The sequence below is a fragment of the Cervus elaphus genome, chromosome 11 (assembly GCF_910594005.1).
Source record: "Cervus elaphus chromosome 11, mCerEla1.1, whole genome shotgun sequence".
Classification (NCBI taxonomy): domain Eukaryota; kingdom Metazoa; phylum Chordata; class Mammalia; order Artiodactyla; family Cervidae; genus Cervus; species Cervus elaphus.
In genome coordinates, this window is record NC_057825.1 from 98,498,384 (window position 1) to 98,753,494 (window position 255,111).

The window sequence follows — 255,111 nt, forward strand, 5'->3', positions numbered from 1 at the left end:
TGGGAATGTGTGTAGCTGGGGACATTTAGCCTTCAGAATCAAAAAGATTTCATATATAGTATAATTTGATTTTATATACCCTAAGTTCTGCTCCTTTTATTGTATTTTCCATCCTCATGAATATTTTTCTGTTAGAACTACACTGCTTTGTTGGGTCTGCCTGTATTGAAAAAGTCCTGGGGTAGTTGTTTTTTCCCCCAATCAAATTGATCTATTAATTGCATTAATTAATTAATTGCATTCTCTTAGAGAACACCAATGCTGAATTCCCTGGTGAACGTGCTCTAAGCAAGAACTCCCTTCATCCAGTCTTGCTCCAAAAGACTTGCTCTATGAATAGCTTTAACTAAGAAAAAACTGTGTTGGCTATTACTACTCAACACCATGGCTTCTCCTGTTAGCAGAACATTTCAGGTGAACCATTTTGAGGCAGTGGATTTCACTGTAAGATCAAAGGTATTTGGTTCCATTTTGTTCAAATACAGGTTCATACCCTCTGTGTGTTTCAGGACTGGCTCTTGTTCTCTCTGGCCCCTGAGAAGTTAAGAGAATATAGAATTTTCAGACTCAGGGAATTCACTCGGGGGGTGATATTGAAGCTGCCACCCTTCCCTCTGCCCTGCGTGGAGGTGGTGACCTTCTTCCCTAACAAGAGGAGTTGAGACAGAGACCAAAATTTAAGATGATGTGGGCAGTCTAGAATGGCAGCTGAGATGGTAAAAGCTGAAAGTAATTGCCAGCCTCGGTTTTCCTAACAGTGAACACAGTAGTTCCTGAGTCTCTCCTCTGTCCCAGGCACTGCTCTGAGTGCTTCTCAGATTATTGTTTATAATCCTTCCCACAATCCTTCAGAGATAAGACCCTATCTCCACTTTGCAGATAAGGAAACAAGAGGCACTTTATTGCGATTAAGGTCACCTATCCAAGTTCTCATAGCAAAGCTCCTGGAAGTGACCCCAGGCCCTGTGCTTTTAACTACTACCCTTGAGTGGATCCCCATTTTTAAAAAGTAGTAGTGTGGAGGTGAGTGTGTCCTCAGAGACGTAACACAAAAGGAGCACTAGACTTGCCTGGAGGGCTCTTGCCTGGCTATAGACTGAATTTTTGTGTCTTCCCAAAATTCATAGGTTAAATCTGAATGCCCAGTGCAACGGTGTTAGGAGGTGGGGCTTTGGGGAGATGATTAGATCATGAGGATGGAGCCCTTATGAGTGGGATTAGTGCCCTCATAAAAGAGACCCCAGAGAGCACCCTTGCCCCTTCTGCCATGTCAGGATACAGTGAGAAGATGGCCATGTGCATCCAAGAAGAGGGCTTTCACCAGGTACTGAGTTTGCAGGCACCCGGATCTTGGACTTCCTGGCCTCCAGAACTATGAGAAACCAATTTCTGTTGTTTTTAAGCCATTCATTCTGTTATAGCAGCCCAAACAGACTAAGGCATGTGTCCTGGGGATAAGGTACCTCATGATGCTTCCCCTGGTGACCACCTTCACTCCCATCCTTCAATTCCATAAAAGGACTGGAGAAAGTGTGAGGATTCCTTTGTACTTTGTAATCCTGATCACCGACACAGACAACAGGGTGTTTCCATTCATTCCTTCACTTCATTCAGTGCCCCACCTGTGTGTGGATGCTCTACCAGGGGACGAGGGGCACCCTGATGAGCAAATGGGCAACCTGCATTCTATTTATGGGAGGTGCACTGAGTCAATAACCATGAAAATGAGGGAAACACGTAACAAGAGAATTGCGTGCAATGGTGGGCCTGAAACAGAGGGACTTGGTTGTGGCCGAAAGTCTGCTGGAGATTGGGTGGTTAGGAAAGGGTTTGCTCAAGAGATATGTGTGTGCTCAGTCGCTTCAGTCATGTGACCCCATGGACTGTAGCCTGCCAGGCTCCTCTGTCCATGGGATTCTCCAGTTAAGAATACGGGAGTGGGTTGCCATGACCTCCTCCAGGAGATCTTCCTGACCCAGGGATCGAACCCAAGTCTCTTGTGTCTCCCGTATTCTTTACCACTAGTGCCACCTGGGAAGCCCTTGCTCAAGAGATGACTTAATTATAGAAATGAACCAGCCATGCAGAGATCTGGGGGAAAACACTCCAGGAGGAAGGAACCACTCTACCAAGTCCCAGGCCCTTGAACTTGGCCTGTTCTAGAACAGTGTATCTGGCATGCTCGGGATGAGGGGAAGAAGGTGTGGACATCAAGAAGCAGGCCATGTGAGGAGACAGGTTCTCAGTGCTTTGGAAGTCAGTAAAGGTGAATGATGGAGGGGAGGGGATTTATATTTGAAGAAGATGGCTGTAGCTGATGGATGGGAATGGATTATGTGGAGACACAGTGGAAGCATGAGGCTGGAAGGCTGTTGCCATGGTCCACGTGGGATCATGGTGGTCTAGACTCATGGTGGAGGTGGAGAAAAGTGGGAGATTCAAAATGCTTTTAAAAGGGTAACGTTCATGTGCTGGTGGATATGATTTTGAAAAGCAAAGTGTGGAAATGGCACCTACTTTTTTAATTTTGAGTGTTTGATCCTTTGATTTCAATTCTGTGCTACTTATGCATTTATTTTTGCCTATGCTGAGTCTTGGTTCCTACACACAGGCTTTCTCTAGTTTCAGTGAGCAAGGGCTACTCTTTCCTGTAATGCACAGGCTTCTTGTTGCAATGCTTCTCTTGTTCCAGAACACAGGCTCTAGGCACACGGGCTTCAGTAGCTGCAGCACATGGTCTTAGCTGCTCCAAAACATGTGGAATCTTAGCTCCCCAACCAGGGATGGAACCATATCCCCTGCCTTGGCAGGCAGATTCTTAACCACTGGACCACCAGGGAGGTGGTGGTCCTACCTACATTTTTGTTTCAAGATCCTGATGACTCGTATCATTACAGAAATGGCGGGGAGGGGGTGATATACCACCAAAAGGGAGTTCAGTTGTGGACATCTTAATGTTGCGATTCCCATTACACCTGCAAGGGGAAATATAAAATAGAGTTACAAACTGAGACGTCATCAGGATTAGATGGGCTAGGAATGCAAGGTCTGAAAGTAGGAGAGAAGAGTCCCTGGATTGGCCTGAGGATTGGCCAACACTTGTAGATCCTCAGAAAGATGAGCGAGCAGTGGAGGCAGGGAGGGTCTGTGAAGGAGGAGGAGGCAAGTGAAGGAGGTATTGGCAGGAGGGAGGCATACATTGTGTAGGGGAGTATCCTCCAAGAGACGGGGATGAGGGTGATCCCTGACCCCGGGAACATGGAGGTATAGGTGACCTTTTCCATTTCAGTAGAACACTGAGAGCAGAGGCACAGGCAGAGTGGGTCAAAGCCAACCAGCCTGTTGACACGAGAGCTACACTCAACTGTCGAGAACTATTGTGAATGTGTGTGTGCGTGCTCAGTTGCTTTAGTCATGTCCAACTCTTTGTGACCCCATGGACCACAGCCCACCAGGCTCCTCTGTCCATGGGATTTTCCAGGCAAGAATACTGGAGTGAGTTGCCATTTTCTTCCTCCAGGGGATGTTCCCAACCCAGAGATTGAACTCACATCTCCTGCATTGCAAGCAGATTCTTTATGGCTGAGTCATCAAGGAAGTGTGAATGGGAGCCAGGAAATGGCCATGACTAGAGGTGGGAGATGCAGAGTACATCATGAGAAACGCTGGGCTGGAGGAAGCACAGGCTGGAATCAAGATTACTGGGAGAAATATCAATAACCTCAGATATGCAGATGACACCACCCTTATGGCAGAAAGTGAAGAGGAACTAAAGAGCCTCTTGATGAAGTGAAAGAGGAGAGTGAAAAAGTTGGCTTAAAGCTCAACATTCAGAAAACTAACATCATGGCACCTGGTCCCATCACTTCATGGGAAATAGATGGGGAAACGGTGAAAACAGTGTCAGACTTTATTTTTTGGGGCTCCAAAATCACTGCAGATGGTGATTGCAGCCATGAAATTAAAAGATGCTTACTCCTTGGAAGGTAAGTTATGACCAACATAGATAGCATATTAAAAAGCAGAGACATTACTTTGTCAACAAAGGTCCATCTAGTCAAGGCTATGGTTTTTCGAGTGGTCACGTATGGATGTGAGAGTTGGACTGTGAAGAAAGTTGAGCACCAAAAAATTGATGCTTTTGAACTGTGGTGTTGGAGAAGACTCTTGCAAGTCCCTTGGACTGCAAGGAGATCCAACCAGTCCATCCTAAAGGAGATCAGTCCTGGGTGTTCTTTGGAAAGACTGATGCTGAAGCTGAAACTGGAATACTTTGGCCACCTCATGCGAAGAGTTGACTCATTGGAAAGGACCCTGATGCTGGGAGGGATTGGGGGCAGGAGGAGAAGGGGACGACAGAGGATGAGATGGTTGGATGGCATCACCGACTAGATGGACATGAGTTTGAGTAAACTCCGGAAGTTGGTGATGGACAGGGAGGCCTGGCGTGCTGCAATTCATGGGGTCACAAAGAGTCGGACACAACTGAGCGACTGAACTGAACTGAACTGAGAGGTGGGAGATGTGTGTGGCCAGCAGGGGGCTTGTGGTTAGTTGGTTACAAGGGACATACAGGACTGTGTTCATGTGTGGAAGGAAGTGAACTTGCAGGAGAGAAGGAGAATTGCTGATCTTTGTGAAGCACACCTCACCTTCCAGGGCTTCCAACAGGATGTAATGCCTGCATGTGTGGGCTGCTGTTGTTCCTAGAGCCAGGAGTCCCTCAGTTTGATCCAGCTGCGAGGGGAGGCCCCATTGTGATGGCAGTGCCCTAATCACGTCCTCCCCCGCCTGCCCTGGGTCTACTGTTCCAATTGAGTGCATTTTAGGGAGTTGGTTGTTGCTATCTTTTCAGAGAACTTAGCCCCTTGACAGTCTGCAGAAGGAATCCAGGCACACCTGGCATTCTTTGTCTTGGTCAGACCTATTAAATATTTGGGGCCAGGATGGGGGTCTCCTGGAGGGGAAGCAGCCTCTCTAGCTTCCTCATCCCATAGTCCGCCCCCACCAGTGGGACAGATTGCTCTTGATTTTTTTTAATTTAAGTTTACATTTTTTTTATTTGGCTGCACCAGATATTTAGTTGTGGCATGGGGGATCTAGTTCCCTGACCAAGGATCAAACCCGGGACCCTGCATTGGAAGCACAGAATCTTATCCAGTGGACCACCAGGGAAGTCCCAGATTGCTCCTGATTATCTCAAGTGCAAAGGTCCATATAGTCAAAACCATATTTTTGCCAATAGTCATATATGGATGTGAGAGTTGGACCATAAAGAAGGCTGAGTGCTGAAGAATTGATGCTTTTGAACTGTGGTTCTGGAGAAAACTCTTGAAAGTCCCTTGGACAGCAAGGAGATCAAACCAGTCAATTGTAAGAGAGATCAACCCTGAATATTCATTGGAAGGACTGATGCTGAAGCTGAAGCTCTAATATTTCGGCCACCTGATGAGAAAAACCAATTCATAGGAAAAAAACCTTGATGCTGGGAAAGATTGAGGGCAGGAGGAGAAGGGGCAACAGAGGATGAGATGGCTGGATGGCATTACTGGCTCACTGGACATGAGTTTGAGCAAACTCCAGGAGATGGTGAAGGACAGGGAAGCCTGGCGTGCTGCAGTCCCTGGGGTCACAAAGAGTCAGACACGACTTAGCGACTGAACAACAACAATCAGACCTGCCTTGGTCCCTCCAATCACTCACCCTCCAAGCAGCTTAACAGAATTTCTCCAAAACAAATGGAGTCATCTTACTGAGGGGAATTTCAATGAATAAAATTTTCTCTACTTTAAGCCTATCCGGTTGTTTGAAGAAAGAAGATAGAATTGACTTACTATGACTCCAGGGAATGAACCAAGACCAGAAATGAAAGTTCAAGAGAAGGACAAATGAAGAAAATGTTTTAACACTCACAGTTGTCTAGCATTGGACAGGATGCCCGATCAAGGGTGAGCTCCCTGACACCCAAAGTAAGCAAGCAGAGGGAAGATGGCTGTCCCTCCAGGATGACGTACCTGTGTCCGCCCTGGAAAGGACTTTGGACTGGGTGGCCTCCCCAGCCTGGAGCAGCTCTGGATCTACAACACGTAGTGATCCAAGGTGGGGCCTTTCACATTAGTTTTCTAATAGATTACATTACATTGCTCTTAATACTAATTACTGTGGGCTTTCCAGGTGGCCTAGTGGTGAAGAATCCACCTGCCAATGCAGGAGACTCAGGTTCAATCCCTGGGTTGGGAAGATCCCCTGGAGAAGGAAATGGAAACCCACTCCAGTATTCTTGTCTGGGAAATCCCGTGCACAGAGGAGCCTGGTGGGCTACAGTCCACAGGGCCACAAAAAGTCAGGTATGACTGAGTAACTGAGCATAATACTAATTATTACCGAGAAATAATCATCTAGAAAATAACCCCAATGGACTTTTATGCAGAATGTAGTTTTCCAGAGCATTTTGGAAGTTTTTTACTACCCGGAGAAGGAAGCCAGGTGGAACCAGCCAATCAGAAGATGGTCCTCTGCAGTCCTCTCTAGAGATGCATGTGATGGTGGGAGAGATGCAGACCTGCCCCTCCCCCCACCCCAGCCCTGAATCTTCTGGTCGGTTTTGTTTAACTCTCATGTGGAGACAGATACTAATTTATTCCTTGGTAGATGAAAATAATCTCTAGTAAAGAGGCTTTTCAGGACCAAGTAGCAGAAATAATGCAAGTGTGTTTGGGGGAACAGCACAGGTGTTCAGGCGGTGGTTGACATTTGCTTTATCCACGTGGTCCAGGTTTCTTCCTGACTCCTCCATAGGGAAATTATCCTCATTAACATGGAGATAAAAGAGAGATGTGTTTGTAATGCCCAGAAGTTTCTCAAAAACAATAACAGTAGGGCTGGCTGTGGGGTGTCCTCTAAAATCTTGCTTACTGACTTCTCCTAAGAGCACCCAGACATATCTGCAGAGAGACCAGAGACCTCTAGACCTGCATGCCCCTGAGCTCAAACAAACCTCCCTGCCAAGAACCTTGCTCAACAGTTGCTATTACATTTTGGGGGGGAAAAAAACAGAAAGTCACCATTTAGCTCACCATCCAGTAAAAACAACAACAACAACAACAAATTGTCCCTGAAAGTTTCCCCACAGGGACAAGAATTCTGCTATCAAACTTAGGAAAATAACAAAATTGCTACTGAGATGAAGGAAACTAGAGGCAAGTCATCAGGGAGTCCTTTAGGCAAAATAAACCCAGTCTTTGAGAAGCTGAAGCCTTTAAAAGGAGCTGTCCCATCTTTCTTTCCAAAGGAGGAAGGGGAGGGAATATGAGCAGATTGCTTTCACTGTCGCCCACTCCCCCCACTTCATCTACCAGCTCATCCGTAAGGACCAGTCCCTCCCACCTGGCGGGCCTCCCAGGCTCTCCTGAGGGCCCAGCAGGAGGCAGGGTCTGGATGCTCACGACCCTGCCGAGTGCAGGGCAGCCCCCAGGGGCCCCCGCCTCAGATCGCCATGCCACTGGTGCTGCTGAAATGCTTTGAGCACCTGGAAAGTTCCCAAAGGCTGGGGGTTAAGGCACTAAATTCAAAGGTGCCAACTTGGGAGCCGGCTTTTCTGGCAGAGGCTGGAGCCAGACGTGTCCTGGGTCACCCAGGGATCCTGGAAGTCTTGGCAACTCCTGCTCTGGTAGACTGCCGTTCTGTGCATCCACTGGCCACCTTTGCACAGCCGGTAGCTGGTTTTCAGGGCTCTCTTCTGTATATGGTCTCTTCCCAGGGTCTGCTGGGTTATAGACTTAATTGTGTCCCCACATTCAACTGTTGAAGTCTTAACGCCCGTACCTCGGAATGTGACTATTTGGAGATAGACCTTTAAAGAGGTGATTAAGATAAATGATTTCACTACGCAAGTGAAAGTTTTAGTTGCTCAGTCATGTCTGACTCTTTGCGACCCCATGGACTGTAGCCCACCAGGCTCCTCTGTCCATGGGATTTCCCAGGCAAGAATACTGGAGTGGGTTGCCACTTCCCAACCTGGGGATAGAACCCATGTCTCATGCATTTGGCAGGTGGTTCTTTACTGATGAGCTACCTGGGAAGCCCAATGCAAGTTAACTAGACTTACTGTGGTGGTCATTATGCAATATATACAAATATTATGTTATATACCTTAAACTAATATGTCAATTATATCTTAAATTTTAAAAAATTTAAATCTCTGCCCTAAAATTTATAATATACATTTGAAATAATCTGAGTCTTTCTTCAAATAATATACTATTTCAGAAGTATTATAAGGATTTTATAAAAGTATATTTTCAATTCTTCCCTCTTATCTCTGTGCCATTGTTATCATAAATCTAACTTTTACATATACTATAAAAACATATTTCATTGTTATTGTATTTGCTTTGAATAGTTACCTTTTTTTTTTGCAATACGATCAAATGCTTTTTAAAAACCATATTATAAGAAAAAAGAAATATATGTCAGCAATACTAGGGTCTGGTTTTGTTTTTCCTTTTTCCATTATTCCCATTTTCTTTATGAATGGGTTTTTTTGTGGGGGGTGGGGGGCTGTGCTGCTACTTCCCCGACCAGGGACTGAAGCTGGGCTGTAGTTCTCTCTCTGACTAGACAGTCACAGTGTCTCCCAGTGTCCAGCCCCAACAGCCCACACCTTGAAAGAACTGCCGGAGGAGACCCCACTCTCCGGCTACCTCTGGCAATCATAGCGCGAGAAAGGCCCCTTCAGCATGGCGCCCGTGCTCTTCAGGTCCACGTTCTCCTCCGCGGCGATGCTGCCCCAGTGGGAGACCTCGATGACGCGGGTCATGCTGGTGATGGGCAGGAATGGGCCGTTGTTCTCAGAAGCACTTTGTTTTGTTTTGTTTTTTTCATTTATTTTTATTAGTTGGAGGCTAATTACTTTACAATATTGTAGTGGTTTTTGTCATACATTGACATGAATCAGCCATGGAGTTACATGTATTCCCCATCCCGATCCCCCCTCCCACCTCCCTCTCTACCCGATCCCTCTGGGTCTTCCCAGTGCACCAGGCCCGAGCACTTGTCTCACGCATCCAACCTGGGCTGGTGATCTGTTTCACCATAGATAATATACATGTCTCCATGCTGTTCTCTCGAAACATCCCACCCTCGCCTTCTCCCACAGAGTCCAAAATTCTGTTCTGTACATCTGTGTCTCTTTTTCTGTTTTGCATATAGGGTTATTGTTACCATCTTTCTAAATTCCATATATATGTGTTAGTATGCTGTAATGTTCTTTATCTTTCTGGCTTACTTCACTCTGTATAATGGGCTCCAGTTTCATCCATCTCATTAGAACTGGTTCAAATGAATTCTTTTTAATGGCTGAGTAATATTCCATGGTGTATATGTACCACAGCTTCCTTATCCATTCGTCTGCTGATGGGCATCTAGGTTGCTTTCATGTCCTGGCTATTATAAACAGTGCTGCGATGATGAACATTGGGGTGCACGTGTCTCTTTCAGATCTGGTTTCCTCGGTGTGTATGCCCAGAAGTGGGATTGCTGGGTCATATGGCAGTTCTATTTCCAGTTTTTAAAGAAATCTCCACACTGTCAGAACGCACTTTGAACGTGTCCTGACTGTAGGCGGGGACGTCGCGGAAGGGTCCGTAATCCAGGAGGTCGTCAGGAAGTGTGGGGTTCCCCAATTTGGTGTAGCTCTCTACATTCTGGGAGGCGAGCTTCATAGGCGTGGTCTGTGTCTTGGTTGGGTAGGGAGAGAAGTAATGGCTCCCCTCAAACACCACGAACTGTTTCTCCGACTGGGGGATCTGGGTGGGTGCGGCTGAAGCACGTGGGTATAAACGGCTTCCACGATGACAGACCTTGGCCCCAGGATCAAGAGCCACTGGGAGCTTGACTGTGGAGAATCTCCCGCTTTTACCCTTAATTTTGGTTTCTCTTACTTCCAGATTGTTCTCTTCCTCATCCTCTCCCTTCACCTGCACGCAGAGGTGCTCGAGCCGGGCCTCCAGCTCGGGCTCCAGCGAGAGCAGGAAGGAGGCGGCGCGGGGCGAGGAGCCGCCGCCCGCGCGCGCCAGGACCACCTCGGCCGTCACCTCGGCCAGGTGGCTGCTCAGGTCCCCCGTGCGCTTCACATCCTTGTTGACCAGCGGAGGCGCGTCGGAGGAGGCGCAGCCCGGCGCCGGGGCGCAGGCCGCGAGCAACAGCTGCAGCCGCGGCAGCGGGCGGGCTGTGGGCGCCTCCATGGCCCGGACCGAGCTGAGCCGCAGGGCGCGCGCCCCGCGTCCGCCACGGCGCCGAATAGTTATCTTTTGGAGCAAATAAAAATAAAGGATTTTACTTAACCTTCATTTATTTATGATACTCTTTTGACCTTTATCATATTCTTTCTGCCTAAAGAACTTCCTTTAGCAATTATGGAAGGGTAGGTTTGCTGGCAATGAATTCCTCAAATTTTCTGTCTGAGAAAGTTTTGAATTTTCATATCATTCATTTTTTAAGGCTATTTTAACTAGGTATAGAGTTTTGTATTGTGAGATTTTTTTTCTCCCAGAACTTTAAAGATATTAATCCACTGTCTTCTGGCTGCATGGTTTCCGACAGGAAGTCTGTCGTGATTCTTACCCTTGTCCCATGTATTCTTGCTTTTTTGACTGCCTTTAAGATTTTCCCTTTGTCTTTGGTTTGCAGCAGTGTGTATATGATACACCTAGGTATGTTTGGTTTTGGTATTTATCTTGTTCTTCTCTAATATTCTTGGATCTATGCTTTTGTATCTGTTGTTAATTTTGGACAGTTCTCAGCCTTGTTTTCCCCCCAAGTTGTATCTTCTGTTCATTTTCTCTTTTTTCTCCTGTGAGTCCAATTATGCTTATGTTAGAACTAAATGATCTATTCTTTTGCTTGTTTTCACTTTTTTCCCCCTTTGGTTTCAATTTAGGTAATATCTATTGAATTCTTCAAGTTCATTCCTTATTCAGTTCAATAAGTTCTAATGATGAACCCATCAAAAGTGCTCTTCATCTCTGTTACTGCGGGTTTGTGTGTGTGTGTAAAAAAATTAGCATTTCCATTTAATTCTTTCTCATGGTTTCCATTTCTCTACTGAGATTACCTATTTGGTATTGCATGCTATCTACTTTTTCCTTTAGGCCTTTTGAAATATTAATCACAATGAATGTCTGATCTTCAACTTGTGAGTCTGGTGCTCATGATTGCTTCATCTCTTCAGACTATGTTGTCTCTTGCCTTTTTGGGTGCATATAATTTTTTATTAGAAATTGGAAATGTTGAATAAGACAATAGATATTAAGGTAAGTGTGTTTTTGTTGTTTTTTTTTTTTTTTAATATTCAAAGATAGACCTACCTTTCCTTTGCCTAGGACTTTAGTGTGGTGAGTTGTGTTAATATAGTCAGGAAGTGGGCTGATTTTAAGTTTCTATTTGATTTAGCTTCCTTCATTGCACTAGAGGCTTTAAGTCTTCTAGCTATCTATATTTATGGTGTGGTTACTTTGTCAGTGAGTTTTTCTGAATTTTTGTTCCCCATTTGGTTTTGGGTCTTCCTCTACTACCCAGAGAGAACCTATCTCAAGTAGCTCTTCCTACTGTTGTTGTTGTTCAGTAACCAAGTCATGTCCGACTCTGCAACCCCGTGGACCACAGTACAACAGGCTTCCCTGTCCCTCACCTCCCTGCTGTTCAGTTCAGTTCAGTCCCTCAGTCGTGTCTGACTCTTTGTGACCCCATGGACTGCAGCACGCCAGGCCTCCCTGTCCATCACCAACTCCTGGAGTTTACCCAAACTCATGTCCATTGAGTCAGTGATGACATCCAACCATCTAATCCTCTGTCGTCCCCTTCTCCTCCTGCCCTCAATCTTTCCCAGCATCAGGGTCTTTTCCAATGAGTCAGCTCTTCACATCAGGTGGCCAAACTATTGGAGCTTCAGCTTCAACATCAGTCCTTTCAATGAACAACCAGGACTGATCTCCTTTAGGATGGACTGATTGGATCTCCTTGCAGTCCAAGGGACTTTCAAGAGTCTTCTCCAACACCACAGTTCAAAAGCATCAATTCTTCGGCACTCAGCTTTCTTTATAGTCCAACTCTCACATCCATACATGACCACGGGAAAAACCATAGCCTTGACTAGACGGACCTTTGTTGACAAAGTGATGTCTCTGCTTTTTAATGTGCTGTCTAGGTTGGCCATAACTTTCCTTCCAAGGAGTAAACGTCTTTTAATTTCATGGCTACAGTCACCATCTACAGTGATTTTTATTCTGCCATTATTTTTATTGGATGCTTGCTAGCATGTGTGAGGGAAGAGGGTAGATGGCTCATTCTCTGATCTTCTGATTAAGCCTCAGTCTTAGGAAACACTGTCAACCTGGGTCTCAGAGGTAAAACCTTCACAAGTATTCCTGTCCCTCCTTCATGGGTAGAGGTTTTGTTTTTCTGTTCTTCCCTAGTTGAAGCATGTTTCCGCTAGTGAACTTAGGGTGCAGGTTTTGTCACACTTCCCTCTGCATGTTAAGGCTTTTCCCTAGAACTAGGGAACTAGGAACTTCCCTAGAGAACTAGGGAAGATGCAGGATGTGAGTCTGCCAAGTGTGTCAGTGGCTAATGGTCCCCTCGCTCAGCTAGTAATACAGGAAAGTTTTCTCAGAAATCTCTCCTAATCCTGTCTGTCGTCACCTGGTAGAATTCCCAGGAGGAAATACTGCAACTCTCTTATATTAGCCTCCTCTCAGCTGTTAGCAATTTGTTAGAAATTTCTAGCTGAACCATCATATTGACCTATACAGTGTTCAGTAGCTTCTGTTCTAGATAAACAAATGCTTGGGTCCTATTTCTCCCAGCAAACATCTGTCTCCAGATTTCAGGTAAATTGTTTGTCTTGCAACCTCAGTTCTCTAGTGGCTCCAAGATAAGTCATTAATTTGTAGTCTACTGTGGTATTTGCTTATTGTGAATGCAGTAACAACTCTATTTCAAGCTGTCTACATCTCTGAGCTGAAACTGGAAGCCTACTTTGGCATTTTAATTAACACAATACCCTGGGAAGAAAACAAACAAATCTGATTTGTGTTTCCTGTTGCTTTCATGAATCAAAAGCCAGAAACTGGCGGGGGAGGAGGGGAGTTCTGTCAGAGTAAAAGCACCTCCAGGGCTTCCCTGCTGGCTGAGTGGTAAAGAATCCTCCTGCCAATGCAGGTTCAGTCCCTGGGTCAGGAAGATCCCCTGGAGAAGGAAAGGGCAACCACTCCAGTATTCTTGCCTGGGAAATCCCACGGACAGAAGAGCCTGGCCAGCAACAGTCCATGGGGTCACAAAGAGTCAGACACGACTTACTCACTAAACAACAACAAAGGCACCCCAACATAGAGGTAATGCCTCCAAGATTGTTACTTTTCCATCTATAGCTTCATTGTGACTTCAGATCATGGTGTAGTGAATTGTTTTATCCCAGTAAACAAGTGTCAGTCTGTAAGTTGTGAATACTGGAGGCTGTTTTCAGCCACTTGTAAACATTCCTATGCTATGTCCTTAGTCTACTGGGCTCTAACAGTATTTATGATTTGGTTGCTGGACAGTAGTGTCTTATTTACAATCCCTATTTTCTGTAATTTCTCTCACTTGTCCTTCCTTTGATTTAAAAAGACTTTTTATAAGATTGTGATGAAGAATGAATCAAAACCTGATTTTCTAAAGACCTTCTGGAAAACTGGGCTTTTTGTTGGGAAAAAAAATAAGCAAACAGCCAACCAGACTCCTGTTTCTATATCTTCTCCTGGCTTCCATGGTAAGTAATCCATTTTCAAGGTCACATGCATTGTGATTAGAGACAATGTAATTTAGGGATAAAAAGAAGATTTTTGCTGTTTCTTTTCCCATTAACAAGACACCATTCCTCTTGATCATCCCCTTGTTTATACTCCTCCCCAATCCTTGCCCAACTACTCTTAAGTTTCAATGCGACTTACAATACCCTTGTTATAATGTTTGCATTCACTTTGTAAATTAATTATATCTTTGGTGATCCATGAGAAGTTGAGTCTAAAAATTGCATTTATAACATTTTAACTATGTATTAATCAATGTCAATCACTATAGAACCAAGTAGTATGATTGGAGAAATAAATATAATCCTCTGGGACTAAATCCATCTCCGCAATGTTCCCAGAATCAAAGCCATGTGAATTTTTTTTTTGGTTATACTCCAACAAATACTCAAAATCCTACTGTTATTTAGTTTGCAGTCTTATCCTGAAAATCCTATCATTAATCTTCAAGAAGTCTTGTTCCCTGCTCCTTTTTCAGATTAACCTATTCTAGTTTCATGGGGAAAATGTCACACAGAGTTCCAAGGTTTATATTTCTTTCTTTTTTAAATTAATTTTTATTGAAGTATAGTTGATGTACAGTATTATATAAACTATACTTCAATAAAAAGTTAATTAAAAAAAAGAAAGAAAGAAATATAAGTCTCAGAACTCTGTGTGACATTTTCCCCATGAAACTGTAACAGGTATACAGTATAATGATTCACAATTTTTAAAGGTTATACTTGATAATATAAAATTTATATTTTAAAGGCAAGACAAGAAAAAAATTGAACATTGAATTCTCTCCCCACAGTGTGCAGAGTGTATCTGCATTATATGTTAACCAGAGCTCCCCAAAGATGGGCGTGCCTGTTCAACCATAAAGACAAGTTTTTGTTTTCTTTCTTCTGAGGCTAGAAATGTAACTTCTTAAAATGGCCTTCTTTCCCAACTCTGTAGGGGTTCATGGTGACTTGCTACTCACTTTATATGTGTTTACCTGGATTATGTATTGTCCGTGACCTTTATGTAAAATATCAGTATGTCATACTGATATACAACTAAGCCTTTGACTTCTAACAGGCAGGAACAGTGCTCAGGACTGTCTGAGAATCTGCTTTCCAGATTGTAATCCTCAGTTTGGCTCAAATTGAATTCTCTTTTTTCTTCTTAACTTGATAGTAATTGAGTTTTCATTGACATACTTTATGTGCATGCGTGCTATATCACTTCTGTTGTGTCTAACTCTTTTATGACCCTATGGACCGTAGCCCACCAGGCTCCTCTGTCCATGGGATTCTCCAGGCAAGAATACTAGAATGGGTTGCCATGCCCTCCTCCCGGGGATCTTTCCAACCCAGGGATCGAACCCACATCTCTTACATCTCCTGCATTGGCAGATGGGTTATTTACCACTAATGCTACCTGGGAAGCCCATATTCTATTTATGGTGGTGGTTTAATCACTCAGTCGTGTCCAACTCTTGCTTCCCCATGGACTGTAGCCCACCAGGCTCCTCTGTCCATGGAATTTCCCAGGCAAGAATATTGGAGTGGGTTGCCATTTCCTTCTCCAGGGGATCTTCCTAACCCAGGAATCGAACTTGAGTCTCTGCATTGCAGGCGGATTCTTTACCTACTGAACGGTTATTATAAAAGATTGGCTAGATTCCCCATGTTGTACAATGTATCCTTGTAGCTTATTTTATATATGGTAGTTTGTAGTTTGTTCTCTGTATCTGTGAGTCTGCTTCTTTTTTGTTATATTCTTTGGTTTCTTGTACTTTTTAGATTCCACATTTAAGTGATATAATACAATATTTGTCTTTTTCTGACTTATTTCACTTAGGACAATACCTCCAAGTCCATCCATGATGCTACAAAGGGGAAATTTTCCTTCTTCTTTCATGACTTGAGTAGTAGTCCATCATATATCTATATCTGTATCTATATCTCTCACATGTTTTGTATGCATTCATCTTTTGATAGTTACTCAGGTTGCTTCCATATCCTGGCTATTATAAATAATGTTGCCATGAATGTTGAGATGCATGTATCGGTGTTTTTATTTTCTTCAGATATATACTCAGGAGTGGAACTGCTGTATCATATTGCAGTTCTATTTTTAGTTATTTTGCACAGTGACTGCACCAATTTACATTCCCACCAACAGCGCACAAGTGTTCCCTTTTCTCCACACCTTCACCAACATTTGTTATTTGTATCCTTTCTGATGAAAGTCGTTCCAACAGGTGTGAGGTGATATTCTAATTTTGATTTTCATTTCCCTGATGACTAGTGATGTTGATCACCTTTTCATGTGTCTTTTGGCCATCTGCATTTACTCTTTGGAAGAGTGTCTGATCAGTTTTTCTGCCCATTTCTTAACTGGGTTCTTTGCTTTTTGATGTTGAGTTGTATGATGTGTTTGTATATGTTGGGTATTAACCTCTTATTGGTCATATCATTAGAATATTTTCTCCCATTCAGTAACTTGTCTTTTTGTTTTGTTGATGGTTTTCTTTGCTGTGCAAAAGGTTTTAAGTTTAATTAGATCTCATTTGTTTACTTCCTATTGTATTTAAACTTCAGGAGACAGATAAAAAAATATTGCTACGATATATATCAAAGAGTGTTCTGCCTGTTTTCCTTTAGGAGTTTTATGGTTTCTGGTCTTACATTTAGGTCTTTAATTCATTTTGAGTTTATATTTGTATGAAAAAATATACATTAGAGAGTGTTCTAATTTCATTCTTTTACATGTAGCTGTCCAATTTTCCCAGCACCACTTATTGATAAGACTGTCTTTTCTCCACTGTATATTCTCTCCTCCTTTGTGAGGTTAATTGACCATAAGTGCTTGGATTTATTGCAGGTTCTCTACTCTATTCCATTGATCTACGTTGAGACTTCCATTTCTTGAATTCTCTCTCCTTCCCCTGGGATCCATCCCCAGGTTCCTCATCTTGGTCCCCTTCTTTGAAGCTGTTGGTTTTCCTCAAGGCTATCTTGGTTGCCCATTGTATTTACGGATGAAAACCAGACTGGTTGATCTAGGAGGATGTGCACTGTGGATACCTCTGTACATGCAGAACCCTTTCCTCCCCAGACTCTCCTTCCAGAACAGGAAGACCGAGTCCCTGGAGATTCAAACTGATAGGTTCAATTTTAGGACGCATGGTCAGGAAGCAGATGCTTGGTCCCTCCCACCTGCACAAAGTCCTACATGAGGAGGACTTTCCTCAGGAGTGGGGTGCCAACATCCACACTGGGGCCTAACCCTAACCCACCCACCCCCACCACGTCATTCTCAGGGCAGCTCTGCTGACTTAGCAGGAATAATATCCGGAGTTGCAACTGTGAGGGGACTGCCCAGAGGGGCTGTCGTTCTTCAGAGACTTTTATAGAACTTACTTCTTGGAAGGAAAGCCAGACAGAGTATTAAAAAGCAGAGACATCACCTTGCTGAAAAAGGTCCGTCTAGTCAAAGCTGTGGTTTTTCCCGTGGTCACGTATGGATGTGAGAGTTGGACCATTAAGAAGGTTGAGCGCCGAAGAATTGATGTTTTCAAATTGTGGTGCCAGAGAAGACTCTTGAGAGAGTCCCTTGGACTGCAAGGAGATCAAACCAGTCAGTCCTAAAGGAAATCAGTCCTGAATATTCATTGGAAGGACTGATGCTGAAGCTGAAGCTCCAGTACTTTGGCCACCTGATGTGAAGAGTCGACTCATTAGAAAAGACCCTGATGCTGGGAAAGAGTGAAGGCAAAAGAAGGGGGTGGCCAAGGATGAGATGGTTGGATGTCATCACGGACTCAATGGACATGAGTTTGAGCAAACTGGGAGATACTGAGGGACAATGAAGCCTGATGTGCTCCAGTCCATGGGGTCACGAAGACTTGGACATGACTTAGTGACTGCACAAACAATAGAACCAGTTTAATTTCAGCCCCTCTTTTCACCAGTGTGGATTGTGTCTGTGAAATTGAAACTTCAGCATCTTTGGGAGCAAAGATGAGCGCTCTGTTTCCAGGCCATTTTCTCTGATGCATCTTTTGAGCTGTGGCCCACTCTGCTGTGGGTAACTTAATAGTGTCAGCACATGTCCTCTCCACCTTCCAGAAGTATATCAAAATTTAATCTGCCACTGGGTACCACTCTCAGCTCTCTCGTGGAATTACTCCATTTTCAACTCCATTTCATAGCATTCTCAGTGGAACTGTGGGAAGGAGGCAACCCAGAAACCCTGAAGCCAGAAAGTACATCTGTCCACAGGATGAAATACACAAGGTCAATTTACCTTTGGCAAAATTTTATACCAAATAATTCCTACAAATAGACAATATGGATAATCTCATAAAACAGAAATAGTTTTCCATTGGTTGAATAGAAGAAATAGTACTTCTTTTTTTATATAATTTTCTTTATTTATTTTTGGCTGTGCTGGGTCTTCATTGCTACATGAGCTTTTCTCTAGTTGCAGCAAGCGGGGACTACTCCTACTTGCAGTGTGCAGGCTTCCTCTTATTGCAGAACATAGGCTCTAGGAATGTGGGCATCAGCAGTTGTGGCTCTCAGACTCCAGAGCATGGGCTCAGGAGTTGTGGTACAAGGGGCTAGGTTGCTCCGCAGCACGTGGGATCTTCCCAGATCAAGGAGAGAAGCCATGTCTTCTGCATTAGCAGGTGGGTTCTTTACCACTGAGCCAACCAGGGAAGCTCCAGAATAGTACTTCTAAAAAAGAGATTTGCTAATTTGGAGAGGTCTCCAAGACAGAATTTTAACCCAGGTTAAAGAGTAAGTGATTCTTCATTTTCTAGGGGTGTTTGAAAGAATGTTATTCATTCGTTAGGTAGAACTGGTTTTTCCTCCCTCCCCTGTCTGTGGATATTATTGATCATTTTATGAGCCCAGAAAGCTGCAACTGAAGTCAACAGTCTCAGTGGCACTGAGTAAGTGTCCCCCTAAAGGTGCTGAATGGGTTAATCCCTGCACCTTCTGAGTTGGAGAAAACTAGGCTCAAGGGGCTGAACAGGATGCACAAAAATATAAGATGTGAGTCACTGGTTCCGGGAACTTTATGTTCTCAATGAAAATCCATCTGAGCAGCCACCTCTAATGAAGCATCTTTAGATGAATTGGATCCCTTCATAAATCCAAAGGGTAAATTAAATAAATGAACTATGTGAGGCCAGTTGATTTGTTGTTCACTTTCCTTCTGGAAAGGCTCGACTACAGATTTATTACTGCATTTCTGAAGTCCCTTGATTTAGTGCTGACGTCTTCTGGAGCTTTTGATATCTGCTGCAATGATTGAGACCTTGGAAGGTATGCAAATGTGTTTTCCACAATATTTATTTATGTCCCCTGCCCCAAAAGCACAAACACATTGCTGAGAATGTTACTTAAAAGAAAGAAACCAAAGTTGTTTTTTTTTCCCCTATAATGTACCACTTGGACTGCAAGAAGATGAAACCACTCAATCCTAAAGGAAAGCCCTCAATATTCATTGCAAGGACTTATCCAATACTTTGGATACCTGATATGAAGAGCTGACTCATTGGAAAAGACCCTGATGCTGGGAAAGATTGCGGGCAGGAGGAGAAGGGGACGACAGAGGATGAGATGGTTGGATGGCATCACCGACTCAATGGACACGAGTTTGAGCAAACTCTGGGAGATGGTGAAGGACAGAGGAGCCTGGCGTGCCGCAGTCCATGGGGTTGCAGAGTCAGACACAACTTAGTAACTGAACAACAGTAACAAGGCACCGCTTTAAGAGCAGCTGCGAGCCCTCCCTGCTTGGCTTGCCCTTTTAGTACTTTTGGGGCTGGTGTCATGAAAGGCAGGGACACCGGGCTGGGACATTGGTTTCAAAACTTCCAAAGGATGTGTGTGTTCACTGGTTTGCATTTCATAATAGTGTAAAGTGGACACAGTCTAACTTATTTCAGCCCCTTTGAGGGAGAAAAGAACACCACGGCCTCCGGGAAGAGTGGATGTTATGTGTCAGTTTGATTGGATCACGCAATGCCTGGTTAAATGTTATTTCTGGGCGTGTCTATGAAGATGTTTCCAGAAGAGGTTCACGTCTGATTTGAATAGCTGACCCCTATTTGGTTTGGGGAAAGTGACAAGTTCTGTTCTGCTCTGCACTTAGCACAGTCCTGGACTGTAAATCTGGAATAAAGGGGCGTTCTTTCCTGTCACCATGGTTGTGACTCTCCCGAGGGGATCCCTGAGTTACTCCAGAAGGCCTCGTGTGTGTGCATGCGTGTGCATGCGTGCTAAGTCTCTCAGTCGTGTCTGACTCTTTGTGACCCCCTGGACTGCAGCCAGTCAGACTCCTCTGTCCATGGAATTCTCCAGGCAAGAACACTGGAGTGGGTTGCCATGCCCTCCTCCAGGGGATCTTCCCAACCCAGGGATCAAACCTATGTCTCTTAAGTCTTCTCATTGGCACACAGGTTCTTTACCACTAGCGCCACCTGGGAAGCCCAGAAGGCCTCGTACCAACATCTAAATCCCAAGGTCACTTCCTCGTCTCCCTGCCCAAGCAGTTCACAGTCACTCCCGTGAAGGGGCGCTTCAGCGCTTTGCTGTATGCAACCAAGCCATAAATGGATGCACGATATAAAAATACTACTAAATTAGAGCCTGTGCTCCAAAGACAATCCCAGGAGAGAGTTGGCAAGCGCGGGGCCATAGCAGCTGTGTTTTACCCAGGGTGGGGCTGGGGACGGTCTCACCGAGGGGTCAGGCTTTTGGGACATGTTTGAAATTGGGCTGGAGAAAAGGAGGCTGCCATCGAGGAAACAAGCAGGTACATTTCCTGGCATCCCTGGGAGCCTGGCATCTCTGAATGCCCTCATGCCTCCTGAGTACACAGTTCTTAGCATCCAGGAGAGACTGGCAAGACTCCAGGACCAGACGTTTCCAACACCAGCAACACTGGGATTTTCATCCTTTGGGGCTGGTTCCCATGCCTTGGGAAGCTGATTTCATAACATCTTCTTTTGACAGATATTTTACTGATCATCCACCAGGAGCCGGGCGCTGGTACACACGGGGTGGGGAGGGGGATACTCAGGGAGGGGTCGGGTCCTGTGGCCTCTGGTGTGGTGACTCAGCGTGACAACTGCTGTGAGGGACAGGGGACCCCTCAGGGCAGACAGGAGGGGCTCACGGGGGCAGAAGAAATGACGCCAGGCCTCTGGTGCCTGCACTGAGACCCAGGCCCCACGTGAGCTGAGGGGAGGAGGGGCACTGTGCAGAGAAAATTCACTAGTTGAGCTTATTCTCAAATCCATGAAAAATTCCTGAAAAGTATTTTTTTTTTTAATGTTTATTTACTTATTTTTGGCTGTACTGGGTCTCTGTAGCCACATGCGGGCTTTCTTAGTTGCAGCAAGCGGGGCTGCGTTCGCCTCAGTGCACGGGCTCCTCACTGCAGAGGCCTTTCTTGCTGCAGGGCACAGGCTCTGGGCACACAGGCTCAGTAGGTGTGGTTCACGGGCTTTGTTGCTCCACGGCATGAGGGATCTTCCCAGACCAGGGGTCCAACCCATGTCCCCTGCATGGGCAGGTGGACTCTTACTAATCCCTAGACCACCAGGGGGCTTCCCAGGTGGCACTAGTGGTAAAGATCCCACCTGCCCATGCAGGAGACGTAAGAGACGCAGGTTCGATTCCTGGGTAGGGAAGATCCCCTGGAGGAGGGACTGGCAACCCACTCTAGTATTCTTGCCTGGAGAATCCCAAAGACAGAGGAGCCTGGCGGGCTACAGTCCATAAGGAGGCAGAGAGTCAGACGCAACAAGAGCCGGACACCACGGAAACCACATTTACAGTTACATTTGGACCACCAGGAAAGCCCACTGAAAAGCTTTTGTTTTAATCTATATGACATGACCACCATCCACATGCTGACAGCTTGGTCCCTGCATCCCAGGCCACTGCTCTGGCCCCATCAACCTCCTCAGCATCTCCGGACTCCCAGTAAACACCTGCAGCTCTAGACCACATCCCTGCACAGATCTGCTCTTCCTGCCATCGTCCCTGAAATACTGTGATATAGTAAGAAATATGTGTATTTGGTCTTTGTACTGTTTCTGGCACAAGAGCTGCTAAAACCCTTGCAAGTTCCCAGTGGGGTGAGAGGAGCAGCTATCATCATTCAGCACAAGCCCCACCTCAAAGTTCGTGCTAATAAAGTGACTCTTGGAGGTTTGGGGCTGGTTGCCAGAGGAATGAACCTTAAGATTCAAGACTGGAGCTTTCAGGACTTCCCTAGTGGTCCAGTGGTTAAGACTCCACAATTCCAATGCAGGGAGCGGGGCGGCTCAAGTTCAATCCCTGGTCGAGTCAGGGAACTAATATGCTGCCTGGGATGCAGCCAAAAAAAGAGAGAGAGAGATTGGAGCTTTCAACCTCATCCCCACACTGCACGGGAGAGGAGGGGGTGGAGGTCACATTCAGTCACTGACAGTGATTTAATCAAACATGGAACGTCCACAAAACCCGAACAACAGGTTTTGGAGGCTGTCAGGTTGGTGAACACACCAAGGGAAGGGCGGGGTTCAAGAGAAGGCAGGAGAGATCTGTGTGCCCCCTCCCATGCCTCCCCTCACCACTCTACATACCCCCGCTCCAGGAATCTCTTCCAGCTGGTTGTGAGTTGCGTCCTTTATAGGAAACTGGCAAACACATGGAAACGGTTTTCCTGAGATCTGCGAGTCTGTTGGCCCTGAGGAGGCCGTCGTGGGAGCCCCTGATTGACGGCTAGTATGTGGAAGCGCAGCAGGCCTGTGACTGGTAACTGGAGTCTAATTGGAGGCAGTCTTGTGGAGTTGAGCCCTGAGCTTGAGGGCTGTGACTCTACCTCCAGAGAGATAGTGATGGGATTGAAGTGAATTCTAGGATACCCAGACTGTGTCCAGAAAGTCAGAGCATAGATTGCGTGCTACATGCTTAGTTGCTCAGCTGTGTCCAAGTCTTTGCAACCCCATGGACTGTAGCCCACCAGGCTCCTCTGTCCACGGGATTCTCCTGGACAGATTCTGGAGCAGGCTCCCATTTCCTTCTACAGGGAATCTTCCCAGCCCAGGAGCCCCTATCTCCTGTACCGGCAGGCAGATTCTGTATCACTGAGCCACCGGGAAGTTGTGTCCACAGGGTGAGAATAACACGGATGACATGCTTCTGTGCATCTCTTCCATCTCTGCGTTAAGAGATAGCAAGTTGGGAGCTTGAAATTGGCCGAGATGGGAGTATTGACACCGCAGAAATCAGGGACCTCTACACATCAGAGCTTTCAATAGCCCCAGAGAGCCAGTTGTTAGACATCTTCCAGCACACCACTGGAGGACTGAGAATAGCACACTGTGGAGAAAGAGGGTGATGCAGTCGTCTTGGCAGACAGAAAGGAGAAAAGACAGCAGGCTCAGGTGGATTTGTGGGCTTCCTCGTGAGACAATGAGGCCTTTTTTTCCTGTCGACTTCCACTTTTCTCTGAAGTCAGCTGCTTGCATGATGAAGCCGAACAGGACAGAAGCCTAGCGCCGTGGATCCAAACCAGCTCGGCTTAGAAACCAAAGTGCCGGGAGGTGCACAGCAGAGCAAGTGGATGCAAGGCCCGCGGGGATGGATAAATAGGAGCAGCTGAGAAGAGCAAGTGGATGCAAGGCCCGCGGGGATGGATAAATAGGAGCAGCTGAGAAGGCAGGGGAGGACACGTACCGCCTGGGTAGGGCGGGAAGGTGCGGAGATGGATTTGCACACGAGCGTTCAGAGCACTGCATTTTGAAAGGATTTGATGCGCAGGCCCTGAGCTGCACACAGTGGCGATGGAGATGGGCTTGTTGTCCTGCAGTCTGGTGAGGAAGACAAGCACCTCGGGAAGAAACATAATTACAGCATTGCGGTGAGCAATTTGGTGAGCTTTTGGGCGCCATGGACTGGTTTCATGGAAGACAATTTTTCCACGGGGTGGTGGCAATTGGGGGTGGTGGTGAGTGGTTTAGGTGGTAATTCGAGGAGTGATGGAAAGGGACTAACAGGCCACAGACCAGGGGGTGGGGACCCTGGCTCTAGAGGAAATAAAAGGAAATGCTGATGCCAGGTCATGTGGGGTTTACTTTCCATGGGGTGATGGTCGTCAACAGAACTGGAAGCCCCTTGTATGGTGCTTTTGTTTTGTTACCAAACTGGATTCTTGGACTCTTTGTGTTAGTTGCTCAGTGGCATCCAACTCTTTCGGGACCCCATCTTCACGACCCAGATAATCACGATGGTGTGATCACTCACCTAGAGCCAGACATCCTGGAATGTGAAGTCAAGTGGGCCTTAGGAAGCATCACTATGAACAAAGCTTGTAGAGGTGATGGAATTCCAGTTGAGCTATTTCAAATCCTGAAAGATGATGCTGTGAAAGTGCTGCACTCAATATGCCAGCAAATTTGGAAAACTCAGCAGTGGCCACAGGACTGGAAAAGGTCAGTTTTCATTCCAATCCCAAAGAATGCTCAAACTATTGCACAATTGCACTCATCTCACCTGCTAGTAAAGTAATGCTTAAAATTCTCCAAGCCAGGCTTCAGCAATATGTGAACCATAAACTTCCAGATGTTCAATCTGGTTTTAGAAAAGGCAGAGGAACCAGAGATCAAATTGCCAACATCTGATGAGTCATCGAAAAAGCAAGAGAGTTCCAGAAAAACATCTATTTCTGCTTTATTGACTATGCCAAAGCCTTTGACTGTGTGGATCACAATAAAGTATGGAAAATTCTGAAAGAGATGGGAATACCAGACCACCTGACCTGCCTCTGGAGAAACCTGTATGCAGGTCAGGAAGCAACAGTTAGAACTGGACATGGAACAACAGACTGATTCCAAACAGGAAAAGGAGTACATCAAGGCTGTATATTGTCACCCTGCTTATTTAGCTTATATGCAGAGTACATCATGAGAAACGCTGGGCTGGAGGAAGCACAAGCTGGAATCAAGATTGCCGGGAGAAATTTCAACAACCTCAGATATGTAGATGACACCACCCATATGGCAGAAAGTGAAGAAGAACTAAAGAGCCTCTCGATGAAGGTGAAAGAGGAGAGTGAAAAAGTTGGCTTAAAGCTCAGCATTCAGAAAACTGAGATCATGGCATCTGGTCCCATCACTTCATGGCAGATAGATGGGGAAACAGTGGAAACAGTGGCTGACTTTATTTTTGGGGGCTCCAAAATCACTGCAGATGGTGATTGCAGGAACCAAATTAAAAGATGCTTACTCCTTGGAAGGAAAGTTATGACCAAACTAGACAGCATATTAAAAAGCAGAGAGATTACTTTGCCAACAAAGGTCCGTCTAGTCAAGGCTATGGTTTTTCCAGTGGTCATGTATGGATGCGAGAGTTGGACTATAAAGAAAGCTGAGTGCCGAAGAATTGATGCTTTGAACTGTGGTGTTGGAGAAGACTCTTGAGAGTCCCTTGGACTGCAAGGAGATCCAACCAGTCCATCCTGAAGGAGATCAGTCTTGGGTGTTCATTGGAAGGACTGATGTTGAGGCTGAAACTCTAATAGTTTGGCCACCTGATGCAAAGAGCTGACTCATTGGAAAAGACCCTGATGCTGGGAAAAATTGAGGGCAGGAGGAGAAGGGGACAACGGAGCATGAGATGGTTGGATGGCATCACCGACTCGATGGACATGGGTTTGGGTGGACTCCGGGAGTTGGTGATGGACAGGGAGGCCTGGCATGGGGCCTCAAAGAGTCAGACACGACTGAGTGACTGAACTCAACTGAGCTGAAGACTGTAAGCTGCCAGGCTCCTCTGTCCATGGGGATTCTCCAGGCAAGAATACTGGAGCAGGTTGCTATTCTCTTCTCCAGGGGATCTTCCCACCCAAGGGATTGAACCCAGGTCTCCCACATTGCCTTAGACTCTTTAATCAATAGAAATTGATAAGTGGGCCCCTAGAGGAATTCAGGCAAGGCTTTTTTGAGGCTCAGGGCTACAGCACAAGTAGCAAAACAAGTAACAGGTGCCCTTGCTTGCTCCCTGAGTGGGGGTGGGCTAGTCCCTTAAATGGGGTGAGGGTGGCTGTGGCTCAGTGGGTCCAGCTGGAGGGGAGGCTGAGATGGTCTGCCCGCCCCCTTGGCGGTGCTGAGTGCAGGGGGGCATGCCAGGATCCTGCTTTAGCTCAGAGTTGGCAGTTAGTTTGTGGCCTTTTATCTTATGGTTCATAACTGACTGTGCTAAGTTATTTTTAGTTCCTTGTAGTTTCTTTGTATTCTGTTGCTCAAGGAAATGAGTGTTTGTCCAGGTGCAAGCATTTCAATTAGGGCTTCTCTGGTGGCTCAGCATTAAAGAATCCACCTGCTAATGCCAGAGATGTGGATTTGATCCCTGGGTTGGGAAGATCCTCTGAAGAAGGAAATGGCAACCCACTCCAGTGTTCTTGTCTGGGAAATCCCACGGACAGAGAAGCCTGGCAGGCTACAGTGCATGGGTTTGCAAAGAGTCAGACATGACTGAGCGACTGATAACTTCATTTCAGAGAAAACAGCAGCAGGGCCAAGAGGCTGCCAGCATCATCAGCACTAGAGCCTCCAAGTAGGAAAGGCCGGGCAGCTGACCCCGTGGACTGCAGCCGCCAGGCTCCTCTGTCCATGGGATTTCCCAGGCAAGAATACTGGAGTGGGTTGCTGTTTCCTTCTCCAGGGGATCTTCCTGACCCAGGAATCAAACCGGGGTCTCCTGCATTGCAGGCAGATTCTTTACCACTGAGTCCCAGGGAAGCCCCAAGCAGTAAAAGTATTTGCATTTTACCTTTTTTTTCTAAATGGATTTTTTTTTTAAATTGTACAACTTTTAAAAGAACATTTGGCTGCGTTGGGTCTTAGTTGCAGAATCTCCTGATGCATGGACTCTCTAGGTGCGGCAAGAAGGCACAGTGGGTCTGTGGAACGTGGGATCTCAGTTATCCAACCAGGGATCAGTCCTGCATCTCCTGCATTGCAGAGTGGATTCTTAACCACTGGACCCCCAGGGAAGTCCCTGGAATTGTTTTAAAAGAGGGGAAGGGCAGGAAGATGGGTGAGGACCACACACGGAAGGCATCTCCTTGATTTTGGTGAGACTAGCCCAGCCGGTGTCAAGTCACAGCTGCCCAGTGGACACCTGCTGAAAGGATAAATCCAGACCTGCAGGTCACACATCACTGCAGGCAACAGAGCTGGCGTTGGACACCAGCCCCTTCCTGTCCCGTTCAGGTTCTTTATGTTGACCTACTACTCTAATAATCTATTCCTTGTGTACCAGATGATCATTTTCTTCTAATTTATTACTATTTTCTTGATTCACATGGTTGCATTAGAGTTTTGCACATGGGAGCCTACAGGGGCATCTTTGTTTATTACTTTATAACCTAAAATGGAGGCAGAAAAGCTCTTAACCCAGTTTTATCTTAATGCTAAAATTTTATTATCTTCTAATTCTTGAGCTCTGAGCACCGTGGAAAAACAATCCTTGAGGAACAAGTGTTATAAATTATTAATAACTGTTAAATTAGCATGGAGTTGAGTTCTCCCCTAAGTGTGTTTCATAACTATGGGTCAGGGAGAGGCCCTGGGTCTCCCTCTCATACAAAGCTGAACACCTCATTAATATAACAAAACACACCTTCACTCTCAAGGCTCAGTCAGTGGGGGAGCTCTGTGCTCCTGGGGACAAGACCAATTATTTACTTCTTTTTTTTTTTAAATTAATTTATTTTTTCCATTTATTTTTATTAGTTGAAGGCTAATTACTTTACAATATTGTAGTGGTTTTTGCCATATGTTGACATGAATCAGCCATGGATTTACATGTGTTCCCATCCCGATCCCCTCTCCCGCCTCCCTCCCCATCCCATCCCTCTGGATCTTCCCAGTGCACCAGGCCTGAGCACTTATCTCATGCATCCAACCTGGGCTGGTGATCTGCTTCACCCTTGATAGTATACTTGTTTCAATGCTGTTCTCCAGAACATCCCACCCTCGCCTTCTCCCACAGAGTCCAAAAGTCTGTTCTGTACATCTGTGTCTCTTTTTCTGTTTTGCATGTAGGGTTATTGTTACCATCTTTTTAAATTCCATATATATGCATTAGTATACTGTATTGGTCTTTATCTTTCTGGCTTACTTCACTCTGTATAGTGGGCTCCAGTTTCATCCATCTCATTAGAACTGATTCAAATGAATTCGTTTTAATGGCTGAGTGATATTCCATGGTGTATATGTACCACAGCTTCCTTATCCATTCGTCTGCTGATGGGCATTTAGGTTGCTTCCATGTCCTGGCTATTATAAACAGTGCTGCGATGAACACTGGGGTGCACATGTCTCTTTCAGATCTGGTTTCCTCAGTGTGTATGCCCAGGAGTGGGATTGCTGGGTCATATGGCAGTTCTATTTCCAGTTTTTTAAGGAATCTCCACACTGCTTTCCATAGCGGCTGTACTAGTTTGCATTCCTACCAACAGTGTAAGAGGGTTCCCTTTTCTCCACACCCTCTCCAACATTTATTGCTTGTAGACTTTTGGATAGCAGCCATTCTGACTGGCATGTAATGGTACCTCATTGTGGTTTTGATTTGCATTTCTCTGATAATAAGTGATGTTGAGCATCTTTTCATGTGTTTGTTAGCCATTTGTATGTCTTCTTTGGAGAAATGTCTGTTTAGATCTTTGGCGCATGTTTTGATTGGGTCGTTTATTTTTCTGGAATTGAGCTGCAGACACCTTCACTCTCAACGCTCATTCAGTGGGGGAGCTCTGTGCTCCCAGGGACAAGACCAATTATTTACTTCTTATAAATCACAATATCACACTTCCTTCTAGGATACTGAGGATTCGATGAGTTAGTACATGATTTGCACACATTGTAAGAGTGTTTGGTGGCCTTGTTGTAATGATTAGCTGTGTGAGTCTTGATTTCCTCATCTGTGACTTAGAGCTATTGTTATAAGTAGCAAATAAGATACTGAATGTCAAGCACTTTTGTTGTTGTTCAGTCACTAAGTCGTGTCCTAGTCTTTATGACCCCATGAACTGCAGTACACCAGGCTACTATGTCCTCCACTACCTCCCGGAGTTTGCTCAGATGTATGTGCATTGAGTCAGTGATACTATCTAACCATCTCATCCTCTGCCTACCCCTTTCTCCTTTTGCTCTCCATCTTTCCCAGCATCAGGGTCTTTCCCAATCTGTTGGCTGTTCACATCAGGTGGCCAAAGTATTGGAGCTTCAGCTTTAACATCAGTCCTTCCAATGAGTACTCAGGACTGATCTCCTTTAGGATGGGTTGCTTTGCTCTCCCTGCAGTCCAAGGGACTCTCAAAAGTCTTCTCCAAAACCACAGTTCAAAAGCATCAATTCTTCTGCACTCAGCCTTCTTTATGGGCCAACTCTCACATTCATACATAACTGCTGGAAAAACCATGGCTTTGACCATATAGATCTTTGTCAGCCAAGTGAGGTCTCTGCTTTTTAATACACTGTCTAGGTTTGCCATAGCTTTCCTTCCAAGGAGCAGGCTTCTTTTCTTTTCATGGCTGCAGTCATTGTCTGCAGTGATTTTGCAGCCCAGGAAAATAAAATCTGTCACTGCTTCCACTTTTTCCCCATCTCTTTGCCATGAAGTGATGGGACTGTGTGCCATGATCTTAGTTTTTTTTTTTTTTTTAATGTTGAGTTTTAAGCCTTGGCTCAGCTACTGTTTATTGCTTTCTGTTTAGGGGAAACTGGTAATTTAGTAACACCTCACCTGTCAGGAACATCTGCTGACACCCATGTCTTTACCCATCTAAACACAACCAGGTGACCAAAATAAGTACCACTGAGGCCATGTTCTGAGGACTCTGGCTTCCTCCGTGATGACATTTTCCTTAGAATCTGTCCGCTCTCTTCTTCCCAGATAGAACATTCCTTCAAACACTGGCTTGTGAGTCAGACACAAAGCAAGCAGCCTTCTGAGCTTTACCTCATTTAAGCCTCAAAACAACTCTTTGAAATAGATATTACCCCAATCTTAAGAAACGGGCTTAGAGAGGCTACCAAATGTGTCCAATATCACAGTGATGGCGTCACAACGCTTCCTTAAACCCAGGTCTTTCTGACTCCTGAGCCTGGCTTTGAACAACTCTGCAGTTTCCAGAACCAGAGCCAATAGGAAGTATCTGATTCCATGGAACTGTCTCAGGCAGGCACAATGACAGGAAGGCAAGGAGACAGGAGATGGTGCCCAACAGAGTCTCAGGGGCAAAGGATGCTTCAGAGAGGAGGGGGTCTTAGCGTGGCTGGCTCCTCCCCCAGCCCCTCACCCATTCCACCCTCCTCCCTCCTCAGCCTCGTTCAGATGCTGTCTCTGTCCTCAGAACATTGCCAACCTGTTTTGTTTTTTTTTAAGTACAGCTTTGTCAAGATGTGCTTCACATACAATTTTGTGTGTTAATGCATGTAGGTGGAATCTAGAAAAAATTGTACAGGTGAATTTAGTTCCAGGGCAGGAATAGAGACACAGATGTAGGGAATGGATGTGTGGATCCCCCCCGGAGGTGGGGGAGGAGAGAGTGGAATGGATTGGGAGGTCAGGGTTGACATGTATGCACTACCACGTGTGAAATAGACAGCTAGCCGGAAGCTGCTGGACGGCACAGGGGGCTCAGCTGGTGCTCTGTTGCGACCTGGAGGGGCCGGGGTGGGGTGGGGAGGGAGGTCCACGAGGGAGGGCATCCATGTGTGTGTGTAGCTATTTCACTTCGTTGTACAGCAGAAACTAACACTGTAAAGCAATTACACTACAATAATAAAATCTAATTAGTTATTCCTTTCATCAGCGTCTTATAGTTTTCAGAGTACAGGTCATTTGTCTCCTTAGGTATATTTATTTTGATGTGATGGTAAATGGGATTGTTTCCTTAACTTCTCTTTCTGATCTTTCATTGTTAGTGTATAGAAATGCAAGAGATTTCTGTGTAGTAACTTTGTATCCTGTAAGTTTACCAGATTCATTGATGGGCTCTAGTAGTTTCCTGGTAGCATCTTTAGGATTTTCCACATATTAGGATTTTTCTGTGTATAGTATCATGTCATCTGGAAACAATGACATTTTTACTTCTTCTTTTCCCACTTGAATTCCTTTTATTTCTTTTTCATCTCCGATTGCTGTGGCTAGGACTTCCAAAATGATGTGTTTTTAAAAAACATATTTATGTATTTGGCTGCGCTGGGTCTTGGTTGCATCATGCAGGATCTTTCATTGCAGCAAGTGGGCTCCAGACTGCACAGGCTCAGTAACTGCTGCTCCGTGGCATGTGGGAATCTTAGCTTCCAACCAGGGGTCAAACCCACATCCCCTGATTGCAAGGTGGATTCTTAACCACTGGACCACCAGGGACGTTCCCAAAACTATGTTGAGTAAAGGTGGAAAGCTTGTCATTAGTCTCCAGCAGACTCTTGGTGTGGCTATACCGCAGACCCAGTGCCTCCTTCTCATAGCTTTTCCTGCCCCGAGCTCCTCTCCTGCTCCTCCAGCCCCCAGGCCCTTGTCTTCCAGCGCCCCCAGCCTGGTTTTCTGTTTTTCCGGGCTGCTCTGTTTCTAGCTGATTACAGCAGGCATAGAGCCAGAAGCCTCATCCGCCAAGGGCGGAAGTCGTCTAGAGCGAACGGGTTCCCCTTAGAGAATTTGAACCGACCCAGCATCTTGCCATTTGTAAGGACCTTCCACATTCTTAGTACAATCCTATATTTGATCCCAGAGCTGACAAGTGCTTCCCATTCTCAGTGAAGTTCTCATCTCTGGAAACTGTCTGGCCCACTCTCAGTTTTCTGAGTCCTGCATCCCAATTACAAAAGTTGGGAAATAATATATCCAGCCTCATAGAAAGCTAGAACTCCTATACATACCTACAACTCATCCATTCACATCTATTGCTTTCAAATTGGAGTTGATCGTTTGGGTCTGAGGCCAGATGGTACAAAAACGATCTTTGGCCCCAGGAGAGTCATTGTCGGTGGTTACATTCTTTCAGAAGGGTGATCTAGTGATGTGTCTGCTGCTGCTGCTTTTCAATTGCTCAGTCATGTCTGGCTCTTTGTGACCCCAAGGACTGTAGTCCTCCAGGCTCCTCTGTCCATGGGATTTTCCCAGCAAAAAGACTGGAGGACCGCCATGGAAGCCCAGTAATGTGTCAGGACCTCTTAAAAACCCTTAGAATTTTTCATTCCACTGCTAGGAATTTATCCTAAAGACATCAACAGATGTGCCCCCAAATTTGTATGCAAGAATATCACACAGACTTACTATATTGAAAATCTTGGAAACAGCCCACTTTTCCAAAAATAGGACTAAATAAAATATGGTGCACCCGATAGTGAAATATTATGTAACTATTAAGTCATTTCTCACACAATATTTTTAAAATAAGAGAAATTCCAAAACATTTAAGAATTTCTTAAAAATAAAAGCATACAAGTGAAAATTGTGCTATAACATTTTTTTTGTAATAATATTCCAGTTTTGTAAAAAGAAATAAAAATGTTTGCATTCAGGCATGCTTATGACCAAACCAAAAGTATTAACAGTATTTATCTCTGGGTGGTGGTAGAATTACTGGTCATTTTAAAAATACATGTTTCTGTATTTTCTAAGTATCCAACAATCAATGTGTTACTTGCCTAATCAGAGAAACAATTATTTCTTTTTATTCAAAGGAATTAAGCCCCAAAAAGGCAAAAGCACTCAAAATCGCAAAAGTCTTTGCCTTTTTTTCTTAACTGTTTCACCGCATCTATTCTCAGTAATGTAGATAAAAGAGGAGCTAACGTTTATCATGCTAAGAATCTAACTTCACCCCTTATCTCTGGAAGGTATATACTTTCCCCACTTTGCAAGTAAGGAAACAAAGTCACGGTGAAAAAGGTGGGAAAACCAAGACATGAGGGAATTTGTTTGGTCCAAAGGCAAGTTCTCACTTCTGTGCTATTTCTTCTTGTGATAATTTTTTTTTTTTTTTTAATTTTTGGCTTGCACTGAATGGCATGTGGGCTTTTAGTCCCCTGACCAGGGATCAAACCCAGGCCCCCCCTAGTGGAGGCATAGTCCTAACCACTGGACCGCCAGGGAAGTCTCTTCTTGTGATAATTTTAAGTTGCATCTTATTCTGTACCTTAGCAACCTGATTTTATCAGAATAAACTTCCCCTTTGGTTAGAGAAGATATTCTGCTTTTCATAAATTCTCATTCTAGTTAGCTTTCTCTAGCTAAGATTTTGCATTGTGTGCTAAGTCGCTTCAGTCATGTCTGACTCTTTACAACCCGATGGACTGTAGCCCACAGGCTCCTCTGTCCATGGTATTCTCCAGGCAAGAACACTGGAGTGGGTTGCCATGCCCTCCTCCAGGGAGTTTTCGCGACCCAGGATCAAACCCGCATCTCTTACATCTCCTGCATGGGCAGGTAGTTTCTCACCGCTAACACCACCTGGGAAGCCAAAGATTTTGGCTAACTAGCATCAATTCTTTGAATACTCATATTAGAAATTCAGCCTGATTGGTCTGAATAAAACAGAAAAGCTGTTCAAACAGCCTGCATGCAGCATTTTTGCACATGCCTTCTTGCTTTGGCACAATCATCATTGTCAACAAATATCGACACACGAATCTTAGAGAAGTTAGAGTCCTGTGATAAGGTTAAAGCAGTTGTCATCTCCCCAGGGTCTCATAGAAAGTGCTTATGGCTGGTGGTGTCAGCACCCTCCTATCCGGGTAAAGGCCAGTTGACAGGTTGTTGGAAGCCCCCTGGGGTACCGAGGGGTGGAGGGACTGACCAGGCTTCAAATACTCTTAGGCGTGACCCACTGTCCACATGTTGTGAAAACTGGCTTTCACAAACCGTGTCACCTACATTTCAGATTCGACTCGGAATTATGTCACATAAGTCATTTTGCCATCTGTCTGCACCTGTGGTTTCCCTGCCTCTGTGACACAATGACCACTCTGTCCTGCTAATCTGTTGTCATAAAACCAGGAGGGACTGAGCATACATGTGTGAGCTGGGCAAAGTCCAACTACTATCCTACAGGTTTTGTGATAAGGGAACAGGAAGCCCGAGACATTAAGTAATCTGCCCAAGGTCAGGCAGCTTTGAGCGCACCCACCTGCCCAGGACCGTACGGTTTCCTGCTGCTGCACGCGTGGCTTTTAAGCACTTTTCCTCTGGCCGGTCCACGCTGAAAGGTGCCCTAAATGGGAGCTCCATCTTGAACTTCAAAGAGTTAATCTGAAAAATAAAGTGAAATATCCCAGTCATAATTTTTCACACTATTTAAAGGGACTTCTCAGGTGGTGCTAGTGGTCAAGAACCTGCCTCCCGATGCAGGAGATGTAAGAAACACGGGTTAAATCTCTGGGTCGGGAAGATTCCCTGGAGGAGGGCATGGCAACCAACTCCAGTATTCTTGCCTGGGAAATCCCATGGACAGAGGAGCCTGGAGGGGTGATAGTCCATGGGGTCACAAAGAGTTGGACATGACTGAAATGACTTTGCACGTGCATATTTAAATGAGCTATTTTGGAGTTTTGAGTGAAATAAAATATATCATCAAAACTCATTTTACTTCTGTTTTTACCTTTTGAAAACGTGGTTACTGGGAAAAAATTTATATTTTATGTTGTAGTATAGTTGATTTACAATGTTGTGTTAGTTTCAGGTGTATAGTGAAATGATTTGGTTATGCATACGTGTATATTCATTCTTTCTGAGATTGTTTTCCTATGTAGCTCATTACAGAGTATTGAGTAGAGTGCCCTGTCCTATACAGTAGGTCCTTGTTGTGGAAAATCTGAAGTTGCAAATGTGATGCACATTCTATTTCTAGGGATTCACATTGGAGGGACCTGTTTCTTCATCTGTAAAATGTTATCAGTCAGTTCAATCACTCAGTCATGTCTGACTCTTTGCGACCCCACGGACTGCAGCACGCCAGGCTTCCCTGTCCGTCACCACTATAAAGTGCTATAAGCAATGAAAACATATGTAAAGTGCCCAAGTCAGAGAATGTTCTTGAAATGTTTGCTTTCCTCCCACCGAACCCCCCCGCCCCCCCGCCGCTCCTTTCTCCCACCAGAACACCCAGGTCTCCTGATTCCCACATGCACACGTGTTCAGAAACTCTAAAAGAACCACTGTTTCTCCACTTCCATCCAGACTCCTCTTTAGCAGAGGCAGTTTTAAAGTCATGTGTTATTAGAAATCTTATAATGTACAGTTTGTAAACGGCAAGTCAGCAATTGGAAGCTCAGCCCAGGATCCTGAGACTGCCTGTCCGAAAGCAGAGGCATCAGAGAATGCATTCATTCATAAGCTCACCACAGACATGAGGTGGAAAAGAAACTGACGTGCAGACAGGAAGTGCACACAAGGTTAATTCATTGCCACTGAGGCTTGCTGAGCATGGTCTGGCTGTGATGTAAATTATTCATGCATTCCTCCACAGCACCCTTATGCTGAAGGCTGATGTCAGGACAGGATCCCAACTTCCTCTTCTGCCCCCCACCCCCCAGGAGCTGAGCAGCAGTGTACAGGGTCGACACACCATCCTAAAATCCACTCTGTCCTCCAAGGGGGCCCACAGTGCAAGGCTGGCCACTGCAACTAGGCTTCCTTGTCCAGCTGCCAGAGACAGATGGATTCATTCAGCAGCCAGCCCGATACCCCTGAGCAAAACAGTCATGATAATGTACGGAATTGATTTATGATGCTCCTCTTGCCATGAGAACGAGTGGAGGCTGGACTGCATAAGTGGCCTTTTGTTGCAGGTACAGAATCATCCTCTAATTGTTCATCTAATGTTTCAGATATACTAGTCAGGAATAACAAATTCATGTACTATAGGGGCCCAGAAGTCACAGTGGTAGAGAGTAAGATGAGAGACTTGCCTGGTGGTCCAGTGGTTAAGAATCTGCCTGCCAATGCAAGGGACATGGGTTCAGTCTCTGGTCAGGGAAGATTCCACATGCCACGGAGCAACGAAGCCCATGTGTCACAACCACTGAGCGCTCGTTCCTAGAGCCCGTGCTCTGCAACAAAGGAAGCCTGTGCATGCAGTGAAGAGCCAGCACAGCCATAAAGACATAAATATCTGTTTTAAAAAAGGAGTCAGATGATAGGGGGTGTTGGGGACTGTCCAAGAGGAGATTGCCTGTCCCATCCTTCCGGACAGCTCCTTGCAGACCCAGCACAGATTGTTGCCTTCTGAGGACGCATGTCTTGGGCTATTGCACCTTCTGATTTTTCACGAGAAGCCGGATTCCCAGATTTTAATGTGCAAATCTCCCAGTTTTTAAATTTAAGCGCTGAATGAATCCTTCCATTGGTCCAGTTCACCTACTGTTAATAATCTCTGATCCTATTTGTTCCCCTGTGTGCAGGGTGGCCTTTCACAGGAAGGGACATCCCTGTTTCTCCCACACTCCCTGGTCCTCTCTTATACCTCATCCTTCTTTGCACAGCGTGTAACATGTATACCAATTATGATCTTCAACCTTAGTTATCAATGTACTGCTTTGGTACTCCAGATTCTGTGTTCCAGATTCTTTTTCTTCTTCATTATTGCTTTCTGTGTCGTCTCCTCGTTTCTCAAAGGCCTCCAGACACCTCGAAAGGAAAGGCAGCATGAACAGGAGTCAGTAATGACTTTCTACCAACTACATGCCCTCATCTGTAAGACAGTATTTTCTCTCTTTCAAGGCCAGGTCGTTGCCAAGATGGCAGGAGTTTAGCAGAGAAGAAGGGAGGAATTCCAGGGTAGAGTCCAGAAGGCCTCTCCTTTGGTGTAAGGCGGCGCTAAACAGTTAACACAGGTCCGACTCACCTCCGAGCATCCTCCGCCCCTCCTGCTCCCAGGTCCCACATGCCGCCATCTGTGGGAACGTTCTCCCACTTCTGGGACTTGTTCTGTGGTGAGGGTCCACTGCTCCCTCATGCTCTCCCCCACTCAGCCCAGGACTGTGTGTTTGATGACAGGTCCCATGGGTCTGAGGAACCCTCAAGTAACCAGAAGCTTCATGTAGAATTCAGTGACGTCTCTGGCTCTTTTGAGTCTAACAGGCCATTTATTTTTTATTTGTCTCTGTAGTATTGAGAAAGTCACAAATTGACTTACTGTCCATAGAGAGCAGATCCAGACCATTTCTCTATTGATGAAGTCGACATTGTGAGAACTACAAGACAGCTGGAAAAGATACTAAAGCACTTGTGGGACTTCCCTGGTGGTCCAGTGGCAAAGACTCCGCGCTCCCAGTACAGGGGGCCTGGGTTCGATCACTGGTCAGGGAACTATGTCCCGTTTGGCCCAACTAAAGATCGTGCATGTCACAGTGAAGACTGAAGATGCTGTGTGCTGCAGCTGAGACCCAGTGCAGTCAAATACATAAATATAGATAAATATTTTTAAAAAGATACTAAAGCACTTTTTAAGGAACTGGAAGAAGACAGCTGTCTTTTCAGGAAATGAATTGAGAAACACTGTGTGAAGCAACGTTAGCTTCCACTCATGTGGAAACCCAGGCATGCAGCAGCTTGTCCACCATGTCTGTACCCTCTGGGGTCACACCAGGAGCACCTGTAACCTTGATGATGGCAGGGATCAGACTGGGTTCTGCCACAGAATGTCTCCTGGTAGCAACGCAGGAAGAACAATTTCCTTGTAAAATCCTCCTAGTTGGTAGAAGAAACATGATACAAAGTGTAGAGTTACACTGCTGTTCACTGAGATCCAGCATGCACAGAATCTGTTGTTTAAGAGTTTTTCATGTACATATAGCTGATTTTGCTTCCCAGGGGGCTCAATGGTAAAGAACCCTCCTGCCAATGCCAGAGATGTGGGTCTGATCCCTGGGTTACGAAGATCCCCTGGAGAAGGAAATGACAACCCACTCCAGTATTCTTCTCTGGGAAATTCCATGGGCAGGAGAGCCTGGCATCCTACAATCCACGGGGTCGCAAAGAGAAAGACACAGCTTAGTAAATAACAGTGTTAGGTCCTACTGTACGGCACAAGGAAGTATATTCAATATCCTGTAATAAACCATAAAGGAAAAGAATATAAAAATGAATTATACATACATATAAAAGAATCACTTTGCTATACAGTGGAAACCAACACAACATTGCAAATACATCAATAAAAATAAACAAATGCCTTAATAATATAAGTTTTTTAAAAAGTTTTATCCACCCAGTCTTGAAGCCTGTGGGATTTTCTGAGATTTCTGCAGCTAATAATGCCAACATAAAGATTTCAAAATTCTCTGTAGGGAACAGAGGAGCAGCTGGATCCCCACTTTTGAGGATACAGGACGTTCAGAGGCTGTGTTTCTTGTCTGCAGGCACACATTTTTGCTTCCATGTTCTGTGTTGGGCAACATACACTGACGTGCCTTTGGTGTTTGGGGAACACTTTTGCTGCCCCACACTTTGTAACTGGGCTTCATCTAGCACTTGTTGAGTTCTGCCTTAGGGTGCCCGGCATGGTCCACATGTTCTGATGCCAGGCATATCTTGACGTCTTAACATTTTGTCTTCTGGGCACTCGTAGCTTCCCATGGCTTGAGTGTCAGTGTATAGCTTATGGTGTGTGACAGTCTCCTGTTTTAGGCATCCCAGACTCTCTGTGGGTAAACCTCCAAGGGCACAGTGGTTGGGGGCTGTGGCTGCCGTTCTTCTAACTCTAGTCCCCAGAGAGGCTGCACTGGAGAAAGGGTCCTACAGAACAACACAGTCCTATACCTTGGTGTGTAATGATAAAATCTAAATTTCCCTAAAGTGAATGTGGCCCAGTCACCAGGGGCTCCCTGTTCTTGTCATTGCTTCCCCTCATGCCCATCCTATCCTCACCGTAACTCAGGAGCAGGTCTTTGGAAAACCTGCCTCCCAGCCACCGACAAATGGACAGCAATGGACACCCGGCCAGAGGAGAGTCATGACCCCTCCCTTTCTGGAATTTTGAAACTGGAAACCAGAAAGAAATGAGTGTCTTTCCCAATGGAGGAAACTGTAACCTAGGACTCTGCAGCTGGCAGCAGGTGTGTCGTTAGCAGGAAGACAGAGTTGCGGTTGCGGAGGTGTGGTGCCAGCAGGGAGGGCACCCTGGGGGTGTTTGTGTCTTGCTGTTTCTGAGGCTCGTCTCCCACAGCTTGTGACCTAGCAGTCTCCCCCCAAATCCCCCTTTTTGCTAAATTTTCTTCTGATTGGGTGCTGCCTGTTGCTGGGTTTAGTCGATCAGTCATGTCCGACTCTGCAACCCCATGGACTGTAGCCCGCCAGGCTCCTCTGTCCACGGGATTCTCCAGGCAAGAATACTGGAGTGGGTTGCCATGCCCTTCTCCAGGGGATCTTCCCAACCCAGGGATCCAACCCAGGTCTCCCACATGGCAGGCAGATTCTTTACCAGCTGAGCCACCAGGAAAGCTGGGTTCTACCACTTGCAGTGAAATTGTCCTAAGATTATAGTGAAGTTGGGTCACATGTTGCCCATAGGAGCAAGGACAACAGAATTGGATTTGATGTTGGGGGTGTGTTCCTAAAGACCTTTTATAATTTATACTGGATGGTATTGCCAGTTTCCAACCAAGGCGGCACTGCAGTGTACCATTACTATAAACAGAGTGTACAATTTATTTGGCCCTACAAATTTTACTCATGTCAAAGCTTGCAGAATTTGTCCTCCTCTTTCCCTCCCTCCCTTCTTTCTTTCTTTCCTTCCTTCGTTTCTTCCTTCCTTCCTTTTTTAGTATTTAGAATTAGGGGGTGAGGAGGGGGATTTTGGGCCCTTACTGAAGACATTCAAAAATTCTTTCACATTTCTGCCTTCAAAAGATTTGTTAGGGGAAGCACACTGACTGAAACCACCCACCCTGGCCAGGCACCGTAGTAACCATTTGCATGAGTTGTTTTATGACAGGAGATCCTGATAAGGAATACGGAACTAATAAGCCACCACCAACTGGAAGAGTTCGAGAAAGGTCCAAAGGAGACACCGCGTGTCCGTCCACTTCCCAGAATCCCTCTCGCTAGCATCCATCTTGGCTGAGCGATGCGTGCGCCACCAGGAAAGACTGAGTTAGAATGATTGGCCAAAGACCACCCGGAAACCAATCCCATCACCATAAAACCTGAGACTGTGAGCCACGTGGCGGAGCAGTTCTCCTGGGTCCCCTTACCCTCCTGCTCTCCACCCAGGTGCCCTTTCCCAGTAAAATCTCTTGCTTTATTAGCACATGTGTCTCCTCGGACAATTCATTTCCGAGTGTTAGACAAGAGCCCAGTTTCAGGCCCTGGAAGGGGCCTGCAACAGATTTAAGACTTAGATTTTGTCTGTTTTGGATGATGTCAAACAGTTTTCCAAAGTAATGGTGTTAATTACCCCAGCAGTGTGGAGATTTCCTGTTACTCCATATTTTCAGCAACATTTGATATTGTCAGTCTTATTCATTTTAGTCATTTTACACCATTATACAGTGAGTAGAGAGTGGCCTCACATTATAGTCTTACTTTCCATCTTCCCAATGACCAATGAGATTGAGCACCTTTTCACAAGTTTATGGCCATTTGGATACTGTATTTCATGAAGTGCCTGTTCAAGTCTTTAGCCCATTTTCTTTCTTTTTTGCCCATTTTCCTATTGGGCTGTTCCTCTTACTTATTGATGGATTGAGGTTCATTGTATATTCTGAATATCAGGGTTAGTGCAAATATCTTCTCCCACACATGGTTTTCCTGTTCAGTATCTTTTGGTGAACAGGAGTTTTTAATTTTCATGAAAGTAAAGTGAAAAGAGAAATCTCTTGATTATTTCTTTTATGGCTAGTGCTTTTTATATTTTGTTTAAGAAATCTTTGCCCCCAAGGTCATGAAGTTATTCTCTTTATTCTCTCTTACTTTGTTCTCTAAAAGTTCTATTGTTTTATTGGCCCTGGTTAGCTTGTGCAACCACCACTTTTTCTATTCTAGGTATTATCTTGTGTGCTCACATCAACAGCGCCCAGTTATCATTCTAACTAGAAACACACGGCAAGCCTGAGGGCAGGCAGTTCCCTAGTGAAACAAGCTTGTATCTGTGGGCTATTGAATTTGTAAAAAAAAAAAAAACAAAATTTAAAACCAGCAAAAACACTGCATTAAACAAAGCAGGGCAATGGTTTTCGCCATTTGCTGCACACTAGAATCGTCTGAAAGCTTTAAAGTTGTTTTTTGTTTGTTTTAAACTGCATGCCTGGACTATACTGCATATCAGTTACATCAGAATCTTTTGAAGTGAGATCCAGGAAGCAATAATTTTTAAATCTCTGGTGAGTCCAAAGGGCAGCCCTTTGGGAACCACTGATTAGGGGCAGTTTATTCGGTTCATTTCTTTTAAATGATATGAAATCTGAAGTTAGGCAATTCAAGGGAGGTGTGGCAGCTTCACTAAGTACTGGGGACCCAGATTCCACCTTGCTCTCAGCTCTCCTATCTCTGTGGATGAGGCCTTTTTCCTCATAGTCATAAAAATAGCAACCAAAGCACCAGCCAGCAGGCTAACATTCCACACAGCAGGAAGGAGGAAAAGCCAAAGGTAAAGCCTTACCTGACAATTTCTGCTTGACTGTCAATGGCAGGAAACTCATCATATTGTTGGTCAGGGAGATTGGGGAATGTGTTAATTTAGTTGGGCACATTGTCATTCCCGATAAAATTTAGGTCCCCTTAGCAAAGAAGAATGGAGGGCATAGAATAGGCAACTATGTGTTTCTGCCCCAAGAGTTCTTGTTAAACAAAACAAGAACTGCTGCCCATTAGAGAGAATTCCTTCATTCCTAGGACCCATTCAGTCTGTAGTGGGAGAAACCTCTATGCCATATAGTCTAATTATAAACCAAAGCATGTTTTCTAGAAAGATTCAGATATATTGTCTCATTTTTACATCTGTCTTATTGAAAAAGAGGCCTTCAACTTAAAGAGATACACTTTTGTTATCAAACCTGACTTGGGTCCATTTGCCCATGTTTAGTAAAGCCAATCTAGTGAAATCAGGTTGTGATGAAGGAAAGGGACACAGTTTATTGTAGAAGCCAAACAAGGAGTCCAGGCAGCTGGTGCTTAAAAGATCTGAACTCCCTGACGCTTTTAGAGAATAGTTTTTAAAGATGGGGGTGGAGTTGACCAATCAACCAGCCGATTGGTTGGTGATGAGATAACCAGCAGTTAACACTACCAACCTTCTGGTCCAACCGGTCTGGGGTGTATGTGCTTGTGGGAGCAGAGGGTTAACTTCCACCCTGTGGCGTTTCAGTATTTGCAAAACAGCTCAAAGGACATGGCTCAGAATATTATCTATAGTCCTTGAGGAGGAAACAAAGGTTCTTGACTTTCTTTAATGGTTAAACTATTACTATTTCATCTTGACTGTTTTCCTTTCTTTCTGCATTTTCTCACTTCTCTGATTACGATTATTCTTCACAACTCCGGGAAGACCTAGGAGTCTAAAGTTTTCTTACAGACAAGAGGCAGACAAAGGACATTGGGGGTGAGGGAGGGGTCCAAGAAGACCCTATACGGCCCTGCTTGGTTACATTTCTTTTTTGAGACATTTTTACTGCATTAGATCCCTGCTGAACAATAAAAATTCAACTGAGTAAATTTAAAGATCAAATTGGCTTTATTAAATAATTCATGAATTGGACAACATCCCACCTGGCAATATAGGAAGGCGTTCAGGTGAGCTGTAGAAACGGAAAGTTTTTAAAGGCATAAATGGGGCAGAAAAAGCAAATTATTAGCAAAGAATGCATTGTTTCAGGCAAGGTTTCCTAAGGAAGATGGAAGGACCCATCAGGTGGATTGCCTCACCGGTGCTGACCAGTTAACTCCGAATGGATTGGTTAAAGTTTATATTCCTGAGTGGTTGACACTGCAGTTAGCTTAGGTGTCAAGTCTTATATTGTTGACTTGGGGTTTAGCACAGTGACTCCATTTCAGGCCTGCTGTTTCCTTTTAACAATTCCCCTCTTTGGTTTCCCAGGTGGCTCAGCGGAAAGACAGCACCTGCCAATGCAGAAGACACGAGTTTGGTCCCTGGGTTGGGAAGATGCCCTGGAGTAGGAAATGGCAACCCGCTCCAGTATTCTTGCCTGGAGAATTCCATGGACAGAGGAAGCTGGTGGGCTACAGTCCATGGGGTCGCAAAAAGAGTAGGACCTGACTTAGTGACTAAACAATGACTATCTTCTCTTTCTTTCAGACACTCAGCTTAGCTGAGAGATGGAATCAAAATTTAAAGCTTCAGCAGCATTCTTATCTGCTGCTTTGTAGTTCTCACAGGTTTTGTTGATCCTCTGTGTGTATTCGTAGATCCGGTCCTTTTTCTTCTGAGTCTCTGTGATATTTACAAGCCATGACTTCAGTTTTACTGTGTTTAAGTTGGTCATTGTCTTCATTCATTTACTGATGTTCCATTCTTAGGGAGGTCATTGCTTGGTGCTTGGCAGCTGCAAACGTGCATTTAAAGATTTTGAGAGACTATGGTGCACCAAAGATTGCTATAGTTATTATAAGCAGAAGAATTTCCAAGGTCTGGAGTGCACTTCAGAGCCGTGGTCCTTAAGACCCAAACTGACAGAAGTCACATAAGTCCAAGAAAGGCTTCAATGAAAGTCACCTTTAAAGCCAAGGGGCTTGCTTGGTGATCTTATGTAAGTGAGTTTCCAGCTCCCCAGAAATGTTAATCCAGGTGGAGAAAGTGGTGTTGGTCATGCCAGGAGGAGCCAGACATGGACAGAGGAGCCTGGCCGACTATTGTCCACAGGATCACAGAGAGTCAGACACTACTGAAGCAACTTAGCACCAGGCATGGGAGCACAGTTAGAGAACCTCAAGGTCATTGCCTGACCGTGCACAGCGTCTGGACGTTCATAGGTTCAAGGAGAGTGATAAGCACCACAGACAAAGATAAATCCTGTCAGGGCACAAACCACTTCCGCTCAGGTGACACTGTGAATGGATTCACCCAGGGATTATTGCATTTTCCCTTTCAAGCCACAGTTCAGTTAGGTTTTCTTCTAGCCTGAAATCAAAAGTTCTAAATTCTGGAGGTTCCGCCCCTGCCTCACTGGCAGTGGTCTGGGAGATACAGGCAGTGTTATTTTTCTAAGCCCATGCCAGTGTAAAGGGAAAAAAGAGAAGAATAAAGTGTTTCATGTTTAGTTAAAGAATGAAGTCTTGATTCAGCATCTTGGGATGAAGCAGTCTACATCGATGCCAGTTATTTCTCTCCCCCATCCATTTGATTCAGAGGTCTCTAGGGTCTGCACAGGACAGAAATCAAAGTGTGTATCCGAAGTTCAAATCCCTGAAGTTTGGCTGCCATCTGGGGATGAGGAGGACCTGGTCTCGCCTCTTCCGAGGAAAGTCAAGGGCCGTCTTTGTTCGTGTGTGTGCGTGCTAATTCGCTTCATTTGTGTTTGACTCTCTGTGACCCCATGGACTGCAACATGGCAGGCTCCTCTGTCCATGGAATTTTCCAGGGGTGGGTTGCTATGCCCTCCTCTAGGGGAACTTCCCGACTCAGGGATCGAGCCCGTGTCTCATATCTCCTGCACGGGCGGGTTCTTCACCGCTCATGCCACCTGGGAAGCCCATCTTTGTTCTTACTGATTCCAAATCAAGAGTGGGAGAAGACTGAAAAAGTTGGTTTGGAGAGTCCTGGCTAGATATTTGAAGAAACTAGAATTTAGGATCCATTCCAATTTACAGGTATATATCAAAACCTCAGAGAAAGTTATCAGGCCTAGAATCTAATGTAGACAAAGGTACGAATATAATTTTTCTGTTTACGATTACCCCCATTTCTTTATCAAAGATAATCACCATAAAACTAATTTGTTTGTGTTAAACTTGGTCTGATTACATAAGTGTGGCAAGAAAAGCGACTGGCCATATAGATTCTCTTTATGATTACTTTGCCAGAACCTTGTACGCAAGATATCAGGTCAGTTTTTCCAAGGGTTCTTATTAGCTCCAAAAAGTCAATCTTAGTTTCTTAAAGGTCATAACTGAGCCTCTGTGTATCTTTCTCAAATATGACAATTCTGTGAAAGCCTTGGTAATATAACCAGTTTTTCCAATTGTGTCCTGTTACAAGGAGAACAGATTTTTAAACTGAATTTATACAAATAACTATGTTGCCATGAAAAGGGTATTTAAGAGCTTCCAAATTCTGAAGGTGTCAGGGAGGGACAAAGGTGACTGTTTCAGCTTTGCTTACAAAGGTATGGGCTTCCCTGGTGGCTGAGATGGTAAAGAATCTGCCTGCAATGCAGCAGACCCATTTTTGATCCCTGGGCCGGAAAGATCCCCTGGAGAAGGGAATGGCAATCCACTCCAGTATTCTTGCCTGGAGAATTCCATGGACAGAGGAGCCTGGCAGGCTACAGTCCATGGGATCACAAAAAGTTGAACATGACTGAGTGATTTTCACTTTACAAAGATACATTTTATCAAATTGTTGTAAATCATACATAGCATGAGAGAAGAACTTTCCTTAAATCCAGAAAAGCAAAACATTAAGGAACCAGCAATATATTAAAACAAAAAGTCGTAAAAGTTATAGTCATATTCCTCAGTTCGTTCAGTTCTGTGTTACCAGTTTTTGTTCTGCTTGAATCCAGTTTGTCTATTAGCTCTGGAAATTCTTACCCAGTTCAGTTTTTTGATCTTCCATTTATGATAAACCTGTAGTTGTCAAAAGTTCTTACCATGAATCCTTATGAAGATGAAGCACTTTTGCAAAAACATCAGAGTAAAGCAATAACTCTTTATAAATGACAAAAGACTTCTTAAAAATGGCCATAGTTAAATATTTGATGAAAGTTCATTGTAGTGGAATTGACAGAGAAAATTTGGTTATTTCTATAGCACAGCATTTTAAGATGATAACTAGAATTATGACAATAGCATTATACCAGGACATACCAGAATTTTAGAAATTTCATATAATTTCTGAAACATTTATAATAATAACGTATATCCCCACAAATATAATCTAAGAAGGTTTAGCATTACTTGTCTGATAAAGCTTTCACATAATTTAACAAATCAAATAAACCTAATGGTTTAGTATCCTTCTTTTTATAAAAGAGAGAGAACAGATCTTCTGAGATGTTCTGGGGTCCTTCTGGAAAATCAAAAGGTTACTTCTAGGTCAAAAAAGATTTCATTTAGAATTTGAATTTGGGCAATTTTCTCAAAATTATAAAAAAAGATTTGGACATTTGACTAAATAGGATCACAGATCATTATGAAATAACACTTAATTAGCAACTTAACCAAAATAGCAACAAAAGATTTCAAAGATATATGTGGGAGAGTACATAGTTGTGAGGAAAACTTAGCTCTTTTAATATCAAGAAGACTCAATTTTTTTAATTAATCAAAGACCTGGTGAAGACACTTGGTAAAACATAAAATCTTTGTTTTCTAAGTAGGCTATCTAGAAGGTGAAGGAAAACCTTTCATAACCTCTTATTAAGCGCTGATCAATAGTCCAAGAAGCATTTGTCCTTTTAGCAAAGGAGAGAAACTTAAGCTTTAGCTTTCTATAAGTACACTACTGACATTAAGGTTTAATTTTTAAACTCTTGTCATAACAATTCAGTTTTTAGCCAACTTGACCACATGAGATTTCCTCTTTTCTCCCCCCTTTCTTTTTTTCTTTTTCTCTTTCCTCTCAACTTTCTGTTTATAGTTTTTCCTTCATTTTCTTCCTTCACATTCTGAAATAACCAACTTTGTTTTAGGACAAAATTATTTTCATTTTCCTTAACAAGACACACCTCCATATTTTATATCTTCTTTTGGCCAAAACATATTCTACTTTCTTTGCATACAGAGCTATTGCCTTTATTATTTCTAATAACTAGAAATAATTAGATTTTTTAACCCTCATAAACCTTAATTTCTAGTGAAAATAAAATAGTAAACAATTTTGAACTGTTTCTTACCTGTAGCATTCTGTGACTTGGCAAATTCAGAAATAATTTTAATAATTTCTACAAATACATCTCTTCATAGTACAATTTTTATAGAACATGCTTACTAATAATCCCAAATGTCTTTACTTTTTCTATAAAAGGAAGCCAAAAATGAATAAACCTGGGTTCAGTAATTAATATTTCATTATTTTATCTTACTTGGAAATAATCCAAGTATTCAGTGAATTTCCATCATTTAATTTAACTCTGAAAACACTAATGGTGTAAGTTACCAAAGAGATTTGGGAAATTATGTAAATAGACATATGAAACAGTTATCACTAAAGAGTTCATCTAAAACCTTTTATCTCATCTATATCTATTTTTCTTAATGAACATACTTAGATTACTCATGAAAATTTCATGAGACATTAAAGCAGTTAGCCATCATTTCAAGTTATATGTATTTTTTTCTGAAAAATTTTATATTCTCCAGGCAAGAATATTGGAGTGGGTTGCCATTTCCTTCTCCAGGGGAACCTTCCCAACCCAGGGATTGAACCCAGGTCACCTGCATCGCAGGCAGATTCTTTACCACTGAGCCAGCAGGGAAGTCCCTATAGCAGTGATAACATGGGCTTATTTGACTTTTAGGAAACCTAGGTAGAATAAAATCATTGTACTCAATGCTGATAACTCCAAAGACATGTCTGTATTAATCAAACCAACAAATAGAAACTTGCTTTTATGTATTGAAAATCATCCTGGATCATGTGAACTTGAAAAATATTTGGATTCGTTTCTATTATATTTTTGAAAGTTTTTATGACTAGTAAATTTATTTAGGTGCTTGCTTGTTTAAGCCAATTGAATAGAGCTCTTTTACAAATTAATTGTAGTAACCATTCAGAAGTAGAAAAATACCGTATTGAAAACATTTGTTGTTACTCAGTCGCTAAGTTGTGGCCAGCTCTTTGCAACCCTATGGACAGCTGCAAGGGTGCCCTGTCCTTCACTCTCCCAGAGTTTGCTCAGATTCATGTCCACTGAGTCTGTGATACTATTTAACCATCTCATCCGCTGCTTCCCCCTTCTCCTTTTGCCTTCAATCTTTCCCAGCATCAGGGTCTTTTCCAATGAGTCCCCTCTTTTACATCAGGTGGTCAGAGTATTGGAGTTTCAGCATCAGCCTTTCCAATAAATAGTCAAGGTTGATGGCCTTTAGAATTGACTGGTTTGATCTCCATGTAGTCGAAGGGACTCTCAAGAGTCTTCTCCAGGACCACAGTTTGAAAGAATCAGTTCTTCGGTGCTCAGCTTTCTTTATGGTCTGCATCTCACATCCGTACATGACTACTGGAAAAACCATAGAAAAACATACATCATAAATGTACAAACAGAGATCTTATAATGCTCATTCAAAAATTTTAGCCATGAATCAAGTATAACAATGAAAAAACTCACTGGTTTATAAATAGCCGTTGGGATTAGCTAAGTTTATCCACTCAGATGGCTAATGTTTCTTTGCTATTCGTGAAGAAGACTTAAGATATATATTTGCTGTGGACAAGTCATCTTATGGAGGATGTGGCAGGGGAACATTTACAGCAGTTGGTATTTTTAAAATGCCTCTTTCCCTTTTTATTTTTCCTTCAGTCTCCAGAGATCATGGACTGTGTTTACATTTCAAAGACACGATAAGATTTACAAGTTCAGGGAACAGAGAAAGAATGCAAGTTTTTTCTCTCAGAGTTTTGGAGTGTATATCTATCTATCATTAGAAATCTAGGATAATTATAGTTAACATTTTTCTTCCTTTTCATAAGTACAGGACAATTTCGTTTCCAATATCCTGATCTTTTATAATGTGTACAGGCATTTTGAGAAGAATAAATGAGGTTCGGTGGATTGTAAAGATAAATGGGCTGTGAATTGCTTCTAGAGTTGCATTTATGGTTTTGTAGAAGCTTTGCTTCTAATGCCTCATGGAATTGGGTTATAACTTAAATGATACCATAAATGATCTACTGGTCTAATTACATTAACCCCAGTTAGTTTCTTTCCCTCTAGGTAGGTTGTTTTATTTTAGTTTAGGGAAAAAGGCCTGAAAACAAAAATTCCTATCAGGGTCTTAGTTCAGTCAGATCAATGGCCTGCCTCCCATCTTATTGTATTTTAAAAAAATCTATCCATTAATCTCAGGAAGTAATCCATTTACAAATACTTTTAAAGATCCTGCCTGAGTTTAAGAAATTTTTAAACTCTGGCCCTTGGTTTGGCCTTTGACCAACGAGTAAAAGATGAAGAAGAGAATGTCCTATGGCTTCAGATGGTATTATTTTAAAGGGAGGGGACACATGTATATGTATGGCCGACTCATGTTAATACTTGTCAAAAAACCACCACAATATTATAAAATAGTTATCCTCCAATTAAAAAATAAATACAATTTTGAAAATAAATAAAGGTAACTGTTTAAGTAGTCTCTTTCTGGTGGAAAGGCAGTTTAGACCACAATTACTATTAATAGAACGAGTGCTAACATTAGGAGGCTAGCAGGGAACAATAGAGGTTACTTCAGTCTTGCAGCCTTTCTTTTTAGGTGTCTCATATACCTTGAATTTATCAACAGCTTTTTTTTTTTCCTGAGAAATTAGGAACTGGGTTTTATTATTTATTTATTCTATTGTAGAGATTTTGGCGGTGCTGGGTCTCGGTTGCAGCACGCAGTCTTCTCTAGTGGTGTGCAGACTCAGCCTCCCCATAGCATTCGGGAAGTCCGTGTCCCCAACCAGGGATTGACCCTATGTTCTCTGCACTGGAGGGGAGACTCTTTGTTTTTTTTAATTTTATTAATTTTACTTATTTTGGGCTGTGCGGGGTCTTCATTGCTGCACACAGGCTTGCTCCAGCTGTGGAGAGCAGGGTCTACTCTCTAGCTGTGATGCGCAGGCTTCTCATTGCAGTGGCTTCTCTTGTGGAGCGAGGGCTCTAGGCGCACAGGCTCAGTAGTTGCAGTACATGAGCTCAGTAGTTGCAGCTCCTGGGCTCTAGAGCACAGACTCAGTAGTTGTGATGCAAGGGATGAGCTCTCTCTAGCATGTGGGATCTTCGGAGACCAGGGATCAAACTCATGTCTCCTGCATTGGCAGGCAGATTCTTTATCCTTGAGCCACCAGGGAAGTCCCGTTCAGCCTTTTACAATGAATCTTTCGATGCAGCTATTTTGGAATCTTGAAGCCTGTTGGAAGATTTTGCATACCAATTAAAAAAGTAGCTCATTCTGTTCATTTAATTCGGAAACTCTTATTTTTAAATGCACTTCTTAAATGATCTCACCTAATTGGAACATTCCTCCTGGTGGCCATTATAATTCTAGGGTGTAATTCCCCTGAGAGCTGGTAAGTAGCTTCTTAGGACCCTTAGCCACAAACGGGGTGCAACCTACATCTCTGTCCAGTCATAATTTTGGGTCCCCAACCTGACAGTTACCAGGCTAAGTTCTCAGGACACAAAATTCTAAGTTGTCTTTAGTAAGTGTGGGGCCATTTTTGAAGCTGTTTGTAGCTTCTGGGACCACAGTTTTTCAACATAAAATAAGTAGGAGTGCCAGAAGTGGGGGCACTTGAGGGTCCCATTAACTAAGTCTTTGGGTTATTCAGAGGGAAACTAATCCCTCAAAGGGTTGTGTGATCAGGGGATGGTGTGGTGTTTTACAGCACGCATCATCACACACACATTTTCTTGAGGTTGGCAGGTGACCCAGTGTCTAACCTGTTCTGTGAACAGCCTATCCTGACACAGGCATCTTTGGGCTTGGTGTCAAAGTGTCCAACGGCTTTTAAGTGTTTGATCCATGCCCACCGATGTTTGTGGCTTTCTGGCCTCTGAGATCCTTCTTAACACTACAAACTAGTGGTGGCTCAGAGGTAAAGAATTTGCCTGCAGCGCAGGAGACACGGAAGATGTGGGTTTGATCCCTGTGTCATGAAGATTCCCTGGAGAAGGAAATGACAATCCACTCCAGGATTCTTGCCTGGGAAATCCCATGGACGGAGGAACCTAGCAGGCTACAGTCCACGGGGTTGCAAAGAGTTGGACACCACTGAGCGAATGAGCGTACATTCTTATTAATGATAGCCTTTATCCACACAAAACAAGACAAATGTGCACTTTAACACACCAGCAGTAACCACAAGATGTTCCTACAGCCTGGCCAAGAGAAGGCCAGGCACATCACCAGTAATTCCCAGCGTGGACTAACCCAGGAGACGCCAGTAAGCAGGCTAGAACTGGGAAAGAGACTGCAAACACATGGGGAATTGCAGACTGAACCAAGGCTAGCAACTAAGGTCCCAGATGGAGCTCCCTTCTACCTCCAGCTGACCTGCTAAGCCCTGGGCTGGGAAACCAATTCAATGGGAGAACCTGATGCAAAGAGAGCAGAACTCAGAATGGAGAGGGAGCTTAACCATGGCCCCGGAAATAGAGAGAGAGAGAGTGAGCCCACAAGGGGTGTGTTTCTCTGTGTTTCTCACTGTCCCCAGAGCCCTTGGAAATCTTCTTTGGTCCCGCTGCTGCCGCCAGATCTGTTAAAGAACAGAATTTCAACTGAGTAATTTAAAGATCAAATTGGATTTGGTATCTTTGGTGTGTGTGTTTGTGTATCTGTATATATATAAATGCTGTACTGGGTCTTGATTGCGGTGTGCAGGCTTTATCTGGTTGCAGAGCACAGGGTCTCGAGTGTGTGGCCTCAGTAAGCTGTGACACATGGGCTTAGTTGCCCCACAGTGTGTGGGGATCTCCCTGCACCAGGGATTGAACCCTTGTTCCCTGCTTTGGAAGGTGGATTCTTAACCACCGGACCACCAGGGAAGTCCTTGGATTTTTAAATAATTTGTGCACCTGGCAGCATCCCACTTGAAAATAGGAAGGAACTCCACCAGACACCGGAAAGGAAGCGTTTTCAAAGGTAGAAAGAGGACAGAAAAAAGAAATCATTATCGAAGAAGGCAATGTTTCCGGCAAGGTCTCCATCCTACGGGGACCAAAGGGCCTGCTGGGAAGATTATCTCAGTAGTACTAACCAGGTAATTCCAGGCGGACTGGTTAAAGGTTACATTCTGAGGGGAGCTGAGACTGCAATTAGTTACAAAGTTTGCTGACATGGGGCTGAGAACAAGTGACTCCATTTGGGCCTGCTCTTTCTTGTTAACAACTCTTATGATTTAAAATCATAATTTTCTGACTAGTACAAGGAAGGAGAAGCAGGAATGCTCATGATACGTGTTTTTTCTTTTTTTTTTTTTTTTAATTTTTGCTTTTTTACTTGGCTGTTTCAGGCCTTAATCGCAGCATGTGGGACCTTTTGCTGCGGTGTGCGGGCTTCCCGGACGTGGGGTAGCTCCTCTCAGTCGCCACCCCTGACCTTGGGCGAGGGGTAGCTCCTCACGGCCCCGCTTCTGCGCGGTCCGTCGCAGCCGGCACGCTTCTGAGGTCAGGGGCGGCGGCCGAGAGGAGCTACCCCACGCCCGAGGTCAGGGGCGGCGGACGGGTGGAGCTACCCCACCTCCGAAGAGCGGCGGCTGTGCGGGCGCAGGAGGGCCGAGAGGAGCTACTCCACGTTCAAGGTCAGGAGGGGCGGCCGTGAGGAGATACCCCTCGTCCAAGGTAAGAGAAACCCAAGTAAGACGGTAGGCACTGAGAGAGGGCATCAGAGAGCAGACAGACTGAAACCACAGTCATAGACAACTAGTCAACCTGATCACATGGACCACAGCCTTGTCTAACCCAATGAAACTAAGCCACGACGTGTGGGGCCACCCAAGACGGTCATGGTGGAGAGGCCTGACAGAATGTGGCCACTGGAGAAGGGAATGGCAAACCACTTCAGTATTCTTGCCTTGAGAACCCCAAGAAAAGTATGAGAAGGCAAAATGATAGGATACTGAAAGAGGAACTCCCCAGGTCGGTAGGTGCTCAATATGCTACTGGAGATCAGTGGAGAAATAACTCCAGAAAGAATGAAGGGATGGAGCCAAAGCAAAAACAATACCCAGTTGTGGATGTGACTGGTGATAGAAGCAAACGTCTGATGCTGTAAAGAGCAATATTGCACAGGAACCTGGAATGTTAGGCCCATGAATCAACGCAAACTTGAAGTGGTCAAATAGGAGATGGCAAGAGTGAATGTCAACATTCTAGGAAGCAGCAAGCTAAAATGGACTGGAATGAATGAGTTTAACTCAGATGACCATTATATCTACTACTGTGGGCAGGAATCACTTAGAAGAAGTGGAGTAGCCATCATGGTCAACAAGAGAGTCCGAAATGCAGTACTTGGATGCAATCTCAAAAATGACAGAATGATCTCTGTTCCTTTCCAAGGCAAACCATTCAATATCACAGTAATCCAAGCCTATGCCCCAACCAGTAACACTAAAGAAGCTGAAGTTGAACAGTTCTATGAAGACCTACAAGACCTTCTGGAACTGACACCCAAAAAAGATGTCCTTTTCATTATAGGGGACTGGAATGCAAAAGTAGGAAGTCAAGAAACACCTGGAGAAACAGGCAAATTTGGCCTTGTAGTACGGAATGAAGCAGGGCAAAGGCTAATAGAATTTTGCCAAGAGAACGCACTGGTCATAGCAAACACCCTCTTCCAACAACACAAGAGAAGATTCTACACATGGATGTCACCAGATGGTCAACACCAAAATCATATTGATTATATTCTTTGCAGCCAACGATAGAGAAGCTCTATACAGTCAGCAAAAACAAGACCGGGAGCTGACTATGGCTCAGATCATGAACTCCTTATTGCCAAATTCAGACTTAAACTGAAGAATGTAGGAAAAACCACTAGACCATGCAGGTATGACCTAAATCAAATCCCTTATGACTATGCAGTGGAAGTGAAAAATAGATTTAAGGGACCAGATCTGATAGACAGAGTGCCTGATGAACTATGAACGGAGGTTCGTGACATTGTACAGGAGACAGGGATCAAGACCATCCCCATGGAAAAGAAATGCAAAAAGGCAAAATGGTTGTCTGAAGAGGCCTTACAAATAGCTGTGAAAAGAAGAGAAGGGAAAAGCAAAGGAGAAAAGGAAAGATATTCCCATTTGAATGCAGAGTTCCAAAGAATAGCCAGGACAGATAAGAAAGCCTTCCTCAGTGATCAATGCAAAGAAATAGAGGAAAACAACAGAATGGGAAAGACTAGAGATCTCTTCAAGAAAATTAGGGATACCAAGGGAACATTTCAGGCAAAGATGGGTGCGATAAAGGACAAAAATGGTATGGACCTAACATAAGCAGAAGATATTAAGAATAGGTGGCAAGAATACACAGAAGAACTATACAAAAAAAGATCTTCACGATGCAGATAATCACGATGGTGTGATCACTCACCTAGAGCCAGACATCCTGGAATGTGAAGTCAAGTGGGCCTTAGAAAGCATCACTAGGAACAAAGCTAGTGGAGGTGATGGAATTCCAGTTGAGCTATTTCAAATCCTGAAAGATGATGCTGTGAAAGTGCTGCACTCAATATGCCAGCAAATATGGAAAACTCAGCAGTGGCCACAGGACTGGAAAAGGTCCATTTTCATTCCAATCCCAAAGAAAGGCAATGCCAAAGAATGCTCCAACTACCACACAATTGCACTCATCTCACCTGCTAGTAAAGTAATGCTCAAAATTCTCCAAGCCAGGCTTTAGCAATACGTGAACCGTAAACTTCCAGATGTTCAAGCTGGTTTTAGAAAAGGCAGAGGAACCAGAGATCAAATTGCCAACATCCGCTGGATCATTGAAAGAGCAAGAGAGTTCCAGAAAAACATCTATTTCTGCTTTATTGACTACGACAAAGCCTTCAACTGTGTGGATCACAATAAAGTATGGAAACTTCTGAAAGAGATGGGAATACCAGACCACCTGACCTGCCTCTGGAGAAACCTGTATGCAGGTCAGGAAGCAACAGTTAGAATTGGACATGGAACAACAGACTGGTTCCAAATAGGAAAAGGAGTACATCAAGCCTGTATATTGCCACCCTACTTATTTAACTTCTATGCAGAGTACATCATGAGAAACGCTGGGCTGGAGGAAGCACAAGCTGGAATCAAGATTGCTGGGAGAAATATCAATAACCTCAGATATGCAGATGACACCACCCTATGGCAGAAAGTGAAGAGGAACTAAAAAGACTCTTGATGAAAGTGAAAGAGGAGAGTGAAAAAGTTGGCTTAAAGCTTAACATTCAGAAAACTAAGATCATGGCATCTGGTCCCATCACCTCATGGGAAATAGATGGGGAGACAGTGGAAACAGTGTCAGACTTTATTTTTTTGGGCTCCAAAATCGCTGCAGATGGTGATTGCAGCCATGAAATTAAAAGATGCTTACTCCTTGGAAGGTAAGTTATGACCAACCTAGATAGCATATTAAAAAGCAGAGACATTACTTTGCCAACGAAGGTCCGTCTACTCAAGGCTATGGTTTTTCCAGTGGTCATGTATGGATGTGAGAGTTGGACTGTGAAGAAAGCTAAGTGCCGAAAAATTGATGCTTTTGAACTGTGGTGTTGGAGAAGACTCTTGAGAGTCCCTTGGACTGCAAGGAGATCCAACCAGTCCATCCTAAAGAAGATCAGTCCTGGGTGTTCATTGGAAGGACTGATGCTGAAGCTGAAACTCCAATACTTTGGCCACCTGATGCGAAGAGCTGACTCATTGGAAAAGACCCTGATGCTGGAAAGGATTGGGGGCAGGAGGAGAAGGGGACGACAGAGGATGAGATGGCTGGATGGCATCACCGACTCGATGGACATGGGTTTGAGTAAGCTCCAGGAGTTGGTGATGGACAGGGAGGCCTGGCGTGCTGCGATTCATGGGGTCGCAGAGAGTCGGACACGACTGAGCGACTGAACTGAACTGAACTGAACCGTGGGCTTCCCTGTAGCTGTGGTGCATGGGCTCGGTATCCCTGAGTCACATGCGATCTTAGTTCCCCAACCAGGGATGGAACCCACATCCTCTGCATTGGAAGGCAGAGTCTTAAACACTGCACTACCAGGGAAGTTCCTGTTCATGGTGCTTTTGAGGGAAAGTAGCGTGAGGTGAGGTAGTGAGGCAGGAAGCTGCAGATCGGGGGCAGGTGGGAGGGCCAGGCTGTGGCGTTTGGGGCTCACCCCTTACAGTAGATGGAGCACTCCACACACCCTCCGCTCCCCAGTCCTCCTCTCCTATAAAGACTAATTTCTTATTTCTGGATGTACCTCGGTTTTCGGTTCTAGTTCTTGGTTTCAGTCCCTCACAAAACCCAGATATTGTCCTCTTTTTACATTTGTTTTCCATTGCAGAGGTTTCTGTAACACTTTGTCAGAGGCTGAGGTCCCCAGGGCTGGTCCTAATGAGGAGACAGGAGAAATGAGACAAAACACCTGGAGAGTTTGTGAAAGGCAGAGAGACAGGAGTGGGCAGCGGACCCCAAGTGCAGGGGAGACATGGGGAGCGGGGAGGGACCATGGCCGAGTCTGAGATTCCAGCCTCAGGCCCTGAGAGCAAGAGGGTACCATGTCGTCCACAAGCCCCGCCGTCAGTGGAGACATAGGAAGAGGAGATGTATTTTGGAGAAAGATGATGACCTTGGTTTGAGAAAGGCCAAGGACAGGAACCAGTTTGTAACACTTACAGAGAGCCCTGGTGTACAGTCAGGGGACAATCAGGTGAAGATGTGGCCACCTGGCCCAAGTCAGGGTCCTGGCTCACTGCGCTCTGCAGGGTGGGCGGAAGCACAGATGGAGGAGGTGCTGGTGGAAAGGGTGAGGGCACGCAGGGAGGCGGGGAGGGAGGGGCCGAGGGCCGAGGACCAGACCTTGGGTCCCTTGACCTGACGGGCGGGACGCGGTATAAAGTCCAAGAGGGAACAAGGAAGGGGCAACAGGCTCCAAGGAGGAAAGGCGCAGAATCGTGAGGTGCTATGCAGAGCAGAAGGGGTTCAGAAAGGGCGGGCAGAGATAAGTGCTGCTGAGAGGGGCTAGAAATCACACTGGAAAGACCTGTCAGACTTGGGAGTCTGTAGTCCTGGGGAAAACTGTCCATTCGGCAAATGTAAAGATAAAAGTGGAAACACACCCCTCCACACTTTGGTATATCCCGCAGAAGATGGTTTTCAGACTCGCGTACATATGTATACCTTTTCTTTCTTTTTAATAGAGCATTATATATATGTGTGTGCATGTGTATATATATATATATATATATATGTATATATATGGACTTACCTGTTGGCTTAGACAGGAAAGGTCCACCTGCAGTGTGAGAGACCTGGGTTCAATCCCTAGGTTGGGAAGATCCCCTGGAGAAGGGCATGGCAACTCACTCCAGTATTTTTGCCTCAAGAATCCCTTGGATGGAGGAGCCTGGTGGGCTACAGTCCACGGGGTTGCAAAGAGTCGGACATGACTGAGCAATATAGTGCATATCGATGCATTTGTAATATATATAGAATATATAAGACATACATTCTAATATGTAACATGCACATTATTAAAATACATACCACAAATTCATGTATAACACATATACTGAATGGAAACCCTAAGTCCAAAGACCACAATCACTGGTTCACATCAAGGCAATGATGACTAAGAGGGTGTCACAGAGGTTGGAAGCCAAGGTCCACAAACCAGATATGGCTAGAAAATGTGTCTTGTTTGGTCCTCCTGCTAGTTTAAAATAGGATCATTAACATGAGAATCAGAATTTCAGCTTCTTGTGAAAAGGTGGGTCCCCAGGAGACAACAATTGGCCAGACTGTGCGGTGACCGCCCCTTCAGACACCCTGGGTGCCCTCCTGTGCGCCCCGCCCCATCACCCCCACCTGCCTTCCTGCATCAGGGGCTGAGGCCAGCTGCCATGCAGGACGGTGACTGAGTGGGACACGTTCTCAGCTCAGTTCTTGTCACTTGTTTGGATGCCTGTCTGGGTCCACAGACCTGTGTCATCTTGGTGTAAGGCAGGGTCCTTGCTAGGATCATTCACTTTAAAAGAACAAACAAAAAATTTATTGAGGAATGATTGACAAATATGATTGTATATATTTAAAATGTATAGGGACTTCTCTAGCAGTCCAGTGGTTAAAACTCAGCTTCCAGAGCAGGGGTCACAGGTTTGATCCCTGGTCAGGGAGCTAACAACCCACATGCTATGCAGCATGACCAAAAAAACTCCCAAATAAACAGTTTAAAAGAAAAATCCAGTTTAAACAAATATAAAAGTACAATGTATAATGTGATTTGACACACATATACATTGTAGAATGATTATCATTGTAGAATCACTGTAGAGTGGTTATACATTGTACAATGATTGTAGATCAAGATAATGAACAAAGGGAGAAACCTTAAACTGAGTGATATGCCATAACAAAGTATACTAATCATCAAGAAAAGTATCTTTGTCCCCCAGTGTCCATAAAATCAAACCCATATAAATAAGGGCCTATTCTATAGAGTCTCAAATTCAAGCTGGAAACAAGTGACATTTTTGTAATGTGGAAAGTAAGGTTTTTTATATTTTCTTTTTTTTCTTTTCTTTTCTTTTTTTTATATATTTTTTATAAGTCATTTAATTTAATCATACAGAAGAATGGCCTCAACATAAAATCTGTCTCCAAGCTGAATGCCAAAGATGATCTTGAGTAGTGATAACTTCTCCCTCTCCTACTTCAGATTTAACCCCACCCAAAAACCTGTACCAGTTTGGGGAGAGGCCGTTATTTTGCAAAATGTGCTTGTTGTTTCTCAGTCTGCGGGTGGGGCCATTTAGGGAACAGCCATGTTTGCACAGTCAGGTTTTTGGTGGAAAGTTGTTTTTGCAAGAGACACTCATGTAGTGTGTTCGTAGGACTGCTGGCCTGTTGGCAGCGAGATGAAATGCCGTTAGAAGGTGAAAGGTAGCATCTGCAGCTCAGATACTCAGAGCCTCGATGTTGAAAAGAAATAGACAAATCCTAAAGAGAGCCAGGACCAACATGACACAGTTCAAGTCACGTGTTTTTGTCTTGTTGGATCCAAGAGGATTCTGCTGAGGTTATTTTCTTGCTTCCCTAGTAGATCTAGAGGAGATCCATGAAACTACTTTTCCTCTGCATGTTTCTCCTCTGATTGTTCAGTTATCTATAGATCAATTAAATACTATTTATATTGAAGTATAATTGATTTACAATGTATTGGTTTTTGAGGTACAGCAAAGAGATTCAGTTTTATATGTGTATATTCTTTTTTTCATGGGCTTCCCTGGTGGCTCAGCAGTGCAGAATCCACCTGCCAAGGCAGGAGACTTGGGTTCAGTTCCTGGGTTGGGAAGATTCCCTGGAGAAGGAAATGGCAGCCAACTCCAATATTCTTGTTTGGAGAATCCCATGTACAGAGGAACCTGGTGGGCTGTGGTCCATGGAGTCACAAAAGAGCTGGACACACTTAGGAACTAAACAACAGCAATTCTTTCTCACTGTAGTTTATTAGAAAATACTGATACGGTTCCCTGTGCTGCACGATAGGTCCTTGTTAAATATTTAATATATAACAGTATGTGTCTGTTAATCTCAACTCCTCATTTATCCCTCCCCCACTCCTTTCCCCTTTGGTAACCATGAGTTTGATTTCTATGTGTTTTATAAATAAGTTCATTTGTATAACATTTTAGATTCCACATATAAGTGATATCATAGCGGTATTTGTCTTTGTCTGGGTTACTTCACTTCCTACGATAATCTCTAGGTCCATCCATGTTGCTGCAAATGGCATTATTTCATTCTTCTTTGTGCTTGAGTAATATTACATTGTATATATGCACCATAGCTTCTTTATCCAATCATCTTTCGATGAACGCTTAGGTTGCTTCCATGCCTAGGCTATTGTACATAGTACTGCTATGAACATAGAGGTGCATGTTTCATTAATTAACTAATTTAAAGTCAGTCTTAAAGCATTCGTGTGCCAGGGCCTCACCAACATCTGGGTGCAGATTGTGGGACCCAGAGGTAGGGAGTGGAAGTGGGACTGGGGGTGGGAGTTTTGGAGAGAATAAGAGAAGGAGTCAGGCCAAATGGCTGAAAGGAACATGTAAACTCAAGGAAAGGCCTGAGGGGTGCTGCAGCCTGTGGACAGGTCAGTACCAGTCACCCTCACTCTGAGCTGGGTTCTGGGGTGCAGATTTGCTGCACTTCCTGCCACTTCTTCCTCTCTCACCAAACCCCTCTCCCCATCTCCCCCAGGTAACCTCCTCTGGGTGCATGGAAAGACTCGGAATATGGAGATCCAGTCTTAGTTGGCCCTTAGCGGTATATGACCTTGACCCAGATGCTCTGCTGCTCTGGATGGTGGTTTCTTTTTATGTACAAGTAAAAAGAATGATCAGAGGTGACTTAGGGCTCCTCCTAGTTCCAAGAGCCCTCAGTTCTGGGCTTATGATATTGGCATATTTTTCAGTTCACCTGCATAGCTGTTTGCCTTGAAACAAGTGGTGCCAAACTTAGCCTGTGCATTTGTTAAGATAAACAAAATGACAAAATGTTTTCTACAATTGTGTTTAGTTTTTGCACAATTCCTAGGACTCCTTTAAGTGGTTTTGCAGTGGTTGGTGGAGGCCAACGTCATAAACAAGGGCACAGGTGCCTGCAGGCTGTCAGGACTGAGTCCTAGCCCCGTTACTTCCTGTTGTTGTTGTTTAGTTGCTAAGTTGTGTCTGACTTTTTCGACCCCATGGACTGTAGCCCTCCAGTCTCCTCTGTCTATGGGATTTCCCAGGCAAGAATACTGGAGCAGGTTGCCATTCCTTTTCCAGGGTATCTTCCCAACCCAGAAATTGAACATGCGTCTCCTGCATTGGCAGGTGGATTCTTTACCACTGAGTCACCAGGGAAACCCACTTACTTCCTAGTTTTGTGAATTTAAGCAACTTAATTAAAATCTCTTGCCTCAGTTTCCTCCTGTGTCAAAGAAGTAAAATCAGTGTCTCAACCTTTTAGGGTCGTCATGAAGATTAAATTAATTAATATGTATGAGTCTCTTCTTGGGATGCCTGACAGAACATGAATGTTCTGGGGGTGCTAGCTATATTTACTATTATTTCAATCTTATTTGCAATTATAGAAAAATAGCAGAGGCCTGGAGAATGGTTTTAAAATGCTGGGCTGGCAAATCCAGAAGGGGATGTTCAGTAGGAGGTAGCCTGTGACAGGGGGCGATCGTGATTTACCATTTAGATCCCCTTCTTGCTCTCCAGATGTTTCTGATCTTAGAAATAAAACCAGAATTACTTCACACCATGCTGCAAAACACAGTCCAGACTGTCTTCACTTCCTTACCACCCACTCATCCTTGGCAAATGGCCATGTTGCCTTTTCTGACGCCACTCCTCTAAAATGTCCCTTGTGAAGGTGGCTGGTGACCCAGCTGGTAAACCCCAATAGCTTCTACTTACCCCTCATCCCTCCTGATCTTGCTGATGTCACCTGATCTTTCTCTTATATTCTAACGTTCATGTTCCCTTCCTGCCATAGAGCATGACCTCTGTGTCTCTTAACAGCTCTCGTCCAGTAGGGTCAAGTCATCTTACTCCTAAATATCTCCTTCCCTGTGCTCTCTGCTTTGGTTTGGAGAGCTGCCATCAGCCCCATCTCTGGCCTCAAAATCTCAACGCAACTTTTGCCTTCCTCCACTCACCTCTCCCTGTGTGTGTGTGCTAAGTTGCTTCAGTTGTGTCCAAATCTTTGCAACCCTGTGGACTGTAGCCTGCCAGGCTCCCCAGTCCATGGGGTTCTCCAGGCAAGGATACTAGGGTGGGTTGCCATGCCCTTCTCCAGGGAATCTTCCCAATCCAGGAATTGAACCCAGGTCTCCTTTATTGTCAGCAGATTCTTTTCCCATCTGAGCCACCAGCGAAACCCCACCTGTCCCTGTAACAGCCCTAAATTGGGGCCAATTAGTTCTCACTTGGAGGAGCCACCCTCCCTCCCCTGCCATCCACTGCCCTGGCTGCCACCAGGAAGATCTCCTGACCCTTAGCTCTGACCAGTCATTCTCAAAATGTCCAGTGACTTCACATTATCTACTGAATTAAGTCCAAACTCTTTATTAAAAAAAATTTTTTAAATGTTTTTAATTGGAGGATCATTGCTTTACAATGTTGTGTTGGTTTCTGCTGTATAACAACTCAAATCAACCATAAGTATATATATAAATATCCTCTTGACCCTCCCTCCCACCCCCATCCCAAACTCCTTATGCGAGTGCCAAATCCTCCCCCTGGGATCCCCCTGCAAAAAAGGGGACCCCAAGCCCCAGTCTTTCTATGCAGCCTCATTTCTTGTTCTAGCCCCTCACCCCAGACAAACGGAAGGGCTGAATTCAGTCTGGGCCAGATGGTGCCCGGTGCCAGAACACAGTAAGCCCTCCGCAAATATTTGTCCAGCAGGAAGGAAATACGATCCATTGTCAGATAGCAACTATGGCAAATGCCAAAATTCACGAGGAAGGAGCTTCCTAAATATTTGTTCTTTTCTGTAGAGGCCAAGATGATGATAACTTTTTTCCCCAGAGCTTGGAAGAGGAAGAAACTGGCACATACTTTCCCCACTAAGTGGAGGCTTTCACTTGAAAGGAGAAATTATTTCAGGTTTCTGGGCAGAAGGTACCTTTACAATTACAATAACATTTGACAGACACTAAAATGTAATGTGCCTTTAGAGGAGGGCAATGAAACGGTGAATTATAAGGACCATTAGATGATGGGAAGGGAGTTTTTTTCTTCCCTCTTTATCAGATTTTTCTAATAAAGACTCAATTCTCATTTGAGGCAAGTTCTTTTGGGCACTTTCCCAATACAATTCCAATTTATTTTTCCATTATCTGGGAGCAGTTCTTAGATTTTTTTTTTCATTAGAAACCCACAGTGCCACATCCTGCTAGAAGTGTCAGGGTTCCATTCTCCAACACTGCTGAGCATCACCCTCCCTGCCTCTCTGTTGTTGCTGAATGGCAACATAAATGTGGCCAGTAAGATAGGATTCAGGGTGGAAAATTAGAAAACTGATAAAAAAAAATACACACACACACACACACATATCCCATAGGGAGTTCTATAAACGCTGAAATGCAAGAGGATTTATCCATGTAATCTCATGTCCTGGGTTTGGGGAGGATTAACAGAATGGGGAAACTGTGATCATCACAATTAGAAATAGGTTATTTTTGTCCTCTCTAAGATGGTTTAAGACATGTATATCCGTAAGTCACACATTGATTGAAACTTTACCTTTCTTGCATCTTGGGCCACCTTGATGAGGTTTGGCATCTTGGTCTCTTTACTCCATCAATCCATGCTCAATTGTCTTAAATTCAAGTTTCAAACTGAAAATAAGTATAACTACCTACTTTTTTCGGGCTTCCCTGATGGCTCAGTGGTAAAGAATCCGCCTGCCACTGCAGGAGAAATGGGTTTGATCCCTGAGTTGGGAACATCCCCTGGAGAAGAGAATGGCAACCGACTCCAATATTCTTGGCTGGAAAATCCCGTGGCCAGTCCATGGGGTCGCAAAGAGTTGGACACGACTAAGTGACTAACAATAGCAACCTACTTTTTTCAGCTAGTAGGTGACAGGAGTATGGCGTAACGGAGAGCAAAAGACACTGTGGATAATCTAAGGAGCCTGTTTATGTCTTTGATTCCAGAGTGTTTTAGCTTTCCGATTTGAATGGGCATATGTCATTTTTTGAGAGCTCAGTTTTCATGAAAACAATGGTCCTGGGGACTTCCCTGGCAGCACAGCGGTTAAGACTCTGCACTTTCACTGAAGGGGCATGGGTTCCATCCCTGATCGGGGAACTAGATCCCTCATCGCCCACAGCACATGGCCACAAAACATTTAAAAAGTGACAACAACAGTGATCAAGTCCTATTTATGAAGACCTGAGCTGCCTTCCCCAAACGCCTGACCCCTCTGCTCTGCCCTTTGTACAAAGTCATGTGATGGAAAGTTCTGAGAAGAGCAGGAACTCAAACCTGTAGCCTCATGGACAAGTTCAAGTCTGTTTGTCCCTGACCTGTCAGCAGCAGGTACCCGCTCCCCACAGCCGCTGGATCCCAAAGGCAGCTCCTGCCCCTGCCTCAGCCTCTGCTCCTCCCCCACCTGCTGCTCTGACCCTTTTCTGGACTCACTTCTGTGTTGCTGTCTAGTCTCTCAGTCATGTCCAATTCTTTGCAGCCCCGTGGATTATAGCCCACCAGTCTTCTCTGTCCATGGAATTCTCCAGGCAGGAATACTGCAATGGGTAGCCATTCCTTTCTCCAGGGCTTCTTTCCAACCCAGAGATCGAAACTGTGTCTCCTGCACCGGCAGGCGGATTCTTTACCACTGAGCCACCCAGGAAGCCCCCACTTCTGTTTACTTTTAATCTTTCGGCTTCTTCCTCTCTGCTCATGGCTTCTGCCTACCTCATCTCCTGTCTCCACTTCTGCCCTGACAGCAAATGAGACTACATGTCTTTGTTTCAAAGATGTTTGAAGAAGAGATTTGATGAGTCCCCTTGGTCTCAGCTCTGTTTAAGTCACACCCACAGAGAGGTCCATGTGTCAGGGCCCTATGTCCTGGGACATCGGCTAGTCTGTAAAACAGCTGGGCCATCTATCTCACTGTTATGAATCAGCACTTTTGATTTTTTGCCTACCTGTGTATCACTTGATTAATAATAGGATCATGAGTACTCAATACTCATTTAGCTGGTTTGGTGTGTGGAAGCCTTGTTGTTGTTTAGTTGCTCAGCTGTGTCCGATTTTTTGTGACCCCATAGACAGTAGCCCGCAAGTCTCCTCTGTCCATGAGATTCTCCAGGCAAGAAGACTGGAGTGGGTAGCCAGTCCCTCCTCCAGGGATCTTCCCCACCCAGGGATCCAACGTGCGTCTCTTGCATCTCCTGCATTGGCAGGCAGATTCTTTACCACAAAGCCACCTGGGAGGCTTTAGATAAGCTGGAGTCTTTAGGAGGAAAACCAACAGGAACAGAAGCTTCTCAATGATAGAAGGATGGGGCAAGTATTCAGCTGGTGAAAGAAGTCAGCATCTAGGGAAAGGAAGATGGCTCAAGGCTGAGAACGAGGCCTGCCCCACCTCCCCACAACAAAAAGGAACAGGAACCCAGTGGGCACAAGACTTGAGCTCCTCTAGAAGGAGGCCTCTGTGTTTGCACTCAAGCATGTTCAGGCACCTCTTTTAAAACTGTTCCCTTGTCCCTTAGCCTGGGAAGGATTTGCTTACTTCTCCATTACCTCCAGGATAAGATACATGCTGCGGCCCCTCCATGCCTTCCCATGCAGAGCCAGAGGCGGGTCAGTCTTATGATGTGTCACTTCAATAAGCACTTTTAAATTCACAAAGCAAATTGCTATCCAAAAGCATTGTAGAGAGTTCTGACAGAATTAATTTTACGAAACACTCTGTGGAGGCTGTCTTGGAATGTTTCACTGACATTTCCGTGCACCAAGATTTTCTATTCCAAGGACATTCCTGATTTCTTACACCATTTCTACTTTCCCGAATGCCTTCTATAGAGACCAACTTGAGCAAGGCTATTGAGTGGAGTGTTCAGAATTCTGGAAGATTCTTTTCCCTGAAGAGACACCTTAGCTCTCACTCTCTTACATTTTTGAAGCGATGGGACACTTTCAGTAGCATCTGAGACACTAAAGTTAGCTTGTCCACTGATTGATGTGTTTCTCTACTCTCCGTCTTATGTGAAGCTTTGAGATTTTAAAAATAATTTAAAATTTTTGTTTACTAATTTGTGGCTGTGCTGGGTCTTCATTGTTGCATGTGGCCTTTTCTCTGGTTGTGGCGGGCGGGGGCTGCTCTCCAGCCGGAGTGCACAGGCTGCTCACTGCAGTGGCTTCTCTTGTCTCAGAGCAGGCTGCAGTACTGTGTGTGGCCTCAATAGTTGTGGAGCAGGGGTTTAGTTGCTCCACGGCATGTGGGAATTTTAGTTCCTGGACCAGGGATTGAACCCATGTCACCTGCTTTGGCAGGCAGATTCTTAACCACTGGCCCACCAGGGAAGTCCCAAGCCTTGTGATTTTGATCCTAGGCCAGTGTGAAATTTAAAATAGGAAGCAAAAACAAAGCAGTGAGCAAATATTTACTGGGAGCCTCTAGTGAAAGTATGTAGACAGGGCAGACATAGCAGCCCAGCAAATATTTGTTGGCTGATCATAAGACACATTGTTTTCTCACCCAGGTAAAAATACCACAGCAACTTTGTAGCTGGGGCCAATGACATAAGGATTGGCCTTGAGGATTTTTGTTACCATGTTGCTTTTATATTCTGCAATCTTCAGTGTCTTCCTCTCACCAAAGCCTGAGATTCTGTACAGTTTTCATCTCCTGCCTTGTGCCCCCTGGTATCTCTGTTAACCCCCCTGCCCAGGTAACCATGAAGACTACTGGCACATCACCCTCTGTGTGTGTCCCCCTCTTTCTCATTTAATGCTTATTTCCTTTCCCCCCTTTTTGTTGTTGTTGTTCAGTCATCGCGTCCAACTGTTTGTGACCCCATGGACTGCAGCATGCCAGGCTTCCCTGTCCCTCCTCATCTCCCTGAGTTTGCCCAGGTTCATGTCCATTGAGTTGGTGATGCCATCCAACCATCTCATCCTCTGTCCCCCTTGTCCTCCTGCTCTCAATCTTTCCCAGCATCAGGGTCTTTTCCAATGAAAAGACCTGTTCACATCAGGTGGCCAAGGTATTGGAGCTTCAGCATTAGTCCTTCCAATGAGTATTCAGGGTTGATTTCCTTTAAGATGGACTGTTTTGATCTCCTTCTCCCCCTACATCTGTGCAAATCCTACACCCTTTCTCAAGGCTCAGAGCAAGTGTGTTCTCTCCCACAAAGTCTTCCTTCATTCTCCACTGTCAGAGAATGCTGGCAGTGGTCCCCATGTGATGAACAAGATGGTCCCTAACCTCGAGCAGTGTAACAGCTGAATGAATGAGGCAGATAAGTCAGCAGGTGATTATACCTGGTGCTGCCCAGCTTTTTTTTTTCTTTCACTAAATAAAACACAGAGATAATGATATTTGCCATGACTCCCAGGCTGCTTATAACTGGAAGGTTCCAGCTGCCCAGATCTGAACCAAACACTTCAAAGGCTGAGAAGCACTGAAGCGTGCCCTTCCTCTAACTAACACCAGCTTGGGAACTCAGGGTGATACTCCAGTGTGATAGACCCACTGGTAGGAGTAGGAACAGACTACAGTGCGTCCCTCTCCCAGTCTTGGCGGAAAGGGAAATCCTCCTGCAGAATTGGCATCAAGCTGAATTTTGAGGAATGTTAGCCGTATCTGCGACAACGTAGTTGGGTAGGAGGGGGATTCAAGAGGAAGGAGACATGTGTCTACCTATGGCCAATTGACGTTGATGTGTGGCAGAAGCCAACACAACACTGTAAAGCAATTATCCTCCAACTAAAAATAAAGATACTAGAAGAAAAAAGAATGTTAGCCATAGAGGGCGGTGTGGTAGGGCTGTGGAGTGAGTTGCTAGAAAAAAACAGGATACAGTGCAGGCAGAGAATGGTACAGGATGGTGTCCCTGGGCTTATGGGACAGAGACTAGAATATGGTTCTTGTGGCAAGCAGGCATGAGATGAGGAGAGTTGTGTGTGTTCCTTCAACCAGACTGTGAATTCCTAGAGAGTCGAGACCACATTTTACAATTCTGTGTCTTCTAAACCCTTGATCACAGAAGGGCTCAATACAGCATCCCTGATTGATAGAAAAGTCTCCTGTTCCTAGTGACAGTATCAAGATGGCTGCCACGAGACATGTGGACAAGTCTCGCAGAAGACTGTTGTGAATGTGAAAGGTGTTTTCTAGAGTTCCTAAAAGTCCCACTGGGGCGGAAAGACCTGCCAGGCTCCATTCCCTCTTGTTTCCAGGACAAGCTCTGGTTTCGCTTTAAAGAATGCCTGACGCAGTGTTTTACTCTGAAAACCGATTTGTTTGTTTACCCATTGTCTTCAGCCTCCGTGTGGCTGCCACTCTATCCTCTGTTGTGTGATGCTGGAGTTGCCAGTGAGCCGGCTACAGTTGCTGGGCTTCCTGGAATGGGCTTTCTGTTAGTATAATAGCTGCCCATAGAAGGCAGTGGCTGGAGGTTAGAAGGCAGAGGAAGGAGAGAAGCTTCCTGCTTCTGCCTGCAACACTGTGGCAGCTGTTGGAAGTTGTTGCCAATAGTTGCAGAAACAGTGGGTTGTGGAGTGATTCCTGCGTCCAGCCACCTAGGCTAAGACAGCATCTTTCAGGGTTCCAGAACAATAGCAATAGTTCTCCAATAATGCATCAGCAGACACAATCTCCTAGTGTCCACCCAGGGGCACTAGCAGCCTCTGATCCTTGTGTATCAGTCCTGCATTCTATTTGCTCTTTGTGACCCTTCTTTCTTCGTTCAACCCTTCCAACACCTTTGCAATCAATTTCCTGTGTAATATTCCCTCCATCCAAAAAAAACTAGAATAGTTCCTTCCTTCCCTTTCTCCTTCCTTCCTTTCTTTCTCGTTCTTTCTTTCCTGTCTGGTCCATGGCTGATGACACTTGCAGAGTTGTGTTCAGTTGTTGTTGTTCAGTCACTAAGTCGTGTCCGACTCTTTGTGACCCCATGGACTGCAGCATGCCAGGCCTCCCCGTCCCTCACCATCTCCCGGAGTTTGCCCAAGTTCATTTCCATTGAATCGGTGATGCCATCCAACCGTCTCATCCTCTGCTGCCTTCTTCTCCTTCTGCCTTCAGTCTTTCCTAGTATCAGGGTCTTTTCCAATGAGTTGGCTGTTCACATCAGGTGACCAAAGTATTGGTGCTTCAGCTTCAGCAACAGTCCTTCCGGTGAATATTCAGAGTTGATTTCCTTTAGGAAATCAGTTGATATTAAAAAGGGTAAAGAAGCACTAGATCTATGAAAAAGATGACACAGATTATGTTGTCCTGTTATCCAGAACTCCAAATAGCCTAATACTGGACAGTCATGGTCCTGAGTGTATTATTCAAGTAAAGGTTTTTATCCCATTTGAAATGTATTGATGGAGTAAGCACAGTTGAGCTGCTCAATTGGTTTCATGTATGAATGGATTTCAGATGCAGGGCTGTTGATCCAGCATCTTTTCCAAGTACCAAATTCACAGAGGAAGAGTGAAAAAAGAAAAAAATCCCCAAGGCTCTGCAATCCTCTATCACACAATTATTTTCCATCCGACCTTTGGAATATACATCAAATACAATGAAACCAGTGAGTCAGCTTTAATGGTGTGGCCAAGTCACTTAGAAGGAAAGAGAGATCTCTCTAAGCCTTCTAAACTTCCTGCCACGTGGCATGCTGAGGGCACCAGTTCCCAGTAAGATAGTTGGATTCCCTTTTGTTTGGGGATTTTCTTGAAAAAAGTGTTTTGCAGTGCCCTGTCAGTTCAGTTCAGTTCAGTTCAGTCGCTCAGTCGTGTCCGACTCTTTGCGACCCCATGAACCGCAGCACGCTAGGCCTCCCTGTCCAGCACCATCTCCCGGAGTCCAGCCAAACTCATGTCCATCGAGTCGGTGATGCCATCGAGCATGTGTGGAAACACCATTTGGCCACAACACTTCAGTATGGCTTGGTGCGCGCTCAGTCACTTTAGTCGTATCCAACTCTTTGTGACCCCATGGACTGTAGCCCGCCAGGCTCCTCTGTCCACGGGATTCTCCAGGCAAGAACACTGGAGTGGGTTGCTATGCGCTCTTCCAGGGGACCTTCCTGACCCAGGGATTGAACCCACATCTCTTAAGTCTCTTGCATTGGCAGGTGGGTTCTTTACTACTAGGGCTACCTGGGAAGCCCGTTCAGTATGGCACCGGCTTATAATTCCACAATCCTATAGCCACACAGCCTGGCTTTTGTTGAATAACCTTATAGGTACGTCTACCCCGAGGCGGTGAATGTGGACAAACAGGAAAGGGATCATTCAGGGGTTCTCTCACAAAGAGATGAGCAAAGGTGTGGGGAGAACATGTAGAAATGAAAAAAAAATTTAAATCTAGCTCTCTGCTGTCTTTCATCTGGATAAACCTTAATGACCACCTAGAGTTGAATATTAAATATGGTGGTTAGTTCTGTTTGAATTCTCCCATTAATTTCTTGGACCTCATGTGCCCTGTCTGATTACACAGCAGAAATACTGTGTGCACTCTGCCTGAAACACTCTGTGGCTAAGAAAGAGTTAATGAACTCTTACTGCCCGGCCAGGTCCTAGTGCCCCTACAGCTTCTAGACTAAAGGATAAAACACACAATTTAGGAGGAAAAATGGGAGGGCTCCTGTCACCTGTATATGTTGTTCAGCCGCTCAGTTGTATCTGACTCTTTGTGACCCTGTGGACTGCAGCATGCCAGGCTTCTCTCCTTCATTATCTCCCGGAGCTTGCTCAAACTCGTCCATTGAGTCAGTGATGCCATCCAACCATCTCATCCTCTGTCGCCCCCTTTTTCTCCTGCCTTCAATGTTTCCCAGTATCAGGGTCTTCATAAAAGTAGAGACTATCAGAGTCTTTACACCTCTGCATGAGCCATTTACAAAAAAGTCAAAACAAAACCGCGAAGACCCTCCAATGTGATTCTCATGAAGGTTTTACAATTGCAAAAAAAAAAAAAAAAAAAAAGAAAAGAAAAAGATCCCATTTGACCCAGTAGCCAAGAAACCAGGATCACAACATTCACCAACGTTCATAAAATGATGCAAGTTTTATTGTTCATGCACGGAGGGGACCGGAGCAGAAAAGAACTAAAGATCCTGTGTTTGATTTCCTAGAAGCTGATTGCTATAGGCATGGCCCCACCAAAACTACTCACCATCAAAGCGATGAAAGATCAGCTTCCTGTGTGCACTCTGCTTTTAGGTCAGGTATCGCCTCCAGGAAGCCTTCCCCACCCTGAGAATCTGGTAGAGGGCCCTGGTCTGTCTTCTGTCCCAGTTACTTGACTTTTGGCACTGCTTGTGGTCTAATTCCTTCTGCACCTGTCTCACCAGTCTGGGAGCACCTATGGGTAGGCACCAGTTGCCTCCACACATCTGAGGAACTCAGCCACCACATCACAGTTCTGTTGGAGACAGAGTGTAGAATGGTGAAGTTACAGGCAGAACTTTTAGCCTAGATACCTCCCCAGCTTCCACTGATTGTGTGGACTTAAAGGCCAGGAGAAGGCAAAAAGAGAAGCTGCAGAATAATGGAACTAGTGAAACATCACAGGGACTTCGCTGGTGGTCCGGGGGTACGACTTTGACCTCCAAAGCAGGGTGATCTGGTTCGATCGCTGGTCTGGTCGGGGAACTAAGGTCCCACATGCCTCGGGGCCAAAAAACCAAAACGTAAAATGGGAACAGTATTGTACTAAATTCGGTAAAGACTTTCAAAATGGCCCACACAAAAAAACATCTTAAAGAATCTTTGCAGAAAAGATGAAGAAAAGAACTAGATGAGACTCAGTGGAGTTTGTGTGAAAGTGTTTGTTGCTCAGTCGTGTCTGACTCTTTGCGGCCCCATACACTTTAGCCCACCAGGCTCCTCTGTCCATGGGATTTCCCCAGGCAAGAATACTGAAGTGGGTTGCCTTTCCCTTCTCCAGGGGATCTTCCCAACCCAGGGACTGAACCCAGGTCTCCCACACTGCAGCTGGATTCTTTACCATCTGAGCCACTCAGGACAGAAGTGATTGGAAAATCGAGGATCACGTACTCTGCAAAGTGAAGGTGAATGACAAATCCATTCTAACCCATGCCTTGGGGTATATCCTGTGAAGTTCTCATTTCTTAGGACAACAAACTGAAATCCAGACTTTGTGGAGCTAAAGGTGATTGGTTTACGACAAGTTTAACTGTGACATCAGATTTCTCCTGAAACCTGTCCTGCTGCCAGATGGAGTAGCAATAAGCTATCAAGAAGAGCCTCAAAGGAAGGTGGTTCTATTTGTCCTGCTTTTTGTCTTTTGATGTCAGTTCTCCACTAACCTTTGTCCAGGGGGAATTCTGCTGTCTTCCTGGATAAGCCCATTGAGTCCATCGTTGAAGCTTGCCCTTTGCAGCTGTCCTTTCTCTGTGACATATGCCTCTGCTTCTAGAATGTTTCTGAATGCTTTCATTTCCTTCCTGAGAGAGAAAAAAATGGGGAAAGTGGAGTGAAATGTATCTTTTTAATATTCATCCACTCAACAAGATTTTGTCAGCTGCTGAAGATATAAGCAGAGGGGTACAGGAATGCTGCAGGGACTCAAACCCAGTCAAATAGATCTGGGTTTGAATTCTGGTTGAATCACTTACTAGAGCCTCCATCACTGTTTGTATCAGTTTGTATTGGGTTATTTATTTATTTCTGCCTATGCTGGGTCTTCGTTGCTGCCCACGGGCTTTCTCTAGTTACGGTGCTGGGGCTTCTTATTGCAGTGTCTTCTCTTGCTGCAGATCACAGTGCTCGAGACAACTGGGCTTCAGCAGCTGTGGCCCTGAGGCTCAGTAGTTTTGGCGCATGGGCTTAGTTGCCTTGCAGCATGTGGGATCTTAGTTCCCAGATCAGGGATCGAACCAGTGTCCCTTGCATTGGCAGGTGGATTCTTAACCACTGGATCACCGGGGAAGTCCTGTATTTTATTAGTATTTGTACTATTAATCTCTCAGGGCCTCCAGTTTCCTTCCCATAGAATGGGGAGCTCCCTGGGCTATTTAATCTTTTGGCCAGTCTTGTGGACATGGTTTAGTTAAATGCTAGTGCTTTCTTCTGCATGGAAATTGCCTGTCATTGAGCATTGTACAACAAGGCTTTGGGCTTTCCATTCCCAAGAGATATGTCAGACAAGATATATCAAACAATGTATCAAAGGTTGTATCCGAGTAGGTTTCAGCCTTTATTACTTACATCAGGTCATGAAATTTTTGCCAGCTTGCTACTAGGAATTGTCTTAGTCATAGACTATAAGAAATCTGGCCCTCAAGCCAGTTACTAACCCAAGTCCTAGTACCCAACGATACTAAAAAAAACAGGCAGACCACACACCTCTCAATAGATGATTATCTATTTGGTTCTCAAGTTAACCTCCAACGTTACAGAAATGGTGATAGATTAGGACATGGAGCTCCTGAGAAAGGGACAGGAGAGCTTGGTGTAGCGGGAAAATCAGAAGCTTTAGCACTCAAATGATCTGCATTTAAACCCTAGTTTATTTATCTTCTTGCTAGTTGCTAAAGCTAGTCCTGGTCTCTTCGTCGGTAAACTGAGGATAACGGTGCCCATTAGTGGGGATGTCGCGAGGGCCAGAGACAGTGGGTGAGGCCCCTGGACCCGCGGAGCCTCGGAAGCTTGCTGGATTAGGGCGGGAGCTGGCCCGGGACCGGCCACCGGGAATGCTGCCCAGGGGGGTACGGCGGGTTGGGGACCGCAGTTGGGGGAAGGCGCTCAGGCCGCGGCAGCCCGGGTGGTCGGGTCGCACGCCAGGCGGAGGCCGGGGGCTCCCCGGGGCCTTTTGTTGGCAGCTTGAGCGGCCTCCGCGCACACGCCCGAGAGGATTAAAGCCAGATGTGGCGGCCCGGCGCCGCCGAGCGCTCAGAGCCCGGGCCGGAGACCCAGACGCTGGTCCAGACCCGGCGGTGACAGTGAGTGAAGCGGGGAGATCTCACGAGAATGGTACAGGCTGCGAGGCGGCGCCCCTAAATGACAACCGGGCGGGCCTCCGGCCGGCGGCTGGGCCGCGCGGGGGCGCCCGGGGGACGGCACAGGCGGCCAATGGCTGGCGGGGTCCCGGGCGGGGCCGGGCGCGGGGGCCGCGGCGCTCCGGCGGCGGGGCGGAGCCGCGCGGGGAGGCGGGGGCGCCCGGCGGCTGCTCGGTGGCGGCTCGTCGGCGGCCGCGGCAGGACTGGCAGCGCCGGCGGCGGGTGAGGGGTTCGCGGCGGCGGCGTGCGGGCAGCTTCGGTGGGGTGGCGCAGGGCGGCTGCGCGGAGGGCGCGGGATGGAGGGGCGGCGCCGGGTCGCGGGAGATCCACCTGCTGGTAACGGAGCCGCGGGCGCCGCGGCCGGGCCCGGAGCTCGTGCGCCTCTGGCTGTGCGGGGCCGTCTCGGGGCGCGGGCGGGCTGGGCCTCGGGGGCGGGCGCTGGCCGGGCCTCCCTGGGCGCGCCGTCAGCCCCGCTCCGCCGCCGCCGCAGCCCCTCGGTGCCGCGCGCTCTCTCGGTGGCCGGCTGGGCGCCTGGTGCGCTCTCGGCGCTCCGTGGCGCGGCGGGGTTCGCCGACTTTGGGGCAAAGTGAAGGAAAGTGGGGGTTTGGGGGGCGAGGCAGAGTTGCTCGCGGGACTGCCCCATGGCTCACGCCCGTCCCGGAATCGGCGGCGTCCCGGGGCCGCGGGGCAGGTGGGGCGGGGGCGAGGCGGGCCGGGGTTGCTCCCGAGGCGTGCACCGTTCTGGCGAATTTTCCTACGAAGTCAAGATCTGCGGGTCGTAAGTGTAAGCGCACCCCCATCCCCAGGCCTCAGGTCCCCGCTGTCGAGGAGGCTGCGAGTGGGATCCTCGGGTCGGGGCCAGGTGATCCCCCCGAGGGTAGCACCAGGTGGCAGCGGGAAGGCGTGTTTTATGAGCTGGCAGGCAGACCACTCGCGCGCCCGCTTTTTATTTCTCGCAGCGAGTGTTTCTCTGGAGCCCGTTCATTGCTTACAGTCCGGATTGCGAAATAGAAGCAGGCGCAGTGTCTGTTTTCAGCGCGCTCCGTATATTTTGCTGTTGTGCTTTTGCTGCCGGACGACTTCTGGCCAAAGAAAATGGCAACGTCATTCGTTTGAATTTAGACGCTAAATTTAGAAGTGAATAATATGCTTTTAATGGTTTATCTTTCTTTTTCTGAATGTTAAAAACCAACAACACTGTCATTAACAGGTTATCCTAACAAAGGTTTCTTTAGCCCGGACCGTGTACATCTGAAAACGCACAGGATGATGAAGTTATGTAAGCTGTATTAAGGAAAAATAGAAATCCTATTATAAATATAAAACCAATGGATTTTAACAAAACCGCGATGAATAAAGTTACAGGGCTTACATCATGGTATTCATAAGGGTGCCTTTCCTTCAGGCACCCCTGTTCTGTCTGGAATGGCAGTGAAATATGTGAAGCATTTTTAGCCATGGAACATACTATTTCGGAGAACACTTTAAAATCAAAGGTTAGGTATCTAATAATAACATATGACTGCAGCCCTTAAAAGACGGTTAATAAAACAGGTTTTTTCCAGTCTGAGATCTGGAGTTGAAAGTTCCAAACATCTTTGTCAGGATAAAGAAGATGACCAGTAACTTTAGCCACTGCCTTTTTGTTGTTAAGGATTCCGATGTGTTAAGTGATAGTCTCAGAGAGCGTCAAGGTGTTAGATTGAAATTTCTGTGAGTGTGGATGCTGACAACAAATATGGGTCACTTCTCCTGCCTTAGGTAGTCAGTCAACCCACAGGGCTCTTGGCTGTCTGAACTACCTCTCCTGGTTTGAGAACGTAGGGATCACTGGTTTTGCTCTTTCATGGTGCAACTAAACTTTATTAGTGTGGAAACCCTGATTAAAAATGTATGACAATATTCTGAGTAAAATGCCCTCGTATTTCTCCTGCCGAATTTCAGGTCCTATTTGTTAGTAGAGTTAATTATAAGCATTTTCTTCAAACCAGAGATGAATAACTTCCTGGATCCAATATTTAGTATTCCTTCTGTTTTTCATGTTACCAATACTGTATCTATAATCTACTTTCATTATAGAGTTCATTCACTTTTACTTGTCTGTCTACCCGTTTATACTGACTTTCATACAAATAAGTATTTAATAAAACTGTGCTTCAAAAATCCTTCATTTTCTACTTCTTCACTTCCCCTTCCCTGTGATTACTGATTGAATGTTTATTCTAATAATATGTATACTTCTGGATCTCTTATCAGGACAGTATCTTTTTTGAAGTAAAGTAGGGCTCAGATGGGGCTATAGCAACAAAAAGTTATATGCATCTTCATATAATGCCATGAAAAAATTAAAATTCCAAGTTACATAATTCACTGAGTTAGCCCTTCTTTTTTTTTTATAACCAGAATCATTATCAAGTGCTTTAAAAAAATTTATCTGGGTGTGCTGAGTCTTAGTTACAGCATGTGGGACCTTGTTCCCTGACCAGGGATCAAACCCCGGCCCCCTGCATTGCGATCACAGAGTCAGCTACTGGGCCACCAGGGAAGTCCCTTGAGTGCTTATTGATATGTTAATAAGACAGCATATTAGACACTTATGGAATTGAGTTGAAATTCTGGGATTTCACCGTGAAGACTGTTGACATGGATATGTTAGGTGAATAACTTTGGTTTTAGAAAATAATCATAACTTGAACGTGAGAGTATCTTTGGAAATTCTTGATTGCAGAGAGTAAGGGGAAGCAAGGAAGTAGAAAAGTTCAGTGCCTCTAGAGTATTATATCAATAATGCAGAGCTGCTGGTCAAGGAGGGTTCACAGGCTGCTTGGGTGTGAGTCAGGGAGAGGAGGGCCCAGCCCAGGGTACAGGAAGTGAGAAATTCATTCAGGTTTTAAGTTGAAACTTTGAAGTTTCCTGTGAATTTTGCAGTTTGTTCCATAATAGATCCATATTCGTTGTAGAGTCTTTTTTTTTTTTTTAATTCACACTTTAAACTGTTGGGTAAAGGTAACACCTTGGGAAGATTCTCCAGTGTAACCTGAGGCTTAGAGTACTACCCCTGGAGCTTCTTTTCTTTCAGAGGACTGCGGTGCAGAGAGGCAGAGGGTGGGAGATGAGAACTTGGACTTTGGAGTCATGCAAATTAGGGTTCCTTCTCTGGGTTCATTTCATTATGTGTAAAGTAGGGCTAGCAGTGCCTGCCTCAAGGGAGTTTGTGAAGATTCCGAGCACCTGAGGAAATGCTCAGTGGGTTGTAGTGTCTGTCATCATCGTTATTAATCCAGATGATCTTTTCTCACTAGTGGAGGTTTCTAGCAACGGTCAGTTTTACAAACCAGCTGAGATGGTCATTTCTGAATTGCCTACAGATGGCTGCTTTAGTCAGAGAGAATTGTTCCTCGGGCTTCCCAGGCCTTTTTGGAGTTGCATTAACTCATCCTACTGGAGTGACACTGAGTGGATTGCCAAGTGCATCTCGTGGTCCCCTGGGGCCACCAGGAATCAACGCACATCTTGTCTGGCCTGACATGCCCCGAGGGAATGAAATTGGTTCTGTGCAGAGAGGCCTAAACCAGTGACTGGCTGCAGGTTTTTGGTTTTGTTTGATTTGTTTTTATTAATACAGTTAACATTTATTGAGAACCTAGAATTGTACTAGGTCACTGTGCTTAAGTACTTCCAGGGACATGATTTCATTTTATTTCCTTTTTAAAAGGTTTATCATTTTTGGTTGTGCTGGTTTCTGTTGCTTCGAGTGGGCTTTCTCTAGTTGTGGCCAGTGGGGGCTGCTCTCTCTAGTTGTGGTGTGCGGGCTTCTCATTGCGGTGGCTTCTGTTGTGGGGAGTTTGGGCTCCAGGGCTCGCAGGCTTCAGTAGTTGGAGCGCGTGGCCTCAGCAGTTGTGGTGCATTGACTCAGTTGCTTTGCGGAACGTGGGATCCTCCCAGACCAGGGATCCAACCCGTGACCCAGATTCTCGACCACTAGACCACCTCATTCCATTTTCTGAACAGCTCTGCTAGATGGAGGTGATCTCCAGATTTCCTGAGTTAAAGCAATGCTCAGTGGTTAATCCTGGGTCCTGTGGTATCCTGGTTGGATTGTCATGTTTTCAAAATGCCAAAATAATCCCAGTTTACACCTGGGGAGCAGGTTAATTGTTGGAAAAATGACATTTATCTTATGATGATGATCGGCAGCGGTCATCACTGTAACCTTTTTATTATTTATGAGAGCAGGAGGAGCCGAGACAGTTAGCTTTCTCAGTTCCTGGATGAAACCACAAAGCTGAGAAAATTGACATGCCTGAAGTCATGCAAGTAATGGTGGGGCTGGATCTAGGACCCAGGGCTTTTGACCCTTGTAAGTTGTAGTCTGTTTTCTTTAAAAATTTTGAACCATTAACTATCATTGTGCAATAGGAGGATTGTAGAGAGTGAAGATTGTTACTTAGGAACCATTGTGTGATCATTAGGGTTCTCATGGGCCCCACCTCGCCTGCCTTTACAAGAGTAACCCTGACTCTCTTTCCACAGACACAGCAGAACCAACCAGCAGGGAGTAGAGTTGAAAGCTTTTTTTCCCTGGAGGAGAGGAACCACATCACTCTAGGCTATCACATGAGTCATTTGGATGTGGGGGGTAATCTACAGATACAGTGTAGCCCAGCCAAGAATCTGTTTGTAACAGTGACTGATAAATGAAGAAACCAGTATTGTGCATCCTTCAGCAAGTTTTTCTTTCTCTTTTCCCCTTGAATAGGGAGAAAGAAGCATCCACCTATGAAGACGGTGCAGACAGTCCTGAATAGTAATTGTGGATGGTGTGGCTGCCAGATTAGTTCTGCTGAGCATCTGAAATGAACCTCTCCTATTGATTGTTTCAACTGGCCCTGAGCCAGGAGTACTGGGTTTGCTTGACTTCAGGATAAAAAGAAACAGTCTTGGTTATCATCGTAAACATATGAACCAGTGTGATGGTGAAATGAGATGAGGCTCCGAAATGGAACTGTAGCCACTGTTTTAGCATTTATCACCTCGTTCCTCACTTTATCTTGGTATACGACATGGCAGAATGGGAAAGGTAAGGAAAACGTCTCCAGAAAACGTTCATGGAATGAGGTTGGTTTTTTGCTTTGTCAACGGTGCATAAACGCTCTTGAGTTAAATGCCCCTACAGTCTGCTTGTTTCATGCTATCTGCTGGCGGCCTGCCAGTTTCTTTCTGACACCGAAATGAAACAGTTTTCTTGGACAGAGGAGACAAAATTTCTCATTTGAATGGGGTTTGCTTTGTTTCTTGATTTCTTGTAATTGCTCTTGTAGAAACATGCTCATCAGCGGTTTGTATTATAAATGACAGCCAAGTTCAGTAATGAAGACTTTCATTTTGGCGTTTTATTTTTTATTATTAAACATCATCAATGTTTAATAAGCTTCCTAGTACCGGATGTTGTATGAAACACTTAAAAGGACACAGTGGCTTCATGAAATTTGTATGCTGATTATCCTAATGATTTGGTGCTGTGTAGTTAATGATTTAAATCGTATGTGTTGATAGGTTGCTCTTTAGGCAAAAGTATTTTTGAAGTGGGTGAGGAGAAATTCCGATCTGAAGTTTTAAAAATTAATTCTGTTGAGACTATTGAACTGTGTTTTTAAGGAAGGTTATCTGTTTAGAGATTGGAACTGTATTGAAGGATAATGCATTTCTTTGCTTTTTTTGGAAAATGTTTACAGTAAATTCCTACCCCTATTTTTATTATTTGTAGACTTTTAAATAAATAATTTGTTTGTATATGGCTGCCCTAGTTGCAGCCACATAGATTGCAGCCTGTGGGCTTTCTCTGGTTGCAGTGAGCAGGGGCTACTGTAGATGCAGCGCATGACCTCTTGCAGTGGCTTGTTGCAGAGGACGGGCTGCAGGTAGGTTCATAGGCTTAGCTGTGCAACTGCATATGGGATCTTCCCAGACCGGAGAGCGAGCCCATGTCCCCTGCATTGGTGGGTGAATTCCTAACTACTGGACCACCAGCGAAGTCTTCTACCTCTTCTTTTTACATATCTCTTTTCCTCATATTAGTCTAGGAAATATTAATGGCAAGAAGAATGGACATTTGTTTGAGTCAGGGTAGAGTAGTAGTTATCACCTGGTTATCAAAAGGTGCTATTGTTGGCATTATTGACTTGCATGAAGGTAACTTTATTCCTTATTACTTTTTCTCTGGTGTGTGTGTAGATATGTATATATCTGTGTCGGTGTGTATGTATTCATGAAATAAGCTGATATAAGCGGGCAAATGTACTCTATGCTTTGAGCAAGTTTAGTATTGTTTTTCTCTTTCTCTGAGTTGGGGTCTAATTTTGGAAGGCATTCTTTGGGGGGGGGGAATGAATGAAACACTTACTGAAGATCTTTCTTCTTCATAGACAAATATATACATTTTTAGATTTCATTTTTTAATCATACCAAAAGGAGAAGACTTACTTAGGAAGAACTTACAGTAGTTAATCAAACTATTGCTTGGCCCTGACGAGAGCAGAACAGATGACTGGCTTTAAATAAAGATGACTTAGAAAATAAGAGAGTTAATCATAAGAGTAAATGAAGTTTTTTCTTATCAGGAAACTTATCTACCCAGAAAGTTATAGTACCAGAAACTTGACCCTTTTAACTGTGTCTTATTTAAAGCGTTAACACTTTTGGAATCTCCATTCCATCTTATTTCTTATGTAAAGCCATTAATAAGCATTATTTTTGTGTGTGTTAGGTTGTCTTTAGAATCAATATTAATTAAAAAGAATATACAGATTTTGTCACCAGAATGTGAAAGAATGTGGTATTAGAGAGCAGAATGTGGTACTAGAAACACACACACACAGTCTCTTTTCTTTGGTTATCACTCTGAGCAGTTCTGTAATCCTCCTGTGCATGTTTTTCTCCGTGGTGTTTCGTCTGAACTCTTTCAGGTATCAGCAGAGGTCTCCTGTCGTGCTTATGTAAAATCCCCTGTGCTTTAATGACATCGTTTATGTAACCACTCTAACTGCTGAGCATTTGGATTCTTTCTAGATGGTTCTGGCAGTCAGCCTGGATTTTCCAGAGCCGGCCTCATTTCAGATGTTTAGTTCTTGTATACTCATAAGCCACATGCTCTGCTTTTTATATTGAGAGCGTGGTTTCCGTAATTGCTGGATGTTGCTGGACTCAGAGTTTTCATTTTTCCTGCATGCATCACTGCCTTTTCCCGCACCCACCTTGTGCCTATCTCTATATTATGTGCTATGAATATGAAGGGGAAGAAGAAACTACACAGCTTGGAAATCTCAGGGACCAGTGGGGGAAGGTGCAAGTAAAAAAATGTGATACCATCCGATAGACGGAGATAGAAGCAGCAGCAGAGTGCATGTTATATGTTATGAGACAATAACATAGTCTCATTTAATCCTCATAACAACTCTAGGAAGTATGATTACTCACTTGCTATAGATGAGGAAACCAAGGCTGAGTGTAAGAAACTTGGCAAGGTCATACATTAAGTGGAAGAGTGAAGTTTAAACTCGGTCAAGCTGGCTCCAGAGATGATGCTCTTAGCTGTTTGTCTGCTGCCCAGAAGAGCAGAGACCAGGCAGATTAGGGGAGAGTGGGCCTGGCAGGTAGAGGGAGCTGCCTTTACTTTCATGAAGCTCTGAGAGAGTGTGGCATATTTGTGCTTTGGAATTATATTCATTGTGGTTGGCAGATTGGGTTCCAGGACTGTCCAAGGGTTTAGCTGGTAATCTCAGGGTGGTCCCTATCATATTTATCCTAGGTCTTCACTGACCACTCGAAAGAATAAATGAGCTGGTCCATAGGATTGTCATAATTTGGGGAAGATATCAGTAACTCCACTAGGAAAGCTGGAGTTCAGGCCAGGGTACGAGTTTCTGCAGGGTGTACTGGATTCTCACATAAAAAAATGAGACAGAATTCCAAGTATGTGGAAAGCACAGTGGGAAAGTTGTAAGCAGGTGTGAGAGTGGGATGAGAGTAATTGCATGTCTTACTCGTGTGTGTGTGTATTGAGGGGGGTTGGTTCTCCTAATGAATTTCCTGTTTTGGTCAGGCACAATCCAGAAACTGGACATCTTAGACCCCTGTCCTTAGGGATACCTAACATTCATGTACGTGTTTCTGTGTGGACATGTATTTTCATTTCTCTTTATCTAGAAGTAGAATTGCTGGGTCATGTGGTAACTCTATATTTAATCACTTGAGGAGCTGCCAGATTTTTTTCCCAAAGAAGCTGGGCCATTGTGCATTTCCTCCAACAGGATATGAGGGTTACCATTTCTTTACATTCTTGATGATACATGTTTCCTGGCTTTTGGAGTCTACTTGTCCTAGTGGTAGCGAAGTAGTGTATCATTATGGTTTTTATTTGCATTTCTGATAATATATAGCATCTTTTTATGTACTTATTAGCCATATGTATATCTTCTTCAGAAAAAAAATGTCTATTCAGGGTCTTTGCCTATTTAAAAATTCAAAAAAAATTTAAACTTTAAGAATTCTTTATTCTAAGGCAAAAATACAGTAAGGGTAGTGGATCAACCACCTATATACCTAATTAAAAGACAAAGCTAGTAAAATCATAAAACTATCAATAAAAATATATACACACAATAATTAGGGAGTGGACAAAGTAAAAATATATAAAAGATGAGATCAAAAATGTAAAATGAGGGGGTGGAATTAAAAAAAAAAAAGTATGCTAAGTCATTTTAGTCACATCCAACTCTCTATGACCCTATGGACTGTAGCCTGCCAGACTCCTCTGTCCATGGGTTGCCCAACATAGGAACACCTAAATACATAAAGCAGTTATTAATAGACATAAAGGGAGTAATTAACAATATACTGAGTAGGGAACTTTAACATCCCACTTAAATCAATGTGAATAGATCATCCAGACAATCAATAAGGAAACTTTGGCATTAAATGGCACATTAGGTCAGATAGATTAAATATATATAGGACTTTCAACTCCAAAAGAGCAGAATACTCATTCTTCTTAAGTGTGCATGTAATCAATATTCTCCAGGATAGATCACATGCTAGGTCACAAAGCAAGTCTCAGAAGATTTAAGAAGATTTAAATCATATCTAGCACCTTTTCTGACCACTGCAGTATGAGGCTAGGAATCAACTACTGGAAAAAAAATATGCGGAGTCTAAACAATATGCTACTAAACAATCAGTGGATCATTGAAGATATCGAAGAGGAAATAAAAATATACCTTGAGACAAATGAAGATGGAAACACAGCATTCCAAGATTTATGGGACACAGAGAAGACATTTCTAAGAGGGAAGTGTGTAGCAATACAGGCTTACCTTGGGAAACAGTAAGAATCTCAAACACTCTAACCTTACACATAAAGGAATGAGAAAAAGAATAACAAAGCCCCAAGTTAGTACAAGTAAGGAAATAATAAAGATCAGAGTGGGAGTAAATGAAATAGAGATGAAAAAAGCAGCAGCAGAGATGAATGAAAGAAACTAAGATCTGGTCCTTTGAAAAGATAAACAAAATCAATAAACCTTTAGCTGGACTCCTCAAGAATAAAAGAAGGCCCAAATAAAATAAAAAATGAAAGAGAAGTTACAACTGATACTACAGAAATACAAAATGTAAGAGATTACTATGAAAATTTGTATGTTAGCAAATTGCACAACCTAGAAATAATGGATGAATTCCTAGAAACATAGAGTCTTCCAAGATTGAATCAGTAAGAAATAGAAAATATGAGTAAACTGATTACCTTAATGAAGTTAAATCAGTAATTAAAAGAAAAAAAAAAAAAAAAACTCCCAAAGAACAAATGTCCAGGATCAGATAGCTTCACAAGTGAGTTCTATCAAACATTTAAAGAAATATTTAAATACTTCTCAAAGTATTCCAAAAAGTTGAAGAGGAAGGAGCACTTTCAAATTTAGTCTATGAGGCCAGCACTACCCTGGTACCCAAACCAGGCAAAAATATCATGCACAAAAAATTATAGGCCAATATCCTGTATGAACATAGATGTAAAAATCCTCAACAAATTATTAGCAAACTGAATCAGCAATACATTAAAGTTTCATACATCACGATCAAGTGGGGTTTATCCCAGGGGTGCAAAGATGGTTTAATATTCACCAATCAACATGATATACCACATTAGAAACATTAAGGATAAAAGTCATGTGATCATCTCAACATATACAGAAAAATATTTTGATAAAGTTCAATATCCATTTATGATAAAAACTCTCACCGAGTGGGCATAGAGGGAACATACCTCAGTATAATAAAGGCTGTGTATGACATACAGCTAACATCATACTCAACAATGATACAGGCTTACAGTTAAGTCATAGGAATGTAACATAGCATAAGGAAAATAGTCAATAATACTGTACTGATTTTGTATGGTAATGTCATAGACTTGTCATGATTATTTCATAATGTATTTGATTGTCAGATCCCTATGTCGTACACCTGAAACTAACATATTGTACATCAGCTGTATTTCAGTATTTAAAAAGGGAAAAAAGAAAAAGTTCTTTCTAGATACAAGCTCCTTGTGAGGAATGTGATTTGCAAATGTTTTCTATCATTCTGTGAGTCGTCTTTTCATATTCTTGATAGTGTTCTGTGAAGTGCCGAAGTTTTAAATTTTTATGAAGTCCAGTCTATTTTGTGTTGTTGTTGCTTGTCCTTTTGGCATCATGTTTAAGAATCTACTGCCAAATCTAAGATCATGAAAATTCTCCTATGCTTTGTTTTGCTCTTCAGTTCAGTTCAGTTGCTCAGTCATGTCCGACTCTCTGCGACCCCATGGACTGCATGTTTTGCTCTTACATTAGGTCTTTAATCAATTTTAAGTTAATTTTTGTATGTGGTGTAAAGGACCCATTCCGTTCTTCTGCATGTGACTGTCCAGTTGTCCCCTAACCATTTGTTGTGTCTGCTGTAAATAACATGTAATTGGATCATGCTTTTTTAAAAATCCAGCCTCATAGTGTCTACCTTTTGACTGGACCTTATTCATCTACATTTATATGATACTGATGCAGTTTGATTTACAGATGCCATCTTACTCTTTAGTTTTCACATGTCTCATGTCTTTTTTATTTCTGTATTCCTGCTTTACTTTTTTTTCGCATTGATTGAATATTTTCTAATGTAGCATTTTCATTTCGTTAGTGACATTTTTCACTATTTTTTGGGTATTTTTAGTGATTATTCCAGAGTTCACTGTGTACCTTTCAGCTTATTGTATTCACATTCGAGTTTATACTAGTTAATTCTAGTAATATATAGAAGGTTACTCCTATTTAGCTCTATTCCTTTTCTCCTTTGTTTTGTGACACTGTTGTTACACACATTACATCTGTTAATGTTATAAACCCAGCAATACATTGTTACAATTATTAATCATTACACCACCTGTTATTCTTTCCTTAGCACATAGCAGCTTTTTTCCCCTGTCTACCTTTTTTTGTGCTGTTTTTAGCAACTTTATTACATTCCCATGTGTTACAGAGTCAACAATGCATTATATACATATCATTTTATGAAGTTTATAAATCAATTAAGGGAAAGGATTTGAATCACTCATATCAGTTGTTTTCAACCTGGTGGAATTCCCTTAATATTTCTTATGAGGCAAGTCTGCTAGGAATGAATTCTTGTCAATTTTTGTTTATCTTGTAATGTGTGAATTTTATTTTCATTTTCTAAAAAAATAGCTCTCCTGGATGTGGGGGTTGACAGGGTTTTTTATTTGTGTGTGTGTGTGTGTGTGTTTTAGTACTTTGTGTTATCCACTGCCTCTAGCCTCTGTTATTTTTGCTGAGAGGTCAGCTATTAATCTTATTGGGGTCCCCCTTGTAAGTGATAAATCATTTTTCTCTTGATGCTTTCAGGATTCTCTTGTGTTTGACTGTCACCCTTTTTACCACGATGTATCTTTTTACGGGTCTTGCCTCCTAGATGTGTAGGTTATTGTTTTTTCAGTCATTTATTTCTTTGAATTTTTTTCAACCTTTCGCCTCCTTTTGGTATTCCCATTCCATTTAGGATGATATGTAAAATGGTATCAGTGTTTCTCTGAGGCTCTGTTCTTTTTTTCCCTCTTTCTTCATCTCATATAGTGTCTATTGATCTGTCTTCAGGTTTGCTGGTTTGTTCTTTTGCTGGTTCCAATCTGCTGAAGCCCTCCGGTGACTTTTTCCTTTCTGTCATTCGCCTTTTCAACTCCAGAATTTTCATTTGGTTCTTTTTTAAAATTGCTGTTTCTTAATATTCTTTATTTGATGTAACATTGTCATACCTTCCTTTATTTCTTTAGTGGAGCTTTTTTTTTTTTTTAGATCTGAGTATAATTATAATGACTGCTTTGAGGTATTTATCTGGAATCCTATATCTAGTTATGCTCACAGGCAGTTTTTGCAGCCTGCTTTTTTTCTGGTGTATGGGTCCTACTTTCCTATATTTTTGCACATCATAATTTTTTGACACTGCACATTTTTTAGGTAATATATTTTAGTAACACTGGGTACTTCCTCCTCACCTCAGGGCTTGTTTATTAATATTTGTCTATTTGTTTAATGACTGGCTGGATTATTTTAGTGAAATCTGCCCTTCTTCTCACCCCCTCAAGGTTAAGTCTCTGTTGGTGCTCCCCTGGGGATGGGGGTGCATGATTTGGGTGCACGCACAGTCATCCTGGGATGACTCCTCGGTGACCACTACACTAATTACTGGCTAATTGTTTATAACAGGGCACTGGAACATACACTCTGCTACCAGCTGATCCATTTGTGACTCCCTTGGAGAAACTTCCTGAGTTCAGTGTTCCATATTTGTTCTGACCACAGGAAGGCTCCTAGCTGTCACTTTCCTTGGTTCTCTTTAGCCGATTAGCCACAGATGCCCACAGCACAGGCCGCCTCTTCATTAAATCCACGATTCTCTCCACTCCCTTTACCCCAACCTCTTGTCCTTCAGAGGGCTCTTAGTGTGGACAGCTCTGTGCTCTGCTGCAAATGAAGCTGATTTCCTTGGGAAAAATTAGGAACTATTTGTTTTAGGGCCCACTTTTCCTCCTGGAGCCAGGGCTCTGGAGGTGGGGTGGGAACAAAAGACAGACTTCTGTCTGGGTGGCACCCCCACCTTACGAGCTGAGCCCTAGTTAAGGAGAAGGGGCTGGCAGCCTTGGGTCTGCCTCACTAGCTGGAGGAAGGTCTGTGGGGACCCCATTGTTCTCAGCACACCGCACTGAAGGTGGAGCCTTGGAGCCTGAGAAGGTCAGAAGTCATATCTTGTTTGCTGTATCTGGTCTCTGTATTTTTATATCATTTTATTTAAAATTGTGATTCTCATTGGACACAAAACAGTGAACCAGAGCTTGTAGATTTTTTAAGTTTTTCTTTACGGAATAAAAGCAAAGTGAAAGTTGCTCAGTTGTGTCTGACCCTTTGCGACCCCATGGATTATACAGTCCATGGAATTCTCCAGGCCAGAATACTGGAGTGGGTAGCTGTTCGCTTCTCCAGGGGATCTTCCCAGCCCAGGAATCAAAGCTGAGTCTCCTGCATTGCAGGCAGATTCTTTACCAGCTGAGCTACCAGGGACACCTGGTAGCTTCTTTCAAGTAGAAATCTTCTTTCAAATAGAATATAAAGAAAATTAATGGAAAATCTGGGATTTGGAGTATGCTTTCATGGTTCTGTGTGTGTTGTGTGTTAGTCTCTCGGTTGTGTCCACCTCCTTGCCACCCCATGGACTGTAGGCCCTCCAGGCTCCCCTGTCCATGGAATTGTCCAGGCAAGAATACTGGAGTGGGGGACTTCCCTGGTGGTCCAATGGCTAAGACTCTATGTTCAATGCAGAGGTTTGGGGTTTGACTTCTGGTCAGGAAGCTAGATCTCACATACTGCAACCAAGACCCTTTGCAGTCAAATAAATAAATTAAAAAAAAAAAAAAAAAGAATACTGGAGTGGGTTGCCATCTCCTTCTCCAAGGGATCTTCCCAATCCAGGAATCGAACCTAGGTCTCCTGCATTGCAGGCAGATTCTTTACCATCTGAGCTATCAGGGAAGCCCTTTCATGGTTCCGGCTCACCCAAACTGTGTAATTGTGCTTCTTGAGTGCTTTCTGTGTATCAGGCATGGTTAGAAGTTTGGGTTACTTTAGTGAGTATATCAGAAATAATCCTGCTGTAGTGTAAGGGAGGAGAGGTTGTTGTTCAGTTGTTTCCAACTCTTTGTGAACCCATGGACTGGGAGGAGAGGGGAGACAGCTAAAAAATATATAAATAAATTAATAAGCTAAAGAATAATGTGTTTTTTAAACTTTCTTATTCTGAAATTTAGATTTTCCAAAAATGTGCACAGTAGTATGCAGAGTTCCCTTATGCCCTCTAATATGAACAGTTTACATAAACACAGAGTGCAATTTTCTAAGCCAAAAAATTCACTTTGATACAAGACTGTTAACTAATTTACAAACCTCATTTTGACTTCACCAGCTTTTTCCCATTAATGTCCTTCTTCTGTTCTGAGATCCAGAGTAGGACCCCACACTGCATTTAGTTGTCATCTTCCTAGAAGCCTCCTCCTCCATGGAAAATTTCCTTATTTTGTTCTCAGCATTTTTGAAGTGATTTGGTCAGTTACCTTGTAGAACGTTCCCTAACTGGAGTTCGTCTGATTATTCCTCACGATTAGACCGAGGTAATGCGTTTTTGGTGAGAATACCAGAGAAATGACGCTGTGTTCTTCTTAATGCCTCATATCAGGAGGTGTCTGAAGCTGACAGGTCTTATCACTGGTTATGTTAACCCTGCTCACTCGGTTAAAGCGCAGTCTGCCAAGCTTCTCGCCTGTAAAGTTACTGTTTTTTCCTTTGTAATTAATAAGTGTTTTGTGAAAGCATCTTTAAAACTAAGCAGATGTCCTGTTTCTCAGCATACGTTTGCTCACAGGTTTGAACAAGTATTGATGATTTTTGTCTGCAACAGTTACTACTGTGCTCTCTGCCAAATATGATTTTCTGTTTCCATCACTCCTGTGTTTATTAACTGAGACTTGACTGAAAGGAAGAGATGTTTATTCTCTCTCATTTGTTTATTTATTATTGTATGGGTGTGAACTCATGAGTATGTATTTTGTCCTATGGGTTATAATCCTTAACAGCTGTTAATTATTTTATCGTTAGATTGTCCAGAGGTGGCCATTGGGAGCTCTTTGAGATGGCTTCTGTGACTTAAGCATTGCTTCAATTTCAAATTTGTTGAGGTGAAATTCACATAACAAAATTAACCTTATTAAAGTGAATAATACATTCATAATGTGCAACCACCATCTTTATCTAGTCTCCATTCATTTTTTGAGCAATTTTTAATTTTTTGTTGCCATAAAGTGGTCCAGGATCACCTTGTATTTTCTCTGCCCCAGCCCTGGAAGTCATCATTTGTTAAGGAACCTCTAGTTTCTTGAGGAGTGGAGTCTTGGTGGACTCGTTCCTTTGTGGTACCAGCGCTCCTTGTCCCTCTTAGTGGGCAGTGCAAGGCTATTTCTGTATGCGCGTGTGCATGCTAAGTTGCTTCAGTAGGGTCTGACTGTTTGTGATCCTATGGACTGTAGCCTGCCAGGGTCCTCTGTCCATGGGATTCTCCAGGCAAGAACACTGGAGTGGGTTGCTACGGCCTCCTCCAGGGGATCTTCCTGACCCAGGGATCGAACCTGAGTCTCCTGCGGCTCCTGCATTGCAGTTGGATTCTTTACCACTGAGCCACCAGGGAAACCTATATATGTGTGTGTGTGTGTATATATATATATATATATAAAACCACCATGAGTTTATACTGGTCCCTCTGACTTTAATCCAGTGCTATAGTATTCATTCTTGTCTCCACATTTCCCTATATCCATAAAAAAACATGGCTGTTAATATCCCAATATAGTAATTATTAGCTAAATCTCAGGGTGTGTGTGTAGTTTCAAGGGCTTCCCTGGTAACTCAGCTGGTAAAGAATCTGCCCGCAACGCAGGGGACCCCAGTTCGATTCCTGGGTCGGGAAGATCTGCTGGAGAAGGGATAGGCTACGAATTCCAATATTCTTGGTCTCCCCTAGTGGCTCAGACGGTAAAGAATCTGCCAGCAATACAGGAGACCTGGGTTGGGAAGATCCCCTGGAGAAAGGAATGGCTACCCACTTCAGTATTCTGGCCTAGAGAATTTCATGGACAGAGGAACCTGGCGGGCTACACAGTCCATGAGGTCGCAAAGAGTCAGACACAATTGAGCGTCTTACACTTTCTTTTCTTAGTAGTTTCAGAATTGCTAACCCATACCCAAGTGAAAAGGAACATTATTTGTACATGGTTCTTTTTGTATTTACTTTCGCAGTTATATAGTCAAATATTTTGCAGAGTTCCTTATTCCTTGTTTTAGTCACTTCCTCCTCAGTGTGGTTATACTGTTTATTTATAACACACATAGGTCCATTTATTACTGTGAATATTCTATTTTGGGTTTCCCCTATATCCTGTGTAATTGCAGTCATGTACATTTTGGATATGTGAAACATTTTCTTGGTTCTGAGACTCACCAGTTGAGGAAAAAAACGTGTCCTGAGAGAAATGTTCTCATTCCTTCCGCCCCATTTCCATCCCTTCTTTTTTTCTCCACTGCTCCCACCTGTCCTTTGCAGGTAAATAATCCCATGATTTTCTGGCCTTTTCCTTCCTATATTTCTTGGGGCACCCATGAGCAGATACACAGACATTTCCCATATCCTTTGCTTTCTTCCATGAGGGATAGCACACCATAGATAACGCTTGCTTTTTCACTTAGCAGTGTATGCTGGGAATCATTCCATGTCACTTCATTTCATAGAAATAATCTTCATTGCTTTTTTTTTTTTTTTAACAATTTCATAATACTCCATTGTGTGGATGAACCATAAGTTTTCCAACTACTCTCCTCTCCAGGGACATATGCATATGGTTTTTATACATTTCCCATTCATTCAGTATTTGTGTGTGTACATGTTTTCTGCCAGGCATTGTGCAGGGCCTTGAGTAGGGGAAATCTAGCTTACAGAGGCTTTTATTTGTTGGTTTAATTTTAGCCTTAATTTTTTATCCAGATCATGGGAAATCAAGATCTTAATTTTTTGGAAGAAAACTGGAGTTGTCCTCTGTTGTAAACGTGAAAGTCTGAGGGTAGAATGGTTTTGATTAACATTTGATTAAGATTTAAATACCTTATTTAGGCAGGAAATTTTTTTTTTTTTGCTGAAGTATTTTTTGTTTGCCTGTCTAACTTAATACTTAGTTTTCAAAACCAGAAGACAGAAGGTAGGCCAGTTTTTTAGAGGCTCTATTCCATACTTTTTCAATAGGAACCTGAAAGGTGACTTACCACATTATTGACCGGAGACTTATCACAGCCACAGGCATTAATTTCTGCAAAATCCCCCAGTCGATAATGTGTTAAAGCAGATTGTAATCATTGTTCATTTTTTAAAGTTTATTTCTGCAGTTTAAAAAGTAGTAAATATTCACATCAGACATTTTACTTTCTCCCCAATTGAGATGATGAGATATTTTCTAGCCACGAGGAAGGAGAGGTGGCATGTGAATCCCATCTTCATTTCAGCAGATTTCAGTATTTATTGTCTGCAGAGCAGTTTCCTATCGAATAGGAGTTCGGTAACAGGAGGATTGGATTCCCTGCAGTAGTGGGGAGGGTGGATGTTGTGATGAACCAAGGCGTGTGCAGGTGGCGGAGAAGCCTTGGATGGTAGTAGCATTTGACCTGATGGACCAGAGGCCCAGATGCATGAAGGATGGACGGCAAGCAGGAAGGGATGGAGGCAGTAGAAGAGTCTAGAGACTGGAAGCTTCTGGTAGATCAGAAGCAGATATGATAAGAGCCAGTGTGGTAGCAGGGAAGGTGGTGAGAGATCTGAAGGGCCAGGGAGGAGTTCGTGATGAAGGGTGTCATTGTTCTATTACTTTCTCTACATTTTACTTCCAGTAAAATATCCTGTTTCTTTAGCGTGCGTGTGCTCAGTCACTTCAGCCGCGTCTCACTCTTTACGACCCGATGGACTGTAGCCCGCCAGGCCCCCCTGTCTGTGGGATTCTCCAGGCAAGAATACTGGAGTGGGTTGCCATTTCCTTCTCCAGGGGATCTTCCTGACCCCGGAAGTGAACCTGTGTCTCTTACACTGGCAGGCCTGCTTGCCTCTCTGAGGATGCTTTATTTACACCCGAGATGCTTATGATCCTCTTGGGTATTTTTTGCAATGAAATATACCTTGTTAGGTTAATAAGGCCTTTTAAACACCCTTTGTTCGTTGTGTTAGTTTTTTCCATGCTGGTATTTTCCGTCTGCAGTACGATTCTTGATTGTCCTCCTGGTAGACATGTTTGTAAACTTAAGCATGTTTTATTAGCATCTTCGGATTATAAGGCCAGCTGGAGTTTTTTCCTCTGAGATGAGGGAATCTAGTCAGGAAGTGTGATCATTTTAGGACAAATCATTCTTCTCTTTTTTGTGTGATCATTGTTCTGATCATCCCTTCCCCTCTCCCATTCTCGTTACACTTCTTAACGTTGACTGAAGACTCTTGGGCTTGCACAAAATCTCCCCCTGCTGCATTTCTTGGTATACAGAGATAGATACAAAATTATATACATACTTCATAAGGAGATATGCTTTATTAGAAAAAGCACATACTCAGCTTTATGTGACAGTCTCCTACTTATTTACATTAACAAAGAATTAACCATATATTCTTTACCTCTTTTTTCGTCATATCAACCTTTTTCTGAAGATTTTTCTTTTTTAGTACTATTTACAAAATGAGTTTACATCTACTTAATATTTATTTTCCTTCTACTGTCGCAACTTGTCTACTGAAGGTCCTTTTAAAAAGGCTGTTGTCTTAAAACTTCTCTGATGTCCAGTGGTTAAGACTTGGCCTTCTAGTGCAGGGGGTGTGAGTTTGATCCCTGGTCAGGAAACTAAGATCCATGTGCCATGCAGCATGGCCAAAAGATTTAAAAAAAAAAGAAGAGGAGGAGAAGCTGATGTCTTTATCTCTTTAAAACTGTGACAACTTTGGAAGCATGCTTGCTTTCTTAATCCAATTTCCATGCTTGCAGACAATCCTAATATTTTTCTGAAATAGAAAGTGTGGAATAAGTTGTGCCTTAAGAGTGCTAATTCCTTTCAGGAGGGATCATATTAGAGACCAATATTTGGGTCTCCTTAAGACTTCATGAAGAAATGGCCACCCACTCCAGTATTCTTGCCTGGAGAATCCTGTGGACTGGGGAACCTGTCAGGGTACAGTCTCCTCCCCGTGCAGGACTCCCATGATGAAGAAAAGTGTTGCTGCTGTTCTTAGGAGATGGTCATTGCTTGGTTTTTCCAGCTTAACCCATTGTGGTGCTGTCCTCTGCTTTCTTTATGAGGTTTTATTGATCTCTAAGACTTTGTTCTATGTTCATGAACTCCAGCTCTCAAAAGAGGCATTCTGATAGGATTGGAGTTTTGTAGGGCACCCAGGCAGCCTGGGACTTGTTACTTAAAGGAGAATGTGAAAAGTCGTGTGTGGGATGGGAAAAGCGGGTGTGTGCGCTCCGTCACTTCAGTCATGTCCGGCTCTTTGGTGACCCCATGGACTAGCCTGCCAGGCTCCTCTGCCTCTCTCGTGTCTCCTGCATTGGCAGCTTGGATTCTTTACCACTGCGCCGCCTGGAAGCCCCCTAGGAAAAGTTTGCACACTGTCAATAGTTCCTCTCTTTCCTCACGTGGTGGTTACTTGAATTTACTTCTTTGTTAATCCTGGGCATCTTCAGTGTAAAGAAACTTCTGTTGATGCCTTGATTGCTATTTCAAAGTACTTTAAAAAAGAAAAAAAAAACTTAGAGACAAGTTTCTTCACAAATCCTGTGTATGTGTTATGGAAAAAGAACCTAAATGTTCCAGGAAATATATCCCTAAACTGAATGTCTGGTGCCTTACAACCATGATAGAGTTTTCCCTGGTACCATGTGGTTGATTAATTAAGTCAGTGGAGGTTAAGTTTAAAAACCTGACCTTCAAGATTTGAAAGTAAACTTTACAACAAGATTTGTTGTAAAGTTTTTTGTTGTTGTTGTTGCCTCTCATAATTTGAATTTATCTCAGATTGTCTCACAACTGCAACATTCCTCCAAATCTTTTATCTGTTCCTATTTTTCCTCCTTTTAATCAGTGGGCTTCCCTGATGGTTTAAATGGTAAAGAATCCACCTGCAAAGCAGGAGACATGGGTTCAATTCCTAGGTCAGGAAGATCCCCTGGAGAAGGAAATGGCTACCCACTCCAGTATTCTTGCCTGGAGAATCCCATGGACAGAAGAGCCTTGTGGGTTACAGTCCATGGGGTCGCAAAGATACATGACTGAGCAACTAACACAAACCCAAGGTTCTGTTAATTTGTAAGCGGTCTGCAGAGAGATAATAATACTGATTAGATCTCTGTTACTGCTATTTCCTGGGCTTTCCAGGTGGCTCAGTGATAAAGAATCCACCTGCAATGCAGGAGATGTGGGTCTGATCCCTGGGTTGGGAAAATCCCCTGGAGAAGGAAATGGCAATCTACTTCTATATTCTTGCCTGGAAAATCCCATGGACAGAGGAACCTGATGGGCTACAGTCCCTGGGGTTGCAAAAGTGTCAGACATTACTTAATAGCTAAACAACAATTGCTATTTACTGCTGCTGTTTCAGGAGAAATAAGCCTGTAGTTTCAAAACTGAAGATAAGCACAGAGTTGCCATTTGGGAATGGTAAAGAATGCCATTTGATGGGCTCATTCAGTCCTCACCACAGTTCTAGGGAAATGAGTGAGTATGAAATCCATGTTTGACGTGAAGACACCCAGGCAATTAGTAAATCACTTCATCCCGTTCTGTTATGTGACTGGGGAGTGATAGCATCCAAGCCCGGGTGTGTCTGATGCTGTGGCTTGTACCACCTGAAGCCCACTGCCCACGGCAGCAGAGAACAGTCTCCACAGAGGAGCTTCTGGAAGTCCCGTTTTGTTGGCCACCTGATATGGCTCCTTTCATGTGGTTTTTCTAAAATACTACGTTCTTTGGTAGTATTTAATCATGTTCTAGCCCTATTCACTTATGTTGGAATTTTCTTTGAGAGTATGAGATTTCAATTTTAAGAAATTTAGGAAAAACTCAAGTTTGATTTGATTGTTTTTCAGCTACAAAGTCAGTTCACTCTGCCTTTAGTTAAAGGGTACTTAGGTCATGCAGATAATCTGTTGCAAATTCCCTTTAAATTGTAGTGTCTATGTTATTGGTTGCTGAAGAAGTATGTGTTCATTTGACTGATGATGTTGGGTTTTATTTTGGTATATTAAAGTTGTTATAACTTTATATAAAGTTGTTTATAACATATAAACATGTTGCCGTAGTTTAGGATGGTTATAACCTTTTCTTTTTCCCCAGATATAATTATACAGAATCTTAAACTTTCAGACTTTAGGTTTATTGGTCTGATGCAGAGGACACATAAATCTGGGGAATTTTGATGAAAATAAAACACATAGTCAATGTGTTTTATCAAACATCAAGTTTAGTATGTTTCCTTTTATTATGGACCTAAAAAGCAGGCTATTGCAGTTGTGCTAGCTGAAAGGACCTTGACATTGAGTAAATCACAGAGAATGTCCTAGACTTGACTTACATAGTTTGGTTTATAACAGAGTTGATTAAGGTAAACCTAAGGCAGCTGGCAAAAAGATTTATGGGTATTTAGAAAATGTAAGTTTGCACCGTGGAACTTGTTACTTTAAAACCATTTTCAGGGAGTGAGTTATAATGAAGGTCAGGTGTATCATGGAATGTGTGAAATTTTTGACTTGTAACAAATGTTTAAATATTTGGATTAACAGAAGGTCCAGAAAGAACTCTGGAGATGACAAATGACCAGCCTTCCTCTGGCAGAGTAGGACTTGATTCCTTTTTAGAACTGAAAGGCAAGGTGAATGTAAAGAATATTTAAAAAGTCTTAAGATGCTGTTGATAGTATTTTCTTTTCCTAAGGAGCAATGGCAGTATTATCATTGGATAAAAACTAGAGCCTGGAGCCTTTGGTTCTCTTAGAGCTTACTCTTGGATTTTGGAAAAGTCACATTAACTTTCTGGCTTTGTTTTGGGTTTGATTTTTGTTTTTCTTTTTGCTTTTCGTTTTCATGGAGAAATTCTGAAGACTGGGTGAAGTGCTTGAAGGTAAAATGTAAGCAAACAGGTTTTGTTTTTCCCCCTCCAAGGACAAAAACGTGGATCCTGTCAATTACAGAACTTGCCATTTGGGGACAAACGTTAATTGGGTACTTTCAGAGCATGAATATTTATAAAAAGAAGCAGTGACTGCTGGCAGCCAGCAAAAATGAACTAGGATTGAGTCTAGACAGTGAGTCTCTTAAAGGACAGTGACCATGTCCCCACCCTACCTGACCCCATTTTTGAAAATTTCAAAGTATACAGAAAAAATACAATGAATGATACAGAAATATCCCCCCTAGATTTCTGTATTTACTTCCAGTCTTTTAACTTTTAATAATTAAAGCATAGCAGACTTCTCTAAAATCTTTCACCCATTTTTTTACTCTGCCCCCTACCTTGACCCAGGCAAACTATATCATGTCTATGTGCTTTTCTAGTCCACTTTTTATACATTAACTTATGTATGTTAATATCCATAAATTATATGTATGTATAGACATAACTTTTTTGTGTTTCGTAACATTTACACAAATTGTATAGTGATCTGTGTAACAGTACTACACAAGTCATGTATAATAGCATCTTGTCTTTTCTTTAATCACATCATTTCAGTGTTTCTGAGGTCCATAAACACCTGGAGCTCCCTACGCCATCATTTTTGCAGATGTTACTCTACAGTCATTTTTTACACTGTTCTGTTCTTAGTAAGATTGGTCCAAGTTCTTCTGAACTAGCTGTATAACATGTCCATCCTTGTTCATTCAACACTTGCCTTGACTCTTCTGTCCCTGTATACACGGTAGACAACGTTTAGCACATGATAGCAAAACCTCTGAATTATTCATTTGATTGACGTCTTCAACATGTGCATTGTAGTCCTCATTTCAATGCTTGCATACACTTTATTCTTGGTATTGAGTCATAGGAGTTTTATTGCTTGTTGATTTTCGTTAAGGTCAGAGTGTTCCAAGATTACTTATCAGTTGTTCAACTGTAGATAATATTTTTAATGGGCATCATTTATTTCCTCAACAGTTAGGGTGATCATATAATTTAGTGTCCAAATCGATGAACTAGAGGGTAATTATTATTACTAGTAGCAGGCTGGGATAAGAGTTGCAACCCACCCCAGTATTATTGCCTGGAGAAACCTGTGGACAGAGGAGCCTGGCGGGCTGCAGTCCATAGGGTCGCAGAGAGTCAGACTTGACTGAAGTGACTTAGCACGCACAAAGGAAATGACTGGCCACGTTCGAGCAAAACGGAAACTGATTTGCTCATGATGGGAAGTGAAGTTCTCAGTGGTTCTCAGAATCACTATGAACCTGTGTACCTGAGAGCCTGTGATCCGGTGCACTCATTAAACTCTGCGTAGAACCGACCCAGGGTTGCAGTTAATTCCTAAAGAAGGAAGTATAACCAGCAAGAAGGGGAAATTGTTCCCTGGGTGGTGGCAAGCTTGTGCTGACGCAGTCATGAAAGGAAGTTACTTTTTAGTGTGTTGATTGCAATTTAGAAGGTTAATCAACTCTCTTCTCAAGGGAAATAAGCTGTACCCTTTCTCACCTGATTGATAAAAAGAGTAAAGATCACTGGAGTTTCCTTATCAGAAAACTTAAGATAAAGGTAAGGTAGAAATAGAACACTGCAGATGACCTTGTCACCTTCTGTAAGGGACGTTTCTTCCTGCATGTGAACTATGCCTCTTGTGTTCTTTTGATACACTGGCCAGAAGTTAATGTGCAAACTGTCACTGAGTAATTGAACAATGCACCAATGAGTGTTAACGGCTTTCACTGCTTGGTGATGAATTCAATCTTGAAGGCCATGTACTAACCCCAGTCGCCACATTGCTCTTTGGTTTGAAAGTAGCTTTCTTCAGATTGCTTGTTTTTGTCTCTTTAGCTCAGTTAATTTATTATTCACCTCGTGTTTGTTGAATGTGGACAAGGCAGTGTTTCACCAGGTACTGGCAGTGTGGTGGTCAGCAAGGTGTGGTCATCAGGGTCCACATCCTTGCTGCCATAGTGCCTGTGGATAACAGAGATGCTCAGTGGGAAGAGGTTGCGCGGTGATAGTGGAGCAGCTGAGCAGACTCGATGACTTAATGCTGGCAGTGAAACACGCGAACGGGTCGGACAGTGACAGACGTGGACCCGAGGGCCCGCCTGTTTGCATACAGGTAGTCAGACAAGGCCTCTCTGCGGAGGTGGATCGAGGCCTGAGTGATAAGAGGCCGGAGAAGCAGGCAGAGGGGAGTCCCAGCAGGAGAATCAGGATGTGTACAAGTCAACAACGAGCTTGGCGTGTTGAAAGAGCATCATGGAAAGTGAGCACGGGTGAGGCATAGGGAGAGGATGGGGGCGTAGGGGGTAGGGTAGAGATGCCATTGTGAGTTTTGTGATAAACACGAGGTGCTTAGGCCAGAGATAGAAATTTGGGTGTTACTGGCAGCTGCGATGGTGTGGCCGGAAAAAAAAAAATTTTTTTTTTTTCTGTATAGATACCAAGAGGGATGAGTTGGGAAAGTGAGACTGACGCATATATGCTATTGGTACTATGTGTGGAACTAATGAGAACCTACATACAGCACAGGGGACTCTGCTCAGTGCTCTGTGGGGACCTAGATGGGAAGGAAGTCCACAGAAGAGGGGACCTTCCAGGTAGCTCTAGAACCCACCTGCCACGGCAGGAGACCCCAGAGACGCAGGTTCGATCCCTGGGTCGGGAAGATCCCCTGGAGGAGGAAATGGCAACCCACTCCAGTGTTTTTGCCTGGAGAAGCCCATGGACAGAGGAGCCTACAGACAGAGGCGGGCTGCAGCCCATGGGTGCTGCAGCGACTTAGCACACACATGTATACCTATGGCTGGTTCACTTTTCTGTACAGCAGAAGCTAACACAGCGTTGCAAAGCCACTATGCGATGTGTACTAAGTCGTTTCAGTCGTGTCCAGCTCTTTGCAACCCCATGGACTGCAGCCCACCAGGCTCCTCTGTCCATGGGATTCTCCAGGCAAGAACACTGGAGTGGGCTGCCATTTCCTCCTTCAGGGGATCTTCCCAACCTGTGTCTCTGGAGTCTCCTGCATTTGCAAGCGAGTTCAAGCGCCACCTGGGAAGCCCTATACACCTATTAAAAAAAAAAAAAACAACCCAAACCCCCAAATCAACTGTACTCCTATACAAAAACTAAAAACAAAGAAGTTTGAGTGTTATTGTCCATGTTATGGACAAACTGAGAGTCGTGGGGATGGACGAGAAAACTGAGAGGGTTGAGTCCTGGCACACTTCATCATTGAGGTCAAGTGCAGCAGGAAAAGCCGTGAAGTAGGAAGAATATTAGGGGATTGTGGTGTGAAAGATTCCCTTGAGGGGAGTGATTTCAGGTGGAGAAAAGTCATCAGCCATTTGGAATGCTGCTGAGAGGTTGTATAAGATGAGGACAGACCCATTTTATATGCGGGTTTGAGTTTTTCATCCTGACATGTCAGAGGTCTCCAGGATCTAGTTCATCTTCATCTTCCATCCTGAGTACTTAATATTAACCCTGGGTTCTTGGCCTTCTTTACTCCTGTGACTGTCCCTCCCCTAGCCCCCTTTGCCGCAACTGTATCTGCTCTGGGTTCTGGCGGCAGCGGCTCAGCAGTCCCGTACTCTCTGGCTGCCCATCCTCATGGCACCTTCCAGCAAGTATGTCAGCTGGTGACCTGATCTTAGAAATTGGTACACAAATGCCTTCAGCCTCCTAGCAGCTCTCCCAGGGTGTGGCCTTCTGATCCTCGTCATGCTCCTCTTCTCGGCGGGCTCTGCTCCGAGTTCTACCATCTGGTGACTTTCTCCGGTTTTTGCTGCTTCTCATCCTCCTGTAACGCAGAGTGGATCTTCCCAGTCGTGTTTTCTAGGTCCTTCAGTGAAAGCAGTATTATTGCTGCATGTTTATGTGTTGTGTGCTTTTAAATTGAGTCAAATTTCTTATGAAAGTAAAATATGCCCATAGTTTAAAATTTTTTTTGATAACTCTGAAAGGTGATATTGGAAGACTAACATCCAGTTTCATTTCTTTTTAGTCTCTTAGTTTCCTAAATCTCCTAAATTTTAAAAAGAACCTATTATATATTCAGTTCTTTTGGCTGTTCTTTTGGCAGTTCCATATTTATAAATTATATGTGTGTGTGTATAATACTACTTTCTTAATTTTTTAGACATCTTTTAGGCATGATATATGGACTTCCTATTATAGATGAAAATTTAGCTCTGATTTCCTCTTTCTCATTCTTCAGTATAATGACATCACAGTTTTTAGCTAAATCATGACACCATATTTACATTATTTTTTTTTTTTCATATTTACATTATTTGACTGAATACATATATCTTCCTTCTGAGCTACGTATTGTTTGTGTACCTTTCCTTTAGTGTACAACTTTTTGCTTCCCCGGTGTTAAACAGTTTTGATTCTGGTATCATTTTCTGAGTGCTGTTTTATTCCAGTTGGTTCTCTGTGCCATATGTCTGTCAGTAGTTCTCTCCAAATCTTTTTGTACACCAGATAAGTTATCAGTTTTATTTTCTTCCCAGTTACTTCCTTCCCGAGACTCCCTGTCCTTCTCCAGTCTGGACTGGTCACACACCAGGCCTCTGCAGAACTGGCTTTTGGGTTTGCGGTCACCGTTATCCCTTTGTCTCCCTCCTGGGAAGGGCTTCCCTTGTGGCTCAGTGGTAAAGAATCAGCCTGCCGTCCAGGAGACCTGGGTTCAATGCCTGGGTCAGGAAGATCCCCTAGAGAAGAAAATCATCACCTCCATGGAGAATCCCATGGACAGAGGAGCCTGGTGGGCTACAGTCTGCAGGGTTGCAAAAGAGTTGGGCACGATTGAGGGAATAAAGCATCACCACCTCCACCCTCTGGGGAGAGTTTTGCAGATTCTGAGTGTTTCTTTTTCTTGGCTTTTTTCCTTTGCATGTTCTCCAGCAGCTTCCTGAATAGGTCCGTGTTTGAATATTTTAAAATCCTAGTTTCACACTTCATTGATGACTGGGTAAAGAATTTTAAGTTGAAAATTATGTTTCTTCTGAATTAAAAGAAAAATGAAAAAAAAAATAAAAAAAAAAAATAAAGAAAAATGTTCTTACTATCTTCTAGCAGCCAGTATGGCTATGGAGTCCTATATTCTTGTATATTACCTGTTGCCTTTATCCCTTTAGAAACCTTTAAAATGTATTTTATCTTCCTTTTTCTCTTTCTTCCTTCCCCTCTCCCCCAACCCTCCATTTTTCTGTGTTGTAGTGGCTAGACAATCCAGTACAATATTGAATAAAAATGGCATGTTCCCATTAAATATGATGTGAATTATAGTTTTTAAAATCATAAGTGTTGGATTTTTAAAAAATATTTTATTTTTCTGTTCTGGATCTTAGTTGCAACGTGCAGGGTCTTTAGTTGCAGCATGCAAACTTTTACTCTTAGCTGTGGCAAGTTGGATCTAGTTCCCCAACCAACGATTGAACCCCCAGCTTTCCTGATTTGGGAGTGTGGGAGTCTTAGTCACTGGACCACAAGGAAAGTACCAATTGTTGAATTTTGTCAATTGCTTTTTAATGCATCTATTTAAAATCATGTTCTTTTATCTTTTATTCTATTAATATGAAATATTAATTGATTTATGATATTGAACCAGTCATGCATTCATTACCATCTGAGCCTGGGTTTTTTTCCTTTGGGAGGATTTTTACCAAAGAACTAACTTTTGGCTTTATTGATTTTTCTTTGTAGATTAAGTTGGGGAGAACAGATATCTTACTGTATAGATTAAATTTGGAAGAACTGATATCAAGAAATATCTATTTAGATCTCCTTTGATTTCTTTCAGCAAAGTTTTGTAGTTCTCTGCGTAGAGATCATGGACATAGTTTGTTAGATCTCTGTATTTTGGGGACTGCTATGTACATGGTACTGTGTTTTGAATTTCAAATTCCAATTGTTGATGGTCTATAAGAATGCAATTGGTTTTTGTATATTAGCCTTGTAACCTGAAACCTTGCTATGACTGCTTATTATTTTCAGGAGTTTTTTTTTGTTGATGTTTGCGATTTTCTACATAGACAGTTGTCATCTGCAAACAAAGCCACTTTTCCTTCTTCTCAATTTGTACAATTACCTTTATTTATTTTTTTAAAAAATAATCATTTTTATTTATTTGGCTGTGCCAAGTCTTGGTTGCAGTGTGTGAGATCTTGGAACTTAGTTGTGTCAGGCAATGTCTTAGCTGTGACATGCAGGGTCTAGTTCTCTGACCAGGGATTGAACCCAGACCCCCTGCATTGGGAGCGTGGCGTCTTAGCCACTGGACCGCCAGAGAAGTCCTTGTACAAGTGCTTTTAATTTCCTTTTCCTGTTTCATTCCAGTATAATCTTGGATAGGGAGTAGTGAGAGCAGACATCCTTCCCTTTTTCCTGATCGTGGTGGTAAAGCATCCAGTTGATCACCATTAAGTTCAGTGTTAGCTGTAGAATTTTTGTAGATGTTCTTAAATTGAGGAAGTCCCCCTGTGTTCCTCAGTTTGTGGGAAAGCCATTGATTTTCTACATATTTTCTCTCTCTGTCTGGGTGTACTTGGTGATATCTCATATTATAAGGCTTTCTTCAGTTTTCTTTAATCTTTTTTCCCCTCTCTGTTCTTCAGATTGGTTAATTTCTCCTGCTCAAACTTCAAATTCACTCATTCTTTTGCCACCAGAAATCTGCTGTTGAGGCCCTACCACAAATTTTTCATCCTAGTTACTGTTCAACTCCAGAATTTCCATTTTGTTCTATAATTTCTTCCTCTGTGTTTTCTCTATTCATAGCATCAATTTTGTCACACTTCCCTTTAATCCTTCAGATGTGGTTTTGTTTAGTTCTTTGATAGTAGCTGTTTTGAAATCTTCATCTGCTAAATCCAACATCTGGGAATACTCAGAGACATTGCCATTGACTGCTGTTTAATTCCACCCAGGCTTCCATGGTGGCTCAGACAGTAAAAAAAAAAATCTGCTGGCAATGCAGGAGACCCAGGTTTGACCCGTGAGTCAGAAAGATCTCCTAGAGAAGGCAATGGCTACTCACGCCAGTATTCTTGCCTAGAATTCCATGGACAGAGGAGCCCGACAGGCTACAGTCCATAGCGTTGCAAAGAGTTGGATACTGCTGAGCAGCTAACACTTTTCACTTTCCCTGTGGGTCACCCTTCCTTTCTTCTTTGCTTGTCTTGCATATATTTGTTGACTACTGTATATTTTACTTGGGCTTCCCATGTGGCTCAGTAGTAAATTATCTGCCTGCCATTGTGGGAGACACAGGAGTTGTGGGTTTGGTCCCTGGGTTGGGAAGATCCCCTAAAGGAGGAAATGGCAGCCCACTCCAGTATTCTTGCCTGGGAAATGTCATGGACAGAGGAGCCTGGCGGGCTACAGTCCATGGGGTCACAAAAGAGTCGGACATGACTGAGCAACTGAGCATGCTTTTTTTTCTCTTAAGTATATTGCTGCAGCTCTAGATTCCTCTTTACCCTTGACAGTGGTGGTAGTGGTTTTGTTTGCTCATTTGTTCAGTACCTTGACTGGACTAAATCTCTCCAGTCTGTGTCTCCACAGTGTGAGTACTGATGCTCTATACTTTTGTCTTGGTGTGTTTTTATTTTTAAGCCTGGTTTCCTTGAGGGATTGCATGTATGTCTGCATAGTACTGTGCCTAGCCGCAGGCAGCTCAGAGGTTGTGCTCAAGCGCTTGGAGCAGTAAGCTCCCTGCCCTGCTGGTGGTGCGTGTGGATGCTGGGGCAGTCAGACCTGAGGCTCTCCTCTCCTCCTCTGGCCTCTTTCCGTTCCTCTGTGTGCAGGTGTGTGTGGGCGGCCAGGCCCCTCTCTGGTCTCTGTTGTGCATGCTTATAGTTCCCTGTCAGCCTGGGAGATGTGAAGAGCCTTGGAAGCCCCCATAGCTGTCTCAGTGCCCAGCGCTCCCCACCCCGTCTCTGGCTGGTCTGCAGTGCCCAGCTCCAGTGCTCCCCCAGACAGAACAGCATCTCAGGCTTGCACGGCCTCTGGCCCCCCTTGTGCATCTGCCTCTAGATGACACTTGGACCAACACCACTCTGAATTGAATGAGTCGCTCTCCCACACCCACCCCCCACTCCTCAGGGAACCTGCGCGTGTCCAGATCTACCTCTGCCCTGTTGAACCTCTGAAGTCGTATAGCTGGGGAGGCAAGAGGGCAACTGCTGTCAAGACAGTCAGAGACTTACTCTGTTCTTCCCCCGAAGTGCCGTCATCTTCATGAATAAGTTCTTCTCAGCTTGCTCTGTCTTTGGTTGATTTCCCATAGCACTGAAATGGTGGGATTCCCCCTCAGACCCTTTTAGCTTTATAGTTGCTTTATGGAGAAAGCATTGAATTTGTGAGCCCCCTCAGTCTTTTATGCCATAAGTTAAAAATCCCCTGAGCATTTAAGAAAACAATTTTTTTAATTTAATTTTTTTTTTTTTTTACTTTTTGGCCATACCGAGTTGGCGTGTGGGAGCTTAGTTCCCTGACCAGGGATTGAACCTGGGCCCCCTGCAATAGAATCAGAGTCTTAGCCACTTGGCCATCAGAGAAGTTCCAATCTGAGCATTTGTTAAATGTTCCCTCAGGTGATTCTGAAACTCAGCCAGCATAGAGAACCACCGTACCTGCGATTCTTCAAGTTCTAAGTTGTTGCTGTTGTTTAGTCGCTCAGTCATGTCCAACTCCTTTGCAACCCCTTGTTTTGTAGCCCACCAGACCCCTCTGTCCATGGAATCCTCCAGGCAAGAATACTGGAACCGGTTGCCGTTTTCTTCTCCAGGGGATCTTCCCGACCCAGGGATGGAACCTGGCTCTCCTGCATTGCAGGCAAATTCTATACCATCTGAGCCACCAGGGAAGCCTTCAAGGTCTAAATACATACACATAAAATTGCGAAGTTTTTTGCCATATTGAACGTCTTTTTTTAAAAAAGTCTTTAACATCTGAGATTTTACAAATAAGGACCTAATTTTAAAATAGGAATTAAAGAGGGCTACAGTGTAGTGGCCCAGTTGGCCAGTGGCCGCTCTTGTTTGTATATTAAAGTTGGCAGCTTTGGCCCTGGGACTTGCCTGGGGCAGTTATTCTATGTTCAGCGCAGTTGACCAGCATCCATTTCCTAAAACAGTTTCCTAATCTCATTTTTCCAGGTTGGAAAGCAGGAAATGTATTCTGCTCAGAGGTTGTCTGTAATCTGTGCTTGAGGTGTTCTTAACTCTGAAAGGATATTATTCATGGCTGACATATTAGTGGAGACTAAATTGAGAACATTGGGTTATTCCAGAACATTAGCTAACTGACTTTTTTTTGTGTGTGTGCTGCTTTAGAAATACTGCCAGTCAGACTTTAAGGATGTGAGTAATTGTCCAGTTCCAGACTTGATTGTTTAATGAAGTACACAGATAAAGGTGCCCTGGGCCCTTTTGCCAGTAGTGGAAAAGAATAGCTTAAAAAAAAGAAGATTAATAGATCAGTCTTACTTAATAGAATGTAGCTGCGTGAAAATCTTAAATAAAGTACTAATCAATGGAAAGTAGCAGTTAGAGCAATGTTAACTTTGTGGGTACATAAGCTTTCATGTTTCTGGACTAGTGGTTCTCAAAGTTTGGTTCAAGGACCCATGAGGGTTCCTGAGACCCTTTCAGGAGATTTATGAAGTTAAGACTGTTTTTCTAATAACATTGATATGTTATTTGGTTACATCTCTTTTTCACTCTCACAAGAAATAGCAGAAACAGATAGAAGAATTCAGCTGTATTTTAAGCCAAATATTAAAGAGATTTGAGCAGATTTCCTCTATCAAACTTTTTATTTTGGAAAATATAGTTATTTTTGTTGTTTTTTTTTCTCACACATATGTACATACTTACATACCTATATTCATGTCTGACTCTGTCTTTGTACATATTTTTTTAATGTTTTTTTTTCCATTTTTTATTAGTTGGAGGCTAATTACAATATTGTAGTGGTTTTTGTCATACGTTGACATGAATCAGCCATGGATTTACATGTATTCCCCATCCCGATCTCCCTTCCCACCTCCCTCTCCACACGATTCCTCTGGGTCTTCACAGTGCACCAGGCCCGAGCACACGTCTCATGCATCCAACCTGGGCTGGTGATCTGTTTCACCCTAGATAATATACATGTTTCGATGCTGTTCTCTCGAAACATCCCACCCTCGCCTTCTCCCACAGAGTCCAAAATTCTGTTCTGTACATCTGTGTCTCTTTTTCTGTTTTGCATATAGGGTTATCATTACCATCTTTCTAAATTCCATATATATGCGTTAGTATACTGTATTGGTCTTTATCTTTCTAGCTTACTTCACTCTGTATAATGGGCTCCAGCTTCATCCATCTCATTAGAACTGATTCAAATGAATTCTTTTTAATAGCTGAGTAATATTCCATGGTGTATATGTACCATAGCTTCCTTATCCATTCGTCTGCTGATGGGCATCTAGGTTGCTTCCATGTCCTGGCTATTATAAACAGTGCTGCGATGAACATTGGGGTGCACGTGTCTCTTTCAGATCTGGTTTCCTCAGTGTGTATGCCCAGGAGTGGGATTGCTGGATCATATGGCAGTTCTATTTCCAGTTTTTTAAGTAATCTCCACACTGTTCTCCATAGTGGCTGTACTAGTTTGCATTCCCACCAACAGTGTAAGAGGGTTCCCTTTTCTCCACACCCTCTCCAGAATTTATTGCTTGTAGACTTTTGGATAGCAGCCATCCTGACTGGCATGTAATGGTACCTCATTGTGGTTTTGATTTGCATTTCTCTAATAATGAGTGATGTTGAGCATCTTTTCATGTGTTTGTTAGCCATCTGTATGTCTTCTTTGGAGAAATGTCTGTTTAGTTCTTTGGCCCATTTTTTGATTGGGTCATTTATTTTTCTGGAATTGAGCTGCAGGAGTTGCTTGTATATTTTTGAGATTAATCCTTTGTCTGTTGCTTCGTTTGCTATTATTTTCTCCCAATTTGAGGGCTGTCTTTTCACCTTGCTTATAGTTTCCTTTGTTGTGCAAAAGCTTTTAAGTTTCATTAGGTCCCATTTGTTTAGTTTTGCTTTTATTTCCAATATTCTGGGAGGTGGGTCATAGAGGATCCTGCTGTGATTTATGTCGGAGAGTGTTTTGCCTATGTTCTCCTCTAGGAGTTTTATGGTTTCTGGTCTTACATTTAGATCTTTAATCCATTTTGAGTTTATTTTTGTGTATGGTGTTAGAAGGTGTTCTAGTTTCATTCTTTTACAAGTGGTTGACCAGTTTTCCCAGCACCACTTGTTAAAGAGGTTGTCTTTTTTCCATTGTATATCCTTGCCTCCTTTGTCAAAGATAAGGTGTCCATAGGTTCGTGGATTTATCTCTGGGCTTTCTATTCTGTTCCATTGATCTATATTTCTGTCTTTGTGCCAGTACCATACTGTCTTGATGACTGTGGCTTTGTAGTATAGTCTGAAGTCAGGCAGGTTGATTCCTCCAGTTTCATTCTTCTTTCTCAAGATTACCTTGGCTATTCGAGGTTTTTTGTATTTCCATACAAATTGTGAAATTATTTGTTCTAGTTCTGTGAAAAATACCGTTGGTAGCTTGATAGGGATTGCATTGAATCTATAGATTGCTTTGGGTAGAATAACCATTTTGACAATATTGATTCTTCCAATCCATGAACACGGTATGTTTCTCCATCTGTTTGTGTCCTCTTTGATTTCTTTCATCAGTGTTTTATAGTTTTCTATGTATAGGTCTTTTGTTTCTTTAGGTAGATATACTGCTAAGTATTTTATTCTTTTTGTTGCAATGGTGAATGGTATTGTTTCCTTAATTTCTCTTTCTGTTTTCTCATTGTTAGTGTATAGGAATGCAAGGGATTTCTGTGTGTTAATTTTATATCCTGCAACTTTGCTATATTTGTTGATTAGCTCTAGTAATTTTCTGGCAGAGTCTTTAGGGTTTTCTATGTAGAGGATCATGTCATCTGCAAACAGCGAGAGTTTCACTTCTTCTTTTCCTATCTGGATTCCTTTTACTTCTTTTTTTTTTTTTCTTTAAATAAGTAAATCTTTAATTTTATGAATCATCGGTCTCAATATGGAGAACAGGCCTTTCAGAGAGAACATATAAACGCAGTATTTCTCTTTATTGACATGTCACTAGCTTTTCTTTTTGTATGGTAACATTATATCAGTTTGTATCTTCAATGACACATGAAAGATCCAAAATCAAACTGGCGGTCTCCACAGCCACCTGCAGGCCACTAAGCTTCGCAGTAAAACAGTCCAAGGTCAGGGTGTCTGCTGAGCCTTTGGCTTCATGGGAAAGGCAGGTTTGCGGTGGGAGGTGATGACGAGCACTTCTCAGGAAGGACCAGCTGAGTTCTTCCTGGCTGCTGTAGAGTCCACAGCCACATCTGGAAGGCAAATCTGGCCAGTTCACAGCAGAAGGCAAATTGGCCTGAACTGACCAGAAGTGTCCATACTTGTCATCAGTAAGAACTTCACCTCCGTCGTGCTCTAAGGAGCCAGCGAGAGATTCAAGTGCACTGCAGAACGCTTCAGTGATCAGCTGGAGCTCTGTCTGAGAGCATCTCTCATCTCGAAGAACGCTTTCTGGCTCATAACGGGTCTTGTGTCTGACATATGCCACCAAATGAGTTTCAGTACAGCCACCTCCCAACAAAACGTACGGTTCCTTGACTGTTAACTGCAAAGCATGCAGTGCTGTTTGACACGTGAGCTTCAGCTCATCCCAGGCTGTGTCATTTCTGTTGCAGAGAAGCAGGCTACAGACAGTTGCTTTGTTAGGAATAAGATGGAAAAAATGCTTGCAGCCAAACTTTGCAATACACAAATCTTTTACAGTTCCATAACTACTGGGAGAGATTGAGCCCAAGGAACCAATAGGCCGTGTTCCTGTCACTTTACTCAGGGGTTCCATCAGAGACACTCCAATTCTGTCTACAGCGATAATATGATGAGTTCTGAGAAACTGTTTCAAAGACGGGTGTATAACTTTTTGACACAAGACAAGATCTACATGGTCACTAACCAGTTGTCTTCCTAGGTTGAACAACTGGTCTAGAGCTGCATTTTCAAGAGAAACTCCGTAACTGACCAACAGTGTTCCTTCTCCAGTATCAGAAAGGTCTCCGGACAAAGACACGCAAAAGACTGCCACCTTGAAGGAATCTGATTTTCTGATAGGTAGTATCTTCATCAGTTGAACTTCTGATACTTCAATAAGTATTCCGGGTAGCACGGCAGAATCTATAACCCTTTGCCCTTTTAAAGGGACAATTATACTCTTTCCTAAAATGATGTGCTCTTGGGCGTCCTCTGGAATTGTAAGCAGAAAGGCTCTCAGAATCAGAGTACTGATGTGGTCAATCTCCTTTGCGATGAGCATGCAGGCAGGTTTACTTGTTAATATGCTGCGTACCAAACTCAGGAGGATCTCAGTGCTACCAAAGTCGACTGGGATTCGGCAGGCACAGACCTCAGATTTCAGGTACCTGGTGCAGAGGCTCAAAAGATGCTTATTTAACTTAATAACCGTGGTGGGTGTCAAGCCTAGTCTCTGAACATTTTCGACGAGGTTGCAGCAAAGGATGGCTGTGAATAAGCCGCCGTCGCTGAAGCAGGCCACGTGATTCCGCACGGCGGCCGTCAGGACCTTTAGCACGGGGTGGCTGACGGGCAGGCCGGCGAGGAGGGCGGCCGAGTGGGAGGTGGTGGCCACCGGGCCGCCGCGGCCGTTGTGTAGCTGCTTCAGCCTGCCCGCCGGGCCGTAGCACGACGTGACCAGGCCCCGCAAGGCTGCCAGGCTGGCCCCGGCGCGCTCGCCCGTCAGGGGCTCCCTTCTGCAGATCGAGGGCTTTTTAGCTTCTAAACGAGACATGTTACTGCAAGCGAGACATGTTACTGCAAGCGGTAGTTTGTGAAGAAAGCTTTTATTTTGTTAACCAGAGTTTCCTATTCATTGTATTGTCGAGGGTTTTAACATTTAACAAGATTATCTTTCAGGAATCAGAGTTCGGATTTACAGCATGGTGGCTGTAAAATTAGATACTGAGCTTCATGCTTATAAAGCTAACCAGCACATAATGATCGATATCATGACATTTTAGTAATTCCAAATATTTATTTTACTCCATTATTCAAATTCTTTTGTTTGCCTTCAGGCTGAGACTTTACAGACTGTTTTGCAGCCCTCTGTATAAAATACGTCCCAAGATGGACACCTATGAAGGAAATCACAGCTACAAGCAGCCAGTTCTTTCTGATCCAACTGCTATTTTTCATCTCTTCTTTCTAGCTCAAGCTCTGACTCAGAGCTGCTTCTTTCTGAAACTTGCAAGCCTGCTACTTCCCTGGGAGGTGGTTCTTCTTAGGACTTGTAATTGCCAGAGTGTCTGGTTCAGAGAGGTTGTCCTTACTAGGAATTTGGAAAACAGGGCTGCTTTTGATCCTCTGCCACCCCAAATGTATGAATCCAATCAGAGGTACCATAACCACCAGCACTTTGTAGTCTTTCCAGAAGTTGTGAAAGCTCATAGTACTTCAGCATCAGTGTACCTGCCAGCCGGCCGCCGCCCGCAGCCCCCGAGGTCGCACCCCGCGCCGCCGCCGCTCCCGGAGATCTCCTTTTACTTCTTTTTCTGCTCTGACTGCTGTGGCCAAAACTTCCAAAACTATGTTGAATAGTAGTGATGAGAGTGGGCACCCTTGTCTTGTTCCTGATTTTAGGGGAAATGCTTTCAATTTTTCACCATTGAGGGTAATGCTTGCTGTGGGTTTGTCATATATAGCTTTCATTATGTTGAGGTATGTTCCTTCGATTCCTGCTTTCTGGAGAGTTTTAATCATAAAAGGATGTTGAATTTTGTCAAAGGCTTTCTCTGCATCTATTGAGATAATCATATGGTTTTTATCTTTCAATTTGTTAATGTGGTGTATTACATTGATTGATTTGCAGATATTAAAGAATCCTTGCATTCCTGGGATAAAGCCCACTTGGTCGTGGTGTATGATTTTTTTAACATGTTGATGGATTCTGTTTGCTAGAATTTTGTTAAGGATTTTTGCATCTATGTTCATCAGTGATATTGGCCTGTAGTGTTCTTTTTTTGTGGCATCTTTGTCTGGTTTTGGAATTAGGGTGATGGTGGCCTCATAGAATGAGTTTGGAAGTTTACCTTCTGCAATTTTCTGGAAGAGTTTGAGTAAGATAGGTGTTAGCTCTTCTCTAAATTTTTGGTAGAATTCAGCTGTGAAGCCATCTGGTCCTGAGCTTTTGTTTGCTGGAAGATTTCTAATTACAGTTTCGATTTCCTTGCTTGTGATGGGTCTGTTAAGATCTTCTATTTCTTCCTGGTTCAGTTTTGGAAAGTTATACTTTTCAAAGAATTTGTCCATTTCTTCCAAGTTGTCCATTTTATTGGCATAGAGCTGCTGGTAGTAGTCTCTTATGATCCTTTGTATTTCAGTGTTGTCTGTTGTGATCTCTCCATTTTCATTTCTAATTTTGTTAATTTGGTTCTTCTCCCTTTGTTTCTTAATGAGTCTTGCTAACGGTTTGTCAATTTTGTTTATTTTTTTCCAAAAATCAGCTTTTAGCTTTGTTGATTTTTGCTATGGTCTCTTTAGTTTGTTTTGCATTTATTTCTGCCCTAATTTTTTAAGATTTCTCTCCTACTAACCCTGGGGTTCTTCATTTCTTCCTTCTCTAGTTGCTTTAGGTGCTTTAGGTTTTTCACTCTCATAAGAAATAGCAGAAACAGATAAAAGAATTCAGCTGTATTTTAAGCCAAATATTAAAGAGATATGAGCAGATTTCACTCTACCAAATTTTTTATTTTGGAAAATATAGTTATTTTTGATAGATGTGTTTTTTATGTTAACATGCAGTGGGTTATAATTCATTAAAAAAAAAAAAAAAGGTCTTTAGGGGCTTCCCTCGTGGCTCAACGATAAAGAACCCATCTGCCAGTGCAGGAGATGCGGGTTTGATCCCTGGGTTGAGAAGATTCCTTGGAGAAGGAAATGGCAACTTATTTAAGTATTCTTACCTAGGAAATCCCATGGACAGAGCAGCCTGATGGGCTGCAGTCCATGGGGCCACAAAGAGTTGGACACGACTTAGCGACTAAACAACAACGATAAACTGTTGAGGTTCTGAGACCAAATACTTTGGAAGCTAACTGAACTAAGTATAAGTAAAATGTAATTGATATACTGTGAATGTTGTATAATGTACATTTTTCCTTAATATATCACCAGTGTTTCCCATGTCATGATTTTTAGTAGGTCCATAATATTCCATTATATAATAACCATCTTTAGCTCAATCTTAATACTATGATGGATTTTGTGCATATCATTGATCAGTTTCTTATGAACTTTTTTTTTTTAATTTTAGAGGATTTGCCTTAGTTCACTGGCATTCTACTAGATACCTTCCTGGGGTTGGCAAGATTTCCTAGAGAGGAAATGGCAAACCTCTCCAGTATTTTTGCCTGGAGAATCTTATGGACAGAGAAGCCTGGTGGGCTACAGCCCATGGGATTGCTGAAGAGAGAGCTTCAAGGAGAAGATAACTGAGGGTATTTTGAAGGATGAATGGAATTTTATCGAGTGAAGAAAGAGTCGGGTGGGTCTGTTAAGCCTGAGCCATGAGATAAAACTCTTAGTGTATTTGGAGAACTCCAGGCAGTATGAGAACGATGACACAATACATGATTTTGGGCAAGAGTAAGAGAGACTGTTGGAGAGTTAAGCAGAGAGTCATTTAAGGGTTTTCAGTTTAGAAAATATGCTACGTGATAGTCCAGGGATGCAAGAAGGCATGGGGAGCAGTTGTGTTCTGATCCAGATGGGGGATAACATGAGGGCTTACGATGGCATCTGGGTGAAGATGAGGATAGGTACGTGCCTTACACTAAGATAAGCAAAGCTGATGACATTTCAGAGCCTATGAAGAGCCTAAGCATTCAGAAGGGTGGATGAGTGGGGCCCAGGGCGTTGTCAAGAGGTATATTCAGCCTGTAAGTGAGAACTTCAGGATGTGGGTGTTTTTCTTAGGACCTGCAGCCGCTGCAGTTTCTACGAGGATGGCCGTCCCCTCCATCCCCTTTACCTTCCCAGATGTGGGAGGTGTCACTCCGGCCTCACCGTGTGGATGACCTTGGGGAAACTGTCAGAGCGGGGGGATCGTGGGACACTTGGTGAGCCCTCTGGTCCTTTCTGTGTTGCCCGTGTGATTCTGAAGGCTCCATCCCCCGTCCATCGAGGTTTGCTCTAGATATCGCTGGAAGGGTTGAACTGTGAATGGAGGGAAGTGGTCGTTTTCTTAAATGCAGTTTAAAAGTCCTCGTTCTGCCAGGAAAAATAGACATCAGTGTTTGCCATCTGGGTCCTCTGGACATTGTTCCTTTACTTTTATTGGAAGTGATTTTGTAAATAATACATAAATAAGAATAAAAGGACAGTGGAAAAAACCTCTGTTGTAAATTTTAACAAGAAATTAAGCATAGCAAAGCCAAATTTATATTCTCCTGTTTCTACTTTGACAGGTGTATAAACTAAAATGGACGATATCTTTTGAATACAGGGTGTGAACCTTGTACACATCTTGCTAGTAAATTCTAATTCCAGATTTCATACACATCTAATGGGTTCTAGTTCATCATTAATGGCTTCTAGTTCTTCTGGACCTCTATTATCAAAACACAAAAATTTTGAAAACATTTGTAGCTCATTATTTTGTTGAAGAGAGTATGGCCATCTTCTTTGCACCTTGATTTTAAAACATTTTCATTATTAAATTTAGAATGATTAGTCCAATGAAGTTTTTCATTTCTATATCCTCTCTTTCTGATCACTCTAGTATGCCCACAGGTCTTTATCATTTATCTGCTTGTGAACCTATTCAGTAAATCCCATTGTACAATCACATCATAGACAAAGTAATTCTGTTACCCATACTTTTAGCAAAACAGGATGTTCTGGATTCTTATGGTTCATTGTGATGAAGTCCTCTGAGATGAATGACTAACTTGATGAAAATGCTGTGCTTCCTTTTAGTCTTCAGAAATGATTATTCATTCATTGATTCTTTTTTGTTTTGCTTTTAAAAAACTAAAAGAATTATAGAAATACAGGCACCTGAAAAAAAAAAAGAAATACAGGCACCTGTAAAGACAGTCCAGAGAGATGCAAGGTAACTTTCACCCATTTTCCTCTATTGGTTACTTCTTGTGACAGTTATATAGAATAATGTACAGATTCAGAATCAGGAAGCTGACATTGGTACTATGGGTGTGTATAATTCTATGTCACATTATCGCATGTGCAGATTCTTATAACCACTACTGCTAACACGATGAACAAGTTTTATTATCACAAAGATCTCCCTTGGTGCCACCCCTTTATAGTCACACCTGCTCCTCCATCCCCCACCATCCCTGACTCTTGGCAACAACTAATCTGTTATCTGTCACTATTATTTTGTCATTTTGGAAATGTTATATAAATGGAATCATACTGTATGTAACCTGTTGAAAGCGACATATTTCACTCAGCATAATTGAGGTCCATCCAAGCTGTTGGCTATTTCAGTAGTTCATTCCTTTTTATTGTTGAATAAGATTCCATGCTATGGATGTCAACTTTGTAGACTGCATATAATGGGATCATGTATTTTAATTCACTATTCCAATCCCTCTTTTAATTGGTATATTTAGAATATTTACATACTATGTGATTAGTGATGTTAGGCTTAAAGTCTGTCATTTTATTTTGTTCTCTGTCCTCTCTGTTTTTGTTTTTGTTGTCTTTTTCCTGACTTCTTATGGGCTACTTGAACATTAAAAAAAAAATCCCATTAATTTTTTTTTATAGGTTTTCTGAATGTGTCCCTTTTGTGTAGATATTTTAGTGGTTGCTTTAGGTATACAATGCACATATGTGACATCATAGTCTACTGCGATTGGCATTTTATCAGTTTATGTGAAATGTAGAAACCTTATCTCCTTTAAAACTCCTTTTGTCTCCCAAGTTTATAATTGGTTTAACAATTTCTTCCACATTGAGAACCAAATCAGATGTTTTTGCTTCAGTCGTCAAACATAATTAAGAAAAACTCAAAAACAGAAGAAACATCTATTGTGTTTACCTATTATTTTTGCTCTTTTTGGTCCTTCTTGATATTCCAAGATTTCTTCTATCATTTACTTTCTCTTTCAAGACTTTCTCTAGCAATCATGTCAGGGTAGGTTTGCTGATGACAAATTCCACTCATTTTTCTTTGTCTAAGATGTCTCCTTCATTGCTTAAGGATAACTTTTCCAGATAGGGAAATTGGAGTTGATATTCTTTTTTTTTTTTTCCAGTAAAGATGGCCCCCAACTTATGATGGTTCTACTTAATGATTTTTTGATGTTGTTGTTGATCAGTTGCCCACTCATGTCTGACTCTTTGCGACCCCATGTACTGTAGTAGCTGGCCAGGTCTTCCTGTCCCTCACTATCTCTGAAGTTTGCCCAAATTCATGTCCGTTGCATCTGTGATGCCATCCAGCCGTCTCACCCTCTAATGCCTTCTTCTCCTTCTGCCCTCAGTCTTTCTCAGCATCAGGGACTTTTCCAATGAGTTGGCTGTTTGCATCAGATGCTGCAGCATCAGTCCTTCCAACAAGTATTCAGGGTTGATTTCCCTTAAGATTGACTGGTTTGATCTGTCCAAGGGACTTTCAGGAATCTTCTTTTTGATGTTATGATGGTGCAAATGCTATATGCATTCAGTAGAAGTCATACTTTGAATTTTGATCTTTCCTGGGCTAGGAATATGCAGTATAATACTTTCACGTGATGCTGGGCCGTGGCAGAAGAGTGAGCCCCAGCTCCCAATCAGCCACGAGATCATGAGGGTAAATAACCAATATACCTGCAACCATGTTGTATCCATGCGAACATCTTGTTTTTCACTTTTAGTACAACATTCAACAAATTACCTGAAATATTCAACATTGTGAAAAAATAGGCTTGTGTTAGATGATTTTGTCCAGTTGTAGGCTGATGTGTTTTGAGCACATTTAAGGTAGGCTAGACTAAGCTCTGGGAGTTGGTGATGGACAGGGAGGCCTGGCATGCTGCGATTCATGGGGTCGCAAAGAGTCGGACACGACTGAGCAACTGAACTGAACTGAGACTAAGCTATGATGTTCAGTAGGTTAGTTGTATTAAATGCATTTTCTACTAATGATGTTTTCAGCTTACACTGGCTTTATTAGGATGTAATTCTATTACAATTCGAGGAAGATCTGCCATGGTTTTTGATGAGAAATCTGCAGTCATTCAATTTTTTTTTTCCTAGTGTCATTTCTCTCTGCTTTCAAGATATTTTTGTTTGTTCCTAGTTTTTTGATGTTTATTTGTGGCATTTTTTTGACATGGGTTTCTTTGGCTTTATCCTGTTTGGTATTTTCTCAGCTTTTTGAATCTTTACGAAGGTTTGTCTCTTGCCAAATTTGGATTCTAACCATAATTTCTTCTAATATTTTTCCCACTCTGCCCTCTCTCTTTTCCTCCTGGGACTCTGATGATAGGAATATTAGATTTTAAATCTTTTGTTTTAGTTCCAAAGGTTTCTGAGACTCTTAATTTTTTTTTCCAGTCTGTTTTCTCTTTGTTGTTCAGATTGGGTTATATTGATTATTTTCTCAAGATTCACCAATATTTTTTGGGGCCCTCTCTGTTCTTCTGTTGAGCTCATCCATTAAGATTTTTGTTTCAACTCTTGTATTTTCTGTTCTAAAATTTTCATTTGTGTTTTATAATTTATATCTTCTGTTTCTCTGCTTAAGGTTTCTGTTTTTTTCCATTTATTTAGTTTGCCTGTTGAAGCATTTTTATGATGGCTACTTTAAGATCCTTATCAGATAATTCCAACATCTGTGTCATCTTAGTGTTGGCATATATTGATTGTCCTTCTTCATTCAAGTTGAGATTTGTCTGTTTACTAGCATGATAAGTGACTTCAGTTGTATCCAGGGCATTTGCATATTATGAGAATCTGGGTCTTATTTAATTTGTCCATTGTCACTGACCCCCTTCTGACACCATTCTGGGAGGGAAAAAGGGAATGTTACCTTGTTACCACCAGGTGAGGATGGAAGTCTAGTCTTCTTACTTGGCCTCTTCTGATACCGCTCTAGCTGGCAGTGGGAGAGGTCCCACTAACACCTCAAACGGGTATTCATCACTGCTGCAGGTGACGGGTATTCATCACTGCGCAGGTCATGGAAGTCCTGGCCTCTCACTCAGTCCTCTCTGCTACCACCCACGTGTGTGTGTGCATGTGCATGCGTGTGTGTGTGTGTGTGTGTCCATGTCCTTGTTACAGTTAGGCAGGGGTGGACGTCTAGGCTCCCTTCATGGCTTTTGCCTAAAGGGCAGAGATGGGACCTTTTTTTTTTCCTCCTCCTCATAGTCTTTGATTGAAATAGAACAGTTATTGTAGAAACTTTTTCCTGTCTTGCTAGGTCATCCTTGGACTTTGACTAGACAGAGTGAGATTTTCTTGGGGCATTTCTGTGCCCTCCCGTTGGTGTTTCCAGGATGCCAGCTTCTCTGACACCACTCTGGAATGTAAGAAGCAAAAAGAAAACTCAGGGCCCTCACTGTTATGTAATTCATTGGGTCCCAAGATCTCTTCTGTCTGCTGTCTTCTTCCTACTGTGTAGAGTTTTCTGTACGCTTAATATATAATGTACAGGGTTTTCATTGTACTTAGTGTGAAGGAGAGGGAGAAATATGTCTACTCTGTTTTGGTCTGTAATTGGAAATCCTCATCTTGAGCCTGAGAAAAGTCATTTAGGATATTGTCATCTGAAGATTTGTAGTATGATATTTCACTTTTAGGACTGAATTGACCAACATTGTTAGAGTTTAGAGTTCCACATTCATGTTCTGATTTATCTTAATCATTATGAAACATTTTCCTCTGGCAGTTTTCTTCTCTTTGCCATGATGAGTACAAGAAGGAAAAATCCTAAATTTTCATTTGTATTCATTAAAGATTATAAAAGACTTCAAAGTCAGGGTCTCCAGGCAAGTGGACTATTTACGTCAATTGGAGAATAAAGTCCTTGGTAATTTGAAACAGACAACAGAGAAGGATATCATGGGGTGCATGGGGGAGCATAAATATGTGAAAGGAGAAATGAGAGGTGTGAATTTGTGTTTGAAAATGAAAAGTCCAAAAAGACACAAAGAAGAAGAATTTGAAAAGCGTTTTACAGAATAGGAAGGGGAAAAGTGGAAAATGAGGAAAAGAGGAAAGTGAGGAGATGGAAGAAAAAATCATGAAATTGGGCATAAAAGGAGTAGTCATGTGCAGCTAGCACGTTCATTAGGAGAGCCAGTCCACTGGGTAGAATTGATTAATTACCAGTATTCTCTTTTTTAAGTAAAGATGATTCTAATGAATAAAATGCTCTGTCTTGAAAGATTCTTCATAGAAAAATATATACCGTTATATATTTCACTCGGCTGTGTCTGACTCTGCGAATTCTCCAGGCCAGAATACTGTTGTGGGTAGCCTATCCCTTCTCCAGAGGATCTTCCTGACCCAGGAATCAAATCAGGGTCTCCTGCATTGCAGGTGGATTCTTTACCAACTGAGCTATCAGGGAAGCCCCTATATTTTAGAATACAAATTTTTTTTTTCCTTTTGGGAGCAAAGTGACACCTTTATGGAAAACGTCGCCAGTAAGTTTAAGTTCTTAAGGAAAATAGTTAATAACCATCTGGTGATTTTTACCCTGAGTTCCTTATGGCTTATTGAATTTGAAAAATCAGGTTGCATAAAATCATTTATATTTTTTAGAAGTAAAGAACTGTTGTTATGGCTAAGTACCTTTATCCTAGGTTATGCAGATTATTGTTTTTCTTCTCATTTCACAATGATAATGGAATTTGGGACTTGATACAAAATTGCCAAAAAGAGACTACCCTGTCTTCAAGGGAAATCAGGGGAAGTGATTGCCACTATTGCAACTATTTAGATGAAGTTAATATTTCTAAGAAAGTGTGGGTTATAGGTATGTGCAACATTATTTTATATCTTAAGGTTTTGTGCTTTACAAGGTCAGTGGATAGATTTTTACTTGTTAAACCTCTACTTGGAAGTTTGTTTTGTTTTCAATGACATCATTAATATTATATTACTTTAGGGGACAACTTACAAATAGTGATCATGTTCCAGAAGACTTTTCAACTGTAGCATATCTGTTATTCACTACTTAGGGTCCTGTTGTATAAGCATAGTGAAAACATCATGTAAGGGAACAAATTGAATTATATTCTTTGTTTTAATGTAAATAAAATATATGATTCTATATATCTGTGAGCCCCATTTTCCCTTTTGAGTTTTGAAGGGTACAAGTTATCTTCACAGTTCATGTTTATATCATGGGTTCTGACTGAAAGACTCCAAAAGTAGGCAGTGATCTTTTTCATTCCTGTAACTCTTAAGAGAGACCTTGGAAATAGGTGTTGGCTGAATATTTCAAAATCCTTTCTGTCCGCAGTGTAACTTCAGAATTTTTTAAAAAACTATGTATTTATTAAGCTGCATTGATATTGGTTGCAGCACATGGGATCTTCGTTGCGGCCTGTGGACTCTTTAAGTTGTGCTCAGGCTCTTTAGTTGCTTCCCAGCATGGGGGATCTTAGTTCCCTGACCAGGGATCAAACCTGCGTCCCCTGCATTGCAAGGTGAATTCTTAACCATTGGACCACTAGGGAAATCCCTGAATTGAGGAACATGGACCTAAAATTTCTGATGAACCCCTCTTCTCCTCGGAACTCTTAACATCTCATCCAGAGGAGAGAAGGAAGTAGGGGAGCAGAGCAGCATTGATTTCCAGGCTGCTGGAGTCTAGACCTACGTTGAGGACAGTGGATCCCTCAGTGCTGCTCACCCAGGGGCTCAGCATCAACCTGAGCATGTTAGAAGTTCTCAGGCCCCGTGTCAGACTGGAGAAGGAAATAGCAACCCACTCCAGTATTCTTGCCTGGAAAATCTCATGGACCGAGGAGCTGGCAGGCTACAGTTCATAGCATCACAAAGAGTCGGACACAACTGAGCATACACATGTCAGACCTACTGAATCAGAATCTTTGGAGGATGGGGCCAGAATTTTATGTTTGACAGGCTCTTTCTGGTGGTTCTTATGCCCAAAAAAGTTAGAGAAACAGTGAGACAAATCTTGTTTGTAATTTTTAGCTATCCATTCTCCTTAGAAATGTCTTCAGATTCTGTTCTTTTAGCCCATTTCATTCGGTCTCCTGTCTTTGACTTTTCTAGGCTTTTAGTCTCCTAAGCTATCTTCTGAATCCAGTTCTTTAACTTTTTTCTTTAAGAGATCTGTTCATGGGAAAGTGTCCATAATTTCAAGTAGGCCTTCTCCTTTCTGTTTTAAAATGGTTGTATAAGAATGGTGAATGTGGAATAAAATGTTTTCAAAAGCAATGGCTTCCTGAAGTGTGTAGCTTGTTAAATTTTAGAATCTGTTACAGGGAGTTTTTCATATATTTAAGAAAAATTTTTTCTGTATGAAGTAGTTCAGTGTAGTACCAAAGAACAGAGGGATGGATCAGATGGTTTGTCAACCTTTCCAGTGCCAGAATTTTATTATTTAATAAATACTAAAATTAAGTAATTTAAAAGTATATTAATTTTTGATAATTTTAATTTCAACATAAAAAGCCAGTTTTTAAATGTTAGCTCATAGAATTAAGTAGTGCCACCCAACATCTTGCTGATAACAATGAAAAAAATGTTTTTTGTTTGACTTTTATGTACTACATATTGGGTATTACTTATTAGTGTGCTTCTTTGTGTTAACTTTTCATCTGTACTATTTATAAATTTTTAAATTAAATTGTTGAGTCTGAAGCTATTATTGTTGAACTGTATGAAATTACCATTTTTTTGGTCAAAAATGTTCGAATACCAGCAATTTCATATGGTTCAGCTAGTAATTTGAAAACCTAAAGTTACTCTCTTCATTGGAGAACTGACTTGTTTACTGATTTGAAGAAATGAAAGTGGTTTCTTTAGAAATTTTGTATGTTTCAGATTCTTAGGTTCACAGAATATGATTTATAGTTTCAATGTCTAATGTGGGTATGTGCTTTTCTACAATTAAGGGGGAAAAAAAAAAGCTAGATTCAGTCTTCAATAAAAACAAACCAGTGACCAAAACCAGGGATTTTCAGTAAGGTTGTGTAAAAAAGTTCCCTCATGGTGTCCTGCCAGGTTCTCCTATAGAAACTGATTGAAATGATTCAAAGAAATACAAAAATAAAAATTTTGTCAGTAACATTAAAAATAGGACATTGTCAAATACATATCACTAATTTGATGGAGTTTTTCGCCTATTATGATAGAATTTGAACTTCTTCTGAGAGCTGGTAAGCCACTCTCCCCAAGAGAGTAAGGTGGTACTATGGAAAATACACATGGAGAAAATACTGGAAGTCACTGGTCATGCTATGTTTGGGTGGACAGTGAGGATATGCTGGGAGGGATGACTGTAGGAAAACCATGTGTAACGTTCCTGATCACAAGAGTCAGTGGTGTCCCTTGGAATTCCAAGCAGGACAAGCTGAGAGCTTTACTGCACAGTCTTAACCTGGGTAGTGCAGACTTGCTCTGAGGTCATGGAGAGAACACTTTTTAAGTTTTATTTTATTAAAGTGTAGTTGATTTACAGTATTGTGTTTCAGTGTACAGCAAACTGACTTAGTTATACATACATATATATATGCACTTTCCTCTTTAGTGTTCTTTTTCATTATGGTTTATCACAGGATATTGAATAGAAGTCCCTCTGCTCTACAGTAGGACCTTATTGTTTATCCACTCTCTATAATAGTTTGTATCGGCTAATCCCAAACTCCCAAGAGAGAACACTTTTAATATGAAAGGGTGGAGTTAGAAGCAAAGAACAGATGGGAATGAGATGGGAAATGACCCATTTTGAGCACTTGCATAGCTATATGCTGTGGAGTGACAGTAGCCGGAGCATCTGAATCTGAAAGAAAATATGTGTGACTCTCAAGCCAAGACATCTTTTCAAAAGCATGGCCACTTCACCTCAAAGTAGGGGAGGCAGATTGGATTTTGGAGTGGGGGTTTTTCCTCTGCTGGCTGGGCTGCCAGCCAGTGAGGCTGACCTCTGGGAAGGTAGTTTCCAAAAGTACCAAGACAGGCATGTAGGGCAGAGACTGGCCTCAGGCCCACATCCCTCCTACCACAGAAGAGCTGCTGAAAGACCAAACCTGTGTGCCATCCCATCCTCCTGCTTACTTTTAAAAAACTTCTTACTTTTTATTTATTTTTTTTCCTCTATTTATTTATTTATTTTTTCAGTTGGTTTTGTCATACATTGATATGAATCAGCCATAGATTTACACGTATTCCCCATCCCGATCCCCCCTCCCACCTCCCTCTCCACCCGATTCCTCTGGGTCTTCCCAGTGCACCAGGCCCGAGCACTTGTCTCATGCATCCCACCTGGGCTGGTGATCTGTTTCACCATAGATAATATACATGCTGTTCTTTCGAAACATCCCACCCTCACCTTCTCCCACAGAGTTCAAAAGTCTGTTCTGTACTTCTGTGAACTTCTTACTTTTTAAAAAGTTTCAACTAAGAGGAAGTTATAACTTCTCTATGCATTTTATGTATTGTGAACATGTTGCCTCTTATTGTTTTATCTATCTGTAGAAACTTGTTTCTTTTCAGAACCAGGTTAAAGTACATTATAGAAATCATGCCTTTTTACACCTGAATAATTTTATTTCCTAAGAACAGGGAATTCTCTTACTTTACGACAGTCAGGTGTCAGGTTTTAAAAATTTATGCACCATGTTGCATACTCTGTAGTCTTCTTTTTTTTAAAAAAAAAAATCTTTTCGCCACACCATGACACGTGTGGGATCTTAGTTCCCTAACCAGAGATGGAACCTGCGTCCCCTGCATTGCAAGGTGAAGTCTTAAGTCACTGGGCTGTGTCCCTGTAGTCTGTCTTCTGTTAGTTTGTCCCAGTAATGTTCTTTACAGCATTTATTATTTTTTTTTTCTGTTCCAGACCCCATCCAGGATTGTCATTTGTATTTAGTTGTATCCTACAGTGTTTGTCTTTCTCTGTCTTGCATCCATGTTTGATTGTCACTCAAATCTGTTATTGCTTGGACAGTTGCAAAGGGGTGATTTTCTAACATTCATCCTTTTTTCATGATTTATAAGCTGGCATTCCACTGTAAGAAACACTTTTCTGTCATCTGTTAATTGTTATTTATTAAAATGGACTTACAGATTCTTACTTTATTTAGTAAGTTAAAAGTGATTACCATCAGTGTTTGTTTTGATACTTAAATTGCCCTGAATTTGGCCAGTGAGAGCCCCTCAGGGAGCTTCCTGTGTCCTTTTGACATATCCTGTCTTGTTTTTTAAATTGAAGTATATTCTTTATTTATTTATTTGGCCATGCTACAGAGCATGTGAGATCTTAGCTCTCCAACCAAGGATCAAACCCCCTGCATTGAAAGTGCAGAGTCTTAACCACTGGACCACCAGGGAAGTCCTTTGGCCTGCTTTTTAAAAAAAAATAACATTTTCTTACTTGACCCAAGGGTGCTCCAAGTTCATCTTAAAGTTATTTCTTCCAAGGGTTCTAATGCTTTATTAGTGGCAGGTGTCTAGAAGCCACTGTCTTGGCGCCTTGTGGGGGTAAGAGGTAAAGAGGGAAGAACTCACAGGATAGTTCACGCCTGTTAATTTTGGACCCAGTCTGCTTGGTGTGGTCAGCCTTTGTCCCCACCGTTTGCACCTGGCAGTCACCATGGTTTTCATTTCTAGAGCCTTATAGTCCATTCTGATCTCAGAGTAAGTTCCCTATTACTGCTTCTAGATTTTTTTGAACTTTTAAAAACATTCTTTATTTAATTGACGTGTCAAAAGTGAAGTTCCAAATTTTTTTTTGCTATTTTGAAAGGTGTTGCATTTATTATTCAGCTTAGGTTAGAGTTTATCTTTTTTATTTTTTGCAAGATTGGGTTTTCCCATTTAGAATTAATAACTGAGTTAATTTTTTTTCTTTCATTACAGGCTCTAGGAAAAGGCTTATAGATTTTTTAAATTTAATATTTTAGGCATATAGTTTTTTATCACATAACTCTTGAGTGCCTCTTACAGTATAATTGTTAATAGTTTTGTGTTTGTGAATAGTATTTGTATAACATTTCTTTTGTTGTGAATGTACATGTATGGAAAAGTACCTAGACCATGAATGTATAGTAATGAATTTTATATAACCGCTAGCCAGGCCAATGACTAGGACCTTGTTGGCACCTTGAGACTCCCCATATACCCTTTCCTAATCACAACTCCTGCCTCCTTCCTTCCCTCCCACAGCCAGCAGGTTAAGGAAAGTAAAGCTGTTTACATTGTTCAATACAAGGAAACATGATAGTTAAGCAGGGAGACCTTATTATCTGCCCCAGATTCTTAGGCGATATTTACTGTGTGGTCCTTTATGTAGGGGACAGGGAATAAGGCAACTGACTGTTTTTAAGACTAGCTTTATGAAACAGGCAGATTTCTGTTCCTTAATTCTGTTCTTACTGAGTCCATCCTTAAGTCAAACTGAGATTACAATATTAATTAAAAGTAGTCTTTCCAAGATTTGTTTCATTTAGATGTCAAATTAGTAGTAGCCTTAGATTATCTAAGATTATCTATTAGCTTGATAGAGATGCCAAAACTATTCTGATTTCTCTTCTTTAATGAGGTTGTAGAAATTGCTTCACCAGCCTCAGCTCCCTTTCAGCGCTGCTGATCAAGATAAATGCATGGTTTCTTTTCTGCAGTCTCTCAGATTTTGGTGTCCAGTTCTGTCCTGGGGCCTCTGTACATGGGGTACATCATATTTGAGCTCTCTTGTTCTATTATTTCAGTGTCTACATTTATCCCCTTGTATTTCCCAGAGTAGGCTTTCCTGGCATGGGATTGTCTCAAATTTGAGTAATTGACTTTTTAAAAAATTGTATTTATGTTTTTGGCTACACCTCTTAGTTGCAGCATGTGGGATCTAGTTCCCTGACCAGGGATCAAACCCAGGCCCCCTGCATTATTAGGACAGCAGAATCTTAGCCACTGGACCACCAGGGAAGTCCCTGAGATAATTGACTCTGTTATTGTCTTACATCTACCTGAGTGATTTGTTAGGCATTAGGAATTTGACCCAAGTCTGGCCTGGGGGAATTTTTGCAGAATAGAAAGTACAGAAGAAACAGCCTATGGAAATGGATGGTTATGCTATAAATGTTATATTCATTATATTATTAGATATATTATCATCAGTTTCAATGATTCATCCCTACTTTCATACAAATAGGGTCTTTACGGTTGTCTGTACCTTTTAAGAAATGATGTTGGTATCATGCTTGAAGTGTTAGTTCCAAAAACGTTGTCTTTTTCTCCCTATTTTTAACTTTCTAAAGTGCTAATTAGAAAGTGCTCACATTCTTACAGATATTGATAGCACTGTGTTACTGGTGGCTTTGTCACCACTTTCTTAGTTCAGACTTTTTTATTTTCAGTTCTGTCTCAGTGAATTCAAAAACGAGTTATCTGTTTCTGAAAAATGCAGCTTTAGAATTTCTGATGTTATGGTTCAGTTTTGATTATAATGGCGTTTTTATGTCTTTTTAAAGAAATGCACTATTAACGACTAGTTTTGTTTTTAGAAAAAGTGATTGCTTATCAACGAGAATTTCTTGCTCTGAAAGAACGTCTCCGAATAGCTGAACATAGAATCTCTCAGCGCTCTTCTGAGCTCAGCGCCATTGTACAGCAGTTCAAGCGCGTAGAAGCAGAAACAAACAGAAGTAAGGACACCGTGAATAAGTTTTCAGGTACAGGCACTGTCTTCTGTTTTATGGAAAGATTGTATTTTCAGAGAGTTATGTGAACTATTCTCTTTGAAAGCTGTCTACGGTTGCTTATCAGTCAGCATTTGTTAACCTCTACACAGAAAAATCACCATGCCAAGCTCTTTCTGTTGTTGCTAATTATAAAACAATTTTATTAATTGCTAAATTTGATTTAAAGAGAGTAATATTCAGTTAAATTTCAGTTATATATGTTTCATTGACAATAGTGAAGAAACAGCATCTTTTTAAAAACATACAATATGAGGCTAAAATTTAACTTGGTGTTTATGATTGTTTCTCTTGTGACTTGTATGGACTTCAGTTGAATTCCGGGGAGTCTTTGCGCTATTTGAAGCAATTAGTGCTCTTAAATATGACTTACAAGAAATAAAAAAGACATAGTTTTACAATGGGTGCTTTGAATGCATAAAAGTTAAATTCCTAAAAGGGAAATCACTGAACAATAGGATGAAATGTTTTAGGGTTTTTGATGCTGTTCTGAATAGCTGAAACATTTATTATATTATCACCACAATTTAATATATTATTTAATCTGCTAATTTAATTTGAAGGTGAATATTGTTGTCTTATAATTTGTAGGTTGTTGCTTTAACATAAGATTAAACTTGAATTTCATGTATGATAGTCCTTTTGCATTTCTTCTATGAATTTTCGGTTCTGAATTTTTGGAATATTTTAATGGAGTTTTCTTTTTTTTTTTTTAATGGAGTTTTCATATTGCTCTATATGAAATTATTGTTGAGGTTACCAGTCCTTACTGCTTACTTCCTTATGTCAAAAGTTAAGTTCTAGTTCAGTGAAATTTGAAAACGATATTCCTTATCCTGTCAAGGTTTTATTTTTGTATTATATTAAATGGTTCATTGGTTCCTCTCATAAAAACTGAAAAATGATTTGAAAGTTATGAACTGTACCAAAGATTCTTAACTTGTGTTGTTTAAATTATTGTACTTGAATTAAAAGAAAAATCTTCCATGTGAAATTTTGGGCAAATGTGGTAGCATAAAAAAGTGGAAGCTACTGGTGGTTGTTGTATTTGTTATTGTTACATTTTCATGAATGGGTCACTTGTTTAAAGTCTGTCCCCTTGCACTCAAGTTCTGACATATTACAAAGATGAGGAATTCGTGTCCTACCTTCTCATAGTACTTTAGCTCACGTATTTAGCTTTATTTAGACTGTTCTCAACATCATGACTCTGTGAGACTCTGGTTGCAAGTGTCCATGGAAATCTCACTCACCACAGTATGAGAGAAAAATTTAGGAGAGAAAATTCTTTTGGTTTTCATACATTTTTACTGCTGTCTTGGTAGCATCCGTAACATCTAAAAGTAAGGTATTACCATGGAATGATTATCCTTCTGTGTTTCAGATGATACTCTAAAGATATTAAAGGAGCTAACAAGCAGAAAGTCTCTTCAAGTGCCAAGTGTTTATCATCATTTGCCTCATTTACTGCAAAATGAAGGAAGCCTTCAACCTGCCGTACAGATTGGAAATGGACGAACAGGAGGTATGTTTGTTTTGTTTCCTATTGTAGTTTCATTGCTGGTCTGAATTGTGTCTTGGAGTATTATGTGGTATTAACTTCACTGAGGCTTTCAGTGGCTAAGTCAAATATCTCTTTGTGAATGTCACATTTCACTTGAAAATGTGCAGGTTATTTTCAAATATCTTTTGATAGTGATTTCACAGTGATAAGAACACACTCTGTATGATTTCAATACCTTTAGACTATAAAATTGTTTTTTATCCCTGGATATGTTCCAGTGTCTCCTAGTTTATAGTCTATGGGAACTTGAATTTGTATCCTACTGTTGTGTGAAAATTGTATAAATCTTAATTATGTTTAGTTGGTTCATGGTGCTTTTCAGGTCTACTATATCCTTCTACATTTCTGTCTCTTCATTCTATTAATTTCTGAGAGTTTGATATTGCAACTCCAACTAAAAATCTTAATTTATCTAATTAAAAAGTAATTTAAAAATAAGAGAAAAAAAAGAAAAATGCACATTAGTACTCTTAGTTGAATAGTCTCCATTTAAATAGTTACAAGCAAATTAAGTATTTGTATATTATATAAATAAAATTAATTTATACTAGCATCCTCATGCAAAAGAGCCATTTGTGCATCTTGTAGCATTCAATATGCTTACTAATAGAACTTTAATAAAAGTTTTAGTTTATTTTAAAAAAATCACCATCTGGGTAAGATGCTGTAGCCATTTCATGCATTTGTTGTTTTAGACTGTTTATTTATTAATAAGAATCAAATCAAAAGAAAGTATTTTTAAAGTCATTGAAAACCTCCAAGATCTCGTATAGGTTCTTTTATAGTCAGTTCTTCTTGTTTCATGAATGTGACATTCTCTCTTTTTTGAAGTTGCTTTTTCTATCCCATTTGTTAAAGATTTTTTCATCATAAATATAATAAAATCTTAGTCAACCAGCCTCTCAGTAGTTAACATTCTTATTAAGCTGAAACTGTTTTCTAAAGATAGAAAAAGCAGACAACGTGGGGAAAAACAACCAAGAAAACCTGCAGATTTTCTTTAAAAATCTTTCTTCCTAAATCTTTAGGCAATGGTTCTTAATATTTTTAAAGTAATAGAACCCTTTAGTTATTTTAGGAAATCTATTAACTTTCTACTTAGAAACATGCTCCTAGAAAAGTAATTTTATATGTAATTTCTGGGGTTTTGTGGAGCCCTAAAACCTATCTAGGCACTGTATATAAAGAACTTCAGTTTATTTATTTACTTTAATTAATTTTTTTGTATGGACTCCCCAGTGAGCCTTTTTTTTTAATTTTTAAATTTTTTGGCCACACCACTTGGCATGTGGGACTGAACCTTCTCCCCATGCGTTGAAAGCACAGTCTTAACCACTAGACTGCCAGAGAAGTTCCCAGGAGCGTCAGTTGTTTCAGATCAAAGAAAACTGCTTTTTGCTTACAATTCTGTTCTTCCCAGGTCAGGCTGATTAAGGAACACTACTCAGACCAGCTCATCCTTCTAAGGGTAAGGAGGGAGAAGAGTGGTCAAGGCAGCTACTGACCTCCTCAAGAAAGGAATTCTCACATCCACCCATCCTCCTGCAGATTTACAAAGGCAGACTGCAGTAAACTGGCACAGCAAGCGCAGATGGGTCAGAGGCCATCTTGTATAACTAGGGTTCCCAGATATTTAAGAAAACCAACATCATGAATGACTCAATGACTCACAGAGCAAGCAGAGTATAATATTAAGACATATTTTCAGAGGGATTAGAAGTGACAGCTCATAAGTGACTATTTGTAAAAGGATCAGTTAGACATCTTTGTGTTTTTATTTTGATATTTGTATTTTAGGTTTCCATGTTGTAAGGATGGATATAGCTAAAGATCAATTTAGTGATCAGAAAGATTGAGCTGGCTGTGGAGTTCTTCTAGAATGCAACATAAAGGATACGAAGAGTTCAGACAGACAAACATTCTGACATTTATCTAATAGGAATTTGAGAAAGAGAACAAAGAGAGTAAGTGGGAGAAATAATCAAATAAATAGTAGAAGAAAATTTCTTTGATTGAAGAAACACACGTGTCTTCAGATGAAGGACTCACTCAGTGCTGGGCAAGGTGGTTGAAAAAAGACCCTCCACAGGTTACCTATCAGAAGGGCATTACTGATTTGGTAGAGGCCAGTGGGTAATTCTTTAAATATTTGCTGAAGTTAAAAGAAAAAGTGGGGAGACTCCTCTGGTGGTCCAGTGGCTGTGACTCTGTGCTCCCAATGCAGAGGGCCTGGGTTAGAGCTAGATCCCACATGCCTCAACCAAGAGTTAGCATGCCACAACTAAAGGTCCCACATGCTGCAACCAAGACCCAGTGCAGCCAAAAAAATCCATGCACACTTGTGTGAGTTTTGTTACACAAAATCAGATGTGATTCCTAGTCTTGTGATCCTCATTCTACTAAAGGAAGAATGTTTTAGTCAAATAACCAATTATATAAACCATTGTACAGTTGAACAATGCTAATGATGTAAAGGATAGTTTGAGAATGAATAGAAAGAGTATTAATTAAAGAGTTTAGTCTTGAAAAATACATTTGACCTGAGATCAGAGGATAAGGTAGTTTACTGGTAAAGATGGGTGAATTAGTTTCCTGTTGCTGTGTAGCAACTTGAGACCACACAAATTTATGATCTTATAGTTCGGGAGGTCAGAAGTCCTAAAATCAGTGTGTAAATGGGAGTGTGTTTCCTTTGGAAGCTCTGGAGGAAAGTCCATTTCTTTGCCTTTTCCAGCTTCTAGAGACACCTACATTCTTTAGTCTGTGAGCCCTTCTTTTATCTTCAGAGCATAGCATCTTCAAATTTCCCCCTGAATCTGACCCTTTAGCTTCATTGCCACACCTTAGAGCAGTACAGATCACTGGGACATGCCAATACCTAAGGTAATAAATGTTTTTTAGGTTTTTCATAGTTTACTTGGCAGCCCGGTTGTGTAGTTTTTCCCACAGATCTAACAGGTCTACAAGTAAAGGGAACCACACACTTGCTCTGTGATGCGTTTCCAATGAGTAATTTATTTTTAACAAATATAAACTGAGTAATTGAAGAAATGCCAAATTAAGGCTGTTTTTGATTTTTAAAGGAAATAAGTACTCGATTGAAAACTTGCTGGAAAGTGGAAGAAAACTGATACAACTGTTGATATCTCTGTCAATTTATAAACTCCATGAAGCAGTGGCCTTAGCTAGCTTATGACTGTGTTTTATTTTATTTCTTTAGATGTTTTACTTTGTATTTCAGTTCAGTTCAGTCACTCAGCCATGTCCAACTCTGCGAACCCACGGACTGCAGCACGCCAGGCCTCTTTGTCCATCACCAACTCCTGCAGTTTACTCAAACTCATGTCCATTGAGTCAGTGATGCCATCCAACGATCTCATCCTCTGTCGTCCCCTTCTCCCCCTGCCTTCAATGTTTCCCAGCATCAGGGTCTTTTCAGATGAGTCAGTTCTTCACATCAGGTGGCCAAAGTATTGGAGTTTCAGCTTCAACATCAGTCCTTTCAATGAATATTCAGGACTGATTTCCTTTAGGATTGACTGGTTGGATCTCCTTGCAGTCCAAGGGACTCTAAAGAGTCTTCTCCACCACCATAGTTAAGCAGCATCAATTCTTCGGTGCTCAGCTTTCTTCACAGTCCAACTCTCACATCCATACATGACTACTAGAAAAACCATAGCCTTGACTAGATGGACCTTTGTTGGCAAAGTAACATCTGTGCTTTTTAATATACTGTCTAGGTTGGTCATAACTTTTCTCCCAAGGAGTAAGCGTCTTTTAATTTCATGGCTGCAGTCACCATCTGCAGTGGTTTTGGAGCCAAAAAAAATAAAGTCTTCCACTGTTTCTCCATCTATTTGCCATGAAGTGATGGGACTGGATGCCATGATGTTAGTTTTCTGAGTGTTGAGCTTTAAGCCAACTTTTTCACTCTCCTCTTTCACTTTCAAGAGGCTCTTTAGTTCTTCTTCACATTCTGCCTTAAGGGTGGTGTTATCTGCATATCTGGGGTTATTGCTATTTCTCCCAGCAGTCTTGATTCCAGCTTGTGCTTTATCCAGTCCACCATTTCTCATGATATACTGTGCATAGAAGTTAAGTATGCAGGATGACAATATACAGCCTTGATGTACTCCTTTCTTGATTTGGAACCAGTCTGTTGTTCCATGTCCAGTTCTAACTGTTGCTTCCTGACCTACATACAGATTTCTCAAGAGGCAGGTCAGGTGGTCTGGTATTCCCATCTCTTTCAGAAGTTTCCACAGTTTGTTGTGATCCGCACAGTCAAAGGCTTTGGCATAGTCAATAAAGCAGAAATAGATATTTTTCTGGAACTCTCTTGCTTTTTCGGTGATCTAGCAGATGTTGGCAATTTGATCTCTGGTTCCTCTGCCTTTTCTAAAACCAACTTGAACATCTGGAAGTTCACGGTTCACATATTGTTGAAGCCTGGCTTGGAGAATTTTGAGCATTACTTTGCTAGCATGTGAGATGAGTGCAATTGAGGGGTAGTTTGAGCATTCTTTGGCATTGCCTTTCTTAGGGATTGGAATGAAAATGGACCTTTTCCAGTCCTGTGACCACTGCTGAGTTTTCCATATTTGCTGGCATATTGAGTGCAGCACTTTCACAGCATCATCTTTTAGGATTTGAAATAGCTTAACTGGAATTCCATCCCTTCCACTAGCTTTGTTCGTAGTGATGCTTCCTAAGACCCACTTGACTTCACATTCCAGGATGTCTGGCTCTAGGTGAGTGATCACACCATCATAATTATCTGGGTTGTGAAGATCTTTTTTGTACAGTTTTTCTGTGTATTCTTGCCACCTCTTCTTAATATCTTCTGCTTCTGTTAGGTCCATACCATTTCTGTCCTTTATTGTACCCATCTTTGCATGAAATGTTCCCTTGGTATCTCTAATTTTCTTGAAGAGATCTCTAGTCTTTCCCCTTCTGTTGTTTTCCTCTATTTCTTTGCACTGATTGCTGAGGAAGGCTTTCTTATCTCTCCTTGCTATTCTTTGGAACTCTGCATTCAAATGGGAATATCTTTCCTTTTCTCCTTTGTCTTTCACTTCTCTTCTTTTCACAGCTATTTGTAAGGCCTCCTCAGACAACCATTTTGCTTTTTTGCATTTCTTTTTCTTGGCGATAGTCTTGTTCCCTTCTCCTGTACAGTGTCATGAACCTCTGTCCATAGTTCATCAGGCATTCTGTATATCAAATATGGTCCCTTAAATCTGTTTCTCACTTCCACTGTATAATTGCTAGGGATTTGATTTAGGTCATACCTGAATGGTCTAGTGGTTTTCCCTACTTTCTTCAATTTAAGTCTAAATTTGGCAATAAGGAGTTCATGATCTGAGCCACAGTCAGCTTCCAGTCTTGTTTTTGCTGACTGTATAGAGCTTCTCCATCTTTGGCTGCAAAGAATATAATCAGTCTGATTTTGGTGTTGACCATCTGGTGATGTCCTTGTGTAGAGTGTTCTCTTGTGTTGTTGGAAGAGGGTGTTCACTATGACCAGTGCGTTCTCTTGGCAAAACTCCACTAGCCTTTGTCGTGGTTCATTCTGTACTCCAAGGCCAAATTTTTCTGTTACTCCAGGTGTTTCTTGACTTCCTACTTTTGCATTCCAGTCCTCTATAATGAAAAGGACATCTTTTTAGGGCGTTAGTTCTAGAAGGTCTTGTAGGTCTTCATGGAACCGTTCAACTTCAGCCTCTTCAGCATTACTGGTCGGGGCATAGGCTTGGATTACTGTGATATTGAATGGTTTGCCTTGGAAATGAACAGAGATCATTCTGTTGTTTTTGAGATTCCATCCAAGTACTGCATTTTGCACTCTTTTGTGATGGCTACTCCATTTCTTCTAAGGGATTCTTGCCCACAGTAGTAGATATAATGGTCAGTGTTATGTGGCAGCCTGGATGGGAGCAGAGTTTGCAGGAAAATGGATACATATGTATATATCACTGAGTCCCTTCCCTTTTCACCTGAAATTATCCACCATTGTTAATTCCTATACCCAAATACAAAATGAAACTATGAGCCATGCCGTGTGGGGCCACCCAAGACGGATGAGTCATGGTGGAGAGTTCTGACAAAATGTGGTCCACTGGAGAAGGGAATGGCAAACCACTTAAGTATTCTTGCCTTGAGAACCCCATGAACAGTATTTTGTATTTGGGTGTAGCCAGTTAATAGTGTGACAGTTTCAGGTGGACAGCGAGGGGACTCAGCGATGCCTGTGTATGTATCCATTCTCCCCCAGACTCCCCTCCCATCAGGCCGCCACATGCCTCTGTGCAGAGTACTGAGTACCACACAGTAGGTCCTTGTTCCTTATCCATTGTGGATATCGCAGTGTGCACACGTTCATCCCAAACTCCCTAACTCTATTTTCCCCATCCCTCCCCCCAGCAGCCATGAGCTCCTTCTCTGAGAGTTTCTTTCTGTGTTGTAAGTTGCAGCTGTGGTTTTAGGTTGTCTAGTGAATTACGGATGTATCACAGACGCACAGTTCATCCTTGAATGGGAACACTGGACAGTGAATCAGTGGGACAGCACCTGGGCCAGCCCTGGGGCTCTTTTTCTGTTTGGCTGCTCGATTCACCTTGCTCCTTACATCAAGATGACGTGTGTGCTTAGTCGCTCAGTTACGTCCAACTGCTCGTGACTCCAGGGACTGTAGCCCATCAGGCTCCTCTGTCCATGGAATTCTCCAGGCAAGAATACTGGAGTGAGTAGCTATTCCCTTCTCCAGGAGATCTTTCCATCCTAGGGCTTGAAACCAAGTCTCCTGAGTCGCAGGAGGATTCTTTACCATCTGAGCCATGAGGGAAGCCCCCATTAGGAGGATGATATGGCCTTATTGTTCATGTTGCTGACGTTTTTCTTCCAAACTCTTACCCCTTAGAATGCATTCATTTTCTACCTTGTAAACCATAGAAGAAGGATTGTAGCAAACAGGACAGGCTGGGTTATGTGGTGGTAACTAACAACCCCCCAAATTTAAGTAATTGAAGGTTTGTTTATTTCTGCTCAAAGTACATGATCATTAGGGTTAGTAGGGGACTTCATGCATCACTGACCACTCCGGATCCAGGCTGATGGAGCAGTTGCCATGTTGAATGTGACTGGCTGCTCTGCTGGGCAGAAAAGATTTCACACTGCAGTTCCAGGTACTCAGGACGTGAGTTACACATGGTGGTGACGCATCGTCATTACTCAGATCCTCTCCCCCCAGGTTCTCCGGCCACTCAGGTGGCTAGTGGTGAAGAACCCTCCTGCCAGTGCCAGAGACACGGAGGCATGGATTGGATCCTGGGGTTGGGAGGATCCCCTGGAGGAGGGTGTGATACTCCAGTGTTCTTGCCTGGAGAATCCCATGGACAGAGGACCCTGGTGGGCTACAGTCCATGGGGTGGCAACGAGTTGGACACGGCTGAAGTGACTTAGCACACAGCATGCACAAAGAGGACCTTACCACATGTCCAGAAGTCAGGAAACAGCTGTCCTTTTTTAATGGTATTTTGTGAAGTACCACTGGCACGGATACTCTTAATTCTGTAGATTTAGCTGAAATTAGTACTTTCCTTTTTAGTGCTTTTGGAGACCTTGAGTGCCTTGGTTTAAACTAAAGAATTTCTATTTCATCTCCAAAATAGTCTATTGGGGAAAAATGGCTTCTTCTCTAAACATGCCGTCTAAACTTTCGTGTCTGTTCTCCACAAAGTTTGGTAACCTTTTAAGATTGCAAATTGGTTACTATCACTTCCCCACTTACCACCTTACAATGGCTTTCGCTTGCACAAAACTAAAACTAAATTTAAGGTTATATGTGATCTGATCCTGAACTGATGCCTCTGAATCTAATCTCATTCTGCTTTGGATACATTCTGTTCTTGCCCTTGTGACTACCTTAAGACCATTCCCTCTTCAGCACCCAGCTGTTTCCTCGTCTTCGTCATCTTCTCTTTCTCGTCATTAATTACCAGCTCAGTTGATATTAGAGTGTCCGTGACTGTACTATCTCTAGAGGTACCTTTCCTTCCCCCGTGCTCTGCACATTCTTTCTAATACTGCCACGTTTTAAGATTATTGTTGTTGTTCAGAAATGCTAAGTCATGTCCAACTCTTTGTGACCCCATGGACTGAAGCACAACAGGCTCCCCTGTTCTCCACTCTCTCCTGGTATTTTCTTAGATTCCTGTCCATTGAGTTGGTGGTGCTATCTAACCATCTCATCCTCTGCCGCCCCCGTCTCCTTTTGCCTTCATTCTTTCCCAGCATCAGGGTCTTTTCCAATGAATTGGCTCTTCACATCAAGATTATTAACAATTATTTATCTTTTTCCATCCTCTAGAATGTGTTCAGTAAGAAAGGTCCCATGAAGGCAAGGACCTTATCTGTGTTGTTTACTCTTATATCCCTAACACCTAGAATAATGCCTTGAATTTAACGTGTTCAATATGTATGTTCAAAACAAATATAGCACACCTTTTTTTGAGTCCTTGAAAACTCTTCAGCCCAGAATGAGAGAGACGATTATGGTATTCAAACTTGGGGGTTTCCCTTAAGCTATTTGGACCTTAGCATTCTGAATTGCACAATCCTGGTAGTAACATCATGGATCCATAAGCTTTAAGCCTCCTTCTAGCTTTAAAAGTCTATGACCTCTAAGTATTGGGTTGGCCAAAAAGTTCATTTGGATTATGGAAAAAGTTGATATTTTGTAGTATAGTATCTCTAATAAATTGTGACATAATTAAAACTTCATTTTAAATTTTGCAAGCTACTTCTCCACTGATATATAACACTTAGGATACTAAGACTTTGAAAGATGTTATTTTTAAAAACATTGTGAAATACTGTAATGTATGTGTTCCTAAATATTACTGTGCTATGCAGAATTGTGTCATAAAATGCTAAAAATGGGGTTAGGATCACAACACTCAAAAACCACTGTCAGTTGCACACGAAGAAAAGATAAGCTAATAAAAGCAGTGGCACAATGTTGCACATATTGAATGAAGGAGAAGTGCATAAATACTACAATAAATATGATATTCTATCAATATCTTGTGAAAAGGACTTGAGGATTGCTTGTTAAAGTGGGCTTCAGGGGGACTGCCGCTTGGAAGGTGTTTATGAAGTGGTGCAAAGTGGGTGAACTGAATTCTGGTGGAAAGTTGTAGCACCAGAAATAGACGGGTGTGGTTCTCAGCGAGCAGTGACTGGGACAGCTGTGCATTATTTTTACCCGGCTTGGGTCACTTTTCTGAACTCAGTCCACATGGGTACAGTTTTCTGTGCTCACCTAGTGTTTGTCCCGGGGGGAAATTGTATAAAAGCCAACATAAAATCCACGTCATGCCCAAATTGTTCTCTAGTGTATTCATCATGTCAGAAGAATGCTTCAAAACAAGAGTTATGGTAGACTTGACTGTAATTTTAGACTTACAGTTGCACAAATAGTACACAGTTTCCGTATTACCTCACTTAGTTTCTGTAAATATTCACACCTATGTAGCTGTAGTATGATGATGAAAACCAGGAAATTAGCGTTAATGCTGTTAACCTTGGCTCTTACTCAGATTGTGTCATTTTATTGTTGCTGTTATTCTGTCCCAGGATCTAACTCAGGATCCTGTATTTCATGTAATTGTCAGGTCCCCTTAGTCTTCTCCAGTCAAGGACAGTTCCTCATCCTTTCTTTCCTGGTCTTGGTGGAGTATCCCCTGAGTTTGTATTTGTCTGACGTTTCTTCATGGTTAGATTGAGGTTATGAATTTGGAAAAAAAGTCACAGAAGGGATGTTGTGTCCTCCTTAGGGCACCTCATACATAACATGTGAGACATTAATTTTTAGGATGTGTTTAATATTTCTGAGTTTTAGTTGTATCATAAAATCTGTTGTTTACACTTTACTGTCCATTTTTACTGTGTGGTTTAATGTCTTTCATCTTTATCAGTTCTTTGACATTATTGCTTTTCTTATGAAGAAACTGTATGGAAAAGAATTATTGTGTAATAGGTATGCCCCATATCTTTGACTATTTTTCTTTCTGAAATGTAGTATATTTCGATCACCCAATTCTTTCTATCCACTTGAGAGGGTATAATTTTGAAATAGTGTAGTTTTTCTGCATTGTCTTTGTGACGTCTTTTAATATAATTATCATTTTTTTGTTTCAGTTTCAATAGTAATGGGAATTCCTACAGTGAAGAGAGAAGTTAAATCTTACCTCATAGAAACTCTTCATTCCCTTATTGATAATCTGTATCCTGAAGAGAAGTTGGACTGTGTTATAGTAGTCTTCATAGGAGAGGTAATTATTTGTTATATATATATATTTTTATCACATATAATCTGTGAGAATTGAGGCCATATTTTGAATATGCTCTTATAAACTTTTTGTATAAAATGTGATGAGTAAAGGTTAGGTGGTCTGTTCCATCTGACAGTTAAATATAAATCTAACTTGTAATGTTTGCATTCACTTCCTTTCTGTATTCACAATCCAGGAATGGTAATATCTGTTGTCAGTTGGATGATATTATTATATATGTAGGTCTTTACAAACAAGTCTCCATTTTTAGCTCCAGGACCTGAACTTGGAGATGTGCATTGATGTGTTTTGGGAGTTTTGAACCCTGAGAAAGGTTTAGCCTCGGCTGGGGTTTTCATCATTTCTGTCCTCCCTACCTCTTCTCTGTACTCCCAAGGTGCAGCCACATTATTGTGAACCTATGGCTGATTCATGTTGATGTTTGGTGGAAGCCACCACAGTTCTGTAAAGCAATTGTCCTTCATTTAAAAACAAATAAATTTTAAAAAGTCCAAAAATGAAAAGTCAAACATCATGTTAATGATAAATACTAGGTTTCTTTTATTTTAGTCTCCTCCAAAGATATGGGGAAAGAGTAAATCTTGAGCAAGTTTTTTAATGAGGAAGAAGCACCCTGGAATAAATATTTCCTCAGTTATTATATAGAATTTCAGAACATAAGAAGGTTTTATAACCTCATCCGATTCTGGCCCACTGATTCCCAACTTTTCAGTGTTTCCTGTCTCTTTTTAAATGAAAATGTTCTTGTTTATATATAAAGAATAGACACATGTATATTGTTCAAAACATTACAGAAATGTATATTGAAAAATTGCCTGTTAACTCCTCCATATAGATATAACAACTGTCACTATTTTGAAATACATACATCTTGAGATATGAAATATGAAATACATATATCTTAAGAAATTTTTCCTGACTGTATACATATATATAAATGGAATTGTTCTGTATATTTCTTAGTATCATGGACATTTTCCCAAGCTAAAACAGATAGCTATCACACCATCATTGTTATGGCTTTGTAACGTTCCACTGTATGGTTTTTAGTATTCTTGATTTAATTTCTGATTGACAGATTTAGACTGTTTCATACCTTTGCTGTTTTCACACTGCACTGAACATTACTGTAAATAAATGGTTGTGCACTTGGCTGGTACTGATGGAGGATCAGTTCCTAACTGTGGAATTACTGGGTGGAGTCCACATACATTAAATGTTCACACCTGGGCAAGATGCCCTGCAGAAGCTGAGCTGCTCATGTCCCTTTTCAGCAGTTTGGGAGAGAGCTTGGTACCCTGTCCCCAGGTTCTGTGAGATAACATTATTATTCTTTAAGTTTATTTTGGCTAATTTGATCGGTAATGATATACATTGCTTTTGTTTCATTTGTCTATTTGGATTTGTCTATTGGATTAAGTGGTTTATATATATTTGGGCCATTTGTATTTATAATATTATTGTTTTTTAACTTATTTATTTTAGTTGAAGGCTAATTAATTTACAATATTGTGGTGGTTTTTGCCGTACACTGACATGAATCAGCCACAGGTGTACATGTGTCCCCCATCCTGAACCCCCCCCCCCCCACCACCCTCCCCATCCGATCCCTCTGGGTTGTCCCAGTGCACCGGCGTTGAGTGCCCTGTTTCATGCATCGAACTTGGCTTGGTCATCTATTTCACATATGGTAATTTACGTTTCAATGCTGTTCTTTCAGATCATCCCACCCTCGCCTTCTCACACAGAGTCCAAAAGTCTGTTCTTTACATCTGTGTCTCTTTTGCTGTCTTGTATATAGAGTCGTCGTTACCATCTTTTTAAATTCCATATGCATGCATTACTATACTGTATTGGTGTTTTTCCTTCTGACTTTGTTTCTTACTCTCTATAATAGGCTCCAGTTTCATCCACCTCATTAGAACTGACTCAAATGCGTTCTTTGTTATAGCTGAGTAATATTCCATTGTGTATGTCTACCACAACTCTCTTATCCATTTGTCTACCAATGGACATCTAGGTTGCTTCCATGTCCTGGCTATTGTAAACAGTGCTGCAATGAAAATTGGGGTACACGTGTCTCTTTCATTTCTGATTTCCTCAGTGTGCATGCCCAGCAGTGGAATTGCTGGGTTGCATTCTATTTCTAGTTTTTTAAGGAATATCCACACTGTTCTCCAGAGTGGCTGTACTAGTTTGCATTCCCACCAGCAGTGTAAGAGGGTTACTTTTTCTCCACACCCTCTCCAGCATTTATTGTTTGTAGACTTTTCGATAGCAGCCCTTCTCACGGGTGTGAGATGGTTCCTCACTGTGGTTTTGACTTGCAGTTCTCCGATAATGAGTGATGTTGAATAGCCTTTGCTCATCCTTTTCATTTGTAAGTTTTGATTTATAAGAAATTTTCATATAAGTGAACTCTGACTGTCTAATTAACTCTGTTGTCCAGTTTGTTTTTTGCATGAGCTTTGTTTATGATGTTTTTGTCTGTTATAGAAATTGTACATTTTAATTAATCAAATTTGTCAATCACAGATTGTATATCGGTAGAAATTGGTACAACCTCTTTAGAAAGCAGTTTGTCAATAGCTGTTAAAATGTCAGGTTTCCTCTGTGAGCTAACATCCTGCTTCTAAAAATTGATCCAGTAGAAACACTGTGTGTGTTTAAATATATTCCAGTACATGACGCATTCGTACAGCTCTTAATGTGCGTTGGTAAAGTGAATAGAGAAAATGGTCTCGTGAAACAGACTGGAAACCATTTTTTAGATTAATTTTCATTGAAGCCTCCTTGCTTTACTTTGCTGTGTTAGTTTCTGCTGCATGGTAAAGCAAGTCAGTTTTATACGCGCGTGTGCGTGTGTGTGTGTGTGTGTACACACACATATATCCCCTCTTTTTAGATTTTCTTGGACTTGAAACTGTTGGTAGCAGATATCTTGAGGATGGGGATTATAGGAAGAAACCACTTTATATTCCATGTAGTTTTGTAAAATTAAAATGGAAGAAAATGACTGTTTGTTTATTTTGATCGTGCTGGTCTGTGTTGCTGCGTGGGAGCGTCTCACTGCAGTAGCCTGTCTTGTGGGGAGCGTGGGCTCTGGCGCGTGCGGGCTCAGTGGTTGTGAGGCATGGCGTAGTTGCCCCACGGCGGGTGGGATCTTCCCAGACCAAGGGTCAAGTCTGTGTGCCCTGCATTGGCAGGTGGATTCTTATCCACTCTACCACCAGGGAGGACCTAAGGTTGGAACTTTTTTGCAAAGAGCTTGTATTGATTTTTATCAGGGAAAGAGCCTTAAAATTTAAAAACTGTAGAATAAAAAACTATCCTTACTCATTTGAAAAGTTGTACCCAGCTTATAGACAGAGAGAAACACTTGCTGTTGTTCAGTCACTGAGTTGTGTCCAACTCTTTGCGACCCCATGGACTGCGGCACACCAGGCTTTCCTGTCCTTCACTGTCTCCCGGAATTTGCTCAAGTTCGTGTTCATTGAGTTGGTAATGCCATCTCATCCTCTGTCTCCCCCATCTCCTGCCTCAGTCTTTCCCAGCACCAGGGTCTTTTCCAGTGAGTCAGCTCTTGGCATCAAGTGACCAAAATATTGGAGCTTCAGCTTCGGAATCAGTTCTTCCAATGAATAGTCAGGGTTGAGTTCCTTTAGGATTGACTGGTTTGATCTCCTTGCTGTCCAAGGGACTCTGAAAAGTCTTCTCTAGCACCACAGTTCAAAAGCATCAATACTTTGGCACTCAGCCTTCTTTCTGGTCACCTTTCATGTCTGTACATGACTACTAGAAAAAACATAGTTTTGACTGTATGGACCTTTGTTGGCAAAATGATGTCTCTGCTTTTTAATGTGCTAGGTTTGTTATAGCTTTTGAACCCACGATGAAGATTCATGACCCTTTTGCTGTAGCTGTTTCTCTGATCACTAAGATATAATAATGCTGGGTTTGGAGTAACATGACCTGTGTTCAGGGTCTGGATTCTGCCACTGGAGCAGGTAGCTTTTTTGGGCAGCCTCAGTTTCTTCATCTTTAAAAGGGAAGTAATGCCTTAGAGGTCAACACTGTTACAGGGAGGTGCAATGAGATCACACTTTTGGAAGATACTATACCACCAGGAAAGTCCCAGTATAAAATTATTAATCGCCACATTTGGTTCAACACTGGTTAAGAGTTTTCACCTAAGTGTCTGGTAGCCTGGGACTCATTTAATACTATTCCCAAATGCGTGTTCTGTGGCTCTGACCATGATTGTCTTGTAGGATGGCTCCTAATCTAGATCTCTAGCTTCTTCTTGAGTCTCTACTTTCAACTGCCGACTTGATAACATCATTTGAAGTATTTTATGGGCAGCTCTTAATCTGTCCATAACTAAATTAATGTGGTTTCTCCAAACTGCCTCTCTTCCAGGTTTCTGGTCTGCTTATTAAAGGTTCTTTACATCATAGTGTGGGATTCCCTTGTGGCTCAGCTGGTAATGAATCCACCTGCAGTGTGGGAGACCTGGGTTCGATCCCTGGGTCGGGAAGATCCCCTGGAGAGGGGAAAGGCTCCCCACTCCAGTATTCTGGCCTGGAGAATTCCGTGGACTGTATAGCCATGGGGTCGCAGAGAGTCGGACACGACTGAGCACGCTTCACTTCACACCATGGTGTTAGTAGGTCTGGGCTGTAGTCATTCTGCCGCCAGTTTATTACACAGACCTTGCATGTCCTTGGTTGCCTTTGTGATACTCCTCACCCTAAACGTTGCTTCTTCCTTTTTCTTTCTTATTCCTCCTTCAGCTCCCAGCTCATCCCTTTTATGAAACTGTCCCCTACTCTCCCATTTGAAATTAACCTAGAGTAAATTGGCCAAAGTAAATTTGTGTTTTGCTAACATTTTCAGCTTTTATAAAAATGTGAATTACCATGGGTGTACTTTAACATGTGAGGAGAAAATTAGAAATGAAAAAACTAGACAAGAATACGCATAGACAGTGAAGGAGATCATAGTCTCTTCATCCTCGTTGGACTTTCTGTTCTTCATGCTTTTTCCTTGAAGTGGGGAACTGTAAGATGCCCCTTGGGGAAGAAAGGAGAGACAGAAAAGTAATCATTTGCTGTGTTTCTATTTCTTTGTTCCTCTCTGATGGTTTTTCCTTAAATGTCCATTGGTTTACTTTGATGAGACATTTATGGAAAATTCAAGGTTTCAAACAATTGGCTGTTGTTGCATTACTGAGAGTTCACTAACTGCATTCTGAAATTGCAGGAAGAGTAGAGAGGAATGAATTCCACGTGCTCTGAAGGATCTGTGATACCAACCAAGGGTGGTATTTCTATTTCATTCTTTCATTCTTGTGTTTACTTTTACTTAGAATATAATTCTTATTTTTGTATCCCAATGAGACTTAGTTGTCTATATGCCTCCTATTTTTATGTATATATTTTTTATTGATTTATGGTATTTCTTCTTATTTCACAATCATTTCTATAATATTATTTTTGTCATGATCATTTCTGACAGAATATTTTCCTACAGTATACTCTGAATGTTAGCAAAAATTATTTTTTTATGTTCCTTTCTTATCTTTGGAAAATTCCCCATTTAATGAATCTTGTTGAGAGAAAGTATCTTCCTCCCACTATGGAAACTAAAAAATGCCAGATGTTTGCTTGACCCGTTCAGTCATGTGACCTAAGCTCAGCCACGTGGCTATTCCTTTCCCGGACTTTGTGTGGAGCTTCATTTTTTTTCAGATGACATGGAAAACCCCTCCAAAACAGGCAGATTGCTTGAACTAAGAGGGGGATTTATTAAGGTGGATCAGTTTATACTTCTAAATGCCAATAGCAAAAAATTAGAAGATATATTTAGCAGTATTTTTCTAAAGAAGCAGAGATTGTGGACAGTGCATTCTGGTGATGGACAGTGGTGGATTTGGGGTCTCCAGGGACTAAGGGGCAGAGTCCAGAGCATCGACTGTTGATGGATGGTGAGGAGCAGAAAGCTATGGCATTGTGACCATTCTGTGATTTTTGGCTCCGGCCCTGCTTTATTTCTGCCACCTTCCTAGCCTGGTTCCTCAACCTCACTGGAGCTTCTGTGAATTCTAACCACTCATCTTCAGTAAATTGTTTTTCTAACTATTCTACCTGAGTCAATTTCTGTTGGTTCCAACTAAGATCCTGTTTGCCTAGAAACAATCCGAAAGCCATATTTAATTTTTAAGTTCCTAAACAATAGATTTCAAGTTGTGATTCTACAATGAAATAACAAATTCATCATGTTGGAAAAATACCTAAAAGTAGTCTCTGAAAAGGTGAGTTTAGGGAATTTCTGGCTTTTTGGAGTGTTTAATATTTGGCGTGAGAACAGTTTTGCTTTTTATTCAGTTTCCAGTTTTACTGTTGTATACATCCTAGTGTGTGTTTTACAGTCAGAGTGCCAGAGACCTTTAGTATGCTTTCTTTAAATTCTTTGATTTAAATTGAGTTGATGGTGCTAGTTGGTTAGCAGGCCTATGGGCAGGATTTGCAGAGCAGGTAAATTTGTAAATGAAAACAAATTGAATAATAACCAGAGAGAATTGATCCGGTTGCTATGGATTTTTATTTTTTGTTCTGTATTTTACTTGCAAGGGAAAATTATTTGCTACTTAGTTAATTTTTTGGTCAGGTAATAGGATCACATGGTTTAAAAATTATAAATGTGTGTTTATATACCTCAAAAAGTCTCTCCTCTAAGGCTGTTCCCCTTGCCTGTTGTTTTTCTTTTAAGCTTTTATATTGGACATTAGCCAGTTAACCATGTTGTGATAGTTTCAGGTGGACTTTGTAGGGGCTCAGCCACACATACACGTGTACCCGCTCTCCCCACACTGCCCCCATCCAGGCTGCCACATAACATTGAGCGGGATGCCCTATGCTGTGTGGCAGGTCTTTGCTGGTGCCCATTTTAAAAATAGCAGTGTGTGCATGTCCATCCCAAACTCCAAGACTATCCCTTCCCGCCTCCATCTCCCTTACCCTACCCTGGTGACGGTAAGTTCATTCTCTTAAGTCTGTGAGTATGTTTCTGTTTTGTAAATAAATTCATTTATATCATTTCTCTTTAGATTCTGCATGTAAGGGATGTCGTGTGGTATGTGCCCTTCTCTGACTTACATCACTCAGGTTGACAGTCTCCACGTCCCCCTCACCTGTGATGGTTGTTTACCCGTTCAGAGGTACTTCACGAGTGTAGGCATGGATGTATTATTTTTCTCCCCATTTCTACATAGATGATATAATACTAGCAGATTTTCATGTTAGAACAGTAACAGCTACTTAGATTTCTTGTCCGTTTTGATAAAATGCCTTCCTAGAAAGTGGTTCATTTTATAAAAGTTTAAAAATTTGCTTTGTATAGAGTGGAGCAAAGTAACTTCTGTTCTTTTTGTGATGATTTCTCCTTAATTTCTTAGTTTATGCATTTGTATTTGTATGCCCTTCTCCTTTAATGGGTTAGCTCATGGATCTGGTTTTATTTATTATCCTCTAAACCATCTTTTAGGTTTATTATTTCTCTCTTTTGTTTTCTAATTTATTAATGTCTGCTTTTAACACTATTAATTTTTTTTGCTTTTGTTGGTTCCATTTTATACTTTGCAAACATCTTGACCCAGATGCTACTGATTTATTATTTGCTATTTATTATTTCCTTTTGCTGATATAAGAACTAATATAAATTTTCTTTTGAGTACTGTGTTAGCGCTGTATCCCATAGGTTCTAATGTGAAATGTTTCAATTCTTAAGTCCATGATTTTTTTAAATTGAAGTATAGTTTATCTATAGTGTTATAGTTTCTTGTGTACAACAGAATGATTCAATGTTTTTACAGATTACAGTCCATTTAAAGTTATTATAAATGGCTATATTCCTTGTATCTATTAATTTCCTACCCCTACCCTGCACCATCTGTGATTTTGGTTTGTGTTTCCTCTTTGACCAAGGAGATGACCAAGAGTGTTCTTAAATTTTCTTGTTGGTAGGGGTTTTTTGTTTTTTGCATTGGTTATTTTGGGGGGAAGTTTCACATTTCATTTTTAAAAACTATTTTGAAATAATCTTCAACTTGTAGGAAAATCGCAGAAGTTATACTGAGTTCCCAGATATCCTGTAGCCAATCTCCCCAAATGTCAGCATCTTACGTGGCCATAATGGACGAAAAAATCTGAATGAACTTTTGGCCAACACATTACATCCCCAAGAAAGCTGGTCCCTTTTTTTTTTGGAGAATGGTAATAGAAACCAAGACCTGGGTTCCAGATATGCTCCTTGTTCTTGAGGAATCATTGCTTCTGGTCTTTTCAGTGGCCAGAGCTAGGAAGTATGTGTATGCATACCTACACAGGCATTCACACATATGTACATCTGTGTACATCCTGTGTGCATCTGTTTGTAGGTACAGCCCAATACCACAGGGTTTATCCTAGCCTCCGAAATCGTTCCTTAATTTTATCTCTTTTTCTCCAACGATGAGAAGTTTGGTCCTCATGATTCATAGTGTATCTACTTACTTGGTATGTGTGCTCAATTGTGTCCCACTTGCAGCCCCAGGGACTATAGCCCACCAGGCTTCTCTGTGCATGGAATTTTTCTAACAATACTGGAGCAGGTTGCCATTTCCTACTCCAGGGGATCTTTCCAACCTGGGGATTGAACCCGTGTCCCTTACATCTTCTGCATTGGCAGACGGGTTCTTCGCCACTAGCTCCGCCTAGAAACCCCATCTACTTATTTGTGTAGCCTACCTAAACCTGTTAGTTAAAGTTCATTTTCTCGTTTTCCTCAAAAAAGGTTCGTGTGAGGAGTTTTTTTTTTCCTTAGGAGGTTAGGGGAGCAGTATAGTGCTGTTGCTGAAACTAGACAGATGTTATTCCAGCTTTCTTATTTTTTGCTACAAGTAATCCATATTTAGTCTGATTGCCCAAAAGATTCTTTTTCAGTTTTAAAGCCTACTAATTTTGCTATAATATGTCTTGATTTTAACCACTATGTGTGGATCATTTTCCCTGGCACATGATATATTCTTTACGTATATAGAGTCAGGTCTTCTTTAATTTCCAGAAAGAACTTTTGAATGGTACCTTTTATTATGAAAACTTTAAGACATACAAAAAAATTGATAGAATTTTACAGTAAATACCTATTTACATATTACCTAAATTCTACTAATGTCTTAGTGTTTTTATTTATCACATCTCTATTTATCCATCACTATTTGAACCTTGCCCATTAAGACATTTGGATAGTGGTGCTGAGTTTTTCAGAGTTCTTTGTATATAATGGATGCCATTCCTTTGTAAATATGTGATCCTGTGAGTGTTTCTCCCAATCTGTGGGAGTCTGTGCCTCTTTTTGCCTTATCTGAGTGAGCACAACTGTTTCATTTTGATGAAGTTTAATTTATCAATGTTTTTTGTTATGATTGTTGCTCTCCATGACTTAAGGAACCCTTGCTTCCCCCTAAATCATAACGATTTTCTTCTCTGAAAAATTCACGCTTCAACTTGCCCTTTAGGTCTATAGTCCATCTAGTGGTAATTTTTTGGTCATGTTAAAGTTCACTGTTTCTTATATAGATGTCATTTACTCTTGTACCAGGTATTGAAACACTTTCCTTTCCCCATTGGATTTCTTTGGTGCTTTGGTTGAAAATCCAGTGATCCTATAAGTGTGGGTCTTTTTTTGTTTTATTCCATTGATCTGTGGATTGATGCTTATACAAACTCCTCACTCTCTTAATGACTATAACTTTGAAGTATTGAAGTCAGATAAGTTAAGTCCTCCAATTCTCTTCTTTTCAAGATTATTTTAGAGACTTTAGGTCTTTTGCATTTCTGTGTATATTTTAGAATCATTCCAATCATTTTTACTACCTGCAGTTGCTTTACAACAGCTTCAACTGGGTGTGTTTTTCTTTTAAATTAATGAGGAAGTATTTGGTCCTCATTTCTCACCTGTTTTGTGTCTATTGACATAGTTACTTTTGTTCACAAGTTTTGTTGAAGCTCTTCTTTCTTTCTTTTATTTTTCCATAGTTGCTGTGTTGGTTCCTTCTTTATGAATCATCATTGAAGGAAATGGCTTTTTTCTCTAGACTCCTGATTTATAGGAGGAGGAGGAACAGGCTAATTGGTGATTTGTTTTATTTTTTTGATCAAAGACCATGCCTTTGTAACTGCCACAGAGTCTGGCTGCTTCCTGCAAATATAGCTAGTCTTCATGATTCTGCATGTTACCTTGGATTACTGGAACCAAACTGGGTTCCTTTAGAGTTTGAGAATGTTGGTTGTTAGTTTTGGTTTACCGGAAATGGAGCTTGCATTCCTGCCTGTCTCTCATTGGTGAGTGTGTGATGTCAGCGCCGTGTTCCTGCGTGAGCTCTGCGTGAGTGGTTCAGTCTTTGCTGGTTAGACCCTCCAGTGTGATTTCAGTCTGGGCTTCTGACCTGAATGCTTCAGAACCTCCTTCCACCCCAAAGCACCCGACGTGTGTGGTGTCCTCAGAAACAGTGGCCATCGCTAGACTTAACATTTTCTCACACTCGCATCGTTACCTGTTTGTCATCTTTTTCTATAGAGGCAAAAGAGCAGATTTCACTCTAAGTCATCTTTCACTCACTGAACTAGTATTTATCGAAGTACTAAAATGAGGAAGGTACTGGAGGAGATTAAAAAAAATCCATTAGACAGTAGATTGTGCCCTTAACTTGTAGTCTGGCATTACACCAGAAAAATTTTTTCTGTACCCTTTTCTTTTTTTGACAAATTTGTTTTAGTTATATATGCACAAAGCTAAGTGCATTTAAGCTATATACGCACAAGAGTCCAAAAGTTCCTCAAGGTTTCTTATACTAAACAGCAATCTCCTATCTTCATTCTTCCTACCCCACCCCCATTGCCCTTCCTTTCTGTTCCCCATTTCCTCCCGCTCTGAGATCTCCAGCTCACTGGCCATCAGGTAAAGTAGAAATACTTCTTGTTATGCTGTTCAGTTGATTGTCAGTTCTTTGAAAAGATCAAAGATAACTCTTAGTTTTATTGCCTTTATCATTTCTATATTTTCATTTTATTTTTATTTAATTACTTTTAACTGAAGTATAGTTGAATTATGTTAATGACTGCTGTATAGCAAAGTGACTCAATGATACATATATATATACATACATATATATATATGTTCTTTTTCACAATCTTTTCCATTATTGAGTATAGTGCTCAAGCCTTTTGCAGACTTGCTGATGATCTGCCTATTATTAGTTGTTTCTATTCTTGAATTTAAATCACAGGTAACTGTCTTGGTGCTTCAGAAGTATTTTTGGCCTGTAATGTTTTTAGCAGCTAGATTTTTTTTTTTTTTAATTTTTTATTAGTTGGAGGCTAATTACTTCACAACATTTCAGTGGGTTTTGTCATACATTGATATGAATCAGCCATAGATTTACACGTATTCCCCATCCCGATTCCCCCTCCCACCTCCCTCTCCACCCGATTCCTCTGGGTCTTCCCAGTGCACCAGGCCCGAGCACTTGTCTCATGCATCCCACCTGGGCTGGGGATCTGTTTCACCATAGATAGTATACATGCTGTTCTTTTGAAATATCCCACCCTCCCCTTCTCCCACAGAGTTCAATAGTCTGTTCTGTATTTCTGTGTCTCTTTTTCTGTTTTGCATATAGGGTTATCGTTACCATCTTTCTAAATTCCATATATATGTGTTAGTATGCTGTAATGTTCTTTATCTTTCTGGCTTACTTCACTCTGTATAAGGGGCTCCAGTTTCATCCATCTCATTAGGACTGGTTCAAATGAATTCTTTTTAACGGCTGAGTAATATTCCATGGTGTATATGTACCACAGCTTCCTTATCCATTCATCTGTTGATGGGCATCTAGGTTGCTTCCATGTCCTGGCTATTATAAACAATGCTGCAATGAACATTGGGGTGCACGTGTCTCTTTCAGATCTGGTTTCCTCAGTGTGTATGCCCAGAAGTGGGATTGCTGGGTCATATGGCAGTTCTATTTCCAGTTTTTTAAGAAATCTCCACACTGTTTTCCATAGCGGCTGTACTAGCTTGCATTCCCACCAACAGTGTAAGAGGGTTCCCTTTTCTCCATACCCTCTCCAGCATTTATTGCTTGTAGACTTTTGGATAGCAGCCATCCTGACTGGCGTGTAATGGTATCTCATTGTGGTTTTGATTTGCATTTCTCTAATAATGAGTGATGTTGAGCATCTTTTCATGTGTTTGTTAGCCATCTGTATGTCTTCTTTGGAGAAATGTCTGTTTAGTTCTTTGGCCCATTTTTGAATTGGGTCATTTATTTTTCTGGAATTGAGCTGCAGGAGTTGCTTGTATATTTTTGAGATTAATCCTTTGTCTGTTTCTTCATTTGCTATTATTTTCTCCCAATCTGAGGGCTGTCTTTTCACCTTACTTATAGTTTCCTTTGTAGTGCAAAAGCTTTTAAGTTTCATTAGGTCCCATTTGTTTAGTTTTGCTTTTATTTCCAATATTCTGGGAGGTGGGTCATAGAGGATCTTGCTGTGATTTATGTCGGAGAGTGTTTTGCCTATGTTCTCCTCTAGGAGTTTTATAGTTTCTGGTCTTACATTTAGATCTTTAATCCATTTTGAGTTTATTTTTGTGTATGGTGTTAGAAAGTGTTCTAGTTTCATTCTCTTACAAGTGGTTGACCAGCCTTCCCAGCACCACTTGTTAAAGAGGTTGTCTTTTTTCCATTGTATATCCTTGCCTCCTTTGTCAAAGATAAGGTGTCCATAGGTTCGTGGATTTATCTCTGGGCTTTCTATTCTGTTCCATTGATCTATATTTCTGTCTTTGTGCCAGTACCATACTGTCTTGATGACTGTGGCTTTGTAGTAGAGTCTGAAGTCAGGCAGGTTGATTCCTCCAGTTCCATTCTTCTTTCTCAGGATTACTTTGGCTATTCGAGGTTTTTTGTATTTCCATACAAATTGTGAAATTATTTGTTCTAGTTCTGTGAAAAATACCATTGGTAGCTTGATAGGGACTGCATTGAATCTATAGATTGCTTTGGGTAGAATAGCCATTTTGACAATATTGATTCTTCCAATCCATGAACACGGTATGTTTCTCCATCTGTTTGTGTCCTCTTTGATTTCTTTCATCAGTGTTTTATAGTTTTCTATGTATAGGTCTTTTGTTTCTTTAGGTAGATATACTGCTAAGTATTTTATTCTTTTTGTTGCAGTGGTGAATGGTATTGTTTCCTTAATTTCTCCTTCTGTTTTTTCATTGTTAGTATATAGGAATGCAAGGGATTTCTGTGTGTTAATTTTATATCCTGCAACTTTACTATATTCATTGATTAGCTCTAGTAATTTTCTGGTAGAGTCTTTAGGGTTTTCTATGTAGAGGATCATGTCATCTGCAAACAGTGAGAGTTTCACTTCTTCTTTTCCTATCTGGATTCCTTTTACTTCTTTTTCTGCTCTGATTGCTGTGGCCAAAACTTCCAACACTATGTTGAATAGTAGTGGTGAGAGTGGGCACCCTTGTCTTGTTCCTGATTTCAGGGGAAATGCTTTCAATTTTTCACCATTGAGGGTGATGCTTGCTGTGGGTTTGTCATATATAGCTTTTATTATGTTGAGGTATGTTCCTTCTATTCCTGCTTTTTGGAGAGTTTTAATCATAAATGAGTGTTGAATTTTGTCAAAGGCTTTCTCTGCATCTATTGAGATAATCATATGGTTTTTATCTTTCAATTTGTTAATGTGGTGTATTACATTGATTGATTTACGGATATTAAAGAATCCTTGCATTCCTGGGATAAAGCCCACTTGGTCGTGGTGTATGATTTTTTTAATATGTTGATGGATTCTGTTTGCTAGAATTTTGTTAAGGATTTTTGCATCTATGTTCATCAGTGATATTGGTCTGTAGTTTTCTTTTTTTGTGGCATCTTTGTCTGGTTTTGGAATAAGGGTGATGGTGGCCTCATAGAATGAGTTTGGAAGCTTACCTTCATCTGCAATTTTCTGGAAGAGTTAGAGTAAGATAGGTGTTAGCTCTTCTCTAAATTTTTGGTAGAATTCAGCTGTGAAGCCATCTGGTCCTGAGCTTTTGTTTGCTGGAAGATTTTTGATTACAGTTTCGATTTCCTTGCTTGTGATGGGTCTGTTAAGATCTTCTATTTCTTCCTGGTTCAGTTTTGGAAAGTTATACTTTTCTAAGAATTTGTCCATTTCATCCAAGTTGTCCATTTTATTGGCATAGAGCTGCTGGTAGTAGTCTCTTATGATCCTTTGTATTTCAGTGTTGTCATAGCAGCTAGATTTTAAGATGTTGGGCTTCCAAGGTAACTCAAACAGTAAAGAATCTTCCTGCAGTGTGGGAGACCTGGGTTTGATCCTTGGGTTGGGAAGATCCCCTGGAGAAGGGCATGGCATCCCACTCCATTATTCTTGCCCGGAGAATTCCATGGACAGAGGAGCCCGGTGGACTAAGTCCATGGGGTCGCAAAGGGTCAGACACACCTGAGTGACTAACACACACACAACACAAATACTTATGCATTGATTATAAATCACACAAATTCTGGTCAGGAAGAAAGTGTGTGTGTGTGTGTATCTATATGTCCTATAAAAGTTGCTTGTAGTTATTTACCAAAACAGTGGTGTTAGACATAACATTGAATGAAACAAAGCATCTGCCCAATGAAACTTACATTGTCAAGGACAGATAAAAAGGCAAATACATATCAATAATATGGTAGTGAATGCTGTGGAGAATAAATCAGAGTGAATAATAAAGGAAGTACCAGGTTGCCAAAGGATGGTTTATTTGAGTGATCAGGACCTTTGGGCAAAGACCTGAAGGGTGCAGCAGCCGAGCAGTCCAAGTGGACTGGCAGTGTGTGCAAAGGCCCTGAGGTGAGAGTGCTGCTTGGCATATTTTGTGGACCAGCCTGTGTGGAGAGGCCTCTGTGACTGGAGCAGAGAAGGTAAGGGGCTCAGCAGTGGGCAGCCGTGGAGGAGTGGGTTGGCCCAGATCGCTTAGGACTCTCCAGGCCATCACGAGAATGTGACTTTTACCCTCAGGCAGAGAACTGACAAAAAGTTTTTATTTTTGGTAAAGAGCCACATGACAAATGTTTTAGGCTTTGCAGGACATTCAGTCTCTGTTGCAACTGCTCCACTCTGCTATTGTAGCCCCCCGAACAGCCAGAAACAATATGTAAATAAAAGGGTGGGGTTGTGTTCCAGTAAAGTTTTAGTTTATGAAAACAAAGAGTGGGTCTGTTTTGCAAACTGCTGATGTACAAAGTCATTTGAGAGCTCTAAGTAGAAAAGATGCCTGACTGGCTTTTTTTTCTTTGAAGGCACTTTTGTTGTTATTCAGTTGCTCAGCTGTGTCCAACTCTTTGCCACCCCATGGACTGCAGCATGCCAGGCTTTCCTGTCCTTTACCATCTCCCAGAGTTTGCTTAAACTCATATCCATTGAGTCAGTGATGCCATCCAACCATCTCATCCTCTGTCACCCCTCTTCTCCTCTTGCCCTCAATCTTTCCCAGCATCAGAGTCTTTTCCAATAAGTCACTTTAAAATACTTTATTTGGAAATAATTTTAGAATTACAGAAAAGTTGGAAAAGTGATGCAGAATATCCCCTTCACTGCACTGACTCTAATGTTAATAACTCATGTAGCCACATTTGAATAATTAAGACCAGGAAATTAACCTTGACATACTGTTATTAGCCAAACTGTAGACATGATTCAGATTCCATGTTTTTCCACCTAAGGTCATTTGTCTATTCCAGCGTACAAGCCAAAATATCACATTGCATTTAGTTATTCTGTTTCCTTAATTTCCTTCTATCTGTGACAGTTCTTGATGCTTTTGAACTGTGGTGTTGAAGACTCTTGAGAGTCCCTTGGACTGCAAGGAGATCAGTCTTGGGTGTTCATTGGAAGGACTGATGCTGAAGCTGAAACTCTAGTACTTTGGCCACCTCATGCAAAGAGTTGACTCATTGGAAAAGACCCTGATGCTGGGAGGGATTGGGGGCAGGAGGAGAAGGGGACGACAGAGGATGAGATAGCTGGACTCAATGGACATGAGTTTGGGTAAACTCCGGGAGTTGGTGATGGACAGAGAGGCCTGGCGTGCTGCGATTCATGGGGTCACAAAGAATCAGACATGACTGAGCGACTGAACTGAACTGATGATAGTTGCTTTTCTTGTGTTTCATGAACTCGGAGACTTTTATTGAGTTGTTCGGTTGCGTCCAACTCTTTGTGACCCCATATACTGTAGCACGCCAGGTTACATGTCCTCCACTATCTCCCAGAGTTTGCTCAAATTCATGTCCGTTGAGTCAGTGATGCTATCTAACCATCTAATCCTCTGCCGCCCCCTTCTCCTTCAATCTTTCCCAGCATCAGATTCTTTTCCAGTGAGTCAACTCTTCACATCAGGTGGCCAAAGTACTGGAGCTTCAGCTTCAGCAACAGTCCTTCCAATGAATATTCAGGACTGATATCCTTTAGGTTGACAGCTTGACTATTTTAGAAACTACAAGCCAACTGTGGTACTTGTTACCTTCATTGGTAGATCTGCAGTTTATTATGAGCTGCCAACCCATTGTGGCACATGCCTGTCATTTTAATCCTTCTGTCACTTGTACACATTATCTTTCTGGAATTCTCACTGGGTCCCCACCCAACACACACGCAAGGGCACCATCATTTTCTGTGCAGCAGTCAGCCTCCTTTTGGCAAGTCTGTTCTGCACTCTCCAGCTGCTGTCTTCAGGTTTCCCTTCCTGCAACATGATCTGGAAATGTCTCCAGGTAGAAGTCGGGACAATCGTGATGCTCAGTTCTCTTTCGGAGATCCATCCTGCACAGTCTGCTGTCCACTGTCTGAGAACAACTGGATCATATATTTTGGCCAGCTTTTTAGTTGTTTATTGTTGCTCAGTCACTAAGTCGTGTCCGACTCTTTATGACCCCATGGACTGCAGCACGCCAGGCTTCCCTGTCCTTCACTATCTACTGGAGTTTGCTCAGACTCCTGTCTATTGAGTCAGTGATGCTATCCAGCATCTCATCCTCTGTTGCCCTCTTCTCCTCTTGCCTTCAATCTCTCCCAGAATTAGGGTCTTTTCTAATGAGTCAGCTCTTCATATCAGGTGGCCAAAGCATTGGAGCTTCGGTATCCGTCCTTCCAATGAATATTCAGGGTTGATTTCCCCTAAGATTGACTGGTTCGATTTCCCAGACTTCCCAGGCAAGAATACTGGAGTGGGTGGCCAGTTCCTTCTTTAGCTGATCTTCCCAACTCAGGGATTGAATCCACGTCTTCTGCATTGGCAGGCAGATTTTTTTTTTTTTTTTTTTACCACTTAGCCACCAGGGATGCCCTGTCCATTTGTGATGTCCAGTATCAAATAAGAATTTATTATTGTTATCCTGCATGCCAAGGAGCCAAAAAAAGGGACCCATAACTGGAAGAAAATGTAGCCACTAGGAGCAAGGATAGAGGACAGCAGGAAAGCTATCAACGGAATGATGGAAAGCCAGCAGGAGTTATTTAGAAGGTAACCATAAAAGGTGGCTGATGGCATTCTTATTTCTGTGGCCTATTTTCATTACCACCTGGTGGCCTGTTTGGCTAGTTCAACCTTTCTATCTCACCAGGACTCACCCAGTATAGCATTGCGAGCCCAGCCTTCCTGCTCAGCATCTCATTGATCCCATACTCCCAGGCTGTACACGTGTATACTAATAATAGTATATTATACCCTCTAAAATATATCCAAAATAGAAAAATTTACACTGTGACGTATTCCAGTGGATTATCTTACACATACCCTGTCTAAGGGTTTCCCTTGTGGCTCAGAATTTGCCTGTAATGCAGGAGACCTGGGTTTGATCCCTGGGTCAGGAAGATTCCCTGGAGAAGGGAATGGCTACCTACTCCAGCATTCTTGCCTGGAAAATCCCATGGACAGAGGAGCTTGGCGGGCTACAGTCCATGGTGTTGCAGAGTCAGATGCGACTTAGCACCTGAGCATGCATGCGCTCAGAGTTTGACGATATGGATGTGCTGTGGATATAAATATCCCTGCTTATGGTGTAGACACTAAGTAAATATTTGTGGAATGAAATGAGTAGAAGGTAGTAAATTTACATATGTGTGTGTGTACTAAGTTGTTTTAGTCGTGTCCAGCTCTTTGCAACCTGATGGACCGTAGCCTGCCAGGCTCCTCTGTCCATATATAAAGGACATTTAAAAAATGTTCTTTAAACATAAAATTAGTTTTTTAAAGACAGTTTTTACCTTCAAGTGATTTAAAATTCAGTCTTTTTAATTTTATGTTCTTTTTGATCTAGTGCTTAAAATTTCTTCTTTTCATCTGAGTAACTGTTTTACAGCTGGTACCTGTTAAAATTCTCTGATATGTTTATTTCTTCATAGGAGGTTGCCTCTAACATTCTGTTTTATTCATTAGACCATTATAAATAAGTTTCTATAATTTATTTGTAGAAGTATCTTTTTACTCAGACTTCTGTTTCACATATTTGTTCTTTGCAGTATTACAGAACACAAGAGCTATAGCATATTCAAAAGTGATATATTTTATAATTAATTGAGTTTAATCAAAAGTTTCTGTGAAGTATTTTGACTGCCGAAATTTCCTTACTGCCGTGACATTTGGCAAAGAATAATTTATAAATTATTGATTTAAGATAAAGATTGGAATTTGTTACTCTCATTTCATCTAATTTATACACTACTGGTAAAATTGATTCTTAAGCCAAGCATATATGTTGATGAATTATTATGTATATGTGACTTTACAGTGGTGAATTGTCAGTATTAGTGACTTATTTGAACCTGCTTCTATGCTTCTTAAACTTTTCCTTATATATCCCTAAGAGAAGCTGACCCACAGTTCAGTATGCACAGTCTGAAATCCTTCTTTTTCTACATTGAACTTTTTTCTTGGTTTTATGTTTTTGATTTTTATTTGGAATTCACCTAACATACAGTTCACCTATTTAAAATCAGAGTTCTATAGCCATCATCTCAATCAATTTTAGAACATTTTTTATCACCTAAAAAAGAAATTTTGGCATCCTTTAGCCATTACTCATTAATACTGCTTTCCCTCTAGGCTTAGACACTAATTAATAGACCACTAATCTACTTTCTGTCTCTGTAGATTTTTTTTTTAATTCTGGACAGTTTGTAAAAGTACAGTTATAAACTGTATGTGGTCCTTTGTGACTGGCTTCTCTCACTTAGCCTAGTGTTTTCAGGGTTCATCCATGTTTCAGTATGTATTTATACATCTTTTGGCTTTAATTAAAATAATTTTGCTTTACCATAAAAAAGACTTGATATTCCAAGAGGGGGAAATGCTCTTTCTTCTTTTCAATGTATGTCTACTCTTTTCCACCACCTATCTCAACCATATCATATCGCTTACATACCCTTGGAATAAACATATTTCAGTGATAGATTCAGAGATGCATTCTGATAATTGGGTAACAGTATTACCTTTTAGAAAGTCTTCATGTAGGACTTCCCTGGCAGTACAGTGATTAAGACTTTACCTTCCGGTGTAGGAGGGGTGGGTTCCATCCCTGGTCAGGGAGCTAGATCCCACAAAGCCTCTCAACTTAAAATAAAACAACAAAACAGAAGCTGTATGTAACAAATTCAATAAAGACTTTAAAATGATCCACATTAAAAAAAAAAATCTTAAAAAATCTCCACAGACCTTTATAAAAAAGATTTCAGGGAAAAGGTTCTTTAAATTTAAAGCAATGAAGCCTCCAAAATCTCAAAGACTATATAGTCCTTTAAATGAATCTTTTACTACTTAATGTCAGTTAATGTGCAACATAAGGGTTATGTGTACTTTTAGATATGGATCACTTGCATTTTGTGTTTTATTATACATTATATGATAGATCTGTGTTTACATAAGCCTATTCTTCTTGGCCAGCCTCTTGGACGGCCTCCTGGGATAGGGAGCTGCTCTTCTTTGTCTTGTATTCCCATTTCCTTGGATAGGCAAATCACTGGCTCTTAATAAATGCTTATCAAATAGAATTTCAGGTATTAGTAAACTCACTAAAGGTTATACAAACCAGAATTGATTGTGTTCTCCAAAATCATAGCCTGATGAGGGGTGAGGTGTGTTTGGGTTTGTGTAGGGGAAGGACGGAGGGTTTTGAGTTGTGTGTTGGTTGTATTCCCATAATTCTTTGTTAAGAATTTGAAGGCTATGTTCTTAATACGTTGCCTCATTCTTATGTCTTTAGCAATAAAATAGGAGTTACTTTCAATGAATAGAAATTACAGTTGAAATACTTTTCCAAAAAGACTTCCCCTAAAACAGTTTTTTTTTTTTTTTAAATTCAGTGGTTTTGTAATATCCAGGCTTAAAGCTTTATCTTTTCAGGTGTGTTTTGTTTTCCTCAAGTATGAAGTGTTTTGGCAGCCTTTGTAACATAGATCATACTATATATATCATTGATTCCTTTTAACAATTGAGCATTTTAAGCTGTCACTGTAGTTAAAAGTGTTTGGGAGTATTGGCTGTCCACTTGTATATACTTTAGAAGTTGACAGGTTTGTTAAACTTTTTTTCTGATTTGTTAACACACTCTTGACTTGGATTCTCATTATCAGCCTAAAAATAAAATAATAACGGTAATAAAGAATAACACAGCTTTTTATTACCTAGTTTTATCATTTAATGTCATAGTCTCTGAGATATTATCTCCTCCCACTCTTTTTTTCTTTTAAATAGGATAGGAAGCTGAGGCTCAGCATAGAGACTTTAGATTACATAGACCGGTAGCTCGGGAGACAAATCTTGAACCTAGATTTTATGATTCCAAGTGGAAATTCTTTCCCTGTTGCGTGCTGTGTCTGGTATTTATTCACTACTTATAGTTTGGATGTTGCAGAAGTAGAAATAGTTTCTGTGCTCACTTTTTTCTACTGAATTGAACGGAGACACAGACAATTGAAAGCAATAAAAACTTAAGAATCTGCTTATTGTATTGGTAAGTACTCAGTGATATATAACAGGGCCATAAAGTAGAGTACAACTTATGCAAATCCCATAAGTTGTCTGAAAATTTCGTGTTTCCAATGAATGTTTTAATCATTTATTTAACTTTAAGTTCAGATTTAAAAGTTAAATCAAATGTGAAATAAAGATATAAAAACATAGAAACATGAATGTTGGTGTAATTTTTTTTTTTCTCTCCCAGACAGATACTGATTATGTAAATGGTGTTGTAGCCAACCTGGAGAAAGAGTAAGTTCTTAATTGTGGAATTGAAAATATTTTAGTTACTGTGATCTCTTGCTTTTTGTGAAAAGAAAATACCTTCTTTTATAGTTCATTTTTCTGTGGAGTTCAGTGTTCATTAGACCACCTACCACTGGTCTTTTAGATATAAATTATCATACAGTATATGTATGTATATCAGGTTACTTGATGGGATACATTGGTGTATTTCATAGAAATACATAGAAATAGAAAGTCTTTTCTTAAATAGAAAAGACTTGAATGTCATATATAACACTATCAAATAACACTGTTTAACCTCAAAGACAGTGAGTAGAGAGAGAGGCAATATTTTAAAAAAACTAAGATCATGGCACTTGGTCCTCCCACTTCATGGCAAATAGAAGGGGAAAAAGTGGAAGCAGTGACAGATTTTATTTTCTTGGGCTCCAAAATCACTGCAGATGGTAACTGCAGCCTTGAAATTAAAAGATACTTGCTCCTTGGAAGAAAAGCTATGACAAACCTAGGCAGCATATTAGAAAGCTGGGACATCACTTTGCCTACAAAGGTCCATCTAGTCAAAGCTGTGGTTTTCCCAGTAGTCATGTATGGATGTGATAGTTGGACCATAAAGAAGGCTGAGTGCTAAAGAATTTATGCCTTGAAACTGTGGTGCTGGAGAAGACTCTTGAGAGTCCCTTGGACTGAAAGAAAATCAAACCAGTCAATCCGAAAAGAAATCAACCCCAAATATTCATTGGAAGGGCTGTTGTTGAAGCTCCAATACTTTGGCCACCTGATGCAAAGAGCCAGCTTATTGGAAAAGACTTTGATGCTGGAAAAGATGAAAGGCAAAAGGAGAAGGAGATGGCAGAGGATGAGATGGTTAGATAGCATCACTGACTTAATGCACATGAATTTGAGCAAACTTTGGGAGATAATGAAGGACAGAGGAGCCTGGTGTGCTACAGTCCATGGAGTCAAAAAGAGTTGGACACGACTTAGCGACTGAATAATGACACTAAATGATATCACTTAAATCTTTCACCCTCTGTTTACCAAGAGAAAAATTTTCTGCTGTCAGGGCAGCTAGTCAGGGAGCAGTTTCAAACCTCAAGGCTAAATAATGTCTAAAAATATGCAAAGGTTTATTAATAGTTTATTGTGAATGGAGCACATAACAGGTAATAGGTGGACAGCTTAGTAAGTTGCAGATACCATTGTTCTTGTTCAATCGCTGAGTCATGTCTGACTCTTTGCAACTCCATGGACTGCAACACACCAGGCTTCCCTGTCCTCCACTGTCTCCCTGAGTTTACTCAAAGTCCTGTCCATTGAGTCGGTGATGCTATCTGACTCATCATCGCTGATACCGTTAGTTTTCATAATACTGCCCTTGTAGAATTCATAGTGATATCATAAAATTAGTCCTGCCACGGGTTTCTTGATTGAAATGTATCTGTTGTAGCCCCCAAAAGACATATTCTTTTATGTAACTTAGGCAAGACAAAAGAGAAGCCAAAGAGTTTGCCAAATCTAGGCTAATGTGGCTCTATCTTTGTCTGTCAGTATGCTAAAACCAGAGATTTTTTTACAAATATATGCATAGTTCAGGATTAAATTGTGCTTTTGTTAGATTTTCCCTCAATTGCTCAATTTCTTGGCAGCCTTTATACAGTCACAAATTGGTGTAGGATCCTTAAATATAGGTACCAGGCGGTCATTGGTCCCCCTTCCCACAGACCACGTGGGCCTGTCTGAGGGGCTTATGCAAGGATTCTGTTGGTTCCTCTCCTCCCTCAGCGTGCAAGAAAGCCAAGCCCAGGACAAAGGGCGGTGAAGCACCAGGAACCTTTGTGTAAAGGCAGGTAGTTGTATTTTGTGGAGGTTTGCAAACCTGAAGTAAGGAAGAAGGCAGATGCAAAGCAAATTACATTTGAATCAGTGAAGATGGATTTTAAAAACGTTAGAACAAATTTTCCTATCCTTGCACAACCTGCAGACATCGAGACATAGTTTGATGTACCCTCACAGGACAAGATCACCCCCAGGTGAGAAATACTAGTTTAAAATGACATACAGTCTGTATCCCACAACTAAGCCTTCCTGAAAATGGAAAAAAACTGGTTTTGCTAACATATGTGTATATTGGTATACATACACATTCATTAGGTTGTTTTTCTTTCTTATTTTCTGTGGCATCTTGATTGCTTTTTAAGAATTATGATTTTTTTAGGACTTCAGTCCCTGCAGTTGGCCTGGAATTTCTCTGCTACTCTAAGGATATTAGTATTTTCACTCTGTTTGAAGCATTATTTAAAAAACAACAACAACAACAAAACTCTACTATTGGAAAAATCTATATTTTCTAGAAATGAATTCAATGATGAGCTGCTTCACTTAACACATTGTGACTATAGCAGTATACTTTACTGGTGTATTTTTCTGCTAAATACCTAAGTTGATCATTAAGATATAAAATCCCACAGAACTTCTATAACTCAGCCAACCTTTCTCATGACAGATTTTCTAAAGAAATCAGTTCTGGCTTGGTGGAAATAATATCACCTCCTGAAAGCTATTATCCTGACCTGACAAACTTAAAGGAGACATTTGGAGATTCTAAAGAAAGAGTAAGGTGAGCCTGTGGTTTTTAAAATCCCCCACCTTTGTGAGTATAATATGTCATAAATGTCATCCTTGTTTATCAAAACTTTACTCATTTTGAAAGTGAAAGTCAGTCAGTTGTGTCCAGACTCTTTGCAGCCCCATGGACTGTAACCTGGCTCCTCTGTCCTTGGAATTCTCCGGGCAAGAATACTGGAGTGGGTAGCCATTCCCTTCTCCAGGGGATCTTCCCAATCCAGGGATCGAACCCAGGCCTCCCACATTGCAGGCAGATTCTTGACCAGAATCTGAGCCACCAGGGAAGCTGGTGGCTTCATTTTAGGGTTGAACTAATTAGTGAGAGCTAATGCCTTTTTGATTACTTGGTTGGAATTTCTGTGGAGTTCCTGATGAGAGGTTGAATTTGGTCAACCTAATGAATTTTATAACTGTGCTGCTCTGTGCTGTTATAACTTTTCTTAAGAGTATATTCAGTATAACTCAAAAGTTAGCCCAGATACCTCATGTCTGTATGAAACATAAAGGAGAACTGATTCAATAAAAGTGATAAAAACAGTAATAGTCTTCTGCAGAATCATACTGCAATAAATAAAATAGTCCATTAATTAATTTATCTCTAAATCTCTAACATTGAAGGAGTTAGAAGCTTTCCTTGTGTTGTTGTTAAAAACAAAGTAATCTAAGAGATATTAGCATCATTTTTGGATTGTCCATAACCAGAAAAAAGGACGAAAATACTGTTTTTGGAAGAGATTTATTGTATTTCTTGAGTTGTTAATTTGTCACAAAGACAGATATGTCTCTATAATTGGTTAATTGTCTCTCAGTAAATATGTTACTTAAAACATTTAGGATTGAGTTTGTTTAAAAAAAGAAAACCCAGTGAATAGACTCTTTAAATTCAGAACAGCTTATAAGGTATTTTCTGGATCAGCGGTTCAGAACTTTAGTTCTATTGTGTGTGTGTGTGTTTTTAACTGGCTTTTAAAGAACCACTTCTCTTTATTCAGCATTGATCAGCGTGTTTCTGTAGGCTACCAAGAATTCACCAAAAGGACCTAATATTGTAAATTTTAATACAATGTTTTAGATTTTTTAAAAAAACATTTTTACCTATATATGAAGTACTGGTTCTTGGAGACATTAAGATATTACTGAAAAAGGGGCCTGTGGTCAAGAAAAATTGGAAAATATAGAATTAAAAGCTTTTTTCAACAGATGCTATTTATTGCTGAATGTTTCAATGCTTCTAATATATTAATGTGTCTCTAGAAAAGAGATATATGTCCTTCCCAAACTTACTAGACATTAGACTCCTTTTTCCCTCAGGACATCTTGAGGATTAGTGGTTTTGAGAATGTATTTTGATAAAGCCTTCTTAAAGAAAAGTGAATTCTCTTCAACTCTCTCCTAAGTGGTTATACCATGTATGTGTCATTCCATCCATTTATTTATCTGTCTACCTATCTATCTAATGTATGACTATTGTTGTTTAGCTGCTAAGTCATGTCTGACTCTGTGACCTTATGGAGCCCCCCAGGCCCCTCTGTCCATGGGATTCTCCAGGCAAGAATACTGGAGCAGGTTGCTATTTCCTTCTCCAAGGGGTCTTCCTAATCTGGGGATCGAACCCGTGTCTCCTGCATTGCCAAGCAGATTCTTTACCACTGAGCCATCAGGGAAGCCAATATATAACTGTACATTTTGTATAATATCATATTATCATATACACAATATATGTGATATATATATAGCATATGTTATAACATTGTTATATATTATAAAATATACATCTAACTTTATTTTGCTAACTTTGAGTCTGATTCTTAACTTATTTTTTATCATTTTTATTTCAGGTGGAGAACAAAGCAAAACTTAGATTATTGTTTTCTAATGATGTATGCTCAGGAAAAAGGCACGTACTACATCCAGGTAAGTTTTTCCTTTAGTTTTATTTTTCACACTTTTTAAAGAAAAAGTAATATCAAGGGTATATTTTCATTAAAATGAAGTTTCAAAAGCATGAGCCCTCTAAAATATTTAAGATGATAACAGTGTACCAGAGCAGAAGGGTCAGTCACATCACTAAGAGCGTGGGCTCTGTAGCTGCACGCCCTGGTTTATCTCTGGATGATTTAGTGGTCTTAAGGCAGATAGTTGTTTTGTGCAGTGATATATTTACATATGAGTTTAGGATTATAAAGCCAACATCTATTGTAATGTTCTTGGCTGTAGAATCCTACGAACAGCGGGTTCTGGTGGGCTACAGTCCATGGGGCCACAAAGAGTTGGACATGACTGAGTGACTAACGCAGACACACACACGCACACAGGTGCAACTTTCAGTAGCATGGCTAAAACAGTAAGTCCATCGTGATGCAGGTTTTAAGTGAGCCAGGTGGGCAACAGCTTAAGTAATTCTAGGAAGCTCTTATTTCTTCCAAGTGTTCTTCAGTTAATACTTAAGCTTAAATTTCTGCCTTGGGATTTCACTTCTTTAGTCAAATATCTTTATCCCTGTTCAAAGTGCAGATACCCCTGAGAGATATATAGCACGTGAAATGTGTCAGGGTTTTTTTGTTTTTTTTTTCAGTATAAAAAGTTTTACTAGGTGCTGGGAGGATGTGTGGATAAGAGTGGCAAGAAGCAGCCCTGAGTCCCTGAATTAGGAAGGAAGTGGTTAGGCGGCTGCTGGCAGGGACTGGGGAGGGAACCAAAGATGGAAGGAATGGGGCTGGCATCACGTGGAAAGGTGGACTTCTTGAGGGTAGAGTTTTGTCTCTTGTGCTGTACGTTGGGCCAGCTGTATTCAAGTGGGCATGAACCAACCCTTCCTTGAGTCACAGGATGAAAAATAGAAATGGTGATAGGGTATGACATGTCTGTTACAGGATACAACAGCTGTGTGTATAAAAACACGGTATCCTAGATATAGGTGGTGCGTTTCCTCCAAATGCTTCAGAGAGGTCTGATTTTAAAATACTAATAATAATTTTGAAGCATTTTAACATACCCCCAATATTATTGTGGGCTTCCCTGGAGGCTCAGACAGTAAAGAAGCTGCCTGCAATGCAGGTAACCCGACTCAATCTCTGGGCGGGAAGATCCCCTGGAGAAGGGAATGGCAACCCACTCCAGTATTCTTGTCTGGGGGAAATCTCATGGACAGAGGAGCCTGAAGAGCTATGGTCCATGGGGTCTCAAAGAGTAGGACATGACTAAACAAATAACACACACACACACACACACACACACACACACACAATATTATTGTGGTTGAACCTTGCTGTTTGTTCCAGGCCCTGTATATAAATATTTACATTATGGTCAAGAACTTTATATACAGCATTAAAAAGTGCAGCTGTATTACTTTTGAAATTTGTTTTCAGTTTTCTTCCAGGGGAAGAATTCATGGAACCAATAAAGCTCTTGGGAGGGAATGTAGGAAAATTCACGTTTAAGAAATTGAGGGAAGGACAGGGTTAAGAAAGAGGGTGGTAAGGAAAATTTCCCCTAAGCAAGGTCAATATATGAGATATGACAGTATTATATGAGATATAATAATAACAACTGCTATGAACTAGCATTTATTGCACACTTATTCTGTCAGGCATTATTTTTTATACTTTATGCTTTCCACATATTAACTCATTTAATATAACCCTTTTTATAACAGGAATGTGCTGTACATACTGTATCAAAGTGTGTTTTGCTGTCACTTAATGTACAATTGTTGTTGTTCAGTCACTGAGTCAGGTCCGACTTTTTAGTGACCCTGTCTGTGGACTGTAGCCCACTGACAGGCTCCTCTGTCCATGGGATTTTCCAGGCTGGAGTGGGTTGCCATTTCCTTCTCCAGGGGATCTTCCCAACCCAGGTAGCCAACCCATGTCTTCTGCATTGGCAGGCTGATTCTTTACCTCTGAGCCACCAGGGAAGTTAACATGCTATACACACCTTTTCTGAGGCATAATGTTTGGACAAATAGGGTAATTTTAAGAATGTCCAGTGGATCTGTCTTAGACTCAGTGGTTACTCTGTGGTCATCACAGATGTACATCTAAAGGGAAAAGAAAATGCCACCTGCCTTACTGTTTTGCTTGTGGCTTGTAACGAAGTTTTCCGTGACAGCAGCAAACCCAGATTCATAAAGTGCTCTATTGCAAATGACTTGGACTTGAAGACAGTCTTCTGGAAAACTGTCTGGTGATGCAGACACTTCGTAGGTGGTACTGCACCGTTCTTCCTGTGTCTCATCATGCTGCACACTGTGTCAGCTTGTCCCACTGTTAGTGATGCTGAGATTTAATCCATGGTGTAGGGGTGTCAGTCTTATCTCTCCTTTATTAAAAAGCTACCCAGCAGCCATTTCTTGCATGGTTTGAGCTTCTGTAATTATTTTCCCCCAGATCGCTTTTTTTTGTTAGAGGTTGCCAGCTGATAATTTTCTAATTCTATAAATTGTAATGTTCTTAAAAGTAGAGCTCTTCTGCAAAAGGACTCTCCTTTCTTAACTGTTTGGTGATGTTGAAAAATAGTTTACAAAGGAAAAGAAGATTAAGTGCTTGATTCTTTCTCTTTATTAATTTTTAAGTTGACACCTTAGCAGTCTGCAGTGGTAACCATTTTTAAAGTATTGTTGTGAACTCATATTTTTTAAAACTAGATTTGGTTTGCCTCAGTCTTTGCAATCATTATTTCTATATGTTCATCTATTTATTTATTTGGCTCCACCAGTCTTAGCTGTGGCACATGACAACTCTTAGTTGTGGGCATGCAGGATCTAGTTTCCTGATCAGAGGTCAGACCCGAGCCCGCTGCATTGAGATCACAAAGACTTAGCCACTGGACTACCAGGGAAGTCTCTGCAATCATTATTGGTATTGATGCTTGTATTGGCCCATCCTAAGCCAGTGAGAATTTCTTCAAATGGGCCCTTGTGTTCTTTTCTTGTAAGCCTAGTAATCACGTGGATCACTTCCTCATTGACTGGCACACCTTGCACATTTCCTGTCCCAGATGTAGAAGCAGCCATTCCTTAAAGGAGTCCTGTTTGTTTTAGAGGCGTACAGTGTTTAGAACCACAGTCTGTGCACTGGAGATGCTCACGGCTATTGTGGTGTCTTTGCTTCTGAGTGTTTTAGTAAGGAAAGGAACATCTTATTGCTCAGAGGACAAAAAAATCACATTGATATTGATAATCCCAGTTCGAGTGTAAGATCATAATATTTTTATTTAACTTTTTTTAATTTTATGTATATTCTTTTCTCTTATATTCAGAGCCTTGGTTTTAGTAAAATTATCCAAATGACATAGTTCTTTTATTCTATAGTATACCTAGAATGGGCTTTTCTGGTGGCTCTGTGGTAAAGAACCTGCCTGCAATGCAGGAGACGTGGGTTCAAGCCCTGGGTCATGAAGATCTCCTGGAGAGGGAAACGGCAACCCACTCCAGTATTCTTGCCTGGGAAAGCCCATGGACAGAGGAGCCTGGTGGGCTACAGTCCAAGGGGTCACAGGGTCAGACACAACTTACTGACTAAACGACAACAATAATACCTAGAATAGTTTCAAAATAACAGTATCAATTAAACTACTAAATGCAATTAAAAATCTTTTATTCTTGTTTCCCTCCTGAAGAGTATATCCTGATATGGATATATAGTCAAAATTCCATGTTTAAAAGTCAGTTGATAACATTCTTCATAGTATGTGACCACATTAATAACAACCTGATATGAAAGTAGGTTCATTTATTTCCATTTGTATTCAGTGGTTAGCGTTTTTTTCTTTTTTAGCTGTAAAAAGTATAATATTCCCCAATCAAACCTTATACAAAACAAGATATGTTTTCAGAGGTCTCCTTTTTATCCCTGTTGTCTTCCCATGTCTCCTCCCTCCCCCATGGCAACCACCATGAGTTTTTGGTTTCTCCTCGTACATTTTAAATATTGGAACAAAAATGTAATATTCCACCTCTTTCAGACTCTGCAGGTACATAGTGCAAAAGCAGTGTTTTACATCTTGTGTTTTCACTTCCCTGTATAAACTAGCGATCACTAATGAGGTATATGTTAGATTTTCCAAGAGTGGGTCTTGCTGTGATGAAGCATTGATGTCAGAGAAGCACATATGTTCACTGAAAGACCTATACATGAAGGGCCATAGCAGCTTCATTCGTAATAGCAAAGCCTGGAAACAGCCCATATGTTCTTTGGCAGGTGACTGGTTAGATTAAGTGTGGTGCCTCCATACTATGGACTGTCTAATAATGAAAAGGCAGGAATGGTGATACGCGGCATTTTGGATCTCAGGGGAATTACGCTCAGTTAAAAAACCCAGGTTTTGGACTTCCCTGGTGGCTCGGTGGTAAAGAATCTGCCCGCCAGTGCAGGATACACAAGTTCGGTCCCTGGTCTGGGCGGATCCCACCTGCTGCAGAGCGACCAGGCCCGCGTGCCGCCACTGCCGAGCCTGTGCCCTAGAGCTGGTGAGCCAGGGTGCCACAACTCCTGAAGCCCGTGCTCTGCCCCAGGAGAAGCCACTGCAATGAGAGACCCATGCACCACAACTAGAGAGGAGTCCCACGGCTGGAGAAAAGCTTGCACAACAGCAAAGACCCAGCACAGCCAAAAATAAATTAATAAAAACCCAGTCTTTATAAAAAAACTTATTTATTTATTAAAAAATATATGTTTGGCTGCACCCTGTGGGGTGTGGGATCTTAGTTCTCCATCCAGGGATCAAACCCACACCCCCTGCACTGGAAGGCAGAGTCTTAGCCACTGAACCACCAGGGAAGTCCTTATATAGCTTTCTTGAAATGACAAAATTATGGAGATGGAGGACAGACTCTTGGTTTCCAGAGGCTTGGAAGGGGGGAAGGGAGGGAGGTGGCTGTGAATATAAAGAGTAGCGTGAGAATCCCTGTGATGGAACTGTCCTATACCCCAGCTCTAGTGGTGCTCCTCCAAACGGACACATGTTCAGATTGCGTGGAACTGAACACAGAGACACACAAACCACACACACACACAACTAAGTCTGTGTAAAACTGGTGAGATTTGAATAAGTTGGATGAGTTGTATCAGAGTCAATTTACTGATGGTGATATCATGCTGTAGTTAGATCAGAAGATGTATTGGGATTATTTGGGGTCTCTCTGTATTATTTTTTCATAGCTGTATATGATCTACAATTATCTTTAAAAGTCTTTTTAGAAAGCAAAGTTGTTTGCTGAGAGTGGAACAAAGCAATATTTCTAATTTAATATAAAAATGAGTTTTTTTGTGATAGCCAAGTTTAGTGTACTGAATTTAAATAGGCATTTAATTATTTCATCTACACTTCTTGTCTTTTTGTTTACTGATGAGTTCCCAGACTTTAGGGTTGTGCCTGGAACATAATCAAAGCTCTGTAAATACTGGTGAGTCAAAATTGTATGCGTGCGTGCTAAGTCACTTCAGTCATGTCCAGGCTCCTCTGTTCATGGGATTCTCCAGGCATGAATACTGGAGTCAATTGCCATCCCCTCCTCCAGGGATCTTCCCGACCCAGAGATGGAACCCACATCTCTTACATCTCCTGCATTGGCAGGCAGGTTCTTTACCACTGTGCCACCTGGGAAGCCCCAGTCAAAATCATGCCTTTGCAAATACAGCTACTCTTTCTTCACAGACAGGAAGAAAGCTTATAGGATTCAAATCTATGAAAAACCCAAATACTGAAATAAGTAAAAATTACTTAGCAGATAACTGGAAATGATAGCATGTCACTAGAAAAAGGAAGAGTTTTCCTGGGATATTAAAATCATCAGTGGTAAAGAATATTTTTAAAAGAATGTATGCATAGGTAAAAAAAAAAAAATCATCTTGTGACTTTAAAATTCTCTGAACATTTGGGGGAAGAAGTCTTTGCAGACACTCATGATCCTCGATCTCTGTTGAACTGATAAACTGGCCAGTAACACCCGTGGTGATGGCAGAGCACATGGGGTTAATGGCTACACTGAGTTGCTACAGCTATTTAATTATTTTGAGGATATCTTTTAAAATATAAAAAGAGAACTTTTAGGAACCAATCCTACAGAAATGAATAGCATAGATGTGAAGTGTAAGCATTGTTTGCATTGACAAAGAATGAGAAACGGCCTGAGTGTCTGCCTGTGAACAAACAAATGACTTGCCCATGGATCCCTGGGGATAGTATAAATCTATTGAAGAGACTGCTTTGAATATGTACTTATTAACCTGGAAAGATATTCATGATACATTAGGAGGAAAAGGCCAGTCTAATAAAAACCTACAGGTGGGTGGGAGCCTCAAGGTGGGTTTACCTCTCTTGGCTCCCTGTGTTGTCTGTGCATTCTAAAGGTGTCCAGTGGGTGCACACCCAGCCTTGAACATTAGTCGCCTCCACTAGAAGGGTGGAGGTAAAGAAGGAAAACTAGGTTGCTTTTTTCTTTTTTTTTTTTAAATTTTTTTTTTGCTTTTTTCTTTTTAAATGACTTGTTACATGTATTTATGTAAAAAAAAAAAATGAAAAGGCCTTGAAAATTCTTTTCCTTTGAAAAGAAAACAGGTTAGTGTGAAATCCTGTTGGATCCATAAAAGGCCCAAAATGAGTAAATCACGGAATGTTTTGTAATTTCTCATAGTGAGGGAGTGGTTTTATTGATTTCCTGTGTGCATCTGCCATTTTATTTTCTTCATTTTCCTTTAATAAAATTTCTTTTTATTTTTTAGGTTTTTCCTTTTAATTTTATTATTATTAAAAATTATTATTATTTTTTTGGCCACACTACAAGGCATGTGGGATCTTCCCCGACCAGGGATATAACCTGGGCCCCCTGAATTGGGAACTCAGTCTTAACCACTGGACCACCAGGGAAGTCCTGAAATTTATTTTTATTTTCATCATTTTGACCATTGTTTTCTTGATTGTTATTATAAAAGTGTACTTGAGTTTTTCCAGAGTGTCCCATCTAAATCTTCCCTTTTCTTTCTGATTCATTAATATGATTATTCAACTTTCTTTAGCTTGAAGATGATATTATCGTCAAACAGAATTACTTTAACACCATAAAAAATTTTGCACTTCAACTTTCTTCTGAGGAATGGATGATACTTGAGTTCTCCCAGCTGGGATTCATTGGTAAGGAAAGTGGCAGATTTATTTACTTTAAAATAACTGTGACTCTTAGAATCTTGGACTGTTTTTTTCACCTTACAAAGGTTATCTCTTTTTTTTTCCTCTGGAAACGGATTGCTTTTAAAGAAATTTACTAATAACTTAAGTAGTTATTAATAACTACCCAATAAGTTAGGTAGACTTCCACGTATAAAACGTTGAAGTCAGCTCGGAGTAGTATTTGGAGAGGTCTCGCATGGTAGCGTTTACTCTGGAGTTTTGCAAGGCAGCCCTGTTGTCTTTCTTTCCCTGCTGACAGAACCAGCCATGGTTCTTGGGAGTACATCTGGTTCCTTCTCTGACACCTCTAGTTCCTGTTTTAAAGCCCAGAGCTTTTGCAAGATTGAGGTCCTTTTAAAAAGAATGCTGCATTAATGGCTTTTTAATAGGAATTCCTGGTATTCAGTGTAGTACATGAAGTTCTTGTTCAGTCATTAATTTGTATTCATGGGTGCTTTCATGGACTAGTCAGGGTGCTTATTTTAAAAGTTTTTTTTTTTTAAGTTTTTTTTCATTAAAATTCCTAAATCATCCAACTAAAGAGAATATGTTTAAAGTTGAAGATTGAAGGAAATTTATGGGTTTTTAGAAAACACACCAGAGAATAATATTTCACTTCCTATAATGCTTTAAATCTGTAAATATTAGAGGCTGAGGCTTTGACCTTGTTGATCATTTATCTCAAAACTCAAGACTCAAAACTCAAAAAATATTTGTGAAGGTTTCAGTGAAGACTGAATTAGGAGTCCTTGTGTTTTGCTTTTATTAATTTAGTTAAAATTTCATTTAAACTTAAGTTCCTTTTTTATGAGAAGCAGTTTAATGAGACATGAAGGAAACATCTCCAATCTTTTCTTGAATCCTTTGAGCCGGTAGTGGTATGATAGATTTTGTAGTAGAGAAAATCAAGAGTTCCATTTATATCAGGTGACAACTAAGCTAAAGCAAATTTGTTTTTGACAAGAGAGATGGGACAGTTATTCATAATGATTTATAGTTGAAAGCACAAGCTTCAGTGTATTTGTTGCATGGACTTCACTCATTGAAGTCATTCTGATGGTTGGCTTCTTATTACAGTTACTGATTGGGAGTATCTTTTCAGGTAAAATGTTTCAAGCACCCGACCTCACTCTGATTGTGGAATTCATATTTATGTTCTATAAGGAGAAACCCATTGACTGGCTCTTGGACCATATTCTGTGGGTGAAAGTCTGCAACCCTGAAAAAGATGCAGTAAGTCTTATCTCTTAAGAGAATGGAACAGACTTATTTTATGTATTTAGTGAAAGTGATGACCCCTAGGGAACCAGATTTTGTAAACAAGCAGTTAAATAGGTAGCTGAAAACAAACAGTGTTTGTAAGCTATTGTTGAATTCTCTGTCTTTAAAAAAAAAATAACCACTTTCTTAGAGCAACTCATAGAATGTAGCAAAATAGCAGAGTGCCTACTTTCCAACAATGACTGAACATAGAAATTGATTCAATCAACTCATTTTTATGATGTAAGCCCTTACCTGTATTTTCCTTGTGGGTTTACAGAACCGTTAATGTCATCTTTACATTTGTACAACATACTTGCATTTAATTGCTTCCATGCAGTTTTATCTAATACATGGTTATGTTCTAAAATGAGCTTGTTAGGTGAAAGTCTCTGAAAATAAAAATTAAAACCATGAAGACCCATTCTTTCACTCTTCTTTCTGTGGCCCATAATATTTCAGTTGCTTCCACTAGGATGTCAAGGAAAACTGTCACCATGTACTTGCTTGCTCCAGAATCACATCCCTTTGAGGGCGGTTTAGGAGACTCTTCCAAGCATTACCTTTTCACTAAGCATAATACGCTCAAGGGCCATCCTTGTTGTTGCAAATGAAAAGATTTCATCTTTTATATGTCTGAGTAGTATTCCATTTGTGTGTGTGTATACACAGCACATCTTTACCCATTCATCCATCGATGGGTACTTAGGTTACTTCCATATCACACCTATTGTAAATAATGTTGTGGTGAACATAGGGCTGCCTCTGCTTTTGCTGATGAGTGTTTTTGTGTTCTTTGGATAAATACCCAGAAATGGGATAGCTGGGTCACATGGAACTATTATTGTTAATTTTTTGAGCAGTCTCCATGCTGTTTCCATAGTTGGTGCACCAATTTACATTCCCCACCAGTAGTACCAAATAAAAGCATGTCGATACAGAAAGGAGGGTAGTGGTTACCAGCGGGGCAAGCGCAGGGGTAAAGGGAGCGGAAATAGTGGAAATATAATGTTCACACATGAAACTGGTATTATAAACTAGTGTCACCGTAAAAAAAGAGATAAAAACAATTCACACATTCTTCCCAAGGTTTACGGACCTGCTCTGAGTCTTCAGGCCCAAACGTGTGACCTGTTTGCCTGTGTGTTGAGTGATGGGGTTGGCCTCAGACCCTGCTGCCTCTGCCTGCCCCCACCATCCCTCCTCTCCTCCCTCCCTTCCTTTTCCTCTCCTTCCTTGTGACTGTTGTGTTTGTGTAAAAAAAAATTTTTTAATGTTTCTGTAAATAAAATCTATAATTTATAAAATTATTTTATAATTTTAAAATAAAAATTTATTAATTTTAATCAAGAATAAATTTTGTTTATTTTATTAATAATTTATAAAATTAAAATATGTAAGTAAGAATTTATAAAATTTTATCTTATAAAATGTTTGTATATATAAGATTTCACCTCTACTGTCCCGTTAGCAATAATGCTAATGAAGTAAAGCTCTTGAGAAAAATTAGCAGAAAATTAGTGGAGGTTTTTCACAACGAAATGCCTTCTACATTAGTCTTCTTCACTGTGTTCTTGACCCAAAACCTATAAAAGTCATTGAAAATGGAAAGAGTTTATGAAACTCTTCGGGACATACCTGTCCTGAAGCACTGAGCTGGTGAACACGGGAGCCTGGCCAGCTGTGGGTCCGCCAGGTGTGATCACGCCCGAGAGCAGCTTGTGATCTGAAGTCTGGGCCACGGGACACTTGGAGCTGAAGTTTAGGTGTCCCTCAGCGGTGTCAAGGTGGATTTGTCTGTTTGACTCTGTTTCCTTGCTTGTAGTCTACTTACTGTCTCCCGTTTTCATGTTGCTTTGATGCAGCAAAATGGGCCTTATCTGCAAATTCTTCACTGTATTATTTTGTGCAGCTATTTTGTGTATTTGAACCAAACCTCTAGGGTGGGTGCATTTTAATATTAAAAGCCAAATTGATATTGACACTTTGTAAAAGGTGGTTGAAATTAAATCCTTATCTCTTCCCTCAGAAGTGCTTATGTTAAATTTCTGCATCATGTCTATTTATCAAGTTGGTAGAAAATCTATTGACTTCTCCAAAAGGACCCTAAAAAATAACACATGACTTGGAATTATGAGATGAAATTGGATTTTCTTTTTGATATTTACTCTTCTAAAGGAAGTCTCGGCTTTCAGAGGAGGACAAGATGTCACTTTCTAATGTAACACTAACATTCCTCTTTAATATTTAGAAACACTGTGATCGACAGAAGGCAAATCTGCGAATCCGTTTCAGACCGTCCCTTTTCCAACACGTTGGTCTGCATTCTTCACTCACAGGAAAAATTCAGAAACTCACGGTTAGTGATTTAATTTTATTTTTCTCATGCACAGACAATTTGCTATTTAATGTGTAGTCATTGTTTTCCTTAAATATAAATAAGCTGTATGTTATAGCTGATTCACTGTTCTACAGCAGAAACTAACACACATTGTAAAGCAGTTATACTCCAATTAAAAAAAACACAACAAAACAGGTAACTAATAAGGACCTACTGTATGGCATAGGGAGCTGTAGCCAATATTCCGTAATGGCTTAGATAGGAAAAGACTCTAAAAAGAAGTGGATATATGTATATGCATAATTGACTTACTTTGCTGTATGCCTGAAACTTAACACGACATTGCAAATCAACTACACTCCAATAAAAATGAAATAAAGAGAAGTGATTCTGAGCAAATAAAAAAATAAGCTGTATGTTGTTTAATAGCATATGTGTCTTTCCTCCTAGGATAAAGATTACATGAAACCATTACTGCTCAAAATCCATGTAAACCCCCCTGCAGAGGTATCTACTTCTTTGAAGGTCTACCAAGGTCACACACTAGAGAAGACTTACATGGGCGAGGACTTCTTCTGGGCTATAACCCCAGTAGCTGGAGACTACATCCTGTTTAAATTCGACAAGCCAGTCAATGTGGAAAGGTAGGTCCTTATGGAGATAAAATTTGGTCTTACAATTTAGACCTTTTCTTCACAATGTGATTTATGTTAGAATTTTTTTTTTTGTTTGTGTAACACATATAAGGAACCAATGAGTCCTAAATGTTAGATTATAAAATATGTGGAGTTTCCCAGGTGGTGCAGTTAGTAATTCTCCTGCCAAGGTGGGAGATGTAAAAGATGAAGATTCGATCCCTGGGTCAGGAAGATCCTCTGGAGAAGGAAATGGCAACCCACTCCAGTATTCTTGCCTGGAGAATTCCATGGCCAGAGGAGCCTGGCGGGCTGCAGTCCATGGAACATGACTAAGTGACTGAGCACTCAGGCACGTAAAATACATTTCCTGCAACTCAGTAATATCACGGGTGGGTTGCTTCCAGGTAGAACACTGGCATTTAGTATGTTAGATAAATTCTATTGGTGTTTCTGAAAGTATATTTAGTATAGATTTTTAAAAACATACTTGTTTTTATCTATTAACTTACTTGGTTGCACTGGGTCTTAGTTGCAGCATGCAGGATCTTTTAGTTGTGGCCCGCGGGATTGTAGGGAGCGTGCAGTCTTAACTGTTGGACCACCAGGAAAGTCCCTAGTAGAGATTTCTAATATTTGCATGTAGAACTCATCCTCAGAATCTCCAATTAGTTTTCCTGCTCTTATCTTAGAATATCCCTTAAGATTTGACTGTGAGCTGGTGGACGGCCCAGCAGTTGGCTGAAAGGATAAATTTAACAGAGTATGACTGTACCTAGGTAGTGATTTTGCAAGTGCTGGATGACTTTTAGTATATGCCATGGAGGGAGTTACAACCCTTTTCTTTTTCTTTTTTTAAAATTAGAAGATAATTGCTTTACGATATTGTAATAGTTTTTGCCATACATCAGCATGAAGAGCGTTAGGTATATACATGTCCCCTCCCTCTTGAACACCCCTCTCCCCATCCCACCCCTCTAGGTTGTCACAGAGCACTGGCTTTGGGTTCCCTGCATCATACATTGAACTCCCAGTGGCTATCTGTTTTACATATGGTAATGTATATGTTTCAATGCTATTTCTCTCACTTCATCCCACTGTCTCCTTCCCCACTGTGTCCAAAATGTCTGTGTCTCCTTTGCTGGCTTGCAAGTAGGATTGTGAGGACTGTCTTTTTAGATTCATAGGTATGCATTACGATATGATATTTGTCTTTTACTTTCTGACTTATTTCACTCTGTATAACAGGCTCTGGGCTCATCTGTCTCATTAGAACTGACTCAGATGTGTTCCTTTTTATGGCTGAGTAACAATAATCCGTTGTGTATATGTGCCACAGCTTCCTTATCCGTTCATCTGTTGGTGGACATCTAGGTTGCAACCATGTCCTACCTGTTGTAAATTGTGCTGCAGTGAACACGGGTACATGTGTCTTACAACCCTTTTCTGTGATTTGGGGTTTATGTTCACTTTGAAAAAGTTGGGGCATTTTCCTTCCCATTTTTCACCTAACAGTCACAGTTCCTTCCATCTTTCCCCTGTTTTGGGTGTGTTCCCCAGACTGTCTGCGGCATACTTACATATAATCCCCAGAATAGAATATAATTTCCGAGCCTGTGGCATATGATGTTATGTTTTCCTGTGAAGGCCATTTGATTTTTTGAATTTGTCAAATATTTGACCACTTTAATAATTCTTTTTAAGGTGGTCAGTAACAATGCATAGCTACATGTAATGCTATTAATTTTCTTTTCTTACTCTAAGCTGCTTCTAAAGAGAAATTTAAGCATAAAAATGTTATAAGCAATGGGAAGATCACTGGCAAAACATATTAAACTTATGAATAATATTTTTCATTTATATGAGTATTTTCACTTATATGAGTATTCACTTATATGAGTATTATGAATAATATTTTTCACTTATATGAGTATTTAATATTGGTTTTATTGTTATTTAATATTCATTTTATACTGTATAGTGGAACTCTGCCCTGAGAGGTATTGTTCACCACATTTTCATGAGTCATCCTAGAATTAGAAACAACAGTTTTCACTTCAACAAGAATAGCCTGAAACCAATTTATGGGTTTATTTTTAGCACATAAAAACAGTTCCATCAAAGAATCTGCTAAAGAGCTCATATATTGGAGATCAAACTTAGTAACAACAAATATATTTACTGTAAACCTCTGTGAAGTAATATTTATGATGACTCTATTGTGGGTACTTTTCTAGTGAAACATAAGTCTTCTAAAATAACAGTATATAAGAATTTTCTTGACCTTCCTCGCATAGAAAAAAGGGATTACTTGATTTTTGCCATAATTTACTCACTGAGAGGGGAAGTAGCAAAATTTATTAATACAGAAATAAAGTGTTAAAAATATTTTTTCTGTAACGTGTGTACATTATACAAAAATTTTAAAGTGTGAAAATGAGGAAAGGGACTTCCCTGGGGGCCCAGTGGTTAAGGTTTCGCCTTGTAATGCATGGGATGTGGGTTGGATCCCTGGTCAGGCAGCTAAGATCCCAAAAGCCCTATGACCAAAAAACATAAAACAGAGGCAATATTGTAACAAACTCAATAAAAACTAGAAATGGTTCACATAAAAAAAAAAATCTTAAAAAATACTGAGGGAAAAATCACAACCCAAGGAAACCATTATGACCATATTGGCACCTTTTTTTCTTGATAATTCTGTGTATTTTCGACCTTAAGACCGTGGTCTACATGTAGTTTCATGTATCTTATATTTTCCATTATACTCTGTTGTGACTCACAAGTATGGAGTTGGTCCAAAAGTTCATTCAGGTTTTCCCATACCATCTCACAGGAGAACCTGAACAAACTTTTGGGCCAATGCAGTTTTTTGATGACTGTACAATATCTCATTGTGTGGTTCTACCATCATGTACATCTTCCAATGTTAAACTTTTTAGGTGGTATGGAGTTTTTCACTATAAATAATTGCATAGTGAACACCTCTGAATTAGTCTGTCTTAACTCCAGATTATATCCATGGGCTCTTTTCTAAGAAGTGGCTTCCCCGTCCCATGATTTGGCATCTGTAGCTAAGTTATTGAATGGCCTGTGGTTATATGACATTCTGGGCCAAAGATGCGTTTAAAAAAATGTACCTCATCTGGAAACTCTGGGAGTTAGTTTTGGTATATTTAGCTTAGAAGCAGCTTCTTATTAGGGTCCCCTGGTCTGTGTGACATTTGAAAACCAAATTCTTGCCCACAGATACCATACTATAAGGGTATCGTAACTATTCTGTGACTGTTACTCACTATTTTTAACATATAAGGTAGTTTTAGTCAATTCTTAGTAACTTTCTGGTACAACCGTGTGAGGTAGATGGAAATAGCTGATTGTATTGAGGAAACACGGGCTCAGAAAGCTTAACGAAACTTGCACAAGGTGAGAATTCTAGGAAATGAGAGATCCAGGGAGGAGCCTCTGACTCCTTAGCATGAGCTTTTTTTTTTTTTTTTTTTTTTTTTTTATCATGAGCTTTTAACCACCGAACTTCACTAAACTCAAGTTTTCGGTTTAGACTTAGATATGCTTTGCGCCCTATTCAGCTTCCACCCTCTCTCACACACTTTGCACGTACACACTGGTTTTCAAAGTATCAAAACACTAGAACATTGTACCCAGAGAGTATTTGAAATGGTTAGATGGTATCATCAACTCAATGGACATGAGTTTGAACAGACTCCAGGAGATACTGAAGGACAGGGAAGCCTTTTGTGCTGCAGTCCGTGGGGTCAGAAAGAGTTGGGCAGGACTTAGCAATTGAACAACAATGTCATGTAATCAGTCATGATATTCAAAGATTTGTTAATATTGACAAATGGAGTGATTCTGATATTTGGAATTGGTTAATTCACTTTATCTGTTCATACCAAAATTATTTATATTGGCTAAAACTAGTCTCTGAGCTTGCCACAACTCCTTGCTGTCCTAGTGAACGTTTTGTCTGATACAAGATCCAGTAGTGGGACTTCCCTGGTAGTCCAGTGGTTTCAGAGTTCGTCTTGCAAGGCAGGGGACACAGGTTCGAACCCTGGTCAGGGAACTAAGATCCCACGTGCAGTGGGGCAACTGAGCCTGCATACGACAACTACTGAGCCCGCGTGCCACAACGAAAGATCCTCCGTGCTGCAGCCAAGACCCAATGCAGCCAAATAAATAAACAAATATAGGGGAAAAAGATACAGTAGTATTCTATAGCAGCTACAATTGTCATTTTCCATCAAAAAGTTTATATATTTAAAGCAGTATAAACAGCAACAAAAAACGGTCGTCATTTTTTTTTTTTGGTCTGTTAAGTGCATTATTATGTTAGCAGCAAGCCTGCCCCTCTGACAGAGGAGTTGACGTATCCTCCTTAGTTTTTTAATATCCATGCAGCTATTCAGAACACGTGATGTGTAATTACAAACTGCAGTGTCGACCTTATGCTAAGGTAAAGGCCATCTTCCCGAATCTTTGTCAAGTCTGATTCATATTCTTATTTTTATGTTTGTCTTTCCAGTTACTTGTTTCACAGTGGCAACCAGGAACATCCAGGGGATATTCTGCTCAACACAACTGTGGAAGTTTTGCCTTTGAAGGTATGACTATGTTTCCCCTTCAGCTTCCTTTGAGAACCAATACTAATAGACTTGATTTGAGGCTCTTCTTGCTTATGAAAGAAAATTCTTATGATTGCAGGACCTTGGTGGTGAGTCATACCGACTCTTTTTGGAAATATGAAACACTTAGTATATTGTCCTGTTTGCCTTATTCATAGAAAGAGCCTTTGTTTTGTTTCCTATTGGAAGATTTCTTGGACATTTGTACTGGGAAAATAAATGAATCATTATTTTATGTTAATAATTACTTGCTGTTTGTATTTTGAATCCCAAAATACCATGTAGTTTCAATGCCTGTTGAATAATACAGAAAATTAATTTATTGGGTTTTTAGGAGTGCTTTGGAGAAGGAGACGGCAATCCACTCCAGTAGTCCTGCCTGGAGAATCCCATGAACAGAGAAGCCTGGTGGGCTACCAGTCCATGGGGTCACAGAGTCAGACACGACTGAGTGACTTTCACAAGGGATGCTTAATATCTTCCTAGTTAACACACCGTTCTTTACTTCTGTCTGTTTTTAATAGAAAACTGCATTCTATTAAATTGATCTAAATTGGGAAATAATTAAAATTTAAAATTCCTAGCCAACAGTGTATTATATACAGAGTCAGATGATGGTTTGAGAAAAGAGCACTTAGCATTGATAAGCCTTTTGAGGTTTAAGACTGAAATGGCATTTTCTCTTCAGAGGTAGCTGTGCCACAAATGTCACTTTTATGTTTATAAAATGGATTGATGACTTAGATTTATTTTAAATGGAAGTAATTATTCATGTTTTTGTTCTGTTTTAGAGTGAAGGTTTGGAAATCAGCAAAGAAACCAAAGACAAACGATTAGAAGATGGCTATTTCAGAATAGGTAAGACTCACTTTACACTAGGAAAATGTCCTTTCCTTTTCTGAACCTAGTCCTAAAGTAATTTTAAGTTCTTTTCAGATGTTAAGCAGGTTTAGGATTATATATACCAGTGTACTCTTTTATTGTTCTCGTGTTCTAGTACATTCTTTTATTATTATCTTGACCCAACTAGGATTTCTGAGCAATGGTTCATTTCCTGGTTCCTCTGCTGTTTCATTGTTGTCACCGGCAGATAATCCATCTTCAGCCGCCTTCTGCAGTCTCATGGTGGATGCCCTTAGCAGGCTCCTCTCATGGGCTCAACAATACCCAAGTGCCTGAATTCATGTCTTTAGCTCTGCCTCCCTCCTGAGCTGTGTGTCTCTACTGAATACCCACTGAGGAGCCTCCTGGAGGCCACGTGGCCGTCTACCCTGGGCGTCTACAGTGGGGACATTTCTTTATTGGTTACATGGTCTGTGCCATCAGCGTTCATCTGGCTGCCTGGTCCAACCTTGGGAGACACCCTGAAGTCCCACACCCCTTTACTGTCCGTTAGCAGAAAATATGTGCATTAAGTCCCCTACGTGTGCATGAGTTCTGTTCTCAGAGTGCGTTGCTAAGTCTAGTTTGTTCGTTAAGTCCCACAAGGTTAGCCTTAGTGCCTAACACAATCAGCTATATAGTTGTTCACTTGCTAAGTCGTGTCCGACTCTTGCGACCCCATGGACTGTAGCCTGCCAGGCTCTTCTGTCCATGAGATCTCCTAGGCAAGAATACTGGAGTGGGTATCCATTTCTTCTCCAGCGGATCTTCCCCACCCAGAGATCAAACCCGGGTCTCATGCATTGCAGGCAGATTCTTTATCACCTGAGCTACCCGGTATATAATAATAGAGCCCGTTCCTTGATAGATATCAACTCAGTGAATGATTAGATATTTTCTTTTACTTAAAATAAATTAATTTTTTCTTTTCCTAGTGGTATGCAGAAGAGACTATATTGGTCAATTACTATTGTAGGTATACAGAACAGATACATTCTTATAACTAGTGGGGCCCCTCTCTAGTTGTAGAGAGTGGGGGTCCCTCTCTAGTTGTAGAGAGTGGGGGTCCCTCTCTAGTTGTAGAGAGAGAGTGGGGGTCCCTCTCTAGTTGTAGAGAGTGGGGCTCCTCTCTAGTTGTAGAGAGTGGGCCTCTCTCTAGTTGCAATGTGTGGGCTTCTCATTGCGGTGGCTTCTCTTGTGGAACGCGGGCTCTTGGCACGTGGACTTCAGTGGTTGTGGCCTGTGGGCTCAGCAGTTGCAGTTACAGGGCTGGAGAACACAGGCCCAAGAGTTGTGGCAACGGGCTTAGTTGCTCTGGGGCACGTAGGATTTTCCTGGACCAGGGATCAAACCCGCATCTCCCGCACTGACAGGTGGATTCTTTACCACTGAGCCACCAGGGAAGGCCTCCAGCAGCTTTATGTTCAGCAAATATCATTCACATTTTGCTACAAGGCTTGTGCAAACACCCTGACTAATTTCTATGTCATTTTAGTGGATTGATGAGTTTAATTATTTTTATATTTGGGTTATATTTTAGCCCACTCTATAAATGTTCATAAAATTAGCTGTGTATATGAGACATTTATTAATCCTATTACCTGTCAGTTATTTAATTTCTGAGAATGTCCTAGGTTATGAAAGTAGCATAGAAAATAGAGACATTTATGATTAAATGTCTCTGCAGTAATTTGAAGATAATGGCCATCTAAAATATCAACTCATACATATTTAGAACCAGAAGAGAACTGTTGGGCGATGAGACCTAGAAACTTGTGGAACAAAAGCATGCATCAGAAGCAAAAGCAACTGATTTTTTTTTCAACTGAATATAAAACAATCTGCTCCCTTAAGAAGCATGCTTTAGTGGAAAAACGTGTGAGGGGCTTCACAGACCTTCTAGTGAGTCTACTATAACTGGTAACAGTTATTTTTCATAAAAGTACAGCAAATGGGGAACCATTTACTTATAACATCTGAATCTCAGTAAAAACATACGGGTCTGTGGCATTAGAGGGACTTCCTTGGTGTCCAGCAGTTACGACTTCACCTTCCATTGCAGGGGAATACAGGTTCGATCCTTGGTCTGGAAGCTAAGATTCCACATCCCTTTTGGCTAAAAAATGGAAACATAAAACAGAAGCAGTATTGTTACAGACTTCAATAAAGACTTTATTTAAAAAATAGTCCACATCAAAAAATCTAAAAAAAAAAAAAAAAATTTATGGCATTGGAGCTCTGACCATTGCCTACTCTGGCCAAGCTCAGTGACACAGAAGCCCCTCTCTGCTTGTCCAGCCATGACTGCTGAGTCTGCCTCCTGCCAGTTCCTGCCCCAGGGCGAGGGCATCTCACTAGGAAAGGCAGGCCACCAGCACCTGTCTCCCTGTGCCCAACCCCAGCTCCCTGTTGCAGAAGCTCTATCCAGACCCTTAGAGACCTGAGGCTGCCTTCCTCCACCCCACCTCCGTTCCTAGGGTAAAGTTTCGCTGCAGGCATGGCAGGGCATGAATTCTCGGTCCCCGTTGCCTCTCCCTGCCCACTGGTCCCCTCATGCTGGGAGAAGTCAGCAGGACATGAAGGGCTACTGCTCCAACCCAGGGGTTGTACACCTCTGCTTGAACATCAGGAATGTCACTTGCCCCCAGCTGCTGTCCTTGCCAGGGACCCTGAGCAGTGGTGCAGAGGTGTGCTGCAGGGGAGAGGCAGCCCCCAGAACAGGGAGCTCTGCAGCTTGCCCGAAGGGGACTGACTTGGAACAGAACTTAGGGAAGTTCACGCCCAAGGGTGCTGTGGAATATGCTGGAGATTTATGGTAAACGGGAAACTGGCAGCTACATTCAAGCTAAGCTGTAGCCCATACAGTACCCCATGACGGAGAGAACCAGAGAAAGAGATAGGTAGTAAGAATCCTCTTGGGACTTTCCTGGCCATCCAGTGGCTAAAACTCCGCCTTCCAGTGCAATGGGAACAGGTTTGTTCCCTGGCCAGGGAACTAAGATCCATACGCCCCAGGGTACAGCCAAAAAGTTAAAAGAAAAAAAAGGTAACTACTATCTTAAATTTTGTGGTTACTGTTTCCATCTGTGCTTTTAATACACATGTAATATACCCCTGAATAATGCATAGTCTTATTTTGTTTATTTTGAAATATAAATGATTGTCATTCTGTAATCTACAATTTTTTGTCTCTCAGCATTGTGAGATTCAACCATGTGGATCTGTGCATCTATGGATCATTCATTTTCACTGGATAGAACTCCAGAGATGATACTGTCTGTTCTTCTGTTTGGTCATAAAGTTTGTCTTCATCTTTTTGCTGGTATAAAAACTTATGCACATGTACTAGAGTTTCTCTCCAGTGTATGCTTAGAAATGGAAGTAACTCACAACTGCATTATCTACAACTTTACTTCATTCTCTTTATTCTTTCTTCATTCTTTTAATTGGCTGCCTAATATTCCCTTGTATTAGCATGTCCTAATTTAATTAGTCAGTCTGCTAATCATTGCTACTAAAATCATTTGCAATTTTTGCTGCAGTCTGTATATGCCTTCTGCACATGCAAGAGTATTTCTTCAGCATAAAATTGCTGAGTGAGAGGGTTTTAATGAGGCCAGTCTTATAATTTACTAATTATTTTTTCTAATTAAATGATCTCATCAGATGAGGTCAGATATCTCATAAGTTAAAATGTTTCAAGTCCCACAGTATTTTTCAGCCCTGAATCTACTTCCTAATTAAATGTTAAATAGTACTGTTTTTATAGCATACAGCCCCTACCCCAGTCCAAATATGGACATACTTTTATGAAACAAGTATTAATAATTTTTTAATAAAAACATTACTTAGGAAGTTCACGTGTTGAATATTTCCTGTGCAAATGATACATGTAGATGTAGAACCGAATCACGGTGTTGTGCGCCTGAACACTGTAAGTCAACGGTGCTCGCATGCCAAGTTGCTTTAGTTGTGTCCGGCTCTCTGCAACCCTGCAGACTACAGCCCGCCAGGCTCCTCTGTCTGTGGTATTCTCCAGGCAAGAATGCTGGAGTGGATTGCCATGCTCTCCTCCAAGGGATCTTCCCAGCCCAGGGATTGAACCCTCATCTTTTACATCTCCTGCATTGGTAGGTGGGTTCTTCACCACTAGCGCCACCTGGGAAACCCAAAAACTACACTCCAGTATAAAATAAAAATTAAGTTAAAAACAAGAAGAGACATGGTTATTCAAGAAAATGAGTATAAACTTTACCAGCATGGTTTTCAACTTGAGTGTGTCTTATCTAATTTTGAGCCTGGTCATTGTATTTTAAGACTTTAGAATTGACACATAATTTAACAACACAAGGGTTAGCTGCTTGTTTGAATGGCCTGTGAGCAAAGAATGTTGAAATGTTTTTCATTGTTTATGTTCATTGTTAAGTGGTTGAGAAAAGAATAGTCCTATGTCGTGGTATGTAAAAATGAGAAAATATCCCAGCTTTGGTGCCCATGAACGGTTTGCTTGGAGCATGGCCGTGCTCATTTGTTCTGGGTTGTGTGTGTCTTTTTGCTGCGACAGCGGAGATAAGCGAGCAGTTGCCAGAGAGATGGAGGTGGTGCTCCCGTTGCTTTGAATTGCTCCTCAGGGTACCACCGGTAGCACTGATGCATTATAATTTGACAGTGTTTGATGTGCCACACACATCACTCTATTGTGACATTTAAAAAAAAATGACCAGTGATTACCCTTCAGGTAAAAACAAGAAGAGAGTGGACTTTGAATGCTGTGCTTTTTAACACGGTGGAATGCGGGTTCTTTTTACAAAGTCAGATGGCAGATCATTGTGTTTACTATGTAAAGGAACTGTACTAAAGAATATGTTACCAAACTAACCACTTACAACAACACCCCCAGCTCACAGGCAAGCAATGGTCAGAAAAACTAGAAAATTTAAAATATATCTCCTCCCTGAGAGTTTCTTCACAACAATAAAAGATTCTAATGAGGCTTTAACCAAAGTGGCTCCCATGTTAGCAAGCAAGAAAACCATTCATCAGTGTGTAGCTGTAACAGCCAGAGATACGTGTACAGAGAAAATAATCTTATTTCAGACCATTAGACTTTCAGTAATAACTTTTGACTGAGGAGTTGGGGACCTTGAGAGCAATGTCAGTTGATCAAAAGGCAAGCAAATAATTTGAGTGGTTTTTTTTGGCTTGAGTTGACAGATACTACTGCCTTATCTGTTAACAACTACTGCCTTGTTATTTGGAGAAAGGGCCAGGTTTGAAGTGACTGAAGAATCGGCCTCTGCGAATAGTCTGTGGAGAACAAGTGCAGGCAAGAATGTTTTCAAACAAGTTGCTGCTGCTGCTGCTAAGTCGCTTCAGTCATGTCCGACTCTGTGCGACCCCATAGACGGCAGCCCACCAGGCTCCCCTGTCCCTGGGATTCTCCAGGCAAGAACACGGGAGTGGGTTGCCATTTCCTTCTCCAATGCATGAAAGTGAAAAGTCAAAGTGAAGTCGCTCAGTCGTGTCCGACTCTTAGCGACCCCATGGACCGCAGCCTACCGGGCCCCTCCGTCCATGGGATATTCTAGGCAAGAGTACTGGAGTGGGGTGCCATTGCCTTCTCCATCAAACAAGTTGAGAAGACACAAAATTTGTACAACCTGAAGCAGAATCTGCTAGGATGTGTTACAGTGAATAGTGGTGAAAATAATACCTGTGTAGGAGAAGGGTTTGATGGACAGAGTTACAAAGCTTGCAAAACTAAGTGTTTACTGATGTGTTTAAAATGGATAACCAACAAGGGCTTACTGTATCGCACATGGAACTCTGCTCAATGTTATGTGGCAGCCTGGATGGGAGGGGAGCTTGGGAGAGAATGATACATGTACATGTATGGCTGAGCTGTTCTGCTATGCACCTGAAACTATCACAACACGGTTAATCAGCTATATTCTAATATAAAATAAAAAGTTAAAAGAAAACCGTAAGGTGTTTCAAGCCTACGGTTATCTTATTATGCGTCAATAGATGCTTTACAGAGTGTTTGTCGCGTATGATTAATTTATTGAACTAGTGGTATTGTCAGTGAATTTTACTCACTCTCGTTGACTTCCTCAACAACAGTTCTGTGAATTTTTGTCAGAAATAAGAACTGGATATTCTGACTTGCCCTACCAAGCAGCAGTTCTGGGGCTTAGCAGTGATAAAATGTTATTTATTTATTTTTAAGCTCTGGAATAAGAATTGAAAATTTTCCGAGTGAGAAAGTTTTTGAGTGCCTTCAACTACTGTTATCTTTTTGAAAATTAGTTTTTGCTTCAGACCTGATCATGTTTCTTAGTGAATTCAACCTAAAATTATTAAAATAGTGCTTATGTGCAAAACATATATTGCATTCAAGTCACTTTGGTGACACCAAACTACAAGAAATATCAAGCTAATTGACGAGGTTCCACCTAACCTTTGATTGAAAGTGATTCATCTGTAATGTTATGATAAGGTAGATATCTTTTGAAGAAAAGACTCTTAATAGAATTTGATGCAGACACCTTCCAAGTCATGGATATGCTCCATTAAATCTTGTGCTTTTGGATTAATGACATCATTTGGCAGTATCTTATCTAGGCTGTGTGAAAGGAAACCTTCAAGATATATCAAAATCTCCTATGTTATGTGGCAGTTTGGGGGAGGAGCTTTTGGGGGAGAATGGATACGTGTATATGTATGACTGAGCCCCTTTGCTGTGCCCCTGAAGATATCACAACATTATTTATCAGCTATGCTCTAAAATAAAAGTTTTTTAAAAAGTCAGTGGACAAGCCATATCTTTTAATGCTAGACAAATTATTTCAGGACTTTTTTTACTTTACCAAAGTGTTGCACAAATGTTTAATAGTAAATAAATATGGATTGAGAAAAATATTTTAAATTGAAAAATAAATCTCTTCATAAAAAGAAGCCTCATTATAGATCCACATTAACAGATTAATATTTGTGATCAGTTTTGATAAGGAACATTGAATTTGAGTCCCAGTTAATTTGAATTCCTCCAAAAGGAATTACATTCTCCTTAGTACACCTGTATTAGCAAAAAAAAAAAAGATACTGAGTTATTTTGAATTTCAAAATAAATAAAGATAAAATACTTAGTTGAAATTTTGAATTTCATCAATAAAAATTTTATGGAAATTAATTTTTCTCTTTTCCTATACAAGTACCTGTGTGATATTCTCAAATGCCCTCTTGAGCCACGAAGCCTAAAATATTTACTATCTGCTGTTTTTAGGAAGTTTGTCAATCTCTGGCTTAGAGCAGTGTGACTCAAAACAACCATTTTTCTGACACTTTTTCAACAGTGTTTTTGTTTCCTTGCTGTTTCCTCACAGCAAGAAAAGTAGAGTAGAGAGCTTATTATCTTTTCTAGAAGGTCTTGGTTCTTATCCTTACAGGAGAGCTTTATGAGCTTGTCATTTATAATGGAGTTTTATATTAGACCTGCCTTGAAAATGTATCATATCTTAATTCCTCCTAGATTTGACCTTGGAAATCACTCAAAGCCGACCATTGTGTGTGTGTCTAATTAAAGCAGTGAAATTTGTTACTATTGACTCAATCCTCAAAGCAGACTGAGAGATGGTGAGGAGTATGTTTTGTAAGGCTTGTAAGTCATATTTTACTAAAAACTTGTGTTAGTTGATGTCAGAATATATTTACTTTTTATAGCTCTGCCTGTTAAACAGGTTGCTGCTCATGTTTTAAAGCATGTACTACTTTGTGAAAAATTTAAACCTGGAATAAAGATAGTAGGAAGAAAACAAAATTCATCCATCCTTTGTGTAAAAACATCTACTGGAAACATTTTGGTGTTTTCTTTCCCTGCTTTAAATCACTGATAGTTTATGTGTGCTTGTTTCGGTCTTACCCCAACAAGTGTTGATTTTTCCTTTGCAGGGAAATTTGTAAACGGTGTTGCGGAAGGGATGGTGGATCCCAGCCTAAACCCCATTTCAGCCTTCCGACTTTCAGTTATTCAGAATTCTGCTGTTTGGGCCATTCTTAATGAGGTAAGACAATACATGAAATCAGTGAAACAGCTTAGATTCTACATTTTTTTTTTTTTTACAACATTTGGATTTCATACTTAAGATCTTTTTCGAATTGAAAATTGATTGCCATATCATGCTGTTCACTATCTTGTATTTCAGATCCATATTAAAAAAGTCACAAACTGACCATCTCCTAAGAAACCAACACATTTTTTTCCCTGTGAATTTGTTGATTAAAGACAGCTGAGCACGTACGTTTTTTTGGTAACTTGAATTCTACCTCTCGTGAAATCTACTGTAGATAAAATGATTGTCATATTTCCACTTGGAAAATGAATCTCCCACGGATAGTTATATTCATTTGAATCTAAGCTGTCCTCCAGTTTTAACTCAACTCAAACGTTTTACAGTTATGACAGCCTGTTAATATGACTTGTACTATTTTGGTATTATACTAATACATAAGAGTTGTACATATTGTTACATTCATTAAATTTGAGAAAAATTAATGTTAAATACATTTTATGAAGGGGGTACTTTTGAAGTTCATTTATTTTAGTATTATAGACCCTCTTTTATAGATGATCAGGGATTATATATATATAAATATATAAATATACCTAAAATGTTATGGAGTTAATTTATTAGAAACACTTAAGAAGTACATATTTTTGTGCAGTAAATTTTTGACTCAATACTTTTTTTGAAAACCAGTTACCTTGCTTTTTTAAGTTCTTTCTATATTTTTCTTTGGAAATGCAAACATTACAAGTTAATGCCATTTTTCAAATGCACTGCCATTTAAGAATGATTCTAGATTGATTTCCTAACTGAAGTACTTTTATAATCACAATGATTCTGAGCAAAATATTTTCAAAGCCGTTTGTCATTCCTTAAAGCCAAGATTTTAAAGACCAATGTCCTTCTTGAGGGTTATTTTACTATACTATGTATGGTGTATAGCCACAAAAAATCAGTCTGATAAGTTTTAATGTGCAAGGGTGTTGCATTTCAACCCAAATTACCACACACTGAAGTCATTACATTTCCTCTGATATGTAAAATGACGAACTCTTCTTTCTGTATTAATCTTTGTCTAAAATCCGTGAATTAGATGCATTTTCTCTTGATGCTTTTATGTCTGCACTCATTCTGAGTTCTGACAAAATGTTTTCTAGGTAATGCTGTTGTATGAGCACAGTTGGTTTAATTTTAAAGAAAAATGTAATTGTAATGGTGGGGTTTTGGTGAAAGGTGTTGTAACAGGTGTATGTTTTTTCAAAATAATTTATTCTGTTCCAATATGAACTTGTAAGTAAATTCACATCCAAAGAGTATTTATTACTCTTAAACCTGCAATTCCACATGATGTCATTACTGTAGACAAAAATATTATCAGCCTTGGCGGTCAGTGATCTTAACGGAAGTCTTTTACAAAATTATGAATTATCAACATCAGTTCCCAATCACTGTGGTGTCCCCAGGTGGGTTGCAGGCAGTTACAGGTGTGCTGAGGTTAAATCCTCTGGGCTTTCAGAATAGCCCATGGCTAAGGCCTTGGGCACTGGAGGTTCTAGCTGGTTGCCTTTAGCTTGGAGAAGTGTCACCTGTACCCAGTAGGCTGAACAAATAGCTTTCAAACAGCCTTATTTTCTGTACAGGGTCATGCAGTGAAAAAGGATGGAAAACACAGATAGGGTACAATTTTTTCCATTACTTGAATGGTTCTTGATTTAAAACTTAAACGTTGCCAACAATGATTCTTTTTATGTCAAAGTCCAGTTAAACATTTTCCTCAAGGTTTTTAAAATTTACTTTGTATTTTCTTTAATTTACCTTTTCTTCCCAACTCTCCTTGGCCCAGTGCTGGCAGGGAAACTTCACTGGAAAAGCATAGCCTCTCATTATAAAACATTGGAACCAACTTCATATACTAAATTGCTGCTCTAACAACTCAGTGTCAGGAGGTGGAAATCTGGAGGTGGGTTTAGAACCCCCTTGTTTCTCTGCTTCCCAAGTAGCTGACTCTGACTTGAGGAAGAAAGGCCATGCTCTGAGAGTCCAGGGAGGTGACAGTAACGGCCATTCCTGGCCCTTTGTCGGGGTGTATGTCTTGAGACTGAGCCTTATCCAGGCAGCTCTGCAGAGCTGAGGGTGAAAACTTACTAGCTCATCCCTCCTGTTCCTGAGAAGAGTTTTAGCCACATCTTATCTTTCAAGGACTCCCTTGTGCGCCCCTTCCTTCCTGTGAATTTGTTACCAGTGCCTCCTTGAGCCCAGAACACTGCCTGACACGTGGCAGGTACCCAGGCAGGATCTGGGGGAGGGGACCAACTCTTCCAGCCCACACTCCTCTTCCTTTTCCTGAACTCTCTTCAGCTGCTGTCCTTGCCACACACTTGGGCACACACACACACACACACACACACACAGAGTCTCAACTGTCTAGTTTCTTTTTGTGGGGTGTGTGTGTGCACAGACATGCACTCACTCTGACCAAACGTCAAGCGCCTATGGGCGAGCGTGTCCGTCATGCTTCCTGTCCGTCCCCTGCTATACAGGTGTCCATGGAGCCTCTTGTTTGCTGAGTTCTCCTCCCCTGATTTCCTCTAGACAATTAGCAGCTTGCCAAGAACAGGCAATTCTAGTGGTTGCCCTTAAGAATCATGTTAGCGACTGAAGTATTGGGACAGAAGATTAGGGAACCTGGAACAGAGAGAAAGGAAATACTTGCCCTTGAATGGACGCTGAACCACTTTTTCCCAAAGAGTGAGTGGGGAAAAGTGTCAAGTGGTGGGACTAATTTTACTTTTCTGTGTGCCTATGGCATGATGTCTCTGGAGCTCTGCTGTCCTCTGCAGTAGCCACTGGACACCAGGCAGCTATTTAAATTAAGAAAACATTCAGCTCTGCAGTCACACTGGCTCTCCCTTGGCTAGTGGCCACTGGATCAAACAGCACAGATATAGAACATCTCCATCATCCCAGAAAATTCTATAGGACAGCACTGTGTCAAGAGTGCTAATATGAACATTTTAGAATCCTTTTTAGAATCATTTTAGAATAATGAGTTGCAATTATGAAGCTAAAAGCAGACATGCAGAATATATCATAGTGTAAATGATGATGAGTATTTGTGGGGAGAAGAGAAAGTTGAGGACCTATTTCCAGGTTTCTGAGATCAAGTTCTAAATTCTTTGCTCTCAGTCTCATGCGTTCTTTACGGCAGTCACTGTCTCTGCTATTGGAGTCCAGTAAGATCTCCAACTTGAGGTTGAGGTTCCAAAGCTTGTGATAGGACAAGCTTTGGAAAACATGAATGCACGTGGATTATTTAGCATGCAGGCTGTAGACATGTATGTATAGGTTAATTCAACTGTTGGAGATGTCTTTTATAGCTTTTTTAGATCAACAATTGCATCAGTAAATAATTAGAAAAACTTCAGCAATGCTGTGAAGTCTTCTCTTAAATGTGTCCTAGTAATGAAAAAATTGTCTGCCAACAGTGCTGTCCTCGAAGCCAAGTGTGATTATATGCAAACAGCATGTTTGGAAAGATTGCTCTAATTAATAGCAGTGTGTATTTGTAGCAGCCAGACTTCTGTGGATGACCCCCAGTGACTTTGTAGATTTTGAGTGTATGTGAACCTGTATTATCCGTAATTATGTTGTACAGCAAAAGGGAGATTATCTGGGAACAGCTAACCAAATCATGTGGGCCCTGAGTTTTCTCAGGCTGTCAGCAGAAGTCAGAGATTCAAAGCAGAAGGACTTGAGACACCATGGCTGGTTTCAGATGGGTGCAGCCACATGAGGAGAAATGCCTCTTGAGCTGAGAGGCCCCAGCTGGCAGCCAAGGGAATGGAAACTGCAGTCCTGCAGCCACAGGAATTGAACTCAGCCAGCAATCTGAAGGAGTCTGCAGATGGACTCTGCTTCAGCAGACAGGAGCCTGGTCCCCACCAGCACCTGGATTCCAGCCTTGTGAGACCTTGAGCAGCGAGTGCAGTCCTGTCTGCCTGGACTTCTGGCCTACAGAGCTGTGAGATAATAAATGGGTGTTGTCTTAAGCTTTTAAATTTGCCATGATTTAATGCAGCAATAGAAAATGAATATGATGTTTAAAAGCGGTGAAGCAGAAAAGTCTTCCTACTTGATTCCTTCTGGTGTGTTATTTCATTTTTATTTTTTAAATTGGAGGATAACCGCTTTACAATATTGTGTTGGTTTCTGCCATACGTCACATGAATCAGCCACAGGTATACACAGGTCCCCTCCCTTCTGAAACCCCCTCCCACTGTACCCCACCCCCTAGGTTGTCACAGAGCACTGGGTTGAGTTTCCTGAGTCCTATAGCAGATTCTCACTTGATGTTTACGTATGGTAATGTGTATGTTTCCATGCTACTCTCTGAATCTGTCCCACTCTCCTTCCCCAGCTGTGTCCACTGATCTGTTCTCTGTGTCTGCATCTCCACTGCTGCCCTGCAAATAGTTCATCAGTACCATCTTTGTAGATTCCATATGCACACGTTAATATACACTATTTGTCTTTCTCTTTTTGACTTACTTCACTCTGTATAATAGGCTCTAGGTTCATCCATCTCTAGGACTGACTCAGATGCGTCTTTTTTTATTTAATAGCTGAGTAGTATTCCACTGTATATATGTACCACAATTTCTTTATCCATTCATCTGTTGATGGACATCTAAGTTGCTTCCATGTCCTAGCTATTGTAAAAAGTGCTGCAATGAACATTGGGATTACATGTGTCTCTTTCATTTATGGTTTTCTCAGGCTATATGCCCGGTAGTGGGATTCTTGGGCCATGTGATAGTTCTATTCCTAGTTTTTTAAGGAATTGTCATACTAGCTGTATCAATTTACATTCCCACCAACAGTGCGAGAGGGTTCCCTTTTCTCCAGATCTTCTCCAGCATGCATTGTTTGTAGGTTTTTTACTGATGACCATTCTGACTGGCATGAGGTGATACTTCCTTGTAGTTCTGATTTACATTGATAATGAGCTATGTTGAGCATCTTTTCATGTTCGTTGGCCATCTGTATGTCTTCTGAGAAATGTCTGTTTAGGTCATCCATCCATGTTTTGATTGGGTTGTCTTTCTGGTTTTGAGCTGCATGAGCTGCCTGTATATTTTGGAGATTAATCCTTTGTCAGTTGTTTTGTTTGCTTATTGTTTTTTTTTCTTCCATTCTGAGGGTTGTCTCTTAATCTTGTTTATTGTTTCCTTTGCCATGCAAAAGCTTTTAATTAAGTCCCATTTGTTTACTTTTGTTTTTATTTCTATTACTCTAGGAGGTTGGTCATGGAGAATCTTGCTGTGATGTATGTCAAAGAGTGTACCACTTATGTTTTCCTGTAAAAGTTTTATAGTTTCTGGCCTTACATTTAAATCTTTAATCCATTTTGAGTTTACTTCTTGTGTATGGTGTTAGTAAGTGTTGTAGTTTAATTTTTTTTTTTACACATAGTTGGGTTATTTCTTGATAAACACATGAATGAAGTCTTGTCCTACCAGATTATATATCCAAGTCTCATCTGGGATTCTCTCCTGAAGACCTGTTAATTTTCGTTGGAAGATTATTGGCAAAAACTTGGAGCAGCTTAGTAGCATGTTTCATAAAGGAACCGCTAGCCTGACATCACAGGAGCAGGATCTAGTAAGGCATATTTTCCTGGAATCAGTGTCACTTTATGTTGATTTTGATTGTTCTGAGCCTGTCAGTTATTATTAAGAATGAACAGTGGTATTTTAAATAAGCTATTAAGAGGAAAAAGAAAGTATGCCTTTGTGTAGAGATCAAATAATCTACTCTGTATTACTAAGCACAGATCAAATCCTATATGTGCTAAACAAAGTTTTGTAATTCACTTATATTTTCAAAAATACTTCTGCTCCCAAACTGTTAATTGCTGTTTTAATTTTGGTTTATCCATATTTTTTGTGCTTCTTTGACTATATTGCCATAGCCCTGATATAAGAAAAGTTGAATGAAAGAAAATGAGAGGCTCAAGTTATCAAAAAGTTGAAGATTTGAGTCGTAATCATATCTGAAGTCCTAAAGAGAAGGAAACATTTCTAAGCTATGGAGCAGTGTTTATAGTGTGTGAGATTTAGTTTGAGAATTGTATATCTTTAATTATTAATCTTAACATATATATGGCTTAACTAATATGCTTCCTTTATTTCTTCAATGCATGTGAAACTGCAGTGCTGAAGAGACCACTAGAAGAGTATTACTAAAAAAAAAAAAAAAAAGCCTTTTTTATATTTATTTACCCGTATCATCAATATCTATACAGAAACTTGACTCTTCTTACCTGAAACACTCGCTTCACCTGTTAGGGTGCTAGCTAGAGCATTTCCAGAGGAACCAGAAGGGGCTGGAGCTTCAGAGTATGTGAGTGGAGAATTTAGATGTCATTCAAAAAAATGTAAACTGAGTGTTGGACTGGAAACACTTTGTGTGGAAAAACGTTAGGAACTGTGGTGCTAAAACTGTTCTAGAATAAGGATGGTCTGTTGTGGGGAACATTCCATACTCTTGGACACGAGGAAGGCTATTTAATTCAGAGCATTAGTGATTAGCAAATTGCCCTGGAATCAAAAGATTTGGTACTTGAGTTTGATAAGCATTCCATTATTTGTTCGAAATGCTCAGTTTGCCGAAATTTGGGTGGAAATACCTTTTGAAGACACAGTCTCAGAGCCTTAATGATGGCCGGCATCGACAGTACTGTAAGACGCACTGCCAGCAGATTTGACATTTTCCGTGTAGTCGGTCGTGTTTTCTAAGAAAGATTTTAGAAATCAGCTGATTAAATGTAACCACTGTTTCATTTATGGGATGAAAGACTAAAGCATTTCTCCTTGAGAACAAACTCCGTTTGGAAAGGCTGTCTTGGCGGTTGGGGTGTCTCTGGAAGCACCCCTGGGAGACGCTGCCTGAAGGACTGCTTTTCCAGCTTGTACCAAGGTTTTTTCTCCCCTGAAATATACTGTACATATTTTCCTTATAACATCTTCATTGGTCAGATTGGTAATAACTGTAGTAATATTTTAGGTCCTGTTGGATTTTCAAAGGAGGATTATTTATTTTCTAATTTGCTGCTAAAACTGAGAAGCTGATAACTGGTCCCGTCGACTGTGCCTTCATCACTGTTTCTCTGTGCCACAACCGCTCATGTGTATTTGAAATAAAGAATTTAAAAAGCCATGTTGAATTCAAGACTCCTTCTAATAAAAAACAGGTAAAACTTCATGAGTACCAAGCTTTTTTATTATTATAGTTTTAACACTGATATATAATAATAGCTTACCGGGACTATTTTCAGTTAGAAAACAATAGTAGATTCGTGTGTTTTGGAAAGTCTTTAAAGAAAGAAAGAAAAAAAAAAGCCTTAGTTGTTAAAACCCTGATTATCAGTGTTACAACAGAGGTTCACTCATACCTTATGTGGCTATACAGTTCCCGGAGTAAGAATAGCTTCTGGGGGCCACTTCAATCTACTACATTTTGTTGGTTGGGTTTTTTTTTTTTTTGCATATATAATGGCTATTAGTGACATTTACTGCCTGTAGTTCAGTGATTCCTAAGGAGACTTTTAAAGCTTAAACTAGGACCCTGTGGCTTATATAAAAGTTTAACATGCAGCCTGTTAGAAATGGGGGTGGCTCTGTACCTTGTCAGTAACAGTTGGGGAGGGGATGGGACACATATGACTATTATCATGTGGACAGGCATTCAAAAATAATTTATGTTAAAAAGTTTTACCTTTTTATTTTCCTCATAGCCTTAGTACTTTGTGTATCATTCTGTGTGCAAATATTATGAATAAAAGGTAACACTTTAGTTTAAAAAATATTTATTGTAGAAATGTACATTTAATTAGTTTTAAGGAATGTACTAAGTATTAACATTTACACTTCTTCAAATTTGCAAACTTCATACCTTTAAGATATCTACAGTGATAGTTTATTTACAGGTTTCATGAGACATCACCACCTCACCAACACTTTGCTGCTGCTCAGACGCCGGGGCCCCCGGCTCACTTCACTCTGTACTTGTAGAAGGAGCACAGTGCGTGGGTGAAGTTCCAGCCCAGTGCTAGAGACAGTCCGTAGAGCAGGATGAGCGGTGCGAACGGGTAGAGAAGAGTCACCGTGTTTTTCAAAAATGGCAGTGCTGGAGAAGGACCAGGATTCAGGTTAGGGTGAGAGTCAGCATCGCCAGTTAGTAATGGATGAAGTGCTGAGTTTAAACCTGTGATGCTTCAGAAGCTTCCCATCTTAATGTACCAGCAGAGATGGGTGACGTTATAGGAAAAAACCAACTTTCAGCTGTTTGAGATTTCCCAACTAAGGGAGTGTCACACCTCCACTTTGAGAAGGTGAGATCTCAACTAGTATCCCAGACTTTAGGAAAGAAATGAAGCTCTCAAATATAAAACCCACCCCCAGATATCTGTGTTTCTTTCTCTCTCACTTGTGGTTTCCTATTAGTGGGTTCATGGCCCATGCATTCAAAGCTAAGTATTTCTCATACAAGTACTCCCCAAACTGAAACTGAGCGTGCCCAAACAATCTTCTAAATTGTAGGGAGTTACCAGGACAGTGATCCAAATCCACTTCCATCTCCCCCGAACTAGAGACAGAACTGCCCCAATGCCCAAAACAAGAAGGTGTTACAATTTGGGGGTGGGGGGTTCTTAACAAAGTCAAGGGGACACTCTGACCAGTGGAATCAGTCACATGTGAGTTCAAGTGACTTAGGTTTACAGTAAGATCCTAATCATCTAGAGGGACAATAAAGGAAAGGGCCAAAATACATGACACTGACAAGTCATAAGATCTCTAAATTTAACTCTTAAGAGCAGTCATTTCTTAACATATGTGAAGAAAAATAAATATGGTTCTCATTCATACTATGAAAGATGAACTGATAGCAGGATTGAATAATGAATTTATAAATATATCCTGAGCTCAGCAGAAGCTGGGCTTGATCTTCTGTGATTATCCACAGTACCTCTCACCCCTAGGCTTCTCCAGTCCAGCAGGTGGCCCGGGACCAACACAGATGTTTACAAAATGAAGAATATTTCAGAATCGTCCCCCAATCATAAAACAGAAAATATGGCAAAGGTTTTAAACATGCCCATACACTGGACCCAACCCTTTCCTCATCTGACTGACTGCTGGTAACCCAGAACCCAAAAGCCTGGGAGAAAAGAAACTTGTCATGGGTTCCTGTAAGAAACCTGGAGAGCATCAGTATGGTTTAACATGGTTCCTTGAAATTATAAAGTTTGTTATATACCAGCTATGCCACTTTGGAGAGACGGGACCATGGATAAATTACTTAATCTCTCTGGGCTTGTCTCCTCATTTGAAAAATGGGGAATAGTAAACCTGTATTATATAACTAAAGATTAACTGGGAGAATTTATGTAAAACACCAGGGACAGTGCCAGCTCCATAAAAGCTCATTGTATTACTGTTACAACTTCTCCCCTCCCTGTAGTGTTGTCAACCAAAAAAAATCAATTACTTACCACTGTATCCTAAGAAAGTTACATAGATATAGTAGCCAACAGCAACCAACCATAAGGTATTTCCAACTAAATATCCAATAAATGTGTCTGTTAGGATGACATCTGCAGAAGAGACACGGACAATGAATCTTTTTTCAGTGGGTACAATGAAGACTTTCTGATAACAAGTTTAGAAGTAACTGCTACTTACGGTTGATGAAAAAAAGCTGTATAAAATGCAGAATGACCAGGAGAGGATAAAAAGCATTCAGATGCACATCGAAGGCATAGCCCCACTCCACATCATAGTCTCTGCTCTGCCGTTTCACTAAATACTTATTGGAGATAAACCTGAAGAAAAAGAGAACATTTCTTTTATAATACAATAAAATTAACCCCATGCATATTTACTGACTATCTCCTATAGCTCAAGCATTATTCCAGACACTGGAGATATGGTGGTAAACAAATTTCTGCCTTCAATCTAGTGGGAGTGGATTGATAACAATACAGTCAGATGGCCCTATGGAGAAAAACTGAACAGGTGAAATGTTAACTATGACGAGAGTCATGAGAGTGACATCTGGGCAAAGAACCAGGGGCAGTGATGGGAACCCCTGGGGCAGAGCCTTCCAAGCAGAGAGGAGTCTTGAGCACAGAGGTGGGGGAGGGCTTGGCCTGCTTGAGGAATGGGGTAGGGGCTCAGAGCACCTGCAACTGGTGAGAAGACAGCAGGGAATGAAATGGGAAAAGAATAAGGAGCATCTTATAGACCCTGTGGCTTCTGTCAGACGTTTGGCTTTTACTCTTGGTGGAATAAGTCACTGTGGAGTTCCCAAAAGGACGTTTGACTTACTGTTTTGACGGGGTTCCTCTGGCTGCGGTCTGAGAACAGACCCTGGGGACAAGAATGGAAGCAAAGAGGCAAGAGGGAGGTTACTGTGAGGAGGAGATGAAGAGGGTGGCAGCAGCGGAGGTGCTGGCCTGGGGACGACTGGAGCTGGAGGTGGGAACAAGAGTTGAGTACTAGACAGCGGGAACCAGAGAAAAAGATTAGTCAAGGACAACTGCGACTTCTGCCCTAAAACAAGTGAAAGACGGAGGTGCCACTGAGGTAGGAGTGGCTGCACCAGGAGTGATCTGGGTGCAGGAAGGGGCGAGTACAGGAGCTTGGACCTGCATAGAGAGAAGGTCTAGAAGCTTAGAGGAGCAGTCCACACAGGGGATATACAGATTCATGTCTGCAGATGGTATTAAAAGCCATGAACTTGAATGAGATCACCCAGAGAGTGAACACAAATAGAGAACAGGTCTGCGGCCTAAGACTGGGGTCACATACACCCCGCCAACCCCCGCCCCACTGTGGAAAGTTCAGTACTGGAGGAACCAGTGAGGAAAGAGTGGCCAGCGACATCTCCAGCCACAAGAACAATCACTCAAGCTCATGCCTCTGTTCCACAGCATGGTCGCATGGTTCCTTTAAATGATGAATAAATGAAAAGACAGATGTCCAGGTAACAGAAAGACAGGTCTTCAAAGGAAAAGAACAAAAAGGATTGTAAAACAGTTACAGAAATTCGATGGTTGCTTCTACATGTGATTTCAAAGATACTGTTAAGAAAAATGCTATGCCTACAGTGGAAATAGAAAAAGAAACGAGAGGTGTTATAGTACTAATAAAACAGTCCTATACTCAATTGTCTGAAAATGTCAAGATCCGAGTGCTTTGCTAGAACAAACTGGAACTTACCAAAACACCTTCCACTTGAGCCAAGACTGTGCTATAGAATGAATGGGGTAAGAAGAGTTTAGCTCACCATCCAAGGGCTCCCATTCAATAGTCCTGCTGCTGCCCCCACCCCTCTGCTTAGCCCTTAAACAGGTACTTCCCAGGCTTCTGGCCTTCATCCAGGTCTCATCTCTAGAACACTGACACTCCTCCCGGGAGAGCTCAAAGACAGCTGAGTCCTCCTCTCTCACCTTCAGATTAAGAATGCCAGTCACATCCTCATGTTGGCCAGACTGCTGCAGCTTCCAAGTTCCCTCCCCCAGTGTCTAATGTACCTTTATTTCATTATCATCAAGTCTCCTGAACTCAGCACGAACCACATGGAATGCACCTGCACCCAAAGCCCACATGGGCACTCCTAAGCCTACAGCCTGCAGGCCACCCTAGAGGCCCTGGGCTCCCCCTCTTTCCCACCATCCTCTACTTCTGGAATCACCACACTAGTCTGGGCTTCCTCTGCTCAAACGCAGACCACACAATTGCACCCAGCCTCACCACTCTTTCCAGCTTCTCCTCCTCCAGTCAGAAGACTTTTCATTAGTTCAGTTGTTCAGTTGTGTCCAACTCTTCGGGACCCCATGAACTGCAGCACACCAGGCCTCCCTGTCCATCACCAACTCCCGGAGATTACTCAAACTCATGTCCATTGAGTCAGTGATGCCATCCAACCATCTCATCCTCTGTCGTCCCCTCCTCCTCCTGCCCTCAATCTTTCCCAGCATCAGGGTCTTTTCAAATGAGTCAGCTCTTCGCATCAAGTGGCCAAAATACTGGAGTTTCAGCTTCAACATCAGTCCTTCCAATGAACACCCAGGACTGATCTCCTTCAGGATGGACTGGTTGGATCTCCTTGCAGTCCAAGGGACTCTCAAGAGTCTTCTCCAACACCACAGTTCAAAAGCATCAATTTTTTGGTGCTCAGCTTTCTTCACAGTCCAACTCTCACATCCATACGTGACTACTGGAAAAACCATAGCCTTGACCAGACGGACCTTTGTTGATAAAGTACTATCTCTGCTTTTTAGTATGCTGTCTAGGTTGGTCATAACTTTCAAGGAGTAAGCGTCTTTTAATTTCATGGCTACAATCACCATCTGCAGTGGTTTTGGAACCCCCAGAATAAAGTCAGCCACTGTTTCCACTGTTTCCCCATCTATCTGCCATCTTAGTTGGTAGTATCCTTTTTAAGCCAGATTTTAGAATTTTAGGGGCTTCCCTTGTGGCTCAGCTGGTAAAGAATCCGCCTGCAATCCAGGAGACCTGGGTTCAATCCCTGGGTTGGAAAGATCCCCTGGAGAAGGAAAAGGCTACCTACTCCCGTATTCTGGCCTGGAGAATTCCACAGACTGTGGGGTCACAAAGAGTCAGACATGACTGTGTGATTTTCACTTAGAATTTTAGATTACGGGTGCATTCCATTTTCTGACTACCCAGCACATACAAAACCTACTGGACTGGTCAGAAGTTACAAAGCAAAATAACAGGTTGGTATCATCAGAAGTTAGCATCTCACAATCTTGCTCAAAATGTTAACAGCTATCATTTATTGAGCACAGACTGTATGCCAGGTGCTTTTCACAGCACAAGTTTTTCAAATACCTCACAATTAGATAATTAACTTCCATCTCCCAAGAAGAACAGGGTAAATGGCTGAGCTGGCATTTGAACCCAGGTCTCTCTGCAACTCAGGTTCCAGTGTTTTCTCTGATACACAACAGCAACCACCAGCCCCCTGCTGAGCTCACCCGCATGTCCACCTCTTCCACTAACCACACAAGAGCACCCGTGAAAAAATCAAATGCCAAATTGATACTCAGCACACTATTGCTGGTACAGGAAACCCAGAGAGAGTCAGATTGAGAACTCAGTCAAATAAAACCCACTCGTGTGTCTCAGCAGGAAGGAAGCTTAACCAAAACTATCCTTTTTCATGTGCTTCATCTCATGTCAAAGATTCAAAGATTTCATGACATAACCCTCCACATTTTACCCATCGAGAAATGACCTGCTGACCAAGGCAGCAGAATACTGTGCCATCATCCAGACAAGTTCAGCAGAATTGGCTGTGAAACATTTTTGCAAAATCAGGGATTTTGTTAATACAACATAATCATGACGTCAGTTCACTTATTTGGTGCAGTTTGACAAAGCGGACCATCCCCTGAAGAGTATTTTCTGCTCTAGGTGCCAGCACAGGAGAATGAGTTATGGTAATCCTGGCGGACACAATCAGTGCTTTCAATTCATATAGTTTCCATCAGCTACTCTCTGAAGCAAACAGAGGGAGGCTCTACAGTAGCATCTGAAAAACCAAAGCTTCCGTACTTACCACATTAAGGTTGATATGAGAAGACCGACGCCTACACAGTCTATGAATACTACCCAAAGGAGCAGCTTTATCGTCTCAAAAAACCCCATGTCCAGTACAAAGCCAAATCCTATCGTGGACACTGCAAGAAAGATTTACAAGATGCATTCAGACACTTTGCTAGATTCTAAGCATATAGGTCGGTTTCTGCCTTTCAGATGCCCACTCCAGAATGGGATGCAGGTATGCAAAAACCCCTAAGCTATCTTATTAATGGATGTAATTGATTAAGAAATACAGATCGCCCTGGAACACATAACTACCACTGAGATACCTGATGTTTACTGAGGAGGCCCCTGTGTATCTGTGATTCACCCAGGTAGCCCCAGCATTCAGAATACAACCACTACTGAGAAGGCACTCAGATGTTTAAACCCAGTTAAAGGTGGGCTTCGCTGGTGGCCTAGATTGTAAAGAATCTGCCTGCAATGCAGGAGACCCAGGTTCGACTCCTGGCTCAGGAAGATCCTCTGGAGAAGGAAATGGCTACCCACTCCCGTATTCTTGCCTGGTGAATTTCACGGAGAGAGGAGACTGGAAGGCTACAGTCCAAGGGGTCACAAAAAGTCAGACACGACTGAGACACTAAAAGTGGTTCAGACCCTTTCAGTGCACTATTGGAGAACTTAAAGCAGTTTCTCAAGATCACATTAGTACTTTCAGAACCCTTACTCTGGATGGGCCTGATGAAAGTGAGAAGTGAAAGTGTTAGTCCCTCAGTCATGTCTGACTCTGCAATCCCATGGACTGTAGCCCACCAGGCTCCTCTGTCCATGGAATTCTCCAGGCAAGAATACTGGAGTGGGTTGCCATTCCCTTCTCCAAGGGATCTTCCTGACCCAGGGATCAAACTCTGGCTCTCCGGCATTGCAGGCAGGTTATTTACCAACTGAGTCTCCAGGGAAGCCCTGCATCAGACTGAGGGTGAAATGTAATTTCCAATCTCAGCAGTCCTTTTTCACAGTAAGATTGCATTTGGGTATCAGTGAATTTATGAAAAATGTGAAAGTGTTAATCGCTTGGTTGCATCTGATTCTTTTGCAACCCCGTGGACTGTAGCCCACCAGGCTCCTCTGTCCATGGGATTCTCCAGGCAAGAATACTGGAGTGGGTAGCCATTTCCTTCTCCAGGGGATCTTCCTGACCCAGGGATCGAACTCGGGTCTCCACATTGCAGGCAGATTCTTTACTGTCTGAACCACGAGGGAAGCCCCATGTATTTATCACGGCGGTTCAAAGACACGGAGTGACTCTGTCCTGTGCTTTTCAAAGTTCCAAGGAACCAGTTTACTCTGGCATCTGCTTGGGACCTTTAAAGTCAGGAGGAATATCACTCTCTTTCCTGTGAGATTTTGGAGACTTCAGAAAGGAAGACAACGGCTTCAGAGAACCCCAAATTATGACCCATAGCATGCTGACAACAGGATTCTCCAAATGACAAGTCCAACCTGAAACACTCAACTGATTTCTCAACTCTCCTGCAGATGAACACTTACCACAGAGCCAGATACTTAACAGGACCAAGAAAGCCGGGTCATCCCTGGCCCACTGATCTTTCGTCTGCTTCCTATAGTGAAAGTTTCTATAAACTCTCTGTGGGGAAGTGAATAGGTAGAGCATCTGCCAGGCAGCAAACTCAAAGTCCATCTGCCGGAAACGGAATAGCCTCCTCAGGTATTTGTAGCGTTTTGCTCCGGCTGTGTGTCTGGCTGCATCCCTGGAACTCAACACTCCGTTCCCCTGCACTGGGGAATTCACCGAAGTACTTGGTAACATCTTCCTAGATAGAAGAGGGGGGGATTATATTATTAATACAAATCATCAGAAGAAACTGCCAGCCTCTACCACCCCTCTTGTGAGTTATTTAGGAGAGAAGTCACCTTACATTTTGGACCCAATCCCTGAGAAGAGGCAGGACTCTAAAGAGAGTAAAGTTGGTTTTGAGGCTGATTTGGGAGCTGGAGAACTGCCCACTGCACTTCAGGAGAGGGCTGCCCCGTGGGCCTTCTGAACCTTCATAATAACGCTTTCACAAGGTCCACCCATTCTCTGCACTTCACATCTGTCAATCTTCAGACCTGCTCCACCTCTCCCCACCCCCTCCCACCCCTTCTCCAGAAGCAGATAGTGATGGAACCAACTCAGGCAGTCTGAATCAAAAAGTCCACCTGTCATCTGTGCTAACAATCAAGACTTGAAGGAAAAGCCTTTGCTGAAGCCGAACATAAACGATGTTCCCGACGAGATAAAGTAAACGGCTTATCATGCAAGTCCCATCAGCGCCTCACCAACAAGCAACTCGTTCATTAGCATGGGATGTAAAAACAAGGCAAAACTCAAACGTATAGTGTTTTACTTCCTGAATAGTTCATCAGGGCAACGACAGCGTGGGAGTCCAGTCCAACCAGTCTGAAGCCAGGAAGGCGCTGGTCATCGGCCGGCCTCCATGTCCCGCCCCGGCAGCCCAGTGTCGGGCTCCACTCCCTAGGCCTCCAGGACGCCAACTGCTCCCCGTCGGCTCGGGGCCTCCGGTAAGGCGGCCAGATTGAGCATAAAAACACAGGACGTCCAGTTACAACTGCATCGCAGATACAACAGTAATTTGTAATACAAGCAGGTCCGAAACACTGCGTGAGACCCACACCTATACAGACATCATTCGCTGTTATCTGAAATTCGGCTGTAACCAGCCTCCGCGATGGTGTCTGGCAGCCCCACCGCAGACCGAGCAGCCGGACCCGGGCGCGGTCACTCCAGGGCCGGGTGATGTGGGGCCGCAAGTTGCCGGAGGAAACTTGCCGGCGAGCCCGAGTAGCGCGCAGAAGGGACCGTCGGCAGGCCTCACCTGGAGACCCGCGGCGGCGTCCACTGGACTCACACACGGCCGCCACCACCGCCCAGCAGCCGACCAAGCAGCCGCTGGGCCAACTTCCCTCCCCGCTACGTTAACCGCGTAGGGGGCGCGTAGCGTCACGTGACCCACAAACGCCGCGAGCGATACCTCTCGCGTTACGTCTCTCGCAGCGCGCCCACCGGAAGTGGTTGCTACCGGTCTTTTTCCGGTTCCGCCCGCCGCGGCGTCACTGGCATCCCGAGTCTGGGCCGTCTCGGAAGGAGAGGGTGGAGGCCGCGGCCAGCTGGAGGCGCAGTCATGCCCCGGTATTACGAGGACAAGCCGGAGGGCGGCGCGTGCGCTGGCGTGAAGGAGGATCTGGGCGTGTGTCTGCTGCAGTCTGATTGCGTGCTCAAGGTAGCGCGGCCGGGCGCTCGGAAGACCGAGGCCCGAAGCGGGGAGCGAGGCTGGCGGAGAGTCCCTGGCGGGCCCCAGTGGTGGCTGAGTCGTGCCTCCGAGTTCCCGGTCCTAGGTGTCCACCAACTTAATGAACTTGGGCGAGTCAACTGTCGGAACCTGACTTCCCAATGGTGAAATTGGAGAAAACGGTGCTGCCCCGTTGGGTTTTTGTAAAGTTTAAACCATCTCGGGTCTTGAAACACGGAATGCTGCTGCTCTGCTGGGTTCTGAAGGCTTATAGGAGAGTATCACAGGTTTCTGGAGCCCTGGAAAATGAGAACCAGTAAATTAGCAGATAATTACATGAACCTGGCATACTGTGTTGGCTCGTGAAACCTCCTTATTGAGTTCAGTTGTGGCTGAATAGATGCTGTATTTGCTTTGTGCTGGTCTGAACTTGTTGGCTGAGTTCTGTGTGTTCCAGGATATGCTGTAGAAGAGACAGCTTTTTTATTTTCACCACTTTGTATCTTGCGCCCCCTACCGTTGAACTTGTGGTTTTAGGTGCTGTGGGAGACGAGAATTTGCTTTCTTTCCCTCAATACAGCCACAGGTCTTTTCTGGAGCCAGTCTGATAGCATGCATACCGTAAGTCGTTTCCTACTTTTTGCGACCCCCCGTAGACCCTAGCCCTCTAGGCTTCTCTGTCCGTGGGGTGGTCCAGGCAAGAATACTGAAGTGGCTTGTCGTGCCCGCCTCCAGGGGATCTTCCCGACCTGGGATCGAACCCATGTCTTTTGTGTCTCCTGCGTTGGCAAGTGGGTTCTTTACCACTAGCGCCACCTGGGAAGCATAGTGAGGTTCAAAGTCGACTGGCAAACCTGGATTATGCCGTTCAGTTCAGTTCAGTTGCTCAGTCTGTCCAACTCTTTGCGACGCTATGGACTGAAGCCCTTCAGGCCTCCCTGTCCATCACCAGCTGCCGGAGTTTACTCAAACCCATGTCCATTGAGTCGGTGATGCCATCCAACCATCTCAACCACTGTCGTCCCCTTCTCCTCCTGCCTTCAATCATTCCCAGCATCAGGGTCTTTTCCAGTGAGCCAGTTCTTCGCATCAGGTGGCCAAAGTATTGGATTAAAAGCTTCAGCATCAGTCCTTCATGAATATTCAGGACTGATAGCCTTCAGGATGGACTGGTTGGATCTTCTTGCTGTCCAAAGGACTCTCAAGAGTCTTCTCCAACACTATAGTTCAAAAGCATCAATTATTCGGTGCTCAGCTTTCTTTATAGTCCAACTCTCACATCCATACATGACCACTGGAAAAACCATAGCCTTGACTAGACGGAGCTTTGTTGGCAAAGTAATGTCTCTGCTTTTTAATATGCTGCCTAATTTGATCATAACTTTACTTCCAAGGAGCAAGCGTCTTTTAATTTCATTGCTGCAGTCACCATCTGCAGTGATTTTGGAGCCCCTCCAAAATAAAGTCTGTCACTGTTTCCATTGTTTCCCCATCTATTTGCCATGAAGTGATGGGAGTAGATGCTATGATCTTAGTTTTCTGACTGTTGAGCTTTAAGCCAACGTTTTCACTCTCCTCTTTCACTTTCATCAAGAGGCTCATTGGTTCTTTGCTTTCTTCCGTAAATGTGGTGTCATCTGCATATCTAAGGTTATTGCTGTTTCTCCCAGCCATCTTGATTCCAGCTTGTGCTTCATCCAGTCCAGCGTTTCTCCTGATATACTCTGCATAGAAGTTAAATAAGCAGGATGACAATATACAGTCTTGATGTACTCCTTTCTTGATTTGGAACCAGTCTGTTGCTCCATGTCCAGTTCTAACTGTTGTTCTTGACCTACATACAGGTGTCTCAGGAGGCAAGTTAGATGGTCTGGTGTTCCCATCTCTTTTTCCACAGTTTATTGTGATCCACACCGTCAAAGGCTTTGGCATAGTCAATAAAGCAGAAGTAGATGTTTTTCTGGAACTCTAATTTTTCTATGATCGAACAGATGTTGGCAATTTGATCTCTGGTTCCTCTGTGTTTTCTAAATCCAGCTTGAACATCAGGAAATTCACGGTTCTTGTACTGTTGAAGCCTGGCTTGGAGAATTTTGAGCATTACTTTGCTAGCGTGTGAGATGAGTATAATTGTGTGGAAATTGATTATAATTTCAGCATTCTTTGGCATTGTCTTTCTATGGGATTGGAATAAAATCTGACCTTTTCCAGTCCTATGGCCACTGTTGAGTTTTCTAATTTTGCTGGCATATTGAGTGCAGCACTTTCACAGCATCATCTTTTAGGATTTGAAATGGCTCAACTGGAATTCCATCCCCTCCACTAGCTTTGTTCGTAGTGATGCTTCGTAAGGCCCACTTGACTTCACATTTTAGGATGTCTGGCTCTAGGTGAGGGATCACACCATCGTGATTATCTGGATTGTGAAGATCTTTTTTGTATAGTTCTGTGTATTCTTGCCACCTCTTCTTAATATCTTCTGCTTCTCTTAGATCCATACCATTTCTGTCCTTTATTGTGCCCATCTTTGCTTGAAATGTTCCCTTGGAATCTCTAAGTTTCTTGAAGAGATCTCTAGTCTTTCCCATTCTGTTGTTTTCTTCTATTTCTTTGCATTGATCACTGAGGAAGGCTTTCTTATCTCTCCTTAATATTCTTTGGAACTCTGCATTCAAATGGGAATATCTTTCCTTTTCTCCTTTGCCTTTCACTTCTCTTCTTTTCACAGCTATTTTTAAGCCCTCCTCAGACAACCATTTTGCCTTTTTGCATTTCTTTTTCTTGGGGATGGTCTTGATCACTGCCTTCTGTACAGTGTCACGAACCTCCACCCATAGTTCTTCAGGCACTCTATCAGATCAAATCCCTTGAATCTATATGTCACTTCCACTGTATAATCGTTAGGGATTTGATTAAGGTCGTACCTGAATGGTCTAGTGGTTTTCCCTACTTTCAATTTAAGTCTGAATTTGGCAATAAGGAGTTAATGATCTGACCCGCAGTCAGCTCCCAGTCTTGTTTTTGCTGACTGTGTAGAGCTTCTCCATTTTTGGCTGCAAAGAAGATAATCAATATGATTTTGGTGTTGACCATCTGGTGATGTCCATGTGTAGAGTCTTGTCTTGTGTTGTTGGAAGAGGGTGTTTGCTATGACCAGTGCATTCTCTTGGCAAAACTTTATTAGCCTTTGCCTTCTTCATTCTGTTCTCCAAGGCCAAATTTGCCTGTTACTCCAGGTGTTTCTTGACTTGCTACTTTTGCATTCCAATCCCCTTTAATGAAAAGGACATCTTTTTTGGCTGTTAGTTCTAGAAGGTCTTGTAGGTCTTCATAGAACCGTTCAACTTCAGCTTTTTCAGCTGAAGGCAACTGGTCAGGGCATAGACTTGGATTACTGTGGTATTGAATGGTTTGCCTTGGAAAGGAACAGAGATCATTCTGTCGTTTTTGACATTACATCCAAGTACTGCATTTTGGACTCTTGTTGACTATGATGGCTACTCCATTTCTTCTAAGGGATTCTTGCCCGCAGTAATATATATAATGGTCATCTGAGTTAAATTCAACCATCCCAGTCCATTTTAGTTTGCTGATTCCTAAAATGTCAGTGTTCACTCTTGCCATCTCCTGTTTAACCACTTCCAATTTGCCTTGATTCATGGACCTAACATTCCAGTTCCTATGCAGTATTGCTCTTTACAGCATTAGACCTTGCTTCTATCACCAGTCCCATTCACAACTGGGGGGTGTTTTTGCTTTGGCTCCATCTCTTCATTCTTTCTGGAGTTATTTCTCCACTGATCTCCAGTAGCATATTAGGCACCTGCTGACCTGGGAAGTTCATCTTTCAGTATCCTATCTTTTTGCCTTTTCCTACTGTTCATGGGGTTCTCAAGGCAAGAACACTGAAGTGGTTTGCCATTCCCTTCTCCAGTGGACCACATTTTGTCAGAACTGTCCACCATGACCCATCCGTATTGGGTGGTCCTACACGGCATGGCTCATAGTTTCATTGAGTTAGACAAGGCTGTGGTCCATGTGATCAGATTGGTTAGTTTTCTGTGATTGTGGTTTTCAGTCTGTCTGCCCTCTGATAGAGAAGGATAAAAGGCTTATGGAAGCTTCCTGGTGGGAGAGACTGACTGAGGGGGAAACCAGGTCTTGTTCTGATGGGCGGAGCCTTGCTCAGTAAATCTTTAATCCAATTTTCTGTTGCTGATCGGGTCTGTGTTCCCTCCCTGCTGTTTGACCGGAGGCCAAACTATGGTGGAGGTAATGAAGATGATGGAGACCTCCTTCAGAAGGTCCCATGCACTGCTGCACTCAGTGCCCCCACCATGCAGCAGGTTGCTTGCGGTTATTTTTGCATTTGGAGATGTAATTTCAGAAAGTTGCCTTTATTTCAAAGGAAAGACAACTACCCAAATTTGGACATCAATGATATTGGTGTTTCTGCTGATTCATGATTTACATTTGGTTCACTGGTGTTGGCAGGGTCTGTGTGAAGTGAAAGTCGCTGAGTCGTCTGACTATATAGTCCATGGAATTCTCCAGGCTAGAAAACCGGAACCTTTCCCTTCTCCAGGGGACATTCCCAACCCAGGGGTCAAACCCAGGTCTCCCATGTTGCAGGCAGATTCTTTACCAGCTGAGCTACAAGGGAAGGGCTGTGTAAGCTTCAGCAAATACTTGTTTAATGAGTAGAGGAGCAAAGTGTCTTAGGTGCCCAAGGGAGAGCAGCTTATTTTGCTTGAGAGTTTGGAAACTTCTCACCAGAGGAGGTGACCTTTGCTGTGAGTCTTAAAGGTTGAGTAGTAGTTGATGGAGTAAAGGAGTGGAGGCTTTGGTGGTTGTTGGGAGACTCTGAAAGAACAGCATGTGCAGAAAAATCAGGGAGATGTGGGAGGGCCACCCAGAATCTGGGCTGGAGGAGGGGAGAAAGGTTGCCATGAATGATGGCCCTGGTGTGTCAGAGTGAGGAGCTTGGGCACAGAGTAGGACTGAGGAAAGAAACTCTGGAAATGGAAGAGGACACTAGTGATAACGAGAACACTGAATTGTTTTTTTTTTTGCAGTGGTGGGTTGGCTTAGGAAACAGTTGAGTGCCAAGTCTGATTGCAGGGACGTCGAGATAAATGATCTCTGGGGAGCTGGAAAACTGAAGGCAGAGATAATGACCAGGACATGAGGGACAGACGTTCCTCGGCCCCATTGAGTACATGGCCTTTTTGTTGCTGAATGTGGTCAACTAGGAGAATGTGGTATTATATTTATAAAGTCTCTTAAATGGAAGTGCATTTATAGTTTGCGTTAAATTCATCCTGAATGGTCACTTCAACTGCACTGTAAAGGGGCAGTAGTGAGGCAAAACGTTGAGTTATGCAAATCCAGGAGGTTATCCTCCCTTCTCCCATGGGGTCACTGGCAGCTCCAGCCCACCCCTCCCCATGGGACTCAGAACCAAGGGAAATTCTGCCGAGTCTGTGCCTGCTCTGTGTGGTAACCACATTCGTGATAAGGTTCTTGATTTCTCTGCTCCTTGAGTAAGGAAGTTAACCCAGTCTTTTGACAGATAGTGAGCCCACCTGAAAAGCTGCTGGACCTCACTTTAGGGAAGAATTCAGCATAAAATATTTAGTTTGGGGGCTGCAGTGAGAGTCCAGCAACTGCAGGGGCTCAGAGAAATGTCAGGTAATGGTGATAAGGATGTAAACTCCAGTGGGGCTGGAGAAGAGACACAAGGAAAAAGCAGATTCAGAAGGCGTCTTTCAGATAAACTTCTTAAGATTTTATGATTCCTGGGAGATCAAAAAGGTTGAAAACCGTGCCCAGGAAACTCAACTGCAAGTTATCTCCCTTGTGTCTCTGTTAACAGCTTCCTGATTGATGGCTTTTTATCAGAATCATCTGGCGTTGGGGATGGAGCCCTTAAAAGTACAGATTCCACTGCTCTCCTGTCTCCCTTATAAATTAAAAGTGTCCCAGCTTGGCTTTTGGACACAGCCATGTTTGGGAGTCACCAATCTTGACCTCAGAAGGCAAATAAGCGTGGGAGTGTATTAATTAGTTTATAGATTCAGGTAAATGTTACAGAGACGGGAATAACACTGGCTTAAAATACCATTGAGAATTCTCTCTTTTGCACTTGTGCCTGTAATTGGGATCTAGCTTGAGCCTGTCTTCCATGGATCTGAACACTGTTGATCTGTGGGGTTAGGTGCTATGATGAGAGAGAGGATGTTACTCACACTCATGGTCTGAGAATGCCATGCTGCCACGTCATCAAGCCTGGTAACATGGTGGAGGGAGTGGGAGAGTGGGCAAGCCACTTTCCCTGAAGGACCAACTTGGAAGTTTTACTTTCCAGTGCCCTACATATTTCATTGGCTAGAACTTAGTCACATGACACTGCCCAGCTGCAAAATGGCTGGTTAATCCAGCTCAGCCATAAAAGAGTGATTGTTAAGGGGTTGGAGGAAGATGAAGTAACATTTCTCTCATATGTGTTTTATCTAGATGGATCTTCCCACTAGGCAGTTGGCAGTATGGGTTGAAAGCTTGTGAAAAAGATGGCATCTTAAATATATTTTAAGGAAGCATCAGTTTATAGATTACAGTCTTTTGTATAATTGTAGTCCTTTATCTCTCTCCACATTGTTCTTGTTGGCAGCCTCATTACAGAGGAATAGTGTAGAGAAGCTTTCTGCTCTGTTCACTTTTGAGGTTCACTGTGGTACTTACTGAGTTGGCCAAGAGCTTGGTCCAGGTTTTTCCATATCATTCCATTGCAAAACCTGAATGAACTTTTTGGCCAACCCAGTAAATGACCATTCAAATCTAGGGCCCAAGCAGACATGACAACTGGAATGGGGCCAAGACTCCTGGGATCAGGAATGCCGTAGATGTACCCTGTAACTTTTTTCACAGAGAAAACTAGAAGTGTGACTGGAGCTTGCAAAATAAAGGCTTTGGGGAGTGACTATACTGGTGGGGTTGTGGTGCAAGAGCTGCTAAAGGGGAGGTCCCTGATGATGGACGAGCAGGCAAAATTTAAACACCAGGTGTTTCTTCTTAAGTAGTACTCCAGCCAGCCTCATCAACATTTTTCTGAAGTGTTGAGAACTGGCACTAAAGCTGTTCAGATTTTAGAGCACCTAATTATAGCTGTTTGGGCTTTTAAAGTTAACATAGAACAGAATCATTTTTATTCTCAGACACATGTGCTTAATTCATTTTGTATTGGAACTCTCTTTGATTAGGAAGATTCCATGATCTTCCTTTATATTGTCAAGTGATTTGTGAAGCTAATGTTTATAAGCAGTATATGTTTTATTTATTTGTTATTTCTTTAATAGTAACAAGATGTAAGGTTTTGGTTTTTTCCCCCTCATGTATTGACAGTTTAATGTCATTAAACCTCGTGATTCAGAGAATCCAAGTTCAGTCTCCTTGCCCAGGTGGCGGTGTGTACATTCACTTTCCTGGGAAGTGGAGCCCCTCAGCACCACCCCCGGCTCCCCTCTGTCACCCCCACCACGTGGTGTGACTTGCTCACAGGCCAGGGAACACTGGCACGGGCACACCTCCTGCCTGCTGTTGGAGGCCCGTGTAGACAGGACTGTCTCGTTTGAAAGTCATTTTATGTGTTCATTTTCGGCCGTGCTGAGCCTCCGCTGCCACGCGGGCTTCTCTGGCTGTGGCGAGCAGGGCTGCTCTCCAGACGCAGCAGCCTTAGAGCGTCTGGGCCTCAGAAGCTGTGCACGGCTTAGCTGCCTCTCGGCATGTGGGCTCTTCCTGGACCAGGGGTGGAACCCTTGTCTCCTACACTGGCACCAGGGAAACCCTAGCAGGAATATCTTATGTTTACTTTTAATCTCCTGATGAACTGATCTGGGGCAGTTCTGATTTTTTTTTTTTTAAATGGAGTAGTCCTTATGGGTGTTTAGTTACTAGACAAATTAGAGGGTATGACGTTCAAAAAGAAATTTTAAAGTAGTTAAATTTTAGTCTTGCCTCTCTAAATTGTAAAATATACTTTCTGTAGGTGCTTCCATGTGTCCCATTTGTTTTAAGTGCCTTTGTGATAAGTTCAATGGCTGTATATTTGTTCAAAATATTTTAAGATAATGAGCATGTAGTATTAGAATTTATGTCCACATTTGTTGCTGTTCAGTCACTGAGTCCTTTCTGACTCCATGGATTGCAGCATGCCAGGCTCTACTCTCTTCCCATCTCGCAGATTTTGCTCAGATTCATGTCCATTGAGTTGGTGATGCCATCCAAACATCTCATCCTCTGCTGTTCCCGTCTCCTTTGGCCTTCAGTCTTTCCCAGCATCAGGGTCCTTTCCAGTGAATTGGCTGTTCACATCAGGTGGCCAAAGTATTAGAGGTTCAGCTTCAGCACCAGTCCTTCCAATGAATATTCAGGGTTGATTTTCTTTAGGATTGACTGGTTTGATCTTGCAGTCCAAGGGCTCTCAAGAGTCTCTCTAGCATCACAGTTTGAAAGGATCAGTTCTTCGGTGCTCAGCCTTTTATGGTCTAACTCTCACATCTGTACATTACTAGAAAAACCATAGCTTTGGCTATATGGACCTTTGTCGGCAAAGTGGTATCTCTACTTTTTAATCTAGGTTTGGCATAGCATTTCTTCCAAGGAGCAAGCATCTTCATGGCAGCAGTCACTGTCCACAGTGGTTTTGGAGCCCAAGAAAATAAAGTCTGTCACTGCTTCCACTTTTCCCCCTTCTACTTGCCTTGAAGTAATGGGACTGGATGCCATGATCTTAGTTTTTTGAATGCTGAGTTTTAAGCCATCTTTTTCATTCTCCTCTTTCACCCTCATCAAAAGACTCTTTAGTTCCTCTTCACTTTCTGTCATTAGAGTGGTATCATCTGTATATCTGAGATTGTTGATATTTCTCCTAGCAATCTTGATTCCAGCTTGTGCTTCATTCTGCCTGGCATTTTGCATGATATACTGTGCATAGAAGTTAAACAAGCAGGGTGACAATATACAGCCTTGTTGTATTCCTTAACCAATTTTGAACCAGTGTGTTGTTCCGTGTCTGGTTCTGTTTTGTTTTGTTTTTAATTAATTTATTTTTTAATTGAAGCATAGTTGCTTTACAGAATTTTGTTGTTTTCTGCCAAGTATCAAAATGAATCAGCCATAGGTATACATATGTCCCCTCCCTCTTGAACCTTCCTCCCATCTCCCTCCCCATCCCACCCCTCTAGGTTGTTACAGAACCCCTGTTTGAGTTCCCTGAGTCATATGGCAAATCCCCGTTGGCATTCTGTTGTACATATGGTACTGTAAGTTTCCATGGTACTCTGTCCACACATCTCACCCTCTCCTTCCTCTCCCCACCCCTTGTTTCCATAAGTCTGTTCTCTCTGTCTGTTTCTCCATTGCTGCCCTGTGAATAAATTAATCGGTACCATCTTTCCAGATTCCATATATATGCATTAGTGTACAATATTTATCTTTGTGTTTCTGACTTAACTTCACTCTGTGTAACAGGCTCTAGTTTCATCCACCTCAGAACTGACTCAGATGTGTTCGTTTTTATGGCTAATATTCCATTGTATATATGTGCCACAGCTTCTTTACCCATTAATCTGTCTATGGACATCTAAGTTGCTTCCATGTTCTAACTTTAGTAAATAGTGCTGCAGGGAACATTGGGGTACACACACGTGTCTTTTTCAGTTTTGGTTTCGTCAGAGTATATGCCTAGTAGTGGGGTTGCTGGGTCACACGTTGGTTCTATTCCTAGTTTTTTAAGGACTCTATACCATCTTAGATAGTGGCTGTATCAATTTACATTCCCACCAACAGTGCAAGAGGGTTCCCTTTTCTCCACACCCTCTCCAGCATTTATTGTTTATAGACTTTTGGATAATGGCCATTCTGACTAGTGTCAGGTCATATCTTATTGTAGTTTTGATTTGCATTTCTCTAATAATGAGTGATGTTGAGCATCTTTTCATGTATTTGTTAGTCATCTGTATGTCTTTGGAGAAATGTCTGTTTAGGTCTTTTTCCCACTTTTTGATTGGGTTGTTTGTTTTTCTGGCATTAGGTTGTATGAGCTGCTTGTATATTTTGGAAATTAATCCTTTGTCAGTTGTTTCATTTGCTATTGTTTTCTCCCTTTCTAAGGGTTGTCTTTTCACCTTGTTTATAGTTTCCTTTGCTGTGCAAAAGCTTTTAAGTTTAATTAGATCCCACTTGTTTGTTTGGTTTTTATTTCCGTTACTCTAGGAGGTGGGTCAGAGGATCTTGTTTTGGTTTATGTCATTGAGTTTATCTTTGTGTTTGGTGTTAGGAAGTGTTCTGATTTCATTCTTTTACATGTAGCTGTCCAGTTTTCCCAGCACCATTTATTGAAGAGGCTGTCTTTGCCCCATTGTATATTCTTGCCTCCTTTGTCAAAAATAAGGTACCCATAGGTGCATGGGTTTAATCTCTGGGCTCTCTGTCTTGTTTCATTTGTCTATATTTCTGTTTTTGTGCCAGTACCATACTGTCTTGATGACTGTAGCTTTGTAGTATATTCTGAAGTCAGGAAGGTTGATTCCTCCAGCTCCTTTCATCTTTCTTAAGACTGCTTTGACTATTTGGGGTCTTTTGTGTTTCCACATGAATTGTGAAATTTTTTGTTCTAGTTCTGTGAAAAATGCCATTGGTAATTTGATAGGGATCACATTGAATCTGTAGATTGCATTTGGTAGTATAAGCATTTTCACAGTATTGATTTCTAACCCAGGAACATGGAATATCTCTCCATCTGTTTATGTCATCTTATTTCTTTCATCAGTGTCTTATAATTTTCTGTATGCAGTTCTTTTGTCTCTTTAGGTAGGTTTATTCCTAGATATTTTATTCTTTTTATTGTAGTGGTGAATGAGATTGATTCCTTAATTTCTCTTTCTGATTTGTTGTTGTTGTAGTTGTTAGTATAGGGGAATGCAAGTGATTTCTGTATATTGATTTTGTATCCTGTGACTCTGCTAAATTCACTGATTAGCTCTAGTAATTTTCTGATAGTATCTTCAGGGTTTTCTATGTATAGTATCATGTCATCTGCAAACAGTGAATTTTATTTCTTCTGGTCTGGACTCCCTTTATTTCTTTTTTTTCTCTGATTGTCATAGCTCAGACTTCTAAAACTATATTGAATAACAGTGGTAAGAGTGGAACCCCTTGTCTTGTTTCTGATCTTAGAGGGAATGCTTTCCATGTTTCACCATTGAGAATAATGTTTGCTGTGGGCTTATCATATATGGCCTTTACTAAGTTGAGGTAGGTTCTTTGCCCATTTTTTGAAGAGTTTTTATCATAAATGGGTGCTGAATTTTATCAAAGACCTTTTCTGCATCTATTGAGATTATCATATGGTTTATCTTTCAGTTTGTTAGTGTGGTGTATCACATTGGTTGATTTGCATATATTGAAGAATCCTTACATCCCTGGAATAAACCCGACTTGATCATGGTGTATGAGCTTTTTAATGTGTTATTGAATTCTGTTTCCTAGAGATTTGTTGAGGATTTTTGCATCTATGTTTGTCAGTTATATTGGCCTGTAATTTTCTTTTTTTATGTTGTCTTTGCCTGGTTTTAGTATCAGGGTGATGGTGGCTTTGTAGAATGTATTTGGATGTGTTCCTTCCTCTGCAATTTTTTGAAAGAGTTTTAGAAGGATAGGCATTAGCTCTTGTCTAAATGTTTGATAGAATTCACCTGTGAAGCCATCTGGCCGTGGGTTTTGTTTTTTGAGAGGTTTTTGATCACAGTTTTTATTTCAGTGCTTGTAATTGGGTGGTTCATAATTTCTATTTCTTCCTGGTTCAGTCTTGTAAGCTTAAACTTTTTTAAAAACCTATCCATTTCTTCCACGTTGTCCATTTTATTGCCATATAGTTATTCATAATAGTGTCTTATAATCCTTTGTATTTCTGCATTGTCTGTTGTAACCTCTCCTTTTTCTTTTCTGATTTTGTTGGTTTGATTCTTCTCTTTTTTTCTTGATGAGTCTGACTGAAGGTTTGTCAATTTTGTTTATCTTCTCAAAGAACCAGCTTTTAGTTTTAATAATCTTTACTTTTGCTTCTTAAATTTCTTTTTCATTTATTTCTGCTCTGATCTTTATAATTTCTTTCCTTCTGCTAACTTTGTTTTTTTGTTGTTGTTCTTCTTTTTCCAGTTGTTTTAGGTGTAAAGTTAAGTTGTCTATTCAATATTTTTTTTGTTTCTTGAGGTAGGGGGTATTGTATAAACTTCCATCTTAGAACTGCTTTTGCTGCATCCCATAGGTTTTGAGAGAAGACAGTGGCACCCCACTCCAGTACTCTTGCCTGGAAAATCCCATGGACAGAGGATCCTGGTAGGCTGCAGTCCATGGGACCGCGAAGAATCGGACACGACTGAGCGACTTCACTTTCACTGTCATGCATTGGAGAAGGAGATAGCAACCCACTCCAGTGTTCTTGCCTGGAGAATCCCAGGGACGGCAGAGCCTGGTGGGCTGCCGTCTATGGGGTCGCACAGAGTCAGACACGACTGAAGCGACTTAGCAGCAGCAGCAGCAGCAGCAGAGGTTTTGAGTTACCATGTTTTCATTGTCATTTGTTTCTAGGAATGTTTTATTTCCCTTTGTTTTCTTCAGTAACCTGTTCATGATTTAGAAACATTGTTTCATCTCCATGTGTTTGTGTATTTAGTTATTTTCTTGTAATTGCTATCTAGTCTTAAATTTACTGAGGTTTGACTTGTGACCCAAGATGTGGTCTATCCTGGAGAATGTTCCATGTGCACTTGAGAAGAAAGCGTATTCTCATGCATTTGAATGGAATGTCCTGAAGATATCAATGAGATCCATCTGGTCTAATATGTCATTTAAGGCTTGTGTTTCCTTTTTAATTTTCTGTTTTAATGATCTGTCCATTGGTGTAAGTGGGGTGTTAAAGTCTCCTCCTATTATTGTGTTACTGTCAATTTCTCCTTTTATGTCTGTTAGTATTTGTCTTACGGATTGAGGTGCTCCTATATTGGGTGCATAGATATTTACAGTTGTTATGTCTTCCTTTTGGATTGATCCCTTGATCGTTACGTAGTGTCCTTTCTTATCTCTTATAATATTCTTTACTTTTAGGTCTGTTTTGTCTGATAGGAGGATTGCTTCCCTAGCTTTCTTTTGATTTCCATTTGCATGGAGTATACTTTTCCATTCTCTTACTTTCAGTGTGTATGTGTGTTTAGGTCTGAAGTGGGTTTCTTGCAGATAGCATATATATGGGTCTTGAGTGTATCCATTCAGCCGGTCTGTGCCTTTTGGTAGGATCATTTAGTCCATTTACATTCAAAGTAATTATTGATATATACATTCCTTTTGGCATTTTCTTAATTGTTTGGGGTTTGTTTTTATAGATCTTTTTCTTCTCTTGTACCTCCTGTCTGTCTAAGTCCTTTTAACATTTGTTGTGATGTTGGTTTGGTGGTACTGAATTATCTTAACTTTTCCTCGTCTGTAAGGTTTTTTATTTTGCTATCAATTTTTAATGAGATCCTTGTTGGGTAGAGTAATCTTGGTTGTAGATTTTTCCCTTTCAGTACTTTAAGTATATCACTTATGGACTGCGGATTTTCTGCTGAAAGATCAGGTGTTAAATGTGGGATTTCCTTTGTATGTTACTTGTTGCTTTTCCCTTGCTGTTTTAAACATTCTTTCTTTGTGTTTAATCTTTGTTAGTTTGATTAGTATGTGTCTTGGTGTGTTTCTCCTTGGGTTTATCCTGTGTGGAACTCTTTGCATTTCTTGGACTTGATTGACTATTTTGTTTTCCATGTTAGGGAAATTTTCATCTAGACGCTCTTCAGAAATTTTCTCATACCCTTCCTTTTTCTTTTCTTCTTCTGGAAGCCCTGTAATTTGAATGTTGGTGTGTTTAATATTGTCCCAGAGGTCTCTGAGACTATCCTCAATTATTTTCATTCCTTTTACATTATTCTGCTCTTTGGCAATTATTTCCACCATTCTATCTTCCAGGTCACTTGGCTGTCCTTCTGGCTCAGGTATTCTGCTATTGATTCCTTCTGGAGTATTTTTGATTTCAGTAATTGTGTTGTTTGTCTCTGTATGTTCATTCTTTATTTCTTCTAGGTCTTTGTTAATTGATTCTTGCATTTTCTCCATTGTACTTTCGAGGTTTTGGATCATCTTTACTGCCATTATCCTGGATTCTTTTTCAGGTAGTTTGCCTACTTCCTCTTCCTTTATTTGGGCTTGTGTGTTTCTAGGTTGTTTCTTCACTTGCACAGTATTTCTCTTTCTTTTCATTTTTCTTTTCTTTTAACTTATTGTGTTTGAGGTATCTGTTTCTGAGACTTGAGGTTGAATTCTTTCTTCCTTTTGGTTTCTGCCCTCCTGAGGTTTGTCCAGTGGTTTGTAAGTTTTGTGTAGGGTGTGACATGTGCTTGTGTTCTGGTAGAGGGAGGTAAGTTGTTACCCCACCCCAGTGGCAGGGCTGAGTGAGGTGATAATTCTGTCTACTGATGATTGGGTTTGTATTTTTGTCTTGTTTGTTGTTTGGATGAGGCGTCCTGCACAGGGTTCTATTGGCAGTTGGGTGATGCTGGGTCTTGTATACACGTGGTTGGCTTTGTGAGAGTTCTCACTATTTGATACTCCCTAGGGTCATGAGTTCTCTGGTAGTCTAGGGTCTTGGAGTCAGTGCTCCCACTTCAAAGGCTCAGGGCTTGATCACTTGCTGGGAATGGAGATTCCACAGATAGTATGACATTTAATGGGATTAAAACAAATATCACAAAAATGAGAAACAAAAGACACACCACAGACAAATGTCAGTTACAAAATCAGGCAATTGATAACTAAAATAATGGAATATACATACGCAAATATACACCCATAAACAAAACCAAACGGTCCAAAAAAAATAAAGCACAATGGATTGACCCGTGAACAAAGGAAACCAAAAATAATATCCACCAGTTAAGAACAAAACTAACCTAAAGCACAAACTTGAAAACAAAACTAAAGCAAGGTGCCAACTGGGGAATGAAGCAACAAAAACAAAACAAACTAACAAATATGGTGAGAAAAAGAAAGAGAATAGAAATGCAGTGTTAAATAGAGGCAGACGGAGAAGACATATTAAAGATTAACTGCAGTGGGAAAAGACAGTAGGAAAAGAAAGCAAAGTAATAAGTATAGAAAGAAATAGTAATATTTTAAAATTTAAAAGCTGAAGTTAAAGAAAGGAAAAGGATAGGGAAAAAAAAGAAGAAAAAAAGAAAACCCCACAGAACCATGAAAGGCCAATGTACAGGCAGAAGTATGTAACAGAAATTAAAATTGTGATTAAGAAAAGTTCTAAAAAGCTTAAATAGATTAATAGTGCTAATAAAGTCAAAAGCTACAACAGCAGATGAAAAAGAAAAAAAAAAATCCAGAAGCAACCACAGAACAGTCAACATATAAGAATAATAAATGTCTTTCTTGAGTCTCTGCTGTCAGCATCCTTTCCCTCGTTGGGAGTCACAGTCCACCTTGCCTCCCTAGGATGCACTCCAGCGCTGGGCTGGTGTCTGGATCTGCTGTGGGGGCAGCTCGGACTCTAATCTGGTCCTACTCCTGTGTGTTCTTACCTCCAGTGTCCACAGCTGTCAGAACTAGTGCATTTTCTTTTATGAGAATTCTCAAACATCCTTTTATATATTCCACGGATACAGAGTCTGTGCAGTCGATGGTATGGATTTAGTCCACAGTTTGTACAGCTAGTGGGAAGGTTTTGGGTCTTTTTGCTTAGCCGCACTGCCCTGGGTGTCAGTTGGGTTTTACCTCCACCTCTACATGTGGGTCGTCTTAGAGGGCTCTCTGGCTTGGGTCCTTTTCTGTAGCTCCTCAAGTCAGACATATAAAGGGACCCCCCTGGCTGGAGTCCTCCTCTTGTTTCCTGAGCCGAGAGCTTGAAGGGCCAGTCTCTCTACTGTTCAGCTGCTGGTGTCGGCGTGTGGCGAGAGAGATGCTATGGTGATGGTTCCATCCCCTACACATGACTGAGCTTATTGCTTTCCCTCAGTGGCTGGTTTTCCACCACAGTCTCCTCACTTCCCCTCGGGCTGTCTCCCCACAGTCAACAGAAATCCTCGCCCTGGGATTGCTCTACAATCCCTGCACTCTAGCTCCCAGCCACTGTGCCTTCTAGGGGACCTGTCTGGGGTATGTATGGCTACAGCCAGGATTGTCTGTGTGATTCTCATTCCATTTAGACTGTCAGACTGTCACAGATCAGCTGCTTCACTCTCAGCATCAGATGTTTCTCCTCTCACCCAAAGAGTTGCCCGATGTGGGGATCAGACCCTTGCTTCAGTTCCCCCACCCACTGAGGGCAGGTCCAGTCCTACTAACTCTCCTAACTCTCCTGTCTTTCCCCCTACTTCCTTCGTCCTACCGAATTTTGTGTGGTTCTATATATTCCTTCCCAATGGTCAGGTACTTCTGCCTGCTCTCAGCTGGTGTTCTGCAAGCACTTCTGTGTCTGAAGGTGTATTCCTGATGAATCCGTGGAGAGAGATGTACTTCCACATCCACTTACTCCTCCGCCATCTTTTTCTCCCCTTGTCTGGTTCTAACTGTTGCTTCCTGACCTGCATACAGGTTTCTTAGGAGACAGCAGAAGACAGGTAAGGGGATTTGGTATTCCCATCTCTTTAATACTTTTCCACAGTTTGTTGTGAGCCACACAGTCAAAGGTTTATCAGGGCAAATCCCAGGGCAAAAAAGTAGATGTTTTTCTGAAATCCCTTTGCTTTATGATCCAATGAATGTTGGCAATTTGATCTCTGATTCCTTTTCTAAACCCAGCTAGTATATCTTGAAGTTCTCGGTTCATGTAGTGCTGAAGCCTTGCTTGAAGGATTTTGAGCATAACTTTACTAGCTAGTGAATTGAGTGCAATTGTATGGTAGTTTGAACATTTTTTGGCATTGCCTTTCTTTGGGATTGGAATGAAAACTGATCTTTTCTGGTCCTTTGCCCATTGCTGAGTTTTCCAAGTTTGCTGACATATTGAGTGCAGCACTTTAATAGCATCATCTTTTAAGATTTTAAATAGCTCAGCTGGAATTCCATCACCTTCTCTAGCTTTTGTTTGTTTGTTTGTTCTTTGCTTATGTTTTTATTTTTATTTTTATTTATTTTTTTTTTAATTTTTTTATTAGTTGGAGGCTAATTGCTTCACAACATTTCAGTGGGTTTTGTCATACATTGATATGAATCAGCCATAGATTTACACTTATTTTTATTTTTAAAAAATTAATTTATTTTAATTGGAGGATAATTACAGTATTGTGATGATTTTTGCCATACATCAACATGAATCGGCCATAGACATACATGTGTCCCCTCCATCCTGAATCCCCTTCCCACCTCCCTCCCCACCCTATCCCTCTAGGTTGTCCCAGAGCGCCAGCTTTGGGTGCTTTGCTTCTTGCATCAAACTTGCATGAGTCATCTGTTTTACATATGGTAATATATATGTTTCAATGCTATTCTCTCAAGTTATCCCATCCTTGCCTTCTCCCACTGAGTCCAAAAGTCTGTTCTTTACATCTGTGTCTCCTTTGTTGCCCTGCATGTAGGATTGTTGGTACCATCTTTCTAAATTCCATATGTATGTGTTAATATACAGTATTTGTCCTTCTCTTTCTGATACGCTTCGTTCTGTGTAATCAACTCCAGGTACATCTACCTCATTCGAACTGACTCAAATGCATTAGTTTTTATAACTGAGTAATAGTCCATTGTGTATATGTACTACAGCTTCCTTATCCATTCATCTGCCAGTGGACATCTAGGTTGCTTCCATGTCTTAGCTATTGTAAATAGTGCTGCAGTGAACATTGAGGTACTTGTGTCTCTTTCATTTCTGGTTTCCTTGGGGTTTATGCCCAGCAGTGAGATTGCTGGGTTGCATGGCAATTCTGTTCCTGGTTTTTTGAGGAATCTCCACACTGTTCTCCACCAACAGTGTAAGAGGGTCCCCTTTTCTCCATATCCTCTACAGCATTTATTGTTTGTAGACTTTTTGATGATGACCATTCCAGCCTGTGTGAGATAATACTTCATTGTGGTTTTGATTTGCAATTCTCTAATAATGAGAAATGTCAAGCATCTTTTCATGTGTTTACTAGCCATCCGTATGTCTTCTTGGAGAAATGTCTGTTTAGGTCTTTTGCCCACTTTTTGATTGGGTTGTTCATTTTTCTCGAATTGAGCTGCTAAATATATTTTGGAGATTAGTCCTGTGTCAGTTGTTTCATTTGCTATTGCTTTCTCCCATTCTGAGGGCTGTCTTTTCACCTTGTTTATAGTTTCCTTCATTGTGCAAAAGGTTTTACATTTAATTAGGTCCCATTTGTTTATTTTTTAATTTCCGTTACTCTGGGAGGTGAGTCAGAGAGTGTTCTGTCTGTTTTTGTCTGAGAGTTTTATAGTTTCTGGTCTTACATCTAGGTCTTTAATCCATTTTGAGTTTATTTTTGTGTGTGGTGTTAGCAACTGTCCTAGTTTCATTCTTTTAAACATAGCTGACCAATTTTCCCAGTACCACTTGTTGAAGAGACTGTCTTTCCTCCATATTTTTGCTTCCTTTGTCAAAGATAAGGTGTCCATAGGTGTGGATTTATCTCCAAACTTTCTATTTTGTTCCATTGATCTTACTTCTGTCTTTGTGCCAGTACTGTCTTGATGACTGTAGTTTTGTAGTATAAAGTTGGGAAAGTTGATTCTAGTTCCATTCTTCTTTCTCAAGATTGCTTTGGCTATTTTGGATCTTTTGTGGCTCATACATATTGTGAAATTATTGGCTTTAATTCTGTGAAAAATACCATTGGTAGTTTGATAGGGATTGCATTGAATCTATAGATTGCTTTGGGTAGTATATTCATTTTCACTATATTGATTCTTCCAATCCAAGAACATGGTATTTCTCCATCTATTTGTGTTATCTTTGATTTTTTTCATCAGTGTTTTACAGTGTCTGTATGTCTAAATATTTTATTCTTTTCATTGCAATGGTGAATGGGATTGTTTCCTTAATTTTTCTCTCTCATTTCATTGTTGGTGTATAGGAATGCAAGGGATTTCTGTGTATTCATTTTATATCCTTTGAATTTACTACTTTCATTGATTAGCTCTAGTTATTTTCTGCTGGCATCTTCAGGGTTTTCTATGTAGAGAATCATGTCATCTGCAAACTGTGAGAGATTTACTTCTGTTTTTCCATCCTGGATTCCTTTTTCTTCTTTTTCTTCTCTGATTGCTGTGGCTAGGATTTCCAAAACTATGTTGAGTAGCAGTAGTGAGAGTGGGCACCCTTGTCTTGTTCCTGATTTTCGAGGAAATGCTTTCAAGTTTTAGCCATTGAGGATAATGTTTGCTGTGGGTTTGTTGTATATGGCTTTTATTATCTTGAGGTATGTCCCTTCTGTGCCTACTTTCTGGAGAATATTTTTCATAATGAGTTTTGAATTTTATTAAAGGCTTTCTCTGCATCTATGGGAATAATCATATGGTTTTTATCTTTCAATTTGTTGATATGGTGTATCACATTGATTGATTTGTGAATATGGAGGAGTTCTTACTTCCTTGGACTAAAGCCCACTTGATCATGATGTATGATCTTTTTAATATGTCATTGGATTCTGTTTGCCAGAATTTGTTGAGGATTTTTGCATCTATGTTCATCAGTGATATTGGCCTATAGTTTACTTTTTTTGTGTGTGGCATCTTCATCTGGTTTTGCTGTCAGAGTGATTATGGCCTTGTAGGATGAGTTTGGAAGTTTTCCTTCCTCTGTGATTTTCCAGAAGATTTTGAGTAGGATAGGTATTAGCTCTTCTTGAAATTTTTGGTAAAGTTCACCTGTGAAGCCATCTGGTCCTGGGCTTTTGTTGGTTGGAAGATTTTTGATTATAGTTCTGTTTTCCATGCTTGTGAATTTCTACTTCTTCCTGGTTCAGTTTTGGAAGGTTATGCTTTTCTAAGAATTTGTCCATTTCTTCCAAGTTGTCCATTTTATTGGCATATGGTTGCTCATAGTAGTTTATGTTTGTTTGTATTTGTGTGTTGTCTGTTGTAATTTCTCCATTTTCATTTCTAATTTTATTGATTTGAGTAATCTCCCTCTTTTTTATCTTGATGAGTTTGGCTAACAGTTTGTCTGTTTGGTTTATCCTCTTGATATCTTTTTCATTTATTTCTGCTGATTTTTATGACTTCTTTCCTTCTACTAACTTTGGGTTTTTATTGTTCTTTTTCTAGTTGCTTTAGGTATAAGGCTAGGTTGTTGATTTGATTTTTCTTTTGTTTCTTGAGGTAGGCTTATATTGCTGTGAACTTGCCTCTTACACTGCTTCACTGAATTCCATAGGTTTTGGGTTGCCATGTTTTCAGTATCATTTGTCCCTATGCATGTTTTGACTTCTTTTTTATTTCCTCAGTGGTCTGCTGGTTACTCAGAAGCGTGCTGTTCGGCCTCCATGTGTTTGTGTGTTCTTACGGTTTCCTTTTCCTGTAGTTATCTAATCTTACAGTATTGTGATCAGAAAAAACTCTTGAAATGATTTCAGTTTTTTAAAACTCACCAAGGCTTGATTTGTGGCCCAAGATGTGATCTATCCTGGAGAATGTTCCATGCACATTTGAGAAAAAAGTGAAATCCATTGTTTTGGGGTGAAATGCCCTGCAGATATTGATTAGGTCTGTGTGTTCCAATGTATCATTTAAAGCTTGTTAATTTTCCGTCTGGATGATCTGTCCATTGATGTGAGTGGGATATTAAAGTCCCCCAATATTTTTGTGTTACTATCAGTTTCCCCTTTAATAGTTGTTAGAATTTGCCTTATGTGTTGAGATGTTCCTATGTTGGGTGCATATATATTTATAATTGTTACATCTTTTTCTTGGATTAACCCCTTGATCATTATGTAGTATCCTTCTTTGTCTCTTATAACAGTTCCTTTTTTTTAAGCATTTTATCTGATATGAGTATTGCTACTCCAGCTTTCTTTTGGTCTCCATTTGCATGAAATATCTTTTCCATCTTGACAGTAACACAAAAATATTGGGGGACTTTAATATCCCACTCATACCAGCAGACAGATCATCCAGACAGAAAATTAACAAGCTTTAAATGATACATTGGGCCACACAGACCTAATCGATATCTGCAGGGCATTTCACCCCAAAACAATGGATTTCACTTTTTTCTCACTTTTTTCCATCCTCACTTTCAGTTTGTATGTGTCCCTTGGTTTGAGGCGGGTCTCTTGTAGGCAGCATTATATAGGGGTCTTGTTTTTTTAGTATCCATTCAGCCAGTCTTTGTCTTTGGTTGGAGCATTTAAGCTACTTATGTTTAAGGTAATTATTGATAAGTATGATCCCATTACCATTTACTTTATTGTTTTATAAACCTTTTCTGTGTTTCCTGTCAAGAGAAAATCCTTTAGAATTTGTTGAAGTGCTGATTTGGTGGTGCTGAATTTGGTTAGCTTTTGCTTGTCTGTAAAGCTTTTGATTTCTTCTTTAAATCTGACTGAGATCTTTGTTGGGTTGAGTAATCTTGGTTGCTTTTTCCTTTCATCACTTAAATATATCCTGCCATTTGTTTCTGGCCTGCAGAGTTTCTGTTGAAAGATTAACTGTTATCCTTATGAGGAGCCCCTTGTGTGTTATTTGTTGCTTTTCCCTTGCTGCTTTTAATATTTATTCTTTGTGTTTAATTTTTGTTAGTTTGATTAATATGTGTCTTGGTGTGTTTCTCCTTGGGTTTATCCTGTATCCTGTATAAGGCTGTCCTCATTTCTTTCTATTCTTTGTTCTTTTTTTGCACTCTGTTTCATTTATTTATACCACTCTATCATCCAGCTCACTTATCCTTTCTTCTGCCTCAATTACTTTACTGTTCCCTCCAGAGTATTTTTCATCTCAGTTATTACATTGCTCATTACTGATTGGCTGTTCTTTATTCCTTCTAGGTCCTTGTTAAACATTTCTTATGTCTTCTCAATCTGTGTCTCTAGTTTACATTTCTGTATCTCCATTTTGTTTTCAAGATTTTGTATCATCTTTACTATCATCATTCTGAATTCTTTTTCAGGTAGAATCCCTATTTCTTCATCTTTGGTTTGGTTTGGTGGTATTTTTCATATTCTTTCACCTGCTGGGTATTTCTTTGCCTTTTCATTTTATTTAGTGTTCTGTGTTTACGATCTGCTTTCTGCAGGCTGGAGGGTCATAGTTCCTCTTAATTGTGGAGTCTGCTCCCTGTGGGTTGGGTTGGCCCAGTGACTTGTGTCTGTCTCCTGGTGAATGGAGCTGGATTTTGCCTCTCTGGAGGGCAGTGCAGTGTCCAGTAGTGAGTTTATGGTTTGGTATACCTTTGGGCGGCCTTTTTTTTCTTCATGTTCAGTGTCATGTTCCTGCTTTGCTGGAGGATTAGTGTGGAGTGTCTTACACTGGAGGTTGCTGGTTTTTGGGTGGAGCTTGATCTCAGTGTAGTATGGAGGTTTTGGAGTAGGCCCTTATCTATTAATGTTCCCTGGGGTCAGGAGTTTTGTTATGGTCCAAAGTTCTGGAGTTGAGCCTCCTGCCTCTGGGTTTTGGTCCCCACCTTTTACAGTAGCATCAAGACTTCAGCCACACAGCACAGAACACAAAACCACTAGGTTAATGATGAAACAACTCTCCACAGCCAGAAACAAAGAGATTCACAGAGTTATACAGGAAAGAGAAGAGGGAGAAAGGAGATATAGGTGATCAGAAGGAGAAAAGGGGGAGTCAAAAGGGAAGGGACCAATCAAGCCAGTAATGAAATCCCTAAGTGAAAATGCATATTGAAAATTAGACTCTCAAAGATACAAAATTAATAACAAAAGCTCAAAAAGCAAAAGTTAAAAACCTAAAGTAAAAATTAGGCTCCCAAAAGTACAATATACAAAAAGCCAGAGTCAAACATAAAAATAAAGAATGTGGAATTTATTTAAAAAGTAAGTTTTTTTAAAGAAAGATATAAGTAGGCTATTAAAAAAAAAGTTAAAGGAGTACTAAAGAAGCATATTAGGACAGTATGAGGGAAAAAAGAAAAAGCGAAGGAACGGGGGAAAAGAGGGGAAAAAAGATAAAATAATAATAAAAAAGGGATTTAAAAAATAATAAAAACTTTAAAAATAATAACAAGAAAAACATACCTGGAAATGTCTCTGGAGCTGTTGTGGGTAGTGTGGGGTCAGTTCAGTGTCAGATATTCCCTCATTTCAGCTTGTACTTGTTCTCAAAGTCTGCGGTTGCCCCTCAGATGTACCGTCACAGCTTAGCTGCAGGATTTTAATCTGTTGCACCTGCCAGCTCTGGAGCGGTTCCCCCTGCTTTTCATTGCTTAGGCTGGCCTCCTCTTTTTGCAGGTCCCTCTTCAGTTCCCGCTTTCTGCTCTGATGAGAGGGTGAAAGTGGCCACTAATGTGGGCTCACTTGCTCAGCTGTGCTTTGGAGGGGGAGGGACGCTACAAACAAAACACACTGGCCTGGAGCACTTGCAGGGGATGGACCACATTGGGGTCGCCACAGCCCCAGGCAGCATGCACCTCCCAAGTCCAAGCTGCTCAGGCTCCCGGGGGCACCGCGAGGGCACAGTCCCTCGTGGGCTGTGCATTTCCTCAGGGGAGCTGGTCTCAGGCTATGACACCACTGGCAGATGTGAACCATCCAGGACCCCAGGAAGACGTGGTGAGCGGTTGGCAGCCTGCTCAGTGCTTGGTGGGAAGTATGGTCCCTGGGGCTGAGATTGCAGTGGCCCTTTGCCTTTCGCCTCTGGCTGTCCTGCGCCTGTCTCTCTGCCTCCAGGGAGAGCCACAAACAGCAGCTCTCCTTTGCTATTTGTGAGGGTGTGACCCTTTGTTCTGAGTGTGCCAGGGGTCACGGTGCAGCACTGGAGCCTTCCGGAGGGAAAGGTCCTGTTTTTCTTTGTCCCTCTGTTTGGGGTTCCCCATTCTGTCTGTGCTCTGTCACGCTGGTCCCCTCACTGAGTCCTCATGGCGTTCAACCCCGGTCTTTTCCCCAAGGCCTGACCGTGCAGCACGCACCTCTGTACCCAGCCCCACTCACTGTGGGGTTGCAAGCATGGGAGCTGCTTCTTGGCTGGTAATTGCCTTTCGGCAGGATTTCTGTGGCGATTTTTTTATGCTGCCTCTGAGATTCCAAAGCTCCCCACTGATTCCACCTATGAGATGTCTTCCTATTGTGTGGAAACTTCTCAAATTCCTCCCCAGGACAAGTCTCCATCCTGAAATCCTTTGTCTCCCTTTTCGTCTTTATCCTTTGTGCCATGTAATTTCAGAGAAATTGGTATCTGGGGTCCTCTGCCAGCGTTCAGAAGTTGTTTTGTGGAGGTTGCTCCACACGCAGGTGATCTTTTAATGTGTCTGTCGGGGAGAAAGTGGTCTCCCCCTCCTGTTCCTCTGCCATCTTGGAACCACTCCCCCCCCAGCTTTGTTTGTAGTGATGCTTCCTAAGGCCCACTGACTTCACACTCGGGGATATCTGGCTCTTAGTGAGTGACTACACCACCATGGTTTTCTGGGTCATTAGCACATTTTTGGTACAGTTCTGCTGTGTATTCTTGCTACCTCCTCTTAATCTCTTCTGCTTCTGTTAGGTCTTTAGCATTTCTGTCCTTTATTGTGCCCATCCTTGCATGAAATCTTCTCTCGATATCTCCAATTTCATCAATGAGATCCCTAGTCTTTCCCATTCTGTTATTTTCCTCTCTTTCTTTGCATCATTCATTTAAGAATCTAGTAGGCAGATCTAATCCCTTGAATCTATTTGTCACCTCCACTGTATAATCATAAGGGATTTGATTTAGGTAATACCTGAATGGTCTAGTGTTTTTCCCTACTTTCTTTAGTTTAAGCCTGAATTTTCCAGTAAGGAGCTTATGATGTGAGCTAGGTAAGAGCTAAAATTTAGTAGTATTTCAGTAGGTAAACATTCTGTTACCTCCACTAACTTTGTTCATAGTAATGCTTCTTAAGACCCACTTCACACTCCAAGATGTCTGGCTCTAAGTGAGTGATCACACCACTGTGGTTATCTGGGTCATAATGGCCTTTTTTGTATAGTTCTTCCACGTGTTCTTTCTACCCTTTCTTAATCTCTTCTGCTTCTGTTAAATTGTTACTGTAACGTTTTATAGGAGGCAGTGACCAAAACCATCCAAAAGAAAAAATAATGCCAGAAAGGAAAAGTTCAGTTCAGTTCAGTCGCTCAGTTGTGTCCAACTCTGTGACTCCATGGACTGCAGCACGCCAGGCCTCCCTGTCCATCACCAGCTCCCGGGGTTTACTCAAACTCATGTCCATCGAGTCGGTGATGCCATCCAGCCATCTCATCCTCTGTCGTCCCGTTTTCCCCCTGTCTACAGTCTTTGCCAGCGTTAAGGTCTTCTCAAATGAGTCAGCTCTGCATCAGATGGCCAAAGTATTGGATTATCAGTTTCAGCATCAGTTCTTCCAATGAACACTCAGGACTGATCTTTAGGATGGACTGATTGGATCTCCTTGTAGTCCAAGGGACTCTCAAGAGTCTTCTCCAACACCACAGTTCAAGAGCATCAATTCTTCGGCACTCAGCTTTCTTTATAGTCCAACTCTCACATCCATACATGACCACTGGAAAAACCGTAGCCTTGACTAGACGGACCTTTGTTGGCAAAGTAATATCTCTGCTTTTTAATATGCTGTCTAGGTTGGTCATAACTTTTCTTCTAAGGAGCAAGCGTCTTTTAATTTCATGGCTGCAGTCACCATCTGCAGTGATTTTGGAGCCCCCAAAAATAAAGTCAGCCACTGTTTCCCCATCTATTTGCCATGAAGTGATGAGACCGGATGCCATGATCTTAGTTTTCTGAATGTTGAGCTTTAAGCCAACTTTTTCACTCTGCTCTCACTTTCAAGAGGCTGTTTAGTTCTTCTTCACTTTCTGCCATAAGAATGGTGTCATCTGCATATCTGAGGTTATTGATATTTCTCCCAGCAATCTTGATTCCAGCTTGTGCTTCATTCAGCCCAGCGTTTCTCATGATGTACTCTGCATATAAGTTAAATAAGCAGGGTGACAATATACAGCCTTGATGTACTCCTTTCCCGATTTGGAACTAGTCTGTTGTTCCATGTCTAGTTCTAACTGTTGCTTCCTGAACTGCATACAGGTTTCTCAAGAGGCAGGTCAGGTGGTCTGGTATTCCCATCTCTTTCAGAATTTTCCACAGTTTATTGTGATCCACACAGTCAAAGGCTTTGGCATAGTCAATAAAGCAGAAATAGATGTTTTTCTGTAACTCTCTTGCTTTTTCGATGGTCCAATGGATGTTGGCAATTTGATCTCTGGTTCCTCTGCCTTTCCTAAAACCAGCTTGAACATCTGGAATTTCACGGTTCACATATTGCTGAAGCCTGGCTTGGAGAATTTTGAGCATTACTTTACTAGCATGTGAGATAAGTGCAGTTGTGCAGTAGTTTGAGCATTCTTTGCATTGCCTTTCTTCAATTTAAGTCTGAATTTGGCAATAAGGAGTTCATGATCTGACCCACAGTCAGCTCCGTCTTGGGTGGCCCTACACAGCATGGCTTAGTTTCAGTGAGTTAGGCAAGACTGTGGTCCATGTGATCAGATTGGCTAGTTGTCTGTGGTCGTGGTTTCAGTCTCTCTACCCTCTGATGCCCTCTCTCAGCGCCTGCCGTCTTACTGGGGCTTCTCTTACCTTGGACGTGGGGTAGCTCCTCACGGCTGCTCCAGCTCTGCGCAGCCACCACCTGCTGCAAGTGGTTGTCTGAAAAACCAATGGTTGTCTGGGATTTACCTACTAAAATACTACTAAATTTTAGCTGTTATCTGCTTTCACAGTTACTTTATCAAGTGTGATTTTTAAAGTCTTATTATTTGTTAAGAGTCAGAAATAGCACTAATCTTATAGCAGTACCAGCTAGTGAACTTCAACAATATCCTGTCTTGTTGGCAGAAAGGGAATGGTTCAATCCAATTTTCTTAAGCTCTTATGAGCTTTCACTGCTTAAAGACAAGTTAATTACACATTGAGCCCAAGATCTTCCCTCACCAGTATATATAAATTCTGTTAAAAATTTCACTTTCCTTTTCCAATTCTTACTCAGTGAGCTTCTCAGAATAGAGAACTTGACTGTGAAGGTAAGGGGTGGGAAAATGCAAAGATGTGTTCCCGGTAGACTTGCTTGTGTAAAAGGATAATGTAACTGGAGACTCTAAAGCAAGCTGATCCTGGCTTCCAGGACAAAGCCCTCCCCTTCGCTCCCAGTGTTCCTGAGCTCTCACCTGCATGCCCTCTCTCTCCCGCCTCCGCCTCCGTCTCACACACTATCTCCCCTGTCTTTAGGACTCCTTGAGTGTGTAAGTTTGAAAAACACTGAAGAAACCCCAGTACTACTTTCACCTCCACTCTTTTCCTTTCTTACACATAAGGAGCTAGAGATTTCAGTTTCTAGATTTTTATATAAACATTTTAAAGAAAAGTGCCTCATGGAAACCAGTGTTTTCAAGAATTCAAGGGTATCCTTAAAGTGCCCCCAAATTATTTTACACATTTTTTATTTTATCCTTTTCTCCTTAGGTACCGACAGTTAAAATGATTTATGAATTATTTCTTTTTTTTTATGAGTGATTTCTTATGTAAATTACTGTTTTCTCCTTTTGCTTAGCTTAAAAAAAAACAAAACTGGACAGTTACTTTGGTACTTTGTGAGAGAATTTCCCATGTATTTATATTGTTTTTGTGTCACAGGAAGGAAAATCCCCCCGGCAGTGTCTGAAGGAAGGAAACTGCAAGGCTTTGAAATACTCATTTTTTGAGTGTAAGAGATCAATGGTAAGTGCCTAAAGATTTTTAAAAGCTTATGCTCAAAATTAGCTCTGTGGATTTAAATATGTGAATGACTTAGTAATTATAAATAGGTTGCAGTGATGTCATTTGGAAAAAAAGATGTATTTTTTCTCACCCAGTGAATTAATGTGAGGTTCATGGAAACCCACTGCTGATTGCTCTGTTATGCTGACCACAGCAGCTGAACTTCATAAATTTCTAAAAAAGAGTTAAGACCATGGTCTTGGCAAGTACAAATGGAAAAAAGTTGATGTTGGTCCCTGTGTATTTGGGTCATTTGGCAGTTACACAGCCACAATGTGGGGGTCTAGAGTGTGTGCCCTGTGCCTTACATGTGGATGTGACTAGAAGGTTGGCACCTGTGTTTGAGTCTGTAGTGATGAACTGTGGAGAAACAGCCTCAAGGACATCACAAATCCCATGGTTTCTACTCTAGTGTTCTTTGATTCAAAGATCTACAAAGGTCTTTGGAATAGAACCAGGAGCTTTGTCTTTGTGAAAAGAAAATAAGAAATCACAAAAATGAACATTCCTTTAAAAACAGCAGCAACTTTAACTTGAACATGCTCTTGATTGGTCAGCAGCACTTAAATCCCTTTCCTTTTGTTGATAGGAGAAGCAGAGCACATAGGATATTATAATCTGGGAGGCTGGAGAAAAACTGCTAACTAATCAGATCCAGGGAGGTGTAAAGTGAGATTAAATTTGGCAATGCTTTCTCAAGTGATACAGTTCTTTACCATATTTTCCTGTCATTTAATGTAGTAAAAGAGGATCTTCTTGCCTTCTCCCACACAGTTTTGTTACCCTTGTAAAATGCAAGCCTTTAGACCTTTCAAGAATGTTAAATCATGTTTATATAATTGAGAAGTCATAAAGAACAGTTAGTGTAGGAGGCAATGAGGTGTCCTTATTAATCACAATGACTGGATTTGTAATAAACTCCCTGTTAATTCCCATCCTGAAGCTCAGGCTTTGATCTCCAAAGAACATTAAGAAATCAGAATATGTAAAACTTTTCCACAGTTTATCTGCCTTCTGCAGACATTTGTAATAATCTTGAGTAAAAAGTAAACATGCTTCTGACCATTTCTAAATATCAGTACAAGGCAGAACTTCACTCACACTTTGACTTCAGAAAGAGCAGTATTGGGAACTTTTTAGCAGATTTAAGAGATCTTGCCACCTTTCTTCAAGACTAGGACTTACTGTTAGTCCTCCAGTGTAAGGAACTAACTGTTGCAACTTCAGTTGGCAAAAACCTGAAATAAAGTGATTTAAATTGTGCTGGTAATTTTGCTTAGTATTTCAAACAATGGGTATGTAACTCAGTGAAGGTGAGATGGTAGGTTTGAATTGGCTGTGCCCTCTTAATAAATAGCATCTCATCATCCTGATCATGATCCCCCTGTTTGAAGATTACTTACTTTTTGAAAATGTGGCTCTTAGCCACTGTACCTAGTGCTCAGATGAAGAAGCAGTGGCCTGCCCCACGCTGGCTGTGTTGCCCTCATTAATGGAGTTTAGCTCTAAGCTGATCCAGTCCTCGGGATCTGTGGGGTGGCACTGACTGTGCCGTCTTGCCTTCTGTGCTGACTGGGCCTCCACCCCGTGGCGCCACCTGAGAAGTGGCTGTGCCGCGAGGCTTACGCCAGAGAGCGTGCAGCTGGCCGACGGGTAGCAATTTAAGGACTTGTCATCTCAGAATGGCTGTGTGTTACGTATATCTCACGGCTCTTTGCTCAGTTACTATTTAAAGACGCTAAAAACACTTGAATATTAACCGAAATAAAGCTTAATTAGAAAGTCAGCTTTGTTAGAAGAATAATGTATATTGAGTGTACTCCAGAAAAAAAGATGAATGTAAGTTGGACTCAAGAAGAAAATTCTTCCTGTGACCATAAATGGAATTTTTGTTTTTAATGCCATCTTTCCCTCTGTTATTTATTTTTTTTCCTGCCCCAAGCTGTGACAGTTGCCTTTTTGATATGCTGGAAGCTGGTTTACTCCTCTCATGTAGTAACACCTGTTACCAAAACTGTGTATGATTATGGTGTCCAAATTATGATTTACTTGTGTATTTATTTTCAGTTGGATGCCAGATCAAGATTCAGGGGAAGAAAAGGATATTGATACTACTATGTTGAAACCAAGATGAAAACAACAAAGGACTCTGGTCATTAAACCAGAGAAGCCAAAATAAGAAACATACTTTTTGTTACATCTGTTCAGGTGGACCAGTTTTTTCCTCCATGAAACAAGAAAATGGATGAGTTCTGGTTTCCAGTAGGTATAAATGATTCTCTTGCTCTAAGTTATTCTTAGAATAAAAATTTAATTGAATAGTTGTGAGCTGAGAACATAATAGATGTGTTTTAAGAACTGTTCTGAAGCACAGGGAATGGAAAGATTGTTAGTTTCCACTGACTTCTCAACCAGATGACACAATTTGTGCATCCTTTGTCAGTACTGTGGAGGCCAGGGGTGGGACCGTGAGAATCAGCATGCAGCCTAATGAGAAAATATCCGTCTGGAAGGTGTAGGCTAAAACTTTCTTTTATTCAGATTGTACTATTTAGTTCCAAAATAAATTGTGTTTGACTGCTTGGTGAAGAAATGCTTCCCCTGCACTGATTCATTCAGTAACAACCTCGAAACATTAATGTCACTCATTAGGCAAAGCTGGGACTATGCAGCCAGGCCTTCTGGCCTCCCTCTCCTGAGTTTTTTTCTGTTTCCTGACCTCATTTTCAGGCTGGCCCTCTCTCCAAAATGGGGAAGAGGCCAGTGTCCCGTCCCCCGCCGCCGCCCTCCCCCTGCCCCCCCGCCCCGCCAAAGCACACATCCTTAAAGTCTCCTAACCAAAAAGAAGAAAGATAACCTCCTTTTCTGGGGTCCACTAATCAGATCCCACAAAAGGACTCATCTTCTCTGGAACACCTGCCTTTGAATTGGACCAGTCCCTGTGGGAAAAGGGGCAGGACCCCATGGTCTTGGCCAGGGCTGGGTCTTATGCACTGTATTTGGTGATTCATGGCAGAATCACCTTGGTTGAGTGGTGGGTCTTATCCTAAAAGGAAAGGATTCAGAGCAAACTGAAACAGTAGGTGTTGACTTCAGAAGGCAAGACTGAAAATTATGAAATACTTGAAAAAGTTTAGAATCACAGTGATTTTATTCCAGTCACATAATACAGTAGAGCCATATATGAATCCGAGTTTCCAGTTTTATTTTCAGGATTGAAGAATGATGGAAGAGCCATTGCTTCTTCATAGGTCTGCAGTTCACTGGAGTTAGAGCAATCAAGGTATTCTGTAGCCCTTTGCTTTCTTAAAGGTTCACCTAAAGTGAAAATTCTACATCTGCACTGGTCCTTGTTGCAGAACATCACTGAGGTCTATTTTATATATTATTCATTGGGAAAGAGAAAATGATAGATTTTTTTCAATAACTTGTATATTAAGTGCCACAACTTTTATTAAAAGTTAAGTTTGTTAAGAAACTCAAATTATGTTATAGAGCCCTATCTTTTCTTAGTTACAGCTTTTTTGAGAGCTTCATTGGGAGAAATTCAAATACCTTAAAATTCACTCTTAAAGTAAAAATTCAGTTTTTTTCTCTTAGTAGTCACAGAGTCATGAAGCCATCACCACTGTCCAATTCCAGAGCATTTATATCACTCCAGAGAGAAGCCCTATCTCCATTAGCAGGTATTCCCTTCTCTCCTTGGGTACCCCAGTTCCTAGCAATCACTTATACATTTTCTGTCTATAGATTCACTTATTCTAGACATTTCATAAACTTAGAATTATGTAATATGTGACCTTTTGTGACTGGATTCTTTCTCCATGTTTTCAAGGTTCATCTATATGTAGCATCCATCTGTACTTCATTTCTTTTTATTGCTGAATAATATTCCATAGTATAAATATACCACATTTTATTTAACCATTTATCAGTTGATGAATTTTTGGGTTGTTTGTACTTTGGGGCTATTATGACTAATGATATGAACATTCATGAATGAATTTTACGTGGACATGTTTTATTTCTGTGTCATATGATAACTCCAGCTTTAACTGATGAACTGCCAAACTTTCCACCACAGTGGCTACATCATTTTACATCCCCACCAGCAATGTATGAGGATTGCAGCTTCTCCATATCACCAACAGTTGTTATTTTTCATATTTTTGTTTGTTTTTTATATTATAACTATTTTTAAGTCATTTTTGTTTTTTGAAAATTGTTTTGGAGTATAGTTGATTTACAATGTGGTGTTAGTTTCAGGTGTGCAATAAAATGAACCCGCTGTGAGTGTGTGTGTGTATTTCCCTCTGTAGGTTTCTTTTTCCATACATGCCATTACAGAGTACTGAGTTCCCTGTGCTGTGCGGTAGGTCCTGCGTATCTGTTTCATTATAGCAGTGTGTGTATGTGCATCCTCATCTCCCAGTGTCTCCTCTCCCCACTTACTCCCTGCTGACCTTAAATTTGTTTTCTACATCTACAACTTCCTTTTTTTAAAGATAGGTTCATTTGTATCATGTAAGATACTGCATGTACGTGTTACAGCGCTGTTTTGTCTGTCTCACTTCACTCAGTATGACAATTTCTAGGACCATCTATGTTGCTGCAAATGGCATAATTCTGTTCTTTTTCTTTGGCTGAGTAATATTCTATTGTATATATGTATCGCATCTTTATCCACTCTGTGTTGCTGGACATTTAGGACACTTCCATGTCTTGCCTATTGTAAATAGCATTGCAGTGAATATTGGGGTGCTTGTATATTTTTGAATTATGATTTTCTCCAGATATATGCCCAGGAGTGGGATTGCTAGGTTATATGGTTGCTGGTGGTGGTTTAGTTCCTAAGTCGTGTCCAACTCTTGCTTACCCTCTGTCCATGGGATTCTCCAGGCAAGAATACTGGAGTGGGTTGCCATTTCCTTCTCCAGGGGTTCTTCCTGACCCAGAAATAGAACCCAGGTCTCCTGCATCACAGGCAGATTCTTTACCAACTGAGCTATGAGGGAAGCCCTGCTATTTTCAGTTTTTTAAGGAATCTCCATAGTAGCTGTACCAATTTACTTTCCCATCAACAGTGTAGGAGGGTTCCCTTTTTTTCACACCTCCTCCAGCATTTATTGTTTCTGGATGGTCATTTTGACTGGTATTAGGTGATACCTCTTTGTAGTTTTGATTTCATTTCTCTAATAATTAGTGATGTGTTAAGCATCTTTTCATGTGCTTTTTAGCCATCTGTCTTCTTTAAAGAAATGTTTATTTAGATCTTATGTGCTTTTTTTTTTTTTAACTGAGTTGCTTGCTTTTTTGATATTGAGCTATTTGTACATTTTGGAGATTAATCTCTTGTTGGTTCCTTCATTTGCAAATATTTTCTTCCATTTTGAGGGTTATCTTTTCATTTTGTTTATGGTTTCATTTGCTATACAAAAACTTTTAACTAGGTCCCTTTTCTTTATTTTTATTTTCATTACTCTAGGAGGTGGATTGAAAAAGATCTTACTGTAATTAATGTCAGAGTGTTCTGCCTATGTTTTTCTCTAGGAGTTTTTTAGTATCTGGCCTTGCATTTAGGTCTTTAACCCATTTTGAGTATTTTTGTCTGTGGTGTTCATTCTTTTACATTTGCTATCCAGTTTTCCCAGAACCACTTAGTGAAGAGACTGTCTTTTCTCCATTGTATATTGTTGCCTCCTTTGTCATAGATTAGGTAGCCGTAGGTATATGGGTTTATCCCTGGACTTTCTACCTGTTCCATTGACCTATACTCTGTTTCTGTGCCAGTACCATACTATTTTGACTGCTGTAGCTTTGTAATCCTAAGTCAGGGGCCTGATTGCTCCAGCTCCGTTTTTCTTTCTCAAGATTACTTTGGTTATTCATGGTCTTTCATGTTTCCATACAAATTGTAAAATATTTTGTAAATCTGTGGAAAATGCCATTGTTAATTTGTTAGGGTTTACATGGAATCTGTAGATTGCTTTGGGTAGTGTCATCATTTTCATAATATTGATTCTTCCAGTCCAAGAACATGGTATATCTCTCCATCTGTTTGTATCATCTTTCATTTCTTTCATCAGTATCTTATAGTTTTCTGAGTACAGATCCTCTGCCTCCTTACATAGGTGTTTTATTCTTTTTGATGTGATGGTAAATGGGATTGTTTCCTTGATTTCTGTTTCAGGTCTTTTGTTATTAGTGTATGGGGATGCCAGATATTTCTGTTAATTAATCTTGTATCCTCCCAGTTTACCAAATTCACTGAAGAGCTCTAGTGGTTTTCTGGTAGCATCTTTAGGATTTTCTGTGTATAGTACCATGTTATCTGGAAAGAGTGAATTTTACTTCTTCTTTTCCAATTTGGATTCCTTTTATTTATTTTTCTTCTCTGATTGCCATGGCTAGGACTTCCAAAATTATGTTGAATAAAAGTGTTGAGAGTGGACATCCTTGCCTTGTTCCTGATCACAGAAGAGATGCTTTCAGTTTTTCACTGTTGAGAATGATGTTTGCTGTGGGTTTGTTGTATATGGCCTTTACTATGTTGCGGTAGGTTCCCTCTATCGGAGAAAGCAATGGCAACCCACTCCAGTACTCTTGCCTGGAAAATCCCATGGATGGAGGAGCCTGGTAGGCTGCAGTCCATGGGGTCATGAAGAGTTGGACATGACTGAGCGACTTCACTTTCCCTTTTCCCTTTCATGCCTTGGAGAAGGAAATGGCAACCCACTCCAGTGTTCTTGCCTGGAGAATCCCAGGGACAGGGGAGCCTGGTGGGCTGCTGTCTATGGGGTCACACAGAGTCGGACACAACTGAAGTGACTTAGCAGCAGCAGCAGGTTCCCTGTATGCTCCCTTTCTAGAGAATTTTTATCATAAATAGGTGTTGAATTCTGTCAAAAGCTTTTTCTGAACCTATTGAGATGACCATATGGTTTTTATTCTTCAATTTCTCGATGTTGTATCTCACTGATTGATTTCCAGATATTGAAAACTCTTTGCATCACTGGTATAAATTCCACTTGATCATAGTGTCTGATCCTTTTAATGTGTTTTTAGATTCAATATGATCATGTTCTGTTGAGGACTTTTGCTTCTATGTTCATCAGTGATATTGGCCTATAATTTTTTTGTGTGATATCTTGGTCTGATTTTGATTTCAGTATGATGGTGGCCTTGTATTGGTAGAATGAGCTTGGGAATGTTCCTTTCTCTGAAATTTTTTTGGAAGAGTTTCAGAAGGGTAGCTGTTAACTCTTCTCTGCATGTTTGATAGAATTTGCCTGTGAAGTCACCTGATCCTGGATTATTTGTTTGTTGGAAGATTTTTAATCAGTTTCAATTTCAGTACTTGTGATTGGTCTGTTTGTATTTTCTCTTTTTTCCTTGGTTTAGTCTTTAAAATTTGTCACTTTCTAAGAATTTTTCCATTTCTTCTAGGTTGTCAATTTTATTGGCATGTAGTTGCTTGTATTCTCTCTTAAAATGCTTTGTATTTATGTGGTATCTGTTGTAACTTCTTTTTCATTTCCAATTTTATTGATTTGAATCCTCTCCTTTTATTCTTGGTGAGTCTTGCTGCAGTTGTTCAGTCACTAAGTTGTATCTCTTTGTGACCCCATGGACCGCAGCATGCCAGGCTCCCCTGTCCACTCTCCTGGAATTTGCTCAGATTCATGTCCATCGAGTCAGTGATGCTATCTAACCATCTCATCCTTTGCTGTCTCCTTCTCCTTTTGCCTTGTCTTTTCCAGTATCAGGGTCTTTTCCAGTGAGTTAGCTTTTCACATCCAGTGACCAAAGTATTGGAGCTTCAGCTTCAGTCCTTTCAATGAATATTCAGGATGGTTTCCTTTAGGATTGATTGTTTTGATCTCCTTGCAGTCCAAGGGATTCTCCAACACCACAACTTGAAAGCATCAATTTTTTAGCACTCAGGCTTCTTTATGGTCCAACTCTCACATCTGTACGTGTCTACTGGAAAAACCATAGCTTTGACAGACTTTTGTTGGCCAAGTGATGCCTGCCTCTGGTTTTTAATACACTGTCAAGGTTTATCATAGCTTTCCTTCCAAGGAGCAAGCATCTTTTCTTTTTTAAAGTGTCTTTTAATTTCATGGCTGCAGTCACCATCCACAGTGATTTTGGAGCCCAAGAAAATAAAAGTCTGTCACTGTTTCCACTTTTTCCTCTTCACTTTGCCATGAAGTGATGGGACCTGATGCCACTATCTTATTAGTTTTTTGAATGTTGAGTTTGAAGCCAACTTTTTTACTCTCCTCTTTCACCCTCATCAAGAAGCTCTTTAGTTGCTCTTCACTTTCTGCCATTACAGTGGTATCATCTGCATATCTAAGATTGTTGATATTTCTGGCAATCTTGATTCCAGCTTGTGCTTCTTCCAGCCTGGCATTTTGCATGATGTACTCTGTGTGGAAGTTAAATAAGCAGGGTGACAACTCCTTTCCCAATTTTGAACCAGTCTGTTGTTCCGTGTCTGGTTCTAACTGTTATTTCTAGACTTGCATACAGGCTTCTCAGGAGACAGATAAGGTGGTCTAGTATTCCCATCTCTTTTAAGAATTTTCCACAGTTTGTTGTGATCCACACAGTAGAAGTCCATTAAGCAGAGGTAGATGTTTTTCTGGAATTTTTTTGTGTGATCCAGTGGATGTTGGCAATTTGATCTCTAGTTCCTCTGCCTTTTCTAAACCCAGCTGAAGGTTTATCAATTTTCTGGCTGAAGGTTTAATTTCATCTTCTCAGAGAACTAGCTTTTAGTTTCATTGACCTTTACTGTTTTCTTTATCTCTGTTTAATTTATTTCTGCTCTGGTCTTTATGATTTCTTTCCTTCTACTAATTTGGGGTTTTGTTTGTTCTTTCTCTGGTTGCTTTAGGCATAAGTTTAGGTTGTTTATTTGAGGTTTTTCTTGTTTCTTGAGTAACATTATATTGCTGTAAACTCTCAAACCTGGTTTTGCTGTGTCCTCTGGGTTTTGGATCATAATGTTTTGTTGTCACTTGTCTCTACATTCTTTATTTCCTCTTTGACTTCTTCAGTGATCCATTGGTTATTTTGTTTAGCCTCCATGCCTTTGTGTTTTTTAGTTATTTTTTTCCTGTAATTGATTCCTAATCTCATAGCGTTGTGGTTAGAAAAGATGCCTGATATGATTTCAGTTTCCTTAAATGTACCAAGACTTGATTTGTGACCCAAGATGTGATCTGTCCTGGAGAATGCCCTGTGTGCACCTGAGAAAAAGTGTATTTTGCTGCTTTCAGATGGAATGTTCCATAAGATAGCAGTTAAGTCTCTCTGGTCTAGTGTGTCATTTAAGGGTTGCATTTTTTTATTAATGTTCTAGCTGGATGATCTGTCCATTGGTGTAAGTGGGGTGTTAAAGTCTCCTATTATTAATGTGTTACTGTTGATTTCGCCTTTATGGCTGTTAGTATTTGCCTTGTATATTGAGGTGCTCCTATGTTGAGTGCAAGAAAAAGACCCGTTATGTATGCTGTCTACAAGAGACCCACTTTAGACCTGGGGACACATATAGACTGAAAGTGAAGGGATAGAAAAAGATATTGCATGCAAATGAAAATCAAAAGAAAGCTGGAGTAGCAATACTCACATGAGACAAAATAGACTTTAAAATAAAGACTGTTATAAGAGATAAGAGTTTCCCTGGTGGCTCAGACTCTGGTAAGGAGTCTGCCTGCAACGCAGGAGACCTGGGTTCGATCCCTGGGTCAAGAAGATCCCCTGGAGGAGGGCATGGCAGTCCACTCTAGTATTCTTGCCTGGAGAATTCCATAAACAGAGGAGCCTGGTGGACTGCGGTCTATGGGGTCACAAAGTTGGACATAACTGAGCGGCTAATAAGAAGAAATAACAATTGTAAATATATACATGCACCCAACATAGCAGTACCTCATTGTATTTTTCATCCTTTTGATTGCGGTCATTCTACTAGATATGAAGTGGTATCTAACTGGGATTTTGACTGCCATTTCCCAAATGGTTAATGATATTCAGCATGTTTTTGTGTGCTTATTGGCCATTTGTATATCTTTGGGAAAATGTCTATTCAAATCCTCTGCCCATTTTTCTTTTAAGTGAGTCTTTTTATTGTTTAATTGTAAGAGGTTATTTGATACATTATGTATACAAGTTACTTAAAGACGAATGATTGGCCTTTGAAAAACACATGTTTTCTCCCAGTTTGTGGTTTATCTTTTTTAATGCTGTCTTTTGGAGAACAGTTATTAATTTTTATGAATTCCAATTTTTCTTTTTGGTGTATCTAAAGGAAGCCTCTGCCTATTCCAGACTTGTGAAAAGTTATTCCTGTTTTCATCTGAGTGCTTCCTAGTTTTGGGGTACATATGGGTCTGTGATGCATTTAAATAATACCGAGTACCTATATTTTAAATTTCTAGTTGTGATAAAATCTACATGATGGGAAGTTTACCATCTTAATCTCTTTTTTAATGATTTTATTTATTTTTGGCTGTCCAGGGTCTTCACTGCTGCTTGGGCTTTTCTCTAGTTGCAGCAAGCACGGTCTGCTCTCTAGCTGTGGCACATGGGCTTCTCGTTGCAGTGGTTTTTCTTGCGGAGCACAGGCTCTAGGGTGCACGGGCTTCAGTAGTTGCAGCTCCCAGGCTCTAGAGCACAGGGTCAGTGAGTGGGGCGCGCTGGCTTAGGTTCCCGCGGCATGTGGAATCGTCCCTGACCAGGGGTCGGACTCAGCTCCTGCACTGGCACTCGGGTTCCCCACCACTGATCCCCCGGGGAAGCCCTCCGGCATATTTTAGATTCTCGTTTTCTATAAACATACCTAGTGAGAGAGGCCAGGATCAAGAAGCCTGAGAGCTGGGAGTCCTCGGCCACAGTTCTGGCTCTGCTGTCAAAAGCTCTGGGGCCTCTGGCAAGTGCCTCCTGCTGCCTCAGTGGTGTCCAACTCTTGCGACCCCATGGACTGTAGCCCACCAGGCTCTTCTGTCCATGGGATTTCCCAGGCAAGAATACTGGAGTGGACTACCATTTTCTTCTCCAAACCATTTTTAAGGATACAGTTCAGTAGTGTTAAGTAATTCACCTTGTTATGCAACCAGTTACTGGAACTCTTCTCATCTTGGAAAACAGAAACTCTACCAATTAAACTATTCCCCATTTCCCTGTCCTCCAGTTCTACTGATGTAGAGCACTGTTTTGTCATTTCAAGTGTTTGTTAGCTGTAGATCTTCTCTGGAGAAATGTCTATTCAAGGTCTTTGCCCACTTTTATATAAAAGGCATTGCTTGATCTTTTTTTTTCAATTAAATTCTGGTTCTTTCCATTTTCTAGATGTTGACTCCTTACCACATGTATGATTTGAATATATTTTCTCCCATTTCATTTCACTCTGTTGATTGTGTTCTTTTGATGTGTAGTTTTTTTTTTTATAATAGTCCAGTTTATCTGTTTATACTTTTGTTGCCTGTGCCAAGAAATAATTCCAGTCCAAGAAAGCTCTTCCCCTAAATTTTCTCCTAGGAGTTGTATCATCTTCTTATGTTTAGCTCTCTGTTCCAGTTTGAGTTGATATGTGTAAGGTTAGGGTCCGGTCTCAGTCTTTTGCACATGGTTGTCCAGTTTTCCAGACACCGTTGACAAGACTGTTCTTTCCTCATTGAATGGTCTTCTTCCTTGTTGAAAGTTATTTGCCCATCAACACTAGGGTTTATTTCTGGGCTCTTTATTCCTTTGCACTATGTGTCTGTCTTTATGCCATTGCCACACTGATTTGATTACTGTAGTTTTCTGTTAAGTTTTTAAATCAAGAAGTACAGGCTTCCAACTTTGTTATTTGTCAAAACTGTTTTGGCTGTTCAGAGTCCCTTGAGATTCCATGTGAATTTTAGAATGGACTTTTCTATTTCTTAATGAATACCAGTGGGATTTTGATGGGGAATATTTTGAATCTCTACACTTTGAATAGTATTGGTGTCTTAACAATACAGAGTTTTCCAATCCATTCATATAGGATGTCTTCTCATTTACTTCTGTCTTTAATTTCAGCAACATTTTATAGTTTTCAGAGTTATAAGACTTTTGTGTCCTTGGTTAGGTTTATTCCTAATTATTTTACTCTTTTTGATGCTGTTGTAAGTGGAATTTAAAAAATTTTTCTTTTCAGAGTTTTCATGAAATGATGGATTAATAGGTAATTTTTTACTGTTAAATACATCAGAAAAGTCAATAGGATGTTGATTTCTTCACTAAGGTGTAGTTGATTTACAATGTTTTATAAGTTTCAAGTGTACAACACAGGGATCAGAATTTTTATAGATTATAATCCATTTCAAGTTTTTATAAAATATTGGCTCTGTTCTCTGTGCTGGATAGTATATCCTTGTAATGTATTTATTTTTTACATAGTAGTTTGTACTTTTTAATCCACTACCCATCTTGCTCCTCCTCCTTCTGTCTCCCTAGGGATAACCACTAATTTGTTCTCTATTGTATCTGTAAGTCTGGTTTTTATTCTGTTAATTCATTTTATTTTTTAGATTCCACATATAAATTATATAGTATTTCTGTCTTATTTCATTAAGATTAATACTCTCCAGGTTCATCTACCTTGTTACAGATAGCAGAGTGTCATTGTTTTTTATGGCTGAGTAGTAGTCTATTGTGTCTTTATGACGTCTTTATCTATCTGTTGAGGAACACTTACGTTGCTTCCATAGTTTGGCTATTGTAAATAATGCTGCTAAGAACATGAGGGTACATGTATCTTTTCAGATTAGTGTTTTCATTTCTTTGGATGTATACTCAGAAGTGGAATTGCTGAGTTACATGGTAGATCTGTTTTTAGTTTTTTAAGCAGTCTCCATGCTGTTTTCATAGTGACTGCACCAATTTACATTCCCACCAACAGTGTACAGGAGTTCCCCTTTTTTCCACATCCTCACCAACATTTGTTACTTGTGTTCTTTTTGATGATGCCAATTCTATCTTAAGGTTTTGATTTGCCCTTCTTTGATGATTACTGATATTGAGCACATTTTCATGTGCCCGTTGGCCACCTGTATGTTGTCTTTGGAAAAATATCTATTCAGGTTTTCTGCCCATTTTTAAATCAGGTTATTTGTTTGTTTGATGTTGAGTTGTAGGAGCTGTTTATATATTTTGGATATCAACCCCTGCTTGGTCATATCATTTTCAAGTATTTTCTCTTGTTCAGAAGGTTGTCTTTTCATTTTGTCGATACTTTCCTTTGCTCTGCAAAAGTTTAATTGGGTCCCATTTGTTTATTCTTGTATTTGTTTCCTTTGCTTTAAAAGGCAGATCTAGAAAAGTATTGCTACAGTTTGTCAAAGAGTGTTCTATGTTCTAGGATTTTTTTTTTTATGGTTTCCAGTCTTACACTTGGGTCTGTAATCCATTTTGATTTTATCTTCGTATGCAGTGAGAGAAAGTGTGCTGATTTCATTCTTTTGCATGTAGCTGTCTGGTGTTCCTAGCACCACTTATTAAAGAGACTATCTTTTCCCCATTGTATGTTCTTGCCTCCTCTGTCATAGGTTAATTGGCCATGTGTGTGGGGGATTATTTCTGGGCTCTCTTTTCTGCTCCATCGTGCTGTGTATGTTTTTTGCCAGCACTGTAACGTTTTGATGACTGAATCTTTGTAGTATAGTCTGAAGTCAGGGAGTAGTGTAACTCCAGCTCTGTTACTCTTTCTCAAGATTGGTTTGGCTATTTTGGGTCTTTTGTTTCCATACAAAGTTTAGAATTAATTGTCCTAGTTCATGAAAAATGCCATTGGTATTTTCATAAAGGCTTCACTTGTGGCTCAGCTGGTAAAGCATCTGCCTGCAATGTGGGAGACCTGGGTTCAATCCCTGGTTTGGGAAGATCTCCTGGAGAAGGGAAAGGCTACCCACTCCAGTATTCTGGCCTGGAGAATTCCAGTACCAAAAATGCCATTGGTATTTTGATGAGGACTGCACTGAATATGTAGATTGCCTTGGGTATTGTGGTCACTTTAACAGTATTCTTCCAGTCCATGAACACAGTATATTGTTCCATCTATTTGTGTCATCTTCAGTTTTTTCCCTCACTGTCTCACAGTTTTCTGAGTAATGGCCTTTTATCTCCTTAGTTAGATTTATTGCTAGGTATCTTATTCTTTTTGATGCAGTGGTAAATGGAATTCTTAAGTTCTTATTCTGAAAGTTCATTGTTAGTGTAGAGAAATATATTTCTGTATATTTTTGTCTTGCAGTTTTACTGAATTCATTGGTAAGCTCTAGTAGTTTTTTGGTGGTGTCTTTAGAATTTTCTATATATAGTGTCATATCTGCAAAGAGGGATAGTTTTACTTCTTCCTTTCCAGTTTAATCTCTTTTTATTTTCTGTTTCTTATCTGGTTGCTGTCGGTAAGACTTTGAATAGTATTTTGAATAATAGTTGTGCATTTGCCTATTCCTGATCTTAGAGGAAATACTTTTAGCTTTTCACTGTCAAGTGTGATGTTAGCTATAGGCTTATTATATATGGCCTTTATTACACTGAGGTTATTCCCTCTGTAGCTACTTTCCAGAGAGTACCATGAATGATGTTGAATTTTGTTAAAAGCTTTTTCTGTGTGTATTGAGATGATCATATGATTTTTTGTTTTTTGGTCATGTAATTTTTATTTTTCAGTCTGTTAATGGGGTATGTTACATTGAATGATTTGCAGATAGTGGACCATCCTTCCTCCCAGAGATAAACTCCATATGATCATGGTGTATGATCCTTTTAATGTGTTGTTGAATTCAGTTTGCTGTTTTGAGGATTTTTACATGGTTTCATGATTTTGACTTGTAATTTTCATTTCTGTGATATCTTTGTCTACTTTTAGTATCAGGGTGATGCTGCTGGCTACAATGATTCTGGAAGCATTCATTCTTCTGCAATTTTTTGGAACAGTTTGAGAAAGATGGGTGTTAACACTCTTCTAAATGTTTAGTAGAATTCACCTGTAAAGCCATTTGGTCCTGGACTTTTGTTTTTTGGGAGTTTTTATTACTGATTCAACTTAATTACTGGTAATTGGTCTATTCATACTTTTTTTTTTTTAGTTCTACCACTTTATTGCCACCAACCCATCTCCCTCCACCCTCGTGCACACATGCTCAGCCATGCGACCCCATGGGCTGCAGCCCGCCAGGCTCCTCTGTCCATGGACTTCTCCAGGCAAGAATACTGGAGTGGGGTGCCATTTCCTTCTCCATATTCATACTTTTTATTTCTTCCTGGTTCAGTCTTGGGAGATTGTACATTTCTAGGAAATTTCCCATTTCTTTTAGGTTGTCCATTTTATTGGCATATACTTTGTGGTATAGTCTTGTGACCCTGTGTATTTCTGTGGTGTCAGTTGTTACGTCTTTTTCACTTGTAATTTTATTGATTTGGGTCTTCTGTCTAGATGAGTCTGCCTAAAGGCTTATATATTTTATCTTTTCAATGAACCAGATCTTAGTTTTATTGATAATTTCTATTTTTTTCTTAGTTTCAATTTCATTTATATCTTCTCTGATCTTTATGATTTCTTTCTTTCTACTAACTTTGGGTTTTGTTTTTTCTCTGGTTCCTTTAGGTGTAAGGATAGGTTGCTTATTTCAGATTTTTCTTATTTCCTGAGATAAGCTATTGCTATAAACTTCCCTCTTTAGAACTCCTTTTGCAGTATCCCATAGATTTTGGATCATTGTGCTTTTTGTTTTCCACTTATGTTTTGATTTCCTCTTTGATTTCTTTAGTGATCCATTGCTTGAATAGTAGCATATGGTTTTGCCCCTACATGTTTGTGTTTTTTGGCAGTCTTCTTCATGTAGTTGATTTCTAGTCTCATAGAATTGTGGTCAGAAAAGATGTTTAGGGATTTCAATTTTCTTAAATTTGCCAAGGCTTGCTTTATTGCCTAGCATGTCATCTGTCCTGAAAAATGTTCCATGTTCTCTTGAAAAGAATGCATTCTCCTTCTCTTGGCTAGAATGTCCCATATATATTAAGTCCATCTGGTTTAATGTCATTTAAGGCCAGTGTTTCCTTATTGATTTTCTTTCTGGATGATCTCTTGATGGAGTTGAGTTATAAAAGTCCCTACTGTTATTATGTTACTGACTGATGATGATTTGCACCTTTTTGTAAAACCTTTGACTGTGTGGATCACAATAAACTGTGGAAAATTCTGAAAGAGATGGGAATACCAGACCACTTGACCTGCCTCTTGAGAAACCTATATGCAGGTCAGGAAGCAACAGTTAGAACTGGACATGGAACAACAGACTGGTTCCAAATAGGAAAAGGAGTATGTCAAGGCTGTATATTGTCACCCTGCTTATTTAACTTAAATAAAGAGTACATCATGAGAAACGCTGGGCTGGAAGAAGCACAAGCCGGAATCAAGATTGCTGGGAGAAATATCAATAACCTCAGATATGCAGATGACACCACCCTTATGACAGAAAGTGAAGAACTAAAAAGCCTCTTGATGAAAGTAAAATAGGAGAGTGAAAAAGTTGGCTTAAAGCTCAACATTCAGAAAACTTGAGATCATGGCATCCGGTCCCGTCACTTCATGGGAAATAGATGGGGAAACAGTGTCAGACTTTATTTTTCTGGGCTCCAAAGTCACTGCAGATGGTGAATGCAGCCATGAAATTAAAAGACGCTTACTCCTTGGAAGGAACGTTATGACCAACCTAGACAGCATATTAAAAAGCAGAGACATTACTTTGCCAACAAAGGTCCGTCTAGTCAAGGCTATGGTTTTTCCAGTAGTCACGTATGGATGTGAGAGTTGGACTGTGAAGAAAGCTGAGCGCTGAAAAATTGATGCTTTTGAGCTGTGGTGTTGGAGAAGACTCTTGAGAGTCCCTTGGACTGCAAGGAGATCCAAACAGTCCATCCTAAAGGAGATCAGTCCTGGGTGTTCATTGGAAGGACTGACGCTGAAGCTGAAACTCCAATACTTTGGCCACCTCATGCGAAGAGCTGACGCATTGGAAAAGACCCTGATGCTGGGAGGGCTGGGGGCAGGAGAAGAAGGGGGCGACAGAGGATGAGATGGCTGGATGGCATCACCGACTCAATGGACATGAGTTTTGAGTAAACTCTCGGAGTTTGTGATGGACAGGGAGGCCTGGCGTGCTGCGATTCATAGGGTCGCAAAGAGTCGGACATGACTGAATGACTGAACTGAACTGAGGTACTTCTATCTTGGGTGAAAAGTGAAAGTGTTAGTCACTCAGTCATGTCCAACTCTTTGCAATTCCATGGACTGTAGACCACCAGACTCCTGTCCATGAGATTCTCCAGCCCAGAATACTGGAGTGGGTTGCCATTCCTTTCTCCAGGGGATCTTCCCAACCCAGGGATCAAACCTGGGTCTCCCGCATTGCAGGCAGATTCTTTACCATCTGAGCCACCAGGGAAGCCCCTCTTATCCTGAGTGCATATATATTTATAACAGTTGTCATATCTTCTTGGTCTCTTTGTCATTATAAATGTCCTTCTTTGTCTCTTGTTAGTCTTCATTTTAAAGGTTTTTGGGGGCCTGGCCTAAGTATTGCTACCCCATCTTTGTTTTGATTACCATTTGCATGAAATACCTTTTCCCATTTCTTTCCTGTGTGTGTCTAAAGTCGGAAGTGTGTGTATTATAGGTGATGAATATATATATTGGGTCTTGTTTTTCTATTCCTCAGCCACTCTTGTCCTTTTAAATTGGAGGGTAATTGCATTACCGTGTTGTGTTGGTTTCTGCCCTATAGCAGTCATGAATCAGCCATGAGTATACATATGTCCCCTCCTGTTAAGCCTCCCTCCCCCCTCCACCCCATCTCACCCCTCCTGGTTGTCACCGAACGCCAGGCTGAGCGCCCCACATTGTGCAGCTTCCCACCCGCCGTCTGTTTCACACGCGGTGACACAGGCCCCCAGCGCATCCCGCCTCTCTGCCCCTGCTGCGCCCACAAGTCTCAGCATCCAGCATCCTGTTCTGCACGCGGGCATGTCAGTACCATCCTTCTGGATTTCCATATACATACGTGTGCACTGATGTGTTTCTTTCTTTCTGATTTACTTCTCTGTATAGCAGGCTCTAGGTTTATACACCTCACTAGGACTGACTCAAATGTGTTCATCTTTATGGCTGAGTTTCCATTGTATATATGTACCACATGTTTATTCATATGTTGACGGGCATCTAGGTTGCTTCCATGTCCTATTGTAAATAGTCCTGCAGTGGACATTGGGGTACATTTATCTTTTTTGAATTATGGTTTTCTCAGGGCATATGCCCAGTAGTGGGATTGCTGGGTCATATGGCAGTTTTAGTTCCAGATTTTAAAGAAATATCCATCACTGTCTTTTGATTGGAGCATTTAGCTCATTAGTTGTTTGGGGATTGTTTTCCTAGTTCTTTTTTGTTCCTCTTCCTTCTTTTGTTTTCTTCCTTTGTGATTTGACAACTGTCTTCAGAGTTATGATTCCCCTTTTTTTGTGTGTATGTACATTATTTTTTCGTGTATGTACATTATTTTATATATAAGTTGCTAATCTCATAACTTCTAATGCATTGTAACCCTGCATTTTTGCTCCTCTCCCTCAACAATTACCGGTTTTCATATTTTAAATATTTATGTAACCAGTAACTACTTATTGAGGATATAGATGATTTTACTACTTTAAAGTAGTAAAGATGATTTTACTACTCCTACTAGCTTTGTACATGGTTAATACATTATTGACTAGAGACACATTAACATGTCTTTTGTTACCCAAAGGTTTCAGACTGACCAGAGACATTTCAACATTTACTTACATAACAAATCACCAGCCACAGGCATTAGTTTCTGCAAAATTTCCCTGGTCAGTAAGGTGTTAATTTACTGACTTTAGCAGTGAGCTTTTTCCTTTCGTGATTCTCATTTTTCTCCTCCTAGCCTTTTCTTTTTCACTTAGAGAAGTTCTTTTAACATTTCTTGTAAAGCTGGTTTTGTGGTGCTTGAACTCTTTAAATAGCTTTTGCTTGTCTGTAAAATGTTTGATCTCTCCATCAAACCAGAATGAAAGCTTTGCTGGGTGGATTATTATTAGTTTGTAGGCTTTTCCCTTTTAATCACTTTAAATATATTGTGCCACTGCCTTTTTTGTTGCAGAATTTTGGGGCCTGCCCACTGGGTGTGTGAGGCTCGTCCCAATAAGGGTATTTTTATAATTTATCAATTAACTATAAAGGCGATCATGCATAAGTAGCATCCAGATCAGTGGAATATTGTCTGAACCCTCAGTATTGCCTGACATTCTTCAGAGACCCTCTTGCTCACCCCCAGAGAAAACCACTGTCCTGGTGTTTGTCATGCATACTGTTAAGCTTGCCTTCTCCCTTGAGCCTGTTGAATTTGATTCCTTATAATGTATTTAGCTAATTATATGGAGAAAATCAATAGTCTAGTAATAGGTAAGATTTCAATTGATCAAAAACATCTTTACCTTGAGTAAACGTTTTTAAGTAGCTCCTGTGTGAGGCATTATACTTGCTCTTGTAACTCAAAGTAACATGCTGGACAAAGTAAAAGGTAAGTAACATGATGAATGAGATATGCATAATACAATAGGTAAATATTCAAAACTGAGTAGGGGAACTTTTTTTTTTAAGGGTCAGCTCATTTTGTGGATAGAAATTACCATATAAGAGGGCAATCTGTCTGAAATGGGCCTTGAAAAGAGGAATAAGAGAGCTGAGGGGAAGTGGTCTAGATCAGAATGAACTCAAGACATGGACCAGGGCTGTGATTATGTGGATGGAAATTATGGGATGGATTGAAGAGACAGGATCTTAGTGGCTGATGGGATGTGGAGGGACAGGGAGGAAGGTGACGGTGGAAGGGGAGATCATTTATCCTAGGAGCTCAGCTAGTCTGGAGGACAGAATGGGAGTTTGGTGTTGACATGCTGTGTTTGGGACACCAACGAGACACTCAGGTAGAATGGCTGGCATGTGGTTGATGTTCAGATGAGTCTGGGCAGAGTCTAGGATGGATCTGGAAATTTGAGGGTCATTAGCAAATTATTCAGTAACTGCTTACCAAATAATTGGTAATTTATTCTATATGAATGACTAACAAGATTTTTCAGGAGGAGCATATGAAGTGTGATAGAAGAAACCTAGGGACCGCCACGGTGTTGGTGACTGGTGGGGCCAACAGCCAATGGAAGTGAGGAGGCATCGTCAGCGGCAGAGGAGGGCCAGGGGAGGGAGCCACGGAGGCCCAGAGCGAGGTGAGCACCGGGGAGGCAGGGATGCAGGGCCACACCCCTGCCTCCACCTCGCCTCACTGAGAACAAGCACCGCTCCTCTTCTCTTCAGCCTGGCTTGTGTGTCAAAGGGTACAACAGAGAGTGATTAAATGTAGACCTGCCTGGACTGGCCAAAGGCCGACTGGGAATCTGACGCAGGAGGGAGTCAGCAAGGTAGTGCAGAGCCCAAAGGGGGTCCGAGGGGGGGACTTGGGGTGTGGAATCTGTGTCAGAGCCTCAGGAGTGAGAGCGGCGAGACGACGACAGAGTTCTTACCATCTGCCCAACCTCAGACTGGGGAGAGGCCTCTCCCCGAGGGGCACAGGCTAGGCTGTGGGCGCGGGAGGCGCGCTCTGTAGCCCCCTCACGGGGCCCTGCTGCAGTTCAGGACACTGTGGGCTGACCCTTGGGCCCACCTGCGGGCGTCAGCAGCCACAGACGGCATAAACAAAGCACTGGGTGGTCTGTTCTGGCCGGTGCTCTTTTGCGTCCAGGACCCTGTTGGGAGCACGGAGTGTGCTAAACAGACGCCTCCATCTCTCCAGTCACTCCCCGCCTCCAGTGCCTGTGCTGCTGGGTGCTCATGGGAATTAAGGGCAGATCTTACCTTACCTCTGAGGGACTTAATTTTCATTTCTGTTTTCCTTACTCAAATTCTCGATTTGATCCACTGTAAATGTAATTACTTCCTACTTTTGGAAAGGTTCTCTGAGAGGAGGGTACATTTAAAAGTATATAGAGTCAGCACCATCTGTAGGGCAGCCCCCC

General features: G+C 41.4%; 5 protein-coding genes and 1 long non-coding RNA gene across 10 annotated transcripts; 2 read left to right on the plus strand and 4 right to left on the minus strand.

Moving 5' to 3' along the window:
- Nucleotides 1-8,698: 8,698 nt before the first annotated feature.
- On the minus strand, nt 8,699-34,079 carry LOC122703150 (dolichyl-diphosphooligosaccharide--protein glycosyltransferase subunit 1-like). The gene is made up of 3 exons (XM_043917205.1): nt 34,029-34,079; nt 9,600-10,307; nt 8,699-8,800 (listed from the first exon to the last, which is right to left on the minus strand). Exons 2-3 carry the CDS (start codon nt 10,242-10,244, stop codon nt 8,699-8,701), a joined length of 747 nt encoding a protein of 248 aa, XP_043773140.1. The 5' UTR covers nt 10,245-10,307; nt 34,029-34,079.
- Nucleotides 34,080-73,807: 39,728 nt separating this feature from the next.
- MGAT4A (alpha-1,3-mannosyl-glycoprotein 4-beta-N-acetylglucosaminyltransferase A) lies at nt 73,808-196,232 on the plus strand. The gene is made up of 16 exons (XM_043918637.1): nt 73,808-73,885; nt 78,423-78,743; nt 125,903-126,070; nt 127,482-127,622; nt 137,862-137,995; nt 159,345-159,391; nt 161,892-162,005; nt 163,852-163,927; nt 171,034-171,148; nt 172,287-172,417; nt 174,696-174,803; nt 175,236-175,429; nt 179,967-180,045; nt 180,858-180,924; nt 188,899-189,011; nt 189,153-196,232. Exons 2-16 carry the CDS (start codon nt 78,650-78,652, stop codon nt 189,177-189,179), a joined length of 1,608 nt encoding a protein of 535 aa, XP_043774572.1. The 5' UTR covers nt 73,808-73,885; nt 78,423-78,649; the 3' UTR covers nt 189,180-196,232.
- Nucleotides 108,120-109,985, minus strand: LOC122703982 (McKusick-Kaufman/Bardet-Biedl syndromes putative chaperonin-like). The gene has a single exon (XM_043918636.1). It carries the CDS (start codon nt 109,981-109,983, stop codon nt 108,271-108,273), a length of 1,713 nt encoding a protein of 570 aa, XP_043774571.1. The 5' UTR covers nt 109,984-109,985; the 3' UTR covers nt 108,120-108,270.
- On the minus strand, nt 110,020-110,387 carry LOC122703987. The gene has a single exon (XR_006343687.1). It is a non-coding gene; the product is annotated as an uncharacterized LOC122703987 (long non-coding RNA).
- A 632-nt stretch (nt 196,233-196,864) lies between the features above and the next one.
- On the minus strand, nt 196,865-205,702 carry UNC50 (unc-50 inner nuclear membrane RNA binding protein). Of its 5 annotated transcripts, none has more exons than XM_043918640.1 (6): nt 205,549-205,702; nt 204,200-204,483; nt 202,665-202,785; nt 198,758-198,897; nt 198,568-198,669; nt 196,865-197,201 (listed from the first exon to the last, which is right to left on the minus strand). In XM_043918640.1, the coding sequence occupies exons 2-6, from the start codon at nt 204,477-204,479 to the stop codon at nt 197,065-197,067; spliced, it is 780 nt and encodes a 259-aa protein (XP_043774575.1). In that variant the 5' UTR covers nt 204,480-204,483; nt 205,549-205,702; the 3' UTR covers nt 196,865-197,064. The 5 variants fall into 5 exon arrangements, with proteins under 5 accessions (XP_043774575.1, XP_043774577.1, XP_043774576.1 ...); XM_043918642.1 differs by lacking the exon at nt 205,549-205,702 and adding an exon at nt 205,348-205,530; XM_043918641.1 differs by lacking the exon at nt 205,549-205,702 and adding an exon at nt 205,060-205,332.
- A 37-nt stretch (nt 205,703-205,739) lies between these two features.
- On the plus strand, nt 205,740-237,787 carry LOC122703986 (cytochrome c oxidase assembly factor 5). The gene is made up of 3 exons (XM_043918643.1): nt 205,740-205,953; nt 233,869-233,952; nt 236,059-237,787. The coding sequence occupies exons 1-3, from the start codon at nt 205,855-205,857 to the stop codon at nt 236,098-236,100; spliced, it is 225 nt and encodes a 74-aa protein (XP_043774578.1). The 5' UTR covers nt 205,740-205,854; the 3' UTR covers nt 236,101-237,787.
- The last annotated feature ends 17,324 nt before the right edge of the window (nt 237,788-255,111 follow it).

Excerpts from the sequence above, each read along its gene's own strand:
- LOC122703150 (XM_043917205.1), bottom strand. The coding sequence starts at position 10,244 with ATGGAGGCGCCCACAGCCCGCCCGCTGCCGCGGCTGCAGCTGTTGCTC. Across the intron at positions 8,801-9,599 it reads ACAGTCAGGACACGTTCAAA|GTCTCCCACTGGGGCAGCAT; the intron begins GTGCGTTCTGAC and ends CGCGTCATCGAG.
- MGAT4A (XM_043918637.1), top strand. The coding sequence starts at position 78,650 with ATGAGGCTCCGAAATGGAACTGTAGCCACTGTTTTAGCATTTATCACC. Across the intron at positions 126,071-127,481 it reads CACCGTGAATAAGTTTTCAG|ATGATACTCTAAAGATATTA; the intron begins GTACAGGCACTG and ends TCTGTGTTTCAG. Across the intron at positions 174,804-175,235 it reads GAAAAATTCAGAAACTCACG|GATAAAGATTACATGAAACC; the intron begins GTTAGTGATTTA and ends CTTTCCTCCTAG.
- LOC122703982 (XM_043918636.1), bottom strand. The coding sequence starts at position 109,983 with ATGTCTCGTTTAGAAGCTAAAAAGCCCTCGATCTGCAGAAGGGAGCCC.
- UNC50 (XM_043918638.1), bottom strand. The coding sequence starts at position 204,969 with ATGATAAGCCGTTTACTTTATCTCGTCGGGAACATCGTTTATGTTCGG. Across the intron at positions 204,484-204,871 it reads ATTGTTAGCACAGATGACAG|GAAGATGTTACCAAGTACTT; the intron begins GTGGACTTTTTG and ends TCTTCTATCTAG. Across the intron at positions 198,670-198,757 it reads ACAGCTTTTTTTCATCAACC|ATGTCATCCTAACAGACACA; the intron begins GTAAGTAGCAGT and ends TCTCTTCTGCAG.
- LOC122703986 (XM_043918643.1), top strand. The coding sequence starts at position 205,855 with ATGCCCCGGTATTACGAGGACAAGCCGGAGGGCGGCGCGTGCGCTGGC. Across the intron at positions 205,954-233,868 it reads AGTCTGATTGCGTGCTCAAG|GAAGGAAAATCCCCCCGGCA; the intron begins GTAGCGCGGCCG and ends TTTGTGTCACAG. Across the intron at positions 233,953-236,058 it reads TTGAGTGTAAGAGATCAATG|TTGGATGCCAGATCAAGATT; the intron begins GTAAGTGCCTAA and ends ATTTATTTTCAG.